Source organism: Balaenoptera acutorostrata, chromosome 13 (genome assembly GCF_949987535.1).
Source record: "Balaenoptera acutorostrata chromosome 13, mBalAcu1.1, whole genome shotgun sequence".
In the NCBI taxonomy this organism is placed as follows: domain Eukaryota; kingdom Metazoa; phylum Chordata; class Mammalia; order Artiodactyla; family Balaenopteridae; genus Balaenoptera; species Balaenoptera acutorostrata.
The window spans coordinates 20,162,255-20,450,612 of record NC_080076.1 but is presented as its reverse complement, the minus strand read 5'-3'; the positions used below and the strand labels follow the sequence as shown (position 1 = coordinate 20,450,612).

The following is a 288,358-nucleotide window of genomic DNA, read 5'->3' as shown; positions in this document are numbered from 1 at the left end:
AAGGCTCACCCTTGAAAAACTTTGAAAGTATTAAACTGGGCTCTGGTAAAAATGTAAATTGGTTAAACCTATTTCAGTTATAAGGGTGTGTACCCTTATTACACCAGAACAAATTGGTTCAGTTGGTAGATTCTCTTTCACAAATCAATTTTATGTTATTAAAATACATACCACCCCCATATATATAATGTTTTCCTGAAAAGAAAAAAAATATTTTTCTGTTATGGGTACCGTCTTCTATTTTCCAAAATGGAGGAAATGTTATTAGTATCAAGCCATTTTCACTCAGGTACTAAAGTTCTAAAAGAAGCATTTTCGTGTTTATTTTAAAAAAAGATGAACAGTGCCCTGAAAAAAAAATTCTATGAGGGAATATTCTGACTCACCAATAGATGCTTCCGAAAGCAACAGGCAAGGCTGACAAGCACACCTTAGTGGAGGAGGGGAGACATCTGGTGGACGCCAGGTGGAAAGAAAGCAAGATACCAGGTCCACAGAGGGTGTTTTTTGTTTGTTTGTTTTTGTTTAGTGCATCTTCATAAGGCAATAATGAATAAATAAAAATGACAGAGGGAAAATATGTTAACTATCTTAATGCTTATTGCTTTGCCTTTGTTAGCAACAGTTAAAATTATTTTAAATGAGATTGAATTAAAAAATTATATATATACATACATGTATATTTTATATATATATATTTAGCTAGCTAGGTCCTCAAAGTTTTTGAAAATCGTGTTTAGCTCTGATGCAAGAATTAGTACTTTTGGGGGAAATAAAAACAATTATGAGTCATCCAAAGATATGAGGGAAAAGCTTTCTCATAATTTGTTCTTTGTATTGTTAGTGGCAATTTTTATCAAATTTCAAAATGCAGGCAGAGAAAAAACAATTCTACTTCTAGGAAAATATGCCACTCATATACTGGCAAAAGTACACAAAGATATCTGTAAATCCATGCTCATTAAGCATTGTTTGCATAAAACAAAAACCTAGAACAAAGAGTGAGATAGACCTATGATATCATTATTTGCTGAATGTGTTATAGTATTAAATCATTTATGTAAAAAGGATACGTATGCATGTGACTATCTGTTTAGAAGTTCACAGAATACACGTTTTGACTGAATGCCAAATGATCAAGGGTTAAGCCCACATTCGGCTAATGCTGAGGCCAAAGCCAAAGTCACCATTAAGAGAATGAAGTTTTGGTATATGTGGAACCTAGAAAAATGGTACAGATAAACCAGTTTGCAGGGCAGAAATTGAGACACAGATGCAGAGAACAAACGTATGGACACCAAGGGGGGAAAGTGGCGGGGGTGGATGGGTGGGTGGTGGTGTGATGAATTGGGAGATTGGGACTGACATATATACACTAGTATGTATAAAATGGATAAATAAATAAGTAAAACAGAAAAAAGAATGCAATTTTGGGATAAAAGAAAAAATCTGACATTTTATTAAATATAATAATAATGAAATTTTTATTATTCAGATTTTAGTAGGAAAATAGCGGAAGTTTACTATTACAGTGGAGGTAAATTAAGTTCTCAGCATTGACACAACTGCGTTGTACTTAGGGTCCCTTTACCGCACATTAGTGATGCTAAGAAAATGTTCATTTTCAAATGGCACATTGTATAATGTCATTTAACTTTTGGACAACAGAGTATAATTCAGGATAAAAAAATGTTAATCTATTCTCTAGATGGAATGTTGTATCTGGGTTTTGTAACTAAAAGTGACTAACGATCTTTTTGATAAGATTTTTGCATAAATTTTAGGTGTCAAAGACTTAAAACTATAAGGAATTGTCTTAAAACATTTTTCATGAAGTCTGTTGGTTTGAAATTTGAAGACTAAGGACAAAAATAACATTTTGGATTTCTCATTTTTCTCTATATTTTTTGGATTATTTTTCTTTAAACTTTTTGGTATCTTTTATGTTTTGACTGAAGATGATTCATTAAGTTGATGTTCATGATTTTGAAAAAGAAATTTTGAAGCAGCAAAATTGATATGTTTCTTTTAATTAATTCCCCAAAGGATGTGAAGAATTCTCACATAGAAATTTTTCTTGAAAGGCTTATAGTCTAATTGGAATTAAATAGCTAAAAATGAAAATGTATCCATAAAGAGAATACACTATGATACCCAAAGAATGCATATACTGTAGTACAAATAATAATATGAATTATTATACTGCATATATATTAGATAGCCAATAAATATTGAATGGTTAAATAACTTAATTTATAGTACAATAAATTAATAGAATAAACAGGTTATAGACGTTCAAACTGGAAAGACCTTAAAAATTATTCAGATACATTTGCTAATTTCTTTTTTGTTTTAATTTCCTAAGCCTTTTCGCGAAAAATACATTTCTTAAAAGTCCACTTAGGATTTTTTCAAAAATAATTTTATAGTTTTGCATGGTGTATAATAAAGAAGTTATTTTGAGTAAAAACATTTTACATTAGAACCGTGTATTGTTAAAGATTGCATTATGAAGTTTATTTTAATACAATATTTAATAATATTACAAAATTATTTTTCCACTCCGATATTCAACCACATTTAATTAACTTTATATTAGAAAACACATGATATGTCAACAAATAATTTATAAAGTCATATTACATTGTATTTGATTTAGAAACTAACTGTATATAAAATGTAGAGTTAAACTGAGCTATATCATGGGGTAAAAACTAAAACAGAACCTGCTTGCTGTTCTGGGGTGCAGAGAAGAAGTCATTGAGTCATTTGCGAAGTATTTATGGATTTTACTACGTGACAGAGATTCTGCGTGCAGAAAACACAACACCTAGGACAACAATAGCCCTGAAGCTTTAATAGAAGCAGTAGATTATTGAGCTGGTCCACCCACAGTCGCTTACAAGAACTGTTCTGCTCAGAGCGCTGGCCATAGCCACACACCGAGGGCTCCTATTTGAGCTATAGCATCATGTTCCTACAATGCTGATTCCCTCTTCCAACCGCTTCCCACAGGGCTTTGCTCCTCAGCTGGTACTTAGACTGCTGCCCTGCAACCCAGACATGGTTTGCTAAGAAAAGAAGAGCTGGATTAATCGGATTGCCCACCAGAAATAGAGACACAGATGTAGAGAACAAACGTATGGACACCAAGGGGGGAAAGCGGCGGGAGGGAGTGGGTGGTGGTGGGATGAATCGGGAGATTAGGATTGACCTGTATACACTAATATGTATAAAATGGATAACTAATAAGAACCTGCTGTATAAAAAAAAATAAATAAAATTCTAAAATTCAAAAAAAAAAATCAGATTGCCCACATTGGGAACTTGAGTAAAATCATGCCAAGAGAAGAAGGCAAAGGTTATCAGCAAGAAAGGTTGTGGTGTAGAGAGGACTTGGAGAGGTCACATGAAGTCAGCCAAATCTCTGAGCTGAAGGGCAGTGTATGTCTGCACATGTCAGATACAGCCCTACTGGGGAGCAATGAAGAAGATGATGGATAGTAAGCAAAGAGGGGAGCACACCTGCTGAGAAGCAGCAGAAACACCTTAAAGGATGTTGTGGAGGCTTTCTCCCTGGAAAGATATAATATCTTAAATGGAACGTTCTGGGGAAAATATTTACATCTCCACTCTGTAGGCGCTTGCGTGTTTTGGATAGCTAGCTTGGACATTAAGGAATGGCAGCTCCTTTTTCTCTGATAGGGGAAGCCAAACCTCTCCTGGGAAAACCATCTTGAATAGAAGAGCAAAGAGCTCCTACAATCGCTCATGGAGGAAGGGTGGCTGGGTTCTAAGGCAACCAGGGTCTGGGTCAAGAGCGGGAACTCAGCCCCTCCAGGATTAGAAAAAAGTGGAGTTAATCATCTGGAAGGGGGCTGATGAAGCAGTCACCACGTGGCAGAAAGCAAAACTCCCTTAGTTAAATAAGACCTTTGCCTAGTTTAATCAAGAAAAGCAATAGTTTATTAAGAGGGGGAAAATATACTGCACTTGTATGACACACACCAAAGAGAAACTTTAGGAACTCCCTTTTCACATCTGCAAAACATTGCATTTTCAGGACTTTCTTCAATTCCATTCACATTTTACAGACATATTCATAAAATATAATTCAAAAAGTATCCGTTTTCATTGGAAGGTAATTACACTTCAGCATGGAGTGATTGCATATTTTTGATATATTCTCCAACGTTTGTTTACATTGATATGAGAAAAGAGGGATTCTTATAATATTTTTAATTTGAATTTACCTTAATGGAAGTTACTACTGATTATCTCAGACGTAGAAAACATACAATGAGAATATTTTACCAAAGATGGAAGCATGTGAGTCTATGTTCCAAATTCTCTGTTCTCTTTAGAGAGTGACCACTTTCCAGAAGTTAGCCTGATTCCTTGGAAAAATGAGTTCATGTTAATATCATAGAAGACTCTGAATTAATTCATTCTGCTTGAGCTTTGTAGGAGGTGTTTAAGCCAAAGCCCATGCTTCTGTCTCCCTGTATGGAGTCTAGCCTGTTTCTGAAGCACCTCTGTAAAGGAGACAGGATTCTGACCCCTTTGCCAGCACCGTACAGCAGGACAGAGCAGAGAAATGCAGGACAGCAGACCTCATGGATAGGGCCTGCAATTGGAGGACTGTAAAGTAAACAGAATATGACCTTTTCGTATTCTGTAAGATGAAACAGGAAGACACATAAAGCACTTGAGATAAAGCTGTGAACCAAACCAGAATTTAACAACCTGTATTTTTCACAGAACTAACCACGATTATCCATATTTGGATGATTGGCAGATACTTTCTTAAAAATGAAGTGATGTGGAAAGCAACTGAAAGTATTTGTGACCAAAGTTTTTTTTAACGAACTTTAAACTGAAAATTTAAATTTTGAAAAACTCCTATTGACCACTGAAAGAGTAACAGCTGACAAAATGTAAAGAGTTTTCTGATGAGATTGGTGGTGATATTAACACATGTGCTTTAAAAAATTGTCTATAATGAAATGTTGCAACATTGAAAAGATCTGCATTACTCAGTAAGTCGGTATTCTTAAAATGACAAATGTATCACGTTACAAAATAATGCATGGGTAAGGGGATTAAGAGGTACAAACTTCCAGTTATAAAATAAGTAAGTGACAGGGATGTAATGTACAGCATAGGGAATATAGTCAATAACATTGTAATAACTTTGTATGGTGACGGATGGTAACTAGACTTACCATGGTGATCATTTCATAATGTACAAAAATATCGAATCACTATGTTGTACACCTGAAACTAATATAATATTGTATGTGAATTATAATTCAATAAAAAATGCAAGATAGAATAATGGATTTTAATGCAACAGCACAATAAATTCATTGATAAGATTTCAGATTTCACATTGTGACTAATCTTTACGAAATAATCACTTGGGGAATTTTGGTGTATCTAGAAATATGGAAGAATAACTGCAATTATTTGAAATGGCTATTAAAATACTTTCCCCTTTATCAACTACATATCTCTATGAGCCAGATTTTCCTCATTATACATTATCCAAAGAAACATGAAAGGTAGATAAAACATAGAGGTGTAAATGAAAATCTAGTTGTTTTCCATTGCTCTGGACATTAAAGAGATTTATAAAAACAATGTCACTCTTCTCACTGTGTGTGTGTGTGCGTGTGTGTGTGTGTGTGTGTGTGTGTGTGTGTGTGTGTTAGGAAATACAATTCATCAAAAATTATGTTATAGATGTTAATATGGAATGAGTTTATTATTATTATTATTTTTTTTTTCCATTTTTATTTTTTATTTATTTTATTTTTTTATTTTTATTTTTTTATTTTTAAACATCTTTATTGAAGTATAATTGCCTTACAATAGTGTGTTAGCTTCTGCTTTATAACAAAGTGAATCAGTTATACATATACAATATGTTCCCATTTCTCTTCCCTCTTGCCTCTCCCTCCCTCCCACCCTCCCCATCCCACCCCGCTAGGTGGTCACAAAGCACCGAGCTGATCTCCCTGTGCTGTGCGGCTGCTTCCCACTAGTTATCTATTTTACATTTGGTAGTGTATATATGTCCATGACACTCTCTTACCCTGTCACATCTCACCCCACCCCCTCCCCATATCCTCAAGTCCATTCTCTAGTAGGTCTGTGTCTTTATTCCTGTCTTGCCACTAGGTTCTTCATGGCCTTTTTTTTTTTTTTTCCCCTTAGATTCCGTATATATGTGTTAGCATACTGTATTTGTTTTTCTCTTTCTGACTTACTTCACTCTGTATGACAGACTCTAACTCCATCCACCTCATTACAAATACCTCCATTTCATTTCTTTTTATGGCTGAGTAATATTCCATTGTATATATGTGCCACATCTTCTTTATCCATTCATCTGTCGATGGACATTTAGGTTGCTTCCATGTCCTGGCTATTGTAAATAGAGCTGCAATGAACATTTTGGTACATGACTCTTTTTGACCTATGGTTTTCTCAGGGTATATGCCCAGTAGTGGGATTGCTGGGTCGCATGGTAGTTCTATTTGTAGTTTTTTAAGGAACCTTCATACTGTTCTCCATAGTGGCTGTATCAATTTACATTCCCACCAACAGTGCAAGAGTGTTCCCTTTCCTCCGCACCCTCTCCAGCATTTATTGTTTCTAGATTTTTTGATGATGGCCATTCTGACCGGTGTGAGATGATATCTCATTGTAGTTTTGATTTGCATTTCTCTAATGATTAATGATGTTGAGCATTCTTTCATGTGTCTGTAGGCCATCTGTATATCTTCTTTGGAGAAATGTCTATTTAGATCTTCTGCCCATTTTTGGATTGGGTTGTTCGTTTTTTTGTTATTGAGCTGCATGAGCTGCTTGTAAATCTTGGAGATTAATCCTTTGTCAGTTGCTTCATTTGCAAATATTTTCTCCCATTCTGAGGGTTGTCTTTTGGTCTTGTTTATGGTTTCCTTTGCTGTGCAAAAGCTTTGAAGTTTCATTAGGTCCCATTTGTTTATTTGTGTTCTTATTTCCATTTCTCTGGGAGCTGGGTCAAAAAGAATCTTGCTGTGATTTATGTCATAGAGTGTTCTGCCTATGTTTTCCTCTAAGAGTTTGATAGTGTCTGCCCTTACACTTAGGTCTTTAATCCATTTTGAGTTTATTTTTGAGCATGGTGTCAGGCAGTGTTCTAATTTCATACTTTTACATGTTCCTGTCCAATTTTCCCAGCACCACTTATTGAAGAGGCTGTCTTTTCTCCACTGTATATGCTTGCCTCCTTTATCAAAGATAAGTTGACCATATGTGTGTGGGTTTATCTCTGGGCTTTCTATCCTGTTCCATTGATCTATATTTCTGTTTTTGTGCCAGTACCAAACTGTCTTGATTACTGAAGCTTTGTAATATAGTCTGAAGTCAGGGAGCCTGATTCCCCCAGCTCCATTTTTCGTTCTCAAGATGGCTTTGGCTATTCGGGGTCTTTTGTGTTTCCATACAAATTGTGAAATTTTTTGTTCTAGTTCTGTGAAAAATGCCAGTGGTAGTTTGATAGGGATTGCATTGAATCTGTAGATTGCTTTGGGAAGTAGAGTCATTTTCACAATGTTGATTCTTCCAATCCAGGAACATGGTATATCTCTCCATCTATTTGTATCATCTTTAATTTCTTTCATCAGTGTCTTATAATTTTCTGCATACAGGTCTTTTGTCTCCTTAGGTAGGTTTATTCCTAGATATTTTATTCTTTTTGTTGCAATGGTAAATGGGAGTGTTTTCTTAATTTCACTTTCAGATTTTTCGTCATTAGTGTATAGAAATGCAAGAGATTTCTGTGCATTAATTTTGTATCCTGCTACTTTACCAAATTCATTGATTAGCTCTAGGAGTTTTCTGGTAGCATCTTTAGGATTCTCTATGTATAGTATCATGTCATCTGCAAATAGTGACAGCTTTACTTCTTCTTTTCCGATTTGGATTCGTTTTATTTCTTTGTCTTCTCTGATTGCTGTGGCTAGGACTTCCAGAACTATGTTGAATAATAGTGGTGAGAGTGGGCAACCTTGTCTTGTTCCTGATCTTAGTGGAAATGGTTTCAGTTTTTCACCATTGAGGACAATGTTGGCTGTGGGTTTGTCATATATGGCCTTTATTATGTTGAGGAAAGTTCCCTCTATGCCTACTTTCTGCAGGGCTTTTATCATAAATGGGTGTTGAATTTTGTCGAAAGCTTTCTCTGCATCTATTGAGATGATCATATGGTTTTTCTCCTTCAATTTGTTAATATGGTGTATCACATTGATTGATTTGCGTATATTGAAGAATCCTTGCATTCCTGGGATAAACCCCACTTGATCATGGTGTATGATCCTTTTAATGTGCTGTTGGATTCTGTTTGCTAGTATTTTGTTGAGGATTTTTGCATCTATGTTCATCAGTGATATTGGCCTGTAGTTTTCTTCCTTTGTGACATCTTTGTCTGGTTTTGGTATCAGGGTGATGGTGGCCTCGTAGAATGAGTTTGGGAGTGTTCCTCCCTCTGCAATATTTTGGAAGAGTTTGAGAAGGATAGGTGTTAGCTCTTCTCTAAATGTTTGATAGAATTCCCCTGTGAAGCCATCTGGTCCTGGGCTTTTGTTTGTTGGAAGGTTTTTAATCACAGTTTCAATTTCAGTGCTTGTGATTGGTCTGTTCATATTTTCTATTTCTTCCTGGTTCAGTCTCGGCAGTTTGTGCATTTCTAAGAATCTGTCCATTTCTTCCAGGTTGTCCATTTTATTGGCATAGAGTTGCCTGTAGTAATCTCTCATGATCGTTTGTATTTCTGCAGTGTCAGTGGTTACTTCTTTTTCATTTCTAATTCTATTGATCTGGGTCTTCTCCCTTTTTTTCTTGATGAGTCTGGCTAATGGTTTATCAATTTTGTTTATCTTCTCAAAGAACCAGCTTTTAGTTTCATTGATTTTTGCTATTGTTTCCTTCATTTCTTTTTCATTTATTTCTGACCTGATCTTTATAATTTCTTTCCTTCTGCTGGCTTTAGAATGAGTTTATTATTATTTTATGAGTTAATATTTTCAAAAATTTTCAGATTAAATTTTCAATATGGTGAATTTGATAGATATAACCCACACAAATAAGAACTCTTGGGAATCCTCAGTAAATTTAAGGGTGGAAAGGGGGATTGAGACCAAAAGTATGAGAACTTCTGTGCTCGGCTCTATCCTCTCTCCTCCTAACACTCAGGTCCTGAGTGCTTGCCCATGTCTCCAGTTCTCCTTACATCCATCCCACCTACAATGAACATCGGGTTCTTTGATATAATGGGGAGGGTAAGTCTTCATCCATTAAGTCTAAAGAAGATCTTGTTATGGGCTGAATTGTGTCCCTAAAAAATTCATATGCTGAAGTCCTACCCCCAGGACCTCAGAATGTGGCTATATTATGAAACGGGTCATTAAAGGGGTGATTAAGTTAAAATGAGGGTGTCAGAGTAGACCCAGATCCGATATGACTGATGTTCATATAAGAAGCGAGATTAGGACACACAGGGGCGCACATGCACAGAGGGATGACCATGTGAAGAGGCAGCAAAAGGGCATCTATCTGCAAGCCAAGGAGAAAGACCTCAGAGGAAACCAACCCTACCAAGACCTTGATCTTGGGCTTTCGGCCTCAGAACTGTGAGAAAATAAATTTCTGTGGTTTCAGCTACCCATTCTGCTGTATTTTGTTATGGGAGCCCTAGCAGATTAATACAGGTGCTTACTAAGCATTTTTGGCTCTTTAAGTGCGGCACTGACCAACTCTCTCCAAGTGCTTGCACACACCGTTCCCCCTCTCATGTCCCTTCATCCCAATCCTATACCTTCCTAGTTCCTGCTCATCCTCCAGGACACGGCTGACTTGTAACTTTCTCTAGGAGGTCTTCCTTGACCCAACAAATCGGCATTTTCTTTCTCCTTTTTGCTTCTCTAACACACTGGACCTCCTTTCTTTTACAGAATTTTATCATTTGTAATTTTTTTTCTATTCGGTTATCTACATTCTTCTCTAGCCTGCTCTGCTGGACCAGTGTAGAAAACAGAAAATTATAAACAGCATATATTTGTCATATAGTTTGATTTTACTTAACGATCTTATGTTCATTACCTTTCTCTGACTTCGCTGTTATTCTTTATTTTGTTTTATTCTTTAGCTTCACTAGTGTATAAGTGGCTTGATTTCACTCATTAGTCCTTATTACTCAGAAAGTACCAAGCCGTTTTATCTTGGCTTTTACCTGACAGGCCCTTTGGGAATTAGACCTCCGATTCCTACAGATCTATTTCTAAAAAGCAACACAAATTTAACTCTGTCTCCATCAGCAGGGACCATTTTTATTTGTTTTCCCCTTATTTTTTCCAGTACTTAGAAATCAGTATTGATGTAATAAATACTTGAGGATGAAACAAATGCATCCAGTTGCACTGGTACAATTTCATAAGCAATGATGCAAAGAAAAGTGCCTATAATGTAGACTAAATATTATTCAAAAAAGTTTAATTTTAGTCATCCTGATTAAAATCATCCTGGCTTTGCCCAGAGGGTTCAATTTTTTGAAACACTCTGTTTCATGCCTTCCAGATGTCATACTCTGTAATGGACAATGCAGTCTATTAAAATATGTTCATAGAGAATTATGTTTACAGTGATAAATATCCAAAGTTTTAATGCTCACCTTGTATTCATTATATTTATATGAAATATCATGGTAATATCATTCACTACAGTAACGATTGCAGTTTAAAATTCTACGCCGTTACATTTAACCTTGTTCTCACTCAATTCCTATTCCACGTCGCAAACTATGCTCATGGCCTGACTCACATTTCAATTCCTTTTTGAAGTTTTCCCCTATTCTTTTTATGGCCTCACATGGCACTCATAGATATCTTTATTACAGCCTGGCTCATAGTACACTGCTATTAGTTATGTATATACAATTTTCCCGCTGGTCTGTAAGCTCTTCTGGGGAGGGGTCTGTTCATGTTTATAAACCCAGACCTCTAACAGGCACTTGTTAGGTGAATGGAAAAGAGGATGAAATTTGTCCTTATGCTGATCCAGAATCCTGGAGAAAAGACCACTAGGCTCTATTTCCCAGCATCCTTTGCAGCTGGGGCAGACATGGGACTGAGTCCTAGCAAGCAGAAATGGTGTGGACCATTTGCAGGCAGAGCCGCTGAGAACCCCCCTTGTGCCTACCTTGGTGCTCTTTTCTCTCTGGCTGATTGGGCTGTCAGCCCCCACTGTGAGCTGGGAAGCTACGCGTGATGGCCCAGCCACTGTCAGCCAAGGGTGGCCACTCTGCCCCCAGCCCCATTGACATAGACCATCTTTGCTGTTTCATAACTGAGAAACAAACTTGTATTGTGTTAAGTGAAACTAAGCTTCTATCTATTTTTTACCGTGGCCTAAAAAACCCTGATATACTGGTCAAAGAGGGAATTGACCTAATCTAGATAATTTTGTCCTCTTTCCTAATTCAGGCCAAATTAGAGATGAATGTCTAAGGATCCATCCATCCATTCATTTAGCCAGGGTCAACTGAGTGCTCGCCATCTGCCACATTCTCTGCTGTGTGCTGAAGATAAAACAGTGAACAAGGAAGGTACCCATCCTGGCTTCATGGGCCATAAAAATAGTGGGAAAGACAGGCAAAAGATAAGCAAAGCACAAATAAAACCAAAATATTTTAAAGTTGTGATAAGTGCTATAAAGGAATTAAACAGCATGTGAAGATAGAAAATCAAAAGCAAGCACGTGGAGAGTTTTACATGGTAGGAGGTTCAGGAAAGACGTCTGTGAGAAGGTGAAGCTAAGACCCAAAGGATGAGGAGGACCCACCTATGTGAAGGCTGGAGTTAAAATCATTCCAGGCAGAGGAAGTTGCATGCAAAGGTTGTAGCATGGGAAGCAACTTGGCAACTTCGTAGCACTAAAATTGGCCAGCCTGGCACACAGAATGATGTTGAGTTGAGCAAAGGTAAACTCTTGAGAGATTTTCATCCAGGTAAATGTGCCAACATTCTGGCTCCCTGTTTATAAACCTACTGTTGGACTAACTGAAGATAAGGACACTCACATCTGTTCGCTTTACTCAATTATTTTGTCCTATGTAGACAGATGTCACTGAGGGGAAAAACACATCCAAAGCCAAAGTGGCCCAATATGTTTGCTTCTATTTATTTATTTATTTTTGAATTAAGGGCCGTCTGGGTTACTAAATTAATTTTATAAAAGAAATGAGGAGTTCTAGTCTCTGAAAATATTTTTTTACTTTGCTTTATGCATAGTCATATGCATAAACTGTACTGATCAGGGTTAATCATTAGGATATATGAATAAACACGTGGTCTCTTCCATGGGTTAGATCATTCCACAATACATGATTATCATTTATTGAAAGGAAATTATCACTCATTTAAATTACTTTATTGTTACTCTTATTTGATTACCCCAAGATAACATCTTACATCTAAGATATTGAGACTTTACCCTTCTCTTAAATGTGCCAATGACTTTCCATTTTACAGCATCCATTTCAATGCTTTTCTTAACAACTGTGTCCAACCTCAGGTTAGCCTCAGTGCTGCTGTGATAAATTGTCTTGCCAGTAGCCACATGTGTAATTATCTCCATAGGCTTCTCACAGTTTTATGCACAACGTGTTGCCTAAAGGATTATTCACTGAATGTCATGAGTCAAGGACACCTAATATAAAGCCATGGGATCTCATTTCAACAACTTTATGGAGATGGAAAAGACAACCTTCCATCTTGGAAATAGACCCTGGGCTTTTTTCTATTAATTCATTGTACCCATTGACAGGGGCAGTTTGGAAACACATTCAGCAGGTTATGGGGCAAATTCAGGATCTACAGAGACTCTGGTCCAGCACCCTGATGGATTGGTGTGCTGTCTGCCTCGGGGTTATTCCACAGCAGCTTGCCCTGAAAATAAAATCACCATAGATACAGAGAGCCGCTACCTTGGTTTCCCCAAATTGTTTCTCAGTAGTTTTACTCTGGCAGTGGCTGATTCTTTGGGTTTTAAAGCTACACAAACTCCACTAAGCATCTCCCAGTTGTGTGACATCCCAGGAAAAGAGGCATCCTGGGTTTCATTCATTTTCAATACCACGGCATGCTGAGAAATGTTTTCCTAAAGTAAATCGGGGTTTTTGTTTCATGAATTGTCAGATAACCCAGGCTTCCACATCAAATGTAAGGGAGATCATAAAATGTGCTTTATGTGAAATGTTTCGCCCTGTGCTAGGCACACAATGAACATGTGATAAATGGCAACTGCCATTGTCATCACCATTGTTCTCAGCTCTTACAGAATCTTTGTTAGACTGATTGCTTGAACTTCAAACCTACATCAATCAAATTAACAGGTGTTTATTGAGAGCAGAATATGACTAATTGCTAATTCTGTGAATAGACAGTGTTAAAATAACTCAGAGAGGGACAGTTCACAATCAAGTAAATAATAAGATTTCACACACACACACACACTCACACACACACTCTCACACACACACACATTCACACACACTTATACACACACACTCTCACACACCACACACTCACAACACACACTCACACACACTCATGCACACACACATGCACTCACACACACACAAACACACTCACACTCACACACCGGGGTAACATTTAAGCCAGGATTTAAAGGATATTTTGATTTTCCATAGGCAGCAAGGGTATCTCCTTCTTGTCCCTTCCCCAAATTGTATTTTATTTTGAAAAACTAAAAGCCTGCAAAAAAAAATTGGAAAGAGGAAACACCTATTTATTCTTGACCTAGATTCCCCCATGATCATTATTTTATCACGTTTGCTTTATCTTCTGACTTTGGCTGAACCATTTGAAAATAAGTTGTAGATATCCTGTCACTTCACCCTCATATTTCAGCACGTATCTCCAAAGAGATAGTCACAATATCATTATTTTACCCAAGAATATTAAAAAATACTGCCATAATATCATCTAGTATGCAATACATCTTCAGATTTTCCCAACTGTCATGAAACTGTTTTTTTTCTAATGGCTTTTATTGTTGGTCCAGGAAATGGTCAATAAACAAGCATTTGGTTGCTATCAGGATTGTCTCTCCAGTTCCAGGTGATTTCCACGAAGGGAGAGACTCTTGATATCATTTTCTACACATGGAAGGATGGGCACTTCATCAACCCTGAAATCAACCATTTTGGGTAATAGACAAATCCTCACAATTGAATTCTCATTTGATAAGACTTCCTAGGAATATCAAGCAGAATATTAAAACAATTATTCATGTCGTTCACTTTAAAAAAATATTTCATGTTAATTTTCTGATAATTGGAGGGATAAAGTGGAAAGGGGGGCAAATGATTGCTTTCCCTTTAATTATCTGCCTAATTGCTTTCATTCTCCAAGATGCTTTGTCACTGATGGTGTGGATTTATCATTACACTGGGGATACAGGTGGCCCATAGGTAAATATTGTTTTTCTACATTCTGTGGTTAATTTGGGATAGTTAGAAATGTAGAGACCTATTTCTTCTCTCTAAGTGCACTTTTGCCTGCAGCAGATAGATCTCATCTCCTTGGAAATAATTAGATGAAGTTATAATGCTCCGCAGCTGCTGAGTTATTAGCCAAATGCTCACCAAATGGGATCTCTCATTAGGACTCATGAACAGGTAATCTTTTTTGACAGATGAACTTATAATTTTCATATCCATTTATACAATACACAGATATCTTCTTTTATATTGATTTCTAATGTCTTGGCACATAGGATGCTATATTTGATTTCCCCTTTTAAAGGATGTAAAATCATTACTGACACTTGATTAAGCTCATTTTCAAAGTGGCACAGGATCCGCTAGGAATTAGATCCTATGGATAGTGATACTTTATGCATTAAGACGCAATTTTTTTTCCAGTTTTAACTTCAAAGGAAAGTCATGTCTTCTGATGAATAGCTTGACATCTTCACCATTATGCAAACTCAAATGATAGCTATTATTCACATACAACTAGTCTGCATGTCCTTATTTAACCAAAGCTGATGAATAGAAGTTAACACTAAGTTACAAATGAAAACAGGTGAAAGTGTTCATTTTTTTCCTGCCACTGAGCCAGATTGTTTCAGGACCTAAACTGCTCCCTGACAGCAATTTACTAACTTTAGGGTGGTGCAATCTTTTTCCTAATGAACTGAGAAAATTCTAATATCTTCCCTCATTGCAAGTAGAAAAAGCTTGCCTCATTTACAGGAGTTAATAAATACACCTGCAACATTTTCATTTTTTGATCATTAAAACACAGTGTTGAAATTGGGATTCCCTTACACTGTCTTACTGGGAATATAAGATGATGCAGATGCTTTGAAAAACAGTCTGGAAGTTCCTACAAAGGTTAAACAAAGAGTTACCATTTGACCTGAAATTCCACGCCTAGGTATTTAACCAAGAGAGATGAAACTATATGGCCATACGTTCAAAGCAGCAATATTCATAATCACCAAAAATGGAAACAACTCAAATGTCCATCAACTGATGAATGGAAAAATCAAATTTGAAATAGCCATATGATGGAATGTTATTTGGCAACAAAAAGAAAGCATATACTTATTCATGCTCCATCATAGATGAACCTTGAAAACATTGTGCTAAGTGAAAGAAGCCACTTACGAAAAAAATCATATTTTATGATTCCATTTGTATTAAATAGCCAGAATAGGCAATTCTATAAAGACAGAAAGTTGATTAATTGTTCCTTAGTGCTGGGAGGGTTGGGGGAGAAATGGGTAGTGACTGCTAATGAGCACAGGTCTTTTATTAGGGTGACAAAAATGTTCTAAAACAGATTGTGGTGATGGTCACACAACTTTGTGAATATACTAAAAACCATTGAAGTGTACATTTTAAATGGATCAACTGAATGGTGTGTAAATCATAGCAAAATGTTTTATATAGAATTAACATACATACCATATATTTATGTAATATATAATATATTAAATTATATCAATATATAGCATAATATAATGTTTATATATAATTATATATCTAGTGGTAGTTCTTTCTAGGGAAGGAGAAGGTGGTGGTTTTGTTATCATGCAGCCACAAGGACAATGCAAAAATTATTCAGTGATCATTACTACTTTCGGAAAAGTATTTTAGAAAGATTTCTATTCTCCATATTTAATCAATTTGTATTTGAAGACAAAGCACAAATACCATGGTTCTATATCTGCGTCTATCATAATATGAACGAGACAGACAAGTTACAGTATATAAGGCTTGAGAAACGCTTCCTCTTCAACAAGAATGAATAAAGTTGAAATCCCACCTCTCATAGTCTCTGAGTTCCAGAATATTCTTGGATGATGCTAGCTTTTGCTAATGGGACTCATTTATTGAACATGTATATTAGGAGGATTATAAATTACTGCCTGTTGCAACCTCTCTTTCCTATTGCTTAAAGACACTTTAGCTCAGTAGCTTTTTTTTTACTTTCTAAAATAGAATAATTCAGTTAAAAACCCTGATTTTTTCTTCTTTGAGCTCAGATGGATCCATAGCTCCAGGAATCTGAAAGAGAGTGGAAGCTGAAGTCTGTTCTTTTATGTTAACATTCTCTCTTTCATCTTGTCCTATATTTTCCAGGCCCTAGAGGGGAAATGGGGAACAGGTGGTGGTGACGACAAATATTTATTTAACTGGGTTTGAAATGACAATGACTAGTTAGCATGAATTAATATCTGCTCTTTGGCAAGTGTCCAAATGTTAGCTCTGTCATGGGACACAGGTATGATTTTCACAATGTTCCATGTCATATCATTTGGGACAGGCTAGTTTTTCTGCAGTACAAAAAACCCTGTAAAATTAGTGGCTTAATATGAAAAAGAGTTTTTTCTTTTTCTGCTCATGCTGTTTCCTTCACACATATCATGCACAGAAGCTAGGGCTTCTACTGCAGATCCCCTCACGATAGGCAATGGCGGATACCTCGCTGATGGTATCTCAAACATGATCTCCATTGCAGAGAGTTCTGGTGGGCCTGGGGTCTGAGCCCAGCAAGTAATGTTCTGAAACAGAAGTAAAGTATGTAACTTCTGTTCGCAACTCATGGGTCTGAACAAGAGTTGTACCCTCACCCAGCCACAAAGGGGACAAGAAGTATAACCTTGCCATGTGCTTGGAAATATTTGCCAAACAGTTGGCATGGGAGTTCTGAGTCCAGCTCAATCTCCTTCACCATCGATAGGCATCTTACCACTGACAGCCTCTTGCTGCTGGAGCCCCCATACCCTGAAGCAGGACATCGTGGGTGGTGCACACATGAGAGGATCATGCTTGGCTACCTCCTGTGGTTCCCTTGAGAAGCTCATGCATCCTTGTCACATAAGATGTATAGCCTGTCTGGAAATATGAAATTCCATGTGTCTGAGCAGTCAGATAGGCCATTACTGGGGCAAGCTGTGGCAAGCTTGGTGATGTACCACCTTGCATTGGCTTCCCCTCCTTCCATCCTTCAGCTCCATTTTCTCTCACGCACTGCCTTGGAATCGAACCTCCAAATAAGACATTAACCGTCTTTGGCTCACATTCTATTTCCTAGGGAACCGAGCTAAGACAGTAGTTATCTTAGGAGAAAAGAGAACACAGTGATTTGGAAAAGACACAAGATGGGACTTTAGGAAGACAAGTAATAGTCTACTTCTTGGTCTAGGAAGTTACAGAGGGTACATTTTGTGATAATTCATTGAACTGTACACTTATATTTTGTGCACTCTTCTGAATGTTTATTATTTTTAAAATTTATAACCTCATGGGAAAAGACTGTTATTGGAGGGTAGATTCTTGTCTCATCACGGAAAGAATTCAGAGATGAGATAGGGGTGTCAAGAAAGCAAAGCAAGGATTTATTTAGGCGATAGTACGCTCTTGAGACGAGAGTGGGCAGTCTCAGGTAAGTAGCTGTGCTGAGTTTCTTTGGCAAGCAGGTTATGTGGGGTGTAGAAAGGAAGGGGTGGAATATTCATTAAGGAGGGAGGAGTTTGGGGGTCGTTTTCCCTGCTTTTCATCCCAGCTCCACATTCCCGAGGGGAGGAGGGATTTTTGTCCTTATTTAGCCTTGATGGGAAGTGTCATGGCGTTGGTGCATGATGGTGACTTTTCATCTGCAAGGCTAATTTTATTCTAATGAGAGCATAATGAGAAAAAGGTTATATTTGAGCACCAGAGATTCCTGCCTTTTCCCACCTTTCTTTGTCTGCCTCCAGGACACCTTATCACCCCAAATGCGTCTTTTCCTGTCAGCCTGGAGGTTCCTGCTTTTCTTTGCCCAAGGACCCCCGCTGTTTACAAGATGTGTGGTTTCCTGCCATTTGGCCGGTGCCCCCGCCCTTTCTCCGCTCATATCTAGCTACCTGCCTGCTTCAACAAATCCATGGCATTACATGTTTTCTAAACCTGTCACAGAGTCAAATCTTAAATTGGAGGAGAGAAGCAAATGGGAAGGGAATTGAAAAGAAACTGAATGGTCTAAGCACTGCCTTGTTTAGAAGCTGAACTCTTTTTTTCTAACTTTTATTTTATATTGGACTATAGTTGATTTACAATGTTGTGTGAGTTTCAGGTGTACAGCAAACTGATTCAGTTATACATATATATATATCTGTTCTTTTTCAAATTCTTTTCCCATTTAGGTTATCACAGAATATCAAGTAGAGTTCCCTGTGCTATACAATAGGTCATTGTTGGTCATCTATTTTAAATATAGTAGTGTGTATATGTCAATCCCCAAATCCCAAATTATCCCCCCCGCTTTGGTAACCATAAGTTTGTTTTCTATGTCTGTGAGTTTGCTTCTGTTTTGTAAATAAGTTCATTTGTAAGTCAGACAGAGAAAGATAAATACCATATGACATTGCTTATATGTGGAATCTAAAAAAAAAATGATATAAATGAACTTATTTACAAAGCTGAGCTCTTAAAAGCTTACCTGTTCCTCCCTCCCTGTAGTGAGAATATCTCTTTTATTTCACAGATGAGGCACAGGAAGCCCAAAGAGGGAGCATCAAATGCCATATCCAACAGGTTTTCAAGGCAAAAGGTGAGAACAAGCCTTGTTGCGACCAAATGATCCCATTTTTTTATTCCATAATTAGCATCCTTTACAAGCCTAAGACACTCGGAATCCCAGTCAAAATTCAGCTACAGATTTCTTGGTAGCATTTTGTGTTTTATGTCTGAGTCTCTTCAACAAAATGTTATATCTTCAGGAAGGGTTCTAAGTATTAACTGTATTAGAGGGTGAAAGATACAAAATCTAAAGTTGTTGATACTATAAAAATACAAACTACCTAGTGATGTGTAAAAGCAGATTCAACAAAATGGAGACAAGGCTGTAAAATGCACGTCCTTCAAAGCCATCTAGTGTTGGACTATGCATTTTATGGCTTAATGTATATCAGCCTCCAAAAGAGAGTGGACTGTTTCGATAGGATGATACATAGCTCCAAATTTACAAGTATCCTGGCCATTTTCTGAAACTTTGAGCTTTCATCTGAAGTTTTGGCTTTATGTAAATAAGTTATAATATTTCTAATTTTATGAACCGAGTTATAAGCTCAATCCTTGGACAAAGGTTGGTCTAAATGACAGAATATCCTAAAGAAGTGAAAATGATTCTACATTCACCTAAACCCACCAACCCTGGATTGGGAGTAATTATGATTATCAGCTCAAATTATATATAAATTATTCCCCCGGAATTCCTTTTCATTATTGTTTTGTTATTATTATTTTGTGAACACCACTTCCTCATAAACATTGAGAAGATCCAGGTCTTGGTTAGATATTTTGTGGAATTCAGATTAGTGCAAATTCACTGTAAGAATCATTTACATTTTACCAATTTGTGTTGAATTGTTAATATCGAGCTACTCGCCCTGTAAATGTAAAATGACTGTCATAAGTGACATTTCTTGAGTAAACAGCTCCCAATTACACTTCAATATCACCTTATATACAATTTAGGTACTTTGAGATTAGGTCTGTATGTCTGACACAACTGTTCCATCAATCATTAGGATTCTTGGTTTATTTTCTTGACCTGGTATAATGTCATCGTTAGAAAAAATGTGGCAGTTGTTTAGTGCCATCTAGTGGGTAATTTGTTGTGAAGAAAAACTAAAAATCTTGTTTAACAAAAAGGCTTGCTGCATTTTATTATTTTTTAAATAATACCACTGAATGTATATAATTTTAATTTCAAGTTTTATAAATTAGCATATAATACAGCCACCAAATTTTAAAATTGTTTATTATTTCATTAAATAACTAGTTTTCTGGTTAGCTAAGAAACACACTTCAGATTGCCCAAATAGCTTACAATCACTCTCTCTTATTAAAAAAAAAATAAGTTTTCAAACCTAATTTAAAACTCCACAACACATAATTCATTCATCAAAAAATTTAAATTATGCTATTCAGAAGAAGTGAGTTGATAGTGCTATTAAATATACAAGTGTTAATAACAAGAATGTAATTTCTTACAAAATTACCTAGTTTGGAGAGACTATGATTTACTGCAAAATAAATATTTTAGGGAAATAACTTAGAATATTTTAGCATAATATTCATGATGTTAATTCTATAAAATTTTTCTCTTCATTCGTTTCATAAACAAAATGCCAGTGTCTATTCTGCCATTATTAAATAAAATATCTTTTAAAATAATCACTTTTTGTAGCTCAGCATAGGATATACATGTATACCTGTTGGTCAACATCATTTATTGAATAGATTATGCTGTGAAATGTTAAGTGGGTAGAAAACACACGTTTGTTGAGGACATTGGTGCATGAGCACAGCTGAAAATATGGAAAGATGCAGACAACTAGAGTTCATGTGTATTGGAAATCTGAAGTTTTCTGCTTTCTCAACTGATCAGAGCTTGGTAATAATGAGAACTAGGCAGCAATGAAATGAAATGTAATGCATTGCCTTGTGAGATTTGGATCTTCACTAAATGTACTCAAACAGTAGTTGGATGTTGATGGTGATAATGATGATGGTGATCACAGTGAGAACGTTGATATCGTAACCTCTAAGGAAACTACCATTGGATGCTTATTGATTTTCATGTATTGCGTCAGTTGAGCCTCTCCATGCACATGTCAGTTGATAGTATGAGTTTTTCCATTTTACAGAATAGAGGAAAAGGTACAGTGTGGCTAAGTAACTTCTTGGAGGTCATACAGCTAGGATTGTGTTGGAAGGATTTGAACCCAGGTCTGTTGATATCCAGAACCCACAGTCTTAATTATGCTTTGTTACTAATTGCAACAATTATAAATCAGCTTCAAATTCATTCACGCATTTCATTTCATTCAATTATAAGTGAGTTTCTGGTGTGATAGGTGTGAATGAATTAGAAGATTCCAGAATACTCTTAACATTCTAAAATTCTCTGTTTCCATGAAAGGATTTTTTCATATAAGACATAAGAAATATGACCTTGAATTCTTTTAATCTCTAAGATATCAATGTAAAATTCCACTTGTGAATTACAATTGGCATACAACTTGAATATAATTCGTATAGTTGACATTGCCATCATTGGGTTTCCAGGAAACAAGACTCCTTTCTTAATCCTGGAGACCCCCTTTATGTAAGTCTAGGCTTCATCACACAAACAGGCATTGGCAAATGACCAACGCTTGGTCAATTTGGTACTCTCACCCGGGACTCTGAATCATGGAAAGTGATAAAAGGAAGCAGAGATGAGTACCATTCACAGTGGTGGTGATGTCTGGAGATGGTTGCCAGAGAAGGCAACAGAGCAGACCAGTCCTACAAAAAGTTGATGTCCTTTCTGCTCCTTGACCCTCTTCTATTTTACCAGCCTGGTTGAGCAGCCTTTAATCAATTCTGCGAACCCCTAATATGCTTCCAATAAGTCCTATTTCTGCTTAAGTCATCAGTCAGTTTCATTGCCTACAGCTGAGAACCTTGACTGACACCCCACTTCTAACATTAACACAGTGACCCCTATAGCTACTGATATCTGCCAATATCAAAGAGCTCATTTGGGGGCTATTGCCAATAAATTATGTTTAAAAATATAAGTGTAATTGATTATGACCTTCTAGTGTAATAGGAAGAACTTTCATGAGAAATTTGTTGACCTGACATTACGATCATTTTTCTATACATCTCAGATAAATATTATAATGTTCTTTCACTTACAGAATGATTATTACTGTATTCAATCTATTGATGAGTGTGAGAATAAGCTTATGCAAGTTGAAGACCAAGATATCCTTCTTCCCCCCTGTGATACTAGATTGTGGATTTCGGAGAATGCGACAATTTCCATTACTGCATTCTATGGATTTTATAGACGTGAGAGGCAGTATAACATGATGCTACTATAGTATAGATTGTGAGCTCTGTAGCCACAATCAAGCCTTGGTTTGAAAGAATCTCTGCTCTAATTACAGCATGTAATCTTAGGCAGGTTACTTAACTTCTCTGTGCTCCATTTCCCCAATTTAAAAATGGCAATAATCACAGAGATTATTTTAATAATCTTACATCTAAGTAACTTAAGGAGTCAAAAAATTCTCATAATTTTTCATCAACCCCTGGGATAAAGAAAAAATGAATACATACACTTGATATATAAAACTAATGCATAGAAATAATTATCTATTTCTGTTAAGGAAGAAGCAAGCTTCAAAAGTTATCTCTATAGCCTCTCCATAGCCTCTGTTTACATTAATTAGTATACTAAAAGTGTACCAGTGTCAAACGGGGATTTAACGTTAGTTTGGTGTTCTTAACTAAAGACCTTATTTGAACTTCACCAATTTGTCTGCTGATGTCCTTCTTCTGTTTCAAGCTGAAAAAGGGATATTTGGAAACCCCCTGTACTATTTTTGCAACTTTTCTCTAAGTCTAAAATTAGTTCAGAATAAAGTTATTTTTAAGTACAGAAAATAAACAAAAGACCAAAAGTTTAGAAGAGTAAAAATAATGTTTTATTTTTCCCTCTAAAGAAATATGCTGAATAAAAGTGACGACTTGGAACAAAATTAGGTAAAAGGATATTTTTACACCTAAAGTTTTAAGAGAGAAACTTTGAAGTTAGTCTACCCGTAAACACTGAAGGACTTAGCATGTATTTGGCAATATAGCAGCAGCAGAATAGTGACAGGTACAAAGATCGAGATCATGTGAGTCTAAAACAAAAGTTTAAGACAAACTTCGGCCTGCCTTATCCAGCCCCCCATTACTTTTAATTTAAATTCTTTTTATTGTATTTAATTGGCCTCTTCTATCTCTAGCTCTTATCATTTTTACAGTACACTTTTTGATTGATCTTCTTGGAGAGAGCTTTCTTATGTCACACCCTACTCTAAAATTGTCATTGTCCCAGCATTTTTTACTTTTTTGCCCATGGATGAATCACCTGGAATGTGTATTAATAGTGATGATTTTTGGATGGAAGCTCAAACCTACAGAATCAGAATCTCTGGACATTGGTCTCAGGAATCTGCTTTCCAGAAATCATCCTAGGTCTAACTTGCAAAACCTCCAGGATGCAGTTTGAATAAACAAGCTTGACATCTAAGATCCTCTTACCCTTCGTTCTGTGTTCTTCCTCCCGATGGGCCTATCTTAGTGTCCATTTTTCTCAATCTAGCTAAGAAGCTGGTCTTGTAAAAGAAAATGTTTTTTACATATTATTGAGCATCGCCTGTGCTCAGTTAAATTTTTTAATTTAAGTCACAAATAATAGCTTTCTCATTTTAATAATTTGCTTCAGATTTTAATTGCAGAAACAGAGGGGGAAAGGCAAGGAAGCCCAGTAGCGATGTGATTAAATTCCCCACCAGCCAAGTGCTTAAATGACTTTGGATAAAATTTTCTTTTAGAAAACTAAATAGAATAATAAGACATTTCTTGCTTATTTGAGTCTATATTTGCAAAATGATGTTCATTACATGGGAGGTGTATGCCCAAACATAGAAGTCACAAACATTTAAGTTGAAAATATTATATAATTGCACTGAAGTCAACTTTGATTTCAACATCACATAGGTGAGCAGCTGGACCCTCCATTTATGACTATCCTACCGGGGCAGGCTGAGGGGACACACAGAGGCAGATGAAGGAATCCGTGTTCCTAAAACCAAGAGCCATGGTACCATGGGAGTCCAAGACAACATAAAAGACTCAACAAACAAAAGAAAATAACTATGCAGGGTTGAGGCCGGCATGCATGTGTGGCCTTCAGGGAGGTCAGAGGTTAGTGCAAGAGGGAGATGGTAAGCCACAAATGTCTGGTTTGAATCAGCAAGATTAAGGGCCTCAGGAGTGGGAGGGCAGGCAATTAGCGAAGAGTTTTACCTGTTTTTCATCTTGGACCTTATTGAGAGTTAGTCTTTAGCAAGTCTAGCTGAAACATCCACAGGATATGACCAGGGGTGGAAACAGAAAAATCAGGGGCAATAAATGCCCTGGCATGGTCCCTGGCTGATCTCCCAAATCCACAGCACAGGGAGGGGCAGGACAGGACTGGAATGAATTCCCTTTCATATCTATTACCAGTTGCCTCATAGGACCTAGTCTTTGAAATGCATTACATTAAAAAAAAATAGCAGCACAGTGTGTTGTTTTTAATGGTGTTGATAAAAAATCCTGTGATACATATTTTTTCACAAAAATATTAGCCTATAACTGGGTAGAGAAATCCTTGTTCTTCTCCTTCCCCTGGAATAGATAATATGATTCCATGCTCAATAGGTAATCCTGGTATCAAAGAGATTATTTTGTATGGTTCCAAGAGTAACACTTGTGTTTGTCCACACAGGTGCTGGGTGGTCACATCACTGCCAGCACGTGCATGGTCCATCTTCCCAGCTAAAATGCTGAGAGAGATTACAGATTGGTTCTCACCCATGGTTAGTCAAGGATGAAAGTGTTTGCTCCTCTGCAGAAAGTTTCCATTTCCCAGGCTTGGCATTTGGAGGCCTAAGACAAGAACATTTATTTCAAAGCAGTGTGCACTTAACTTTTAAGGCTGTGTTTTACTCATGTTGGTTTGTCACTGGATAGGCCCCCAGTATCCAACAGTAATGGGCTGTTGGATTCTGTTTGCTAGTATTTTGGCAGACTGTAGACTAAATCATTACTGCTTTTGAAGATAGCACTCTAATATCTCCTATATGGAGTCTTCCCTGATTCTTACAGCCAAATGTGGTCACTCTTCCTCTAAATTTCTGCAAATCTATCTGCACCTCTCCTGTCACTTACCACATTCTAGTTGTACTATACCATCTTGTTATTACTTTATTAGTATAACATTGGCTTAAGCCTGATTTAAAACTTGGACTCAATTTATAGACATCTGGGTTGGAATATTGGCTCAGATACTTACAGGTTATGTGACTTTGGACATGTTTCCTAACTCTGTTTATTCACCTGTAAAATGGGAATAAAGATAGCATGTAGTCTTTAGAATAGCTGTGAAAATTAAGTGAGAATTAAACATCTAGTGCAGAATAATCTCTCAATAAATATTGCCTTTTATTATCATTACCTCTCTAATTAGTCTATAAGTTTTTTTTTTTTTTTGAAGAGCAAAACTAATATTTTATTCAATAGTGTACTAGTCTAGTAGCCCGTGACATAGGGTATTACATAAAATAGGCACTCAATTTTTTTTTTAAACATCTTTATTGGAGTATAATTGCTTTACAATGGTGTGTTAGTTTTTGCTTTATAAAAAGTGAATCAGATATACATATACCTATGTCCCCATATCTCTTCCCTCTTACGTCTCCCTCCCTCCCACGCTCCTTATCCCACCCCTCTAGGTGGTCACAAAGCACTGAGCTAATCTCCCTGTGCTATGCGGCTGCTTCCCACTAGCTATGTATTTTATGTTTAGTAGTGTATATATGTCCATGACACTCTCACTTTTTCCCAGATTACAGTTCCCCCTTCCCATATCCTCAAGTCAATTTTCTAGTAGGTCTGCGTCTTTATTGCCATCTGGCCCCTAGGTTCTTCATGACCTTTTCTTTTTTTTTTTTAGATTCCATACATATGTGTTAGCATACGGTATTTGCTTTTCTCTTTCTGACTTACTTCACTCTGTATGACAGACTCTAGGTCCATCCACCTCACTACAAATAACTCAATTTCGTTTCTTTTTATGGCTGAGTAATATTCCATTGTATATATGTGCCACATCTTCTTTATCCATTCATCTGTCGATGAACACTTAGGTTGCTTCCATGTCCTGGCTATTGTAAATACAGCTGCAATGAACATTTTGGTACATGACTCTTTTTGAATTATGGTTTTCTCAGGGTATATGCCCAGTAGTGGGATTGCTGGGTCGTATGGTAGTTTTTTTTAGTTTTTTAAGGAACCTCCATACTGTTCTCCATAGTGGTTGTATCAATTAACATTCCCACCAACAGTGCAAGAGGGTCCCCTTTTCTCCACACCCTCTCCAGCATTTATTATTTGTAGATTTTTTTTTCTTTAAATTTATTAATTTATTTATTTATATTTGGCTGTGTTGGGTCTTCGTTTCTGTTCGAGGGCTTTCTCTAGTTGCGGCGAGCGGGGGCCACTCTTCATCGCGGTGCGTGGGCCTCTCACTGTCGCGGCCTCTCTTGTTGCGGAGCACAGGCTCCAGATGCGCAGGCTCAGTAGTTGTGGCTCATGGGCCTAGTTGCTCTGCGGCATGTGGGATCTTCCCAGATCAGGGCTCGAACCCGTGTCCCCTGCATTGGCAGGCAGATTCTCAACCACTGCGCCACCAGGGAAGCCCTATTTGTAGATTTTTTGATGATGGCCATTCTGACTGGTATAAGATGATATCTCATTGTAGTTTTGATCTGCACTTCTCTAATGATTAATGATGTTGAGCATTCTTTCATGTGTTTGTTGGCAATCTGTATATCTTCTTTGGAGAAATATCTATTTAGATCTTCTGCCCATTTTTGGATTGAGTTGTTTGTTTTTTTGATATTGAGCTGCATGAGCTGCTTGTAAATTTTGGAGATTAATCCTTTGTCAGTTGCTTCATTTGCAAATATTTTCTCCCATTCTGAGGGTTGTCTTTTTGTCTTGTTTATGGTTTCCTTTGCTGTGCAAAAGCTTTGAAGTTTCATTAGGTCCCATTTGTTTATTTTTGTTTTTATTTCCATTTCTGTAGGAGGTGGGTCAAAAAGGATCTTGCTGTGATTTATGTCATAGAGTGTTCTGCCTATGTTTTCCTCTAAGAGTTTGATAGTGTCTGGCCTTACGTTTAGGTCTTTAATCCATTTTGAGTTTATTTTTGTGTACGGTGTTAGGGAGTTTCATTCTTTTACATGTAGCTGTCCAGTTTTCCCAGCACCACTTATTGAAGAGGCTGTCTTTTCTCCACTGTATATTCTTCCCTCCTTTATCAAAGATAAGGTGACCATATGTGCATGGGTTTATCTCTGGGCTTTCTATCCTGTTCCATTGATCTATATTTCTGTTTTTGTGCCAGTATCATACTGTCTTGGTTACTGTAGTTTTGTAGTAGAGTCTGAAGTCAGGGAGCCTGATTACTCCAGCTCCATTTTTTGTTTCTCAAGATTGCTTTGGCTATTCGGGGTCTTTTGTGTTTCCATACAAACTGTGAAATTTTTTGTTCTAGTTCTGTGAAAAATGCCATTGGTAGTTTGATAGGGATTGCATTGAATCTGTAGATTGCTTTGGGTATTACAGTCATTTTCACAATGTTGATTCTTCCAGTGCAAGAACATGGTATATCTCTCCATCTGTTTGTATCATCTTTAATTTCTTTCATCAGTGTCTTATAATTTTCTGCATACAGGTCTTTTGTCTCCCTAGGTAGGTTTATTCCTACATATTTTATTCTTTCTGTTGCAATGGTAAGTGGGAGTGTTTTCTTAATTTCACTTTCAGATTTTTCATCATTGGTGTATAGGAATGCAAGAGATTTCTGTGCATTAATTTTGTATCCTGCTACTTTACCAAATTCATTGATTAGCTCTAGTAGTTTTCTAGTAGCATGTTTAGGATTCTCTATGTATAGTATCATGTCATCTGCAAACAGTTACACCTTTACTTCTTCTTTTCCGATTTGGATTCCTTTTATTTCTTTTTCTTCTCTGATTGCTGTGGCTAAAACTTCCAAAACTATGTTGAATAGTAGTGGTGAGAGTGGGCAACCTTGTCTTGCTCCTGATCTTAGTGAAAATGGTTTCAGTTTTTCACCATTGAGGACGATGTTGGCTGTGGGTTTGTCATATATGGCCTTTATTATGTTGAGGTAAGTTCTCTCTATGCCTACTTTCTGGATGGTTTTTATCATAAATGGGTGTTGAATTTTGTCAAAGGCTTTTTCTGCATCTATTGAGATGATCATATGGTTTTATCCTTCAGTTTGTTAGTACGGTGTGTCACATTGATTGATTTGCATATATTGAAGAATCCTTGCATCCCTGGGATAAACCCCACTTGATCATGGTGGATGATCCTTTTAATGTGTTCTTGGATTCTGTTTGCTAGTATTTTGTTGAGGATTTTTGCATCTATGTTCATCAGCGATATTGGAATGTAGTTTTCTTTCTTTGTGACATCTTTGTCTGGTTTTGGTATCAGGGTGATGGTGGCCTCGTAGAATGAGTTTGGGAGTGTTCCTCCCTCAAGTATATTTTGGAAGAGTTTGAGAAGGATAGGTGTTAGCTCTTCTCTCAATGTTTGATAGAATTTTCCTGTGAAGCCATCTGGTCCTGGGCTTTTGTTTGTTGGAAGATTTGTAATCACAGTTTCAATTTCAGTGCTTGTGATTGGTCTGTTCATATTTTCTATTTCTTCCTGGTTCAGTCTTGGAAGGTTGTGCATTTCTGAGAATTTGTCCATTTCTTCCAGGTTGTCCATTTTATTGGCAAACAGTTGCTTGCAATAATCTGTCATGATCCGTTGTATTTCTGCAGTGTCAGTTGTTACTTCTCCTTTTTCATTTTTAATCCTATTGATTTGAATCCTCTCCCTCTTTTTCTTGATGAGTCTGGCTGATGGTTTATCAATTTTGTTTATCTTCACAAAGAACCAGCTTTTAGTTTTATTGATCTTTGCTATCGTTTCCTTCATTTCTTTTTCATTTATTTCTGATCTGATCTTTATGATTTCTGTCCTTCTGCTAACTTTGGGGGTATTTTGTTCTTCTTTCATTGCTTTAGGTGTAAGGTTAGGTTGTTTATTTGAAAAGTTTCTTGTTTTTTGAGGTAGGATTTTATTGCCCTAAACGTCCCTCTTAGAACTGCTTTTGCTGCATCCCATAGGTTTTGGGTCGTCATGTTTTCATTGTCATTTGTTTCTAGGTAATTTTTTATTTCCTCTTTGATTTCTTCAGTGATCTCTTGGTTATTAAGTAGTGTGTTGTTTAGCCTCCATGTGTTTGTATTTTTTACAGATTTTTTCCTGTAATTGATATCTAGTCTCATAGCATTGTGGTCGGAAAAGATACTTGATACAATTTCAATTTTTTAAATTTACGAAGGCTTGATTTGTGACCCAAGATATGATCTATCCTAGAGAATGTTCCATGAGCACTTGAGAAGAAAGTGTATTCTGTTGTTTTTGGATGGAATGTCCTATAAATATCAATTAAGTCCATATTGTTTAATGTATCATTTACAGCTTGTGTTTCCTTATTTATTTTCATTTTGGATGATCTGTCCATTGGTGAAAGTGGGGTGTTAAAGTCCCCTACTATGATTGTGTTACTGTCAATTTCCCATTTTATAGCTGTTAATATTTGCCTTATGTATTGAGGTGCTCCTGTGTTGGGTGCATAAATATTTACAATTTTTATATCTTTTTCTTGGATTGATCCCTAGATCATTATGTAGTATCCTTCTTTGTCTCTTGTAACAGTCTTTATTTTAAAGTCTATTTTGTGTGATATGACAATTGCTACTCCAGCTTTCTTTTGATTTCCATTTGCATGGAATATCTTTTTCCATCCCCTCACTTTCAGTCTGTATGTTTCCCTAGGTCTGAAGTGGGTCTCTCATAGACAGCATATATATGGGTCTTGTTTTTGTATCCATTCAGCCAATCAATGTCTTTTGGTTGGTGCATTTAATCCATTTACATTTAAGGTAATTATCAATATGTATGTTCCTATTACCATTTTCTTAATTGTTTTGGGTTTGTTATTGTAGGTCTTTCCCTTCTCTTGTGTTTCCTGCCTAGAGAAGTTCCTTTAGCATTTGTTGTAGAGCTGGTTTGGTAGTGCTGCTTTCTCTTATCTTTTGCTTGTCTGTAAAGGTTTTAATTTCTCCATCAAATCTGAATGAGATTCTAGCTGGGTAGAGTAATCTTGGTTGTAGGTTTTTCTCCTTCATCACTTTAAATATGTCCTGCCACTCCCTTCTGGCTTGCAGAATTTCTGCTGAAAGATCAGCTGTTAACCTTATGGGGATTCCCTTGTGTTTTATTTTTTGTTATTCCCTTGCTGCTTTTTTTTTTTTTTTTTTTGTGCAGCAGGTGTGAAAGTGCCAATTTAGCTTTATAGCTACTTTATTTATTTATTTATTTATTTATTTATTTTTGGCTGTGTTGGGTCTTCGGTTCGTGCGAGGGCTTTCTCTAGTTGCGGCAAGTGGGGGCCACTCTTCATCGCGGTGCGGGGACCGCTCTTCATCGCGGTGCGCGGGCCTTTCACTATCGCGGCCCCTCCCGTTGCGGGGCACAGGCTCCAGACGCGCAGGCTCAGTAGTTGTGGCTCACGGGCCTAGTTGCTCCGTGGCATGTGGGATCTTCCCAGACCAGGGCGCGAACCCGTGTCCCCTGCATTAGCAGGCAGATTCTCAACCACTGTGCCACCAGGGAAGCCCCTCCCTTGCTGCTTTTAATCTTTTTTCTTTGTATTTAATTTTTGATAGTTTGATTAATATGTGTCTTGGTATGTTTCTCCCTGGATATATCCTGTATGGGACTCTCTGTGCTTCCTGGACTTGATTAACTATTTCCTTCCCCATATTGGGGAAGTTTTCAACTATAATCTCTTCAAATATTTTCTCAGTCCCTTTCTTTTTCTCTTCTTCTTCTGGACACCTATAATTCAAATGTTGGTGCGTTTAATGTTGTCCCAGAGGTCTCTGAGACTGTCCTCAATTCTTTTCATTCTTTTTTCTTTATTCTGCTCTGCAGTAGTTATTTACACTATTTTATCTTCCAGGTCACTTATCCGTTCTTCTGCCTCAGTTATTCTGCTATTGATCCTTTCTAGAGAATTTTTAATTTCATTTATTGTGTTGTTCATCACTGTTTGTTTGCTCTTTAGTTCTTCTAGGTCCTTGTTAAACGTTTCTTGTATTTTCTCCATTCTATTTCCAAGATTTTGGATCATGTTTACTATCATTATTCTGAATTCTTTTTCAGGTAGACTGCCTATTTCCTCTTCATTTGTTAGGTCTGGTGCATTTTTGCCTTGCTCCTTCATCTGCTGTGTGTTTCTCTGTCTTCTCATTTTGTTTAACTTACTGTGTTTGGGGTCTCCTTTTTGCAGGCTGCACGTTCGTAGTTCTCATTGTTTTTGGTGTCTGTCCCCAGTGGCTAAGGTTGGTTCAGTGGGTTGTGTAGGCTTCCTGGTGGAGGGGACTAGTGCCTGTGTTCTGGTGGATGAGGCTGGATCTTGTCTTTCTGGGGGGCAGGTCCACGTCTGGTGGTGTGTTTTGGGGGTGTCTGTGGCCTTATTATGATTTTAGGCAGCTTATGTGCTAATAGATGGGGCTGTGTTCCTGTCTTGTTAGTTGTTTGGCATAGGGTATCCAGCACTGTAGCTTGCTGGTCGTTGAGTGAAGCTGGGTCTTGGTGTTGAGATGGAGATCTCTGGGAGATTTTTGCCATTTGATATTACGTGGAGCTGGGAGGTCTCTTGTGGACCAGTGTCCTGAAGTTGGCTCTCCCACCTCATAGGCACAGCCCTGACGCCTGGCTGGAGCACCAAGAGCCTGTCATCCACATGGCTCAGAATAAAAGGGAGAAAAAAAACAAAGAAAGCATGAAGAAGATAAAATAAAATAAAATAAAATAAATTAAATTAAAATAAAATAATTAAAATAAAAAATAAAATATAATTAAGAAAAATTTTTTTAAAGTAAAAAAAAAAAAACAAAAAAGAAACAAACAAAAAAAGGACAGACAGATCCCTAGGACAATTGGTAAAAGCAAAGCTATACAGACAAAATCACACACAGAAGCATACACATACACACTCACAAAAAGAGAAAAAGGGAAAAATATAAATATATCGTTGCTCCCAAAGTCCACCTCCTGAATTTGGGCTGATTCGTTGTCTATTCAGGTGTTCAGCAGATGCAAACAACATCAAGTTGTTTGTGGAGTTTTAATCCGCTGCTTCTGAGGCTGCTGGGAGAGATTTCCCCTTCTCTTCCCTGTTCGCACAGCTCCTGGGGTTCAGCTTTGGATTTGGACCCGCCTCTGCGTGTAGGTCGCCTGAGGGCGTCTGTTCCCCGCCCAGACAGGACGGGGTTAAAGGAGCAGCTGCTTCGGGGGCTCTGGCTCACCCAGGCCGCGGGGAGGGAGCGGTACGGAGGAGGCGGGGCGAGCCTGCGGCGGCCGAGGCCGGCGTGACGTTACACCAGCCTGAGGCGCGCAGTGCGTTCTCCCGGGTAAGTTGTCCCTCGGTCACGGGACCCTGGCAGTGGCGGGCTGCACCGGCTCCCGGGAGGGGCGGTGTGGAGAGTGACCTGTGCTCACACACAGGCTTCTTGGTGGCGGCAGCAGCAGCCTTAGCGTCCCAGGCCCGTCTCTGGGGTCTGCGCTGATCGCCGCGGCTCGCTTCCGTCTCTGGAGCTCGTTTAGGCGGCGCTCTGAATCCCCTCTCCTCGCGCACCAGGAAACAAAGAGGGAAGAAAAAGTCCCTTGCCTCTTTGGCAGTTGCAGACTTTTTCCCGGACTCCCTCCCGGCCAGCTGTGGTGCACTAACCCCTTCAGGCTGTGTTCACGCCGCCAACCCCAGTCCTCTCCCTGGGATCCGACCGCAGCCCGAGCCTCAGCTCCCAGCCCCGCCCGCCCCGGCGGCTGAGCAGACAAGCCTCTCCGGCTGGTAAGTGCTGCTCGGCGCCGAGCCTCTGTGCGGGAATCTCTCCGCTTTGCCCTCCGCACCCCTGTGGCTGCGCTCTTCTCCGCAGTCTCCGCCCGCGAAGGGGCTTCCTAGTGTGTGGAAATCTTTCCTCCTTCACGGCTCCCTCCCACTGGTGCAGGTCCCATCCCTATTCTTTGTCTCTGTTATTTGTTTTTTCTTTTGCCCTACCCAGGTACGTGGGGAGTTTCTTGCCTTTTGGGAGGTCTTAGGTCTTCTGCCAGTGTTCAGTAGGTGTTCTGTAGAGGTTGTTCCACGTGTAGATGTATTTCTGATGTATTTGTGGGGAGGAAGGTGATCTCCGCATCTTACTCTTCCGCCATCTTGAAGCTCCTCTCCGGCGCTCAATTTTTGAATGGATAAGAAAATGATGAGGCCTTGAGATTATGAAACATGAAAAGAAGGTAGAAATAGAACCTCACGAAGAAGTCTTACAATAATTTGCTTCATATTTGGTTATAATCTCTAACTGCTATAGACATCATCACTTGATTTAATCAAAACAACCCTGAAAAAGAGATATTAATTTGTCCATTTCCTCTTGAGAGGAAACTAAGGCTTAAGGATTTAAGTAACTTGTGTAAAGTCGCATAGGTGCAAGGGGTGGAGTTAGGCTTTGAGCAAACCCTGGTTCCATGAGCCTCTCTGTTCACTGTAGCCTTGGCTGTCCTTGTTTGTTGGCTTGTTTTGTTCTGGGAATGACTGTGTTGCTGGTGCACAACCTCTTTTCTCACCTCTCTGAGTCCTTAGCGTCAGCCCGAGGGATTCTATGTCACACAAGGTCTAACAGGGTCAGTCAGATTACTTAAAATCTAATTTGGAGGACTGCATGCTTAAACCAATCAATTGTGTGCTAATCAGCCATTAAAATGGCTCACAGCACAGACCCCAGAAGCCTTGGGGATTCATTGGTCACACAAACAAGACGATTGGAGAAAGTGGGAGAGAATAGCATCTTTTATATTCTCTATTTATTCGCATACTCCTCCCCTCCTTTTTTAAGCTCTTGTTAATTTTCTCTTCAGACATAGGAAATTATTTTTTTCTAGCTTTACTGACATATAATTGACAAGTAAAAATTGTAAATATTTAAGGCATACAACGTGATGATTTGATATATGTATACATTGTGAAATGATTATCACAGTCAGGCTAATTAATATGTCCATCATTTCTCATAGTTATAATTTTTGTGTGTCAGGGGAGAACACTTAAGATCTACTCTCTCAGGAAATTTCAAGTATACAATTCAGTATTATTAACTATAGTCACTATGCTGAATATCTGATCTTCAGGAAGTTCTTTTTATATTCTTTAGATCTAAGGCTGTGCCCCAAATTCATCTCTGCGAGGACTGACCTCTGTATGAACTTAAGGAAAGAACTAAGGTGAAATTTGTTGAGTAATTTCTAGGTACTTTTATAACTATGACGTAAAAAATTACTGACTGTGTTATATCACCTTATTCATTAAAAATTAGAAAAGTAAATTTATATCTAGGTAGAGATACTGTATACCCCATATCAAAACTCAGAAGCTATCAAGATAAATATTGGGGAATAGCATTGTATGAAAGTCCACAAATTTCTATATGGAAAAGACACAATAAATCAAAGTCAGTAACAAGCTGGGAAAAAATGTTTTTAACATACAGAAAATTTTAAAAACTATTCTGTACATATACTGAGCGCTTACAAATTAATAAGGTACTTATAGATGCACAAAAAGAGAGGTGGGCAAAGGCCATGAAAATGCTCATCATAGAAGGAAAATGCACATAGTGAACATAAACAGAGAGTAAGACACTTGACCTCACTAATAATTAAACACGTAGAAACTGCAATAAAAGTGAAATATTTTTATCATTAGGTTTAGGCAACTGTTTCTGAAAATTAACATATTTTCTAGCAGAGTTACTTGTGCTTGATGTAAGTATCGCCCTACAAAAAGAAACCTGCAATCTTAAAAGAACACATTTTAAAATATATATGTATATAAAAATAAAACATTAGAAGACTCTGCTACTTTCCTTGCGCACTGCACATGGAGACATGAGATCTTTCCTTTTCCTGCCATGTTTCCCCTCCTTCCAGCTATTCTGAGAGACTTGGATGGCCATCAGTCTTATTGAACATACGGCCAAAGCCCTCAGGGGTTTTGGAAGGAAAATTCTGATTTGGGGTATTGCGGAGAGTCAGAAAGAAACATCTCTCCCTTTGAGTCTTCCCAAAGGAGATGAATAGATATTTTAAGCCAGTGTGTTTAGATCAGTGGAATGGAATGATTATGAGAGTGGTTCCAATGACAGCTCTGCCACTTACTGGCTGAACAACTCTGGGCAACTGCTGTGTTCCCTCTAAGCTTCAGTTTCCTGATTTCTTCATATATTCTTTTAATCAAGGGGTATATACCCCATTATAAGCTTCAAGAGGGCAGGACTCATATCTGTTTTACTGACTCATGTCTAAGCAGTGGAGGAAACATAGTCAGCCCTCTGGGTACCACTTGTTGATGACTCTGTGGGACAAGAGGGAGAAGGAATCGTGGCACTGAGAGAAGAGAGGATTGTCCATTTGCTTGAAGGGTTTAGGGGAAAATGTGCAGGAAGCAACAGATTATAAGAGAAGGACGCCCATAGCAAAACTAGGAGGAATGGGGAAAAACTCTCAACTGGAAAATCAAACCCTCTGATGACTGCTGTGGGTCACAGAACATTGACCTCTCAAAGGGGGGATTGGGATACAGCTAATATCTGGGTAAATACAGAAACACATTTAAAAGGAATAAAGTAGGTGTATCTGTCTTACAAGGGAAATAGACCCTAACCACAATTAGTTTAGAAAAAAAGGAGCAAACAAGTGACAAAAGACGACTAGTGTATGTTTTCATATTTATGCTTGTGTATAGATATGCACGTTTACGTGTGCATGTAAACACCAAAAAATACCCAGCAAACTCTTGGCAGTGGTTTTCTGTGGAAAATGATGGGATAATAAGGGGTTTGTGTTGCTTTTGTAATCAACAAAAACAATTGGAATCCTATCTCATAGCTAATGCTTATGGCTATATGACCAATTCTAAAATGGATTTCAAGTGCCCAAAGGAAATGTGCCTTTTGTTTTGTGTGTCTCTGCACTTTTCTTTCGCAAATCGATAGCAATGTAGTTTTGTTATGTACTAATGGAGATATATTTTACATGAAATCTGTTAGACAGATCATGTTTTTGTCTTTGGTTCTAGCACAAACTTCTGCTTTTTCCTCCTGCAGGAAAGAGAAGGGACAGCTGCAGGGATAAATCATGACTCTATGTCAAACCTCCAGGTCTATGTTGATTTAAGATCTGTGAATCAACTTGTATGCTCCAAATTCATTCTGTAATTGAATCAAGATTCAATCAAATATTCTATAGCTTAGCTTGTGGCATCATTGTTTTCCACAATTGTATTTGAGATAAAACATTCTCTGCAGGGAAACCAAAAATAACCAGGCCTCCAAAGATGTCCATAAAGCATACATGTACAGAACAACAGTTGAAAAATTCTGCAAAAGTAAAAGTAGGTTTACCAAATATTAGCGTATCATGAGGCAGGGACACCAGAGCCACCTTCCCTTTCTGTCCAAGTGGTCAGCCCCTCCCAGGGCAGAACCCCATAGGCTTGAAGACCTGCTACTGGTCTTTTCTCTTAAAAATAAACCTTAGGTTCTCTGCTTCCAATGTGATTCTAAGAAAATATCCCAAACGAATACTTTGAACCTTTATCTATTTTCATAATTATTGCCTATGTACTTTGCTATAGGCAATACTCTGTGAAAAGGCTAGAATGGCATCTACTGATTTTTCTAACTGGGTCATATGTGTGAGCTGCCCTGTTTGTACCCACCTTCCACCTCATACCCTGGATTTAACAGGGTTGGCTCTTTGCCATCTTGGCTGTCAGAAGCCCTATAAAACCAGTGGAGTACGTGTGATGGGAAGATTGGACCGTAAGCACATCAGTCCCTCCAGAATTCCACTTAATTGTCCCAGGTTAGTGGGCAATATAATTGTCTGCATAGCTGTATGTACAGTGCTTATAAGTAATGCTGAATAGTGCTGGTTAGTAATAATTCCTTATGACACAGAAAATAATCTTAAATACCAGTCCAGAAGAAAAGAAACCAACCAGTAGATGTCTCTGTGGTGCTTCAGTTCGGTCATGTTCTTGTGTGATTAGCCACAGATGTCTGTGGGTTCAGAAATGCTATGATACGAGGGAAGATTTGCATCTTTTATTTTGGGCAGGTGGAGGGAGGGCCCAAAGTGCCCTAGAAACATACCCAAACCTAGCCATTAACTTCTGCACTTCTGATCTCATCTTTTTAAAAAAACGCGTGTTTTACTTACAAAGATGAACAGTTATGAAACGTTGAATACATTTTTGCAGAATGATCACATTAGTAATTTTGGAAATATGTATCCAGGTGAAAGCTGTTTGCCCTGAGAAAAAAAATATATCGTTGCCTACTCAACGGTTCCAATACCCTAATAGCAGAGAATGTGGCACTCTGGAAGGAAACAGGACATCATGGAAGGAGTCCACTGACAGTATAGATGACAACTCAGAGAGGTTCCAGGGACCTTGGAGTTCCTGCTTCCTGTCTGTTTTACCTGCCATCATTCTCCTCCTGGCTTCAGTGCTGGGCCCCTGGGCTGGATCACAGAGCCTTTCTGCAGGGCTGGGGACCTGCCGCTGGGAAAAATCACAAGAGTCCCCTCCAGCCCTCTTTAGTACTTCAGGGACGAGAATTTAGAGATTTCAATAACACTAAAGCAATCATCCTGAATCCATTTAGTAAATGGAATATTTGAAGAGCAATCATTATGCAGTGGGACTTGCCTACCTTCTAATAATGAAAGCAAAATAAAAAGATGAGCATCTCACTTTAAATGACGGGTATATTTCTGCAAAATGTAGAATCTAATTTTTTCTCTTTGTGAGTTTACTACAGAAAAAATATAAATTTATATGTTATATATATAAATTATATAGAAAATATATAAATTTAGTTAAAGGATTCCTGTGACAATCCTTTGGTGAGGACAAGCGAATAACAACGCTTAATCTGTATTTTCTGTAAGTGTGACTTTTACAATAGAAATATTTATTGGGATGATTATAGATTCACATGCAGTTGTAAGAAATAATACAGGGAGATCCCATATACACTTTGCCCAGTTTTCACCATTTTGTAACACTGTACTGTAATATCACAAGCAAGATACTGATATTGATACAATCCACCAATCTCATTCAGTTCCTCTGTTTTACTTGTACTCATATCTCTGTATGTGTGTGTTTGTGTTCAGTTCTGTACCGTTTTACCGCACTTGTTAGTTAGTGTGTCCACCACCAGGACTGAGACACTGAACAGTTTCAAAACCACAGGGTCTCTCCTGTTGCCCTTTTATTATTACATCCACCTCCCTGAAGCCCCCTTCTCAGAACCCCCTTCACTCAGGGTTACCAAACCCTGGCAATACTTAATCTATCCTCCATTTCCACATTTTTAATTTCTCAAATGTTATGTAAGCAGAACCAAGCATTATGCAACCTTTTGGGAATGGCATTTTTCACTCAACATGAATCGCTGGAGATTCTTGGAAGTTTTCAGTAAAGCAATAGTTTGTTTCTTTTTATTGCTGAGTAGCTTTCCAGGGGATATGTGTGTATCACAGTTTAACTACTCACCGGTTGAAGAACATCTGATCAGATTCTAGTATTTTGCTACTACAAATAAAACTGCTGTGAAATTCACATACAAGTTTTTGTATGAACATAAGTTTTCATTTCTCTGGGATTAATGCTCAGGAGTAAAATGCTTGTTCTTATGATATGTTTAACTTTTATGAAACTTTCTGAACTGTTTTCAAGAGTGACCAGACCATTTTAAGTTCCCACCTACAATATATGAGTAGCCTAGTTTCTCCACATCCTTGTCAGCATTTGGTATTGTCACTTTTTAATTTTAGCTATTCTGATAGGTGTATACTAATATCGCATTGCATTTTTAATTGCATTCCTCTAATAGCTAATGATGTTTGAACATCTTTTCAAATGTGTATTTTCCGTCTGTATAGCCTCTTTGATGAACTGTCTCTTTGTGACATTTGTCCATTTTTAAATTGGATTGTTTGGTTTTTTGGTTTTTTTTACTGTGAGTTTAAATTTTTTTTTTTTATTTTATAGATACCGGTCCTTTGTTGGGCATGTGGTTTGTAACTATTTTCTCCCAGTCTATAGTTTGTATTTCCATCCTCTCTGTTTTACTCAACACTTAACCCTTGTTCACCGTAGCTGCCTCAGCCTAACGTAATGGTGTCATCCTCCATAAAACCTTAAACACATCCACCTGTTCTTCAAAGTCATGGCTGGATACCAAATATGGAGGTGACACAGGAAACCTGGAGAACAGTGGTGTGGATGGAACTCTCAGAATGGGCTCAGATCCTGAGAGTATTTGTGTCCCATGAGAATACTCCGAAATGCTCCCAGTGCCAAAGAGGATCTTAAAAATCAGGCAGCAAGAATGGTCCATTTTATAGACAGCAGGCATCCTTCTTCTTTTGCCACAACAGGGCTTGCTCACTGGAACCATGAATAAAGTGGCAATGATGATGGCAGGAATGAAGGCTAGGCATCCCACCTATTAGGCTTGCCCCAAATGCCAGTAGTGCCCTGATTTAGAAACTGTGACATAGGGTTCAACGTGAATTTTATAACCAAAATAGTCCAGGTTTGCTGGATCTTGGCTTGACTGGAAGAGTCTACTAGAGATTCATAGCTTCTTCTCTAATTGCAAGGACTGAGTCCTTGAATACAGGTGAGGCTCCAGCCTCCTAAGGAAAGAGTTTTTCTTAGGCAGACGCTCCAAAATTCCACGCCACAGATTTACTCCAGCTTTAAAAACATAAAATAATAATAAGGATATTCCTCTAACTTTTCAAAAAGTCAACAATTATGAACCTTTATGTACCTACCATTCAGCCTCAGCAGTGATCAGATAGTTTCCCTGAAGTTTTGACAATGACTTTAGCAAATTTCTGTAATGTCTTCCTGAGGTCTTTTTTCTTTTCTTTCCTTTTCTTTTTTCCTTTTTTTTTTTTTGGTCTACACTTATTCTGCCCATTAAGACTACATTCAGTTTCAATCCTGGACATGGTTCAAAGGTCATTAGGTACATTAGTGTTTATAATGCAATTTATGGTTAAATAGCCAAGTAAAAACAGATATTCCACAGTGACAGAATGTAAATTTTAGAAGTCTTGACATAGTGAGACTCATGTTGACATTTAATAAGAAGGGAGGAAAAGCATGAGAGAGATCAAAAAAGAAGACTTCCTAGGAAAGAAATCAGATATAAATGAAAAGTAAAAATCTCAGGTCCTGTGCACTGTAATAGTTTGTCAAAACCCAAGATTAGAGCCACAGCTGAGGACGCTGGAAGGAATTAGATTCAAATCATGGCCGAATAAAGACACGCAAAACAAATCATCCATCTGAGGAAAAGCACATGCACAGTAAAACCCCTTCCAGGACTGGTTGCCTAGCAACCAAATAGGGACGTGGTCCCTGGAAAAGTCCAAGCGGGGAAGGAAGCAGGTCAGTGACAGTGGAGTGGCAAGGGAATTTCCACAGCAACAGAGTAGCAGCAGCATTTCTGAGGGAAATAACCCAACAGGAAGATGCCTGGAGATTTAAAGGGGAATATGATCACAGATATTAATCAAAAGGGAGCTATCCGCTGAAATTTCTCTCCACATTTCCAGAGAAGTTTTATAGTTTTGAGGAAAAGTAGGTTATGGGATTATTTGGGTAAAGAGGTTCTTATCACTCCCAGAGTACAAGTATTTTTGAAATATTATGACAAATGAAGACTGAAAGGAGCCAGTGAAGGATTTTTGGTTTCAATCTTAAATGAGCCTTTTATTCCATGTTTAAAAGGCTGTAAGAAAAAATGAAAAGGAAAAGAACCATTTGATATTGAAAATAATTCTTCACAGCTACACACACTCACACTCACACACATCCAGGATCACTTTTGGGGCTGTCTAATTAATAAATAATTGTTTCCATTTCATCTGTTCAGGCTGTTAAAACAAATACCATAAACTGTGTAGCATATATACAACAGAAATTTCTCACAGTTCTAGAGGCTAAGAAGTCCAAGATCTAGTTAATTAATACATCCATCACCTCACGTATTTATCTTATTTATTTTGGTGAGAACATTTCAGTTCTAGTCTCTTAGCAGATTTCACTGATATAATACAATGCAACTTTTGAATTTTGTTCCATGTGAATGTACTAGCTATTTAAAAATAGATTAAAAAAAGAAGGAGTTCAGGGTCAAGATGCTGGCAAATTTGGTGTCTGGTCAGGGCCCACTGCCTGGTTCCTAGACAGCTGTCTTTTCCCTATATCCTTACACGTCAGAAGGGACAAGGGAGTGCTCTGGGGCCTCTTTTATAAGGACGTGAATTCCACTCATGAGGGTCCCATCCTCATGACCTAACCCCCTCCCAAAGGCTCCACCTTCAAATAGTGTCATATTGGGGATTGCACTTCAACATATGAATTTGGGGAGACACAAATATTCATTCTGTAGCAGTTTCCTACTGTACTTAATTGCAATGGAAGCCATTAAAGGAATTATAAGGTAGTCTCTGCCCTCAAGAGAATTGTAACATAATTGGGAAAAGAAAGCTCAAATAGATAGGAAGATTGAATAAATGAGAAAGAAGAGAGATGAACAGATATTTATCAAGTGTTCTATGTACTACATACGTACTGTGTTCTATGTATGTTAATGACTTTGTATTTTCTTCATTGGTATTGATGATTAAGTTAATGTTTCTTAACTTATTTTTTGCATCATGGACCCCTTTGAGGATTTGATGAAAGCTATGAGCCCCCTACAGAAAGAAATGAGAATATGTACATATATAATATTTTGCTTACAATATTCAGGAATTTTTCAGACTGCTGAATTTCATCCATGGAATTTAAGTTAAGAAATTCTGTTATTAGACTTATGGAACATTGCTCCCCATTTAAGAATGAAACTGACACTTAGAAATTTATGTACTCAAATGACTCCACAAAGTCATACAGCAAGTAAGTAACCCATTTGGGGATCAAACACCATCTTCATTACATATAGGAAATAACTCTAGTTAAACTATGAGAGGAAAAATGAAGTAGAAAACTGACATAAAATTATATTAAACCTTACAGAAAGGTATTAGAAACTTTGCAAGAGGACTCTTAAGATATCTCTAGGATGTTGTTGTCATCTCTATGACAGATTACCTCTTTTTCACTAGAGCTTTACCCTATTAAATATTGATGAAATCTTTCTGGAAATTTAATGAAAGTTTTTTTGAGGTCAGTGTTTGGATGTTTTTTTTCCATTCTCAAGCCAAAGAAATTCTTTCACCCTAGCCCAAGCAGATAAAAAAATTAATTAAAGAGCTTTCAAAATAAAGATAAAAGGGTATTTTGTGGAATATGAGAAAAGGAAGTATGGACCTCCTGGAACCAAGAACAGGAGAAGTGGTTAGGGACCAGGGGTGCTCCTCTTTCCTTCTCCTTCTCTTTGGGATTCACTGGCTCTCATGTCTGCTGTTCTGAGCACATCTTGAACGATGACCACATTTAGCTCCCAAGTTACCTTGTTCTCACTTCCAACAATTAGAAACACCTGATACATATTTTCCATAACATCTTATGGAAAAACCTGAACGAACTTTTTGGCCAACCCAATATCTTTCCTGATCTCTTGATTTCCAAATTTTACTCCAGTACTCTGGCAGAGAACACTTTATTTGTTGAGTTTGGGTCAGATTTCAACTCTCATCTAATCAGCGATCGTTGGGTGGGGGGAAAGACAGAAATCAGCCAGTAACAACATGATGTTAAGGATCCATCTTGTGGGTGCCTAGGATGTGGGGAGCAGTGACACAAAAAGCTTTCTATAAAGGGCCAAAGAGTATTCATTTTAGGGTCTGCGGACCAGATTGCCTCTGTCATGAATGCTCAATTCTTGTTGTAACACAAAAGCAGCCATACCAAATATATAAACAAATGAGAGCATCTTTGTTCCAATGGAAGTTTATGGACACTAAAGTTGAATTTCATATAATTTCGTGTATCACAATATATTACCTTACTTTTGCTTTTTTCCCCCTAGCCACTTAAAAATATAGAAAACATTCTTAGCTTGCAAGGTATACAAAAGCAGGTGGCAAGCCAGGTTTGGCCGATAGTCATAGTTTGCAAACTCTTGGCTTAGCACAAGAGCTTACTTTTTCCTTATGAAGTTTTTGGAGGGCTGTCTTCCATCTAGTGACTTGGAGATTCACACTTTCTCCATCTTTTCATGTCCCCATCTTAACATATGACTTCCAAGGTTGCCATAGCAAGGGGAAAGGAAGAATGGAGGGAGCACACATACTCTTAACTGTCTTGACCTAGAAGTGACACACATCATACATTGATTTTCACAATCCACTGACCAGAACTAGTCACATAATCCTAATCTAATTACATGGGAAGCTGGGGAACATAGGGCAGCAGGTGAGACATGTGGTAAGTAGCAACAATCTATGTCACGGTATTAAACCAAATAGTGGCCAATAACGTATCTTTATGGTTAGCAGTCAAGTTTATTGCAACTTTTGCACTTTTTTGTTCACTTTTCATTATGTATCTGGGTGCATGTAACCTCAGAAAACTTTCCCCCAAGTAATAGTACTGTAAAACTAATGCAAATAGACATAGTAAATTTAATGAAGATATAAGATAAAATTCAATTCATTCTCATTTCTTACATTACTTGGTAATATTTGTGTGTTTATTGTTATTACTGCTTTACAGCATGCCAAAATCTATATTTTATGCTCATGCTATCATAGAAAACCTCTACAGCTCACTGAAATAAATAGAAAACATTTTCCATTACTTGGTATGAGATGCCACTCAAAATGCCCATGCAAAAATAACGTCCACTTTTGCAATGTCGTAATGCCTACATTTTTCCTATTAGTTTATTTGGAACATTACTTTCTTAATTGATTACATCCAAATTCTTTAATAATCTGCCTGGTAGCTAAACTTCTCCATCAGTTGACCTCATCTCACTTATTGTCTTGGTATATAGCCTTCGATTCACGTAGCTAATTTATTTCTGTATTGTTCTATTATGTAAAAATCTGCTTTCTGTCATTGCCAACACTTTCTGCCATTCCTCAACTTACATTTCATTCACATCAAATTTTATGTTTTCCTATTCTCTGAAGACTTACCAGATTAGCCTGACCTCATGGAACGTGTTCCTAATCTTTATTGCTTCACATCATTGAGGATCTGAATCATTCTGTTAGTCACTTAATAATACAGTGGCATACATTTTAATATAATTTCTTTAAATCTTATTTCCCCATTTAGATTTCAGTTATCTCCATAACAGGGCTAGTCTGTTTCCTATTCAACACAAAATATATTACATAAAATTCTCTTACTTTTTATATTAATCCATCAGACTATAAGGGAAACATAATGTATTTTAGTATTCAACATTTTTTAGAACTAAAAATATTATCAACTGTTATTTATACATATTGCTGAATTTGAAGGAAGTTTTTGTTTTGAGTCAGTTACGGAAAACTGTGATCTAGAAGATAGATAGTCAATGCGCTATGGGTATATTCTAAAAGCATTTATAATCATTTAATCTAAAGCTTTATTCACAAGAATGAGCCCAAACCTGTGCATGCATCATTTTATGGGGAACATTTTGTAGCACTGCACAAATATTAAAGATGTAGTAGAGTTTTGAAAATGGAGTTCTGAAAATGATTTGACACTTTTCTCTTTGGACTCTTTTCACCTTCCTAGGAAATAAAGTTGTGATCAAAATTATGCATTTTCATATATAGAGAAGACAAGAGTCACAGTGAGGAGTATCTAGATGATAGTGTTGTGAGAAATAGCCCCAGAGTGCAAATATAGATCAGAGTGCAAAGAGGGTGAGATAGTAGCTAAGCAACATGCTGCAGAATCAGGGCTGTAAATTGTAATTACAACACCTTACATCGGTTAGTGCTTTTCCAGCTGAGAACTCAAAGTTTACCCAGGCTAACAGCTTCGTCCCAAACCGAGTCATTCACCCTCAGTTTAGTCATCTGAAAATGAATATGGAGTAATGGTGTACTAACAATTATACAGATAGCTTCCACATAGAAGAGAGATGAAAAGAAATTAATTCAGGATGTGAGCAAGCCTGGTGACTCAATATTAACACAAAAGAAACAAGAAGGAATATCAGAGACCCACACAAAAAAATGCCTCTGATTTTTCAAAATTCTCTCAGATTGCCTCAGACTCTCATTTCAATGACTTCTAATGATGTAATTTCAGAAACTGTTAGCTTTCAAACATCTTGATCCAATAGAAAGTAGTCTCAAGTTTCATCAAGGATCATACAGAGAATTACATTTGAAGATTAAATTATTTTACATTTGCCTGCTAATAGCAAAACATTTTATACTAGAAAATAAAAGACTTATTTTAAATATAAAAATAAATACTTTCCATTTTAGCACATTGGTACTGTAGCCAAATTAAAAGAACTGATTTTAGAATAAGAACAGACTAAGAAATTAGGTTAAAACCTTAGCATTAACTCCATACCTTAGTTTCCTTGCTTATTTTCTTAATTATAAATTGGGTTGAACATCTTTGCACATAGTATTAATTCCTTTCCAATATTTAATCACTGTGAGGATGATAGGATGTCTCACTCATTCACTCAATTCAATAATATATTAATTTATTGGTGTTTAGTATCTGCCAAATTAGGGATTCCTCCATTCTCTGGCCAGAGAGCATCTTGGTTCTTTTCACCACAATGAGAAGGAAGTTTCAGACAACAGGAGACAATCTTCAAAGTGTGTCATCCTCCCTTTATTCTCTTTTAAGGGTAATGGCCAAAGTATATTTAGGTGTTTCCCTCATTGTTATCTGGCCTTTATCTGAAGGTGGGAAACTTCATGCATTTGGATCATCCTGGGCTCCAGAAGTGACATAGACTTATCATCAGTGGGTTCAGAAGAAGACCAAGAGTTTGCCCATTTTCCCATAACTAAATCCCTATAGGTTCAGATGACGTTTACAGCAATCCCAGGAGCCCCTCTGATCCAGTGTGCTAACATCCCAGGGCTGTGACCTCCACTCAGATGAAATTCTACTCGATCTATTACTTTATTTGGAGAAAAAGGGACATGTCTCTCCTCTAGAAATCTGATAGATACATATGTTAAAGAAATAATTCTGTAGCATTTCTAGTCAATAGAATATCTTGCTGGAGATTTGTAGATGATATTCTCCCTCAGTGAAGATACATACTGTAGATAAGTTTTATTGCAGGTCCAAGCAACTTTGCCTGGAATATATTCATTTCTCAAATATTTCTTCAATGGAGAAGTCTTCCCTGGTCATCATTTATAAAATAGCTCACATACCTGAACTATCACTTTTGCTTGTTCCCTTACTCTGCTTTATTTTTCATGGTGCTTACTATCATCTGAACAGTGTGCATATATACGTGTGTGTGTATATATATTCGTTAATTTTCTGTCTCTCCAGAATAGAAATAAACCTCATAAGAGCAGGGATTTTGCACATTTATTGCCTAGATTAATGTTTAGTAATGGTAGGTTCTTAACACATGTTCATTAAATACATGGATGCAGGATGGATGGATAGACAGGGAGTATTTGGTAGTCCTCAAATGCATGACAAACCCAATGTATTCTGTAGAAGTTCTTACCCCTGGGGAAAAGTGATTAGTAAAATATTGTAGAAGACAGAGGACCTGATGTTAGCTTTGAAAGAAGTAGACAATCAAAGAAAAGGATAGCTCAGCATTCCAGAAAGAGAAAAATATTGTTTAATTATAGGTGCAGAGTGGGGATACATGTGTATGTGATGCTTGAAAACCAGAAGTCGCCATCAGGGTTTGTGTAAGGGAACGTTATGAGTATTGGTTGGAAAGGTAGGTTCAGGCCAGGTGCTTTGTGACCACCTATAGGGGTGGGATAGGGAGGATGGGAGGGAGATGCAAGGGGGAGGAGATATGGGGATATATGTATATGTATAGCTGATTCACTTTGTTATAAAGCAAAAACCAGCACACCATTGTAAAGCAATTATACCCCAATAAAGATGTTAAAAAAAAAAAAAAGTCCTCTGATGCTCGATTGAGATTTTTGGAGTTTTATTCCCTCAATAATGGGGAGTCACTGAAGGTCAGTGACCAAAGGGAAACAACATAAGACAAAAGGGTAAATTAAGAAGATGAAGTTGAAAATAAATAGGATGTATTGGAGATATAGGAGATTAAAGAGAAAAGCAGTTGGGAGCTATTTCAGTGACAAACACTCAAGTGGTATGTTTCAGATTTAAATGATGAAAAGTAAAAAAAATTTTAAAGGAGAATACGTACAAGAAACATACAAAAAATAGCATTCATGGGAAATCAAGCAAATCAATATCATTTCATAAATATCAAATCTTTAGGAGAATAACGGAACCCATCTTCCCGATTAAGACGCTAAACATATTTAGTTGTGTAACTTTACAATCATCATTTAATAATTTGGAGTAGTAAAAGGAATGATTTAAAAACTGACATTGAATAAAACAAATCTTCTAGTTTATTTCTGTGGTTTTTAAGTACTGGTCATAGTTTTCATATTTTATTTAGTCAAAATAAAAAAACAGAACCAGATGATTATATTCCCTATGGCTGAAGGCTCGGTGAATTTTCACAAATCAGGATTGGTTCTCATATTGCTTGGATATTTTTGAAGGATGGATCATATAAGACTTGAAAATCTTCTTGAGCTCTGTAAAATCTGTGAAACTCTAACCAAAAATATCACCAAGAATTAGGAAGAAAAGGAACAGAAGAACAAAAGAAAAGGTTGATTTCTTTCAGTAAAGTTTATCTTAAATTAGATTTCTATTGCTAATCCAAGAAAATGAGGAAGAAGAAACTTATAAAAAGAAATTTTAAAGAGTGCTTAAATAAGATAGAGAATGAGTTTTTCAGTTTATGTTGGCTAAATCCAATAACCATTTTCAATTTAACACGAAGGTATGTTGTATCTTTTAAGTTAAGTTTTTTTTTGAATTCTAATTTTTTTGGAATTTTAGTCTATCTTCTAGCTGTTGGGGTGATAAATATTGATCTGAAGATAAGCTCAAGTATTATTTTTTCAATGAATTCACCTATGTTTTCTACATATGCTTGTTCACTATAGTCATCAGTTTTATAGTCAAGTGGCAATACATTTTATTTACAAATATTGAAGTAGAATTAAACTTTATAATGCTACATGGGACTGGTATATTCCCTCCTAGCAAGGTCATGCCAATTAACGTTCTGACCCTCACTGTGAAATTCTATTCACGGTTAGTTCTCTATTTTATAGGTGTTATTATTAAGAAAGATTTTACTAATTTCTTATATTTGTTTTGTTTTTCAAAAATCAAAATATTTGTTTTTCAAATATCAGATAAACTATCACAGAACATCTTTGACACCTTAGAGGAAGCAGATTTCTTAATTAGGACACCAAAGGATTAACTATAAAATTTAAAAAATTATAAATTGGATTATATTAAAATAAAAGTAAATATTCTTCAAAAGATATCTTTAGGAAGTTAAAAAGCAACCCACAGAATGGGAACAGGTTATTATAATATATATATATTTGTATAAATATAAATAAGAACTAAACAACTCAATAGAAAAATGGGCAAATGACGTGTGGAGACACTTCACAAGAAGATATTTAGATGACCATTAAATCTATGAGAAGGTGCTCAACTGTATTAGTTATTTTTTTAAAATGCAAGTTAAATCATAACTGGATATCACTAAACAACCCCCAGAATCGTCAAGGGTAAAAGACTGATAATACCAAGTGTCGGCAAGAATGTAAACAAACTCTGCACCACAGATAGGAGTGTAAATTGACAAAAACCACTGTTGAAAACTGGCAACATCTTCTCAAGAATAACTTACACAAAATCTATAGCCAGCAGTTCTACTTCTGGGTGTATACTAGCAGAAATGTGTACATATGTTAATTCTCCAAGAGACATGTAGAATAATGTTCAGTGCAGTACTGTTTGTTACTGCTAGACTAGGTCATTACCCAAATAACCATCAGCTGTAGATTGGATAAATACATTCTGGAATATTCACTCAGTGGACAGTATTGAGAATTTAAAAATCTGAAACTATAATAAAGATGACTTAAAATCATCACGTTGAGCAAAAGAGCCAGATACTAAAATATTACCAAGCATACAATTCTTTTTATATAAAATAACACAATAGGTAAAAATAGTATTAGTTGTCAGATGTCAGGATAATGGTTACCTTTTGACGGGAGAGGGCGTTTCTGGAAGGAAACCAGAAAGCTTCTGAGGTGTGGGGAACATTCTGTTTCATGATCTGACTGCTATTACTTGCTCATCTTGTGGAAATTCATCAAGCTACGTACACGTAGGTGTACTTCATCCTGTGTACCTAAGTTTGCCTGTGCCTGCATATGTATGTGTGTGTAAAATACACATTATGCTCGTAAAAAGTTAAAAATATCTTAGACAAGTAGGATGTGACTAAATTCCAGCAAAAGATTCACAAAATAGACAAAATGAGGCATGCCATTTCCCTTTCATCAGTCCTCCCTCAATTTTATTTTCTCCAGAAATAATCACATAAATGGTTGCACATCCTTCCATTCCTACCCAAGGCATTTACACACATAAACATTTACAAATAATAGTCTGAAAATATAAACTGAATTATATTTTATGCACTGTTCCTTGATCAATAACATCCAGTTGCTCTTTAAAAAAATTAGCAATACAAAATGCCACCAATAAAGTATGACAGTGAGTGACTTTCCCTATCTTCTTGTCACTTATTTATATGATCAATCTTTTTAACTTTTCACAACGTGATGGACAAAACATGAAAACTCATTTCAGTTGGAATGAGCTTTGTAATAAGGTCGAGCATCTTTCATTTATCGTATTTGTATATTTTCTTTTGGAAATTTGCCGCTCAGCCAATTTGACCATTTTTCTATTAGGTGGCTTATTGTTATTTTCGTTAATTTGATATTGTTCTCTGTTAATTAGAAATGTTAATCTTTACTCTGATATTTAGGTTATATTGCAATTTCTGTATGTGTAAAAATTTTTAATGTATCACTTTACGGCTTCTAGGTTTACTGTACTGCTTAGAAAAACTCTTTATAAAAATATTCCATTATAGTTTATTTTAAATTCATTTTTAGATTTTTAATTGCTCAATCTATTTGAATTTATTTTTGTGTGTGGAATGATCTAGATATCTGACATCTTTTCCCCATATGGATGACCAGTTGTGCTGCTACTATTTGTTGAATAGTCTGTCATTTCCCTACTGATTTTAAATTCTACCTTTGTCATAAATTACGCTCATATATACATGTCTCTGTTTCACACTCAGTAAATTTTGTACATTTCTGCACAAATGCCACAATTTTCAAAGTTATTCTAGTTTTATGGTGTGGTTTGATAGAAAATATGGTGTGCAAGAGAAAGCTAAGTATTCTTTTCCAAATCAGTTTGTTAATTCTTATAAAAAATTTTGGTGATCTTTGTTGGCATTACAATTACAGATTAATTTAGTGAGACATTATCTGTACAACGTTAAATTCTTTCAATACCAGAACTTAGGCTGTCTCTTTGTGTCTTAATCAAGTCTTCTCTTATGTCCTTCTGTAAAGATCTATAGTTCTCTTCATGCAGTTCTGTAGTTTTTGCTCATTTCTAGTTGGGCTTATAGCATTTTATATGGCATTGTTACTATTAGGAATATCCATCTTAAGTAACGTTTTTATCTCTCTGGTGATAGAAGATTTATAGGCTTACTTAGGTAGCTTCTGATGCAGAAAAATCAGACCCACGTTCCTCCCTTTACTTGGCCCTTCCACGTGACTCTAACTTGGACTTTCCCATACTTTCCACGTGCCCGACTATAGCCATTGTTCAAGCCAAGTTCCACTTCAGCTCCAATTCTCCCATACATCCCTCTGAGATCACTTCAGCCTGCCATTTGCTTCCATGTCCAAGTCAAATTTGCATTTATTTATTTTTTTAAAGATGTTTTGATATGGACCATTTTTAAAGTCTTTACTGAATTTGTTACACTATCGCTTCTGTTTTATGTGTTTTGGTTTTTTGGCCATGAGGCGTGTGGGATCTTAGCTCCCCAACCAGAGATCGAACCCGCACCCCCTGCATTGGAAGGGGAAGTCTTAACCACTGGACCACCAGGGAAGTCCCCAAATTTGCATTTTTACCAGAGCCATTTGTTTTATACTTAGCCTGTTACTAAGTTGCAAGGTTTTAAAAATATAAATAAGGAAAAAACAGCTTTCATAAATCTTCTGTTGTTATTGTTATTGTTGCAAAATGATTGTTTTTCTTAGAATAACAGGGAATGGGACCTAAAAAAAGAGGCATCTAACTAAGGAACCAACTGCAACCTAGTGCACTTAGCATACTTCTCCCTATTTCTCCCTATTCACCCACCATTATCCCCACCTTGGTTAGTATTTTAAAATCAGGTTCTCTAAGGATGTTTTGATGTCATATTAATACATGTGTCCCCTCAGTGGCCAGAGAAGTATTACTAGAAAATAGGTGTTTCTTAACGTTTTAAGAGGCGTGGCTGAAGACCTGTCAGAGACGACGCTTCTACTACTTCTGCAATCGTCAAATCACCCATGGCAGGATCTGTGCTAAATTTACCTGCAGATATGGTAGGATAATTCCAAGCCTAAAGCTTTCACTGAATTGGCTGGCATTCAATTCAATCCACTTTTAAGGGAAAATTTCATACTATTTTACAGAGAGGAGTGTAGCATAAAATACATGAATTCATACAATAAAATGGGCACTGTGACAATAAAATTGGGTGATATTCATATGATTCTAAATAGATATGTTTTTGTTTTCTTTTATTGTGCATTTTTTAATTTTTAGGATTGAAAAGATAGTTGATACTATTCTTTCTGTGTGGGGTCTTTTCTGACTTTATTTTGGGGATTCAGGCAATGATTACCTTATTTGTATGAGTTAGTTGGTCATTTGTACCTAAACTTCATTAAATAAGTGAATTGCCCATCTCTTGCTGGGATTTTGTGTGTGGAGGGGTGGGAAGTAACCAGGTCAATCAAATACTTATCTCAAAAGGCAGAGACCTAGGCTCAGGAATTTAAAGCAGGATCTTCAAGGCGGGTGATTTTGAAATTGGACAAATTTTGTGAAATAATAGTTGAACGTTCATGGGCGCAATAAGAGAGGATCTTAAGAATTATCTTAAGATGAGAAGTTGAGAAGCTAACTGTTGTTTGAAAGAAAGCTGTTTTCCCAGATGAGCAAACTGTTTTCCCGGACAAATGGGTTTGCAAGAATTTTCTAAAACAAACACTGACTTTTTATTTTATGTTCTTATCTATCTGGGCAAGAATTTCTTGGAACAAACAATCAAGTCATGTTGACACAAGAGTTAGTCCTCGATCCCAATAGTTGAGTTGTTTAGAAGAAGATGATGTTAATTCTCAAAAAGTAATTTAGTTGGCAATAAGCTGAATACATAAGGTAAATTTAGATAATAGAAAATCTTGAAGGACAGGTTGAGAAATTTGGCTATTATCTGAGTGCTAAATTTAGTATAAGGATATTCGCTTGTAGTCTTGATTTGCTACTATGAAGCTATGGGACAATATTGGCCCCATCTTGCTTTCTCTTGAGCTTACGCATCTCCAAAACACTCAGTCACTTGTCCTGCTTGACAGAGCAGCAATCAAGTCCATTTGGGTTCTCATGTTTCTGCCCCAGTTCCTCACCCAAGTCTCTGGCTCCAATGAACACTTCTGTGCAAAAAAGCCACAGGGCATGGAATTTGATTTTCCCAGAAGATGTCAGATGGCCAGGTAACACAACCTGGAAGTGAGGGGGAGTTAACTCCCATGGTGTAAACTTTATGGAGTAATAGAAAGAGAAACAAGGTGGATCCAGCAGGTAAACTCTTCCTTCTCTCTCTGACAGACTTGTTTTGGGGTGGTATGCTACAGACATCTGGAGCTGTCTTGCTAGACTGAGCATGTGTATCTGTAGAGTAACCAGCTTTGTCTCTTTGACCTTGGGAAATCAGTGGTCAGCATGATAATACATCATTGTACACTTGCTTTCCATCCTTCCCTATCTCACTTTCCTTTACTCTTACATTCACCAGCTTAGATTTTCCCTTCCAATAAAGCATTAACATTTTCCTTCAGACACTGATTTCTAGGAAACACAGGCTAATACGGTGAGCTTAAACTATTAAATCTGCATGATATTTAATTTTAATAACTTTAAAATGGGAAAATTGAACTAAATTATTTCTATGATTCTTTTAAGCTTTAATATACCATTATTATAATTTAATCACTTAAATTTTTGAGCAAGGAAGTATGGTAGAAAGCTGACCCTGGTAGCACAGCCAGGACTTTTAGAAGTATAAGGAAAATAAAAAGCAATCTGGGGAGAACAGATATTTATAAAAAGTGCTGTCCTGGTCTGATAACTACTAAAGGGAAGGTGATTTAATTATGATTCTCAGAAAAGTTGCTGAAATTGCACTGTTGTAAACATACATGTAAAAGGAAAGATTAAGTAAAAACTCAAGCAAAATATGTAACTTTTGCTGACAGAGTTATTGAAACAAGGGGAGCTTCATAAATCCATTAATTTGTGCCCTTGACCATGACACTGTATCTACTTCATTGCTGAGGAACAGAACTCATAGCCATTTCTAAAGAGGAAATAGCATATTTCTTTCACATTAAAGAATTCCTTCTCAGCTCAGTGGCTTCTAAGAAGATTTAATTCCCAAGATGCTGATCTAGGTCCTTTCCAGGACACATGCTCTGTTTAAGCCCCTGAACAATGTGAGTTCAGTTTTGGGTAAGGAGAGATGCCCAGGGAGATTTTCTAACACAGAAACTTCTAGGGGCAGTCACAGAATCCAACACAGGCTTTTCAGTGGCAATTGCAGTATGTCTATTTGAGATGGTCCTCTCATTCTCTACACCTGGTGACATAGAATCCAGGCATTCAGAAGTGAAAAGCGTGTTAGATATCACCTCGTTGAGCCCCTTTACTTTATTGGTAGGGAAACACAAGTCCAGAGAAGTGAAATAACTTACCCAAGGTTATACAACTGAACAGTGAAGGCCCCTAGACAAAACTTGTCTTGCAACACAAATCTTTTACTCTCCATATCTTAGTAAAGAATCTGGATAAAGCTAATATTCAGCAAAAAATGCACAAACATGCTAATATACCATGCTGGGGATACTTTTGCACCTCCTACAATATAAAGGCTTCTTTGTCATCTGATGTACTTACATTCTATAGATAATATTAATTATGTATAATATACTGCTCTTGTCCCTCTGTCATCTGGAATCTTTTGAGTAAACAAATCTTAAGCCCTATAGAAAGATAAGAAAACCCAACCCACCAGCTAGTTTGTGTCTAAGGGAATGAACCAGAACAGACTGAGAAGTCCTTACTGCTTCTCAGTCTGGGAAGTGTCCTCATGCTTAAGTACTGCTTCCTCTGCTTCTCAGGTTGAGAAGTACCGCACCGCACACCACCTATTCAGTGCAATGAATCAGCAGTAATCACCCTTTAGTCCTGTCAATTTAATCAGAAACAGATGCATCCCTGGTTGGCTTCATGTATTAATATTGTATCTTGATGAGACATATGTACTGTGCCTAATAAGTACTGCCTTTTAGGGGAGTAAATAGTAGTAGCATTGATACGATAGGTTGTGTAATGCTATCAGAAGGCCTGACAGCAGAAACTAACACAACATTGTAAATCCACTCTACTCCAATAAAACAATTAATTAAAAAAATACACACTATTATATATAAAATAATCAACAAGGACCTACTGTATAGAACAGGGAACTCTACTCAATATTTCGTAACAACCTATAAGGTAAGAGAATATGGAGAAGAAAATTATATATATATATAAAACTGAATCGCTGTGCTGTGCTGTACACCTGAAACTAACATGATATTGTAAATCAACTATACTTCCACTAAAAAAGTAAATAAAATAAAATACAAGAAAAGAAGGCCTGAAACTCGAACGCTCTGGTTTTTATTCCATTGCTGGATGAATCAAAAGATATTGAACTACTTCGCGTCTGTCCTCTGTTGGGCTAATAATCAGCTCATTCATTCAATTATATCTCTATTTTGTGGAAGCCACAGCACAGTGAAAATTCAAAGAAAAAGAAGGCACAAAGCATGCAGTAATTTAGTGTAAAACAAATAGCAAAACATTCTACATCATTATGTAGAAAGTATTATATGACAGGTATGGATAAAAAATATAACTACTCTGGCGAGTTCATAGGAGGAGATACACTTCCTGGCTGACAGGATGAGGCAAAAACTTTGTAAAAGAAGCTACATTAGACCTAGGCCTTGAAGAATGGGTATGATTTGATGGCTTGGGCAGAGGGCATTAGCACAAATGGTAAAGAGACATCTTATGCATATAGAACTCACCAAAAATATATAAGGATTTAAAAATCCATGGTTGGAGACTAGAGAATAGTTTAATTTTTTAAAGCTTGGCAAACAGACTAGTTAAGGAAATGAAGTTCTGACAGGCAAGTTGGGGCCAACTTGAAGAGTGTTAAATACTAATGAAAGGAATTTTATCTTTATTCTGTAAGCAATGTAAATTCATTGAAGATTTATGAGCAGGAAATTAATGGCATTAGAACTTTTAAAAAGGAAACAATCTAGCAGGAGTATATATCAATAAAAGAATCCAGGAAGGTGTAACAATAAAAAGTAGACCAGTCAGGGGACCATTTCAGCATTTTAGAACAGGGCTAAAATATGCCAAAATGAAGGTAGGTAGGCAGCAGTGGCAAGATATTATAAAGCTGGATATGAGAAAAGAGATCAAATGTAAAAGCTGAGAGAAAAGAAAGCTTAGGCAAGAGCCAAGGTCTGTTCTTGAGAAATTTCCACCAGGAAGATACTGGAGGAAGAAGAATAGCTAAGAGGAAGAAGGTACAGACACAGTGAACAGAGACAAAGCAGGAAACTGGAGAGCCTCGGATCCAAGGAGAAAGAGGGTCAATATGTCAAAGGTTTGAGAAAGGTCAGGGAAGACAGGCCAAAACAGGTCATTAATATTGTGACTAGGGCTTCCCTGGTGGCGCAGTGGTTGAGAATCTGCCTGCTAATGCAGGGGACACGGGTTCGAGCCCTGGTCTGGGAAGATCCCACATGCCGCGGAGCAGCTGGGCCCGTGAGCCACAATTGCTGAGCCTGCGCGTCTGGAGCCTGTGCCCCGCGACGGGAGGGGCCGCGATAGAGAAAGGCCCGCGCACCGCAATGAAGAGCGGTCCCCGCACCGCGATGAAGAGTGGCCCCCGCTTGCCGCAACTGGAGAAAGCCCTCGCACGAACCGAAGACCCAACACAGCCAAAAATAAATAAATAAATAAATAAATAAGAAAATCCTTTAAAAAAAAAAAATATATCGTGACTAAAGGATCATTAATAACCACCGAGAGTAAATGAGCAAAAGTAGGCGGTGAGAATGTGTGTGACATGGATATGGATATTCTTTTCAGAAGTTTTGTGGTGGTGATGTCAGTTGGTGCTATCTTCTGGAGGAACATTTGGCCACATGATTCAAACGCCTTGTGGAAGACATTTACTTTGATCCAATTATTTCATTTTTAGGATGGCTGCAAAGATTTGTGAGCCAAAGAGATCAGAAGAGGAAAAAAACTGGAAGTAGTCAAAACATCTAATGGTCAGAAATTCGTTAATTTATGATACATTCATAAAATGGAATATTATGTAGCTATTAAAAACTATGTCTTTGGCAAGGGTTTGCACTTTTTTCTAGAAAAGGCCAAATAGTTGTAGGATCTCTGTCACAGCTACTCAACTCTGTTGTTATAGCCATAGACAATATACAAACCAATGAGTATGGCTGTGTTCTAATAAAACTTCATTTACAAAAATAAGTGGCAAGCTGGATTTGGCCTACATTATGGTTTGCTAGCCCCTATATTTGAAGAATTTGTAATGAATTAGAGACAACATGACAATATTAACAATAACAACAGTTTGAGAGATAACGGTTTTAAAATGACATCTATAATATTTCCAATTTTGTGAAATACAATGCGATGTTTATGTATGTGTTTGTACACCAATCTTTAACCAGGATGTATCTTTTTTTTAAAAAAAAAATTATTTATGTATTTATTTATTTTTGGCTGAGTCGGGTCTTAGTTGCAGCACGCAGGATTTTCGTTGCGGCTCATGGCTCTTCGTTGAGGTGTGTGGGCTTCTCTCTAGTTGTGGCTCGTGCAGGCTCAGTAGTTGCGGCTTGTGAGCTTAGTTGCTCCGCGGCATGCGGGATCTTAGTTCCCCTACCAGGGATCGAACCCATGCCCCCTGCACTGGAAGGCGGATTCTTAACCACTGGACCACCACAGAAGGATGTATTTTGAGTGTTGGCATCATGGTGAAGTTCAATATCTACTTCATGCTTATCTGTATTTTCACATTTTCCATAATAACTATATATTACTTATCTTTGTAAACAGAAAAAAATGTTATTTTTATATGAACTTTTGTAGTGAGAGAAGTAAGATGAGATTACAAATTGAAATGGTACACTTAAGAATGGTTTCAAACTGAAAACCTAGCAGGTCCTCATGAGGAACTGGAAAATTCCACTGGTACATGAATTCTGGATCAATGGTGCATAACCTAAAAGGCTTCTCTGTGAGCTGTGCCTGCAGTCATGGCATGACTAACCAGCACTTAAGAGAAGCAAGGTCAAGTTTGCAAAGACCATCTTCCCAACAAGGTGAGATGTTAACTACAATAGGACTGGTATCGGTACTACGTAGACTCCCATGAACTGCGCCCCTCCTTCCCCACTACCAACTTCACCTCACCTGCTATTTCTAGTTTGTCACATATTATTGTTCCAACTTGCTGCTCCAATATCTTTGCGCATGCTATTTCCTCTGCAGGAGTAGGATTTTTCTCTCTTTTATTTCTCTTTTAAGAAGATATATATATATATATTATATATATTATTTGTTATGTACAAAGGATTAATATAAGGCACCTGTAAGGTAGAAAGCATAAGTGTATAGTGAATATCCACAAACCCAAGAATTAGATCATTACTGATAGATTACATATCATACTTCTCCACCACACGTCAGAAGTGATCACTAGCCTGTGTGAATTCCTGGCTTTTTAAATATGTAGTTTATCACAGCATACTGTTTAATTCTACATTTTTATCTTTATAACTGTATCATGTTTATTCTTCTGGGATTTATGCTTTTAGTTAAATATATGTTTCAAATTTTGGTTGTGTATAAGATTATACATTTGTAGTGCTGTGTATTATTAGTTGTGTAACTAGAGTTTATCTAATCTTCTTTTCATGGCAGTTTGAAGGTTTCAAATTTTTACTACTCAGACATTGCTGCCATGACCATTCCTGTATATGTCTCTTAGGTATCATATCATGAATAGGATTACTGGATTGTAGAGTACTTGTTTTAATTTCTTTCATAATGCTAGAATTGATCAGACTTTCTGTTTTTTTAAATCAGTTTTGGTAATTTATATTTTTCTAGGAATTTGTTCATTTCCAAGTTTCCAAGTCTGTTTGCATAAAGTCCATAGTGTTCTCTTTTTATGTTTAACTTCTGCTTTATCCACTATTGGGTCTCTCATTTTAATAATGTTATTGAGTCATCATTGACATACAATCAACAGCAGCTTTTTAATGTGTCTAATTTGGTGAGGGGGTAGCCGTGGGACTGTCCTTCTCAGATCTCCTACTGCTGGGAGAGTAACTGGCTAACAGTACTGACTGCTATGCTCTGAAATCCATCACTGCATTTGGACCAAGGCCACACTTCCCACAGGCTGCGCTCACCCAGTGACCAAGTACAGCAGGGAACTAAGACAGACCCTTTCCTGCGAGATGCAGGACTCCACTGATGGGCCCAGAGAACTCCGTTTCAACCTTGCCAACATTTCTTAGAACTATACTCTTGTCCAAGACCTTCCTGTTTTCCATCCTACTTTCCTTTCTCCCATACCTGGTCTGTTCTGTACTGTAGTCTCATGGTTCTCCCAGGCTCCTCTATCTCCCTCACCTGTTTTCCTCTCAGGTTTCCCGCCCCCCCGCCCCACCACCAAATGCTCTTTTAAAATCTGATCCTATTGTGGTATCTGCCTCTTGAGGACTCAGCCTAACACAGTGAACTTTGACTTCTGTAAACACTATGAAACCATCACCATAATCAAGATAATGAATGCATTCATCATCCGTCATTCCCAATAGTCTCTTCTTGCCCCTTGTCCCCATGCAAACTCTGCTTTCATTTCTGTAACTATAGATAAATCTGCATCTTCTAGTATTTTATATAAATGAAAGCATACAATATGTACCCTTCCTTGTCTGGCTTTTTACATTCAGCATAAGGATTTTGAGATTCATCTATGTTGTTTCATATATCAACACTTAATTCCTTTTTTATTGCTGAGTTTTATCCCACTATACAAATATACAATATGTTTATTCATTCATCTCTTGATCAACATGTAGATTATTTTCCATTTTCAATTATTACAACTAAAGCTATGAAAACTCACATCCAAATCTTTGTATAGTTTTCATCTTTCTTGGACAACTACCTAGGAGTGGGATGGATGGGTTATATGACAGATGTACGTTAAAGTTTTTAGAGAAACTGAAAAACTGTCTTCTATGGTGTTCTAAAATGGGTTTTGTGCCTTCTTTCTTTTATATTTAACAATTCTAGCCAAATATTTACTTCTTTCATTAACTTAAAAAAAATACTGTTGGCTTTGTTGGTTCTTTATATTCTATACTTCTATAGTGTAGATTTGTTTTCTATTTCATTGATTTCTTCTCTGATATTTATTATTCAATATCTTCTTCCATAATTTGCTGCCTTTTTATTTGTTAATTTTCTAACTGAAGACTATAAATTTATCTTTTTTTTTTAAAATTTATTTATTTATTTTTGGCTGTGTTGGGTCTTCGTTTCTGTGTGAGGGCTTTTTCTAGTTGCGGTGAGTGGGGGCCACTCTTCATCGCGGTGCGTGGGCCTCTCACTATCGCAGCCTCTCTTGTTGCGGAGCACAGGCTCCAGACGCGCAGGCTCAGTAGTTGTGGCTCACGGGCCTAGTTGCTCCGCGGCATGTGGGATCTTCCCAGACCAGGGATCAAACCCATGTCCCCTGCATTGGCAGGCAGATTCTCAACGACTGAGCCACCAGGGAAGCCCTATAAATTTATCTTTAAGTATGCTTTTATAGCCTCCCATATGTAGTATTTTTATGATTGTACATTTCTAATTACTTTTAACTTTGTGTATTCATTTCTTCTTTGACTCATAAATTATTTAGACATGTGGTTTTATTTGTCAACTGTATAGGAATGTTTGATTTATCATTTCGTCACTGACATATGCAATTACACTCTGGCCAGAGAACATCGTCTGTGTGATATTGATTCTTTAGAAGTTTTTGCAACTTGTTTTATGACCTAAGGCATGATCAATTTTGATATACGTTCCATATTTGTATAAAAAGAAGGTACATTCTCTGTTTTCCCCTATATTCACTAGATCAAGGTTGTTTTATTTTATGTTGATTGAATCTTTTTGATTTTTATAAATTTCTATGTATGTAGTGACATGTCTCTCAGCAGCCCTACTCCACTTGGTATCATGCAAAGACGACATGTCAGTATTTTTCTGAGGCCCAACCATGGACATAGTGCATCGTTCCCCAGGATGCTCTCCAACTCATAAAAATCAGTGGCTGCAAAGAGAGGCTTGATGGAGGGGTATTGCCTCCCTCTTATGCCAGCCACAGCCATTCCTCTGCTACGGTCTCGTCCACACACCTTATATACTTATCAGCATCTCTGGATCGTACGTTAGCACCTTTTGCTGGTAGTCAACTGTTTCTTTAAAACAGAATCTCATTTCAGAAAACATGCTAAATTGAGAAATGCAATGGATAAATTAATCATAATCTGTGGGCTCAACAAAACAATTTTCTTTCATGAGGCAAAATTACTCTGGCTTAACTTGACTCTCTAATGACTAGCCTGACTCTCTCTTCAGGCAGTTCTTCCCCAAACACAGTCACAGCTGCTTGACCTGCATGTGACTTGAGATCAGTCCAACTGATTGACTTCTAGATCCTTAGATCTTAAAAAGCATGACTGCCCCTTACTGTTGGGCTCAGTCTGACCCTGTGAGTTTTGGGTGTGTACTTTTCCTTTAAGAACACTCCGCCTTGAGTGCTTCATGGGGAGAGTCTTACTTTGATGTTCCATCTTCTCTCTCTCCCCTCTTGGTCTCTGAAATTCTGAGCCTCAGCCTTACCAGCAAACCTTGTTATGGGTCAAAACTCTTGCTACTGGCTGCCATTTCTCACCTATACGGTCTGACCTCCTGGACCACTAAGTATGAGGGGCCCCCCACTGTTCCAAGGCAACCACCTCTTGGAGGATGCTAGACACTCCTGCTGATTTCCTGAGGCTTTGAGCTGGGGCCTGTAGCACCCACCTACCTGCCTTCCTTCTCTTCACCTGTGTTAGTACTTATATTTACTCTTTTAATAAATCTTAGTGGAGTTGACTTTGCAGATTCTGATCCCTTCTGAACCAAACAGCCCACTGGCAACCAAACTCTTAACTAAGTACTTGGGGGAAGAAATCAGTGTTTAATTCTCAAACCCAACCCCCTGGCTGAACACCATATTCATAATGTCAAAACAAAACCCCTAGCAAGTATTGCACATCCTAACTTATAATGTTTACTCCATTATGGCAAATGTTATATGTGCACATAATTGTCTGATTGCAGACATATATTAATATCTCTTCTCTACATTTAAATTATAAGCTTCTTAAAGGTAAATATAAACTCAACACAATCCCTTAAATAAAACAGCTGCTTAGAGAGATCTGCCAATTGAATTTAATCAGTTAAGAGATTAACTTTTGTACTTGTTTTCTTTACTGTAATTTCTTAGCTTGGTGTCTTGTTCATTCTTTCCACAAATATTTATTTCCTGAGGGCCTACTATGTGCTAAGTAACCTTCCAGGTGCTCAAAGTATTACTCCATCAAAGTGAATAGAACAGATTCCCACATAGAACTTATGTTGCCATGGGGAGTTAGACAATAGCTAAATAAAAAAGTAAAAATGTTATATGGGAAAAGGTGCTACAAAGGAAAAAAAAAGTGGGGCAAATGAATAGAGAAAGGTGGAGGGTGGTGTTTATCTAGAGTTTTGTACATTTTGCCTCTCTTAGAGAATAAGCTCCTATAGGTCTCTATTTTGTTTGCTTTGCATTTATTTTATTGGAGACTTCTAAACAGAATATACTAAACATGGAGTTTTTAGGTCTTTAACAAATACTTGTTGCAAATGGTAAGAAAAGATTTCTCAAGCTTTTAAAGATCCCCTACTTCTTCATTTTTTTTTCCCTTTACATTTTAAATATAGTGGAGGGGGGGGGAGCAAAAGACATGGATTGCAGTCAATTTAGTATATGTGGGAATTAGTTTTCTTTCTATAAGCCCTCTGGCTCTAATATTTTTCAATAGCACAGTTTATTTAACAGACAAGATACTGTTGTTTGTTTCAACAGTATCTGGAAACATTAGAAACCCTGTTTACTAATCACTTTTTCCAAACCCAAGCCCCACTGCCCTAATGCTTAACGAGCTGACGTACCCGAAAAACCCTTGATGAAACCCACTAGAAGAATCACAAGAAATAGGCTCTTCAGAGTTACCTTGTGTGCTAACCTGGGGCCGGCACTAGGACCGCCCAGACGCCAATAGGCAGCCAAGCTTCACCGCCTGTCAGAGGGATTGAGCCGCCTTTGCTGTTACACAAGAGAGCAGGCAGCAGCGGTAGCAGTTCAGCATCCTTCCCCCTTCTGGTGGATCGGAAGGTATTTACTTGCTGTTTATCATTCAGATTTTGTACACCGTCCGTGTGCCTTTAGTGTTCACTTAATCTGATGCTCTGGAACACTGTCCAGCACTTGTTGGGTTACTATATTATTTTATGTTAATTCCCACAGCTGATGGAAGCAACAGTGCCATAAAGAAATGGGCTAGATATTTCCAGAGGCTGAAATCTGGAGGCATTTGGAGGTGTAAGTACATCGGTCACAGATTTCTAATGTGCTGGCTGTGTTAACTACGTCTTCTGACCTTCTTCCTCATTGAAGGATCCAATGTAAGATGCCATCTACATATTTCATTCATGAAGGAAAAGCACCAAGACGGTGACAGAAACCACTAACGATGGGCCTGAAACTCCACTTTGGAGTGCCTGTGGTTCCCTCTTCTAGCCTGTGGGTTTGCAAGAGGAGAAGCTGGATTTGCAACAGAGTTTTGATGGGAAAGAGCTTTTGCTCAGGGCTGCAGGCTGCTTGCTTGCTCGCTGCTTTCTGTTTTCAAAGCTCAAAGAAGGTCCTTTCTAATCATTGCAGTGGTGCAGTGTAGGAGTCTTTTTATGCTTCATTTATTTCTGATTTCAAATACTCTTGTCATAAATGTGGGCTGCCAGAAAGCTGTTAGACCATTCTGTACCTCTCAGTGTAAAGCCACTGAAGAAAAATCTAGTTTGCTTTCTCTTGACCATACTATGCTCAATACTACAATTAGTAGGTTATATTTAAAAAAATAATAATCTTAGATTCCCTTTCTTGTTCAACAATAAATCTGGTTATGTGTGGTAAGGGAGTAGTTTGCTATTAGAAAACCTAAATAAAGATGACTCTACAGAGAAAATTGGACATTCCCTTTAAGTATTTTACAAATCAATTGAAGTTGCTTTTCTGGGGCCTTGGTACAAATTTCCTGCATTAAAATCTCTTTGAAAATTTTAAAGCCTTGTCAAACTGTCAGATTAGATTATTACTTTAGAAGTTAGATCAGATTTAGGAAACTTATACCAAAATGTATTAGGTAAACATATTTATAACTCAATAAAATGTTGTCATATTAATGGTCAATTCATAGAAAAGTTTAAGATAAACAGTGTCATTTAATTTATTTCAGGAAAGAAAATATCAAACTAAGACGCAAAGCAATTCATCAGTTTCGAAAAAATGACTTCAATGAAAGCAATTTTTAAAATAAATTTTAAAGTTCTTTTAGTGTTTCAAAAATTAAGTACATTATATTTTCTATATTGGAATACCCTAAATGAGATTTCAAATTGTTTACGTATCAAACTTTGGAAAATACACCTATAGTTCTAAAACTCAGTTTTGTAGAAGAAAGAGGGACAGAGGATATGAGGGAGGGAGAAATTGAGTCTTATTTTATTGTTCCATACTTGGTATATTTAGAACATTCTGATTGAATATTTACTATATAAATATGCTACCCATATTTTTCAAAATGTAACAAAAATTTACAAAGCTTATATTAATTTGCAAATCCTTAAATGCAAATGAATATAAGTATGTAAAAATAACATGCTAATATTGCTATATAATATTTCTTAAGCAGGGAAAATCTTTTTGAAGACAATGCCTTGCTTCTAGTGGAAATTAGGGAAATCAGGTTGGGATTAGTAGCAGCCTTTCAATATTCTGTGATGCAAAAGTAATTTTTAAAGTTTATCTTTAGTTGGTATAACAATATACTAGATAGCTCCATGAACTTTTGTTAATAAAGTATCTCCCTCTCTCTTTTAAAAACATTTTTTGTATTCCAAGTTTAGAATGTTGACTCAATTCTTCAAATTAATACTTAGCTTGAAAATTCTTGCCCAACGTATGATTTGCAGCCTTAATCTTCAGTTTTATGTCATACTCATACATGTCTTATCATAAATAATTTTAAATAACTTCATTTTATGTTCAGTCTAAAGATTCATTGAATTCAGTGATGACTTAGGGGAAAAAATCTTGAGAACATAGATCTTATTCAGAATTTGATACTTTTCTCAGAACCTGAAACTTCTTCCTGAATTTAAGCCCTGAAATTAAGTCCACTGGCTAGAGTCAATTGAAGACAGTGGGAAGAGTGCTCAGCAGAAATCTGGAATTGCTGGCAAACAAGTGGAGTTTAAGCTGAAGAATAAAATGCAAAAGCGAAAGCTAATTTGTTAAAGTGTGAAAGTAGTGATTATCTGGTGATTTTATCCCTGAGGATAACCCCCTTAGGCCTTGAAAAGTCTCCCTGCCCTGCAGATCCAGGTGAATATCAGTATTGTCTAGATTTACTGATTAAGTAAGGTAGGTATTTCTAAAAGTTTAATTTTACATACATATTTTTATTTAAAGAGGTTCAGCAGATAGCAAATCTGGTTACACCGATTTTACCTGCAGCCTTGTGTGTGTGGGGGGGTGTTCTAAAGAATATAACATATTCAATTTGAAACTAGTGCTTAGTAAGACCTTTAAGAAAGAGATGGAAAAAAATAGCTTTTACACGACTAAACCACCTAGAAGAAACTAGTGTGAAGGGAGAAAAGACACATCAGCAAAACTTGTTCTGGTATTTCAGTTTACTTTTATTTTGGTTTTCTGAGCGCCTGTGCTTTGAGTAAGAAGAGATGTCTCCTGGTAGAAGCTGTGGAAAATGCAGCTGGGGGGTGTCCTCCAATGGGAAGCACTTCGTGTTTGTTGAAGGGGTAAAGAAACAAATGTAAAGAAATGACAAATAGTCCTTCTCAATTTGTCCTGCAAGGTGATTACAGGGCTAACATGAGTTTTTCAGACTCTGTTGGCCACATATACAAGCCACAATAAATAGGAATTATATGTCACTTGAGAATTTCTTTGAAATCTAATTATGATTTTCCCTTATTAAATAAAAGACCTGAAGGGAATGGAATGAAAGAGTATTAGTGGCAACAGTTACAGTTGTGCAAACCAGGAGGGATAAGTTTTGTATTTTGCTGGAGTTTGGCAATAGGGGTAAGCGATTATCCATTTTTATCCCGAAAAATTTTTCGGAAGAAGCTTTTCTCAAAAGCAAAGATATCGTTTACAGAAATTGATTTTACGTATAAAGAAATAAGTTTGTAGGTACAGCAGAAGGCTTTTAAATAGATGAGACGCAGCCTTTGGGTAGAAAAGAGCCATTAACAATATGAAATGTGTGCCGTGCATTGTTGATAAGCTGATTCATCCCAAACATTAATTGTCCCTCCTGATTCTCACAACTGTAACTGATATAAACATGGGACACCACTAATATATGCTCAGTCCCTTCCCTTAGGTCTTTTATTGAAGAGGGAAGAAGTTAAAAACTCTAAGGAAACTGTTGACAAATATTAATCATGATTTCATAGGTGTTAAGTTGCAAATGAGCTTTGCTATTCCCCCGCATATAATGTAATAATTGCAGTTTGCACTTCGGAGTTAATGTAAAATTTTACAGACACAGCATTTAATATTTTTGGATTATCTTTTTTTTATTATTGCTATTAAAAAATAATAATGGATTTTCTTTTTTAAAATAGATATTTATCAATTTCTTAATGTATGTCAGGTATGGAATTCAGACTAGTAAACAAGGTATGTCCAACATTCGTGGTCTCCATCATTCCATCATTTTGTGAAGGGAAATAGGCAACAAACAAATATTATGAACCAAACACATGATTATTAAACTTCTTTAAAAATTATTATTATAATTTCTTACAAATAAACCAGACTATATCTGATAGGTACTAACTTGAAAATTAGAAGAGAGTGCTAAGATAAAGAACGACTTGGCTTTTTTAGATGTGGTTGTCTAGAAGGTTCCCTGAAAAAGTGACATATCATCAGGGATCCCAGTGAAAGATTCAGCCAAGCAGAGGGCAGCATGTGCTGTAATAGAAAAAGTGCAGACTTTGTGTAAGCCTACTGCAATTTAAATCCATTCTGTGTCATTCTTAAACCTTGAAATCTTGAGCATTCCACCCCCTTGATAAAACTTTACAGAGTTTTGAGAAGAATGAGATTTTCTTTACAGAGTTTTGAGAAAAATGAGACAACATATTGAGTGTCCATGACAATATCTGGGGCAGATTTAAATTTCCATTATAACTTATAAAGTATTGTTGCAACTTTATGAATTCACTCCTTTGAATACCTAGTCAAATAAACAAGTATTGGACTACTTTATCACTCCTGTCCCCCTTTAAGTTCTTCCGGTGATTCTATAATCACACAGTTGAGGGAGAAAAGATAGCCCCTTCCACAGACAGCAGAAAAAGAGAGCAACGCTCCTGAATTTCCTAAAGACCAAGTCTCCATGAGGAGCTTTGTCAGATGCAGTTATGGCATATTTTTGATCGTCTCCTCAGGACCCACCAGCACAGTGCTTGATGGGGATTAATTAAGGTGCTGTTCCTCCTAGGGAATGCCAGACTGAGATGACCACACCCAAGGAGGTTAGATACATGTCCCTTGCCAGGGCTGTGCTTACTGGACTTGGCCTGTCAAACACAACTTCTCGAGAAGTTCACTGAGATGAACGTGGCACTTCACAGTGCACAGCACAGGGTTCAGGCTCACGTTGAAGAAGCGAGTTCATGGGTGAAGATGATAGTTTATTGTTACTTGGAGTGACTCACATCTAAACACTTTTGGAGTTTTACCATCTCATCAGTGTGCAGCCCTAAAATATACACCTGTACACAAACAGCCACAGTATATATATAATTTCTAAGTGTAAAATTGCTATGAGTGACTTTTCAGTATTTTCCCCCTATTGCTCGTGATAATACAGCTACGTATATTGGCAAAATTGTTCAACAGTGTTTTTCCCTAGTCATTTCAAAGGAAAACATTAATCCTGGATGTTATCAGCTAGATCTAGGTGAAGCTACTTTACTAGACAGAATCCCAAATGAAAAGCTAACCTAATTTAAAGCATGAAAGAGGATGGCATTGAAAAGAGGCATCACTGGGGGAATAAGGTCCCTGACTGGTCTAGATTTGATGTGGCCAAGTTCCTGCTCTTGTGGAAGAAGAAGGAATACTCCAGAGTGGCAGCCAGACAAGTTAGCAAACTCAGACTAAAGCCTGTTCTGTGCAGGACCAAGAAAGTGCAATGGCCATTGCTGAGGGTGAAGAAAGCAGTAGAGGGATTCAAGTCAGAAAGTAAAATTCAAGTTCATGTGGCCTTGTGCTGCTGGTATTTAAATCTATCTGCTGCTCAGTCACTCTCCATGTATGTGTCCTTGGAAATGTAACTTGATCTATTTAGGTCTTAGTTTCTTTATTGCAATATATTGAATTTTAGTAATACATTAATATTATTAAGTGAGAGACAAATGTAATATCTAAAAGGCAGATAATTAATAAAATGAAAGTTGGAATAGCAGTAATCATAGTAGGAAAACTTGTTTTAAAGGAGAAAGCATAATTCAAATTTAAAAGGGTTGTAAAATAATGATTAAATGTACAATTCACCAGCAAGATATATCTATCCTGAACATGTAAACACCCAATAACATAACCTAAATTAATATAAACAGAATATATAAAGCAAGGAAAAATTGAAAAATCCACAATCACAGTGAGACATTTTATCAAAATTCTCTCAGAACTGGGCAAACATTAATAAGAACAGAGAATTTGAAGAGTACAATTTACAATCTCAATTTATTAGACAAATATGAAAACTGCAACCAATAAAGTTATTTTCTTAGGCACACATAAACATTCTTCTTATGCATAAAAATTTACTAACACGAAAAACAAAGCAAATCTCAACAAATGGCAAAGATCAAATATCATAGTTAACGTCATTAATTACAATATAAAAAATTTATTTGTACTAGAAACTTGTGCAGTTCAAATTAGCTATATACAATGCAAAAGGTAATGCAATCCAGACTTGAAAATCTAGAAAATAGTATCTAGATTTAAAAACAGTTATTAAATTTCATTTGATCCCATTTAAAAACTACACTTATCCATGCATCTCATTGGGATTATTTCTAACCAGGCACAATTTTCACCTTTTACACCAGGAAACTGTGTAAGGGTTTAGATAAAACAACCAGATTTCTGAACTGAACACCCTTGAAATTTTCCCATTAAACCACATCTGCATGATAACCAAATAAATAAATTATTGGTTTATAATAAATCCACAATTCTGATTATGAGGCCAAATTTCTACTGCGTTTACTCTGATAACTAGGGGTAAATCCTCATTTTCAAGATTAGAATTAATTCATAACTGGATTCAAGATGGTCTGTATTATAAGACCCTATATTTCTTAACACAGAAAATATTTCAATCACTGTAAAATAAATACTGACCAAATCCATTATTGATGGAACCCCAAAATGATTCATTTGCATCATGATATTGTAGGATACTTTTATCTATGTTGCTTTAATTATTATCTTGCCTTTCACTTCTTTTATAAACTTTTTAAAAAACCTTATAATATAGAACTTTGACCCTTAACAGACCATTCTAATGCCCTGCTTTAGAAAAGTTTAAATTATTCTTAATTTTCCATTTGTCAAAATTCAAACTAGATCAAAATTCCATTTCATATCTGTAGCAACTTTGCTCTCAATCTGAAAAGGGCAGAGAGACTTTCTGTCTGAGCATTGCATATACTCTTTGATAAAGAATGACCTTTTTTTATGCCTTAACAAGAAAAAACTCTAGGAAAGATACAAATCTTGTATCATTCTATGTGTATATCAAAAGTTATCTATATGAAGAACAAATAGCTCAATGAAAGAGCAACTGCTCCTGGCAAAGTGATCATCTAAATGGTGCTTTTTCATTTTGAATGGATCCCTTTAGTTGTTACTGCAATAAAAAGACAGTATATTCCAAGTCTGTTCAAGTTATTTTCAGAATGTTAAAGTTTCCTTCTTTCAGTAATACTCTGCCTCCATTAACGTATTCAAATTTTTCAGTTTTAGTATATTTAAAGTGAAGTTTAGAAGGGACTTTAGAAATCTTTGTCTACCACGACCAGTTTAGAGATGATGATCCTGGAGTTCTAAGCGGTCAGGTCATGAGAAACCATGTCTTATGTTTTCCAACCTGGCCTTATTGTATCAGCTTATAGTTTGTTAAGTATAATTTCAAAATGTAAAATTATAACTTTTGGGCAAATATAAGATAGACATGTATAAGAAATTTTCTTTAATAAATTAATTAATGAAGGATATCAGTAAGATGTAATGACCAGTTTGAAAAGCATTTAAGAAACAGGGGATATATTCACAATTTTAAAAAGAAGTGTTAGGGTAAGATTGTGGAGTTTAAAAACAAAGGTTAATCTTTGGGATTATCTGTTTCATCAGACAAAAAATAATTTCATTTCTATGGGACAAAAACCTAAAAGGTAACAAGTAACTTGACTAAATCTGGGACTTTTGATCAATAGTAAACAATGGGATGAACTAAGTCCCTTTCCTTAGACAAGGCCAAAGGTGGTCTGTGACCCATATGTTATTGAAAGTACTTTCTGCCCATCTTTTTGCCTCATTTCTATGGTTTAGATCAGGGATTGACCAACTAAGCCTGTGTGCCAAGTCCAGCCCATCAGCTTTTTGTAAGTGAAGTCTTACTGGAGCATAGCTTTGACCTGATTATTTCCAAAGGTGCATCGAGTGTTAATTCACCCTAGAGGCCTTCTAGAGTTTGCTTTGCAAATACAGGTCCTTACAGTATTGAGCAATCACTAATGCCACAAAATTTACTTCTGTCTGGAAATTTTCATAAGGAATCTTAAGTTGGACTTTTAAAATTCACTTTTAGTACCTCTTCTATCTTAAGGCTAGGAAACCAACCCCAAAACACTCTTTCCACTAGATTTCACCTGCAATACCTATACATTTAGGTGAAAGCTTCTCTTTTAGAGCTCCCTCAAATTTGCTAAGTTCCCTAACCTACTAGATCAGCTTCCTAGAAAGGCTTTGTGGGTATCCACTCCGCATATGTTCTATAATGATAAGCTGCCATACTTAAGTAAGAATCCATCTGAAATATGACACTCCAAGCATAGACTTGGTTGCAACACTGATTTGTATAGTTATATCCTGGTAAATATGGTGACAGACTCCTGTTGATACTATGGAGATTTTAAATTATTTTATTATTTTTTATATTATATTATAATTTTTATTATTTTATTATTATAGTTTTATATATATATATTTTATTGCCATGGAAAGGAAGGAGACTCAGTAAAAATATTTACTTCTAAATTCCAAGTGGGTTGGTGAGATTCAGATACCATTTAGAACATTTAATTTCAGTTTACAAAAGCATAACTTTCTAATGTTAGGATTAGAGATAACTTAAGGAGGAAGAGAAAGCATTTCCTTATATGCTCATTAAAAAATAGAATGTTAAAATAATGCCAAACATATTCCAGACAAATAATCACACTTGTTTTTTCCTCATGAGCTCATTTAGTCCTGGTGGTTAATCATTTCATTCACTATGCCTGCTTCTGGGTTACAAGGAGTCGGCAAATCTTGACTCATTTCACAGGTACAGCCTGAAAGCTGTCTAAGCCATGTGAGTTTAGAAGCCTATCCCGCAGAGTCTATTCTTTGAAGAGTACTTGGTACTGTCCTTTGTATAGGGCTCCGGGATTGACCTTCTTTGTCGAAGACACCGATTCTAGCCTATAGCTTATAGCAGCGCCTTCGGGCAGACATCCAGAAACAGAGAGCTGTTTGATGATGAGACTGATTGGCTGTTAATTTCTGACAATAACCAATGATGTCAGAAGAGAGGAGAGTAAAATTCTTTAATAGGCCTCTCATAATGGTTTGACCAATGTTTTCTCTGAGACAACAACATATTATGGAAGGCACTGAAGAATCTCCAGGGCCTTCCCCACAAAGCATCTCGTTTCTGAAATATTTATATTAATAGTTTATCTATGCAAATTAGCCTAAGGAAGTCTGAGTCTCTATTCTGATTTTACAGCTCTTATATAATAGTATTGAGCTAATTAGTAACTATGAAACTGCCAAACAAACCTAATTATTTCTAGCAATTTTTTTCACTTTTATAAAGTAAAATAACAAATCTTTGTGATTTATCAGGTGCTCTCTGAGAAATCTCAAAAATAATTTTATAAGTGAATTTTAGGGGCTTTTGGGGGTGACCTCCCAAACTGCTAAAGTCTAATTTTCAAATCATGCCTCTCTGGAAAATAAACAAATGAACAAATATAAACAGTTTCACATATTAATTAATAAAGAAACCAGATGTTACGATCACTTTGGAGAAAATGTGAGGCATTATGTATACATAGGCAAATTAACAAAGATATGTTAAAGCAAAAAAAATTACTACGTCAGATTTGAGAACTGGCTAATATCTAACAGGTCATAAATCTTTGGGGTTATTTGCTCCACTGGGCAAAAATTATTTGCATATCTAATGGATAAAATTCTACAAATTAACAAGTAATTTTACAAAGTCTAGGTGTTTTAATAAAAAATGAATTGGGAGATTGAGATTGACATATATACACTAATATGTATAAAATGGATAACTAATAAGAACCTGCTGTATAAAAAAATAAATAAAATTCTAAAATTCAAAAATAATAATAATAATAAATGAGACAAATAAGTAGTACATTCCTCTAGACCTGTGCTGTGCAATAAAGTAGCCACTAACTCTTTTAATATGGCTATTAAAATTTAAACTCAAATTAATTAATTTTAAATTTAAAATTTAAACTCAAATTAATTAAAATTAAACATAATAAAACTTTATTTTGTTTAGTGGCTACCATATTGGCTTAGTGGCTACCATATTGGGCAGCATTTCTATCTTCACTGAAATTTCTTTGAGATAGCACTGCACCTGCCTAGACAATCCTTAGGTGGCCATTGACCATCTATGGATAAGGATAAGTTCCCCACATTTTTGCCTTATTTCCAACTTTCAGAAAAATTTTCTGACAGTCTTAACTGTGATAGAATTTATAACCATCTAAAAGTAAAACTCAGTAGTAAATGACTACTATCTGAATAGACTTTACGTGTAGCACAATCATGCCAAAACAGGGTGATTATATGATACATGATATATTTTGGTAGCAGTATAAAAATGACTTTAGAGCAATGCACACTTTGAAAAAATACAATGCTACCAAAATATGTATCATTTGAATTACTCAATGTGATTCAGTCAACCCTCTTAGGAAACCATAGAAGTTGGGATGTTGTGAATGGTTCTGGTAAACAAGAGTAGGGTCAAAACAGAAAAGATGTGAGTCAGGACAACCATAGTATCTAAAGAAAGTTTTGCCTTTTGCTTCACATAGCATTTTATTTTTCTGTGTTTAATTATGATAAAATGGAATTACACATATTGCCATAAAAGTAACTTCTATGTTAAATAGAACCTAGGTTTTATAGTAATGCTCAATAGTGCAGAAGGGAAATACAACATTATCAAACTAGGATGCTATTTAAAAATTGTGAGAATTACTTATGTAATAGATAACTGCTTTATCTTGGATTTCTCGTTAACAAACTGAAAGCATTATTTCCCTGAATTTCATTACTGTATGTAAATTTCATTTATTAAACAAATAGCTATTAGGTGCCTATTATACAAACAAGATAGAAACAGTGTCTGCCCATACAGAGGGTGCAGACTGGTAAGGAAGGCAGAAAATAAACAAATAACTAGTTAATTACAAATGTTGTAAGCTTTATGAAGAAGTAGTGTGAGAGCATATGAGGGATACTCTCCTAATCTTTTGGGATAGGAGCTGGGTGTGTATTTGAAGGCATGCAGCCAAGAAAGCCATCTTTCAGAAAGTGGCATGTAAATTAGGATCTGGAGGATAAGGAGGGATTTTCTAGATAAAGGAAAGTTGCAGAGGGTGGAAAATTTCATAAAGGAAACATCATATAGAAGGCCCCTGACCAATGAGGTAGCGTGAGCATTTGAGTTTTCAACTGAATGAAGATGTAATGACTTGAACTGTTTTCCTAATGCTATTTCCCCTTTTTTGGCCAAAAGAGAGAGAGAGAGAGCAGATTGGCCCAGATTACCTCCTTATATCAAATTGCAATCAAGGAAATACGTAAATAGACAAAATCCTTGTGACCTACTTCTCATTCAGAATTGCCAGAAATGTTTCCCTCTGTGGAAGAAAGCTGCCCATAGTAGTCACCTTGACCTTCCACTGAGGTCCAAAATGGAAGAGATCAACTTCATATCCTAATTTATGGGTTCACTGTTGACTCTCTGGGCTGTCTTATGCAAACAAAGTTTCTTTCTCATAAATAAAAGTGAAGGCTTGGATGGGCTTACTGACTTTAGGCATAACTGCAGGTGTTTAAGTAACCAGAGAAGAGGAGCTACTGCCCTTGCCTGGGAAAATAGCCACAATCTTAATGCCCAGATAACTCAATCTTTATTGATAGTATCAATTATAGATCATCTACATTCAGATATCTAAATGACATTACATTTGATTGCAGAATTTTAGATTAGATAATGAATGGATGGATCAAAATTTTCTTTGTGAACTTTATCTGGGATCTTATCTCGGCACCATCTTTCTCCCTGTCCACACACTTCTCATGATGCATTTGACCCACCGTTATAAATTTGTTGCTGTATTTGACATTTTTCCTAGAATATGAGCACATAATAATCTCTGTATTTCTAGCACTTAATGCTTGGCCAGTGATGTTCAATGTGTGTTTATTAAGAGACTAAGCAACTGAATAAACGAAGGATTGTAGGTTTATAAATATATTAAAAGAAAGAAAAAGACCTTAAAATATCTGGCTGAATCAAAGTTTTTCGTTTTATATGGAAGTTAATAATATTTAATTTATTTGATTAAATAATATTGACAAGGCTATCAATCTCATCAACAATATTTTCAAAGATGAGACTATCCATCTCATCAACAATATTCAAATTTTATTGAATGCTTCTTCTGTACAAATCAGCAGTACAAAAATAAAAGGTATCAGGCATGGTTCTTGCCTTCTAGGAATTGGTGACAAAGTTGAAAAACAAGGATGTTTGTTTAAAAATGTAATGTCTAATATAGGAAATGTGTACTAAAAGCCAAATGAGTACAATAAAAAGTGAGAGATGCCAGAGTTAAGAATGTAAACAGCAAGGACATTCTGAAACCCAGGTCATATTAAAAATCACAAGAGGGACGACCTTTCATAAAATACTAAACTCCTGTAATTGTTCTTAGATGACTAACCATTGACTCATAATCTTGTCCTTTTGCTATATCTCTCAGTATTTACTTACATTTTCCACCCACAAACAACTGGAAAAAAGAATGAAATTAATATCTGTTGATCACCTACCATATCTCAGACATTGTAGTCAGAATTTTACATAATGTATCTCTACCTTAAACATTTTTAGAACATAAACACATTCACAATATTTTTTAAAAATTAAAGAAAAATTTTATCTGCATCTTTTGCTTAGTTGTTGTGATGGAACCTGATCTTGACAAGAACTTTTTTCCATAAAACAACTTTGTTGTGGTGTACTTACATAAAATAGACACCTATTTTAAATTTATAACTTAATGCATCTTGAAAAATGTGTACTCCTGTATACACATTCAAGATAGAGAATATTATCGTCACCCCCCAAAATTCCCTGATGTCTTTTTGCAATCAATCTTGGCCTTAGGCTACCTCTGATATGCTATTTATCACTATAAATTCATTTGCCTTAGCAAGAATTACATATAAATGAAATCATGCAGTATGAATCCTTTTGTGTATGGCTTCTTTCATACGTAATGTTTTTGAGTTTCACCCATGTCCTTGCATATGTAAGTAGTTGAAGATTTTTAAAAAAATTTCTTAGTAGTATTCCATCTTATGAATATACTACAATTTGTTTATCCATTCTCCTATTGATGGACATTTAGGTAGTTTTCGTTTTTTGGCTGCTATGAATAAAATTGGTATGAACCTTGATTTTCAAGACCTCGTGTAGAAATGTGTTTTTATTTCTCCTGGTGAGCACCTAAGAATGGAATTGCTTTGCAGTATGCTAAGTTTACATTTAGCGTTGTGTTTATTGTAGTTTGGTTTCCCAGCAGAAATGTTTTGAGAGTTCTAGTTTCTCCTTATCTTCACCAGCACCTGATATTATTAACGTCTTTAAGTAAACCTTCCCTGTGGGTGTGTAGTGGTAGCTCACTGTAATTTTAATTTGCATGTCAAGTTAAATCAGTCTCTGATAGACGAATGGAGTTGAGCATCTTTACTTGGGTTCATTAGACATTTATCTTCTTTTGAGAAGTATCTGTTCAAATCTTTTGCCCACTTTTATGTTGAGTTGCTTGTAACAGAGTTGTAAGAGTTTTCTATATTTTCTGGTTACAAATCCTTTGTAAGATATATGTATTGCAGATATCTTCTCTCATTCTATGGCTTTTTTTTTTTTTTAACAAGACTTTATTTTTTTTAGAGCAGTTTTAGGTTCACACCAAAATTGAGAGGAAGGTACAGAGAGTTCCCATACACCTCCCCCCCAACCACCTGTGTAACCTCCCCCATTATCAACATCCCCCATCAAAGTAGTACATTTGTTACAACTGGTGAACCTGCATTGACACATCATTATCATTCAAAGTCCATAGTTTACCTTAGGGTTCACCCTTGGTGTACATTCTATGGGTTTGAAAAAATGTATAATGACTTATATCCATCATTATAGTATCGTGTATAGTATTTTCACTGCCCTAAAAATCCTCTGTGCTCTGCCTATTCATCCATGCCTTCCAACCCTGGGCAACCACTGATCTTCTTATTGCCTCCCCAGTTTTGCCTTTTCCAGAATGTCATATAGTTGGAATCATACAGTATGTAGCCTGTTCAGATTGGCTTCTTTCACTTAGTCATATGCAGTTGTCTCCTCCATGTCTTTTCATAGCTTGATAGCTCATTTCTTTTTTGTGCTGAATAATATTCCATTGTCAAGATGTACCACAGTTTATTTATCCTTTTCCCCTCTGGAGGGTGTCTTGGTTGCTTCCAAGTTTTGGCAATTATGAGTAAAGCTGCTGTAAACAGCCATGTGCAGATTTTGTGTGGACATAAGTTTTCAGTTCATTTGAGTAAATACCAAGGAGCATGATTGCTCGGTTGTATGGTGAAAGTGTGTTTAGTTTTGTTTGTTTTTTTATTTTCATAACAGTTTTTTTTTTTTCCTAAGAGCAATAGGTTTTAATTTTGATATTGTCCCATTTACGTTTTGTTTTTGTTTTTGTTTGGTCATTTATGGTTTGTGCACAGTCTGGTGGCAATTTCACATGACTAGAGGAAGAATTCATCCCATGCTTAATATTATTAAAGTTCAGTTACTTGATTGACTCTACATAAGGCAGTAATGTTGAGGATCATCATAGAAGAGTGGTTTTATCTTATACATTTATTAACCAGTGCTCTGGATAATGAAATGATTCATAGGTACTGTCTACCTAACTCCTCAAATGTCTAAATAGAAAGAGTTATAGAGCCTCAGGGTTAGGAAGGAAATGATAAGACATTTTTTCCATCCATTGGATAAACATTTTAGCAGTCAGATCATTTTTCTAATGCACTTTCCAGAACCTATTTTCATTATAGGCAGCAATGTAGCATAACTCATCTGGGTGTTAGAGCAGGAAAAGAAATAAGAAACTTCTCTCTTATTTTTCATTTATAAGATGCCTGCCTGAGTTTCCACAGCTTAGCAGCGGAACATTTCTGGTCAACGTATCACTTGCTTCCAAGAAGAATCATGCCTTGGGAGAAGCTACAGTGGTTCTCTGGGCAGAGTGAGAGCTTTCTAATCAGACAAAGCTAGGCATGTATGCTGGGCTAGCAAAATGAGCAAGTCACTGAAATGTCCTGAGCCACAGTTTCCCTCATCTGTAAAATGTAAAGGTTAGGATATATACACCAAAATACAGTAGGATCTCACTTGATGGCTTTTCTTTTTTTCTTGCTTTACTGATTGGTGATATAAATAATGAAATAGAAATTTTATTTCTGGTGCATTTTTATTATTAGAAGAAAGACAGCTAAGAAATTCAGCAGGACAAAACTGTCAAGGTTAAAAATTTGGTCTTTATTTTCAATAAGACCTACCTAGGTTTTTATTCATGATCAACATCTAATTGTGGTCTATTTTCACAAGAAGCCTGTCTTAGAAGTGATGGATATTGCATTATATCCTTGGTATGCACAACCAAAGAGTGAAGTGGTATCACAATTATTTTCAAAGGTAAGACAAAATTAAATATTATTAAGAGAGACCATGTCTTCCTATGGGACCTTTTAAATTTTTGAATAAGTAATAAATTGCCCTGATTCAAAACCCAAGAAGACTCACCTCCATTCTTCTCCCCAGCCATCAAGTTCTCCAAACCTCTGTTCCCTAAGCTATCAGTTTTATTACCTACTCTGTGTTTTTTTATGCCAATACAGACAAATATGAATATATAGTCTTTCCTCCCCTTTTGTTAAACAAAAGTTAATGCACTACATACTCTGTTGTACATCTAGCTTTTAAAAAATATATGTATAGAAATTAGCATGTCACCCCTAAAGAATGGCCATGCTAAGCTTCTGTGTAGCATTCCAACATTACTGAATGTGCTGCTGAAGTAAAAACCCTGCAAGTCCTTTGCTAAATAAAAAAGTGACCCACCTCTCAGCCTTGATGGCTTGGTTCTCCTCTTGCCTAGAGGCAGAAGGTGGCAGTAGGTAAGAACTCAAGGCCCCTGTAATTTTTGAAGACATATTCTAGATTTTAACTACTCAGGAAAAGAGGCTCTGGGAATTTTGACATTCTTCCTTCTGGCAAAATCAGTCTTGAGGGATTGGTTTTAGCCTGAAGGCTTGCGCTACAAATAAATGTATGTTTCAGCATAGAAGTTAATACAGCTTTTCATTGAAGAGTGAAGGTTTTCATGTGTAAAACTTGCAAGGGAAAAGGAGTCTAATGTAGTCTTATCTCCTGATTAGAACAAATGACTGGAAGGAAATCCTTCTAAGGCAATTGCTTGTAGAGGTGACTTAATTGTCACCCTGGAGGAAGCTGTAAGCTTCTTGGAGCACTATCTCCCAAGAAAGGCCTTTCTCTGAGTCATAAAGGTGGGTGCAGTGCAACGTGGTGTTGGAGACACTCTTACAACTGCAGTTTATTTTGCAGCTAAAATTTCTGCATTCAGTTTCATCTTTCTGAGCTTATAAGCATTCCAGCTTGTTTTTAAAAACCTAAAAGCACGTGTATACAATTATTTTAACTTATAATAATGGAAGGCAGGAAGAAGTTAGTGTCAGATATACAAATATTAAGAAGTATAAGGCTGCTTAAGTCACTCACAATTTAGTTCCTAAGAATTAATTTGCATATATCATATAATACCGTTTATATGTGGAGTCTAAAAAAGTGATACAAATGAACTTATTTACAAAACAGAAATAGACTCAACAGACATAGAAAACAAACTTATGGTTACCAAAGGGGAAAGAGGGGAAGGGATAAATTAGGAGTTTGGGATTAACAGATACACAACTACTGTATACAAAATAGATAAACAACAAGGACCTTCTGTATAGCACAGGGAACTATATGCAATATTTTTAATAACCTATAATGAAAAAGAATCTGAAAAAGAATAGATATATACATGTATGTATAACTGAATTACTTTGCTGTACACCTGAGACTGATAGAACATTGTAAATCAACTATACTTCAATAAAAAATAGTAATAATTAAAAAAAGAATTCATTTCCTATTTCTGCAATAGATTTACCTTTATTTCTGTGTTTTCCTTCTGCTAATAATCAAGTTTATTTGCATTTACTGAGTACAAAGCAAGGCATTAAAAGAAAAAGAATAGATACATGTATATGTATAACTGAAGCACTTTGCTGTACACCTGAAACTAACACAACATTGTTAATCAACTATACTCCAGTATAAAATAAAAAATTTTTGAAAAAGCACAGGTGCCCTGAAGACAGCTGAGTGGTAGGTGTAAACCAGTGTGGTGTCCACAGTTTCTGGATTTCCAGATTGTGAGAGTGAACACAGCCAAGCCACAAGTAGTGACTGCTGATTTAAATATCAAGACCAAGTGTTCTCGGTTGTATAACATTCTGGTTCCTCTGCAGATAGTGGCCGTATCCCAGGACATCGATGGTAGGTATCATTTCCTTGAGCATGCAAGAAAACCTCGTAAATTTTGCATCCATGTCAACTCATACTGTAGGGACAACTCTTTATAGTAATCAGACCCTGTTTTACTTTTGGAAGCCTACAGAAGCTGGCTATCCTCAAAAGTGTGTCTTTCATTTTGGGACAGGATTTTTAGCAACGTAGACAGAAACAGAGAGATTCATTTTCCTTCCTGGTCCTGTATAACAGCATTTGAGCCTGCAAGGACATCAAACTTATTGTCTATACCAAGTATGTCATATCTAGCTCTTAATTCTGTACTAGATTGTGGAATATCATTCAAGTATAATGCTATTTAGCTTTTATATGCTGTAGTTTTCAACATTTTACATCTTCTTAATAAAACTGAATTATGAGGGTTTTTTAGCAGAAGTATTCCATTATTCATTCAGTAAATATTGAGTGCCTACTATGTACCAGATCCTCTTCTAGGGGTCAGTGAAAGAATCCCCATTATCCTGGACCTCTGGATAGTATACCAAATATACAAATACGTCTATAATTAGTTAGATGGGGATAATGAAAGGAGAGAAAGAGCTGAGAGAGTGTGACTGATTTAGATTGAATGGTAAGGGAAGGAAACTCTGACCATGCGGTCCTTAGGCAGTGACCTAAGTTCAGTGAGTGAAGGAGCCGCACAGATAACAAATGCAGGAAGAGCACCTACGACACAGGGAATGGCATATGGCAGATGTCCTGGGCTTTGCATGGGCGTGTGTTCGCCATGTTCAAGAAAGAGCAAGGGGGTACCTATGGATAGAAAAATGTGAAAGAGAGGAGAGTAATAGTAGAGGAGACCAGATACACGAGGGAGAGGCTTAGTGGGTAGTGTGAATAATTTTATGGAACTGTGGGCTTTATGGTGAGTGAGATGGGAAGCCATTGGAGGAGGCTGAGCAAAGGAGAGACACCAAGGCTGTCACAATCCTCTAGACAAGAATAATAGTGCTTACAACCAGTGGCTAGAGGACTAATTCAGACGTAATTGTTATCCAGTGAAATCTGTCAAGAGAATTTGGGCCAAGCAGTGTGCCTGACTCTGTGCTCTTAACCACTGCAGTGCTTCTTGTAAAATAAAACAGTTAATGAGTATTATATTAATAAAATAGATCGATTTCATTCATTTGAAGGTTTTCAAGCCATGGCTACATCTCTTAGGCAGCTCTCACTGGACTCCTACAGGAAGATTACTGGATACGGATTTTTAATATTCCTAACTCGTTTCAGGACAAGATTTTTAGTTATCTATTTGTATTCCAAAATGTGATAAACAAATCTCTTAAGAGAAGATGAAAGCTATTTTTTTTCCTTTAAGATTTGGACTAAATTGATAATACTAGAACTGTGAGGCCCAGATCATGTGTGACCCTGTATCTCATCACCCACGATCTAGACCTATTAGCTTGTTTCTTTCTTTTTTTTTTTTTAATGTTTCATTGCTTAGTTTTTTTTTTTGTTTTTTTGTTTTTAAAGATTGATTGATTGATTGATTGATTGATTGCTACGTTGGGTCTTCGTTTCTGTGCCAGGGCCTTCCCCAGTTGCGGCAAGTGGGGGCCTCTCACTGTCGCGGCCTCTCTTGTTGCGGAGCACAGGCTCCAGACGCGCAGGCTCAGTAATTGTGGCTCACGGGCCCAGCTGCTCCGCGGCATGTGGGATCCTCCCAGACCAGGGCTCGAACCCGTGTCCCCTGCATTGGCAGGCAGACTCTCAACCACTGCGCCACCAGGGAAGCCCCAGCTTGTTTCTTTTTATAGCAGGATGCATAGAGATATCAGGAGCAATGCCATCTGGGGAAGAAAAATACTTCAGAAGAAGTTATTGGAAACATTCATCCAGTCAGTCAGTTTACAAATATTTATTGAGCCATGGCAGTGAGCTGGCCACCATGCTGGCCAAGATAGATACAAACTCTGGTTGGTGAAATAGCACGTAATCTACAGTTATATAGAGGCATGATGCACAGACCACAGGAGACATATGTTCAGAATGCTGTGAGAGTATAGGGAGGGAGGTGTCTCATTGTAAGTGGGAGAGGACTGTCGGAAGTTGTTGATGGATGAGGTGAAGCTAGGAGGTTGCTAGGTAGACAAGGAAATCCATTGACTAGTTTTTGAACTTGTCTGAGAAGAATGAAATTAGTAGGCGCTTATTCTAAAAAAAGAAGTCCCCAGCTGGGGAAAAACTGAATAAAGATTATGCCAGTGCTATTACACGGCAAGGCTATCCTTTGCTTAGGTCCTGGGTATGAGGTAAGACTCTTAATTGCCAATTAGATGGTATAAAAACCAGGAGGTTGACTTTGGTTTCTGGATGGCAAGAATATTATTAGATATAGCTGCTATTGGGAGGATCTATAGTAAGACCTGAGCCCTCAGTGATGTTAATTTTTAAAGACCTATTTTGAAGTATTTCCACCTGGGTCATAATTTTAACCTGTGAAAACATCCCTGAAATTTTGCAAGGAGGTTTAAAAATAAATTTGAATTTCTTTTATACATGTCAAAGGAGATTGTAGGTATAGGAATCTTAAATTTAAGGCTTTTTATGTAGTTAACACTCTTTCAGTTTTTGAAGGCATTCAAGCTTGCAATTAAGACAAAGGGGACTAGAATAAATCAGACTGGAGTGTAAACCTTGGCTTTATCTCCTACCTGCTATCCTTGTTTAATTAGTCTTTGTTTCATCATCTGAAAAATTGGGAGAATAAGAGTACCTTTCACCATAGTTGAAAGTGAAATTAGTATAAGTAAAACACGTAGCAAAATGGCTGGCATAGATTAAGTGCTGAATAGTTATTATACTCAAACCCCGATTCACTTTTTGTACACTTGCATTTCCACAATGGTTTTGCTTCAAGTAACTTATTCAAAATTTTATAAATCAAGCTTTATCAAAGAATCTTGGCTTGGGGAACCTGAGAAGAAAAGCTTCCTAATAACAAAGAGAAACAGTACAGAGATTTAATGTTTACCTACAAGTAAAATAAAATCAGTCTCCTCTTGAGCTGCCTACTTCTCAGATCTCTATGCAGCTGAGAGGAAATGTACATCTGCTGCAAATTATCTTATAACATTCCACCAGGCCAGGCCAAGACAGACTTTCATGTTCGGCTTCAGTGTTCCCCAACCTACTCTCCATCTAATAGTGCCCTCCTCCCTACAATCTTAAATCCTCTCTAGCTTCAAGCTACTCCTGAATTGCCTCTACTTTTACTTAAAACAAGGGACTCTATCCTGTAGAATTTTTCCTGCCTCTTGTGATAATCAAAATTTGCCAGCCCAATGTTTCACTTTCTCTCTTCACATTACCTTATAAATAAATACAGATTAATAATATAATAGTGGTTGTTAATATCTATGGGTTACTCCTTCCTGGTGACAGGGTTAAAACTAACAAAACTTTTAATACATAGATTTTTGTTTTAATTTTAAATACAGATTTTTAAAAAACCTGATAAGACAAATTTGCCATGGATATGAATTATGAGCTAGTGGTGGTGTACAAATGACCACAGTGGGTGATTCAGTCCGAAGAATGTGGGAGGATTTTTAAAACCTGAATGCTAGTTCTTGGCATTTCCAGGTGTGTATGTACGTGTGCTCGCGTGCGCACATTTAAATTCTCTTTTTGCTTCCCATTCTTGGCCTGCATATAATTATGACATTCCAAAAGAGGCATGGACTTCTGAGCCAATGTTAGTTATTAGATTGTGAAATTAGAATTTCCAGCTTGGGTATTTTATATTCTCTTTATTGAGACTTTCTCAGTGGTTGATCCTATCCTGTTTACAATTATAATGTTGTATTACATTCACAAGATCATCTGAGTTCTCATAAGGATTAACCCATTTCCTGTGAGGATCGCTCTGGAGGATAAGCCTTTAGGAAGCCTTTTCTAGAGAAAAGCCAGAATGACTGGTGTGGGAGTTCAATGAGCTAGATTATTCCAGAACTTCACAGCCATTCTCACCTCTGAGCCTTACACATATGGGGATTCACTGTAAGGTATGTCACAAGTATTTTTCTTGTAAGTAAAATACAAATGTTTCTAAATGAAATGCCTAAATGCAAGTGGATTGAAGGCTGTCCCTAAAATTGTGTGGTTCTCTGGGGTGGGAGAGAAAGGAGCTGTAGTCACAGACATTTTGTATATGGCTTAAAACAGATGTCCCCAGACTCTAGCCTACCTCTGAATCCTCTGGGGAGATTGGTAACATTCAGATTTCTGGGCCCTACCTCCAAGAAGTCTGATCTTGTACATGTGGGTTGAGGTGCAAATGTGCATCTTTAACAAGCAACCCAGGTGACTCTGACCCAGGTGGGTAGAGATCATATTTTCACAAACAGCCACTGGACTTCACAAAAGGCAACCGGTCTCTAACAGATCTCACGACTTCCTTCCAGCCTGACTGCCTTGTCCTAGCTCCCAGTCTAAGACTTGCTGGTATGTTCTCAGTCAAAAGCGGGTAGGCTCAGAGACCTTAATTTCTCATGACAGGTGCTGACAGCTGTCAGTTCTTAACATGAGTCAACCTCCTCCTCACCTGCGCTAGCAGAGATTGTAGAGGACTTCTCTAAATTAGATGTCACTGCCACCTACAAATAACAGCACAGAAAATGGACAATTTTTTTCATTTCTAAAAAGAACATACTACATGAAAAAAGCTACTAAATGGGTGGGATAAGAGAGTCCAAAAAGGCTAACATTATGAGTGACTTATCTAGTATGAGCAGAGATGATAGGAAGGGAGAAAAGGAGCAAAACTTTTCTAAATATTCATAGCTTTCCCCAGCAATGCTACAGACAATATTACAGTGCTTTTGGTTTTGCTATTTGTCTGCGAGCTATAACAATGTGAGCTATGTTTTATTATAAATTAATACTTCTTATTAATTATGCTCTTTGGGCTTTTAAATTTTTTCTACTGTTTTAAAATACCTACTGACAAGTTTTTTTAAAATACTGACTGTTCTTGAATCCCTAATCATTGATGTTTGAGATTTTTGCATCAGTTAGTGTCATGCTTTCAACAACATTGTGCCAGAGCTAAAAAGATAGATGACTCATGCTTCATTTGTATACAATGGAAGGTCCATCTTTCCTTACTAGCCATTCTTTCATGTCTCTCTCCATTCACACATGTAAGGAAACTATTTCTTTTGACTTTCTATCAATGCAATTGATGATCTCTTTCAGAATCTTATAATTATTCAATTCTGGAATAAGGCAAATATTCTACTTACAGTCGGATATACAGTAAGTAGCTCCTTTTTTTAAAAAATTGAAGTATAGTTGATGTACAGTACTACTTACAGGAGTACAATATAGTGATTCATAGTTTTTAAAGGTTATACTTCATTTAGTTATTGTGAAATATTAGCTATATTCCCCGTGTTGTACAATATATCCTTGTAGCTTATTTTGTACCTAATTGCTTGTACCTCTTACACCCCTACTCCTATATTGCCCCTCCACCCTTCCCTCTCCCCACTTGTAACCACTAGTTTGTACTCTATATCTGTGAGTCTGCTTCTTTTTTGTTATATTCACTAGTTTGTTGTATTTTTTAGATTCCACATATAAGTGATATCATACAGTATTTGTCTTTCTCTGTTTGACTTATTTCACTTAGCATAATGCCCTCCAAGTCCATCCATGTTGCTGCAAATGGCAAAATTTCATTCTTTTTTATGGCTGAGTAGTATTCCATTGTATGTATATACCACATCTTCTTTATTCATTCATCTATTGATGGAGACTTGGGTTACTTCCATATCTTGGCAATTGTAAATAATGCTGCTATGAACTTTGGGGTGCATGTACCTTTTCAAATTAGTGTTTTTGGTTTTTTTGGTTACATATCCAGGGATGGGATTGCTGGATCATATGATAGTTCTACTTTTAGTGTTTTGAGAAACCTCCATACTCTTTTCCATAGTGGCTGCATCAATTTACTTTCCCACCAACAGTGTAGGAGGGTTCCCTTTTGCACCACATCCTCACCAATATTTTTTATTTGTGTTCTTTTTGATGATAGCCATTCTGACAGGTGTGAGGTGATATCACATTATGGTTTTGATTTGCATTTCCCTGATGATTAGCAATGTTGAACATTTTTTCATGTGCCTCTTGACCATCTGCATTTCCTCTTTGGAGAAGTGTCTATTCAATTCTTCTGCCTATTTTTTAATTGAGTTGTTTGTCTTTTTGATGTTGAGTTCTATGAGCTGTTTATATATGTTGGAGATTAATTCCTTATCCATCATATCATTTGCAAATATTTTCACCCATTAAGTAGGTTGTTTTCTCGTTTTGTCAATGGTTTCCTTTGCTGTACAAAAGCTTTTAAGTTTAATTAGGTCCCATTTATTTATTTTTGCTTTTATTTCCTTTACTTTAGGGGACAGATCCAAAGAAATATTGCTGTGATTTATGTCAGAGTTTTGTCTATGTTTTCCTCTAGGAGTTTTATAGTATCTGGCCTTATATTTAGGTATTTAATCCATTTTGAGTTTATTTTTGTATATGGTATTAGAGAACGTTCTAATTTCATTCTTTTACACGTAGTTGTCCAGTTTTCCCAGCACCACTTATTGAAGAGACTGTCTTTCCTCCATTGTATATTCTGTTTTTAAATTTTTATTTATTTATTTATTTATGGCTGTGTTGGGTCTTCGTTTCTGTGTGAGGGCTTTCTCTAGTTGCGGTGAGCAGGGGCCACTCTTCATCGCGGTGCATGGGTCTCTCACTGTAGTGGCCTCTCTTGTTGCGGAGCACAGGCTCCAGACACGCAGGCTCAGTAGTTGTGGCTCATGGGCCTAGTTGCTCCGCGGCACGTGGGATCTTCCCAGACCAGGGCTCGAACCCGTGTCCCCTGCATTGGCAGGCAGATTCTCAACCACTGTGCCACCAGGGAAGCCCCTCCATTGTATATTCTTGAAGGTAGTAGCTATCTCTTTTTTTTCTTTTTTAGTAACTATCTCTTAAAGCTCTAGGAATCTTTAATTGTTTCATTTGTTTGTATAGAGAAGTGAAGGATAATATTACAATTTTATTTGAATTTTTAATGTTTACCTGGCAACTCTCAGCCCTGGCTGCCCACTGGAATCATCTGGGAGCTTTTATTAAACAGGATGCCTTGACCTCCCTGCCCCCAGAGATTATGATTTAATTGCCATGGGGTGGGGCCCAGGCATTCATATGTTTTAAAAGACCCCCAAGTGATTCTCATGCGCAGACAAGCTTGAGAATCACTGCTGTCAAGTAAGGGAACACCTGCCTTGCCAAATCAGCTCAGCGGGAAGAAATCCAATAAGATAACTAATGTGTGTGCAAGTATAATCCTATTGTAAGAGGGAATTGAGGAATGAAATAGCAAAGTTCTAAGAAAGCAACACGAAAAGGTGTTTGTTTTTGTTTTGTTTGTTTGTGGTTTTTAACCTTAAAAGATACCTGTGCAAGGGCGAGCAATTGACTCAGGCAGTAGACAGTCTTAGAAGTTTCTGTGCTCCTCCCAACAGCCAGGAGGACCATGAAAGCCCTCCTGTCTGAGCAGGCATTTTACGCAGCCCCACCCACTCCGATGGAGTAGCTGTGCTAGCTGTATATTTATAATTGCTTACCTTGGGATTTCTGTGCCTTTTTCCTGTTTTCTAAGCTATCCACTTGCCTCTCCACTTTCTGTACATGTCTCCAGGCAACACATTCCAAGACTTGTATTCTGTCTTGTAGGCTTGGCCACTTAATAATTGTTTGGCCTTGGGCAAGTTATTTGAATTCCTTTCCCATCCATTTCTTCATCTGTACTCAAGTTTGTTGTGAAAATTAAATCAGGTAATACATCTAAAGTGCTTAGCACAGTGATAGATGGATTGTAAGCTCCCCAAAATGGGTAAACCACAGGGCTCTGCAGTGCTATACATTAGTTTTACTTTATTTTATTGTTTATTTACCCTCTGCATAGCCCAGATGTTCCCCTAAAACCAAATATGTCTATGAGCATTCACAGATACATTCAATGTAACGAACAACAAAAGAATTAGAAAGATAATATACCTGTGTAAGTGAATTGGTAATTTGTACATAGTTTATTTCATTGCATAATTTATTTCACTTAGTCACATCCAATAGTTTTGCTATTTTATAAAGGACTAAGTTAATTCCCAGACCCCCAATGTCATACACACTCATACAAATGGTGTTTAGAAGAAATATTCATGTTAGCAGATCCTACAGTTTTTGTAGATTTTCTACCGATACATAGAGAGGTTAGACCTGTTTACAGAGAGATAGCTGACTGAGACTGTTTTCTTTGGATGTGCACCTTTGTTACGTAAGCTGTGTTAGCTATATAAATATAGGTTATTGTTACTGCTCTAATTATTATAAAGTATTGACTTTCCTGTGAAAGGAAAGAAAAATGTTGGAAATGGGACATTTTCTTTATAGGGCATATTGCTCTGTTGACACTTGGAAATGTTTGTTTACTTGTATTTTAAAAAATCACTTAAAACTTTCACCTAAAGGAGAGTTTTTGGATCCAGAAATAGTTTCTCCATAGTAACACACTATGATTGGTTCCTGAGAGATTTTCTAGGATTCCTCCCCTATGGGACAATGTAATTCTCACAACTGCAGATCACATTAAATGACAAGTGGGTAGCGTCCCTTTCAAGGCACTTTGGCATTTAACCTCCTCATAGCTAAAGAGAGCCCCAATAACATGGGCCAACAGTATGGACTGCATGGGCTCATCACTTAGCTGTAGTTTTATAACACAAACACCTGGTCTGACCCCAGATCCCCATGATTATTAATATTCAGTTTGAATTCCTGATAGGAAAAGTTGATGATAGCAAATGCCCCTGTTCCATCATAGCCATCAGAGTTCCATCAGCCAAATGAATCTATCAGAAAGTGACCTAGATGTCAGTGAGCAATGATCATGTAGAAACATTGCACAAGACGATGCTGAATATTACGCTGAGAGCATATAACAGTGTTACCACAATGCGGTTTTGGTCCAGAGGCTTGCATGAAATCAAAAGCAATTAACCCATGGAGACCTCTGTCCATTAATAGTGACTCCACTTTGATTGGCTATTTCAATAGAGATCTGAGTAATATTATCTTTTTGCAGTTTGTGTCTCTATACAAAAGTGAAAACATCTGTCACTGAGTAATGAAGAATGATAACTGAATAATGTCATCAAACTATTGAAAAAAGTGTGAAATGATCATTGATCTGTCAGCCAGGTAATTCTATTGAACTTGACCTCTACTATAGGCATACCTCAGAGATATTGTGGGTTTGGTTCCACACCACTGCAACAAAGCGAATATCACAATAAAGTGAGTCACAGGAGTTTTTTGTTTCCCAGTGCATATAAAAGTTATATTTACACTATAATCTATTAAGTGTGCAATAGCATTATGTCTAAAAAGCAATGCAGTACCTTAATTAAAAAATACCTCATTGCTAAAAAATGCTAATCATCATCTGAGCCTTCAATGAGTTGGAGTCGTAACATCAAAGATCACTGATCACAGATCACCGTAACAAATATAGTAATAGTGAAAGAGTTTGAAATATTGTGAGAATTACCAAAATGTGACAAAGAGAAAGGAAGCGAGCAAATGCTATTGGAAAAGTGGCTTGATGCAGACTTGCTTGATGCAGGGTTGCCAGAAACCTTCAATTTGTAAAAAGCACAGTATCTGCTAAGCACGATAAAGTGAAGCATAATAAAACGAGGTATGCCTGTACACAAAAATCAATAGGAATGATCCAGGAATGACCAAAAACCTTGCCTATTTCCCCTCCAGTGATATTTTCCTTAAGTAACAGAACAACCATATGAAAATACCATTTTACATTTCCCTGGAATCACTGCCACCATTTCTGCCTTTTCTTTTCTTTTTTTTTTTTTAATATTTATTTGGTTGCACCAGGTCTTATTTATTTATTTATTTATTTTTATATTTATTTTTGGCTGTGTTGGGTCTTCGTTTCTGTGCGAGGGCTTTCTCTAGTTGCGGCAAGCGGGGGCCACTCATCATCGCGATGTGCGGGCCTCTCACTATCGCGGCCTCTCTTGTTGCGGAGCACAGGCTCCAGACGCACAGGCTCAGCAGCTGTGGCTCACGGGCCCAGCTGCCCCGCGGCATGTGGGATCTTCCCAGACCAGGGCTCGAACCCATGTCCCCTGCATTAGCAGGCAGATTCTCAACCACTGCGCCACCAGGGAAGCCCTCTGCCTTTTCTTGATGTCTACAATTTGCTCCTCTTTCAACCGGAAGCCCCTCCTTTCTATTACACATTGCATCTAACTGATTCATTCTCCCAGGTTGTTTTAAGTCTCTCTACATTGACACATTCACTGAGAACCCCGAATGCTAGTTCAATTTTTCCAGATTATAAAATACTACTTTACTAGCATGCATTTTGTCCCGGCCCCCTCTTCTTGCCCCTGGGAACAACACACTTTGTTCAGAACTACCTATTCAGTGTGGCAGGTAAGGGACTGTTCACTCTAGAACGGGTGTTGTTCAATGGAAACCTTCTCTGCTCTGCCCTGGGCTGGATGTATTTATGTGTCTGGACAAGGCTAGTCCCAGGCCAAACTGTGATGTACATTTGTCTAGTTTACCTTAGCACTATGGCAGATACTCATGTTAAATGAATGGATGAATGAATGGATGCATGCATAGATGAATGGATGAAGAATGAAGGTGATAAAGGAATGAACTACTAAGGTCAGTTGAGAAACTATTTTGCTTACAAGAAAATGAATTTCCTAACCTGTCACCTTAATCTTCAGCAAGTTCTTTATTTCCAACTAAGCTTTCATGCTGCATATAAGTAAACAACTTTTAGAGTAATTCTCATTGAGACAATTCATCCAGATCTATCCCACGTGGTGCACAAGTGGTAAGGGCTTCAGATAGGGTGGTCCCTGCAATGGTCGCTAGAGGTCAGGATAGAGCTGGGAACCAGATGGGCAGAGGGCCATTACACTCAAAGCAGCCAACTTAATGGGAAGACCAGGCCCAGCCAGCAGTCCTGGTTTTAGAGCAGGAGTAGACAAAATCTCAATTAGGAGCCATACACAAATATCAATACAGGACGCATGAGCAGAATAGGAAGCAGACAGGTCACAAGTATTAAAAAGACACCAAAAGTCAGAACAGAATAGGGATCCTGGAAACCCTTGGATATCCAAGCCATTATCAGGGACAGTCAGAACCAAAATTTGGAGATAAAATTAGAACTCTGGGGGGAGGAGGAAAGGAGCTAACGCTCTAACAGCATCTGAGGGGGTTCTAACCACTATTACATGTCTGTTGGATATCAATTAAAAAAATATTTCCTTATAACATTTGCAATTAGTCATAACTTTTGACCTTAATTTTTCATCTTAATTTGAGAGACAGTGATGGATGGCATAGTGGTCAACCGAGAATATGAAATTCAGTCTACTTTTTCCTGAGAAAGTTGTCAATTATCTAATTTTATCATTTAAAATATATTTTGTTATGTATAAAGTGAATCCCTATGTGTATTTGCCAATAACTGAATATTAATAAATTAGTATAAATTGTTGCAGAGACAATGTAATTTATCCCAAGGAAGAGTGTTTTGTCAGAATAGAGACTGAAAACGGTTATTTATCTTTCTGGTAAATATTTAAGGACAAAATAATTCTAGTTGAAATTATCATAATGAAAATGGAAAATAATAGGTTTTATGGGGCCTGAAGCTTGTAGTATTTGGGGGGAGCCTCTTTGATTTGATCATAAATAAATTAATTATGAATACAAAATTACATATGGAAGCAAATAATTGAAATGACAAAAACAAAATAAATTACAAGTTCTCTACAAACTGAAAAATATAAGAAACACCATAAAATCTAGAAATATTTGTATTAATGAATTGTCTGATGCACTTCTGTAATGCCTTATTTTTCTATGGATTTTTTGGTTACATGTTCTTCATATGTTAAAGATTTGTAGGGTCATTTTTTATAGATAGAATGGAGAGATAATTCAGTCTCTCTATTAGCATAATTGATCAGAATATGCGTGTGCAGCCTTGCGTGTGTATAGATGCGTGTTTAACTTACTGATTATGTAGAAAAGATTTTTTTCAGTTTCACACCATTTTTGGTAGCATCATATACATTTATAGAATTGTAGACAAATTTGGTAAACCTCTGTCAGGTTTCTCTCATATATGAGCTGTAGGTTTTTAAAACATTTCAGGTTTTCTTATGCAGTGTCTGATCTTTTTTTTGTTTTTTATAATGTCACATGCCCAGATGAGTCCATCGCTCTTAATTATTTTATTTATTTATTTATTTATTTATTTTTGGCTGTGTTGGGTGTTCGTTTCTGTGCGAGGGCTTCCTCTAGTTGCGGCAAGCGGGGGCCACTCTTCATCGCGGTGCGCGGGCCTCTCACTATTGCGGCCTCTCTTGTTGCGGAGCACAGGCTCCAGACGCGCAGGCTCAGTAGTTGTGGCTCACGGGCCTAGTTGCTGCGCGGCATGTGGGATCTTCCCAGACCAGGGCTCGAACCCGTGTCCCCTGCACTGGCAGGCAGATTCTCAACCACTGCGCCACCAGGGAAGCCCGCAGGGTCTAATCTTAAGTGCTATTTAAGTTGATGATGCTCATTTACCAGTTTGTCATCACTGTCCTTGTTGTAATGATGTATGTTACATTTTGCGTTATCCTTGTCATCCATATTTTGTGGGAAATCAGCAAGAAATTTAAATCTTTTTCCAGTGCCCATAGATTCACTCCTCTTCATTAATTAAATTATCGAACTATGAAAGAGTGTTGATTCATTACTTCTCTTTAAAATATATTTCCTCCTCTTAATAAATTGTTGCTTTTGGAAGATAATTTTTATCTGATGTTTTTGTTACAATCCTCTTGATACCAGATTGATTTCATTAACTTTCAGTTGATTTTTTTATCTGAATTTTCTCTCAAATCTTTTTTTTTTTTTAATTATTTATTTATGGCTGTGTTGGGTCTTCGTTTCTGTGCAAGGGCTTTCTCCAGTTGCGGCAAGTGGGGGCCACTCTTCATCGCGGTGCACGGGCCTCTCACTATCGCGGCCTCTCTTGTTGCGGGGCACAGGCTCCAGACGCGCAGGCTCAGTAGTTGTGGCTCACGGGCTTAGTTGCTCCGCGGCATGTGGGATCTTCCCAGACCAGGGCTCGAACCCGTGTCCCTTGCATTGGCAGGCAGATTCTCAACCACTGCGCCATCAGGGAAGCCCTCTCTCAAATCTTTAATGAATGCTGTTAAAGAGAGAAAAGAAGCTACTTTTCATGTATATTAAATCAGGAGTTTGTAAATACTCAGACTGTCTAAATTGTGGTTAAAATGGAGATTTTCAACTCAACATTCCCTTAGCCAAGTCCCCAAAATACTCGTGGCCACTGATATATGTCTGATGTGAGAGGAAATGTGACAGAGGAAAAGTCAGAATGGAAATGGACAGTGTTCTTATCCAAGGTAGTTAAAATATCTTATTTTTGTAAATTTAGCAAAAAATATATGACCTTTTGATTACCCCATGCAAGTAAGGGGACCTGAAATTTATGTTTCATTGGCAAATCTTTTTATGGATGACCCCTAACATTTATGGATGACCCCTAACATATGCATGTATAATTTGTCTGCATATGAAAGTATGAAATATGACCCAATCATTTACAACATAATCTGCATGACACTAGGTAATGCACAAAAAGATCATAATTTTCAGTTAAGAAAGATGTGATCCTAAAGTTTTTTTGCAAGCAACATCCGTATTAGTATTTGTAAATTTCCTAGACCTAGGAAATAGGGAAAAACAGTAACATACTTGAAAACCAGTGAAATAAAAGTTATATACACCACACACATGTACTCACAGAATGACACAGACTGCTTGCAAATACTAACAGTGTGACCTGCTTTGAGATCTGATGAAACACCAGCCAACCATAATTTGATGTCTCTAAACCCCAAATTCAGTATTTCCCTAAATCTTGCCAGTCACGCTGGCCGTATTATACCCAGGAAGGTCCACTCTAATTTAGATAACGAATCAGAAAGAACGTATGATTCTTCCTTAAGCTCTGTCGCTGGTAAATAGCGATCCAGATTATACCTTAAACAGAGCAGAATCTCAATGAACGTGCTGATTTTAACTGAATTATTACTTTAGTCAGGTGCTATTACCTATTTTTAAGTGCAGCTAGTGTCTTACTGTTTAGGAATCTGACTCTTAGAATCTTAGTTTGTCCAAAGCTTGTATATATAAACTTGACCCCTACCACTAAACTCTCAAGAGTTCTGGCCTGGCTCTTTCTCCACATCTTCTAACTGAATAGCATTGTTTCACGTTATGTGAAATCAATAGCAGTGGTTACTAATATCATGTAAAATGCAAAGCACACCTGAACCAAGAATTGATTTTTTTCATAATATTCAGTAGATTAAAAGCTGTATTTACTGTACCTGCCAGAAATAAAGTCAGATTTTGTGTTAACTCAAATCGTTCCCCCAGTAAATGCAAAGGTTCTGAATTTTTACATGTAGCCCACTTGTTTGAATAATTAGATCCAAAACATAATTTGGTTTCTAAAAGCTCCAGTAATTATTTTAATTTGTCAAACATGTATGATCCTTCAAAATTTTTCTCTTTATTTTTGATTTGTATCTTTCCCTAACTTACCAAGTAGGCTTCCTTGAAAGCTCTTTTTAAAGTATTCATTTGTATTATTTAACAGATTCCCCTACCACCACCACCCACAACCACCAAAGAAATACCAACACAGTCTTCTTCAGAAAGGATAGCATACTGTAGGAAACCAGATAATCAAGAATTGTACTTTTCTGTCACTAATCTTGACATCCCTTTAGAGCAGGGAGAATTCCTTTGTGAAATGGGTTGTGATTCAGTGAGTGTGGTATCTTTTCTTTATCTGGGGAATTAGAAGCGTCTTTCATTGGAAAAAAAAAACTATTTTTGAAGAATCTGATGAATGCTAGGTATAAGATTAATGCTGTGTTTTGTAACCTAGGTTTTTTCCTGTGTTTTCCAGGCAATTCTTTGTCCTCTATTAGATAATAACCAAGTGTTCTTAAAACAGTTTCTAGTTGGAGGCATGACAATTAAGATTGTTAATTCCCTGGCTATTTGATTGAGAAACTACCTTCACTGTAATTTACAGAACAGGTACAATATGTGGTAATTTCTCATTGATTCCATCCAATTTACCAAATACTCATGAAAGCCATTATGTGTACAGTACTGTGTTAGTAACTGCAGGTGATATGAAAATAGAACAGATAGAGGTTTTACCTTCGAGAAACTGACAATGCAATGGAGAAAATTAAACAAGCATCCAAATAAATATAGTACAAAATTCAATAAGAGAAATACCTAAAATGTGTTATAAACAAAGTATTAAGAGTTAGAGAGGGGAAAATATATCAGATTTGGGAGGAATTAGGAAAGACTTCATGAATGAAGGACCATCTGAGATGGGTCTCAAAGGTTGGGGATGGAGTGATCAGTAGACCAAGGTGCCTCTGTCCAGCTTGCAAGTGACCACAAACAAACAAAAACAGAGGAAGAGGATGGAGCCAAGAGATCCTGCTGAATTCTAACATTAATTTTTGCCCTCAGTCCACTCCATGTCACTCTAGATGAACAAAGATGTTGGACTCATGATTCCAATGTGCTCTGTAGTGTGTTGAAGTAGGAACAAACATCAGTGTAGCAAATAGGAGTTAATGAGTGGTCACTAATTAGCTTTGTGTAACTAACCTGTTCAGGCCTTGATACCTTCTTTTAAAATGAGTTTGAGAGAGTCAGGAGACTTCAAAATTCTCTCTGGAGAATTATACAATTAAACAGAAACCCAGCACCAACTTCTATTATCATATTCTTACCAGAGGTAACAGTATGTTTCCTTTTCATTTTTTTAAATTGTGAATATGCTATTCCATCTGTGAGTAACACTGATCTTTGCACACAGTAGTTGGTCAATAAGTACATGTTGAATCACCGGTAGTGTCAGGAAATGTGACAAGTCACTAACTGGCACCGAGTGTAGATGTGCTGCTTTGCAAGATGCTGTATATTCAGAGGGCTGTAAATACAAAGATAACTAGGAATCCTGGGTAAAACATAATACATATCAAAAAAGTGGTAGAGAAAATGTGTTATTCATTTATTATATAAACATTTAATTAGCTACGTCTCTGTTCAGGGTGACTGCCAGGACACCTAGAGACAATCTTGACTAACTCAGATATACACCTAACTCATAATCACCCAAGCATATATTTCAGGCATGATAAGTGCTATAAAAAATGTAAGATGCAATGAGCACAAAAAAGCAGGGTACCTGATCTAGTATGATGGATTGGAAAAGTATTTTCGAGGATGGGATGCTTGAGCTTAGATCTAAAGGATGAAGAGAGTGAAGCTAGGAAAGAGAATTATTATTTCAGGTCAGATGAGGTAGGTGGGAATGTGTACACAGAAGATTGGGCCAAGAGTGAATAACTTGTGTAGCAGGTAAAGATGGGGCTGTAGCTTAGAGAGGGAACCTGGAATTTTACTCTATGTGAAATGGAAAGCTATCCAAAGGATTTTAAGCAGTAAATCACATAAGTTAACTTATGTTTTGAAAATATCATTTTGGCTGCAATGTGGAAAATAGACTAGATGAATTAGTCAGGAGGCTATTGCATTAGTCCAGGCAAGAGATGATGACTTAAACTTGTTGCAGGGTTGCCCCAAACTTACAATTTATGAAAAACGCAGTATCTGGGAAGAGCAATAATACAGGTATGCTTGAATATGGAATCTAAAGCCAAAACAAATGAACAAGCAAAACAAAACAAAACAAAAATCACAGATACAGAGGACAGAATGGTGGTTGTTTCCAGAGGGTAGGGGGCTTCAGGATGGGTAAAATGGATGAAAGTTGCCAAGAGAATAAATGTTAACCATTCTCATCACACATATTAAAAAAATAAAATTGTAACTTTGTACTGTGACTGGATGGTAACTAGACTTATTGTGGTGATCATTTCATAGTGTATACAAGTATTGAATCATTATGTTGTACACCTGAAACTAATATGACCTTATATGTCAATTATACCTCAATATATTAAAAAAAAGACTTAAAGATGTTTCTAACTAGTTACTTGCAAATTGCTTTCAGCTCAGTATTTTTTCAGTGAAAGGAAGTGATACCCGTACTGTAATGAATGTAGTGAAATGTTTAACAATAATTTTAATAGAAATGTTTCTAACTAAGAAAAAAAAAGAAAGAAAGAAAACCTGGAGAATTCTGAGTGAGAGAGATGGTGTCCTCTTCAGGCAGGGCAGGCAGAGCCTGAAGGCAATCACGAGGACGCCACGTTTAGAGGACATGGCTTTAACTGGAGTCCTGACTCTCTTATGGAAGGAGGAGAAAGTATGAGAGTTAGACTGAATACCAATCTTAGAAAATGGAAGAATATTCCTTAGATAATAAATAACAAGAAACCATTGTTGAATCAGTGGGAAAGGTCCATGGAAAGGCACTTGTTAAATAAGGGGCATACTTGGTCTTTATTTTGTACTGAATATCAAGAAATGTGCTTGAGGACCTGCCATCACAATGGGGATAATTTACAGTATTTCATTTCCTTCATTCTCCCTGCATGTCCTGTCTCCCTGAGGTTATAACTTGGGAAGTGAATCAAGGTTTCAGCTGAAACTGTTACCAAAGCACTCAGAAGTTCATATTGATTCTCATTATTATTTTTCCAGCTGAGCTTAACTTCTGAGGTTCTTTAAGATGCAGGTCTTGTCTTTCTTCTCAGATGGGTGAGATCAGTTTCCTTCCCTAAAGAGAAATATTTCCATTCAAATAGATTCAGTGAATCAGAATATAGAGTTGTTTTTGTTCTAGGGTTTGCATAAGAAATGTGGTACATTTATCCATCCCTGTCATGTGAATGTATTTTCCTCCCTCAGAACAATTTATTTATCTTTAAAGTTTTGCTCTATTTGAATTGCAACAAAATGCATTACATCATAGATATACTTAATAAGAAACAGCAAGTATTAAAACTGGAAAAGGGACCCAATGTCCCCTGCCTACATATAACTGTTTGTAAACCATCATTCAGGTTTATCCCTTATTCACAGCAGACTCAATCAGGCAATAGCAGCTACTGGGCTGCCACATAACTTTTTCTTTTCCTAATACCAATGCTTCTCTTATTTACAAAGCAGTGAAGAAGAAAAACCCAATAAGTCAAAAACCCTATGTGTCAATAAACCCTATTGGCTTAATTAAAAATAGATCTAGTAGGACCACTTCTCACCACATGTCTACTGTTACCAACTCAAGCCACATGATCCCACAGATGGATTGATGGCATCTGAATCCTTTCCTAACTGCTCTGGATGCTTCACCATTGCTCCCTGTAGTGGATTGAATAGTGGTCCCACCCCTACCAGCCCGAGATTCATGCGCCCCCCCCCCCCAGAACCTTAGAATGTAGTCTTATTTGGAATAAGGTCTTTGCAGATGTAATTAAGGTAACGATCTAGATGAGACCCTACTGGATTAGGGTGGGTCCTAAATCCAATGAGAGTGCTCTTGTAAGCGACGGAAAAGAAGACGCAGAAACACAGACAGGAAGGAAATGTGAAGATGGAGGTAGATATTGAAGCAATGCATTTACAAGCTGAGGAGTGCCAAGGATTGCCACCCACCACCAGAAGCTAGGAGAGAGGCATAAGACGGTTTCTCCCTCAAAGTCTCCAAAAGGAACCTACTGCTCCAACACCTTGATTTCGGACTTGTGATACATTTCTGTTGTTCTAAGCCACCCAGTTGGTGATAATTGATTACGGCTGCCCTAGAAAACAAGTCAGTCCCTTCCAGTCTAACCTTATTTCCTTCTACTCTCCTCTTGCTCACTCTGCTTCAGCCACAGTGGCCTCTTTGCTACTCCTTAAACCACCAAAATAGACTCCTGTCTTGAGCCTTTACACTTGCTATTCCCTCTCTTGGGACTAGTCTTCACCCAGATATGTGCTTGACTTGCCCAGTCAACTCCTTAGATGCTTTGTGCAAAGATTACTTCTTTCTTGAGGGCTTCCCTGATCATTTTACTTAAAATTGCACACCTCCTTCCTCTCCCCACCCACTCCTTATCCTTCTCCCTGCTTTATTAGTCTTTCTAGCATGTATCACTCTTTGGCAAATATTTTGCTCCTTTATTTGCATATTGTATGGCTCCTTCCTCTGGTCTGTAGGCTGTGTGGGTGCGGATCTTTACTGTTTCTGTCACACTCGTGTCCCCAACGCCTGTAACAGTATGTGTCATAGCATACCCAGGCAGAGAGGAAGAAATGCTTAAACTAAAGAAGGTTACTTTACTTCTTCCAACAAAAAATTGGCACTTGCCATCTGCCTCTGCAGGGATGAAGTCACGAGCCACTGCAGCCACTGACCCTCAACACACCCTGAAAGGAGTTCAGGGTGGACATCAGGGGTGAAGCACTCTGTGCTCTGGGAAAACCTGGCAGAACAAGCCTTTAGTTAGATATTTTCAGGAGACGATTTTATGAGCCCAATTCTTGCATCTTGTATCTAGAAAAGCACTAAAATCATTAACAGTGACATCTGCTCCTCGTGACTAGCAGCCAACCTCTGCCAAAATGTGTGCTTGACTGCACGTCCCCCCTTCACTGAAGTCATATATATACTGCCCTTCCCCCTGCCTCTCCAGAGCAGTTTCTCAGAGCTTTCTGAAATGCTGTCTCCCGGGCTATAGTCCTCATTTTGCCCCCAATAAAAATTAACTCACAACTCTCACACTGCGCATTTTTTTTCAGTTGTCAGTCGACCTTCACATTTATTTTTCTAATTAATTAACTCATCCATCCATCAAATATTTGTTGAGTCTCTAAGCTCAGTGATTTGATGAATACTTTGATCTATAAAGCTTGGTCCTTGCCCTCGGGAAACTTAAAACTTAAAAGGGTAAATTATATATACAAAAAAAGTAAGTGAGGGTAATGGAAAGTCTCTGAAGTGAGAGTACCATGGTTCATATACTGCATCTGACATTATTTTGAGCATTTAAAATATTTTATTAACTTCTTAGTTTTGTAGATCATGCTTTTTGAAAAGCCACAATACAGACCAGTGAGTGACACAAAAACACAAAGTCCCTCCAAAAGCACAAAGTGCTAAAGAGCCCAGGAAGGGAGAGTTCATTTCAGGCAAAGGCATTCAGGGAAGGCATCCTGGAGGAGAAGGTATTTGAGCAAAGCTATGAAGGTAGGCATGATTTCGGTTGGTAGAGATTATCAGAATGTACTCCAAGGGTAGCAAATAATACTACAATATACTGTATGTTAATACATCTGGCAAATGTGCAGCGTCTCCAGCTTTAGTGGGAGAGATGCCCGGGAAGGTTAGGTGATAGACTGAAATATCCTCTACATGATTTGATTCCTCTGCTTCTGTTTGATAGAGAGAGAAACAGGGATAGGAGGAGTCTCTGTCATTCAAATACATTTGAAAAAAAAAGTTATGACTCAGGCTTTTGCCCTGAAACTCCTACGCATCATTTGTTTCTTTTCTCTTGGCCCCATCCCCTTTAAGTACTGAAGTCCCATACTCAATCCAGGACTGCAGCAAGAGTCTGGTCCTAGTAGAAACTGGCAAATTGGATGAATGAGAGGTATTAACTGAACCTGTTTTTCATTCTTGGTTTGCCTGAAAAGGACCAGAATTGAGAAGGGAAAAGTTTCAAAGTTCTCACTCCCTAGTTTGGGCATTTGTCACCTCTAATCAAGCCATCCGTCTTTGGCAGCCTTGACATCTTAAATATCGAACATTCTTCTTCAGTCAATCATGCGCTGTCTCGCATGCAGTAGGTACTCATGAAACAGTAGTTAACCTTGATTTATATTTAATTTGGCTTGTTTATTGATTGCTCTCTCTTCCTCTCAGCCTTCCCTAGATGTAAGTCCTTGATCTACATTCATCATCTTTCCATTCCTTCATCGAGGTCGCAGAACTGAGCACATATCAGGTACCTCATTAAAGCTCATCTAACTGAACTCAGTTCTCATGGAATAAATACAATGTCCCTACTCCAACTTTCATATCTATGTGGGTAAACTTCAAGTCTGTATCTCTGACCAGGCATTTTCTTACAATCCTATACCTCCTGAAATGTAATATTGTAAAAGAACGTTGAATATAACATCATGAGATTGGGATTAAAGTTTTGGCTATACTCCCTGCTGAGTGTGTGTGTTTAGAGCAAAACCTGATATTTCTGCTATACAATTTTCTTACCTGAAAAGTAGAGGTGATAGTGATCATATCTATATCTCATTTGGAAAATGAGCTAAGATGGGTGAGTGTGCTTTGCAAGTAGTTGTGCTTTCCTCAGTCACCATTATGGTGATGGAACATCTCTCTGTGGGTATTTGCCATCATGTCGTCAACGCTCTGTTAATGACACTACCACTCTCTTAGGTTTAAAGTTGATTGCTATCTTTTTCTACCGTCCCTTTTCTTTGTTTTCTTTATTTAGTTGCTCTGCAGGTGTATTGATTCTTTCTTCAAAATGCATTTCAGACTTGTCCACTCCAGGGTAGGTTTGTCCTAAACTCCTACCTTTGTCTTCTAACTGATGGCTACTCCTTTGTGATATCTCACAACCCCAGCCCACCTCAAACATCACCAACCAGATTTATTTTCAAAAAACCCTGCTGGGTCATCTTACTTTCCAATCAGAAATCCTCCAGCTGTTCTCCATTGTACATCTTTTATTCATTCATTTGTTCTTTTCAATGCCTATTTCATGCCCAGGCTACGTAGAAGGTGCAAAAGATGAAGAAGACCCACAACTTCAGGAAGGCTCTTGAATTCTCATTAGAATAAAGACATTTAAATTCTGCATGTACCCTGCCCCTCCAATCTTAATTTCCTTTCCCCTCAAGCTCAATGCTCACCCCTAACCCCACTCCAGGCAACCTAGATTCTTCACTTTTCTATGAATAAAACATTGCAGTGAATCTGATTTCAAGATACTGTTCATGCTGCTCTCCAGCCCAGAATGCCCTTCATTTGTTAAGCAAATATGTATTGATCAAGGCACTTTGTGCAAGGCAAAATCCTTTCTGCATATACTTGTGGGTCTAATTTAAAATGTACTTTGTCCCAGTTGAGCTCAAGTCGAAAATTCTAATGGCTTCATCTGTGCCTTATGGGGATACTGGATGCTGAATTATTCACTGCCTTATGATTTTGCTTACTTGTGTGTTCGTCGAGATTATAAACTCAAGAGGTCTAGAGTCTTGTTAACTTCCTACATTTCCTTCTCCCTCCCCTCTCCCTCTCCCCACCCCCACCATACGATGAGCTGCCTACAGAAAACATTTTGCAAATACTTTTTAATAAAATGAAGTATTGAAGGAGGAGATACTGGGCCACACCCCACTGCTCACTGTGATAAAGCAACCTACTAATGTTTGTTCTGTAGAAGGTTAGTTCTGTCAGAAAATGGTATTAGGTGCACACACACACACAAAGACTTCCATATTCAAATATGTTTGAGAAATAATGGGTTAAATAAAATTAAACTAGTTTATTTATAGCAGGACTCCTCAGAGCTTTTAATATGCTGATAAACATTGACTTCTTCCAGCAGGAACTATAGTTTCTCAAACTTATTTAACTACAAAACACAAATGTTTTTGTTGTGGCACATTTTTAGTATTAGTGCACAACAGTCCCACCTCTGGAATTGCCAGTTTTAGGCTTGGTAAACCCACTAGTTCCTCGAGTTTAGTTCCAGATTTGTAATTGCTGCAGGAAGTAACACATGGCTTTATTCCATTTCACCATTTTATCATCTTCATGGTAAACCGTGCAGAGATGAGCAAAAGCAGCAAACAATACAAACAAATATAAAGCAAAGCAACATTGGAACATTAAAAATGGGGTCAATATTGGAGAATGAAAGGGCAGTGATGGCCCTATAAATTTAGCTTATGGAGGTTGCATAACAGGTAGAGTAAAAGCCGGCAGACTTATGCAATGAGCACCAGATTAGGATTCAGGAGAACTGGGTTCCATTCTTGCCTTTGCCCTCAATTGCCCTAGGATTTGACCATGTAATTTAATGTGTCCAGTCGTCAGCTTTTTCCATTTATAAAGTGAAGGGGTTAGGTTAAATGAGTGCTAAAATATATTTCGGGTCTAAATGTCTATGTTTCTGTACTGAGGTTCTTTTCATTTTAGTTGTGTCTTACCTCTGCATACAAACCCATGAAACATGCCTCAAGACATCAACGTAGTGCATGAAATGCTAGAAATCTCTGATAAGGGATGTGCAGGTGACTGGCTTTTGTTTCATATGCCCTCCGGTAGTTTGTGTGCTGGTTCCCCAGAGATAATAAACTCAGCTTGTTGGTTTTGAAATGTCATTTCAGTTGCTCATTCTAAAGTGAAGAAGCGATGCCTCCCTAGGGAATTTTTAATGTGAATCAAGGAGCTAAATCATCACTAATACATCGTAATGTGACTTTCCTAATGGCTTCTTTAGAAGGTTGCTGCTGGTTTGCTTTTGGCTCTTCCTTTAATTGTGCCAAATGACAAGAATGTAGGCACTTGGCCACAGCTGACGAGGAACTTTTGATGACTATCCAATTCACTTAATTTGTGAATGAATACAAATTTAGACTCTAGACTCAAACAGGGAAGGTGGGAAAACTTTATCACAAAGGTTTTTCCCATCCTGAAAGCCAAAGATTTTCCTTTCTTTTATCTAAGACTTTTAACATATTACCTAAAGGAAATGAAACACTAAACTACTTTCTCCATTTTCCCTCTGAAATGTTTGCTCTAATACTCCCCAAACAGGTTTTCACATGGGTAAATAACCTGGAAGGGCAAATAACTCTACACACAACCAAGGTTTACCCAGTGGCTCACACTGACATGTGGTAGGCAGTACTGACTTTTCAGGAGTCGCCCAGCTGTTCTAACTAAGTGGTTAGAGGTCACAGTATAGTGCTTTGGTGAGATAATGGCTGTGAGGGCATTTGACTGCAATAGCTATTTTAACTCCCTGTATTTTCAAAAGAAACACCAGTAGATGGTGACTGATTAATGGTCTTTCTTTAAAACAAGATACAGCTAAAAATAGTCTAGGTAGGAGCAGTTTGTATCAAGGTGTTCACAAACACAATGAGGCAATCATTTTAGTTTTATTTTAGATAATGACACTGAATACTATGAAGTCAGCTAATGTTGTTTATCTTCCATTTTTATCTTATTTAATGTACACTCATTTCATTCCATCTGGTCAGTCCTCAACCAGCTGAAGTCAGACTTTGGTTCTTTTGCCTGTTTCCCACAATTCACCAAAGAGCACACAAAATACCCACAAGTGCCACCCTCTGCACATTGAATGTTGCTATTGTTGTATGATTGAGCTTTACCTTCTGTGTGGATACAGCAAGCTCAGCCTTATCTCCAATAAAGTAATCAGATTGTAAGGGAATGATTTACTCCATAAAAGTAACCTGGAATCATTTCAGGGAATGCCTGTATTGAGGAAGCTAGTGAGAAGATTAAAAGGTGAACAGGGACATATGATAGATAAGAGACAATCCTTTCTTCCAAGAATCCCAGGCCAATAAAGGCATGGAGAAGAAAGACAGGCAAGCAACAATCACAGCACTGCCTGGTAAGAGCCATTGCAGAGTAAAGACAAGGAAGGTGTGTAGGAACTGGATGGATACCCTGGAGGAGGTGAAACTTGAACTCCCATTGAGGGATGAGTAGAAATTCATCAGGTAGTTAAAGAGGAAATCGTTATAATTGTAAATCCAAAGAAAAGGTAAGGTGAGAGAGTGGAGCATGTTCTAGGAATGGAAAAATGTTCCCTATGGATAAAGCACGAAGGTGTTTGTGAAAATGGAGAGCTGTGATGATGGAATAACAGGTGATGGTCAGATAGTGAGGAGCCTTGAAGGGCAAACAATCTTTAAATTAAAAAAATTATTGCCTAAAGCTAATAAAGAGCCATGGAGAAATTTTAAATTCTCTTTCCTTCACTCAAAGTATATGTTCTTTTCATAAATACTAAAAGTGAACACATACAGGCTTTCTATATTTGATTTCCCCTCAGCCTCTTGTCTTCTGTATTCTCATCACCAAACTACCCACTCGGGATAATCGATGTTAACGCTCTGATTTAACCTTCATGCTTTCTCACGGTTTGTATAATCATATACAAATATGTAAAAGCACACATAGATGGAGTTATCATTGTTTAATAAGAATTTACTCATATTGTCTATACTTTTCTGCATCTTGGTTTTCTCACTTAATGCCTCTTTGGAACTCCTCCAAATTAACTTACATTTTTGAGGCTTCATGAAATGTGAATGTATCATATTTTCCATGTCTATTTAATAATCCACCTATTCATCTATTGATATGCTTTTTCTTTGCCTCCAGTTTATATATACACATACACATTACGTATATATTCTTACAAACTGGTGTTTCTATTTCTAGGGTAAATACTTAATTTTAATAAATTGCCAGATTATATTCTCAGGAGGCTATAACAACACACATTTCTGCCAGCAGCTTATGAGAATACCTTTTATTACAGAACTTCGTTAGCACTGGATGATATACTTCTTTTTTGTTTTGGATGGTCCATTGTGTATGAAATTATTACATTATGCCACCTCATTAGAGCACATTTTCTTATATTTCTTCACCACTAGGATTTGATCTTTGGGGAATAGCTTTCTATTCTTTGCCCAGTTTTGTTGTTTTATTTTTTTTTCTTGTTAATTTTTTGAGAGCTCTTTATCTATGCTCTGAGATAGTAATACTTATTCAAAATTTATTTTGTCTAGTGAGTTTTAATAATAGTGTATTTTGCCATACAAAAGGTTTAATTTTTATATGGTATCTTTTCATTTCTAACATTGGGGTTTCTGGTTGTGGTTAAGAGGATCTTCCTTTCTCCTACATTGCACATGTATTTGCTGAGATAGTCTTTCATGATTTTGTGGTTTTATTTATTACAATTAATTATCTAATTCATGTGACATTTATTTTTGTATATGATGTATGTCAGGGGTCCAATTTCTTTTCCTTCTAGTTAAGTAGCCTACTATTTATTAAGTAAACTACCTTTCCCCCCACTGCATTGAAATACCACCTTTGTCATGTGTTAAATTCTTCTGTATTCTGGAATCTATTTCTGCAATCTCAATTCTGTTTCGTTGATCTATTTCTCCGTTCCTATTGCAATACCATGTGTTTGAAGAGCAGCCTTATAGTACTTTCTACTATCTGTAGAAAGGGCAAGGCTTATCCCTTCCTTAACATTCTTTTTCAAAATTTTCTCCTGCTCTTATTATTCCATATAAATGTTAACACCATTTGATCCAATTCAAAAAATCTTGTTTGGGCTCTAATTAGAATTGAATTAAACTTATACATTAATTTGGGGAGCAAAGGCATTATAGTTTTCCTCATTTACATTCTGTCCCTTTTTTGTTAAACTGGCTAGGCATGACCAGATGTGTATTTTAAAGGTTCAGTGCAGCATCAGAATGGAGGAAGGATTAGACTGCAGAAAGACTGCACAAGGAAGATCATTATGTGGATATTGTCACCATCCAAAACATGCTGAGTCCAGGCTAAGGCAGTGACAGTCAGGTGAGCCAAGAGGGGACTGAAAAGAGAGTTATTTTGCAGGTAAAGATCAACATAAAGTTTTAATGGAACCGATTCAGAAGTTGAAGGAGATGTAGGAGTATTTAATGACTTAGAACCTTGGCTGGATTGTGACTGGATTCACGTGTATGCCATTTATAAAGAGGCATCAGAATAAGGTAAACATTTCCAAGAGTAGAGAGACAATGAGCTCAATATTGGATGTATTTCATTTTAAAGTGCCTAGAAATAAATAAGAATTTGGAGTTGAAGTGAGAGATCTGGGTTAGAACTGTAAAGGGACTATCATAGGGTGAAGGTTATAGTTGAGGCGCGTGCGTGCGTGTGTGGTGTGTGTGTGTGTGTGTGTGTGTGTGTGTGTGTGTGTGTGTGTGTGTGTAGAGGATGAGATTGCCCAAAAAGACCATGCAAAATAAGAAGATAAAAGTTCATTAAAGGAACTCTTCCACTCTCTCTTTAAAACGTCACATCTGATTCATGTTTGGCAAAGTGACAACGGATATTTCTACTTGTAAAGAAGCCAGACTGAGGATAAATCTTCACTCAGTTTTCCTAAAATAGTTAGAAGGATGGACTAAAATCCAAGCAGCCTTGGACACTGTGATCTGAAGACTCTGGCAAGAATAAATATTTGCTTTATTTATGGTGTTGAGGAAGTCTTGTCACTAATTTAGTCAATAAAAATCATCCATATTACTTGTCGGAGTAAAGACTTTCTCATTTGTGTACATTCATTTACACACATGCAAACCCACAAAAACACACTGATTTATTTAAATGTTCCTCTTCGATTTCTTCATCTTATGTTTGATTTTAATGAGCTGCCATGTTTATTTCTAATGATGAGTTTCTTTAGAGAATGTGTCTCTTTACCTCCAGTGATAATATTATCAGTATAGTCACATAGAGGTCCTGGATGGGGACTGCTTTGTTAGATGACATTTGGCAGCTGGCTGACGAGGTTTAGCCAATTGCCATGCCAGATATTTAGTAACATAATGTATCATGGGTTGGATGCCAGTGGTTCTTGGACCATTTCCTCTCTGTGCTTACGTGCTATGGACCCAGGGGGTGACTAACAAAGTGGCACGCTTTATTCATCTGTGAATAACAGCATATGCAAATGAAGCCTGGGAATTAGAACTCTCCTTCCTTTGCTGGAGAAAAGAGAATGCTTTGGTGGCTCATCCTTAATTCTGCATTGGTCTCTAGGCTTATCCTTATTGATTGTTCCCACATTTCCCTGCAGCAATTTGAAACAAAATGTGAAATCTTTCATTTTAAAAGTTGTATGCATCCAAACTTCAAATAGACATATACTCTGAGAATAAGAGATGTTTTGCACTGAACTAGGACAGTTAAAATCCTTACTCTAAACCCAGTTCTACTTTATTAATTACTGCAAAGTAATACTTAAGATATTAAGTATCTTAAGATATTATATTTTATACTCAATTTGTGGCATACTTAGTAAGCAATGCTTCTTATTCATTCACTTATTTAACAAATTTTTATTAAAGATATACTGTGTGTAGTCACTAGGCTGCATGTTGTCCCATCCCATATGCTTTATTACATGCGATTCTTACTGCTTTCATTTGTTTGCTCATTTCTTCATACAACTTACCTTTGCTATCTGGAAGAATAATACCAGTTTCTTTCATAATTTAATTCCATGATCTTTTCATACATTTTGTACTTGATTATTTATATGCAATTTCAAATCCAATGTATTTTCAGAATTTTTTAAAAAGCGGGTAGACCAGTTGTCAAGCCTGTATATCCTTCTTTCTTCATCAATCATTTTTGGTTCACTTGGCAACGATCATCTCATATTTTGTCCTGCATTTAATTGAATTGAGCGGTTATTGGCTTTGAAATTTAATTTTCTAAAACACAAAAGAAAATGAGTCAAGCAAACAGTTAGAGGGATCAATATTTCTTGCTCCTTAGGCCAGGATCCAATGTAGTAATGTTCATCCTCTTTAAGGATGCTCCTGGGTAGATCTTCTAAACAGAAGCTCAGCACCAACGTCATTGGCCTGATTCTCCCCAAAGGAAACAGCCCGTGGGGCTCTACAGGGGAAAGGGAAGGGGGTATTGCCATGGTGGTGAGCCCCAGTTCCATTTTATACAAGTGTGGCTCAGTACGATGGCCTCTTCTCTGTCACTTGGCTATTATTTATTATTCCTTTCCATCAGACTATCAGGTCAAATTGACTTTATCTTCTAAGCACTTAACTCTGCCAGGCACTGTCTTAGATGTTGCAGATACACATGAATACGGAAGTTTTCTTACATAAGAATGCACACTCTAGCAGAGGATACAGATACATAAAGCAGGATATATGCTACTTCCTAAGGCCAGAAAGTGTCAGTTATTTAACTTTTGACTAGTAGGAAATATACCTTCTATCTTTTCTAACATATTCATTTTCTTCAAATGGTAACCAGAAAAGTCTTTAAAGAAACTGTATGAATGAACAACTAAAACACACAGTAGGTATCTCTGCCTATTATACTATCAACTGACACTCTGTACTCTCCCCCCTCAAAAAAAAGTGAGTGCTATCAGAAAAAAAATCATGGATTATCATTCAGAAATAATTATAGCCCTGTAAGGTTGATTTTCATGCTGGGAACATATTTCTGAAAAGGTTACTGTATTAATAGATAACATATTGAGCATCTATTCTATGTGACCAGCTCAGAGCTAAGCACTTTGTATGTAATATTATCTCATTAATCATTCCAATAAGTCCACAAGGAAGGTACCATTATTACTTCATTTTACAGACAGGAAAGCAGAGACCTAGAAGGGTAAATTGGGTTCACTGACTAAGGCTATGTGGATTTGAAGGCATGGAACCAAAACTGAATGCAGGAAGTTTGGCAGACTTCTAAGTTCTAAGAGAATTTAACTACTCCAATGTTCTCACCCTCAATAATTATGTAAACTACCCATTATTCACTTCTTGCTATATTCCAGAGAGATGGCAAAGCCCTTCATAACTCTGTTGCATTCATTTCTTGTTATAACTTGGAGAAATTGAGACTATTCATTTCTATTTTCATTTTCATTTTACAGTGAAGAAACACTGTTTAGTAATTGCTCCAGATCCTAAAATAGCATCTCTTCCTGCCATTCTTTATCCTCATATCCTGCTTTATTATTTTATTTTCATAGAACTTACTTCCATCTGACAGTTTTGTATTCATTTGTATATTGTCAGTCTCCCCTCACTCCATCAAAGGCTTCTTGTGTTTTGTTCACTGCTGCATCTCCAGAGCCTGGATCTGTGTCTTAGAAACACCATGCGCATAACAAATATCTGCTGAGAGGTTGAATGAATAAATACAAAAGGGTCTGTGTGCTTTTGGGGAGCTGTCAGTCACTGCTCTTGCATCCTGGGAGGAACTTGGCCTCTGTCCTTTCCACTGCATCTTCAGAGGGCCTGGCCCTGTAGTGGGCAGTTCAGCTTCACCCAGGCTCAAGTTAGGAGTGTGTCTGCCATTCTTCTTTTGGACGGCCCCCACCTGGAGGAGGCCATGATCACAGTGTCAACATGAAGCAGCTTTGAAATCACGTAAAGCCCAGAAATGATGTCTGGCACATTCTCAAGCTCCCATTAGCTAAATAATGGAATGTAGCAGTTGCACTTTAGACCTTTTTCTCGAGGCTGGAATTGATGCCAATTTGACAATATTCTATCCATTACACTTCCAGAGAACAGGTTGAATTTCTTGGCCTAATTTTTGTCCTCTTGGCATCATATTGCCAAGGAAAACATATCTAGGGATTTGTCCGCCCAAACCTGCTGCCCCAGCCAATAATGTGGTCCTTGCAGCATCCATAAACTTCTCCCATCTTTTCAACTGCCAAGCTTTGAATCTTAGCCTTTAGGATAACACTAGTGTACGTGGACCCCATGGAGTCTGACCCCAGAATAACTGTTCTAGTGAATTGAATCAAATAGTCCCCTGAAATCTAGCCCTTGTCTATTTCATCTTCATCTCCCACCACCCCCTGATAGAACTACTTGTAATGTCCCCCATGTCAGCCATGCTGCCTTCACTCAGAGCTTTTGCTCATGCTGTCTCCTCTTCTTGAATGCCTGAATATCACCCCTCCTCTTTGTGACCTAGCCAATTTCTAGTCTTCTCCAACTTTCTCCCTGATGTCCCCACCACTCATATGAGTGTATGATCGGCCTCAGTGCCATCACTCACCATCATATACACATTGAGCGTCCAGGTGCCTTGCAGTGTGCCAGGTTCTGAGAAGCATAGTGATGCTATAAGGCAACCATAGGAAAATGCTGAGAGCCTCTGGCATTCCCACAAATGATTTCTCATGGAAAAGATATGGAGTTACTATACTGTGATCATAGCTGTTAAGTATGTTACTCCAAGATTTATGTGCTGCTTATTCAGAAAATATGTCAGATGGGACACAAAGACCAGACATGTAGTATTTTCAAATCCCTTGGTATAAATCCCATTTGTGTGCAAATTGAATTTGTTTGACTGCAATGTTTTTAGAAAACAGAGAGAAACTGGTCCATCAGTGTTTCCAGTGAGGAAAGGAAGTTGCCCATAACCGCAGCTACGAGCTAGAGCACCACCCTTCCTAGGAAGGGTTTCCTGCTCAGACACGCAAGGCCTGACTGCAGGCAGAGGCCCCACCCACTACTCTCCACACACCTTTGCATTCCACCCCAAAATCAAGTGAACTGATCCCTCGCTGAGACCTCAGCCATTCATGAAATCAGGCTTGATAAAATCACCTTCAGGGAGCAGGAGCAGCCAGTTGTATGTGAGCATTTCTGGGCCCCGCATTTTGTAGGCAACAGGGGCCAGTCAAGCTCAAGTGTCTGGTCTCTATCCCTTGGTTTCCTGAAATCTCCACCTTCTGTGGTTGAATGACTCATAGCAAGGACAACCCAGAAGAGAGATGCCATCACTGCTTTGGGGAGATTGCAAAACCAGCAGTGAACAAAGCAGACGACTTCCTTATCTTCCTGGAGGAGAGATTCTAGAGGGTGTTGCCATGATGCCCTCTGCAGATTTCTATGTGGGCCCCTTCAACACTGTTCTATATCAGTTTATGTGCCTGTCTCTTGGACTGTGAAAATCTTTGGAGTCTTTTCATTTTGATGTCCACAGTGCCTAAAATAACTCCAGCTCCTAATCAGTCACATGGGGAATATTTGGTGAATAAATGAATCTGATCACAATAACATAATCATATATAAAAATAGGGTGCTTAGACGTACTCTCATATATACTTCGGAAAAAGTGAGAGGAATTCTTAAATGTACAATAACTTTTATAAGGTGAAATAATTGTTACAGCTTTGAAGAATATGAGCTCTGGCCTGTTAAAGTAAAGTAGTCAAAAAGGATAAATGGGGACTTCCCTGGTGGCGCAGTGGTTAAGAATCCACCAGCCAATGCAGGGGACATGGGTTCAAGCCCTGGTCCAGGAAGATCCCACATGCCGCGGAGCAACCAAGTCCGTGTGCCACAACTACTGAGCCTGCGCTCTAGAGAAGGTGCTCCGCAACAAGAGAGGCCACTGCAATTAGAAGCCTGTGCACTGCAACGAAGAGTAGCCCCCGCTCGCTGCAACTAGAGAAAGCCCACACACAGCAACGAAGACCCAACACAGCCAAAAATAAGTAAATAAAAATTAATAAAAAGTTTTTTAAAAAAAGGATAAGTGGTGAGTGGTGAGAAAGGAGAAGAGAGAGACCGTTCAAAACACAGAACTGCAATCTCTTAGGGCTGGGGATGGGGGCAGGGGACGAATGAGAAAATGTTACTAGAAATGCACTGATGTGAAAACATTTTTACAGAGTTGGAAACAAGGTCAGTATTTTTGCAGCCCAGCATGACTGCATAGTCTGTGCTCTGGCTGCACTTAAATTTGGTGGAAAGTTCTCCAATAAAAACTGGAAGGATTTAGGAGAAATTTAGTAAGCAGCATGGAGATAACTTACCTTTTGTTTAAGTAATTAGCTTGTGTGCTCAAGAAGTATATTGTCTGTGTTCTTGGCTGTAGTTCTTTAGGGTGTCTGTATTTAACATGAGGTATTAACTTTAGTTTGTTTGCTATTTGTCTTAGTTTTCCCTTTTACCTCCTTAAAAATAGATTTAAATTACAAACTGTATTTCCATATTTCCTTCATGATATAATCAAAAACAAGGTTCCTCACAAATTTAATTAGGAATTGGCTATTGGTTTTTAAGTACATCTTTGGATATAATGAATGGCATTTTTTCTCTCAGTCTAGCTTTCACTTTCACTTACTGATTCTGGTAAAAACATAAGATAACAAGACAAGAAAAACTTGCTATAGAGGTCAGTGTACAAATGAAGAAGCCCCTCCCCTGCCAATTTGTTATAACACTTTACAACTTTTTAAAAATTTTTTTTCTTTTATTTATTTTTTTTATACAGCAGGCTCTTATTAGTCATCCATTTTATACATATTAGTGTATACATGTCACTCCCAATCTCCCAATTCATCACACCACCACCACCCCCCGCCGCTTTCTCCCCTTGGTGTCTATACGTTTGTTCTCTACATCTGTGTCTCAATTTCTGCCCTGCAAACTGGTTCATCTGTACCATTTTTCTAGGTTCCACACATATCCGTTAATATACGATATTTGTTTTTTCCTTTCTAACTTACTTCACTCTGTATGACAGTCTCTAGATCCATCTACGTCTCTAAAAATGACCCAATTTCATTCCTTTTTATGGCTGAGTAATATTCCATTGTATATATGTACCACAACTTCTTTATCTATTCATCTGTCAATGGGCATATAGGTTGCTTCCATGACGTGGCTATTGTAAATAGTGCTGCAATGAATATTGGGGTGCATGTGTCTTTTTGAATTATGGTTTTCTCTGGGTATATGCCCAGTAGTGGGATTGCTGAGTCATATGGTAATTCTATTTTTAGTTTTTAAGGAACCTCCATACTGTTCTCCATAGTGGCTGTATCAATTTACATTCCCACCAATGGTGCAGGAGGGTTCCCTTTTCTCCACCCTCTCCAGCATTTGGTGTTTGTAGATTTTCTGATGATGCCCATTCTGACTGGTGTGAGGTGATACCTCATTGTAGTTTTGATTTGCATTTCTCTAATAATTAGTGATGTTGAGCAGCTTTTCATGTGCTTCTTGGCCATCTGTATGGATGGATTTTCTCTGGAGAAAAGTCTGTTTAGGTCTTCTGCCCATTTTTGGATTGGGTGGTTTCTTTTTTTGATATTGAGCTGCATGAGCTGCTTATATATTTTGGAGATTAATCCTTTGTCTGTTGACTCATTGGCAAATATGTTCTCCCATTCTGGGGGTTGTCTTTTCCTCTTGTTAATGGTTTCCTTTGCTGTGCAAAAGCTTTGAAGTTTCATTAGGTCCCATTTGTTTATTTTTGTTTTTATTTCCATTGCTCTAGGAGGTGGATCAAAAGAGATCTTGCTGTGATTTATGTCAAAGAGTGTTCTTCTTATGTTTTCCTCTAAGAGTTTGATAGTGTCCAGTCTTACATTTAGGTCTTTAATCCATTTTGAGTTTATTTTGGTGTATGGTGTTCGGGAGTGTTCTAATTTTATTCTTTTACATGTAGCTGTCCAGTTTTCCCAGCACCACTTATTGAAGAGACTGTCTTTTCTCCATTGTATATCCTTGCTTCCTTTGTCATAGATTAGTTGACTATAGGTGCGTGGATTTATCTCTGGGCTTTCTATCTTGTTCCATTGATCTGTATTCCTGTTCTTGTGCCAGTACCATACTGTCTTGATTACTGTAGCTTTGTAGTAAAGTCTGAAGTCAGGGAGTCTGATTCCTCCAGCTCCGTTTTTTTCCCTCAAGACTGCTTTGGCTATTTGGGGTCTTTTGTGTCTCCATACAAATTTTAAGATTTTTTGGTCTAGTTCTGTAAAAAATGTCATTGGTAATTTGATAGGGATTGCATTGATCTGTAGATTGCTTTGGGTAGTATAGTCATTTTCACAATATTGATTCATCCAATCCAAGAATATGCTATGTCTCTCCATCTGTTGGTATCATCTTTAATTTCTTTCATCAGTGTCTTATAGTTTTCTGCATAAAGGTCTTTTGGTAGGTTCCTAGCTAAGTTTATTGCTAGGTATTTTATTCTTTTTGTTGCGTTGGTAAATGGGAGCATTTCCTTAATTTCTCTTTCAGGTTTTTCATCATTAGTGTATAGGAATGCAAGAGATTTCTGTGCATTAATTTTCTATCCTGAAACTTTACTAATTTCATGGTTTAGCTCTAGTAGTTTTCTGGTGACATCTTTAGGATTCTCTATGTATAGTATCATGTGATCTGCAACAGTGACAGTTTTACTTCTTCTTTTCCAATTTATATTCCTTTTATTTCTTTTTCTTCTCTGATTGCTGTGGTTAGGACTTCCAAAACTGTGTTGAATAATAGTGGTGAGAGTGGACATTCTTGCCTTCTTCCTGATCTTAGAGGAAATGCTTTCAGTTTTTCACCATTGAGAATGATGTTTGCTGTGGGTTTTTCATATATGGTCTTTATTATGTTGAGGTAGGTTCCCTCTATGCCCACTTTCTGGAGAGTTTTTTTAAATGGGTGTTGAATTTTGTCAAAAACTTTTTCTGCATCTATTGAGATGATCATATGGTTTTTATTCTTCAATTTGTTAATATGGTGTTATCACATTGATTGATTTGTGTATATTGAAGAATCCTTGCATCCCTGGGATAAATCCCACTTGGTCATGGTGTGTGATCCTTTTAATGTGCTGTTGGATTCTGTTTGCTAGTATTTTGTTGAGGATTTTTGCATCTATATTCATCAGTGATATTGGTCTGTAATTTTCTTTTTTTGGAGTATCTTTGTCTGGTTCTGGTATCAGGGTGATGGTGGTCTCATAGAATGAGTTTGGGAGAGTTCCTTCCTCTGCAAATTTTTGGAAGAGTTTGAGAAGAATGGGTGTTAGCTCTTCTGTAAATGTTTGATAGGATTCACCTGTGAAGCCATCTGGTCCTGGACTTTTGTTTGTTGGGAGATTTTTAATCACAGTTTCAATTTCATTACTTGTGATTGGTCTGTTCATATTTTCTATTTCTTCCTGGTTCTGTCTTGGAAGGTTATACCTTTCTAAGAATTTGTCCATTTCTTCCAGGTTGTCCATTTTATTGGCATAGAGTTGCTTGTAGTAGTCTCTTAGGATGCTTTGTATTTCTACGGTGTCTGTTGTAACTTCTCCTTTTTCATTTCTAATTTTATTGATTTGAGTCCTCTCCCTCTTTTTCTTGATGAGTCTGGCTAATGGTTTATCAATTTTGCTTATCTTCTCAAAGAACCAGCTTTTAATTTTATTGATCTTTGCTATTGTTTTCTTTGTTTCGATTTCATTTATTTCTGCTCTGATCTTTATGATTTCTCTCCTTCTAACTTTGGGTTTTGTTTATTCTTCTTTCTCTAGTTCCTTAGGTGTAAGGTTAGATTGTTTCTTTTAGATTTTTCTTGTTTCTTGAGGTAGGCTTGTATAGCTATAAACTTCCCTCTTAGAACTGCTTTTGCTGCATCCCATAGGTTTTGGATTGTCGTGTTTTCATTGTCATTTGTCTCTAGGTATTTTTTGATTTCCTCTTTGATTTCCTCAGTGATCTCTTGGTTATTTAGTAATGTATTGTTTAGCCTCCATGTGTTTCTGTTTTTTACGTTTTTTTCCCTGTAATTGATTTCTAATCTCATAGCGTTGTGGTCAGAAAAGATACTTGATATGATTTCAATTTTCTTAAATTTACTGAGGCTTGATTTGTGACCCAAGGTGTGATCTATCCTGGAGAATGTTCCATGCGCACTTGAGAAGAAAGTGTAATCTGCTGTTTTTGGATGGAATATCCTATAAATATCAATTAAATCTATCTGGTCTATTGTGTCATTTAAAGCTTCTGTTTTCTTATTTATTTTCATTTTTGATGATCTGTCCATTGACGTAAATGAGGTGTTAAAGTCCCACACTATTATTGTGTTATGTTGATTTCCTCTTTTATAGCTGTTAGCAGTTGCCTTATGTATTGAGGTGCTCCTATGTTGGGTGCATATATATTTATAATTGTTATAGCTTCTTCTTGGATTGATCCCTTGATCATTATGTAGTGTCCTTCCTTGTCTCTTGTAACATTCTTTATTTTAAAGTCTATTTTATCTGATATGAGTATTGCTACTCCAGCTTTCTTTTGATTTCCATTTGCATGGAATATCTTTTTCTATCCCCTCACTTTCAGTCTGTATGTGTCCCTAGGTCTGAAGTGGGTCTCTTGTAGACAGCATATAGATGGGTCTTGTTTTTATGTCCATTGAGCAAGCCTGTGTCTTTTGTTTGGAGCATTTAATCCATTCACGTTTAAAGTAATTATCGATATGTATGTTCCTATTACCATTTTCCTAATTGGTTTGGGTTTGGTTTTGTAGGTCCTTTTCTTTTCTTGTTTTTCCCACTTAGAGAAGTTCCTTTCGCATTTGTTGTAGAGCTGGTTTGGTGGTGCTGAATTCTCTTAGCTTTTGCTTCTCTGTAAAGCTTTTGATTTCTCCATCAAATCTGAATGAGATCCTTGCCGGGTAGAGTAATCTTGGTTGTAGGTTCTTCCCTTTCATCACTTAAATATATCATGCCACTCCCTTCTGGCTTGTAGAGTTTCTGCTGAGAAATCAGCTGTTAACCTTATGGGAGTTCCCTTGTATGTTATTTTCCTTTTTCCCTTGCTGCTTTCAATAATTTTTCTTTGTCTTTAATTTTTGCCAATTTGATTACTATGTGTCTCGGCGTGTTTCTCCTTGGGTTTATCCTGTATGGGACTCTCTGCGCTTCCTGGACTTGGGTGGCTATTTCCTTTCCCATGTTAGGGAGTTTTCGACTTTAATCTCTTCAAATATTTTCTCGGGTCCTTTCTCTCTCTCTTCTCCTTCTGGGACCCCTATAATGCGAATGTTCTTGCATTTAATGTTGTCTCAGTGGTCTCTTAGGCTGTCTTTATTTCTTTTTTTCTTTTTTTTTTAAAGTTTAATTTTATTTATTTATTTATTTATGGCTGTCTTGGGTCTTCGTTTCTGTGCGAGGGATTTCTCTAATTGTGGCAAGTGGGGGCCACTCTTCATCGCGGTGCGCGGGCCTCTCATTATCGCGGCCTCTCTTGCTGTGGAGCACAGGCTCCAGACGCACAGGCTCAGTAATTGTGGCTCACAGGCCTAATTGCTCCGCAGCTTGTGGGATCTTCCCAGACCAGGGCTCGAACCCGTGTCCCCTGCATTGGCAGGAAGATTCTCAACCACTGCGCCACCAGGGAAGCCCTCATTCTTTTTTCTTTATTCTGTTCTGCAGCAGTGAATTCCACCATTCTGTCTTCCAGGTCACTTATCCGTTCTTCTGCCTCAGTTATTCTGCTATTGTTTCCTTCTAGTATATTTTTCATTTCATTTATTGTGTTGTTCATCTCTCTTTGTTTGTTCTTTAATTCTTCTAGATGTTTGTTAAAGATTTCCTGCATCTTCTCGATCTTTGCCTCCATTCTTTTTCCGAGGTCCTGGAAGATCTTCACTATCATTATTCTGAATTCTTTTTCTGGAAGGTTGCCTATCTCCACTTCATTTAGTTGTTTTTCTGGGGTTTTATCTTGTTCCTTCATCTGGTACATAGCCTTCTGCCTTTTCATCTTGTCTATCTTTTTGTGAATGTGGTTTTTGTTCCACAGGCTGCAGGGTTGTAGTTCTTCTTGCTTCTGCTGTCTGCCCTCTACAACTTTTTAGAATTATACATTTATGTGTAGTTTTTATCTAAAAAATCTTCTTCTAATGTTGCAAGGCCTGGCAAGTTACCTCTGGCCAATAATCCATATGCTCTTTCTCTGAATATCTCACAAATGCCGTAATTGCCATTGCTTTCCCTGGGTACTTCCAGAATTTGCATTTGAACATCCTGCCATCACCTCCATCTGAACACACTTAAAGCCATATTCATTTTTTTCTCCAAAATCGCTACTTAGGATGACCCCACAATTACTCCTGCTCAAAATCCTCCCCTGCTTCCCCTTTTCCTGCAACATCAGAATGTAACTCCTGACCTCAGAGAGCACTGCATGTATGAAAGCAACTGGTCTTTGACTCAGAAATCCTGGTTGCAAATCTGCCTGTGACTCTTGGACAAACTGATTAACCTCTGTGAAACTATAAAAGAAGATGAAACACTTGAGCACATCATTGATGTAAACCAAATAAGTATCATAGGGCTTTACATTCCTTCATTCAACCTATTTTTACTGAGCACTTACTTTGCAATGTGCTTGGTTCTAGGGATAAAAGACTCTGTCCTCCTAGAGTTTATAGTCTAGCTTTTAGTAAATGTTCAATATATAGAAGCTATTAGCCATAAATGATCATTATCTTATATTCAAGGCTATCTCATTCTGGGTTAACTCAGCTTTCGACCCTTATTTCTCTCCTCTCCATTCTCCTTCCAATAAAGATGATTTGTGTGTGGTCCCTGGATACAACTTGTGCTTTCTTTCCTCTCTGCTTTATTCACCATGGCTTCTACTAACCTCTAAGTTCTTTCTCATTACTTTCTATACATGTAAACCTTTTTCACCCTTCAAGGATTAGCTGGCTCTTTTGAAGTCATTCTAGGTTATTTTAGATAGCAATTCTTTCTTCCTCCTCTAAAATTTTGTAGCATTGGTTGTCACCATTGAGTAAGATACAAAACACCCAAAGATGTTGTTGACAATGCAGTTCTTACACACTGCGTTATACTCCACACTGCATAGTATTGAAATAAAAAGTATAGGCTTTGGAAACATACAAAGTAACATCCACGACAAAACATTTTTCTGTTTTCCCATTAAGAATTCCAGGTTCTGGGACTTGAGGGAAGCTGGTCCCATCAACCAGGACTGCTCAGTGGGGCACAACACAGATAGAATCCCAAGATTGAAGTCTCATGTTATGAGGGTGCAGTCAAAATCACGTTCAGCACAGCCAGGGAAGAGTATACATGGCAAAGTACAAGGGTCCAGAACTGGGAAGCCATTCCATCAGCTGAAAGGACCTGATCAGTGACCCTCAAGGTGTGGTTCTTCAGGTCCGCAGCATCAGCATCACTAGGAATTTGTTAGAAATGCACATTATTGAGTCCTATCTCAGACCTACTCTGTTAGTTTGCGAGGGCTGCCATAAGAACATATCACAGCCTGGGTAACTTAATAACAGAAATTTATTTTCTAACAGTGCTGAAGGCTAGAAGTCCAGATCAAGGTGTCAGCAGGGTTTGTTTCTTCTGAAGCCTTTCTCCTTAGCTTGCAGGTGGTCACCATCTCCCTGTGTTTCTTTCCTTTCTTTTTCTTTCTTTTTTAAAGTCTTCCGACAGTATATTAGAAAGAATATAGACAATTTTAAAATCTCCACTGTCATGATCATAAATGGAGGTTTTTAGCCCTGGTACAAGCAGAATCAAAAAAAGAATTGAAAAATCCAATAGTGTATTAACATTTTTCACTCATTTGCTATACAATGCAAACATAAATTTGGTCTAAATGGACTCTCAAGCAACTCAAGCAACCATGTACAGCCTTTCTTTGCCCTCCACACTAGAAGATGTAAGAAGATGCTTTTCTCAACAACAATGTAGTGTGTTTTAAATAATCTAGGAAACTCTTCTTCCTACCCTCTTCCCTTTCTATTTCTCTTCTTGTGTTAAACAACACTAAGATACAAACTTATGGCTATTCTTATATATTTTCATCACTGATTGTCACATAAATTCCAGGAAAACCTCTACAGTGATTTTCAAAATTGTCATTAAATCCAGTGATCCTTTAAATTTGATTGTAAAACATACAGTTCATACATGTTCCATTTTCTGAGCAGTAGTGATGTTGACTCTTTCGTAACTTCAGAAAACCATAGTAACAAATCAATCAATAATAGCTAGGGCAACATGTTTTTTAAACTGGAAATACACCTTGCAGTACTCCCCTCAGTTCCATTGATGAGATAAGTATACAGTATCAGAATCCCATATGAAAACCAGAACTAAATGTGCAGCTGACACAATGACAGGGTCATTATGGATTTCTTAGGATAATAATGATAAGTTTTGCAATAATATTTTAAACTGCTTTTGGGAACACACCAAACTGATGCTTATCATTAGCGCAATTCTTTCAGAGTTTGAAGAGTGTTTTATCACCTCCCCTACTGTGATTTTGCAACTCTGATATCCATTTCTAAAAAGCATTTCGAATGTGGTAGCTGAATTAGTAAATGTTTTGCTTCCAGCTTTAGAATGTTAATCATGGAGCCTGTGGAGATATATATTTTTAAATTTATATATTTATGTATATGTATGTATGTATGTACAGTAATCATCATACTTTTAGATCTTTAGTTGTCACACCAGGGTCTTATGTTAAAGTTTTCTGATTACATATAGTTGTAACTAATTCTAGGCAATTTATTGTGAGGATACAAAGATTTCTCATGGAAACCAAGGAAGGCACCACACAGATGTCCTGGAAGCTGCTCTCTCCCTCTCTTGTCTCTTTGCTACTCTTTAGGTATGGGCTTTATTCTTCCCTTCCTCTCAAAACCAAATTCTTCCTTTTCATGGTGGAAAGTCTCCATGGTGGAAACTGATGCCAACCACGTGTTCCAAGCTTACACCTCCACTCCTCAGGAGAACAGCCAGACTCTGGGCTCTCAGAACTACACATACCCTTGGGAAGCAGCCCATTGGGCCAGCGTGGATCTTGTGCCTGACCGTGAACAAATCAGTGCAACAAAGGCGGAGTCACATTATACAAATGTAATTGCCCCCATGAAAATATGAGAAAGAAAGGAGGGGACAGTTCACAGAAACAAATGGACTGGGAGAGTTATCCATAACGAGTCTACCATGGTATACCCATCTGGTCATATTCCAGAAAATAATTGCTAAGCTGTGGCTGAAGAGTGATATGATTAATTGAGACAACAAGGCAGAAGTTGGAGTGAGGGGGATTAAGGGAGAGACGTCTCATCTGGTTCTGCCAGGCTGTCAAGGAATCAAATAATTTCCAAATTTCAAATTTCTGTCGATGTTGGCCTTACCTCTTTGTATCCCATTTTCAATACAGCAGCCAGAGTGATTGATTCTCTTAAAACATATGTCAAATCATGTCAAGGAGATAGAACTTATTCTGTGGGCAATGGTGGTCATATATATAAATGTACATATGTTTGAAGAGTCAAAGTCTTGCTACATATTTAAGAGCTACAATCTTGAATGGGAGAAGTCTCAATTCTGAGATTGATTATAGAGAAGTAAACTAAGTTATACAACCAGCTGAAATTTCTAGCAGTTTCTGCCTGTCTCAGAAAACTGGCTGTAGCTGAATCTCTTTTCCTTACTCCTCTGGTCACTGGGTTGAAGGAGGGAGGGTTGGGACTGTTTTTGAATCCTTAGATACACAGCGACCACCATTCCACATCACTCATGCATTACACCATCATCTGTATACTATTTTCTATGGAGGCTGCACCAATTTACATTTCCACCAACGGTGCATGAGGGTTCCCTTTTCTCCACACGCTCACCAGTACTTGTTACCTCTTGTCTTTTTTATAATAGCCATTCTAACAGGTGTAAGATGATATCTCATTGTAGTTTTAATTTGTGATGATTAGTGATGTTGAGCGCTTTTTCATGTACCTGTTGCCTATATGATTGTCTTCTTTCAAGGACATTATTTTTCCGCTATCATAAATCCATATATTATGTGGATAGCATAGTGAGGACTGTCAGTTGAAGTGCTATTATTAAACAAACACACCTTTTATGTTTTAAAAAAAAAAAAATCATGTCACTCTTCCACTTAAAACGCTCAAATGGTTTCTCCTCTCACTCAGAGTGGGAGCCTCTGCCATCTTGCTCACAACCACCTTCCTGACCGTATACCTTTCCCTATCCCCTTTGTTCATTTCCAAGTTTAAAATTGTCAACAAGTGCCTGCCCGATCAATCAACAGACACACCTCTATCTCAGGACCTTTGCCCTGGCTTTTGCATTTGACTGGAATGTTCTTTACCCTCAACTTTCTCAGATCATTTCTTAAAATGCCACTCTTATCAGTGAGACCTTGCCTGACCATTCTTTCAAAAATTGATTCCCAGGACTAACTATCTCCCTTCCTGTATTTCCCTTGGTAACACCATCTTAGATAATGAAGTTTATAGTCTACTTATTTATTTTGTTTATGGCTATCTTCTCCCATCAGGATACAAGCTCCATGAGGGTTTTCAGTTTTGCTTTCTTCCCTGCTGTCTGCTCAGCTACAGGAACATGGGAGGTATTCAGTAAATATTTGTTGTTCAAATGTATTAATGCATATTTTATAGACACTGTCTAATAATAAGGACAAAAAAGGGAACGCATGTTTTTGAATAGCTGTGGGCCAGCTACTATAGCACATGCTTCTAATGCCTTAAGAGAAATCTAAGATCAAATCAATGAATAAGGGATTTTTCCCACCCTACACTGTGACTATAGAGGCCCCTAACATGAAGTAGCACATCCAAGCGAGGTGTCAGAAATGGGGTGTAAACCTATGCCAGTTTGACTGGCGTTTTCCAAAAACACGTTTTCTTTCCATACTTTTTGTCACTAATCTGCCTCTTCCTTCTCCTCTTCCTCTGCTTTCTCTTCTTCCTTTATATTTTCTGCTCCTCTTTTTCCTCTACTTTTCCATCATTTTTGTCTTCTGCAAAATACTTCCTCCTCCCTCGGACAACGTGGTGTTTGCTTTCAACTTTATGAAAAAGCCAAAGTTCCTTCCCTTGCATCTTTTCAGAATTACTCCAACTAATTCTAAGTTGTTGGAAAAAAGTAACATCAACAACAACGTGCCTTTGACATTTCCTGCCTCCCCAGACCTGTTCTCACTTGTCTCTCTATGTGCAAATCTTAGTCTAGTTGAAATGGAAGTTCACTGGGAGCAACCAGAACCCAACCTTCCTTTCTGCCTAATTCCCTGGTGACACACTAACTCATTACTTTGTTTCATATGCAAATCAGCAAGATAATACAGCTGTCTGAAGGAAGAATGTACTGTCTGAAATACCATTGAAATACCAGGTTAGATTAGATAATATCTTTCTTTTATCTAAAACTTAAAAAAAAAAGTTTACAGTTGATGTACAATATTATATGTTACAGGTGTATGACATAGTTATTCACAATTTTTAATATATATATTCCATTTAGAGTTATTACAAAATATTGGCTATATTCCCTATGTTGTACAATATATCCTTGTAGCTTATTTTGTACCTAATAGTTTGTACCTCTTAATCCCCTACCCATATATTGCCCCTCCTCCCTTCCTTCTCCCACTGGTAACCACTAGTTTGTTCTCTAATCTGTGAGTCTGCTTCTTTTTTGTTATATTCACTAGTTTGTTGTAATTTAAACTCCACATATAAGTGATATTATCTAGTATTTGTCTTTCTCTATCTAACTTATTTCACTTACATAATACCCTCCATTTGTTGCTGCAAATGGCAAAATTTCATTCTTTTTTATGGCTGAGTAATAACATTTAGACACACATCTAGACATACATATTGCATCTGTAACACATGCAGTGGAAGTATAAGAGAATAGTCTTTAAATTATTTGATAGACTGATGCCATTTGAAGTGTTAATAAAAGTTTGAGCATTTAAAAATCACTATAGAACCTAATTTTCAGTTAATTATTTTTTAACATTCCTGAAATATATTTATTTGAAAATGATGTATTTGAGGTTTGACAACTACAACTGGAGGAGGTATGTTCATAAGTAAATTAAATTAAAGCACTTCAGCTATGATGAAGTGGTCTTATGATTTATTACAAGGTGTTATATATTGAATAACAGTATTTTAACACATCTCTTTGCATCAACAGAGATCAATAAAGTTCTGTTGTGCTCATATGCACTGATTAATTAGAAATTGACTCAGGTTTATTTGCTTTGCTTAATTCATCATGCCCAGAGCAATTTCATATTTCAGGATACAGTAAAGATGCCGAATAGTGCAGCTCAAAAACTCGGTTCCACTCTTGAAGACAGAGTAGTAGCTATGTAAAAGAAATATTTAATAGAAGAGTGAGCAGAAAAGAGTTAAAGCTTTTCTCTAGTCCCCTGTGTTAGTCCAGTTCAGAAAAGTCTTCCCTTTCATTTCACACTCTGAAAGTGAAAACAAGAGTTGCCTTCTTTAGATGGCATCAAATGTTGTTTTGAATGTTTAGTGTTTCTCACAAAAGCAGGAGTCCTGAAAGGTTTAGGAGCAGAGTGAGCTGCAAATAGGGTTAGAGTCACCATCTGAAACTGTCATTAGGGTCATTCAATCTCCCCCCATAACTAGGCTCAGTTGTCCTGGGTTGACTGTTGATAGGCAGTTCTCATCTGTAGGGGCAAGATAGCGGCCAGCTGTTCCAAGTTTATCACCTACTAACACAAAAATATTCTAGAATTGTGTCTCATTGCCTTTGAGCCTTTTGCGTTAGGTCATGTGCCCACTCTTGATACGTGGGAAGGTTCTCTTTCCCACAAGAACCATGTGGTCTGAGAGTGAACAAAGTATAACTGCAGTGTTGTTACCTTCAAAAGGGGAAGGAGCTCTGAGTCAACAAAAACAATAGACCTCTGCCTTACTACCTGTAACTCTATGATAGGGAGAGATGGAGAGGATCACCTTGCTTCCTGCTCAGAGAGAAGGCCTTATCTCTTGCTAAGCAGACAGAAATTTTGACTTCTCAGCACACTCACCTACACACACACAGAGGTAGAGAGAGGATAAAAAGAAAAAGAAAGTAAAATCTAAGAAATAGTAATGGCATCAAACTTCAAGAAATATAATAAAATGTGGAGAAAATCTGTAAAGATCAGTGTAAGTTTCCAAAAGAACATATTAACTGGCTAGAAAACTGCTAAAAACTTGCGAATCCCTAGTGAGATGATTAAAGTTAGATTTATGCCTAAATAATGACTTTAGCTTTATATGTATATGCCCAAGTTAAATGTTCATAACTTGCACTATATAATTTTTTCACATGAATTCTTTAAAAGTCAATTTAACTGGTCTTAAATTTCAGTAAAAGATTCCATTCAAGCAATATTAAACCAAAAATATTGAACCTACAGAGTCCCAGTTGTCACTCAGAAGTCACTCTTCTGGGATTCATGAAGAGATCGACTTTGAGTATATTGCTAGCACCAGTTGTGCGTATCTATATTTTTGGTATATTTCTTCCTGTGTTCCTCCCATTTTCTTGGTGAGGCTAGAAAAATACTAGAGTGGCAAGAATTAGCCCAGACAGAATTAAAATGGTTAAACTAAACAAGCTCTAACAGAGAGATTTGATTGGAAGAAGTACTGATTTAGAGACTTCTAAACTCTCCAAATATTTCAGTGTTTGTACGCATCATGGCTGATTGCACATGGTGCTGAAGTGTGGTGATTCCGTTGATTATTAAAAGCACTGAGACTACAACCATGGCTCTTGGAAATCTGATAATTCTACCATTGGCAGTCTTCCTCAGTCTTAAAACAAAATTAGGAAGGAAAAAAAAAAGAAAAGAAGAAACAAATGATCTCTTCTTCTGACCTCTTACCCTAATTCCCAGCTGTTTCTTACTTCTCTGGGACTGACCACAGTTTCTTCTTCTTCCAGTTTTGACCTTTAGCATCCTTGTCAGTAAAAGCAAAACCCTATCCCAACTAGTTTCTTATTTCCTTAGAATCAACATCAAATGGGAAATAAGCAAAAGGAATAAACGTCACAAGAGAATTTGCATTTCAGAGTTCAATTAACTCAGTGAGCTCTCCCAATGGTGGCATCTGCAAAGGAGCTACTTTTGAGTCGGAATGTTTGTTCTATCCCCCAACTATGCATCAGGAAATAAAACACATAGAGATGGCCAGCATCTAGTCCCTTTGCCAGAGACTTACATCCCAAGGAACTCAGTAACTGAAAGGTCCTTTGAATAGAGTGTGTGCTGATTTTTTACAGTGCATAAGAGAAGTCACTGAAACTGCAAACTATGAATTCCACAAGTTCTGTTTAACTCATGGTTCTAAGTAATTGTGACATTTTTCCTAGCATTATTTATTCCAGATATTGGGTCTGATTGACTTTCCAATAATGGAGATCTTAGCCACTTAGCAGAAAAGGTTAATTTTAATTCCACCTTTGAGGTTGAAGAAAAGTAGATCATCTGGGTCAGAGCTATAAGAAATTTTTCAATTCTTATTTATGGTGATATCCGTAATATCCTTAAAATACTATTATGAACTAAAAGAGCACATCAACATTGAAATGTTTTATTTTTATATTCATACCAAGGACATTAATTTACACTGTTAATTTTTTAAGTATCAAAATTATAAATTTAGGTATATTATGGAATGCTTTCATTCAAACAGATCAATATTTTTCTAAATCAGTGTATAAATACTGTTTAAATAACAATTATTTCTTTTTAAATTATAGGCAAACAAACTACTGGAACATTGTCTAGTTGTTATTGCCCCAATAGTTTATAAATGATAGATGTTTGAAAAGTAATAAAAATTCCATGGTGCTTCATAAATATATATGTATACATATTCATTTGATCATATTATTACCCAAATATAGTTTTCAGATGTCCTATCTTGAAATTTTTTTCCTGTTTTCCAACAGCAAGTAATGTTTCATGTTTGAACTAAGTAGCTTTAGCAATAATGTTTTACATGTGAACTAAATAAGTTGTTGTAAATGAGTAGTGTTAGAAAAAACATACACTACAAGGGGCCTTTCATATCTTTCAGATGGATTTTTAGATCAAACATCTCTGTAATGTAATTATCATATCAGAAGAACTGGCCATGTTCAAATTGAAATTAACTTCTGCTTGCTTCCTATTTCATTAGCAGAATTGAAATGAAACAATCTGTTACTAGGATATTTTTATATTCACACTCCAATCCCACCCTGGTCTATTCTACATTTACGAAGATTTTGCTTTTACATTTGAACAATGGACTATTTTGATTAAATTTGAGCTCAGTTGCTATAAGTTCTTAAAAGTAAATTGTCTAGTTTTAATTGACCATCAGTTCATTCAAAGTGGCAGATTTCTTAGGTCTTTTTTGACATAGCTTAACATGAGGCAAACTTATTGATGGAAAATTAATGAAGTAGAGGAATGAACTATTGACATTCTGTGTTTGTCAGAAAAGGAAAAATAGTATTTAAAGATAACTTTGTTAAAGAAACACACACTATTTGTAGATATTATAAAGTATTCTCTAAGTGCTTATTTCTATAGATGAACTATATTAATGGATGAAGTATGGCATATTTTAAAAAGAAACAAAAAGACATTAGGTATATAAACCAGACAGTTGTAAAAGTGAAACTTAGTTACAGTGTTTAAAAACAGCATCCAAGAAGCATTAATAACATTTCTAAAAGAGTGAGTACATTTGTGAAAAATTATTCCTTCCAAATACTCTGAATGATCTGGGCCCCTGCCATGACCATACCTGAATTTATTTTGGATGTTGACTACATAAAGACCATCAGTAATTTAATCTTGCATGGTACCAGAAGACAAGCACATTAAGATTGTCTTGTATATTAAAATATAGAGGTAAAAATAAAAACTTCAATAAACACCTAGATGTTTTCAAAGAGCCAGATAATTAGCATATATTCTTAACAGAGGTAATTTTCAACAAAGAAAAAAAATTTCAATTTTTCTTGAAGATGTTTTTTATGTAATATGTCCACAGTCTTAAAACATTATCTAGAGATGACTCCAACATTTATTATGGCAGAATAGCTATTTGTAGTATTTTTTTTTTTTTAGTTTTGAAGGAAGCATATAAGAATTTAGAAACTCAAATGAGTGTTGTCCCTAAAAAATTGTCCTAGAAAGGTACAACACTTTAAAAATGCCAAAATTTCTATAAAACATTTTAGCACTTGTAGAATTATCTTTAAGGCTTAATTTTGAACCATGCAGAGCAGGACATGACTCAACTTCTTGAACTCCTCTCTTTACCACACTTGATTCAGAATGGTTTCTGACTCTTTATAAATATCAAATTCAGCATCAAAGTACCAAGATTTTTGAGTGCTAAGATTTGTTTCATAGATACTTAAGACAGTTTAAAAAGTGGAATTTGAAAAACATCTTGAACAGGGACATTGCAATAAGAATATGGTCTTAGGTGACTAATCATTTGTCATTTGGATTTTAGAATTCTATATAAGTTTTTTTTAATCCCTCTCATTATTTTATAGCCTTATCTCATAATAAAGGGGGATCTAAATCATCAAAAAAAAAAAAAAAAAAAAAGAAACAAGAAGAAACCTCAACTCTATATGGACCAAGAACATCAGATTCACAAACTAACTTTGCTTGTTCTCCCTAAAAATTGATTCCTGTACATGGCTATTTATGTCGTCAAAGATGCAGAAGTAAGGCCAATAAATAACAATCAAAGCCCCTTGATTCAATTGTGCAAACTGAGCAAAGGTAAGAGATAGGAACTTAGATGAACACTTGTGTTAATGAGCAAAAAATATATTTATGTTTGTAAGATAGTGGATAAATGGAATATATCCTAGTTTTCTAAATAATCCTTCACTTGTTTCCTCTAGTTATTACTGTAATAGATATTACTATATTCATTTATATTCAAAGCAGGAAATAATTTTCCTTCCATACTCCAATAGATAACACTCTCTAATAATAAGGAATTCATGAAACCCTCTGCTAGATTACTACCAGAAGAAAATTTGCTCTACAAATTTCTAACAAAAAGTAGGTTTTCTTAGGTTCTGGTAAGAGTAATAAAAGGTAAAATATTTGGATATGTGGGGTTTGTAAAACTGTCATCAGTGTCAATAGCATAATAGTTGTCTTTTTTAATAGCAACATAACAGTAAATTTCTGATATTATGTGAAAATCAAGACTGTCTCAACTCCTGATATAAATACTTGGTAAATTAATGGACATTGAAATATCCTTGGGTCTTTGAGCAAAAACTCAGCAGAAAAAATAGGAGAATACTTTGGATTTAAAATATTTCAACTCTACTACTTAACAGACTTTGACAGAAGCCATTTGACCTGATTCCTCCTCATTTTCCTCCCTGGAGAATTCTCCACCATCAGGAAATGACGTCCTTTTTCAGGTGGTGTGCAACATAAAGAGAAAGGAACATAGATTAGTGATAGAGGAAAAGGACTCCTCTATATTCTCACTGAATTTTGGGCGTCAATGGAAAGATAGATGTCCTAATTCTCATTTAGTTTTCCCAAGTTCTCAATTAAGGGTAATTTGGACTAGATGATCTCTATGGTCTGTTCCTTCTAATTTGTATTCCTTAACATTCTGTGAAATATTTGAAATGACAACAGCAAGTGAGCAAATCAAATGTTGCCATAAAGTAATAAAGTCTTCCTTGTGTTGCATATTGGACGGAAAACACTGTCAGTGGTTCATAATGGATTCAGAAGATAGCGCACTGGAACAGTCCATTCAGTTACAGAATAGTTACCTCCTATATACTGCATCACAGGAATGCACCAATCTGAGATTCTGCTGTAGTGTTCATGGTTCACATAAAGATGGACAATCATTTTGATATTTATTAACTTTTTAATTTGAAAAGCTGGCAGAGGTATTAACATTGGACTCCGGAGCCAGACTGCTTGGGTTCAAACCCTGGTTATACCACTTACTAGCTGGGTAAGAAATTAGACAAAATACTTAAACCTCTGTGCTTCAGTTTCTCTATCTGTAGGGAAATGATAAAAATAATACCTACATCAGGTAGCTGTTATGCGAATTAAATGAATTAATACACACAGAGTACTTAGCATAGAGCCTGGGGCCCAGGAAACACTATATAAGTGTTTGTCATCATTACACACGCTAACCTTCTAAGAACTCTCTATAAACTCTGAGTGCCGGATGAACACTTTGGCATATTTTTCTGAGTGCCCTTATCAGTGACATTTAAATAGGGCTGAATTTTCATTAAATAAAAAGTTGAGAATAATCAAAATGAGCTCCAGTGGCTGTATTAAAAAGCATGCTTTTTTCTCTTAGTTAAACTGGAATGGTGAAATGCCATTCAACTCTGATGTGAGCTCTGATAGAGTGAAACATCTTCACACTTTTCTAAGAAATGAGATCTGAACCTTATATGTAGGAGAATTCTCAGTCTGGAAATACCAAAGTAGTTTTACAACAAAGGTCACAAATCAATGTGTTTGATCCATACACTGTTGAAAAAATATTGGAATTACTTACTATTTTTTAATGAGAGTTCACATAAATATCTTGATTTCCCACTTCTTTTGAAAGAATCATAAACCTGGCAATATGTGCCAGGATAATGACCAGCTGAGTTGAGCAGATGTAGCCCCCTTCGGAGTAGAGGAGTAGTTTCCAGAATGCCAGTCCCCAGCATCTCCTCATTCCCTTTGTTTTTCATACAGTGTCTAGACTGTCCCTCCAAATATGTTTGTGTTCTTGCTTCCTTCTTTTAGTGTAAAATAATGAAAAATATAAATAGAAACAAACGACCAGCAATCCGGTCACATAACACACAAATGATGATTTCCTTTGAATTACATGGCTGGCTACTCTACACGTTTGTTGCTTTCTTGGCTATTCCACTTTATTGCAGAGACTACGAGCTATATTTTTCAAAGTGAGGCCCTCCGTTTCTCACTGCAGCACAACAGCAGGCTGATCTGTCTCCTGCCACCAGCTTTGCAAATGTCCCATCCTTATATCAGAGTAGAAGTTGAGCTTCAGAGTGATTTTTAAAGTTTTTTATTTTCCACTTCAGGTTAATGTTACAGAATTTGTGATGCTACCATGATGTCACTCCCTTGTCACATGCCTGAGTTGATAACTTGGACGTATAGCCTCAAGACCCCTCATTCTGGGACGAACACCTCAAAATCTGGTTTTAAGTTCGACATTATTAATTAAATTTTTGCCGTTATTACTGTTCTTATCATCACCATCCAAATCGAGTCATATCAACTTCTAATGGGAAAAATATGGATATTGACTGATCAAACAATTGATAGATGAAACAGAGTAAGTTTGAGGAATGATCTTCTTTCCCAGATGTTTTAAACAATCAGAGACTAGTGCTCTGTGAAAATATGTTCTCCTCATACTTTCCCAATTTATATCTACAGTTGGGAAAACTATAGTCAGGAAACAGTCATTCTAGCAGATCTGAAATTAAGACAGTAGCCATCTGACAGTTGTATTAACAGCTGTATCATATGTTACTTAGTCCTGAGCAGGGTGTAGAGGAAGAGAATTTTCCAAAATATCAGAGTCTAAGATGACTCATTGCAATCCTTACCCCATTTCAGAAACAGGGATATAGAGTTTTATCCATCTGATTCATTTCTGATGTGACTAATATCTAACTCTGTCAACAGCAAGAAAATATATTTCTAGCCCTATAAATGTATGTGCACAGTAATTATATAAACACGTGTAGGCATTTGAATGTGCAAGTGTGTGTACAGGCCTTTAAGAATTTGGAATTGTTTATCAGGATCCACAGCTTTTTTAAAATGCAAAACATTAATTCACTCCTTCTTTATTCAGAATATTTGAGTCTAATTTACTTTCTTTATTTATGGTAACAGACTAAAGAAACAACTATCTGTCTCTATTTTCCAATGACTGAAGACTGGAATCTAATAGGAAGCAAATTTTAAAATACTGCTCACTTCCTTACACTCTAGAGAGTCTCAACCCTGGCTGCCCAATAGACTCATTAAAGGAGTGACTTGTAGTTTCTTTGTAAACCAAGAAGAGTTAAGATTTTTAGGTTTGTAGATATTAAAAAAAAAAATCTCCATTTGCATAAGAGTATTTCTGCATTGACTTATTTTCTCACCATCAACTTGTCTTGTGATTCTCAGTCCTGGCTGTGCAAAAGAGGTGCCTGGGAGTCATTATTTTCATTCTTGTTTCAATATCAATGTCAGCCCTATCCTGGAAGATTCTGATTTAATTGATTAAGATAAAGCTGAGCATCTTGTTTAAAACTCCCTAGGAGGCTCTAATTCTAATGTGCGAATCACTGGTCTATTCTATAATCTAACAATTGAATTCTCTTCCCATTTCTCTGTTCTTTCTGCTTGTCTTTCCCATTAATATTTCAGATTGAGAGTTTATCTCCCCTCTCTTATTGTTTAACAATTCATTTCCTATTTCCTAAGAACATTAGAAGCCCAGGAGACAACTTTCCAGCTCAGAGCAAGTGGAACATACAGGCAACCCTCCTCAAAGGCTGAGAGATGCTAAAAGAAGGCTCCAAGGAATCCAGGATTAAAGCATATTTCCCAATCTGGTCATAGAATCAGAGAGGTTTGGGGCTTGAAGGGACCTTATCTATTAGGTTGCAGAAGTCTTTTATTTTGCAGATGATGAAACAGAAGCGTGAACATGTAGAGATCAAAGAGCTAGTGATGGCAGAGCCCAGATGAGAACCAGGGTCATGGGGCAACCAGGCTTACTCTGACTCCACTCCATCCCAAGGCCACCCCTGTTATAAAAGAGCAGATGTGTCACTTCAGATAAGTATCAAGGCAGAGAAAAGTCCCAGTCTTTCCAAGCCAAACTACACTTGTGAAGTTTCTCTGTATGTTAAGCCCTCAAAGAAAGTAGGAAAAATATTGTCAGCATGGCAACATTTCAAAGTACTACTTACTATGAAGAGATAGATCTTGTAAGTTTTAGAACTTCTAAGTTGCTAACATTCTAAGTTAGATTATATTCTATGATCCAAACTTTAATATCAAAGAGTTCCTTGTTGTTTGAATACCAAATGCTATTATTTATTTATGAAGCTATTGTTTTCACTCAGGGTATTAGATATTAATGTAGTATATCCCACAAGTCTTGTAAATTAAAAACATTTTTTTAAATATTCTTTTTTGAAGTGTATTATTGACATTCAAGAGATTACAAAAACATTGAAATCACCAACAGGAGTGGAGATAAAGATGAAGATCAAAATGTACATTTTTTTTCAAAGTTACATTTACTTACTCTAGGATTAGTTGCATAAGGAAGCATCTTTTGTTCAATTTCTCTGGCAGTTTTCATGTAAAAGTAAAGTAAAATAGCCATCTCCAGTTGGTTTCTACCTGCAAGTGATTTCTTATTTAAGGTTATGTTCAGCACTAGTTATAACAATTTAAAGGTTCTATAATGGTAGGCTAATACTTATTTTTTTAAACCAAAATTGTGATCCACTTCCAAATTGGTGTTAGCTGATGAAGCTAGAATTTGGGAGAAAATATGATGTTTACATGTTTTATTTGGACCACTTAATTCATCATTAATGACAAAAAATGTCTCCTTTTCTAACTTAATGGCACTTTTTCTTTCTCTAACTATGACTTTCTCAGACTTTTAGAGACACAAATAAATCTACTGGAATTTTCTTGATTGCTAACAGAACAAGTAAAGTCTGGTATTAATGATCTTTTAGGTCATGACATACAACTTCATATAAAAAAATGCTACACTAAATTTTCCCCGAGGGTATAATGTATGGATATTCTACCTTTAAATATATATTATGTTTCAGATTGATTTATGCATGAAAGTAATAATATCTTATGCTTTAATAGCACCTTTTATTCCTTTTTTCTTATTATAGGGGGAAGATATATTTGAAATATATATAGGAAAAAAACCCAGAAAATATAGACAATAGTTTTTAAGCAGAATAAATAACTATTATCTCACCACCCAGAAACAAGCAGTAAAAACATCAGTCAACAGAAACATGAACTATTGAGAACATTTCTTTCAGTGCCTCCTTTCATTCACTTTCTCTCTTGCCCTCCCATCTATTTTATGCATTTATAGTATTTTGAATATTTCTTTTACTTAAAAAAGGCCATAAACTATCTTCTCCATACATATGGACATCTCATTCTCTTCGACTGCTGTTTAACACTCCACTGGGTGATTGTTAATATCATTTATTTTATGAATGGGCATGTGAGTTATTTCTAATTATTTGCTATTATAAACCATGTTACAAAGAACAGAATTCTATGTACATCTGTATCCACTGATTCAGTTGTTTCCTTAAGATATTTCCTAGATGTGGACTTGTGCATGAAAGAACGTGTACATTTTCAATTTGAGAGCAATTTATTTTATTTTTTATAGGTTTTTTAAAATATAAATTTATTTATTTATTTATTTGTGGCTGTATTGGGTCCTCGTTGCAGCGAGCGGGGGCCACTCTTCACTGCGGTGTGCGGGCTTCTCATTGCAGTCGCCTCTCTTGCTGCAGGGCATGGGCTCCAGGAGCGCGGGCCTCAGTAGTTACAGCATGCGAGTTCAGTAGTTGTGGCTTGCGGGCTCCAGAGTGCAGGCTCAGCAGCTGTGGCTCACGGACCTAGTTGCTATGTGGCATGTGGGATCCTCCCAGACCAGAGATCGAACCAGTCTCCCCTGCATTGGCCAGCAAACTCCCAACCACTGCGCCACCAGGGAAGTCCCTTTTGAGAGCAATTCTAGATAGCAAAAAAAAAGTTTATATTTGCCAAGAGTGCACTAGTGTGCCTCTCTCTCTCCTCATTGCCAGGCCACACTGGGCAGTACTTCCTTTTTAATTTCAACAAGGAAAACTGTCTCATTTTAATTTGCATAGATTTGATTATCATGGAAACTGAGCATCTTTTGCGACTGTTTGCAATGCTTTTTTTGAGATTCACCTGTTTGTATTTTTTTTCCACTCCTCTACTGTTTATTCTTTACATCATCTATCTGAAACAGTGTTATAGATCACAGATTTTAAGACTATGGCCCCTGCTTACCTCCTTAGGGTCTTCTGTAATCTTATCAAGTACATGATATTGTTTAAATTTTGTTCTTTATTTTTTAAATAGAATTTATTTTTTTAATTTAATTTTATTTATTTTTTATACAGCGGGTTCTTATTATCTATTTTATACATATTAGTGTATATATGTCAATTCCAGTCTCCCAATTCATCCCACCACCACCCCTCCCCACTTTCCCCCCTAAATTTAGTTCTTGTTTTTTTTTTACTGGTAGGCATTTTCTCTAGTTATTGTTCGGACTAATGCCCATTTTTAAACTGCTGTCTGTCCTCCTTAATTGTGTGATTATAGTCATCTCATGTATAATAAATAAAGTACTAAATCTGCAATGGCAAACCAGCAATCCATGGGCCAGATCCAGACCACTGACATATTTTTTTTTTGGCTCATGGTGTGGCTTTATGTTTTTTAATGTTTTGTTTCTGCGTTTTAATTTGGATTGGTTTTCAACATTATAAAATTGATTTCCAAAATTTATAAAAACCATTATAAAACTGGTTCGCAACAATATAAATCACCCATTAAAAACCCAGATTCCTTTCCTCTCTTCGTAAATTGTCATCAGTGGGCCCATATTGCTGTATCCCAGCTCACCACCATCCCCATGATGCCCTATTGATTCATGGCCAGCTTCACATTTACTGTTGTCCATCTGAGCCCATTGACCTTTGAGTGGGATTTCTAAATCTCAGAACTATTGACATATTGAGCCAGATGATTCTTTGTTGGGAATCGGAAGACTGTCCAGTGAATGTTAGGATGGTTAGATGCATCTCTGACTTTTACCTACTAGATGCCAGCAGTACACCCTCTACTACTCAGTGGTGACAACCAGAAATGTCTCTAGCTGTTGCCAACCTCTCCTGGGGAGAGGGGGTCAAAAATAGCCACTCTGTGAGAACCACTGTCTTAGAGTTTGGGAGCTCTGATCTAGATTGGTTAAAACCTGTAGAAGATTTGAACCTAGCCAGCATTTGTGTTGGTCACTTTGTGCTATCCCCTATGGAAACTGTCCCTCCTATGTTTGCAGTGTGGAGGAGGGCTACAGAAAACCGGGAGTGAGCCCGAAATTAGGACCTGTGAGTAGATGGAGATGGAACAGCTGATGGACTTTCCTTCAGAATATGTGTGGATCAAGATCAATCAACAATTGGGTGTCCTGGTGCCCTTTTTCTTCCATTAAGTAAGGTACTTGACTGTGGGATTCTCTAAACGGCAAAGCCTCCATTTCTGTCAGTTGGCCAACCACAAGAGTAAAGCAGAAGTCCAAGTTATTAAAGGTGCAATGAAGCTTGGCCCTAGCAGAGTTCACAGAGTCTTTTTCTTTGCTCCAATGCCTTCTAATGGTATCACTGGAGAGTGTATTTTCTTCTAACGGTATCACTGGAGAGTGTATTTTCTTCTAACGGTATCACTGGAGAGTGTATTTTTCCTCCCAGCAATAATTATCAGTGGGAGGTAGAAAGGACATTTCCAGAGAGAGAACACTGAGATTTTACTCCTGGGCTGAACCAAGTTTCTTCCTTTGTTTCTTTGCTTTGGAAAACTGAAGGGAGCTGGTGTTGAGGGCAGTGTCCTTGTTCCCTTAGTCTTTCTGTTGGCCTTCACCCACTGACTTAGTCCTTGCCTTTGCATATGGTATGTGGTGACCCAAGATTGGACATTTTCCTGGAACTTGTTGAGAAAACCTCTGCATCTACGGCTAAGGTGGATTCTTTCTTTTCTTGACTGGATGTATAGACTGGTCAGCATGGGTCAGATATTCTCTCAGGACAAATCCATTATCTTTACATCCTCTTGACATTTTTCAAGTTTCTTGCTGAGGATTTTACCGTTTTCTATTCTCCTAAACTGCTCCAGATATTTTAAATCTTTAAATACTTTAGTTATTTCAATGAAATATGGGGCAAAAGGAGTATAAACATGTAGGCTCAATTTACCTTCTTGAAACCAGGAGAAGTCAGAAGAAATTCCCTGGCAGAAATGAGGGACGTTGGGCTGCCAAAGAGTATAAGGTCTAAATGGACTGGTATCGTTATGCAAAATTTTAAGTAGCCTTCTGGACATAACAAGAGGAATGGTCCAAGGGCTTCACATCAATGTCATTCCAGTCTAAAATCTATGTTGATGGAGCGTGCACAGATTGGAAAGGATACGCTGGAGGTGAGCAATCATGTGAGAAGTGATACCTTACCAATTCCTCATTGGCAATCTTTTGCTTACCAAAACATTTTGACTTAGGCTAGCACTCATTTATTGCCTCTTTCATTCATTTTTTTCTGGTTAATATTTATTGAGTGCTTATGTTACATCTGGCATTGGAACTTAAATACATCAATGAAAGAAATACAATGTTTCTTCACCTACAAATAAATAAATAACTTAGTTTCACAGAGTGATATGCTTACCAGGAAAATAAAGGTAGTGAGTAGAGAAGTACAAAAATTGGGGAAGGGGCCATTACAGATAAGGCAATCAGGAGGTCCTTGGAGGGGTTGGTTTTTGAGCAGAGTTCTGAATAATATGGAGTAGCAAGCTATGCAAAGTTCAGGAGGAAGCTTATCCAAGGCAGAAGCAGCTTGAAGCTTGGCTGGTCAGGGAAAAAACAAACTGGCCAGTTTACAGTACAGACAAGGATGAGATGAGAGAAGTCACACAAGTCCTTGCGAAAAAGAAAGGAGCTTGGATTTTTTTTTTTTTTTTTTTTTTGCCTAAATGTAATAAGTAGCCAAGAATCTGGTATGGTCTTTCAAAAAGATCTCTCTGGTGGCTGTGGGGAGGGGGACAAGAGTGGGAGCAGTGAGACCAGATGGGAAATAATTTCAGTTGTGCAGGAGGCAGTGGTGATATGCAATGCATTAAGAGCAGCAGAGACAAATAGAAGTGAACAGATTTGGAGTGTTTTGGAATTAGTGTTGCCAGATTGGCTGTGGGAGCAGAACAAGAGAGAAGAATTAATGATGACTTCTTGGTTTTGAATTTAATAACTGGGTGGATGAGGGAATTATTCACTAAAATGATGGTCAGGACAAGACTGGGAGTTCATTTTGGGATGGAGGAAATCAACGGCTCTAGAAGGCTGGGATTTCTGGTGGTGAAATCAATAATTTTGGAAGGTTTGAGCTTCTGGATATGACAGCATTAAACAAGCATGAAGAATGGTGGGATTAGACCCGATGAGGGGGGATGTGGGTAATCAGCCCTAATTATAGCTTCCTCTTCTTGACTGGGTGTCTTATGGGCTCTTTTTAATCAAAGTGTGGTCAACACCATCAATGGCCTGGGGGCTTGTTAGAAATGCAGAACCAGATAAACAATGAGGACCTACTATATATCTGTATAGCAGAGGGAACTATATTCAACGTCTTGTGATAACTTATAATGGAAAAGAATCTGAAAAAGAATATATATATATGAATCACTTTGCTATATACCTGAAACTAACATAACATTGTACATCAAATATACTTCAATTAAAAAAAAAGAAATGCAGAACCAAGAATCTCACCATAGTCTTATTAGTCAGAATCTGCATTTTAACATGATCTCTCTGAGATTCCTATGTACCTTAAAATATTACTGTTATTTTGAGTGGTGTTATAGGAAGGAAGGGGGAATTCTCATCAAGTGTCAGAGAGGTAGCAAGAGGAAAAACTTGGGTGGACAAGGGGGAAACTATGGCATTCATTCCCAGAAAAGGCTCTACAAGAAAGCACCATAGAAACATTTTTAATTCCGGATCCCTTTTCCTTCAGGTTCATGTTTTTTCCCCATCAATGCATAATGGTAAAACGTTCTATTTGTCTTTTTCTCCACTTGTAGAAATTTATGTCTTTCTATTTGAAATTGTCAAGGTACTACCCTAGGTATATCTCCAAAGCACAAAACAGTTTTCTCAACCTTAAATGGTAATGATTTACTCCATATACTTGGAGACTCCATGAGTAGGTTTGTCTTTACCCAATGTGGCTGAAGATGTCCCTCTCTGAAAAGACTACCATCTGGTAGTGATGCCTTGAAAACCCTAGCATGAGATTGTGAGTTTAGAGATCATGTGTATCATGCCCTGAAAACAAAGGGCAGATAATTCTTAGAAAATATTAATAGAGTTGAATGTGATCTCAAGGTTGACTCACCATTCACTAAACAGGTACCTTTAGTTGTTGTTTGCCGCATAAGTTTCCAAACTGAAGATCAGTTTCAAGAGATTGGGTTTCATGTTGAGTAATAAAAATGCTTCAGAAACCATGTATTTTTTACCCCATTGGAAAATAAAATTTAGGTCCCCAAATGCATGGATCGAATAAGTAAACACTGCTCCATTAAAAGCATGCATTTCTTTCTCATAAGTTGAGACAAAGCAGTTACATATGAAATTGTGTTCTCATTTGTTTTTGTGGCTCAGTTGCACAGCATCTGATTTAGCTGCTTTTTCAGGATAAAAGTGAATGATGTATTCAGTCCACTGGATTTTCTTGCAAGCTGTGGGATTTCCTTCAGAGATATGAAACATTTTGCTGCTGCTTCCTTATTTGTTTCCGATGCCCACATCCTGTGCTCAGAGGAGAGTCATGTTTTTTGAGATAGTGTTGACAGCCAGTACAGATAAGCAATGTACTCAGCCTTAGGTCAAGGACCGGAAATCGTGCTGGTATCTGAGTCATCTGCTTAACTCAGAACTCGCCTCTTCTTAAAGAGATGAAGCCTGTTGTGACACGGAAACTATTGTGTGTTACCTTGTGGGGGGCATGTAAGACTTTGATTAGAGGAGCCGTCTCTCTTTTTATCTCCTTGTTTAGGTAGTCACTTTGATTTCAAGTGTATACAAGCATTGAGGATCCAAATAACAAATGAAAAAATTCAGCCTACCTAACACTCTTGGGTGCTTAAATGTATGCCTAATTCAAAAGTTATTATTACAGGAATTATCACAATGAAAATTATCATAATAATGATTCTCTAGTTCAGGCTCCTTCTTTTCTGTTAGGTCTGTTAGGTGTTAAAAAAGCATGTTTTCTTCTCATCAGTCACTTGAAATGTTTCTCACTTCCAAGGTGACCTACACATGGAGAATGTGTTAGGAATAAGATCGCATTTACCTGAATGGATCTGCAGAAAGATAAACACGTTTCTAAGACTCCTATCAAAGAGGGGAGAAGTTAGCAGGGACTGAAGCAGTGGCAGATGGGGCATGCTTTTATCACTACCAGGCAGTCTCTGGTTAGTCTATGTATTTTCAAAAATATTTAAAGTTTGTTGACCTAAATGTTTCTAAAATTGCTTGCTTCGTACAATAATGTAAAGAGCTGCTGGTTGTCTCTACTTGTAGGAGATACATTTTCTTCTGTAATAAAGGCATTAGACGTATGACTGCTAATACCAACGCAAGGTATCTGCAGATTGTAAATTCTTACAATAAAAAGCATGTGACTTTCATATAGCCATATCTACGTACTTCATTTTGGATACCCTTTGCTGTTAGGTGCTATGAAACAAATATGAGTTTCCCTGGAATCTGAGGGAACAATTGACAGCTAATACTGACCTGTGACTTCTCTTTGGGTTGATTAGTTGAAGTTATTGCCTCTCATGGATCTCATAGAAAATTTCAAGTTCCATTTTGCAATCTTTGCATCAAGAAATAGTCTTCATTTAACAACTTTTCTGCAGTCATCTGCTCCTGTTAGGAACTTGCCATTCTCCTTCTAGTTGCTAAATCTAGGGAAAACGAGAAGTCACCAGGATTGTTTCTGCAATCAATGAATCAATGAGCAGTGGTAAATCCAATCTTCATCAGTTCCTCAAAGCCATACCAATTAAACCTATCATCTACAAATAAAAACTAGCCTTCTCATTTTGCACACTCATTGGGGAATTTGTATAATATCTCACTCTACCTGAACACAAATTGATCAAGTTTATGAAGGCATACTATTCCCCTACTCTCCTTCAACACCTCTTTGTAGGAATTCTCAAGTTACCCTTCTGAGTGTCCTTTTTTTTTTTTTCTTGGCTGCGCCATGCAGTCTGTGGGATCTTAGTTCCCCCGACTAGGGATTGAACCTGGGCCCTCGGCAGTGAAAGTGCAGAGTCCTAACCACTGGACCGCCAGGAAATTCTCTTGAGTGTCTTTATAATAGGTCTTAATATGTAACATGTAGTCCTTCTCATGCTAGAAGCTTATCTTGCTCTCAGGGACCTTACAATCTGGTAGGGGAGAAAACACAAATAAATATGAAACAATTCGGGTGTTACATGATCAATCAATTCAACATAGGTTTTGTTATCAGCTGTATTTTTCAGAGAAAACTATTTAAGAAGGTGGGACCTGATCTGATGCTGTAGGAATAATACATGAAGGATTTGAACTAGTCAGGGTGATGGGTTTGGTATCCATGAGGGGAAGGAGACCTAAACAAAGATACTGAAGTGGAAAGGAATTTGCTCTAACAAACTGTGAGGAAATTTATCCCATTTATGTGAAGAATTTACGTGAGAAATTACTAGATAAGAAGTATCAGATTATGAAAGTGAGGCAGAAATGTACGTTTAATGCTGTAAGAATTAACAAACCAAATTTTGAGAAATGGCAGGACATGATTAAAAAACCCACACTTACACATTAAGCTAACTGAAAGAAACCATACTAAAAAGGTTATATACTGTATGATTCCATTTATTTGACATTCCTTTTTTTTTTTGTTTTGTTTTTAATTTTATTTATTTATTTATTTAATTTTTTTTTTTAGCTGTGTTGGGTCTTCGTTTCTGGGCGTGGGCTTTCTCTAGTTGCGGCGAGCGGGGGCCACTCTTCATCGCGGTGCGCGGGCCTTTCACTATCGCGGCCTCTCTTGTTGCGGAGCACAGGCTCCAGACGCGCAGGCTCAGTAGTTGGGGCTCACGGGCCTAGTTGCTCCGTGGCATGTGGGATCTTCCCAGACCAGGGCTCGAACCCCTGTCCCCTGCATTGGTAGGCAGATTCTCAACCACTGCGCCAGCAGGGAAGCCCATATTTGACATTCTTGAAAAGGCAAAACTATAGGGACAAAAACTAAATCAGTAATTGCTAGGATGTTGAGGTCAGGTAGCATGGAGGGTTTTTTTGAAAAGATGAAACTGTTTTGTCTGACAGTGGTGGTGACTAAATGACATTTACCAAATACATTTACCAAAACTTGCAGAATTACACACCCAAAATGGTGAATCTTACTGTCTCTATATTATACTCTTAAAAAATAGAAAAAACCTTATTTAAGGACAAATATGGGTTGAAAATGATCATGAATGTTGACAGGAGCAAATAGAAGAAAGAATTGTTAAAATTAATGACAGTATATTAATCAAAAACTTTGAAATTTTCAAACCTATGAAAGAAGATAACATACTTGGAATATAAATACATGTCTGAGGACTATATACATGTAATTTTATAAAACCTTTCGGATGTATAATGGCATAGTTAGATTAGCTTTCAGGATGTTTTGTTAGTTGCTATCAAGCTGGGATGGTTAAGTGAATAGGAAACATGAGTCTCTAACGCCATGTTTGATCTGTTACAGACTAGAAAAAAATAACATTCAAAAAATTAAAGGATCACATCAATACTGACCTGCTCAATATCAGAAATAAGCATTCTAGGTCTCTTATAAGCAAACAAGAGTAGGTCTGAGCAAATTTGAATTGACTAGAAGATGGTCAATTCTGAAATGCTGAACCACTTTCTGAGGTTTAGTTAAATTAACTGGAATTTAGTTTTCATTTAACTGCACTTGTCCTGCTTTGAGATATAGTCCATCATGTGCAGTGTCAGTATTCAGAAAAAAAAAAAAGTTTCCAAACATTGATGGGCACTGACTTTGAGGATAATATTCTTTTGTGAGGGTTAAACTTATCATGTAAGAGTGGGCAACAGAAGAGTTGGGCAGGCTTTGTATAAGCCCTCATCTTTTTGCCCTAAGAACATAACCTCTCCAGAAACTTGTGGCTTTACAGGGGTGACCACAATAACTTGACTCATACCACTCACCCCCAGCCTTTGACAAAACCAGCTAGTTTCTTGACTCTGTCAATATGCATACCATTTGACAGCCAGCTATGGAAACAAGCTTATCTTATTCCTGGTGAATGCGTGTCAGTAATGATACCTTTGTGGGATTTGAGTACCAACTGCAATGTCTTGTTAGTGATGTACTGGTTTTGTTCTTGAACACTCAGTGGGGAACAGACCAAGTTTCCCAAGCCCTTCATCTACACTTGCGTCCCCAGATGAGTTCTGAAAATGGGGTAACTCCATGCTGCACTGCAGGGCACACACTGTGAAAACCATCCATGTCTGACCTAAGGGGAAAAAAGAGTTCAGAAAATAAATGAGAACTTAAAATTTGTCTTATTATTTCATCACCTCAAGGGATATCATCTCTCGCTGAACATAGACATACATGGTACTAAGCCTGGGTCTTTTAGATCTTTTTCTTGTCCCCAGTCTGTTTGTATCTTTAAAAATTGGTGTTAATTTGGCACTATCTACATGTTAAACATTGATAAAAAGTAGTAAAAAGCCAGAGGAGCTTCCATTATAATGAAAGTAAGGTATCCTGTAAGAATAAACAAAATTGGTTACATATCATGCCATTATGAATATTTAAAATTTGTTTATTGTTTACTACTTAAGGTACTATACATTCCTTGTACTCATCTGGATAAGTTCAGTAATGCTGTGGTAACAAACAAGTCCCCATCTCTGAGCAGTTTATTCCTTATTCACATATGATCTAGGCGACCCTTCTGGGCAGCTGTCCTTCGTGTGTTTTTCCAGCATCCCAGGCTGCTGTGGTCTCATGGCATCTCCAACTCAACTCATGCTTCTGTGGTCCCTGAGGCAGAGTGGGCACCAGCTCAGAAATGTTTCCTCCTGGAAGTGGCACACATCACATCACCTCTGTCTATATTTCACTGACCAAAACCAATCACATAGCCAAAGCAGACCTCAAAGGGCAAGAAAGTGCCACTCTTCACCAACACTGAAGTAGAGAAGAACTAGCTAGTGGGAAACATCAGAAATTTCTACCAGTCATCAACAAGTAAAGATGCCACAAATCAACGTATTCAAACAAAGCCAGTATACTAGTGAATGTGTTTTAAAAATATATTAATTTATGATTGATCAAGCAGTTCTTTACTGAATAAACCAAACCAATTTATTTTTTCCAATCTATGGTCAAAAACGTAAAATGATTATCATGTGTACATAAACACATGTACATAACTTAAAAAGCTTCCAATTTTCAATTAGAATACCCAGTTAAATACTCCCACCTCACTAAAGTAACACAATTAGTATGAAATATTAATTAAAATAACAGAAAAAATATGAAAAGTAATCACAATATCTAGCCGTGCTGAAAAACGAGATGGGCATTCACTAGACCAGGAACTATAACAAATTGCTAAGAGAAAGCAAAAGAAAGGCCACGATGCCAAAAGGAGGCCACTGTGAAAAGATGCAACCCAGGGTCCACAGAAAAAACTTTTCCTAAGGAAAGATAGTTATTAGAGCAATTAATACGTGATCAAGTCTTTTGAATGAAATTTTCCCAATTAGACAATAAACATTGGTTTAAGGCACTGCAGTTTGGAGTGATTTATTATATTGCATTATTGCAGTAAAAGCTTAACCAGTACGAAAGTCAAAACCAAGGGTTTGAAGTCAAACATGCTTAGAAACACTTTTGTTAAATAGACAGCAGTTGATTATATAAAATAATTATTCACTTCAGTACAACACCACATTGAGCATCTACCTACATGCCATATAAGACACTACTAAAAATTAAGTATAAATATTATTAAACAGATCCCACATTAAGATTAATTTTTTTGGAAAATTGGGCTATCTTTCTTTAATTGCTTTGTAGAGTACACTCATGCCCATTTATGTACAGATAATCCTATTTTGGATGACACTGATTTTGAAAAAGCTTAAAAAGTTAGGTTTTCCTATTAATTGAGAATCTAAATAATCATAATTTTATTTTTCTCACTGTCCAGCTTTTCAACATTTGTGTAAGCTGAAGTTTTAAGAATATTGATCTGAAAGTATTATTGAAAATATACCATATGAGAACAAATAAACATCTTCAAAATATAAAATAGAAGAACCAGTGCTTATAAGGCACCCCACACTGAGGGAGTCAGAGTAAGGGGAAAGGAGTTAAATAAAAAGATAATGGTGTCTCTCTTTTTTTTTTTAATTTTATTTATTTATTTATGGCTGTGTTGGGTCTTCGTTTCTGTGCGAGGGCTTTCTCTAGTTGCGGCGAGCGGGGGCCAATCTTCATCGCGGTGCGCGGGCCTCTCGCTATCGCGGCCTCTCTTGTTGTGGAGCACAGGCTCCAGACGCGCAGTCTCAGTAGTTGTGGCGCACGGGCCTAGTCGCTCCGCGGCATGTGGGATCTTCCCAGACCAGGGCTCGAACCCGTGTCCCTTGCATTGGCAGGCAGATTCTCAACCACTGCGCCACCATGGAAGCCCAATGGTGTCTCTTTTTTTTTTTTTTTTTTTTTATTTATTTATTTTTGGCTGTGTTGGGTCTTCGGTTCGTGCGAGGGCTTTCTCCAGTTGCGGCAAGCGGGGGCCACTCTTCATCGCGGTGCGGGGACCGCTCTTCATCGCGGTGCGCGGGCCTTTCTCTATCGCGGCCCCTCCCGTCACGGGGCACAGGCTCCAGACGCGCAGGCTCAGCAATTGTGGCTCACGGGCCCAGCTGCTCCGTGGCATGTGGGATCTTCCCAGACCAGGGCTCGAACCCGTGTCCTCTGCATTAGCAGGCAGATTCTCAACCACTGCGCCACCAGGGAAGCCCTGGTGTCTCTTTTAAAGGGTTACTATTTAAGCCTAGTTTTATGTTTATGTTCCTTTTTCTAGACAGCTTTATTGATGTTTCACTGACATAAAATAAACTGTACATAATTAAAGTATACAATTTGATAATTTGACACACGAGTATATGTACCAATGAACCTTCACCACAGTCAGGACACTGAATAGATCCACCATGTTTAATGTGTCCTCCTGCCCGTTTGTAATCCCTTCCTCATTCCCCACTCACTTTTGGTAAGATTAAACTTTGGGGTTCCATTACAAGGCCTCTCACGTAGTAGGCTCCCCATAAATTTGGTTGAACAGAACTTTATTCTAGGAAATACTGTGCTTTCCCATTTTTATTATCAGAAATATCTATCAAAGTATTTTCAGGCATGCAACTCTCTGGAAGAGTTACTGTTATTATTCTTATTTCTTTATATAAAAGGGGAAACAAAGGATTAGAGAAGTTATGCAACTTATTCGAACTAATACAGTTTTGAAATTCAGACTCAGAACCTCACAAAATTTGTAGATGCTCGGTAAACACCTGTTGAATAAATATCTTAAAAAGTCTGCAAAACTTTGTGAGCCCCCTGAACCCCTGCAGTTGTAAATTTCTTAAGACCAGGAATATGGCTGTCATATAAATTTTACTGTTAAGGAATCTTTGTACCCCCAGCGTCTAGTCCATTGTTTTTACATAGTCAGTGCTCAACGATGGTGACCTGCAACTAATGCATTTCCTGTGAAACAATGAATAATTATTCATATAAGAATAATTCATATAATTATTCAATATTCATATAAGAATCTAGATTGACTTATTACTTTTCAGTTAGCCTTCCTGTGCTTCATCACCCACCTGAATCACTCAGAAATAGCTACTTCCTAAGCTTTGGGTGGGAGAGGAGATTCTCTGTATAGTGATGTTCATTCAATCCTTATATATCAGCTTCATACCACGTGTCTCCAATGAATCCTTCACCCTCCCCTGTGTCCCCCATGAAGGGACTTAGAGGGTTCCCGCCGCTCTGCTAAGGCAGTGAGCACACTGCCATCTGCTTGCTAATGTCAAAATATCTGTTGTCCCTTTCTCTTGTTCTTGTCCTTATGCATTAATACCTTTCTAATTCCTTCATTGCCATTTTTTGGCGTTTTGGGATGGAGAGAAGATAAACGTGTATTCAACAGGACTTCGGGATCTAGAAAACATTTAGATTAATGGTTGGCAAACATAAATGAACTGAAGACATGAGTTGCAGTGTTCACTTTTTTGCTATACATGATGATATTTCATTATCTATAGAATGAGTGAATTAAATTAGCTGAAGACTTACAGATGTTCTGGGAAGAATACTTCCAGGAGATGTGAAATAGGAGTTTATGAGTAAAGAAAGTTTATTGCCAAATTACTTAGGATAAGACAGGCTTAATAAGATTGAAGAATTTTTTGCTGCAGACACTTCAATGTGTTTGCACTCATTGTGAATTTAAAGAGGCAGTAGCAGAAGCAGTGTTTCCCAAAGTAGTCTGGCTAAGGAACGCTTCTTACACATGCACACAATTAATACCTCTCCTATATAGTGTTCCTTGGAAGAGAGTTTAGAAAATTCTGACCTAGATGATTGCTTTCAAATTTTGAGTTTCTGTGACTCCAAGTTAAGTAACAAGGACATTTTAGGAATTACATTTGTTAATAACTTTCTTATTTCTAATGATTTAAAGATAAAATGAAGAAGGATTCCGTGAAAGGAAAAAATACAAATATGTGTGTATATACACACAAGTAGACACACATATATACATATGTATATGTATACATACATATATAAATATACAAAATAATGGCAAATAAAACTAATAACTTAAGACTTTTTTTAACCACTTCTTGATGCAAATGATAATTCTAAGCCTCAGCACGGGGAATAGAATGAATAAAGAAGCATAGTTCCTTTGTCATCCTCTGCAATTATGGCCTTAATTGACATAATTCAGAGAAGAAACCGGATGTCATGGCAAAGAAATATATTTTTACCCTTTTCTCATGTTGCTGTCAGTGGTGGCTTTTTTCTCTGGGGCTCTATGGTCCTTGTCTATCACTGTGGTGAGGAATGCCCCAGCCCTTGAAAGGGTTTTCTTTACTCCTTTCTCTATTCCATCTGCTTATTGAAAAAGAAATAATAAGATAGGAGTTTCTTGTCTCTTCTCTTGTCTATTTGAAGCAGCGGTAAGAGGAAAAATTTTAAATGTAGTATGCCTTGCTATGTGCTGGACATCACATTAAAACTTTTATGCATTTTATTTCATAATTAAAATCACCATAAAGGATAGATATTGTTATGTTAATTCACCTCAAATCAATTTTTGGAAGGGGGGGAGAAATATCCATATTTGAACATCTCCAGTGTATAAAAAAAGAAATGGAACAATAAGGTAAGGTAACTCATCTGTTTCAACACAATTGGTGATTGGTCGGGTCAGAAATGGAATTTGGGCCTGTCAGACTCTGACAGTTGGGCTCCTTCAATTCTAAGCACCCCACATAGTGCACCCATGATTTTAACAAAAATTGACCTCTACTGTGTATATTGTTTTCAATTGCTTGGTTCATATGTATTGTGAATCTATTTTCATTTATTACACATTCTTTTACAGTAACATTTTAATGGATTCAGTCTTGCATCAAATGGATAAACAAGAATTTATTATGGTCTACTGTTGGGGACAGCAAACTTTCTTTGTAAAGGGTCAGATGTTAAGTGTTTTAGGCTCATGGGTTACTTGGCAACTACTTTGTCACAGCAACTAATCAACTTTGACACTGTAACGGGAAAGCAGTTATAAACCCAGATTTATGATCCAGATTTATTTACTATAACTACTCTTCTTGAAAAAATCCTGTATATGAACATTAAGAAGCTTGTGCATACATATAGTGGTCAATTAATATTTGAAAAGAAAATCAAGAATACCCAATAGAGAAAAGACAGTCTTTTCAATAAATGGTGTTGGGAAAACTGGATATTCACATGCAAAAGAATGAAACTGGACTCCTACCTTTCTCCACTCACAAAAATTTACTCAAAATGGATTAAAGACGGAAACTCTTTAATTTTTAACTCTTTAATTTAAAGGTAACGCCTACCTTTCTCCACTCACTTTAAGTGAGTGGAGAAAGGTAGGAGTCCAGTTTCATTCTTTTGCATGTGAATATCCAGTTTTCCCAACACCATTTATTGAAAAGACTGTCTTTTCTCTATTGATAGCTAACACACCATTGTAAAGCAATTATACTCCAATAAAGATGTTTAAAAAAACAACAACAACCAAATGTATTATTCTCAATGACATTATTAAAAAAGTTCTGAAAATTTTTGACAGAAAAAAAAAATGGATTAAAGACTTAAATGTAAGACCTGAAACCGTAAAACTCCTAGAAGAAAACAGGGAAAAAGCTCTGTGACATTGGTCTTGGCAATGATTTTATGGATATGACATCCGAAGCACAAGCTGCAAGAGCAAAATGAACAGGTAGGACTACATCAAACTAAAAGGAAAGTGATCAATAAAATGAAAAGGCAACCTACAGAATGGGAGAAAATATTTGCAAACCACATATCTGATAAGGGATTAATATCCAAAATATATAAAGAACTTATACAAATCAATAGCAAGAAAACCAAATAATTCAATTTATAAATGGGCAAAGGACCTGAATAGACATTTTTCCAAAGAAGATATTCAAATGGCCAACAGGTACATGAAAAAGTGCTCAATATCACTAATCCTCAGGGAAATACAAATCAAAACCATGAGATATCATCTTACACCCATTAGAATGGCTATTATCAAAAAGCCAAGAGATAACAGGAGTTGGTGAGGATGTGGAGAAAAGGGAAGCCTTGTGCTCTGTTGGTGAGAATGCAAACTGGTGCAGTCACTATGGAAAACAGAGAGTTCCTCAATAAATTAAAAATAGAACTACCATATGATTCAGCAATTCCACTTCTGGGTATATAACCAAAGGAAATGGAATCACTATCGTGAAGAGATATCTGCACCTCCGTGTTCATTGCAGCATTATTTACAATAGCCAAGACATGGAAACTATCCAAGTATCCATCGATGCAAGAATGGATAAAGAAAGTGTGATACACACACACACACACAATGGAATGTTATTCAGCCATGAAAGAAGGAAATTCTGCCATTTGCAACAACATGGATGAAACTTGAGGGCATTATGCTTAGTGAAATAAGTCAGACAGAGAAAGACACTTATGATCCCACTTAAATGTGGAATCTATAAAAACCGAACTCATAGAAACAGAGAGCAGATTGTCAGGGGCAGGAGGTGGAGGGGGAGAAAATGGTAAAGGTGGCCAAAGGGTACAAATTTCCAGTTATAAGATGAATCAGTTTCTGGGGATGTAATGTAAGGTAATGTACTGTATGTGAATATAGTTAACAATACTGTATTGTATATTTGAAAGTTGTCTAAGAGAGATTTTAAAAGTTATCTCCTCACAAACACACACAAAATTGTAACTATGTGAAGTAATTGCTGTATTAACTAACCTTATTGTTGTAATCAGTTTGTAACATATGCATGTATAAAATCATTACATCGTAACCTTAAACTTATACAACGTTATATGTCAATTACATCTCAATAAAGCTAGAAGAAAAGAGGCTCATGGAAATACCTTTGGTTAACTCGAGGGCATAGGACGAAATGGAATAAGGGAATTTATGGCTTTTCTTTATGTGTGTTTACATTGTTTCACCAGTTACAATGAGGAAATTCTATTTTTAAAAAAATTAAATTTCAAACTGTGATTCCACTTCAGTGATCCAGAGCATATTACCCTCTGGCTACTTTTTTATTTTTAACAATCACAAGATACACTTCTTGGGTGAGCTACATCTACTCCCTCCTACTGCATACCATAAAAAGACAGGGATTGTTAAGCAATATAATGCAATTTTTTATTTTCCCAACATAGGATTGACATTAATAGAACAACAACCAAACCAAAATATTAATATTCTGAAACCAAATTCATCTTTTTACTAGACATATTCCAACATTTAACTGAGTTAACTTATTCCTTTACCTGAGGATATACAATACAAATTATTTATATTGAAGGATACTGAATGAGGTTATGGTGATCCAGTTTAAATGTTTAAATGTCTGTGAGTTGGGGCTGCAGAAATGTAGCTGTTATTATTTTGTGTTTACATTTGATTTCATCAGTTTTTATTAACCTTTATTTCACATACAATCCCCCACCCAGGGAGCATTTTCACTTATTTTTCCCCCTAACTGCCCCCCCGCACCATGAAATATTAATACCACAGTTATACTGTATATCTGTTTATGTGCTGTATGTATATCTATGTTTTATACATAAAAAGAGTAAAATTATTTCACTCTCCAAGAATGAATTTCATCCACTTACGGGTAATATTGTTCCCATTGAAAATGCATGGATTAAACCTACTTCATTTCTTTTCCAAGAATTGGACTGATGGTCCATGAAGTAGAACTTCAGGGACGTGATGATGACTGTTTAGTAGCGAAGACCCCACACTGCTTCTTAGGAGCCTCCTTTGGTTTAACCTTGAGCAGAAATAGGGAACTCTTCTATCATACACACACCCATGCCAAGCTTCTCAGCTTTCATAACAAGGTGTCACTCTTTCCCTCATTGGCTAAAGCCCATGGATTCTCATTTAACCAGCAGTATAATGGTTGCTGTCTATGTACTCCTGAGGAGATATAGTCTGAAATCCACTTGCCTCAGGACTTATCAAAATCTATGTACTGAGGATACAGTCTATCAATTCCGTACTCTCAAAATCAATTCCTCAATTAGATTAAACCTGCAAAGAATGCCATTTTGTGAGCCCCTCATTTGCCCAAAGAACTACTTACTTACTTTTACTGAATGAAAATCTACTATTAATACCATGCTTCTACACTAATGGCCATTTTAAGAAATCATCCCACACAATTCACTATGGTATTTTACTATCAGAAAGTTCCAGAAGTCGTAGCTCATTACATAGGATGACTCCTCTTTACAAGCATGGGAGCAGAGATCTTAATACTATGAATGGACAGGTGTCTCTTGAGCAACACATTTGTTTTTTTATGGACATAATGAATGATATTAACTTCATGGTCTCTAACAAATATAACAAATGTTAGAGAAGGTATTTTTCTATCCTAGTCTAACTTCTGACTTCATCCGTCCATATTCTCTTTTTCACCTTAATCTGATTTCAATTTTCACTTGCTGTTAATTTATATTTTAAGATAATTTTATGGCTGAACAAAATGCATGCAGAAATGTGTACAAATTGTACATATGACCCTGAGTAAACTTCACAGAACAAATGCGTCTATGTAACCAGCACACAAATGAAGAAATAGAACATCACCAGAATCCCTCTCCTGTCTCTTCTCGGTCAGTACCCCCAAACCCGACAAGATAATCACTGTCTTGACTGCTAACACTATTGATTAATTTTGCCTGACTTTGAAGTTTATATATATGAAATCCTATAGAGCATATGGTTTAGTGTCTGGATTTTCTCATTCAGTATTATGCCTGTGCAATTCGCTAATGTCACAGGTAGAAATACTTTATCCCCATTGATGTGTAATATTCCTTTTTATGAGTACACCTAAGTTTAATTTTTATCTTATTATTAATGGACATTTAGGTTGTTTTCAGTTTGCAGCTACTACAAATAGCTCTTGTAAAAGACTTCTGGTGAACATACTACAAAGTTCTACAAATCATATATTTAAAATGAGCCATATCTCTGCTCAAGTTCAGCTTTCCAAAATAGTCAAACCAATTTACACTCCCACTAGCAGTAAATAAACATTTCATTTGCTTCACGCCCTCACCAACACCTGGTATTTTGTTTTATTCATCCTAGTAGATGCATAGTTGTATTTCATTATGGTTTAATTTGCATTTCTCTGATGACTAATGAGGGTGAGCAACTTTTCATGCTTACTGGATATCTGGATTTTCTCTTTTTGTAACGTGCCTTTTCAACTTTATTACCCATTTTTCTATTAGGTTATTGATTTCAATTTTATTTTTCTTACTGGATTTAATGCAGTTATAAAAAAGTATCATCTTTCTAAAACAAATTTGGGTATAAACAGACACAAATAAGTGAAAAAAATAAAGTAGGTGTCAAATCCAAACTAACCATAAGCAAAGCATTTGGGGCATAGGACTTGACAGTTTAGTACTAATAAACTGTAAAGGAGGCTTGAAGGGTTAATAGCACCATTTTTATGCAGAAAGGACATAGCATATCCATCCTAAGTCTGATGTTATTGTCAAAGGATCCTCCGTGATCCTTTATGCTGATCAAGGTTTAGTTGTCACTGAAGAACTTCATGAAACTTATTCTAAATAAGTTAAGAACCATTGGAATTGGGCAGTCACATATGAGAGGTACAATTAGTAACAACATTCTTATGCCCAGTATACTGCAGAATTTCATTGTGTAAATTACTATTCATTTAAAAATATTTATGTGCTAATGGATAAATCAGCAGCAGTTACCTTTTGGGGGTTAAAATGATAACTTTAAAAAATACAGTCTAAATTTTCGATTATAGATTAGTCACAGTGTATAAAATCTGTGCTAAGCTATGGCTTTAGGAAAATTAATCAGCCTAGAACTAGGAACTCTTTAGTTATAAAAGGACATTATAGTTTTAATTTAATGGATAAATCAATTAAGCTAAAGTATACAGTAGAATGCTTCATATTTTCAGGAAATGTGAAAACTTTTTTAATGGTCAAAAACAACACTGAGGACTTAAGAAAATAGTTATGATTATTACATGGGTCCTAGAACAAACCATATTATACTTAATTTAATACCACCTACCAAATTGTTAAAAAATTACAACATTTCAAAGAAAGAAATTTAATAAGAACTGTTGAACAAAAGTATTTGTTAAAACTCAAACCTTTCCCTCTTACCAGTAGCACAATAATCATGAGAGCTATTCAGTCAAACAATGCAATTTTAAAATTATAGGTAGACATTAATTGAATGAAGAAACATGCATTAAACAGGGACCCCTAAAAAGACAAAGTGGAGACTAAAGGGTTTTATTTTGAGGATCAGTAAATAAATAGATGAGATAATTATTCTAGCCAATGGAATCCAAAAATATGAATTTCAGTTTTCAAGGTTAAAGCACATAAATGCTTGACTTCTGGGACATCGTCAGGGAATTTGATATTCTACTTAGTATTTTTAATTTATCAGCTAAGTAAATCTTGTCTTTTAAATACAAAAAAAAATTTGTCTTAGTGTTTGTATTTATTAAATTTGAATATATAATCCTTTGCTTTCTTCAACTGGTTTATTGACTATAATTTAATTTTTTTGTGAAAACACAAATTCAGCTGTATAAATGAAACTATTTATGGTTTCTATTAATAGTGCAAAGCACTATTATAACATGCAGAGGTGTAAGTAGCAAGCCCTTTTAGAGTTACTGTGGAGAAACAGATTTGGTAGTTACATGTCTTAGCTAAAAACCGTCATTTGTGCCAGCAAGAGTCCTAGGAGGGGATTAAGGGACTACAAATGCTTTATGGTCCCCTAGGACCAAATTGAAAGCAAAAAGCCAATGTCAAATCAAAAATAACTTACATACAATAATAGTTGGAACTACGTGAATCATGGGGTCATGGAGTTATGGGGTCAGGAATTGTATTCAACTTTGACATACTTTACAAATTTCCAGTGTTATCAAAAGGCTTTATTTGTGCTATTTTTCAATCTGTAAATATAGTTGTCCCCAAACAACTGAGGAATGACCATATGTGGAGCTATATACTAAATTTTTTCTCTAACTTATTGGGTGGTTATTAATAATTGAATGAATTATTTAAGCAAACATTTCATTTTAATTTAATTCCTAACTTTAAAACAGAGAAGCTTGAAGGATAATATTTGTGTCTTTACAGTGATAGTCTCAAGGAGGAAGAAGAGATCAGAAAACTTGCAATCACTTGCCATTAGTTGTAGAAAGCAGATTCCAAACTGTGATGACCAATGTTAAAAGATCTTAGATCATTAAATGCAAGTTGGGCCGTGCATTTCTGATTGTTACAGATCCAGTTTTGTCACTGATGGAATGAGTCAAGGCTGAGGGTTCCCAGTAATAGCCAAGGCATTTCTGTGATTTATTTATCTTAACGTTAAATAGTAGGAGAGGGAGTTGCCAATATGTTTACCTTTAGTTGTGACATAAGGTCATAATAACTAAAATGAGAGAGTCAAAGTCTCTAATTTTCATTGGAAAAAAATGTACACATTTGTATCATGATGCCTCAAGGAGTTTCCTTAATTTGCTATGAACCCTTTTATTTCAAATCACGTTTACTTTGAGAGTCCGATATAGAGTTCCTTGAATCATTTTCACAAATCAATTTTTCCAACGCTTAATATTTCAGTTATGAAAAGTAAGACTTGATGAAATACAAAGGACAGATGGACAAGAGACTCTTCTCTGCCCACTCCCCCACAACGGCTTTTTTTTTTTTTTTTTGAAAACTTCCTAGCTAAGGATGTCAAGGTAGTGAACAGATTCATTTATTTATTGACTCATTCAACAAACATTCATTCTTTGGACACCTATACTGGTGTCAGACATGAAATTTTTATGAACAGAACAAATTATTTTAAACCCCTGTTTCTAACATGTAAGATCAAAGAAGAATCATCACAAATGTCTTTTGGCTAACTATGGAGTGAATGTCAAGCTTTTTGATTTAGAATTCTTGCTCTAAATCAAAGCAAGTTGTAACATTGCTTTCCCAGGTTTGATATTTTATTGTCCCCGCTCCAGGGCATGCTGGCATAGAACTAGAGTTATAAGCCTAAAAGCATTCGATCATATAATTAGAACACCACCATGGGAACCACTCAATGCTATTGCATCCAGACCCTGCATACTGCCACCCCTGTCATGAGTATCCGACCCCTTTGGCTTTTATAGGGGACTCTCACCAAGACATGAATTGGAGAAGACCTCACAAACAAAAAAGGGGTTTGAAGGCCATATACCAAGAAGATGACTAATATTTACCACATTTTACAGGTGGAGAAATGCAAGAAAGTGAGAAGTTCTTATTAGCTGTTGTATCTTCATTCTGATCATGTGTTCTTTTACCAGTTCTTTTAAAACTGGTAAAGAGAGTCTTCTTTCCCGAGACTCACACTAAATATATGACTACAGAAATAAATTATTTATAATTTATTTAAAATAAGTTGAATAGTTCTAATGAAATATATATTTTATATGAAGTACACAGAGATTTTCTTCCATTCCTTCAATCTACAGTAGTAATAAAATATGTAGCTAAAAATTCCACAGAATGGGAACCTACTTAGTGGTTATGGCAGCAATGCATATTTCAGGAAATAATATATGGCTATGGTACTTAAAATTTTCATGTTATTTTGGAAATAGGACATTTAAATATATCTTAGAAATATAATAAAAATTATTATGGGTATATAAACTTTTACCATACTGATTACAAAAATAAATTAGATGATATTTCATGTAATTATAATGTAAGATTGTTTAATAAGACAGTCTTACTATTTCTTAAAAATATAGTTTTAAAAAGTAATCAGTTAGCATGGGATTCTTGGCTATCACCAAATCTTCATTTGCTAATTGTTATTTTTGCAAATTATCTTTTAATATCATATATGATCAAACATAACGAACATCATTTCCCAAATTATACCTTAAAAAAGAGATGTTTATCTTATATGGATGTCATTATAGATCTCTTATAATGGAACATTCATGAAAGAACTTTAATTTGATCAAAAAAGTATTTTGGGAAAAAGACATATTTGCCTGAAATTACATCAATCAATGTTAGTTTGGATGCATGGACAAATTACCTGATAATTTGTTAAAAGGCAGACAAAAGAATTTAAGACAGATTTAATTATTCCTAAGTGTATGGCATCACAATCTGAAGTGTTTGCAGTTAAAAAGTAGCAAAAGTTGTGAGGAAGAACACTGTTTTTTGATAACATATTTTGGGAAAATGAAGGAATCACCATACAGTTGTTTACACTTATACGGTAGGATCATATGACATTTTATTTTGTAGCTCACTATAAAGCTAGCATTAAGCATATATACGTATATACTTTACATGAGCTTGTAAAGGACTATACTTATGTTCACACATGCAATTATATATGTAGATATATGACTATATTTATGTGTATGTATATATATTGTCATTACATTCTTTTCTACATTATAGAAAAGAATGCTTAGTTTTTATGATATGAATTTATTAGTATGAATTAATTATTATTTTAATTAATAATAAAATTATTAATTTTATTAATATGAATTTATTTCTCCTTAATCAATTTGATAAATTGATTTAAGTTTTATAATTGTAATTTTGTCCATAATTATAGCAATTTTTGTTTTTGTCTAGATGCAAGCATTACTCAAACCATTTGTTCCTTTCCCACAGAATGTTCCTTTAACATAAAAAGAGAGAATTAGATTAAGTTACATAATTTCCATATAAGGTTCCAGTGCATGTCCATTTCACATTTTAAGAAACTGAGTCAAAATGAAATTAGAAGTGGGGAAGTTAAGACCTCAACGTAGAATAGATGCTGTACATATAATTATGTGAACAGGTCCACTTCGATGCCTGAAATAGGTCTTGATATGTTACACATTTAAAGTAATTTGCCAGTAAAACTTCACTTAAGCATATATATTCCTTGATGTTATATCTTTAAAAGTAGTTAGGAAAACTAGCATGACCTGGGAGACCAGGTTTGTGATTTTGAGCCATGCTGTGGGGTTTCCTCAAACTGGGAAGGGGTTGATTTTTATTTGTGATTAGACGACATCATATGAACCGCAAATCAGCAGAGGGTGGAAGCAAATCCTTGTGTGACTACCTGGCAAAGCTTTCACTGCAATCCCAGGAGTGGGGTGAGTTAGGAAACCTCTGATCTCATCAGCGTGGGGTTCAACTCAAGAGACAAGATGGCAATTTTTAAGAGTATTTTGAAGGATGAAAGGCAATATCTTACCCTAAAAGTTAAGTCAGTGGCTCATGTCACCTAGGAAAGAGAGAAGAAACCAAATGTATTTGTTCTTTAAAGCTTTAACATGCTCATTTTCTCAGAGTACCTTATGTTTTTCCTTCATGTTCTCCACTTTATCCCCCCCGTGCCTGATATCCCCCAGTATCAGGCACATGTTACTTAATAAATGTTTGTTGAGTGAATAAATGACTGTGCAAACCTCTCAAATCTATCTTCAGTCTGCACCCTAAATTCAATTTCTCCATTGCTCATAGGTTATTATGCAAAAAATATGCAAATACTTTAATAATAAATTGTAATGTTTTCTCTATTGAACACATATCTTTTGTTTTCCTATGTATATTTTAAAACTAATATTATTTTTATTTTTATTAAGGTAAAATATCTCATAGTGTTCAAAAAAAGGGTGTTCAAATTCTTAAAAACTAGCACAGATTTCCTCTTAAGTCCCAGTTTCAATCCCCACAGGAAAACATTTGACTCTTTTAGTGGATTTTTATTGTAATACTTACATGTGTATTTCTAAATGGTTTGCTTATCCTACTATTTCTTTATTTAGCAATTTCACACATTGTTTATTGACTATGTTATAATAGTTGAGAATTTAATTGTCTTGCACATACATATACCATCTTTCCCTATGCCCACCCTCCATATGCAGCTATGTTGTAGTTTATGGTTACTCTCTTGTCAGTGTTACCATTATTCTGATTATATTCACATTTGAACGAAGTGCTATATTATTATTGTTTCTTTTCTCATAACCTTTTGTTTTTCCTGGAGTTATTAATATCATTTTTTTAATTTGTTTAGTATACTTTGTACCTACTGTAAATTTTTCATAAATGCTCCCAAATGATCTTTCAAACTGAAATAATCAGAATAGTCTAACTGTGGGACTTCTCTGGTTGTCCAGTGGTTAAGACCCCATGCTTCCACTGCAGGGGGCATGGTTTCATCCATGGTCTGGGAACTAAGATCCCACATGCCGCGCAGCATAGCCAAAAAAAAAAAAAAAAGAATAGTCTAACTGCTTTAACAAACAACTCCTAAAAATCTCAGTGGCTTATCTCAGTGTAAGTTTATTTCTTGCTCATATCACAGCCCAACGTGTGGCAGTTACGGTTTCTATGCCACAAAATCATTCAGAGCCACAAATATCTTTCATCTCAGAACTTTAATGTCTTCTAGTGCCTCAGAGCTCTTCACTTAGTCTTTGTGTCTGGATGCTAATAAGGAAAGAAGGAAAGCATGGAGGATGTCATAGGTCATTTTATGGGAATGGCCTGGAAGTGGTGTATGTCACTGCTGTGCACACACCATTGGTTGGAACTCAGTTACATGCCTTCTTGCTGTCAAAGGGCTAAGTATTGAAATCCAGTGGGGTGCACAGGAAAAAGAGAATGTGGAATCGGATGAGCACTTCCAGTCTCCACTACATGGACGTTATCAAAGATTTTTCAAATGTACATGTACATTAAGTAATTATTTTCTTTTTCTTTTTTTTTTTTCTGGAGACTTTCCCTCTGCAATCCAGCCTTCTGCTTCTCTCTAGTCCTGTTGTTCTGGAGAATTCACTTCACTGTCTCCTGTGTTGGACCTTCATTTCCTGGGTTCCATCTCTTCCTCTTTCTTGATTTATAAGCTTGGTTGGGGGACATTTCCTTAGAAACAGTAAAGGAAATACATTTTTGAATCCTTATATGTCTAAAAATATCTTTAATCACACTTGGTTGACATTTTGTATGGGTACACAATTCTCATTTCAAAATAATTTCATTTATAAATCATGAAGGCATTTAAAGAATCTTCTGGATGCATTGCTCTTTTTTTTGGTTTATTTTTAAATTTATTTTTATTTTTGCCACTGTCACTTTTTTTTTTTTTTATTATTGGAGTATAGTTGCTTTACAATAGTGTGTTAGTTTATACTGTACAGCAAAGTGAATCAGCTATACGTATACATATATCCCCTCTTTTCCGGATTTCCTTCCCATTTAGGTCACCACAGAGCATTGAGTAGAGTTCCCTGTGCTATACAGTAGGTTCTCATTAGTTATCTATTGTATACATAGCATCAAGATATGCAATGAAATTTTTCTTCTTTTCCTTTGTATGTGATCTGCTTTATGTTCCTGGAAGATGTCTTTTGCTCCTCTCCGTATTCCTGGGCTTCTATTATTTCAGAATGATATGTCTTGGTGTGTTTAATTATTTAACTAAAAAATTTATTTTCCTGGACATTTCATCTTATAACCCATCTTTCAAATTTGTAAAATTTTTAGTATATTTTCAATTTCGAGAGGTTTTTGTGTTTTTTTTTTAAAGTATTGGAAATTGAGCAAGTCCGTGCATAACAGATTTGGGGAGTACCTAATGGCAAAGGGAGCTATTTCCAGTTCATTTTGTGGTCCAGAGTTTTAGCCAACATTTTTTCTTTAATTTTATTTGTTTGTTTGTTTGTTTGTTTGTTTGTTTGTTTATGGCTGTGTTGGGTCTTCGTTTCTGTGCGAGGGCTTTCTCTAGTTGCGGCAAGCCGGGGGTCACTCTTCATCGCGGTGCCCGGGCCTCTCACTATCGCGGCCTCTCTTGTTGCGGAGCACAGGCTCCATACGCGCAGGCTCAGTAGCTGTGGCTCACGGGCCTACTCGCTCCGTGGCATGTGGGATCTTCCCAGCCCAGGGCTCGAACCCGTGTCCGCCGCATTGGCAGGCAGACTCTCAACCACTGAGCCACCAGGGAAGCCCTTTTTTACTGTCTTGAAGGTACATTTCTTTTTAATTCATTTTCTATAGGAGCAGAGTAAAAATGCATGTGTTCAGTTCATCTTGCTAAACCACAATTTACTCTAGTTTACTTTCTCCAGAAAATAAACCTCCAGTCTCCTGGAGGCTGGGTTGAGCAGATGGAGGGACTTATGGTTGGTTGATTGCACGACAGTGGGGAAGGGAACATTGGGTGCAAGCATCCTGAATACAGACGTCTAACCAAACCCCTGTGTTCACCCCACCAGCTGGCGTCCTTCTCTGGTGGTATTTCCGCCTCCTAGGCGTGAGCCTCCCAGGTTACACAGGGAATTAATGCTTCTCATCCATCAGCCCTCCTACAGGCATGCAGTGTCCAACTCATCCTCTTCCAGATCAGTTACCCAGCCTCCATCTGACTTAGGTTTTTCCAAATCATCCAATGCAGTTTATTTTGTCTCTTGATTTCTCTTCTCCCTTTTATTTGTCTTTATGGTTTCATAACGTATAAAAATGTTTTTATTCTTGTGTCAGAGGAGTTTGGGGAAGGGGAGACGAAACACATGTGATCAATTTACCATTTTTAACTAGAAGTCACCCATGTACATTTATATATCCGTTTACCTCAGTGCTGTGTTTATTCAGTGATAAAACTATTGACAGAAATTACGTCTATCAAATTTGTGCTATGTAAACTCCAGGTGCAGAAAGACATTTACTTTTTATTACAACACAGGATGCTGTCACCTTGTTTTCATGGTTTTCCAGGGTCTTTTATTCTGCTCTATCTCTGGTCAAAGTGGCCAAGAATCATTTTGCTCATATTCTCCCACTGCCATCTCCTCCTTGGAACCCTCTGCCCACAGGGAAGGAAAAGTTCCACCCTCTCCAGCAGCTGAATAACATCACCATGTAACACCCATACCTCTGAGCCTTGGAACCAGAAACACAGGATTTCTGTGGCAGGTGACTCCAGGAGAGTTGTCCCTGCAAGAGTTAACCTTACGAGGCAGCTGACACACTTACTTATCCGGGGAAGGGAAGGGTGACAAAGAGAGCAGACGATAAACGTGTGTGTTAGACTTTATCCCAACAGGAACTTTGTCCATAAACAGAAGGGAGGCAGCATGGTGTCCTGACCACTGTGAGCTCTGCCTTCCAGACCAGCAGACCTGAGTTCTACATTCATGGACCTTTGTGATTCTCGGCACATTGCTGGGACTTCCTCAACCTCACTTTCTTCATTCTTAAAAATGGGGACAATAAAAAATAATAGACGCCTTGCCCCTTTCAAAGCAATATTGTGAAAATCAAATGAGATGATCTATGGACAATGGCATTATAAAAGCTGTGGAGTATGGGAAATAATAGCTACTAGGATTAATGTAAGTGAACACATAAACTAGGTGAAGAATACACATTACCATTTTATATCGTATACAGAGAATCATTTTAAATTAATGTGCTATAAAAAGAGCAATAGGACTTCCCTGGTGGCGCAGTGGTTGAGAGTCTGCCTGCCGGTGCGGGGGACACGGGTTCGAGCCCTGGTCTGGGAAGATCCCACATCCCGCGGAGCAACTGGGCCCATGAGCCACAACTGCTGAGCCTGCGCGTCTGGAGCCTGTGCTCCGCAACGAGAGAGGCCGCGAAGGTGAGAGGCCCGCGCACCACGATGAGGAGTGGCCCCTGCTTGCCGCAACTGGAGACAGCCCTCGCACAGAAACAGGGACCCGACGCAGCCATAGATAAATAAATAAATAAATAAAGATTTGGAAGAGGAAGGAAGAAAAAAAAAAAAAGAGGAGTAAAGTCAAAGTTGTTTATGTATTTCTTTTATCTCTCTCAGGCCCCATAGATACACACAGCAATAAAAATATTGCTGATGGTGCAAAATAGATTTACTATAAATGTATATTCCCAGCATATGTATTTTGAAAATCTACAACCCAAACCTCCAGTAATTTTTCACAGTAGATCAGAATAATTTTTATGAATCGGACCTTACTTTGGAGGAATGGAGTAGATAAGTGCTACCAAAATAATAAGTATAGCCAACATATATACTTTACTGTGCCAGGTGCTGTTCTATGCACTTTGCTGATATGAACTCATTTACTCACAATAACCCTATGAAGAAAGACATTTTATTACCCCCATTTTCAAGATAAGAACATTGAGGCACAGAAAATAGAACTTCTCCCATATTTTCCTAGTAGAATAGACAGATTCCTGTGAAACCAAATGTTTTCTCCAACACTCCTCTTCTCCACTGCTTTGCTATTGTTTGTTTATTTGCATTTGGTTTTGGTTTTAGGTTCTTTCTTTTCACACCCCTCCCACAGCACTTCTCCAGGAGATGATCCATAGCTGATGTCAGTGACTCTCAGATTGTCTCTAAGGCACCTTGTCAGAACTGGGTCAAACAATTAACATTTTAGCAGTCACTTCATCGTTTACCAACATGAATGCAAGCAACATATTTGGAACTTTTTGATTTTCTTCACAGTGGAAAAAATCAGTTGCTATTATATGTCTTCAACCTTGGATTCTTACTGTTACCATCAGTCTGTACATCAGGGATGTCAGAGTCTGTCTGAAATGTGACCTCAAGAGAGCCAGCCAGGACCTTGGTTGTGGACAGATGAATCCAAAGTGTCTAGAACAGGGTCGGCCACATAGTAGGTACTTAATAAAGATTTGTTCAGTGAATGTATGTGCTCCTGATTTCTTCTGATCTCATAGACATGACCCCTATTTACTAACCTTCGTATCTCTGAAATGACTTTAGGAGGCAAAGATTTGGGCGGTGCATACTGATTAATGTATTCATATTAACAGATCCTAACTTTTAAAACACGGGTTTCCTTCTAAGCCCTTTTATTTCCGGAAGCCTTTGTTTGCTCTCCACTAGCAGTTCCTTGCTTTCTCTCTAGTTAATGAGACATCTCCCCGGAGGAGAGAAATGCAATGCATTGGAAGCAGTTCTCCCAGTGCCCAGGGCTCTATGAAAAAGAGAAATCAAAGAAAACACGCAAAAATAAAGGACTAAAAATGAGCTGCCTGCTAGGGCTTGGAGCCCTGCAGTGAAGAGAAGTGAACCAGAAGCCGAGCGCCTTTGAGTCACCACCAAGATTAGCCTGAGGTGCGCTCCGCACGTCCGCTTTAGGACCGGGAGACACGCCTTCTTCTCACATAAACCTTCCAGATCCCTGGTCTCCGCGGACTCAGGGGTGGTGCTACAAGTCCTGCCACTTGCAGTCGTGACTGGCAGGGGCTGAGAACCGGCCGGCGTTGGACCGATCCAGCGCCACAGGTTGGAAAAATAGGAGCTGTCCCCAGGACTGTCGCCCTGGAAGGCAGATCTCGGGTCTTTGCTGGTGTCGGACCCCAGGAGTCCAAAGGCTTGGGAAAGGGGCAGGAAACCTCTGAAACCTGACACCTCTTGCCGCCGAGGAAACTTCGCAGGCTGGTGAGTTTGGGGAAGCCGGGCTGTTATTGCTGGAATGTGTTCCCACCAATTCGGGGTTTGCTGGGCGGCTCGCCTGCGGAAAGGAAGTGAGACGTGGATGAGGAGCCGCGGGCTCGCGGCGAGGGACCCGGGTCTGGAACCTGGTTTTGGGTGTGAGCGCAGTAGGCGGGCGGCTTCCACCGAGATCCAGGTGCAGACGTGATAGTACGCGGACGTCATCAAAAAACTAGCTGGTTGTCTTTCTTTACTTTGGCCCTTGCCTATCCAACAGCTGGTTCGGATTACAGAAGAACCTAGCACAGCAATGTCAATTTCCTTCCATCTGTATCTCCAAAAAACCCCAAAAACAAACAAACAAAAAAACAAAAACAATTCATCATCATAATGTGTTTAGAGTTTCATTTAAGGAGAAGTCATTTCGTGAGGCAAACCAGGCAAGCGATAGGACATTTCTATGTCCGTCCGTAGGTGAAATAGCCTCAGAGAGAGACATCAAGCGTACTGTCTGTCTGCCAATTTTTTTTTTTTTCTCCCCGTGTTCCTTCTGAATTGTGATCCGGGTGTTGCAGTCCTAGAGGGTGTGTACATGTGTGTTTGTTCAAATGGTCACAATAAATTAGCTTCCAAGAGTTTTCCACTCAATACATTATCTCATTATCTGAAAATTACTAAAGCAGGTGAAATGTCCCTAAACAAAAGCTAGAGGCTGTGTTCCTAGGAAAAGGCTGAGTTTGGTCAAAGTCATCACGCTTGTAATATGGGTACTGCTTTTTATTTCAAGACCTAAAATGAAGAGTATATAAGATTCCCGTTGTGTATGCGGCACATTACTAAATTAAGCCCAAGTTAATAACATGTGGTTTCAGAGTTCTTAGCAACAAAATTATTATTGAACGTAATAATAGCTATGAATTTTGATTTAGTCTGTTTCAAAGAAAAATGTGTACCGTTCTTAAAATTGAGTTACATTCACGGTAATAGTATAAATATATCTTTTTTATATGCATGGGTATAGAGTTCTAAACTTGGAAAGTTAACAGAAAAGTTAACTTCAGCATTATAGCCTCAGGAATTTAAGTTTATTGAATTTTTAAGCTACTGTAAAGTCCAAATTGTAGTATGAAGTGAGAGCCATACTTGCCTTGTGCTGTTCCCCCTAAATACTTAATTTTCACAGTTTCCTATCATAATCCTCTACCCAGAGGGAATCAGTCCTTCTTGAAGGCAAGAAGGGATTCTCAGGAATGACCAAAACAAGGTAATCTTGGCAGATAGTTTAATATTAACGAGCCTTTTCTGCTTAAGAACCGACAATGGCCTCCCATAAAATGTTACCATCTTTGCTTTAGAAAGGAGAACAAAACATTGCAGATGAAACTGGATGGGCCTGTTCTCAAAGATGCCAAGAAGGAATAAAGGGAATCTGTCAAATGTAAGCAAACCACAACTCTCTCCTAGGCCGTTTCTGGAACAGGACTCTTTGACGACCTTACAGGGAGGGTAACCCTAATATAATTGATTTGCTCAGCTCCTTGGTGCACCATCTTATACTAAAATTATCTACTGGTTTCTGAATTGCTTTTCATTTATTTAGCTGTACTTCTGGAAAGGTGGAAGTCATCCAAAGCCCCAGGTGGTTCAGAACAGAAATCTGCTCTTTTCCCACCCTCAGCCTGGGACATTTCTGGTTAGTTTTTTTTTTGGTCTTTCAGGTCAGGAGAGCATGAAACATAGACCAACTATTCACATAAAGCTCAGCTCGCAATTAATCCAGTTGCCTGAGTTGATTCATCGAGGTAGGTTAACCAACAGTTCAGCTCTTAAGCAAGTTTTTGCAGTGTTGAGAGACAGGAAAACAATTACAGTAAAAACAGACAGGACAAACCAGGGGTTTCCCATGAAAGGTATGCCACTTTCTGGAGCTGGCGTCTAAAAAGGAATGATTTTTCACTCATTATTAGATGTAGTATGGAGCTGTTATTTATTATATAGTAGTAAGAAGTAGCAACACCACAAAGCATAATAAAAACCTGTTGTAAACCCCATAAATAGAGTTCAGAGTATTACTTAATTTGTTTCACACCCTTTGCATTATTCATATTCTTTAAATATTAACCTTCTCTCATAGGCCCTCCTTAAATGAAGGAAACTTGTCTGGATTATCAGTAATGAGAATAAAATGCTGTGTAACACATAGCCAAAAAATCTTCAATAAGTTGTATTTTCTAACTAAACAACTGCTGAATGCAGTGAGGAAAAGAACTTAAGTTTCTTGTTCATTTATTCAACAAATATTAATTAATAGTGTCAAGCCCTATTCTGGGCTGTGTGTGGACAGAGGTGGACCAAATGGACCAAAATGCCTGACCCCAGAGAGCTTGCCTTTTACTTTAGAGAATAAACTAGATGAGCAAGTTGGATCCATGCTACATCCGAGATAAGCGCTAAGGAGAGAATATAAAGCAGAGGAAGCACACAGAAAGTGGCAGTGGCACGGCCCAGGGAGTGTTGAAATTTTAGATCAGGTGCCCAGGGAAAGTCTCACTGAGAAGGTGACATTTGAAGGTTGCTCTGAAGGAAGCCAGGCAGTGTACCTTGTGGTTATGGGGAGGAAGAGCTGTCTAGACTGAAGGAACAACAAGCAGAGGTTTGCCTGGCATCTTCCAGTAGCAGCAAAGAAGCCTGTCTGTATGTCTGGGGGTGGGGCGATAATGGGGCAGGTCACAGAAGGCTTTTGAAAGTAAACATGTTGGCTTTTGATTTTTATTCGGAGTGAAAGAAGAAGACTATCATTTAGATATTGTCTATTGAAAAGAAGAGTTTAGAGAGTAGAAAGCAGGGGCTGGAGAGGGGCACAAGGTGAGGCTGGAGAGACGTGGGAAGTCATTGCAAAGGCTCGATAAGATCTGAGAAGACTAAGAAGTCCACTCCATGACTTATTCATTGTAGAGATGGTTTGTACTGAGAAGAGGAACTAAGTGACCTTCAACCCCTCTTCCAAAACTGTGATCCTACAAACACAAGAAAGGGCACAATTTGTTTGGTATTTGATAGATATTCTAGATCACAAATTAAGAGATAATAGTGAAAATTTAGTTAATACAGTTGTAAATAATAATATCAAAGTAAAGTAAGTTGTAGCTGCCATACAAACCAAATGGCTAATATCCAGAAATGCAGGAACAACATTTTTTTAGTAGGTAAAAAGGACATCAAGACTCACTCACATAATCTGGGAGAAATTTTAGAGAAGGCAGATATAGATATCAAAAATTGATGGGATTTAAATCAAACCTTTAAGAAGCCCATCATTAATCAAATTCTACTAGTGCTGAGTAGTATAGCTATGAGTATGGCATTCAGCCTCCTTAAGGCATGATTTTCTCCTGTGTAAAATAAAAGCAATAGATTGATTATTTTAATATCCCTGTTGTCTAGCTCTAGACCTGGGTAATCTACAACTCTTACTTCATATTTAGTTCCTTACCTTCCTTTTTTTCCTTGTTTCTTTCCTCTCTTTCATTTATGTACCTATTACCCATTTAGTTAGTTAGATAGATAGATATTCAGAGTTATAGATGTTTTTATGTGTGTGAGTATCAATATTCATAGATATAGAGGTATATATGTGTAAGTATATACACACACATACACAGAGAAAAAGAGAAATACATAAATTCTATAAAAGAGGAAAAATTTCATTTTAAGAGGCTTAGGAAAAAAATACAAGATTTTATTTTAGTTTTCTTTCTGTAGCCCATAAATTTATTTTCAATTATAGTGAACTTGGGGTCAACCCAATCTGTTTTCTTGTTGCTCTCTTCTTAACTTTCTCAGAAAAATGAAACTGTGTGTTAAGTCTGACCTGAGGGATACACCAGAACAAAAATAATTAGAAAAAGCAGAATGGGTTTGTATGATATTTGTCCGATCTAACTTTGGCAAGGTCCTCAGAGCCTGAGAAGTTCTTTAAAAGAGTTACTCAGTTCTCATGGACTATTATTCAAAGTATACTGTTTTCATAAACAAAATGTACTGTTGATAAGTGTTTCTGGATATGTCAAAATGTTAAAAAATATAGAACGAAAGTAGATTTTTCAAAGAGGGAACAAAAAACAAAGCATCTCTTAGAGCTTAAAAAAAGTAGAAATCTTTTCCAAGATCAAGAGCTGCCTTATATTGACCCAAGGCACCTCCTTGGACTGACTTAGGCTTTGGATTTTCCAAAATTTTCTTCCAAATGCTGGGAAGCACAGGAGCAATGCACCTCATTTGCTAATTTCTTAATTTCTTGTGTGAACTAAAGATGAATACCACAAGTAAATATATGGAAACTATTACTCCCAGTCTCTGCCCCTATCCCTCCCCGATTCAACCTTTGATCTAAATCATTCCAAGATTGGCAATGCCAGTTATCAAAGGCTGCTTCTCAGGGTTTGGAAGTGAAAGCTTCTATTAGAAACAATAGAGAAAACAAACACTGCAAAACATATCTTAGGAAAAAGTCACTTTAGTGAAAATATCCTGGTATTAATAACTGAGGGGTAAAAACATACTGAAACAGGTTTAAATAAATAGGACATGATATGACAAAGATCTATTCTTTAATCTTAAGTTAGAAATGGGTTGCTAAGAAGATGTGGTATATAATATAAAATATATATATTATAAATGTGTATATATATATATATATATATATATATATATATACACACACACATACAATGGAATGCTACTCAGCCATAAAAAAGAATGAAATTTTGCCATTTGCAGCAACATGGATGGACTTGGAGGGCATTACGCTAAGTGAACTAAGTCAGAAAAAGGTAAATACTGTATGGTATCACTTATACATGGAATCTAAAAAGTACAACAAACTAGTGAATATAACAAAAAGAAGCAGACTCACAGATATAGAGAACAAACTAGTGGTTACCAGTGGGGGGGGAGAGGCAAGGTAGGGTGGGGCAGTGGAAGGTACAAACTATTAGGTGTAAGACAGGCTCAAGGATGTATTGCATAATACGGGGAGTATAGCCAATATTTTGTAATAACTGTAAATGGAAAGTAATCTTTAAAAATTGTATAAAAATTTAAAAATTAAAAAAAACAAAAGAAACAGGATGCTAGTTGATGAAGACTACATGGTAGCAATAAAGTGTAATGAACAACTTTGGGTTTGCTTTTTTCTCAGGACCACACTAGGCCATCATCAGGTTCTAGTCATTTTGAAATTGACCTATTTAATTTCCCCAAATCCCCCTTGTTAGGTGATAATTTTGCACTTAGCTACTAGAAAACCCAAGGAAACAAAAGAGGAATGTATAACTCATTAGTAGACTCCTGGATCTCTTCTTTATTTATTTATTTTGGGGGACATTTTTTTTTTCAATTTTTATTAAAATATAGTTGATTTACAAAGTGCTGTTAGTTTCAGGTGTACAGCAAAGTGATATATGTATATATAGATAGATAGATATTCTTTCTTAGATTCTTTTCCATTATAGGTTATTACAAGATATTGAGTATACCTGCCTGTGCTATACAGTAGGTCCTTGTTGGTTATATATATAGTAGTGTGTATTTTTTTTAATTTAATTTAATTTACTTTTTTATACAGCAGGTTCTTATTAGTCATCCATTTTATACATATTAGTGTATACATGTCAATCCCAATCTCCCAATTCATCACACCACCACCCCCACCCGCCACTGCATTCCCCCCTTGGTGTCCATACGTTTGTTCTCTACATCTGTGTCTCAATTTCTGCCCTGCAAACCGGTTCATCTGTACCATTTTTCTAGTTTCCACATATATGCGTTAATATGCGATATTTGTTTTTCTCTTTCTGACTTACTTCACTCTGTATGACATTCTCTAGATTCATCCATGTCTCTACAAATGACCCAACTTCGTTCCTTTTTATGGCTGAGTAATATTCCATTGTATATATGTACCACTTTTTCTTTATCCATTCGTCTGTCGGTGGGTATTTAGGTTGCTTCCATAACCGGGCTATTGTAAATAGTGCTGCATTGAATATTGGGGTGCATGTGTCTTTTTGAATTATGGTTTTCTCTGGGTATATGCCCAGTAGTGGGATTGCTGGGTCATATGGTAATTCTATTTTTAGTTTTCTAAGGAACTTCCATACTGTTCTCCATAGTGGCTGTATCAATTTACATTCCCACCAACAAGGCAAGAGGGTTCCCTTTTCTCCACACCCTCTCCAGCATTTGTTGTTTGTGGATTTTCTGATGATGCCCATTTTAACTGGTGTGAGGCGATACCTCATTGTAGTTTTGATTTGCATTTCTCTAATAATTAGTGATGTTGAGCAGCTTTTCATGTGCTTCTTGGCCATCTGTATATCCTCTTTGGAGAAATGTCTATTTAGGTCTTCTGCCCATTGTTGGATTGGGTTGTTTGTTTTTTTAATATTGAGCTGCATGAACTGTTTATATATTTTGGAGATTAATCCTTTGTCCATTGATTCATTTGCAAATATTTTCTCCCATTCTGAGGGTTGTCTTTTTTTCTTGTTTGTAGTTTCCCTTGTTTTTCAAAAGCTTTTAAGTTTCATCAGGTCCCATTTGTTTATTTTGTTTTTATTTCCATTACTCTAGGAGGTGGGTCAAAAAAGATCTTGCTGTGATTTACGTCAAAGAGTGTTCTTCCTGTGTTTTCCTCTAAGAGTTTTATGGTTTCTGGTCTTACATTTAGGTCTCTAATCCATTTTGAGTTTATTTTTGTGTATGGTGTTAGGGAGTGTTCTAATTTCATTCTTTTACATGTAGCTGTCCAGTTTTCCCAGCATCACTTATTGAAGAGACTGTCTTTTCTCAATTAATAACCTTGCCTCCTTTGTCATGGATTAGTTGACCAGAGGTGCATGGGTTTATCTCTGGGCTTTCTATCCTGTTCCATTGATCTAAATTTCTGTTTTTGTGCCAGTACCATATTGTCTTGATTACTTTAGCTTTGTAGTATAGTCTGAAGTCAGGGAGTCTGATTCCTCCAGCTCCGTTTTTTTCCCTCAGGACTGCTTTGGCTATTCGGGGTCTTTTGTGTCTCCATACAGATTTTAAGATTTTTTTGTTCTAGTTCTATAAAAAATGCCATTGTTAGTTTGATAGGGATTGCATTGAATCTATAGATTGCTTTGGGTAGTATAGTCATTTTCACAATATTGATTCTTCCAATCCAAGAACATGGTATATCTCTCCATCTGTTGGTATCATCTTTAATTTCTTTCAACAGTGTCTTATAGTTTTCTGCATACAGGTCTTTTGTCTCCCTAGGTAGGTTTATTCCTAGGTATTTTATTCTTTTTGTTGCAGTGGTAAATGGGAGTGTTTCCTTAATTTCTCTATCAGATTTTTCATCATTAGTGTATAGGAATGCAAGAGATTTCTGTGTAATAATTTTGTATCCTGCAAATTTACCAAATTCATTGATTAACTCTAGTAGTTTTCTGCTGGCATCTTTAGGGTTCTCTATGTATAGTATCATGTCATCTGCAAACAGTGACAGTTTTACTTCTTCTTTTCCAATTTGTACTCCTTTTATTTCTTTTTCTTCTCTGATTACCGTGGCTAGGACTTCCAAAACTATGTTGAATAATAGTGGCAAGAGTGGACATTCTTGCCTTCTTCCTGATCTTAGAGGAAATGCTTTCAGTTTTTCACCGTTGAGAATGATGTTTGCTGTGGGTTTGTCATATATGGCCTTTATTATGTTGAGGTAAGTTCACTCTATGCCCACTTTCTGGAGAGTTTTTATCATAAATGGGTTTTAAATTTTTTCAAAAGCTTATTCTGCATCTATTGAGATGATCATATGGTTTTTATTCTTCAATTTGTTAATATGGTGTATCACATTGATTGATTTGTGTATATTGAAGAATCCTTGCATCCCTGGGGTAAATCCCACTTGGTCATGGTGTATGATCCTTTTAATGTGTTGTTGGATTCTGTTTGCTAGTATTTTGTTGAGGATTTTTGCATCTATATTCATCAGTGATATTGGTCTGTAATTTTCTTTTTTTGGAGTATCTTTGTCTGGTTTTGATATCACGGTGATGCTGTCCTCATAGAATGAGTTTGAGAGTGTTCCTTCCTCTGCAATTTTTTGGAAGAATTTGAGAAGGATGGGTGTTAGCTCTTCTGTAAATGTTTGATAGAATTCACCTGGGAAGCCATCTGGTCCTGGACTTTTGTTTGTTGGGAGATTTTTAATCACGGTTTCAATTTCATTACTTGTGATTGGTCTGTTCATATTTTCTATTTCTTCCTGGGTCAGTCTTGGAAGGTTATACCTTTCTAAGAATTTGTCCATTACTTCCAGGTTGTCCATTTTATTGGCATAGAGTTGTTTGTAGTAGTCTCTTAGGATGCTTTGTATTTCTGCGGTGTCTGTTGTAACTTCTTTTCCATTTCTAACTTTATTGATTTGAGTCCTCTTCCTCTTTTTCTTGATGAGTCTGGCTAATGGTTTATCAATTTTGTTTATCTTCTCAAAGAAGAAGCTTTTAGTTTTATTGATCTTTGCTATTGTTTTCTTTGTTTCTATTTATTTATTTCTGCTCTGATCTTTATGATTTCTTTCCTTCTGCAAACTTTGGGTTTTGTTTGTTCTTTCTCTAGTTCCTTTATGCGTAAGGTTAGATTGTTTATTTGAGATTTTTCTTGTTTCTTGAGGTAGGCTTGTATAGCTATAAACTTCCCTCTTAGAACTGCTTTTGCCACATCCCATAGGTTTTGGATTGTCGTGTTTTCATTGTCATTTGTCTCTAGGTATTTTTTGATTTCTTCTTTGATTTTTTTTTTTTACTTAATGCCTTATTTATTTATTTATTTATTTATTTATGGCTGTGCTGGGTCTTCGTTTCCGTGTGAGGGCCTTCTCCAGCTGCGGCAAGCTGGGGCCACTCTTCATCGCGGAGCGTGGGCCTCTCACTATCGCGGCCTCTCTTGTTGCGGAGCACAGGCTTCAGACGCGGAGGCTCAGCTATTGTGGCTCACGGGCCTAGTCACTCCGCGGCATGTGGGATCCTCCCAGACCAGGGCTCGAACCCGTGTCCCCTGCATTGGCAGGCAGACTCTCAACCACTGCGCCACCAGGGAAGCCCTCTTTTTTGATTTCTTCAGTGATCTCTTGGTAAATTAGTAACGTATTGTTTAGCCTCTGTGTGTTTCTTTTATTTACTTTTTTTTTCCCTGTAATTGATTTCTAATCTCATAGCGTTGTGGTCAGAAAAGATACTTGATATGATTTCAATTTTCTTAAATTTACTGAGGCTTGATTTGTGAGCCAAGATGTGATCTATCCTGGAGAATGTTCTGTGCGCACTTGAGAAGAAAGTGTAAACTGCTGTTTTTGGATGGAATATCCTATAAATATCAGTTAAATCTATCTGGTCTATTGTGTCATTTAAGGCTTGTGTTTCCTTATTAATTTTCAGTTTGGATGATCTGTCCATTGGTGTAAGTGAGGTGTTAAAAGTCCCCCACTATTATTGTGTTACTGTCGATTTCCTGTTTTATAGCTGTTAGCAGTTGCCTTATGTATTGAGGTGTTCCTATGTTGGGTGCATATATATTTACTATTGTTATATCTTCTTCTTGGATTGAGCCCTTGATCATTATGTAGTGTCCTTCCTTGTCTCTTGTAACATTCTTTATTTTAAAGTCTATTTTATCTGATATGAGTATTGCTACTCCAGCTTTCTTTTGATTTCCATTTGCATGGAATATCTTTTTCCATCCCCTCACTTTCAGTCTGTATGTGTCCCTAGGTCTGAAGTGGGTCTCTTGTAGACAGCATATAGATGGGTCTTGTGTGTCTTTTGGTTGGAGCATTTAATCCATTCACGTTTAAAGTAATTATCGATATGCATGCTCCTATTACCATTTTCTTAATTGTTTTGGGTTTGTTTTTGTAGGTCCTTTTCTTCTCTAGTGTTTCCCACTTAGAGAAGTTCCTTTAGCATTTGTTGTAAAGCTGTTTTGGTGGTGCTGAATTTTCTTAGCTTTTGCTTGTCTGTAAAGCTTTTGATTTCTCCATCGAATCTGAATGAGATCCTTGCCGGGTAGAGTAATCTTGGTTGTAGGTTCTTCCCTTTCATGACTTTAAGTATACCATGCCACTCCCTTCTGGCTTGTAGAGTTTCTGCTGAGAAATCAGCTGTTAACCTTATGGGAGTTCCCTTGTATGTTATTTTCCTTTTTCCCTTGCTGCTTTCAATAATTTTTCTTTGTCTTTAATTTTTGCCAATTTGATTACTATGTATCTCGGTGTGTTTCTCCTTGGGTTTATCCTGTATGGGACTCTCTGCACTTCCTGGCCTTGGGTGGCTCTTTCCTTTCCCATGTTAGGGAAGTTTTTGACTATAATCTCTTCAAATATTTTCTTGGGTCCTTTCTCTCTGTCTTGTCCTTCTGGGACCCCTATAATGCGAATGTTGTTGTGTTTAATGTTGTCCCAGAGGTCTCTTAGGCTGTCTTCATTTGTTTTCAGTCTTTTTTCTTTTTTCTGTTCTGCAGCAGTGAATTTCACCATTCTGTCTTCCAGGTCACTTATCCGTTCTTCTGCCTCAGTTATTCTGCTATTGATTCCTTCTAGTGTATTTTTCATTTCATTTATTGTGTTGTTCTTCTCTGTTTGTTTGTTCTTTAATTCTTCTAGATCCTTGTTAAACATTTCTTGCATCTCCTCGATCTTTGCTTCCATTCTTTACTCGAGGTCCAGGATCATGTTCACTATCATTATCCTGAAATCTTTTTCTGCAAGGTTTCCTATCTCCACTTCATTTAGTTGTTTTTCTGGGGTTTTATCTTGTTCCTTCATCTGGTGTACAGCCCCCTGCCTTTTCGTCTTATCTATCTTTCTGTGAATGTGGTTTTTGTTCCACAGGCTGCAGGATTGTAGTTTTTCTTGCTTCTGCTCTCTGCCCTCTGGTGGATGAGACTATCCTGTATAGCTTCTCAATTGAGGCGCCCTCTCCCCCAACCAGGAGTTTGCACATTTGGTGAGAAGTCATTCTGTTTAAGATCACAAAGAGTATACTTAGATAAAGGTGAGAGTAAGGTGAGAAATGGAATGTAGGGACACATGTCCCACATGTGTTTTGTCCTCTAACTGGGGTAGTTGCACCAACTGTGGGCTTGCTTTGCTCTGCAGACTTGAAGGAAGCCTGGCATGCATCTGTTTCCGGTGCAAGTTGGGGAGGAGGTCTTTGAGTTGTCTGGTGTGGTTTTCTCTGTAAAACAACTATATGACAATAACTGAGTTGCTATGAAGATGAATTTCCTTTGAATTGTAATGTTCTTCTTTCTGGTTCCCAACAGCTTTGCTAATCAAATGTGGTTTTCATGGTTCTGACTCATTACGGTTTTCACTCTTTCAAAGTATACTTTGACTTTTTAAGTCAACTGAAGTGTGAGGCCCAGGGAACCAGAAACTCATTTCCTATCCTTTAATTCTTGGAAGGTGTTGGATTAGGGTGATTTTAGTGAAAAAAAACCCCTGAGGTATGGTGCGGTTTTTCTAGAGTAGTAATGTTGGTTCTTAAAATCTGTATAGTAAAAATGCAGACACCTATGGGGATAGGCTTGGCACCTTGAGAACAGAAAACTAATTCAAAAGAGAAAAAGAAAAATTCAAATTCATAAATGTTAGCTATATATTTAAAGAAAGATGTCTGTTTCATCATAATATTTTATAACCAGCAGAAACGTTTTTATTTGTCTTATTTCTCAGGAATCATGTTTTTAAAAGTGTGTAGAAATTGAAATTGGAAGGTTAAAGAAATAGCTCAAAACTACTTTTAATTAGTCTTTTCTACAATAACCATGTTATTGTGCATCATCACTTGACACAAAACATGAAAATAAAAAATCCAAGAATTATTGACATCCTTTGGAGAGCACAAATTCTACCTGCATCGTATAAACTTTAGAGAAAATGTCAAGTTAGTTATGTTAAAGTTGACAACATTAATTACAATAAAAAGATCTGCTCACCATGTTAAAACTAATAATAGCAACTTAATTTCTGGTATAATTTTTACATATCTGAATTTTTTACTAGAAATATTCATTAAGTGCTGTTTTTGTATCAGCAGCATATTTGGTGCTTTGGTTGTAAAGATGGGTAAGACATAGCTTGTGCCCTTGGAGAACTTAGAATCTGGTGAGGTAGATACATGAGCAGATAATTTGAGTGTAATCTGGTAAAGTTTAAGTTAGTGGTTTGAATGCAGTATTGTGGTAATAAAGAGGAAGATAAATCTAAGGGGGTTAAAACTGTAGAGAGATCAGTTAGAAGTGGGAAATACAAATGGTCTGAAATTAGCTCAACGATTGTAAGGTTGGAGAAGTCAGATTAGGGAAATAATTAACTAGTGACGTTGACTAGATTTTGGGAGAAAAGAGAAATTTTTATAGTCGCAAATGCTGGTTTTAAGGAGGCATTAGATGAATGAACAGTGGTCCCCCAAATTGAAATTAGGTGTAGAAAAGGTGAAGCACAGTGAAGGAGGAAGACATACTGCATTTGTGTACCTATAGTAATTCAACTGGATTTGTTCAGGAAAATGGCTTCTGGAATCTAAGACTCCTAGGAGAGGTCAGGCTGGTAATAGTAATTGGGAAGTACTGGCCTGCAAGAGATCATGAAAATCCACAAGACCTAGTGCCATCTCTTAAGGAGAACCTGGAAAGAGGGAGGAGTAGTAGCCATAAGATAGGACTAATGATTTTCTTCCTATTCTGTCAGCACTGATTCGCTTTGGCTAATAATGACATTTAAGCTCTGGAAGGACTTCGGGGAAATATAATGTTATATATAATTATGTTTATTATTATTATTAAATTGGGAGGATGTATTAAATATGCCTGTAGCTCTTAGTTGCGGATGCCATTTATCCCTTTCTGTGGGACAACCACTTTAAGCATTTCCTTTACCTAGAATTCTATTCACCCATATTTTCTCCCAGCCCCCCTTGTGAAAAATGACAAGTCATAGCTCAGTTAGGAATGTGTTCTAGTACCATAGAACAAAAAACCTAATAGATTACTAAAGTGATTGAATCTATTGATTTTAGCTCATTAATATCATGCTTTAATAACTGATGCCCAAACAGTATGAATTTAAGAACAAATTAACTGCCATTCTCTTTATTTTACTCAATAGCTTTTTTCTAGCTCTGCTCTGTCTGAATTTATGACACTTTTAACCTCAAGATCTGCTTACGAAAGCATGACAAAATGTATCTCGATGTTCTAAAAGAATTAAAGAATAATTATCTAGTAATGATTACTTTTGAAATTTCCAACCTATATAAAATAGTGTTAAGTAATTGACTTGTAAATATATGTCTAACTGACCAAGTTTACGGAAAGTTATTCTCTCTCTCCCGCCTTCTCTTCCCCACCCCATCTCCATCCCCATGTTAATACTCTTTCCAGTTCATTGTTTGAAAAAGTTTGGGAAATATTTTGTTACATTTAAGAACATTCCTTATACAACCATCTGGCTGCCTCTCACTCTCCATCAAAGTATTTCTGATTATTAGATTATCAACATGAGAACATTCCGCATGAGTACTTGTCCAATTGAGACGTTTCTCTCTGTTCCTTCTGGATTCAGGTGTTTAAAGTCTTCTTTGTTACGGATGCATCATTTCAGACATCTAGTTCTGAACAAATGTATTTTTCCATAAAAGCTTCTTGTAATATGCCAATAGCTCAGTTATTTGTGTTCTGATTATTATAGATGGAGAAGGAAAAATTCTAAACAACATTTTAATGACTCATCTATGAGTTAGACACATAATCCATGTCTACAAATATCCCAGTCAAGATTTCTAATTAAATCCATGTTGACTTTAGTCCTTTTTGTTCTCCAGCATTTGGTTACTTACATTATTATTATTTTTTTAAAACAATTTTTTTTGTTTTTTTAAAATAATTTATTTTATTTATTTATTTATTTTTATTTTTGGTTGCATTGGGTCTTCGTTGCTGCGCGCAGGCTTTCTCTAGTTGCGGTGAGCGGGGGCTACTCTTTGTTGCGGTGTGCGGGCTTCTCACTGTGGTGGCTTCTCTTGTTGTGGAGCACAGGCTCTAGGCACAAGGGCTTCAGTAGTTGCGGGTCGTGGGCTCAGTAGTTGTGGCTCACGGGCCCTAGAGCGCAGGCTCAGTAGTTGTGGTGCACGGGCTTAGTTGCTCCGTGGCATGTGGGATCTTCCTGGACCAGGGCTCGAACCCGTGTCCCCTGCATTGGCAGGCGGATTCTTAACCACTGCCACTAGGGAATCCCTACTTACGTTATTTACTAAGCTAGTATCCAACTGTGATTGTGAATCTTCTAGAATCTAGATTATCCCATTCTGTAAATTCATCAATATTTCATAGTCTTGGGAAATATCAGTGTGTTTTTTTTCTTGTATGAGGTTTGAATATAGGTAAGCTAACATTAGGGACACAAATCTCTAGTTTTCGGCAATCCTACTTGTGTGGGAGTATAATAATAAATATGAAGAAAAGACAAATATCTTTACTGCAAAAAAATCCTTTGTATAACTTATGATGAACATTTGTAGATCACTATAAATTATGACTGTTTGACACGGTTGTCAAGGGTAAAAATTTGCACTGATGTTTAACCTTGGATTAAAGACTGACAGCAAGCATCCTCATTTTCAGCTTTGAAATATCATCACCCAAAGAATGCATTCATTGAATGCACCAATTTTCAAGTCTAGGCCATTGTGGAAGAAAATCAAAAGTTTGGTAATTTTTATTTTAATGGGTACAGCTTTACAAATTCTACTTTCTCTTACAACTGCTTCCTGTTTGGAATAATTTTTTGCATGTAACTTGTTGAGATTTCAGGACACTAATACAGGCTACATGCCAAAGTATGAAAAAGATGAAAGAAGGTTAAACAAACGTTTTTCCCATTCTAGCCATAATCTTATGAGTCTAGTTTCTTTTAATATGATTGACAAAATTGGCCCCAGGCACATTTAAAGACAAAATTGAACTGAGTGACCCAAGCAACAGGGACGTCTTCTCCAAATCACAGAGTCCCAATGAAAGGGGTATATATAGGCAGAAATAGAAGTTTTTATCTATTTAGGGCCTTTCTCTTGTCCTGATACTGAGAGCATATTTAAAATCCAGTACTAATTAAGAAAAGCCTAAGGAGTAGACTAGATCTTGAATAATATTTTTTGTTTGTTACAGCAAATATCACTTAATTCTGATTACTTTAAAAATATTCCTGTTTAACTGGATCTGAAATGAATTTATATTAGAATTAAATAGAGTGAATATTTTTATGATATCCATTCCAGGAGTGAGTTTCCAGAACTACATTTATACTATAGCCATGGTGTCTATGAGTAAATCTATAACATTCTTAACAATAGTAGGTTTTATCATGAAGCTTTATTAAGGAAGAAACAAAAGATGCTTTTCTGCAGACTTTTTGTAAACATGATATATCCTCAGCTTCTCCTATGTAATTGGAAATAATGAAGATTTTATAAGACCAAATATTCCCTACAGCCCCTAAACTCCTGTCTAGGCAAATAATTTTATTACATGTCTATTACATCATGGAGGGAAGACTGTCTCCTTGAATCTTTTTTCTTTGACATTTATTGAAGGTGGAGCAAGGAATTTTCTTTTTAGTACAAGTCATGGGTAAAATTGATGTCTCTCAGAACTTTATCTCAGAGCCCCCTTTTATCTCTTTTGATACTTTTCTACAGTGCTAGTACCAATTTGTTGCTCTCAAGCTGGGAAACCAGTGACTTACTGACCAATCTTTTTGATGAATTAATTTCTGCTAAAGAAGCTATGACTGAAAACAGCTAATGAATCACTCTTCCTGGTAAACATGTTTGCTTTAGAACATGTAGCAAAAATCCAAAGGTATGCCTAATGTTAGAAGTTCCAGGCTTAAGAATAGAGTTGTAGGGGAACAATTTGGTGCAAAAAGAACTTTATCAATAAAAGCTAATGTAGCCTATGTGGATGGTGACGCCCTGGCTGAGAATTTCTGGAGCAGTCACCATTTAAAATCTTCCATTACCAGGGCAGAATCTGGGTTAGATAGATATTCAAATCCCTAGTTCTGAAAATATCGTCCCTTTGTAGAAAGGATGTCCTTTCCGTAGAGCCTCTTTTTTTTTTTTTTTTTTAAACTTCTCACTATCCTCTCCAAGTGGGTACACATAGCTTTTTTTTTTTTCTAATTAATAGCTACTTTATTTATTTATTTATTTATTTATTTTTAGCTGTGTTGGGTCTTCGTTTCTGTGCGAGGGCTTTCTCTAGTTGCGGCAAGCGGGGGCCACTCTTCATCCGGTGCGCGGGCCTCTCACTATCGTGGCCTCTCCTGTTGCGGAGCACAGGCTCCAGATGCGCAGGCTCAGTAATTGTGGGTCACGGGCCCAGCTGCTCCGCGGCATGTGGGATCTTCCCAGACCAGGGCTCAAAGCCGTGTCCCCTGCATTAGCAGGCAGACTCTCAACCACTGCGCCACCAGGGAAGACCCAGTAGAGCCTCTTAAGTCCATCCTCGGAAAGGTTCTTTCACAGAGTTTGAGACCTGATCACCAAAACTGTTCGAAACACTTAACTGTGTATTCTTGACAGTAAGTTCTTAGTTTCCTGTCTTCTGGGTGAACAAGTATATGTAAATAAACTCAGTTGATAAACTGGGAGACATTCTAGTTAGTCTGCAGGTTAAATTATTAGTAACTGCCTGAGTATTTTTCCATCAGGAATGGTGGCATTTTTCTTAGGTAACCTCAGCCAACTGCTAATATAAGAGGTGGGCTCATAAAAAACTGTAGTTTCTTTAAATAGATTCAGATCCACAATGGCAAACTAAATAGCCAAACTTATAGACACAAAAGATCTCTTTTTTTTTAAAATAGATCTTTATTGGAGTATAATTGCTTCACAATACTGTGTTAGTTTCTTTTGTACAACAAGTGAATCAGCCATATGCATACATATAGTTGTTTGCATCTTGGTAATTTTAGAGTAATGCTTAACACCATTACTGCCCTCTGAGTTGCTACCTTCAGAAATGGATACCCATCTACTATTCAGTTCATTTTCTAGCCTGCCAGCCTAGAAAAACAGACTTATTACATAGAATAAAATGGTTCAAAACTGAGGATTTCAACAATTCACAGGAACCACAAAGAGATAACAGTTTGATTTTCCTTAGAGACAGAAACATACCTTATAGATCATAGTAAGCAAAATGGAGTCCAGTATTTGCCACATAAAAATATTTGGAAGCATTGTCAAATAACAAGAAAGGTCAAATGTCAGATGGCAGAAGACCGCTATGGAAGAAAGAGCCCTAAAGTAAAATTACTTAGTTCATCATGGGAAAATTTAGCCCTGGTTTTCTGTCTGTACTTGGCTTATTTCCAAACAATAATTAATTTTAAGTCAGTGAAATTTAGAAAACTGTCATGAAAGTGGTTGACCCTCTTGTTTGAAAGAAGTGATTTTTCTTTGCAGAACTACTAGAACATGTAAACACACTGAAATAATTTCTAGTCTCTTTTCAAGGACTTGAGGTTTGTGAGCTATTCTTCACAAAGAGAGTTCTGTAAAGCTTTATGTTTGAAAGGAAATTTACAGATATTTTCAAATAATTTTTAAGCATAACACAGTTTATCGGGACATTATCAACTCCATCAAAGCTTAGATGATAATATCAAAAAACCAAAGAAAATATCCATTGAGAACATGTCAATAGGCTAGGTAGAATTCCTTTTTCCTGTGGGTCAAAGCAGAATTCAAAACACTGACTGCAATATATGTTAAAACACCGATTACCATTAGGTTTTATCTGTCTCTACTTCTAAGAGCAAAAAGCCTATTTAAAAATATTCTTAGTTCGGAGGGCTGCTGCAACCAAAAATTTCACCTTAGATTTTCTAGTTTCAGGCAAACATATCTTGAATTCATGCATTTATATTATTTTTTCATGAGCTGAAACTGTAAACTTCTATAAAGTCAGTCACTGTCCTTCAAATTTACTTGTACCCTTGTCACTGGGCATTGTGTCAGCAAGTAATATAACCCGATGAGAGTTTGTGGTTAAACTTTTTCTGGTGATTGAGGTTCAGGAAGGCATTTAAAAGATTAGCACCTCGTACCGTTGATATTTGTTAAAGCTTTGCGGTAATAGTGTACCTATAATTTTACATTTTCAATAAAATTCATTATTTTGTTTTAGCAGTGGTAAACTACCCTATATTAAGAAGATGTTTCTGACAGGAGAACTTGCACTTGTGGTTTTAGAAATAGCGTCAGGGATGTATTTGCACTCATCTTTCCTGTTTCCTCTCCTGATGTCCCAAGGGACTAGGGGTTTGATATTAAACACATTTAACAACTGCCATGGCACCTGCTGACCAATAAGAATAACAGGAACATTTAAGCCACACTGCTATGTACCTGGTGCATATCAGCTGGGCCGGGGGACCAATGTCAAACTATTATAAAATAAAGCAGAGCAAACTGGCTTATTTGGAAATAAAACACATTCAAACTTTTAGCTCAATCCACTTGATTCTAATGCTTTAAAATATTATATGATAACAAGATGATTACTTCTATTCTCGTGAAATATAAAATGTGAATGATAAAGTCTTCTTTGAAAGGTTTCTTCAAACTCTATAAAGTTTGGCCAAACTCTAGCTATACATTTTTCTCCCTTTTCAGATAATCAAGATTAAACTAATTTTTAAAAACATGAATATTAGAGAAACCATTCCTCATATACTGGAATCTGTATGCCAGTTGCTCATCCAAATAGATTTAGGACCATAGTCCAAACGAAGCACAGGAAGTATAAGTGCCCCAGAACTAGAAAAGCCCTTCCGTTACCCTGAGATGGCTTCAGTGAGCAGAGAAGGAGTTTCACAGTAATCAAGATGGGGTCTGAAATAACAAGGGTGTGACTTCAAGAACCAAGCCAGGTTCATGAATAAAGCACAGTGTACAATTATGGTTTATCTATCTATATATCAATATCTTCTACAGACAATAACTTTGTGAAAAAGGCATTGAATTAGCCATCAACCATGACAAATAGCCATGAGTTAAAATATCTACAGAGCCCTGTGGTGCTAATAATCTCAATAATTTTCACTGAATGAAAGATCCAAGAGGGTTAATTAGTGTTGGCTATAAGCCAAGTACTGGCAGAAAACCAGGCTGAATTTTCACTTCATGAGCTAATAAGTTTTAATTCAGAGCTACTTCTTGCATAGTTGATCCCTGGAGGACTTCACTAGGTGCAACATCCTAATTGAATGGACTGATCTACTTTACTACTAGCCCTACAAAATTCACAAGAATCTTTCCCAATCTGCCTTTCTGCCAGTTTTTGCCTAGTGTGTGTCTTTATGTTGGTGTCACTGGGAAAATGGAGGTTTTGGGGAGGGAAGTGGCTGTTCCCGGTTTAATTCTGTTTCTCATCATCAACACTAGAAAGAGGGATCTTCCCTCTGAATCTGGTATTACAACTTTTACTAACAATTTGGCCAAAATTAACTAAGTACATATGAAGCTGCTTTTCCCTCAGACATTTTAGCATTGCAATACTTGGTCATATAGTCTGATACATGTTTCTAACTTTAGGGTAGGAATCTATTGGGGAAGAAAAGAGGTTCCCCTGAACTCCCCTAGGTAAGCAAGAAGTTCCCCTGAATTCCCCAAGGCAGGCAATAACGGATATAAAAAAAGGATCACTGCAATAGGAAAAAAGTAAAATTGTGAAATAGGTTAATGCAATCTCCTTTTTAGCCTCATCTTGTTTCTCCTATACTTTTCCCAGAGACCTGAGTCCCTTGTGGGACTCTCTCGTTGCTCCTTTTGCATCCGCTCCTCTTGTCTTTACCCTTCTCACGTTTCATCATCAAAAAGTACCTGTCCCTGGTTGCATTCCCCGAGGGCCCTCCTTTCTACTCAATCATTTAGTATTCTAATTGTTACTAATGTGCTAATTGGCCAAAATATAATAAGATGTTCACCTTGGGAAAGCATACAATCCATCCTCATGATTTACTGATTGTGTATTTGTGAATTTGCCTACTGGCTGAAATTTCTTTGTAACCCCCAAATCAATACTCATGGTGGTTTTGCAGGCGTTCACAGACACGCATGGAGTGTGGAAAATTTTGTGCAAGTTCCCAGCTGAGGTCAAACAAGTTGACACTCTCCCTTCTTATTTCAACTCTCATACAGTAAACAAGTATCCTTTTCGTGGTTTTTTTAGAGCCACATTTTTTGCATTTTTGTGCTTTTAGATGGTAGTTTTTCTGTTTAAAATGGCTCCCAAGGATATTGCCTAAGGGCTGTCTAATGTTCCTAAGCTGAAAAAACTGTGATGTGTCTTATGAAGAATATATGTGTGTTAGATAAACTTCATTCAGGCATGAGTTATGGCGCTGTTAGCTGAGTTCAATGTTTTTGAATCAACAATCTATATTAAATAAGGTCTCTTTAAACAGAAATACACATAAAACAAGGCGATGTATTGATCACTTGGTGAAACTATTGTGACCAGAGGCTCACGGGAACCTCACCCTGTATTTTCCCTAGAAGTAATTCTTCAGTGTTTGCTAATTCAGTGTTGGCAGTGACTTTATAGAATAAAACTACTATAAATAACAAGAATTGACTATGTTTACTTCTTCCCGTAAAAGGACTTGCAGTAGTTAAGGGCTAGTGATAAAAATGCAGTCAAGTAGCTAAAGGAAGAATAAAAAACAAGCAAAAACTGAGTCATGTAGTTCAGAATTAAAGAGAAGTAAAGTAGCTTAATAAAAGAGAAACTTGATGCTTATTGTATTTAAGCAAAAAAAACCCTGAACTCTGATCTTCCAGGCAAAAAAGATAATGAGTACCACAGCTTTTCTTATCAGATTAAAGAAAGTATATCAATTTATTGAGAGAGACCTTTTTTTTCTATTATTGTGTTCTAAGAGTAACTTTACGGCACAAGCACAGACTAGATAATGTTTCTAGTGGTAGTTTTATAAGTGATGTAGAAAAGGACCTTATGTCATTGCTTTCATATTGACAACAAAGCCCAAGGCACAAATACTATGTCATTGTCCTAGGAAGGATTTCTAAAGGGATCTGAAGGTTCTGTATATTGCTGGGACACTGACATGGAATGCAATACTATCACAGGTATTATGCTGACATTTACATTCTAAAGAGCTTCAGATGAAATGATTGTAATAGTGGAGTTACCCAGTTCTCTGGTAAATTGGAGGAAGAGATATCTTTGAGCAGGTGGCTGTTTTGGTGCCTCTAAAATCACTGTAGAACAAGGATATCTGCATTTGCCTATGGATTAGAGAGTCAACAGGGGGAGGCCAGAAGAATGAGGAAGGCTGTGGCCTCCAACCCACACCAGACAACTCCAATTAGGAACATGATGTTAACTAGAAATATCATGCTGATTATGAGCATGAATATACCTGAAACTGTCTCCTTCAAGCTCTGACTCTTTTAAATAGCAATGATCATTTTTATTTATTAATTAATACTACCACTGGTGCTAAGAATTTTCTGGTAAGATTTGGAGGAAAGTATAAATTATAGGCTCAAATAGTGAGCAAAGAAACGTCACGAAAAAAATTCAGCAAAAGCTTATAAACTCATTTAAACCTCCCAACATATATTTCATGATTGTTGAGGTCCCAAATCTTGAGCTTGATTTGTCCTGATTTGAATATTAACCCAATTCTTGTCAGAATTTATAAAAATAGGTGTTTATGGCTGTTTCATAACCTTATATTATCAGCAATTTTTATATAGAGTTTTTTTATTGAGTGTTGGCCTTCATATTATTAAAATATTAAATGGGAAAAACTCATGGAACTTATTCATAAATAAATGTACGAATATTGCCCCAGACTCTAGACGAGGAGACATTTAAGGAAGAACAGGCTACTGACCTACAGAGAAAAAAAAAAAGGCCTTCAGAAAACTGAGGGAAAAACATTTTTTAACCATTACGATTTATAAAAGATATAAACCGTTCAATTTCCCTGTTTTTAAAATTAAGAAGAGTGAACAAAAAACTTGATTCGATTAGATGTAACAAATAGAATTAAATGGAGATGCGATTTGATTTGTTGGAAACTATATGAGTTTTTATGCAGATTAATTCTTGGTAATGCCTTACCAGAATGTGATACATTCTGGCAAATATCTACTAAATCAAATATGTGTAAATATGTTAAAAAGTAAATAAATTTCATGGTGCTGGGTGGGGTGGTAAAAAATAGGGAGATGGAGGGGTATCTGTTTCCATGGAGTAAAAGTAATGTAAAATTCTCAATTACTCATGACCTTTGAGACACAATCTTTGATGGTGTAGATCTAGCATTTTATACATATCCTTTAATTTTGTTCTTTCGAAGAAAATGCTCACTTTTTAAGGAATAAAGAAGAAAATAAATAGAATATTCAGATGATGGCACAAACATTGCTCTGCAAAGATGGCGACCAACACTGACAAATGGAACCATTGCCCAGCCAACAGCACCTCTGGGGCATAGTCTTAAATGTTCAGTCCAGAGTTGATTTTTTAAAAGCCTGAATTTGGAATTGTAAAACTGGCTGCTCAGAAGAGGAAATGTGTGATGGGAGAAAGCACAAAGTTTGAACATGGGGAAGTCAAATCTTGCCGAAACCTCAGCTGCCCTGCTCTGGTTGCACTTGGGCTGGAGAGGATGATTACCTGCCTCACCACCACTCCCATCCCAATATCTGACAAAAATCCTGACAACTATTTAAGGAGTCTATGGCTCTCCTCTCAATGGAATGATAGTTTTTGGTCAACTGTTTTTAAAACTACTGATTTTTTAAAAACTAAATATTAGCTTTCAATTATCATACCCAACAGATAAACCCCTACATCCTACTCACCACACCCAGCAATATAAAGAGGACAGATCATTGGGAAATGTACAGAAAGTGTAGATCAGAACAGATTTTGGAGAAGTCTTTCTAGTCATTCATGTTAGAAAACGAAATATTCCTGTGTCTGATAAGCTGCGAAGACAGGTTTGATAAGTGAAGTGATGTTCTGCTTCTCCCTGGCAAATATTTACTCATACTTTTTAGACATTAAATCTGCTAAAGGCAGGCTCCAGTTAGAAACTTAATTTAACTAGTTAAATCCTTTGTCATTTAGCAAAGTACCCTCTCCATACATAGACCATCCATCATGTTTTGTATTAAGACCCCTAACTCCAAAGGACAATTATCAAACTCTGAGAATATCCCATTTTGTACCTTGTCCAAACCAACTGAATCTGGGTCAGCCATATTACAGAAATAGCTTCCCTTCAAAAAAGAATTTAACAGTTTATCTAAAAAGTAGACTCCCAATTGCACTCTAAATATGGTTACATTTGCATAAATGTCATTTATAAAAATGGCTGTCTTGGAACAGAAGGACCTCATAAAGTGAAATATACCTGCATATTTACTTAGAAACAAACACGATACTTGCCCTTGTGTCCGTTTTCATAGCTCAGTAACTGATGTTAGCATATGAGAGTGCTCATTCATTGCTCTTCCTTTCTGCATCAATTTTCATGCCCAAGTACAAATGTCCTGACTTTAGGAATTCATATTCTTGAAGACAGTACAGTGATGTCTTGTGTTTAAAAGCAGCAGGCTGTGCATACTGAAAAACCTGGATTCAAACCCCAGGCCTGACAGTCGTTAAATGTGTGGTTCTGGGCAAGTCCACTAATGTTTCTGTTTTTCAGCATTTTCATTTGGAAAACCCCCAAAGATTATTGTGAGGATTAAATTAAATTAACATAATAGCAACTCAACAGGAGATTGCTAATATTAATTCCTGTTATAGCCTGGCAACTCAGCAAGTGGTTGTTAATATTCTACTTACATCTAACTACCAGAGTATAATAGAATAAAATATTGGGGCCAATTTCAGTCAGTTTTATTTTCTAAGTGTATCATGTGTATTAGTTTTGTCTCCCTATAATGAGTCTTCACTCCTTTTAGAACTTATTTACTTTTAAATTTTATAATTTTATTTGTTTTAAAAATATGTACTACATTCATATGTTTCAAAATTCCAAAGGCACAAAAACTAAACAATGAAAAGTATCTTTCCCTTCCTTGCCTCCTGTCTGGGTTTCCTCCCCAGAAGCAAATCTTCCAAATCCATTTTATGCATATATAATTAAACAATTGGATTCACATATTCTTTTTTCTCTCTTTTTTTTGCACAAAATTAGCATAGTATTTAGCTTTGCCAAATGAAATACATGACATCCAGTTAAATGTGCAATATTTGAGACACACTTACACTAAAAAATTAACTGGTGTTGTATCTGAAATTCAAATTTAACAGAGTGTCCTGAATTTTATTTGCTAACTCTGGCATCCCTAAATCACTATTCACGTTGTTTGGCATCTTGTTTGTCTACTTTTGGTTTTTTATTTTTTTCATGTTAGAATCACCTGGAATGGTTTTAAAACTTCCTGTATCCAAGTCATACACTCCAGACCAATTTCGTCAGAATCTCTAATGGTTGTACTTGGGCAACAGAATTTCTTTCAGTGATTGTCTTTAATTGAGGAATAATTTACACACAAAAAATGCACCCATTTTAAGTGTACAGTTCAATGAGCGTTGACAAATACACACACCTGTTTTTACTTAACAATATATTTTGGCAATCACCCAAAAATGATTTCTTAAAGTGTAAATGCTTTAGAGCAAGCATTGTATTTTATGCTACTTTTCTTCCTTAGCACTTGAGCACTCGTAACGTGTTTCAGATAAATGCAGGTTGATTAGCCACAAAGTCCTTAATTGCAGTCATTATTTAGGTTTAATGCACAAAATGAAAAATGTTATTAATGAGTGTTTGCAACGCTAATTACAAAGACACACAGAAATTGCAAAGAAATAGTTTCCCCGCAGGTCTTTATACAAAGAGATCAACCCCACCTACTCGCTGTCTCCCCACTGGCTAAATGGTGAGACAGGGGCTTTACATATACTGTATGACGGCGCCCCCCGCCCCCGTCCCCGCCCCCGCCCCCGCCCTTACACAGGTGGGATCTGAGACCCAGGTTAAATGAAATAGAAGCCAGGTAGCTAGTAATTAGAGGAGCTGGGATTTGAACCATGACTGACCTCAAAGTCTTGCTCAGGTCACATCCCAATCTGGCCTAATTTTGAGATTCCAGCTCTCTTAACACTATTCAAAAACTCCTATTTTTAATTTGGAAAAAGATCTAGAGCAGCAGTTTCTGTTTCTCAGTGGATGACTATCTCATCTAAAACACCTTCTTGAGAGAACCAGCCGGAGAGAAACCAAACAGGAAAAATTCCTTCAGGCTCAAGGCTCTTTCATGGCTATTAAATCCTTTAAGGTCGTTCTGGATTTTGTGTTTTTTGGTTCACCTGCCTTGTATCAGCTGAGCGTGATGGACTTATGAAAAAAGAGTTAAACAGACATAATGACAAGTTGTGAATTAGAGGGAAAGGAAGCAGTGTCTTTTGCTAATGAACCTTATCTTTCTGATCAAATTGGGTGTATGTCATATCCATGTCTGGATGTGTGACTAAATGAAAAAATTGAATTAAAACACTGCCAGTGTATATCTTGTCCTGCACATGGTGAGTATTTTCTTTCTCTTCCTTTCTGGTCATGCTTTATGAAATGCATGAAGTAGAGACAGACCAAAAACAATTCTAGTTTCTGCAGCAGAGAACACAATGGGAATATCTGTTTCAAGGTCATTTCCTGATAATGACATCTTCCAGTAAACTTGAGACATAGATTCAGAGAGGAGAGAAGAAACTGAATTCTATTCCTGGCTTAGCTGCTTTCATCTGTCTCCATATTTACGGCACTTTTTTGTGGGAGGGGGGGGAATGAATCTATTTATTTCAAAGGTTATAACAGTGTTGTGAGACGGAGGAGTTAAAAGATGAGGAAAAAACGCCAAATAAGACTCATATGGAACTGATTATACAATGAACAGTTAGGTCATATCACACCACCAGTCTCTGCATTGGAGATTGATGTTGGGGAATTCCATCACAGTACAGATTTTGGCACTTAATTTTCTTCATTTATTCCTTCATTTAAAAAAATTATTTATTTTTGGCTGTGTTGCATCTTCGTTGCTGCGCGTGGGCTTTCTCCAGTTGCAGCGGGGGGGTTGGGGGGGCTACTCTTCGTTGTGGTGCACGGGCTTCTGCTTGCAGTGGCTTCTCTTGTTGCAGAGCACGGGCTCTAGGTGCACGGGCTTCAGTAGTTGTGGTTCATGGGCTCAGTAGTTGTGACTCACGGGCTCTAGAGCACAGGCTCAGTAGTTGTGGTGCACGGGCTTAGTTGCTCTGCGGCATGTGGGATCTTCCTGGACCAGGGATCAAACCCGTGTCCCCTGCACTGGCAGGCGGATTCTTAACCACTGGGCCACCAAGGAAGTCCCTATTCTTTCAATTTCAATGGAAGCAAATCTTGCACACTATAATGTGGAGAGATCATGAATATACCCAGATTAATGACTATTTCAATATATAAAAATGTAACCAATGTCCAAATCAAGATAGAAAAATCCTAATTCCCCAGAAGGTCCCCTCATGTATACTGTACAACCACCACTGCCTCCACCATTGCCCCACTCTCATTTCCTTCTTACGCCCCTCTCTTGTACAACCGTTCTGATCTCCATCACTACAGATGAGTGTTGCCTGATCTTAAACTTCACATAATGTAAATGATAGAAGGGTTCTGTGACAGGCCCCCTCTCCTCATGCTCGTTCATGAAGATTCACCCATTTTATTGCCTGTAACAGTAGACTTTTCTCCTCCCTAGTGATTTGGTTTCCATTACATGAATACACTACAATGTCTATATGTACTTCAATACTTGTGGACTTTTATTGTTTCCAGTTTGGATACAGTTTATTTGTGGGCTAGCACAAGGGCCTCTGTATTAACTCTTGTTCATTATCTCTTGAGGGGATGTAAATACTTACATCAGGAGGAGAGGAGGAGAAACTTTAAATACAGTTCTGAATTTTTGAAGACACGCAAAAAACACACAGGACAATACAGACACTTTTGAAAGTCTCTTGCATGTAGCCGATGTTCAGTGAATGTTTGCTGAACTGTCTTGACGTTCTTTTTTAAACCTGAGGGTTTACTATGTTCTGGGTATTTTGACAATGTGGAGACAACAGTGGGGCGGAATCTGAAAGCATAGTTATCATGGAATCAGAGACCATAAAGCTGCAATGGGATCTTAAATTCTTTTAATTTTGACAACTTCAATTCGCCTAGAAGCATCTTTAGAAGTTCAACTAAACTTGAAATCTTAACATTCAGCAAAAAGTAGATGAGAGAGAACTCTTTAAGGCCTAGTGAATTTCAGAGAAAACTTGATGCTTGGCAGTCTGTAGCAAGTGTGGATTTGCTTTAAAAAAAAAAAACAAAACACACATCCATGAAACCACAGTTTGAGTTATTCCAGTAGTTTGGAATTGGGTCTCAGCCCAGAATCCAAAGGATAATGCTGTGACAGCATCAAAAGAAATTGCAAGTAGTTTTCTCTAAAGACTATGAAAGAAGAAAAAAAAAAAAGGAAACCAGATCAACTTCTTAATTTTTACTAATTTTCTTAGTGTTTTTTTTAAATTTTATTAATTTTTTAAATTTTATTTATTTATTTTGGCTGTGTTCGGTCTTCGTTGCTGTGCGTGGGCTTTCTCTAGTTGTTACTCTTTGTTGAGGTGCACGGGCTTCTCATTGTGGTGGCTTCTCTTGCTGCAGAGCACGGGTTCTAGGCACGTGGGCTTCAGTAGTTGCAGTATGTGGGTTCAGTAGTTGTAGCACACGGGCTTAGTTGCTCCGCGGCATGTGGGATCTTCCCGGACCAGGGATCGAACCCGTGTCCCCTGCATTGGCAGGCGGATTCTCAACCACTGCGCCACCAGGGAAGCCCCTCTCTTAGTGTTTTGTTAATTTTATGAAGTGGCCTGAAGTTTCCTGACTCTTTTTCAGAAGTATCACAATGGGTGCTTTGCCATAAAGTGGGTTCTCTTCATGTGTATTACCGTTAGTGCACCTTCTTTTCGTTGAGGGACTAGCCTTTATAAGCTCAGAATGATATATAGCTCTTGCTGGAAGTTTATAAAATCTCTTTTGTCCAGGCCAGGCCTATCGTTATCTCACATCTAACATTTTCACCTCTCTTTCTTCAGGCCACTTGCATTTGAATTTTTGGTAGCCTTTTGCCTGTGGCTTCTTTTGCTTCTGGAATCACATAATGCGAGTATGTCTTTATAAATTCTAGCTGTGAACGATTTGGTGTCTCCCCTTGACTCCTCACCATTTTACTGCATCTTTTGTCAACACACAGCTTTAGACTTAGTATATTAGTAAAAGTTCAGATTATTATAGATTTAATTAAATGCCACCAGTACAGGGCAGAGTGGTTTTCCCAAGTTAATTATTTACAATAGCTTTTAGAATCTGAAGAGCTCAACAAATGTGGGCTGAGACCATTTACAATACAGATATTTAAGATGTGTTACACTGACATCTTTACGGCCAACTAGGAGCAAAATTCCAAGGGGGAGTGATGGGACCTTGGCTTTGTCCCCCGTCCCCCATCGTTTTTAGTGTCCCTCCATCTGCCCATGGACCGTATTCTACTAAGTTTCTCTACTTTCCCATTCAGGAATTTCATTAATACAAATATGTCCTGTTCTCATCTTGTCCACCTTTTCATTATCCATTCAACAAAGTATGTTACATCTCTTTTTACCAGGTTCACTGCTAATGAAAACTTGCATGGGTGACAGTGGGAGGTAATGAGTTTAATGAGTTAACTTAGTCAACACTAAGAAGGGAGCTAGTTAATATATTACTTCCTTGGTGACTTCTTGCCCTAATACAGTTAACATTACTTCTTTCACTAGACTCATTATGAATGTCTGTTTCACCCTGATTTCATGAGGATTTCAGTCACTGTGGCAGGGCAGATGCTGGGGTCCAGGACAGTCTCAGTATACCTCAAAAAACAAAAACAAAATAAAAAAAAAACTGTCCACAGATGCCACTTGTAGAGAACAACTATGGAAAAAAGATACGGGAACGCACAAGATACAGTTTGCATTTGCATCACACAAGGGAAGATCAACCGTAAACCTTATTTTAAAAATATGTGGAGGTTGAAAAATAAAACAGATAAATTAAGTAAAAAGTTTCCTAATCGTCCATAAGATGTCTATAATACAGGTTCTGAGGGTTTCAATGTAGCTGAAATTTGTCCACAGGCAGATCTGCCTCCAGAGTCTAGTCCCTTACTGAGCAATTAATTTATTCTCTTTCCAAGAATCAAGTCCAAAGTAAAAACAGTGGCTCAGTAGCAAGCTTCATTCTTCAGTTTGCATATAACATGAGTTATTTGCATGCTATGGTGATAATGTTTTCTTGAATTTTCCTGAAATACTAGCCATTTTTATACATTTAAAACATGGTCTTGCTTTTACTTGAAGTACAGACTACTTTTATCATATATCCTCAGAAGTGGATATCCAAGATAGTGCGTTGCTCCATTAAGAACCTTGCATATGGAATGGTAGAAATGAGGGCTTGAGCCAATGATTCTCTTGCATGAGGTCCTGTGATATTGTGATTTGTAAGAAATATATATATTTGGTCATTCAGATGATCAAAATATATTTCTCATATATATTTGATGTTCATCCACAGTTCCTGGCCCACAACTCCCCAAACCCTTGAAATTTCCTAAGTGATAAGAACAATGGGACATCTTTTATTTGAATATTTGGTCTCTTGTCCTCAGTTCCTGTGCTTCAGAGCCATAAGGGCAAAATGGGTGTCTTGTTATTCATAACAAACTCCTTTCCACCACAACTGAGTTTATGTGAATGAGGTGACTTTTGGAAAGCACCTAAGGATGGTGCTGGATACCAAGGGGACCAATCATGAATAGGGGGTTAGAACTTTCAGTCTCTCCCTTGATTTGGGGACAGGGGTAAGGGCTGGAGGTTGAATCAATCACCAATGGCCAATGAGTTAGTCAATCATGTCCAAGTAATGAAGCCTCCTTAAAAACCCAAAAGAAGGAGGTTTGGAGAGCTTCCAGGATAGGGAATCATAATGAGCCCACATGCCACCATGCCTGGCCCCAAGCTCCATGAAGACAGAAGCTCCTTTGTTCAGGACCTCACCATATGTATCTCTTAATCCAGTTGTTGATTTGTATCCTTTAATATCCTTTGTAATAAATCACTAATCTAGTGAATAAGTGGGTTTCTTGAGTTCTTTGAGCTACTCTAGCAAGTTAACTGAACTCCAAGAGGGGACTGTGGGAACCTCTGATTTACAGCCAGTTGGTCAGAAGTTCAGGTAACAACCTGGGTGTGGGATTGGCATCCTGAGTAGGAGGGGGTCGTTGGAACCTCCGATTTGTAGCTGGTTGGTCAGAAGCAAAGGGCTTGTGATTGGCATCTGAAGTGGAGGGCAGCCTTGTGGGGCTCAGCCCTTTACCTGTGGAATCTGATGGGTAGATAGTGTCAGAATTGAGTTGAGTTGAGTTGAGTTGATTTCTCAGACACCTGCTCATGTCTGAGAATTGCTTGTTGGTGTGGGGAAGGCTTCATGCACATAGACACGCGCGTTGGAATTAGGTCCAGCAACCCAAAGGAGATTCCCTCTTCAGTAATCTACCCTTGGAGCACTTAAATAAGACCCTTCCCAGCACCTCATCAAAATCCCCCATCACTTATTTTTCCTGGACATGGTTTTGAGACTCAAGGAAGCAGAGGTAGGTATTAAGCCTTTTACCCTCTTAAAAATAGGTATTAATAGAGTTGGAAACTATATATTCACCCATCAGAGTCTTTAGTTCTGTAGCTTTATACTCAACTTATAAGTTTTAGATTGGTTTCTTCTTAAGATACAAGGTAACTTTGTTGGTAAAGATACATTTTCTTATACAGAGTATTCAGGTTTTTTAGTGCACAACCTGAAGCTCTCCAAGACCAGCAGTCTTTATAACAGAACTACACTAAACTAGATCTAACAGGGCATATATTAGTGCATCCAGCAAATATTTGTTGATGCCTATTTTTAGCTAGACCTCAAAGTGCACAAGGCCTGTAAGAATTCCGCCCCCCCCCAAGAGCTTGCATTCTAGAGGGGAAAGTGAGTGATAATAAACAGGAAGACAGATATCTGTGGGGCAGAAGCGCCATTCAACAAATTAAAACGGGGTGATGCCATAGAAAGTGAATGGGAGCCTTCTACATTTGGGGGCCCTGCAAGATCTCTCTGACAAAGCAACATTTCAACTGAGAACTGAAGGATAGTAAGGAGACAGCTTGTGAAAACCAGCAGGGGGAATAGCCAGTGCAAAGGTCCTAAGACAGGATGAAACTTGGCTCCTTCAAGGAAAAGAGAATTGGTAGAGAAGAGTCACAGGCAGGTCACGCGGCGCTTTGTAAGGCAGAAGAAGGACTTCAGATTTTTAGATTCAGTTTGATGCAATGCCATTGGCAAATCTTAAGCGGAACAATGATATGGCCTGTATTACATGTTTAAAAGATAACTGCCTGTTCTGTGGAGGATGGATGGGGGCAAGGCAGAACTGGAGGCATGAACACAAGTTTGGAGGCTCTTATTAGTTTCAGTGATCATACAGTTTGTTCAGATTAATATCCTTCTGAGAGTGAAAGGGGAGACTATTAATAGAATAGCGGGGAAAAACTGGGCCCTGCTGAGCATACCAGGACCTGTGGTTGCTGTAGCTCTTACAGTTGTTCTGAGAGGGTGAGAGTAGCAGAACCTGTTAGGTAACTTCATTTGATCCCCACAGAAAACTCTCTGTGCCCAGCGCACAGTAGGTGCCCAATAAATGTCTGTTGAGTGAGTGAGTAAATGACCGAATCTGGGAGAGATTAATATCCTTTCCTTATAAATGTTGCTGTGCTACAAGTATATTGTGAAGTCTCATTTTGATTATAAAAACCACTCTTTTTTCAACTTTTTTACATAATACCTCACTGTTGTTGCTCTTTAAGTGTTTCTAAACCATCTCACACGTACTTCCATTTTCTTCATCTCCTCCTCTCTCCTGGGTTTAGTGTCCTACATACAGAGGTTCTGTAAATGTATTTGCTGCCGTAGTTTTATCAAAGGCAGGAATCCGAGAGGCATTGACAGTCTAAGCATCCCCAGGCAACTTTTTGATCTTTTCTTTGAAGCATCCTGTGCCATTTTTAATGCCCAATCTCAGAAGGCCTCCACCTGGGCAATCTGTCAGGGTTCGTTTAGCAAGGCTGACGGTACGTGGTGCCCTAACATCCCACTCGCTCCTTTGACAGGGAAGCCCCTCCTCCGTCCTCGTCTGCTCCTCCAGGAAATTAGTACCACCTTTTTCCCAGGTAAAGAATCCTAGGAATCATGTCCATAAGACCACCTCCCACTCTTTGCAGGTAGAGACGCTTTTGCATGCCGTATAACTTGCACCAAATTCTCAACATGAAATATTATCTTGCTCTCGTACTTTGATTTATGGACATAGAAAAAATTCAAACTGTTTTATTGTATAAAATTTGTATTATAAATTGTATATATTTCTGGCTTACTCCATTAATATTCAAAGCAGACATATCTTCTGACAAGGTCAAGTTAAATAGAGGATTGACTTTAGAGAGTGTATACACAGGCGTAATGATTCCATGCTTAATGTGCCTGCATGCACGTGTGTGTGTGTGTGTGTGTGCGTGTGTGTATGCTTGAGCGTCTGTGTGCATATGTGCTCATTACAACCCTGCCCATCCTTTATAATCAATACCTGATGTAACCCAGTCAGTACTGATATGCTGGAGAAAACATATTCCAGCTTGTATTCTTATACTCATTCCTCATATTTTATCCTACGTATTTGAGATAGACTATATCATTTGCTGACATTTGTGATTATCCAATGATGACACCTTACCTCTAGCTGGATTTATAAAACTAGTTTCTGTTTCAGATCCTAGGGAAATTCAAGTCCTTCAGATGACGTTGGAAGATTTCAAGGTGTATACTATGATAGTCCCACCCTTTGCTTAATTAGGGGAAAGACAAGGAACTTGGTATTAACCTCTGTTCGTCATTATGTAAATATGAACTAGAAGATTAGCTGCTGAGTAACATTATCAGAGTAGAGGAGAGCCAACTTTATCCTAAAATATAAACCCCCAAATAGTCACCCACGTTGGTGTGTATATTCACCTTAATATATTCAACAGAAATATTTAGAAAGAACAAATGTGGAACTTCTCTGTTTTGCTATTCTATGTAACTAGAAGTTATACTCCTGAAATTTAATATGCAAGCATTTAACTTTCATAATTTTGCCTCATATTGTAATAATAGAATCTACCAAAATGGGCACAGATTTCAGCAGGAAAACCTTTAGTTTAACTATAACAGAAGCCCCCGCTTGCAGTTAAAGTTACTGGAACTGTAAGAAACAAGACAGTGAAAGCCAGATATTTGAATTTTCCTTTTTAAAAACTTGATGGAAATTATATAAGAAGAACATTCTCTGATGTGGCAGAAATTGATTGATTGCCAAGGATTTCTTCAAGACACAGACCTTCTATAAACTAGAAAGTGTCAGATATAGCAAATGTATTCTTCATGTCAGATAGCTTACTGTGATTTTTTTCCACTAAAATGCTAACATTTATCTTTCAGTATTTTGACTTACTATAGTAAATTATGATATTTGTCCTTTTGGCCAAAAATACCAGAAAGTAAAATGTAAATCTTTAATGGACAATGTAATCATGTTTTTCCTTGGGCAGGAGTGGATATCAGGAAGGTGATTTTGCAGAAATGAGATACAATGTAAGCCAGTCTGTGTTCTCCCAGCCTCCCATGAGCTTTCCTCTCATTTTAGGTCAAATCTGGAAAATACAGACCAAGCTAATTTCATAAGAGCTGTCTTATCACAAATGCTAGGTTATTAAAAGTCCAACTCTCCGCCCTTATTTCTTTGCTAAAACCGTGATCCTTTTACAGCGAGAACACTTACTATGGCTAGGAGCTATGGAGAGAGTAAGTTTTCACACGGAAGTCCCTTTTTCGGTTTAAGGAAAAGTTAACCAAAGGCATAATGCAAAATTCTGAGGAGCAACCTTTTCATAAGTGTCGTTTCAGCAAACCACTCACACTTTTGAACATTTCATACCTTTTCTCAGCCCCAAATTGTTATTAACCAAAAAATGTTCACCTACTGTAAAGTTAAAGAATATTGTAGAAAGGAGAAGCACAGGGCCCTGTTAGGACTCTCTACGTTGTCAGAACCTTAGCGGGCTCTGAGCAAGGCACTAAATAAGCTGCCTTCTGCTGTGTTCTGATTAGTCTTTAAAATGCACCAAACAGCAGGAAAAGGAGGGCATTGCTATAAATGTCTTTGTGCTAATGATGACTTTTCTTTTCCCACCAGTAACAGCTGGGGGTGAAAGTTATCCAATTCAAAATTATAAATATTTGATATTGGAAAACTCTAGGTGAGTTTAAGACACAGTTGATTAGGTTACCGCCAAGAAGTAAACAATAGACTCATTAAAGTTGTAATTAGTCACTGTTGACATATTGTATTTTTAATCAGAGCTCCATCAGGGGATAAAGTGGCTGAAATAATCTAGTGCTTTGTTAAAGAGAAGTAAGACCGGCTTTTAAAAATGCAGCCATGCCTTTTCCTTGGGATTTCTACACCACCTTTGTTCTGAGAAATTTGGTGACTTCATGTTAGGCTATAAAGTGACCCATGTTAGTTGATTAATCATTTTGTGTTTTGTTACATTGTGTCATCAGTCAAAACATTTTTTAAGGTTCTCTGCTTCTTGGCAAGTCCAGAGTGAAGGGGAATTCATGGTGACTGAATGCATCAAGCCAGGTATTTTTACCTACTTAGAGCTGCAGATAAAGACCCTAAGAATAAGGGGTTAAGTAATGTGCCCGTGACCACATGGTTGGCAAATAGCTAAAACTGAACTTGTAAACAAGGGCTATGGACCCCAACCCTTACCGTTACACCTCTTACAGTCAACACTTGATCCTGCACATCCCACCACATCAGCCAAGGCCCCCAGAAAGCTGCTTCTGCTTCCGTCTGAGCCACGTTTCCTGTAGCCAGGGCTCCACGGTGCACATGCTGCTTCCAGGACCAGTGCGTGTTCTCCTCATCCCAATCCCTCTCTCTCCCCTTTCCCCGTCAAACTCCAGCTCTCATCCCACCTCCTCTATGAAGCCCACCTGATTACTTCCGGCCCCACCTGCATATCCCTCTTTATGAGTTTTTCTCTCTCCTCTGAACACCTATCAGACTTCGAGCCCTAGATTTTCTGCTGTAGACCTCATCTCAAATAACTTATCAGAGGAAAGGACTGAACATTTGTTCATTTTTCTCCCCAACCACATAAGGGTTAAGAACCACGTGGAATAGCTTTTTAAAATTTTTCTATTCAGCCTCCCATCATATCTATTGCAGAAATAAAATTCCGATTTAGAAATTTCAATTAACATACGCATCTACATAATGTGGAAAGAGCCCTCGTGAGACAAATAAGCACTTTCTTTGGACTAACTCCATTCTTTGTAGATACAATCTCTCTTTTCCCCGCATTTATTAAGCTAATAAAATGCATCTTGTTAAATATTGGCTAAAATAATGACCAGCCAACATTCTTTTCCTAAAGAGGCCTTGGACTTTTTAATCTGTCTTACTCTTGGAACTGTATGGCTCTGGGAGTTATCTAGAATTATGTTTAAGTGAGAAAATTGTAATAATATGGCCCTCATCTTATTTTCATAGATATTTGCCTGTGAACTCCTAGATGCTATCTAATTTGGCTTCCTCACATGTCAGAGAGGCAGACTTTGTGGGCAGATATTTTGATTAGTATGTCCTTTCTCAGATATTGAAGCAAAGCAGTAGACGTGTGGCACGAGTTTCTCAAAGCAGCAGCCAGCTGGAAAATGAACCCAATCTGTAAGATTATTAGACCAAAGTCTGAAAACTTAGTAAAACATCTTATTCAACAAACATCTCTTTAACTTAAAATCATGTCTGTTTTAATGTGAAGACGTGGTTTAAGAGTAGAGGGTTCAACTTACATATATACACTTAATGTCCTTTCATATATCACATAACGCTGCAGAGAAAAGAGATGGATTGACCGCTGACGTAGAGGATGACATGTCCTTGTCCTGATAAGGGAAAGGAACACTCCTGTGACTGGTGCTGGTTGGCTCATTGAGCAGAGGCCTATAGTGGGAAAGGACCATCTTTTCAACCAGCCACTATCTTAGGAAAAGAGATGTCTTTATGAATGTGGTCCACTCTGCTCTTCTATTAGCTATAGGATGGGGCTGAGGTTACTTCCAGATTAGAAATCACTCATTGGCAGTGAGGAGTCTCTGGGCTAGGAGGTAGGGCAGTGGTTCTCAAAAGTGGCTGCATATTGGAACCATCTGGAGAGCATCAAAAACTACTAACACTTTTGTCTCACCATCAGGATTCAGATTTACTTGGTTTGGGATGTGGCCTAGGCATCAGGGAATTTTAAATGCAGCCAAGTTTGAGAACCACTAAATTGGAAGAACCTATTTTCTGGTCTTGCTGATAGATTTCAGGAAGGCTTTGACCTCTTTGTGTATACTTACTAATCTGATTTATTGCATCACAAGATTTTCCAGCCTGGAAGAGATAAATCAATAATATGTCAAAGATTCTTTCAATACAAGGCTTTGCAGAATTTCAGGGATTTACTTTTTTTTTCTTGCTCCTGGCTGAAGTTCTGGAGAAGAGAACCTAGGAAAGCATTTTAAAAAAAGTACGACTCCCTTAAAAAAAGTAAGTCATGCAGTCCATTTATGAAGCCAAATGGAAAAGCTTTCCGGGTCAAATGTTAAATCTTGCAAAAAATTCTTGAAGCTTAATTTATTTAATCCAAATATTTATGTAACATCTCAGTGATATAGGGTATGTGTTTAGAGCAAGTAAAGTATTGATTTGGAGCTACTAATTTGTAGGGAAGCAAAATTTAGGATATGTGAGGGAACAAAAGTATGTACCTGGGAAAGCATATTAAGGGCATTGTCATAATGGGTTTCAGCAAAAGAAGGAATCCACTATCTGTATGCCGAGCTTTGCTGATGACAATCAGCAAGAGGAAATTGCTCTAAACTGTAACAGGATCAAATTAGATGAACTGACTCCTTTCCTGACCATTGAGTTTTTCTATACTAGAATGAGTTGCTGAAAGGGGTTACAGGGTCTCAGGAATATACTTCCTTGAGTATATACTACAGGCCCTTTCCGTTAGGTTGTATGTAAGAGGGTATTGTTTGAATACACAGGACACTTACTAGGAAGTGATTCCATTGTAAACAAGTATTAATTAACACCTAGCTAGAGGAGCTAAGCCCAATCAATTATTTTTAATATAAAATATAGTATTCTTACACTGTTAGGTTTTTTAAATAGTAACTTTATTGAGATATAATACATATACCATAAAATCCACCCTTTTAAAATGTATAATTCAGTGGGTTGTGATATAGTCACAAAGATGTGTCACCATTAATATCTAAATCCAGAACATTTTCATCATTTCTTCAAAAAAACCTCATGCCCATTAGCCATCACTCTCCACTCTTCCTCCCTGCATCCCCTGACACATGCTAATTTACATTCTGTCTCTACAGGTTTGCCTATTCTGGACACTTCATGTAAATAAAATAACAAAATACGTAGCCTTTCACTCCTGGCTTCTTTCACTTAGAATAATGTTTTCGAGGTCCATCTGTGTTGTAGCATGTATTTGTACTTCACTCCTCTGTATAGCTGAGTAATACTCCATTGTATGGATACATTCATCCACAGATGGACATTTGGGTTGTTTTCAATTTTTTGTGTAGATGCATGTTTTCATTTCTTTTGGATATAGACCTAGGAGTAGAATTGATGGGTCTTAGGATCACTGTACATTTAACTATTTGAGAAAGTGCTAACCTGTTTTTCAATGTGGTTGCACCATTTCACATCCCCACCAGTAATACGGGAGGGCTCCATTTCTCCACATCTCCACCAGCACTTGATGTTGTCCCTATTTTTATTATAGCCACCTAGTGGGTAGAAAGTGGTATTTCATTGTGGTTTTGACTTGTACTTTTCTAATGATTGATGCTATCTTAGCATCTTTTCATGTGCTTATTGGCCATGCGTATAAAATCTTTGGAGAAATATATCTATTCAAATCCTCTGTCCATTTTTTTAAATTGGGTTGTTAGTCTTTTTATTATTGAGTTGTAAGAATTCTTTATGTAGTTTGGATTCAAGTCTCAAATATGACTTGCAACTATTTTCATCCCAACTGGGGGTTGTATTTTCACTTGTCTCATGGTGTTTTTTGAAGAAAAAGTTTTGAAATTGTGATGAAATCCATTTATCTATTTTTTGTTACTGGTACTTTTGGTGTTCTATCTAATCACTGTCCAATTTAAGGTTATGAATATGTACTCCTATGTTTTGTTCTAGGAGTTTCATAGTTTCAGCTCTTACATTTAGGTCTATGATCCATTTTCTGTTAATTTTTATACACGGTATAAGGCAGCAGTCCAAATTCATTCTTTCGAATGTGACTGTCTAGTTGCCACAGCACCATTTGTTGAAAACAATATTCCTTCCCCATTGAATTGTCTTGGTCCCCTTATCACAAACGACCATAAATGTATAAGTTTATTTCTAGACTGTCAATTTTATTCCATTGATCTATATGGCTACTCTGAGGCCAGTGCCACACTGTATTGATTACTATAACTTTGTAGTTAGTTTTGAAATTGAGAAGTATGAATCTTCCACTTTGTTCTTCTTTGATCAAAATTATTTTGGCTATTCTATGAATTTTAGGGTCGGCTTGTATTTTCTGCCAAAAGGCAGCTAGATTTTGACAGAGGTTGAGTTGAATCTGTATGTTATTGGGTTATGTTAAAGATTAAATGTGTTAATCCTTAGTACTTAGTCCTTAGAGTAAGTGCCTGATATATAAGAAGGCAATATAACTCTTGTTAGATATCACTATGTTATCATTTGAATTGTCTCAAGTAATCCTTTCTGTCTGATACTTTCGTATTTTATACTGCAATTGTCTTCTGTGTGGCATTTTTCTCTTCATAGTCACAAATTGCTTTCCTTGGTAAAAATTATTATATTTATATGAAAATTATGTTGATTGGTAAAATCTATTAGAATTGCCTGAGTGTAATTCCTAACTGTCTGGAGAAGCAGTCATAAAATCCTACATTGTAACATTGTAGAGAAGCATCTGTAAAGTTTCTCATTACTATTTCGAAATTTCATGAAGTCTTAAACTTAAGAATAATATCTACAAATACTCTTATTCCAATCCATAAAATAATTATTTTCCCATTGGCTTAATACTCTGTAAATTGGGCTAGAAGCCAACTTCTGCCTATGTTTTCCTCTAGGAGTTTTATAGTGTCTGGTCTCGCATTTAGGTCTTTAATCCATTTTGAGCTTATTTTTGTGTATGGTGTTAAAGAATAATCTAATTTCTTTTCTTTTTTTTTTTTTTTTACATATAGCTGTCCAGTTTTCCCAGCACCATTTGTTGAAGAGACTGTCTTCCCACCATTGTGTAGTCTTGCCTCCTTTGTCATAGATTAATTGACCATAGGTCTGTGGGTTTATTTCTGGGCTTTCTATCCTGTGCCATTGATCTATATTTCTATTTTTGTGCCAGTACTATACTGTCTTGATTACTGTAGCTTTGTAGTATAGTCTGAAGTCAGGGAGCCTGATCCCTCCAGCTCTGTTTTTCTTTCTCATGATTGCTTTGGCTAGAAGCCAACTTATTCTTTTAAATCACCAATGTGAGCTGAAGGCTAATGTGTACGTTTTAAGTGAAAGTTTGTCTTTGATTCACTTGCTCATTGATTACAGTGACATGTCAGCATCCACTGGGCTTCTTTTGGAGATTTTGGTGGGAAATGCCAAAACCATGTCTTAGAGTTGAGTAAGTTAATGTTAAAGCTTAAAACTATCTTGCGGTGGATACAGAAATACTGCAGGACAGTGCACTGAAAGACCCTCTCAGCTGTTTATCAGGATATCTAAGCAATGCTTAATGTGGTAATTATGTGGTTCTCTTTCAAAACTAGAATTTATGAGTTTGAAGTAAGTTATACAGGAGATCTGATATGAAATAGGTATCCTTTCCATGGCACTATCTTGGTTATAACAATGTCCATTTAATTTCCTAAACCTTAAAAATTAAAGTGAAATGAGATTCTCAAGATTCTAGAATTTGGTATCAGTGAGGGTTTTATCAAAAAAGCAGAATCACTGTAAGTGATACAGAACATGCGATTTATTAATCAGATTGGATTTTTCACAACTGTGGGAGCTGGCTTGGCAGTCTATGTAAGCCTATTGCTTTTCTGTGTTGTGTTGTACCTGAAGTCATCCGAACCAGGGTCAGGAGAGAAAGATGGACATAAAGTCAGAGCAAGGTCAAACAGGACAATCCATGAGGACAAACTGGAATCCAGGAGGATGCCTGGAACTTGCCTGCATCTCTCACCACCTCTAACCTCAATGGTGCAGATGACCTGCCAAAGAGTCTGTGCCTTCCCTATGGAGCTGCACACACACCCAGCCCAGGATTCCGAGAAGCTAAACAAGGAGATCTTGTCAGAGCTAGAGAAACTGAACACCCAGTTCTTTCCTGTGCCAATAAGGTGAGGTGACAGATCAGTGACAAATTACGTGAGCTTCAAGGCCTGTGCCCTCAGTATGACCCTGGACACACTTTGGGACTGCACACATTTAAGTTTCTAAGAAGACTGTGAAGTTTTCTTTTATAAGAGGTATTTCCGTTTATCAGCATTTATAAATATAAGTACAAGCCTTCAGAGGTTTCTCTGAATCTGAAACAGCAACTTTGTAAAGTACTATTTTGTTCCTGTTGATAATTTACTCATCTGAAGCCAAAAGCCTGAATTGCTTTAACTGCCCTGAGATTTGAGTCATGTCTGCTAAACAGTGTTTTTAAGCACACATCAGTTAGAGGTCTGCTTTCTATCGAGGGGTACATGTGAGCTTCAGAGATAATGCTAGACCATTGCTCTCATGTCCTTTTCAGAATGATTCCATTTAGAACATCTGTCAATATCATGCTGCAACTGGGGACAAAATAGCTTTGTGTTTTGCTGCGTCCTGCTGAGTCGTAATGATCCAATGTTAGGGAAACACATGAAAAGCATTGATTCTGAATGGATCTAAATTAGTGAACCAAATGATTTAAAAGCTCTTTCAATTCAGGTAAAAATTTCTCAGATCAGGGAGCAGCCTTATCCTGACCCTGATTGTGAGAATTATTGGCAAGCTGCAGTGTTCTCAGTAAGAATACTCATTGAGCAAATTTGGGTTTTAGCAATTTCAAGTCCAGAATTTCAAGGTCTGCTAGATCTTGACCCCAGAGTACTATGCCCCTTATGGATACAGAAAAACTGGAATAAAATTGGAGAGGTGTAAGAACTCATGAACAAGGAAAGTGTGGATATGATTTGAGTTTAGAAGGTAAAGAGTAGGGGTAGAGAGGACATTCTAAGGGAAATATTAATGATAGTAGAAAATAGGATTACTGGACTATGGGCTATAATATGAAAATTAAAATAAACTCTTGAGATAATAAGACTGGTACTTTCATTGATTTTCTAAAGCCTTCCACAAATAAGTACAATACAATTACACAGAATTAGAAATGTCAGGTGGAAAAATAAGTATCAAAACAGGGGATTTAAAAAATCATATGAGAGTAGTTTGTACAACTCTATAAAGTACATTTGAATTTCTAGATGAGATAACTTTTTCAGATATTAAATATTGTATACTTAACTGGTGCTGCATGAAGAGACAGTTAGACCAGGGGAACAGAAGAGAAGAATCCAGGAATAGACACAACTGTGTATGAAATTTTACTATATGATAGAGGTAGTATCTTAAATCAGTGATGAAAAGATGAATTTGTACGTAAGTTGTATTTGGACAGCTATCGTGAGATAAGTTTGGATTAATTCTTCATAACATATTTATGGTAAATTCCAGGTGAGTTAGATTTTTAAATATAAGTTGAAACCATATAAGTAGCAGAAGAACACATAAGTGAATTACTTTATTATCTGGCATGGGAAAACCTTCTTGTCATTCAGAATTTGATTTCTCCTCCCCCAGACATCAACAATAACAATAAAAGTGTTTTGGGTGGCATAAATATCACAAGCAAAGAGACAAATGGGAAAAAGTATTTGCAACTTAAATAACAAGGTTTTAATGTCCCTAATACACAAAGAACTTCTAAAAATAGGAGAGATAAACCATTTTTAAAAACTGAACAAGAGATATGAGCCTTCCAGTCACACAAAAAAGGAATACAAATAACCCTTAAGCATATGAAAAAATGCTTGACCTTGATCATTGTAAAAGAAACACAGACTAAAACAGTATTAAGATATGGCTTCAGACCTATCAAATAGAAAGCCAGATGTTTGACAATCTTCTCTATAGGTAAGCACAATGTAAATGGTAAGTTGAGAAATCTTCAGAGATATATATTGAATTATTCATGAAAAAAAAATGTTATGATGCCTGGTATTTGCTTCAAAATAATCTGGTAAAGGGAGAGTTTTGGATACATGAAACAAAGTTGGCCATGTATTGGTAATTTAGAAGCTGGGCCATCGGTATATGGGTGTACACTACTATTCCCTCAAATTTTGTATATGTTTGAAAGTGCTCATAATAAAAAGTAAAGGGAAAAAGGGGGAAATTCATACAGTTTGAAAGGATACCACAAAATTAAGCTAAAGGGAAATTTTTACCTTATAGAAAAAATAATTTTAGAGAAATAAAATTATACATTGGCTTAGAAGTGCACTTAATATGTGAGAATAATGATATATCAATGCAGAAAAACCAATTTAAAGCTGACTTGTGTTGGAATTTTTACCCTTTATTTTCGGGGTGAGTAAGCTCAATGAATTCTTGGTCTATCTCTATTATATTATATCCCTTGACCATAAATTGAAACAAAATGAACACATTTAAAAATAGATTTGATTGCTCCAGTAAACACATTGGCCACCGTCAACAAATAAAAGTTCAGTTAAGTTGATGTTGATTTATATTTGCAGTTTAGTTTCAATGTTCCATATAGGCTCACATCCATTAATTCTAAATAGCATTTAGGAAGTATCGAAATAAAAATTAACTTTGATAAACTTTGCTAACCGAACAAAATGCTATGGAATACACTGAAGAGAATGTTTTGATTTTTTTTTTTTTAATTTACACCGTCCCCCCCAACTTCCCTCCTTCCAGAAAATGCCTTCTGTTCTGATGCACAGGCTACAGGCCCCTAGAGTACTTCAGCCGTCCATAATTTAACTGTAACCTCCTGGACATGGATGTGGTGGTAGGAAGCCGTATTTCAAGGTCAGTTAATGAGAACCACCTTTAGGCTATCATTCAGATAATGAAGTGCTTGCTGTGAGAATCCCAGACCTCAAATGCTCTTACTGGAGCCCAACACAAACCAATCAAATAAAGATAAATGAGGAAATATTAAACATCTGTCCATTTTATGCTTGATAGTTTTATTTTATTGAAACCATCTACACTGAATGCAAAGTAGTATCAGTGATATTTTATTTGTCTATGATTTTAAGCTTTCTGAAGTACCTTAAGAATGGTTTTATGAATTTAATAAGTTCAAGTCACAAGGTCATAACTTGTCATGGCATCCTTAAGATTGTTACTTGGAGAACTAGCAAAGTTTGCATGGGTTAGTCCATCTGTGTAGTAGTCATCCACACATATCTGTAGCATTTGCTAAGCTCCCCACTAGACAAATCGGAGTGTATCCTCAGAGCCATGCAAAATATCATGCAAAACAGGAGGTGCCAATAAGTGTTAGATGGACAAATGGATGCTTTCATACGGGAGCCCGGTTCTCTGAGCTCTGACCTATTCAACTGACAAGTTTATATGCTCTCTGCCAGCACAAATCTCACTTTCAAAAATTATAGTCCCTCTGTACTTTCTCTTTTCCCAGGTTATTTGCAATTGCTCTTCTGAAGATATAAATATTCTACTTTGAGGAAGTTTTTATACTCTTGTGCAACTTAAAATAGAAAAATGAGCTCAGGAAGCCAGACCTGGAAAGTACCAAGGTCATTATTTAATCTAAACATTCACTTTACAGATGAGGAAGGAAGGAGAATCCAAGCTCTGAACTTGGAGAGACACCGCTTCCACCAACTGCCCAAAGACAAATTACATTAATCATGACATTTGCATGGCTCTGAGAATCTTAAGTAGATTTATACACTAACACATATGTATTGAGCTCCTCCTATATGCCAACCACTATACTGGGCTCTGTGGATCCAGCAGTGGACGAGGAAATTAAATTCCTGAGCTAATGGAATTTATGTTGAACAAGAATGAAACAGGGCTTCCCTGGTGGCACAGTGGTTGTGAATCTGCCTGCTAATGCAGGGGACACGGGTTCGAGCCCTGGTCTGGGAAGATCCCACATGCCGCGGAGCAACTAGGCCCGTGAGCCACAACTACTGAGCCTGCATGTCTGGAGCCTGTGCTCCGCAACAAGAGAGGCCACGATAGTGAGAGGCCCGCGCACCGCGATGAAGAGTGGTCCCTGCTCGCCGCAACTAGAGAAAGCCCTCGCACAGAAACGAAGACCCAACACAGCCAAAAATACATAAATAAATAAATAAATAAATAAATTTTTTAAAAAAGAAAACTTAAAAAAAAAAAAAAGAATGAAACAAAGCAGGGTAAAAAAAAAAGAGAGAGACAGTATGGGCAACCTCATTTGAGATATTCTAACTATGAAAATCATGTTCCCAGAGAAAATTCCCTTCCCTCATAGAATGAATATATTTCTACTTTCTACCTATCTAACCCAGTTTCCATTTCAAATCATAATGAACACCAGTTTTGGGGTTTCCTCTATTAGAAATGTCACCCCATAAATTAGGTAACTTCCCTGCACGTGATTTCTCATCTGTGAACTAAGGGCTAGACCACATGATTACTTAGATTTCCTTCTACCTTTAAGATTCTTCATTAAGCAGAGCCTCATGGGCGTTGTGAATTCTTTTCCCTACTCTTTCCAGCCTCTTACCTTCCCACGAAAGGCTCTGAGGATGACGCTGCGGTTTCTGTATCTAAAAGACCTTCTGGCTCTTGTGGTATAGTTTGTGACACAGTGATAATGGCAGAGAGTCAGACACATTTCCTGAAACATGGCAATCCTCTGGCTTTTTCTTCCCTTTTAGATTCATAGAACCAAGAACTAACAATCCTGTCAATCATTGCGCGGGAATAAACAATACTGCTAAACTTGTCAGCTTTTTGATCCTTTCCAGATCTTTTTTTTTAGCCCAGTTCTTGGAAAACAGCCTTTTTTTACCAAGGCTTTTATGTTTCTTTGTGGTGGTGTATTTGCTGTGCCAAGGATAGACTATTGAGGTCACATATTTTAGGACTCAGAAAATCACATAGTAACAAAAGAGGAACAAAGCTAAATACAAAAGAAATTTCTTTAAAAATTACAAACTAAATGCAAAAGAATTGTATATATAAAATAATTCATTTTTAAAAGAAACCTGTGGGCTTCTCTGGTGGCGCAGTAGTTGAGACTCTGTTTGCCAATGCAGGGGACACGGGTTCGAGCCCTGGTCTGGGAAGATCCCACATGCCGCGGAGCAACTAGGCCCGTGAGCCACAACTACTGGGCCTGCGCGTCTGGAGCCTGTGCTCTGCAACAAGAGAGGCCGCGATAGTGAGAGGCCCGCGCACCGCGATGAAGAGTGGCCCCCGCTCGCCGCAACTAGAGAAAGCCCTCGCACAGAAACGAAGACCCAACACAGCCAAACATAAATAATAAATAAATAATAAATAAATTTATAAAAAAAGAAAAAGAAACCTGGAGGCAAACTATCTCGTACCCAGCTTAATATGTCAATTTCTTTAAATAGTCTATTGAAGACACTGAATAAATGGTTTCCACAGTGCCAAGCTTTGCATTCATTTCAGGTGGAATTTATGTTCAATGCCACAAAATCTCCACCATCTTTCAGTTAAAGAAAAGACCCTGTGTAGGCTGCAGTAGAATTGATCCGTGTTAGCCAGGATTGTTGACTCTGGATTAGAGCCTGATTGGGAGGCAACCCCAGGCAGTTTATGGACTGCAGATTGGCTACAGGTCAGAAATACATGCTAGAGCATGTAGTTGGCAAGTAGTGATAGTCTCATTTCTGTAAGTGACAATTTAACTCCCATGCGATGGTCCTGAATCTCCTCTCGTACCTAATTCCTCCCTATGCTATAAGGTTAAATGCAAGTTCATCTTCCTCTACAAAATCTGCTCTGACCATTGCAGTCCATGAAGATTATTGTTTTGTTTGAACTAAAAGCACAACTATTTGACTCATTTATCAACTAATCATGTTCTATCTTGTAAAATTATGCTGTATTTTCTTTCATCCTTATTCAACTTTTAAGTGTATGCATGCCTTGACAGAAACTAGATTATGGTTTACATTTTTGGAATTTTCATCTTTGGGTCTGATACTGTATATTGGAGGTATTTAACTAGATTTGCTCAAGACTTAGCCTTTTGTGACACTGTCACCAAAAATATTGCAAAAAGCATAATTAACTGTAGGCAACGTTTTAAAATGTGCTGATGTATCTTCTTGATTCTATTCTTTTCATTTTTCCAGGAAACCACAATATCCTCCAACTTTATCTTGTATTTAGGTAACCGGTAGCTTCAATTTCTTCCCTCTGATTATCAAGGATTGTGTCCAGGGAAGAATTTTGCTTTAATTACTTAACTCTCTTAGAATATTTAAATTTCATCTGTTTTTTTCACAAGAGAATTAACAGTTTTATCCGATTTTACTGGTGAAATGACAGACTTTATCACCCTTCAGAGGAGTTTCACATGAGCAAGTTCGGAAGGGAAAGAGAGACTAAGGTAGAGTGATGGTGGTGATGATAGACCTTAGGTGGGGGAAATCTTACAACTTTGACAACAATCTCCTCTAGCGACCCATTTGTCTCACAGACTAGAAGCAACAACATCTTCAACCAAAAAGTCCTGGTGAGATATTTGGCACCAATCCAAACGCAGAACTACTCACTGCCAGGCAGTTGATCAATGCAGACATTTTCTAAGAAGAATTTCACATCAGTAGTAGAGATAATCTGTATCCCTGCATTAAGGAAGGCTGGTTGTTGATGGTTGCTATGCACCTCTTCCTGAGCAATGGTTATACTTTGTATAGATCTTAAGAAAGAAAAAGAGTACATTCACAGTCAGCAAACATCTACCCTGAGAGTCCTACTCAGTGAAGAAAGGATAAGAGAGGAACGCTTTAGTGCAAAAATATATATTGGCAGCTCTCAAAACCCCTGACCTCAAAAACCATTCATTAATTAAAGAAATATACATCCATCAACCATAATACATTTAGGAGGATTTAGCATCAATAGGGTTCAAATTTTAGAAAATTCTAATGTAAAAACATTGTAAATCTTCCAAATGATGTAATAATACTGGCTGGCTAACTACCTAATCATCATCTTCATCATTATTTATCCAAAGACATGGAACCTTTTAGTTTTGACCCTGTACCAAAATGACAATGTAAAAAATAAAGTTTTGTTTAAATTGATGAATATGTGCATCATTTTCTTACATGTAGAAAAACGATTAGAATTATGTAGCAGTTTTCAGATATGTCCATGGAGTAGCCTGTTGTTGACATTTGATTTTGATCACCTCAGAACTCCTGAAGGGTACAATGTTTTCCTGATTGTAGAGGTGAGGAAATATTCCTCTTTCTCACATAGCAGGAGAGAAATGTTTCTATTCTAGGGACGTCTTCATAAGCCTTCCTCTATCCATCTGTATAACCCACAAATCAGAAAGTTGTACCAAATGGCAAATCACTTTGCTAACCTCAAGTGTGGAAAGTACATCAAATATTTAGTGGGTGATGGTGTAATTCAAAGGTATGTGGTGGTAGTTTCCATGTCATCACTGTTTTTGGCATTAGCCCTTGGCATCACCCATAGCCGTTGTAATAACAGAAGAAATGAAAACCAAGGCAGGAGAGGTTAGGGCAGTGGGTGAAATGGCAAGTGATGTTCCTTCAGGAGAATATTAGCAGAATTAACATAGTTATGCCTCTGAATAGCTCTTCCCTTTTTTCAAGGCCTAGAAAATATTCGGCAGATTTGCCAAATACAGCATATTTGCCCGTGGAGAACAGAGGGTTCAGTATTTCAGAACGTAAGATTTTAAAACATTGCTTTTGAAATGAGTTTAAATCAATTGTTTTTAAAGGTTGTCATTTCAGCTGTGAAATTTTTTAAATTAAAAAGGAATATTTTGTATGCATATAATAGAAAGCTCATCCTGCAGGATTACATGCAGAATATTCCCCTAGGCTTTTCTCTTCCATTACTCATATGTAATTTCAGTCTCCCTCTAGCACACCTGCATCATCTTGGACAGTTTTTTCTATTCCCTGTGACTCTTTTTCCTAGCACCACACTCCTGTTTCCAAGAGACACTCGCTTAAAAAAAAAAAAAAAAGCGATAACTCTTTAAGTTCTACTATTGCTGTGGTAATAGCCATGGTGAGTATCACATAGCTTTTTGTTCCATATTACCTGACATGATATAAAAAGATAGGTACTAAGTGAAATCATAGAAGAGTCCTTACTCCTGAAGCTGCTCTGAACTAGTTAACTCACAGATTCACAGAATAGAGGCATTCCAATTTTTTACCCTTCAAAGCTAAATTTACGTTGCTTTGCAGGAAGGCAAAGGAAAACCAATTTTAATCATAAATACTTGTTTTTCCTCCTACACAGGCCCACCAAGACCATCACTATGACCGATGGAGACTATGATTATCTGATCAAACTCCTGGCCCTTGGAGATTCGGGGGTGGGGAAGACGACATTTCTTTACCGCTACACAGACAATAAATTCAATCCCAAGTTCATCACGACAGTAGGGATAGACTTTCGGGAAAAACGTGTGGTGAGTTTTTAACCATACTGTTAACTGGTTGCTGATCCTCCTATATAAGATAAGGATTAAGAAGCTATGTTTATTGCATTGCAAGGTGACTGTCTTTTATCACATGAAATTCATAACCTGTCACTTTAATCCAATTTAAATATTATTTTTTACCGTCTCAATTATAAATAACATTTTGCTTAGAAAAAGTTGAGTGGCACTATCACTTGTCTCCAGAAGTACACAGGGCAACTAAAATCATTTATGGGTTTCTATAGTGTGTTTTCTATGAATTCTTAAGGAAACTTTCAAAACATGAAGTAGTATCTAAAATCATTAACTCTTGATCTGAGTTCCTCAATAAAAACGAGTGTTCATTTCCCTATGCTTACAAAAAAAGTTAAAAGAATGATTGGCAAATAGCTGGAACAGGAACTCAAAGCTGCATTTTTATTTGTGTGTAGGCTCAGCCATCAATCACTAGCTTCTTATGAACAGAATGTGAGACCAATCCATGCTATTTTTCAAGATAAGGGATTTTAAGTGAGAATCACAACCACTTCCTTCTCCTATGCTAGACGCTAATGACAGGAATAAGGATATTGTGACATGTGAGACGTGTAACATAGGCACAGAAGCTTAGCCAGATTTACTGCCACCCAAGGTATTCTTGATTGCCAAGATGGCGGCGGCTTCCAGTTGATATCACAAATCCAAAAAAAAAACAAAGAAAATGATGTTGAGAAGTTAAATCATGGTTCCTTATAATGTCCTGTACCTTATCTGAAAGTCCAGTAGTGTAGTCTTAGCAAACTTGCTCCCAGCCCTTCCAGGGTTTTTCTGTGCCTTCTCCCCTCCCAATTCCCCGCCCCCAACCCCAATCTAGGTATAAATCTTTGCAAAGTTTTCCCTTTAAAACATCTTCACTAAGCCATAAGTAAAAGAACTGGATAAATATTAAAATTGCTATGCTTTGTTTAAATAAGAAGTCAAAAGGCCATCATTTAAAAAGTTTAAACTTTTCTAAAAAGAGCCTTTGAAGGAATGACTAGTAAGGAAAGACTTGAAATATCCTATGTAAACTTAATGAGAAATTCCATGTGTTTTTCATTTTGAAAGTCCAGTTCACAGTAGAGGATATTCAGGTATTTGTAAAGCATTTTACTGTTTTAAAAATGCCTTCACATCTGCTATTTCATTTAAGTTTGCAGTAACTCTGTAAAGTAGGAGGAGATGATGGGTCTCAATTTGCTAAAGGAAAATAAGATTCTATGAACTTAAATGAAGAGTCTATATTTGAACCTAGAACTTGGGTCCTAAATCTAATGTTTGCTGCCTCCATGAGGAAATGACAGAAGGTGTCTAATTTAAGTTTGCAGGATGCCTAAATTGTTTTGAAAACCATACTTATACTTGACATTTAAAAGTGAGAGTATATGTGATACTTCCGGGAAAAAAAAAAAACAGAGCAAATATTTATTTTGCACTATGAACTTTGATTATAGTAATGAAGAAAAAATATGCTGAGTGAACCCAGAGAATCTGAATGCTGACAAAATCCAAAGCAGTATCAACTGATGACATTTGTATTTTTTCAGGTTTATAACACACAGGGACCAAATGGGTCAACAGGGAAAGCATTTAAGGTGCATCTTCAGCTTTGGGACACAGCAGGACAAGAGCGGTAACAGTGAATTACTTTGTTTCTAGCTACAAATATCTTAGGAAAACTTATTTTAATGTGAATGCTGTATGTGGTATGTGGACTTGTAAGGATATGCAACTCTCCTCCTGGTTTCAAAATAAACATTTGTATCAAAAAATAAAAATAAATTATTTGTAGTTAATCGACCATAACTAGCACTGTGTATTTGGTACAGATTTTAAAAATCAGATTTTCAGAAATCTCTGTGAAAATTCTTATGCATTGTCTTTGTACTTTGTAACGGGGGAAAAAAAAACTTCTCCAGAATTTAATTAAATTGGGTGGGAAATTGACATTGGTACAAGTACTACTTGAAGAGGGAGTTGAAGAAAAGGGTGTTAATATCTTTCTCATCTCTTTCTGCCCTTACACACAGACTCTCATCCTGTGTCCTTTGACTGGCTTTAGAGATTTTGGTCTCACCATCACCCTCCAGCTGGAATGTTTTACTCCCTTCCCACCTTCCCTGAGCCTCTCCTTTCACCAGGCCTGGCTCACATTACACCTGCTCGGCGGGGCTCTTCTGAACACCCCAAGTGAAACAAACTCCCTCTTTCTTGAACTTCTACATCTATTCTTCCATCCCTTAAATTACTCAATTAATTATATACCACCTTGCAGTAAGGTGAATCTTCTATTTTTATCTCTAACTGCTGGTCTTTGCTTCACTTGTGACCTTCTCACACCAACACAATTGTGAGCTTTATAAGGACAGAGGCCATACTTGGTTTTTCAGCCTCGTCTCTGGTACAACGTCCAAGTCAAGACACTCAGTAGACGGTAGTGTGGATTGTTTAGAGCTGGAGGTGCTATGCCATTATTTGATGAAAATATATTTCTTTGAGATTCAAACTCCCGGAGTGCGAAAGACCCCAAGCTAGTGAAGCTTTTCAATATTAGATTAAACAAAAATTGGCAATAGATTGTCAGAGAAGATATTTAGAAGGCACATACCTCCCAATTCTACATCACATGTCTTACAATGTTTATGCTGGTAAACACTTCAGTCTTTGAAACGAATCCAAAACATTCTCACTTTCAGTGAGTGTAAACGCCAGGAGAGGTGCTGGGCCCTCTCTGTGAGCTTTTTCGACTGTGAATTCCATTTACACACATCCTTCAACACGGCTGGTTCTTCTGAAGTCATTCCTTACAAGAATCTCTGTTCATATGTCAGTTTTGTTGTCACAAAGATGTATGTTTTACAGACCGATTTAATGCATTTTTTGAAGAAGGAATATGAGAAAATGTGGTTCCCATATGTCTTCGCACACGATATGTCAGCCTAGCATGATGGCAGGCTTCTCTCATCTGTCTCCTTAAGACAGCTGCTCCAGGAGTGAAATAGGAAATACTAGGGACAGTCTTAGTACATCAAGGTTATTCATCCCTTGAGAATTTTGCATTCTGTATACAAAAGGTGCAGCTAAGCAGCAGGATAAACAATGCCTCACACCTCAACCCTGTGCTTGAGGACGCCTGGCATTATAACCCATGTAAGATAATGATTATTGCTAAAAGTCACATTATGGGAAGGAGGAAAAAAATCATACCCCTTATGTAAACCTAAAGGATGCAGGGCACAGACTTAGTTCTCAGTGAGGGAGAAAGAGCTATAATGTGCCCTGGGATCTGTTTTCTCATGGGGTCCTAGCTTTCCCCACCCTGGGGACACAATGAGGTTGGTGGGTGAAGCTAGAAATCAATAAGCTTTCCCCTGGAGTAAACCCTGGAAAGTAAGGGGGTTAACAAGGGTCCTGGGCTGAGTGGTCCAGGGTATGAAGCTGGTCCAGAGCAAGAGTATTTTACCCATGTTGCTGTGGATGCAGAAGTGTTTGCTCCAATGAGATCTTATCCAGCAAGTATGTTTTAAAGTAACTGTCATGTGCTGTGGGCAATGAGAGGGGGATAAGGCACAGTCTTATCCTCAAATGAGACACACACACACACACACACACACACACACACACACACACACTCTTAAGGAGAGGACAGAGAGCAGACTGTTGTGGCTGGGTTAGCCACACTCTTGTGGTTTGAGCAGGAGACAGTTTTGTGAGTACAGCTAGTTCCCAAAGACAGAGAACGAACCCTTCAATAAAAGCCCTGTAATCTCTGAGCTTCTAGTGACGGGTAGGAACAAATCCACAGGAAGAAAACTGAGTAAAACTTTTGGTATTTCATAACCATCACAAGTATGTCCTACCAAAGGAATCTTATTTTGGAAATAAAAAGTCATTAAAATATCTCTTCCCCCTGCTTTGGTATTGAAAGTATTGTTCTCTATTGAAGTCATTTAACACTTTAATAATTTATATCCTTTGCTATGTTCTTTCTTTATTTCTTTATCTAAATTTGACAGACATTTAACGAGCCAAAAATATGCTCAGGGCCATAGAAACACAATGGATAGCAAGTTAGAAACACAGCTCCTTTTTTCTTGGAGCTACCGGGGTAGAATTTAGACAAATAGACAATTGCAATAATAGCTTTAGGACAGTAACAGAAAAACAAAGAGTCGTTGTCAGGTGCACCAAGAGGGGTCCATAAGCTACATGGGGGTGTTGGGAAGTCAGCGTGGGGAGGTGATACTGTTATATATAAATGTATATACTCATACACAATATATAAGTGAATCTTATCCAGGCTAAAAGGATAGAAGGTAAAGGAAGCATGAAGGCGAGGTTACCCACAGGAATAACAGCATGTGTGAAAGCCCAGGGGAGAGAGTGAACTTTCTAAGAACTAAAAGAAGATCAGCACGCCTGTGGGTAGTCCAGAGGTGAAGCTGGATAGAGGAGCAAGGGTTAGTTCATGCAGAGCCTTGACGGATTGTTGAAAAGTTCAGTCATTATCGTAAGCAAAGTACCATCATTTAAATGTTTTTAGCAGAGGATTTATATAATCAGTGGGAAGAAATCAGGGAAGGGGAGGATCCCATACAACACTGGAGACAGGAAGCCTGTTGAGAAGGCTGTTGAAATTATCCAGGTGGAAGATAATGGGTCCAAATCTAGAGTAGTGTCAGGGTATGTGGACAGAAATGAGAAAGTCAGGAGATATTTGTTGATTGCTTGTATATAGCAGGTGAAGTAGAAAGGCTGTGGTGACCAAGGAGGATGGATGGTGATGTCATTGACAGAAAATCAGGAGGAGGGGCCAGTTTGGTTTTAAACACATGAAGTTGAGGGTACCTTAGTTTCCTCCAAGTGGAAATATCAAACAAGTAATTGGGCACATGGTACGAAGGGCAGGAAAAATCTAGACCTATAAATTTGGGGTTCAACATATAGGTGATAATTGAGCCAGGGAAGTGAATGAGATTACCCAGTGAATATATGTAGAGGAAGAAGGGGTCAAGCATAGAACCCAGAGGAAACCCAAGGATCTACAAATAGGCCAAAATAGGAGATCAAAATTAGGAGGACATTTAGGATAGGAAGTGATACGCTTCTCTGTTTCAAAGTCATGTGCCTTTCTAAAAATCAATTGCCAAATTCACTTCTTTATCAGTGTGACCCAAACCTTTTCTGGACCTTATGTGTGATCTCTTGTTTTGCCCATTGCTGACATTGAAGTGGATCTCAGAGCATCTTCAACTTCCCTGAGGATGTTGGGGTAGAAGGGGTTGGAACAAGAGAAAGTCTTTACATCGCACATGGAGGAGTGCATTCTTCAAAATCCTCCATTAGAGATGAGACTTCTTGCTTTCTCTCCTCAACTACCAAGTCTCTCTGCCCTTCCCTCATTCCCCTAATCAACGTCCTCTTTTTCCTTTCTTCACTGTCTTCCTTCTCCTTAAGAGACATGCATGCCAGCCTAAAGCTCAGTGTTACCCCTAAAGAGTGCTTATAAAAGAGTTTTCTCACCAATGTTGTTCTTCCTTACAAAAGAACCCTAGTTCCAGCTGCTAACAAGTTGTGGTTTTCTGCATGTAATCACAGGCATCCATTTTCAGGCTACCATGTGCCAAGCTTCCTTCTGGGCACAGACAGGAAATCTGAAAAGTATAAGTTAAAGTCCCAACTCTAAAGTGGCTTCTATTTTAATTGTGGGCCACGAGATGCCTGTGAGCCAATGAGAGAAAGATTCCAAGGGGCTGTGTAAGCAAGCGTGTGGTTGAAGGTTACAAACTCTTGCATGCATACCTGCTACGGAACATAAAGCCGGGATGTGATCTTAAACAAATCTACAACCAGATGTTCTCCCCGACCCTTCAGCAGTCTTTCTGCCCATTAGGTAGAATAATCCAGAGGGATGCCATGGAGAGTTCATATCTGAAAGGGAAATAGTGTTGTTTGTATTGTCATCAGATGTGCATGTGGACTGACTTCCAGAACTATCCACTGTGCTTTTTTGGCAGATTCCGGAGCCTCACCACTGCATTTTTCAGAGATGCCATGGGTTTCTTATTAACGTTTGACCTCACCAGTCAACAGAGCTTCTTAAATGTCAGAAACTGGATGAGTAAGTGGGACTGAGTAACTTCCATTGGCCACGCTGCTTCTCTGCCTCACAAGATGAAACCAGATTGGGGACCACAGATTAACTCTAAAAAGTCACAGGTTTAGTGTTTCCTGTGTCACCTTCAAAGCAGTGGCTTTTATGTGGCTCATCCAAAGTGGCTTAAAATTGTGTTTTCCTTTGACGCCTTAGAAGAATCACCACCTGTACGTAAGGACTTTATTGTTGCAATTGACAGGCCATTAATTCCACTTATCCAGTAAGTCTTGAAGGATTTCTTAAAACTAAATGAGTGGTCACATCTACTCCATCTAGCCTGGTGGGGACACAGAAAAACAGCAGCGTTTTCTGAGGGGGCAACTGGTACCTACAGTGTGTGCCCTTGCACGTGGGTTAACTAAAGTGTTAATTGACTAATGGGTTAATTAGGTGAGAAATTGTTTCAGAGCAGAGCAACCACATGAAAATACGGTAGTGTGTCAGTCAACAAGCTCACGTTGAAATTTCACTTCTTTTTTGAAAAGTGTTCAAATGTGAGGAAGACTGGTATAGAAAAATCTCCAGCCTTCATGGCAATTTAAACATAATATAAAGTTTCAAAGTAGCCTAATCAGTTATTAAAGCCAGATTGATATGTCAGCCCAGAAGTATGGTATTTGATTTTTCCTTTATTTTTTAACTGATGTAGCACTAAAGACAGTATTTCATTTGCATGTTTTAAATTACAAATACCAGTTTTGATCCTAGTGGGACATTCCAGCAGTCGCATGGGGCTGGTGCTACTTGTCATTTCTAGATTTGTCAGGGCTGTCTGTGGCCAGAGTGATATTTTTTAAAAGACTAGATCATATTATTCCTCTGCTCAAAGTCCTTTTGGGATTTCCCATCTCACTTGGAATTCCTCTTTAATTCACTTTTACTCTGCCCCAGCTCACCGGCCTCCAGCTAAAGGTCTCTCCCCTGAAAAGCACAATCCTGCCTTGGGGACTTTGATTTCTGTTTGCCTCTGCCTTGATTTCTCTTTTCCCATTTATAGCGTGTGTTAGTTCTTTCATCTCCTTCAAGTTCTTGTTCAAACCTTATCTATCTCTTGGGAGAAGCTTTCCCTGACAGCCCCATCTAAAACAGTGCTCTTCATCACTCTGTATGCCCTCAGTACACTTTCTATTTCATTTGGTCACTGCCACCACCTGATATTATATTATATTATATTATATTATATTATATTATATTATATTTATTATATTATATTATTTCTTTGTTTACTTGTGGTTTTGGTTCTTTCTACCACTAGAATGTAAGCTCTATAAAGGTGCAGACTTGGTCTGCTTTGTTCCGTTGCAATACCCCAGATCACCTGGCTGAGTGTCTGGCTGTGTAGATTCTCAAATATATACGTATCTTATTTTACATATTACATATAATTAATAATATATATAAATGCTTTAAATGCAAGTTCACTAACAGTGGGGAAAAATACCAACAAATTCTGACTTAATTGTTTCTCCAAATGAGTGTTTATCCTAGGATCTGTCTCCATTTTCTTTTGCTATTACATTTCTTTATCCAAATTTTGGTGTTATTATTAGATTGTGGGGAGATAAGGAGATAATAAGATTATTCAATTCTTTCAGAGACTGATTCGTTCATCATTTTTCAAGGTAGATGAGATGCTCCCTTATTACTAAAATTTCCAGGAGGATACAGTTGGGATTTAAGATAATTAATTACCATATCTAATAAGGCTTTAATTTCTAACATCCAAATAATTGGTGTTATAGAGTAAGCCTTTGTCTTCTTCCTCTGACCTCAGCAAGGTTGCACATAGCTTGCCTTGAGGTAGACCGCAAAATAGTCCCGTACCCTTGAAAACATAGATTGACAAGTTTTTTATCATTTCCTCCCTCCCTCCCTTCCTTCTCCTTCTCCTCTCCTTCTCCTCCTTCTTCTTCTCCTCCTCCTCCTCCCCCCACCCACCCCCTTCTCTTTTAAACAGTGTCTCCTGGAGAAAAGAGAAAAACAAGTGACCTGTCTTAATATTGTTTCTACATGAATTTGTGGTGGTTCAAAAATGTTCTGCTCTTATGGATCATCACCTTGAACTTCAGGAAAGGGAAATGTAGCAGCCTCCTAAAGGAAAGAGCAAATTTGTGTACTTTAAGATCACGTTCTATTATCTCCACTTATATTTGAAGAACAAATGGAATGAAAAACAGTATGTTCATCTCAAAGGGCATTTCCCCAGATATAGAGGAGCACTGATAGGTATTCATACAAGTGCTTCATATACACTCTTATTAATCTTCACAACCTGCAACCTGTGAGGAATTATCTCCATTTTCTAGACGAGGAAACTGTGGCTGGGAAGAGTTAAGCAACTTGGCTAATGTAACATAACTCGTAAGCAGCCAAGCTGCAGATGAACAATTAGATTAGGACTCTGAAGTATGAGCAGTCATTTGACATCACTTGTTTATAACTAACTTGCTGTTTCCATCTGTTTTCTTTCCAAGGCCAACTGCAAGCAAATGCTTATTGTGAAAATCCAGATATAGTATTAATTGGCAACAAGGCAGACCTGCCAGATCAGAGAGAAGTCAACGAACGGCAAGCCCGGGACCTGGCTGACAAATACGGGTAAGTCAGTCACGTGGAGATGTCCTCTAAACTTGCACACTGCTGCTTAGTAATGGGGTAGGGTCACGAGATTGATATTAGAAGGGATCCCTTTGATTCAGGAATGTCGCATGAATGAAAAAGATCTTCCAGAGGAATATATGTGATGTTTTTAATGAACTATTTCATAATAATAGCAGCTAACATTTGCTGAATGCTTATTATGTGCTAGCAACTGTTCCTAAGCTTTAACTCATCTAACCCCTCATAATCATATATAGGAAATCTAGAGTTATCCCATTTTATATATGAGTAATTGAGACACAGAGAGATTGAGTAACTGATGGAAGGCCACATAGCTAGTAAGTAGTAGAGCTAGAATTCAACCCAGGCAGACTGAGATCAGAGTCTATGCTTTTCAACACTGTACTCTCCTGCCTCTCAATCAATAACTACAAAACTCTAAGAAATAATACCTGACCTGGTCATAATATTGGATTCATTATCCTAGCTGAGCTTAAATGGCAGCTTTTAAAATTTTTCAAATATTCCATGTAATTATAAATTCACTCCCAAGGCAGAAATTGTCATTCTTTTTCAAATGTAAGCATCTTTGCCAAATCTGTCCATTTTTTACTGAAGGATTCTCCTTGAAAGCTTTATAAATGTACGTGTCTTTTTGACACTTTGGATTCCAAATAAATATAGACTGTATTCACATAAATATCCTATACAGTGCCTGCTTAAATTCTAAATCAGACTTCTAGATAACTGATTGGAGGGAAGTAATAATTTTAATGGCAATATTGATCACTAGTTTAGGCATTTTTACCCTCTTAATTTTTAAGAATCAGTGATGATGCTTTGGCGTCAAGTCCCTGATCACCTCCTGTATCAGTTTCCTTGCCCATAAAACTTGTTACACCCATACTAAAAAGAAACCCACCAGCTTTCACTCACTGAGGAAAAACAAGGATGTTTTCCAACTCAGCCAGCAAAATCGTGATTATTTCACAATCTCTCAGCCAGCCATGTTTCTGCATGTGGGACTCATTGGCACATCTTGTTGTATCTTTTCTGGTTCCTTCCCCTTAAAAATATTTGTCATCTCTTCCATGCTAGCATACCATATTTTGAAACAAGTGCAGCGACTGGCCAGAATGTGGAAAAGGCTGTGGAAACCCTTCTGGACTTAATAATGAAACGAATGGAACAGTGTGTAGAGAAGACCCAAGTCCCTGACACTATCAATGGTGGTAGTTCTGGGAAGCTGGATGGGGACAAACCAGCAGAGAAGAAGTGTGCCTGCTAAACTTTACCCTAGGAACTGATCATCCAGAACCCCACGCAAGCATCGCTTCCAAAAAGAGTGACAAACCACACAATTGTTGTTGAGTAGACCATGCATAATGGCATGTCTTTCTTTTTCTGCCAGAAAAATCTATTTTAAGAAGTCAGAGTTGTCAACAGTGTTCAAAAGAGTTGACCAGTTGTCCCTGAGGCCCCTCCAAACAAGATCAAAGATTTTCCATTGTCATCATACCATCATGGATGCTCAATTTGTTTTCCTTATAAAGAAGATGAGTATATAAGAGAGTATACAAGAAGAAATATCAGGGAGTTTTCAGCCAGAACCAAAGGTACCTTGTCACACTGGGGACAAGAATAATCTTCTAAAGGGATAACATAGAAAGATGACTTTTTTAAAAGGTTGGATTTACTTCTTATATAGAATCTGATTTGTACTTTTATAGGTTTGCACTGGGGAAAACATATTAGCTAAAAATGCATATACACAAAAAAGAATTCTAAGTGGTTCATTAAGAGTGGCATTACTATGTACATCCTATAAGCTGTGCTAGAATGACTACCTTATGAGAGGGTGAATGTCAGACTTCTGAGAAAATGTAGGAGACTGTGTAATAATGCCATTTGTATATTCTTAATAAATGGCAGATAGACAAGAATAGGACTGTGAATGACAGAGGACAAGAGAAATGCCCAGGGAGAAAAATGAAGGTATGGGAACACGGCATTTGGGCAACTGAAATTAAATGTATCTGTTACAGATGTCTGGGAGAGATACTTAGCCAAATTTCACTCAAGCCAATTAGAAGCTGACATTATCAGTTGGAATTAGGAGAGTCTCCAGAGGTTTGCATTTCCAACAAAATTTTAGAAATTGGTGTAGTGTTCAGCTTCACATTTCATATTTCTTAGCAATCATGATAAAAAGTCACAAGGAGAAATTAAAGATTGCTGTTTATTAACTATCTCTTTATGCACTCAAGAAAAACTATTTAGCCTTAATTTTTTTAGATAAAATATGTTGGTGATATGAAATAAAAAGTGACTATTAATTCTAGGTTTCTTTCTGATTTACAAAGTACTGGAAACTCTAAATCACATGACTCTCCTCCAACCCACACCCACCCCTGGCTTTGAATCAATTGTAAAAATAGAGGAGTGTCACTTTGTAGATCAACAACTTCAGAATAATGATGGATCGATTTTATGGTCACTCTGAATTTTCGTGTCATTTATCACATAAAAATTGATGATACATCATGCCATATTACAGTGTATTTAGCATCTGTTTTTATTTTGCCTAAGGCAAAACACCTATGCTTGAACTATATTGGGGGGTTGGCAGAGATGGAGGTGTATCTTATCTAAGCAAAAATTTTGTTAATGGCTTTATTTTTCACATAATGCTGTCTTTTCTTTCTAAAAATGATCACAAAGGTATTTTCCATTGGCCTATTATTATTGCGTCTAAACACTGGCTTTTGATTTAGTTTCTGATAAACATAAGCCACTCCTATTATTATTATTTATGTACTTCAGTCAATTTTGTCAGTAACAAAGTCATCATACTTTAGGTTTTCTCTTTTTATTGTGAATATATGATTTTTCTACAGGATAGTTCCTCTTTGTAGAAAAATTTGCCAGTTAAACTTCACTTTTCTAGACTCTCTGTATATTTTTTGTTAAGTTACAAACATAGGAAACTCTAAATCCCAGTCCCCCACCTTTAACCTCCGTCTACCGACCTCCACTGGGTGTCAATCAGTTTTAGGAACACAGATCCAAGGGACTGTCTTGTTACAAGACCCAGAAATGTGCCATGAATCCAGGTAATTTGGAAGCTTTAATGGAGTTAGTCCTTAACAGATTAACAAATTCTTACTGTCAGCTGCCCAGGTCCTCTGATTTCTGCAGCACGATGCCAACTTCTAAGGTTGGTCATGAGTGGGTATTCGCTCCCAGGATGCTTTTCTCTATGATGCTATTCATGACCTCAGTGCCTGTGCCAGGAGGATAGAAAGCTGTTAGCTATCGTCAAAGATGTTTCTTCTGAAACGAATACGAGCAAAAACAATGTAACCATTGGTGTGGCAAAATTTGGTGAACTTTTGGGTCATTAAGTCGATTTCTCCTTTGGATTCAAATTATGATGCCCCCTGCATTTCCACAACAGGGAATACTTAGCCTTTCTAAAATCCAAAAAGCATTTTATTTTGGATATGTCTTTTTGTTTCTATTTATTTTCCAGGTACATGATTGATTTACTTATCCAAGATTCTGTCACTGTCAGTCATTTAACAAGCCTTTATTCAGGGTCTATTTTAAGATCATTATTTGATAGCCATAGCATGAAGCAGAGGGTGATGATGCTTATAATTAAAGAACTATTCCTATAAAAATAACAATTATTGGGTGATAATCTCAAGAGGAATGAAATTTAAAACAGACAAGAAAATTAATTTAAAATAGTATTCTACTTATAAATAAACACTTAATCTAAAAAAAATGTTTTCTCTGTCAAGTTTGACATAAGACCCTGAAGTCTATGTAACCATTATTAGTAACAATTACTCTTTCATTATTTCAGAATTAATTATTCTGTATAATTCATTTTACAATTTCAAATTGACTTGGGGTCATGAAGTATACAGACTGCTTTTAAAGAATTGCATACACCCTTTAATACACAGCAATATGTATTACTTATTTCGTCCCAAATGCTTTAGTTAACCATATCATATTTTGGAGAATTATTTAAAATGTACATGAAGTTCCTTTCTGATATAGAAACCATTTTGGAAGTGTTTACACTGGTTTAATGTTTACATTGCTCTAACACAGTGCCTCAGAGACCACCTTGACCAAATTTGTCTCCAGCCCCATAGCTTATTTCCTATAATACCATGTTGTGGGAAGGCCTCACAAAGACACTAGTGCAGCTAAAGGTATTCTGAGGTCTTCAGCAAAGGGTATAAGAATCTTATTCAAATCTGGAGATTATTACCACAATCTCCTGGTCACTTTTTGGGGAGTGGGCATTATTTGAGACTCTGTGATTAGGTACAAGGTTACCTTTTAATGTAAAAAAAAAAAAAAAGTCCTTTGAAAAATGTATCAAATATAGTTGAGAGAACATGTTTGTCTTGGTGTGATGAGGGTAACAAGTCACAAATTGGCAGAAAAAATATGCTAAATGCTGGGAATTGAGCTTGTGGGTCTCTACATAAGAATTTCAAAACTCTGGCCAGTCCCACTCCAGCCAAGTTGCTATCATTTCCATATTATCAGCTATCACTCTGCAAAAAATTTGAAACCAGCGTTTTCTAAAGTAAATATTGTATCTGTTGTTTTTAACCAGATGGGACATTCTATGTATCAGTGGGTGTCTTTGTTATGCTTCTAGTATGTTATTCTCTGGCAATCTGTACAGATAGGAGGAACGGGGCAAGAGTTTTTATCAGGCGTTTCTTGTCTTCTTTATAAGAGAGAGAAACTTGGCCATAGAGAAGGACTCACTACACTAAAAGATAGTCTAATAACAGCTGAAATATTCTTTAAAGTGTAAATTTTGTCCACTGGGAATCAACAAATTTGATGAAGCTCATATACATTCTCACCAATGGAGTGGGTGCATCGGTTAGAAGGCGAAGCAATATGTGTAAAGAGATACAGTGTATAACTAGGTGTAGCATATAACCTGGAACTAAAAATTTGAGGGAGAATCCTCATCCATAAGGAATTTTTGAGATTAAAACTCTAATTGTAAAGAGATAATATTGAAGTTTCTGGTGTCCTAAGATACTTAATAACTCTTTAAAAGGAAGATCTGGGAGCTCCATTAGCCAAAGTGATAGAAAAGTTGTCTTTCACCTTCTACTCCCAAGCTTTAAAGCATTAAAAGAAGTCTAGTGTATTTGAATATTTTAGGGAAAGCTTTATCATTTTTAAAGATTCCAAGATACTGTCTATATTTGAAAAGCTTGTCTAAGAATTCACCAAAAGCTGTATTTTCTTCTTGATCTTTGACCAAAGTGGTATAAGTTGATTTCTGGGGAGAGTGCTGAGATCTTAAATCTGGAAGGTAGATAGAGAGTATTCTCTGAGCTGAGTGCTGTCTCAATGCTTTATAAATTATGGAGATACTCGTCTCATAAAGTAGAACTGATAAAAATAAAACATTGTTAGCTGAATAGGGAATTTTATAAACTTATTGCCTTGGAGTTCTTGGGTAGACACTCAACCACATTGACGTTGTTGAGCAAGAACTATAGAGATTAGAGATTAAAGTTGTCTAAATAGAGTTTCTAACTATGGCAGAACATGGGGAAGACCATACTTACAAGGTTGATTTTTAGGCAGGAAAAAAAAAAAAAAAAAAAGACAGTAACAGAAAGAGGTTTGTAACCAGATCTATGGCAAATATTTATCCATTATTTTTATCTACCAACGAGAGGTTTATGCCCTTAGAACTAAGCTAATAAAAATATGTAAACACTAAATATTTCAAGATTGGCATCAAAATTTGGGAAAATTAGAAACATTTACTCTATCTGAATCAAATTTTCTCATAAATTGCACTTTAATTTTTTAAGAAGTAGCATCACAAAGATGCCTTTCTGCAGAGCTCTTTTTACCAACAGCCTATGGTTGAGATATTTTCTAAATTCATATTTAGAGAGAATAACAAGCAAACAAACAAAACCATGAGTACCAAAATAATGGAGTTACTTAAAAAGAGTGTTATCTTTTGAAGAAAAAGAGTACAAAGAAATTGTCTTTGAATTGAGTTATTTAAATCTGTTTCCGAGTTCGTTTTCTTTCCAACTGGTCGTGGAAGTCATGACTATTCTCCCTCAGTCAACTTAGTCATTAGCAAGTTCTGTAGGAGCCGCACGTCTGTTCTTAACCTAATGGATCCCTTATTTAACCAATGGCTGTTGTCCTTATGTCTGTTGGCACGTCAAAATAGTATCTGTCCCTAGCAAAGTAATAACATATGCTTATCCTTACTCTCCTCTTCTTCAGGTTATCTTTTCAAATGTTCTTGGAGAGGAAGCCTAGTATTATAGAAAGGAAAGTGGCCAAAAAGAACAATTTGGGGGCCATGGGTATGTCATTAAATATGGCTTCTCCAAGTAGGAGGCTTATAAATCCTGCATGCCTCACAGGGTTCAAGTCGGGCCCAAAGGAGAACATATATAGAAACTGGTTTGTAAATTTGTTCCATTTCATAAGCTGACACTATTATCCCAAGCTAAGAATAATAAAATATCACAGTCATACTTTCACGACCATACATTCACAAGTGTTATAGCAGGGACAAAACACTAATTTTAGTAGAGATGTTGGAAACTCGAAATGGGTAGTCGGCTCGCAGTCATTGTGTTTGATTGAAAATGTTTAATATATCTCAAGTTATTGAAAAACTATGAGTTCTATTTCATTTTGTAGGTCATCTTGTATTTCTTTCAGGAATCCAATTACATTCTAGATAGTCTATTACAATCTGGTCAAAATCCTCCTTGTATAAATAGGGCTTCTGTGCCCATAGCCTTATAAAAGGTACTGACTGTATCTGAAATTATTTGAGCAAAATAAGTTATCCCACTTAATGTGTTAAAAGTAGGCAACGCTCTGGCATAATACTGAAGTGCTTCACTGTACCCCAATGGTCTACATTTAAGTGATATTATCCTCATTTTTAGGCTAAGCACGTTCGATTGTTTTGTCTGTCATTTACTCAGATCTCTGTTTTGTCTAGTGCCATGAATGTAAATTAAAACCTTAAACATGGAGTTTTTATTCTCTGTGCCCCCGAATAGACTGTGGTGCCTGACAGACACTGTTAGGTCAGTATTTTGTTGTACCAAAGTTCTAGTAGCTTCAGAAATCAGAGTATCCAATGATTTTGTGGTGTGTGGGTTTCAAAACTATGGTTGAGAACTGTATTCAGTGATTGTTTCTGCACACTTTTCAAATAAAAATGCATTTTTATCAATTATTTTGTATATTCAAAGCAATCTTATTTCTGTGCTGAAGTTGAAGGAATGGTGGATGGGGAACGTTAAATCACTATCAGTAGGGGAATCGTATCCCATTAAAAGTGATATTTATCAAGAGCTAGGAAAGAAGTGATTTGGATTTGGCCAAGTGGTTTTTATCCATCTCTCTAAACTTTCTAATTTATTATTTGTTTAAAGGCTGGAATTTCCAAGGGACCTTTTCTAATAATTTTAAATGATACATTTATAAAATTAGCAGTTAGCATGTTACAGTATTCCATGGTATGTCAACACCTCAGTGTATTATAACCTATTTCTTCACCATAATAAAATGCTCAGGCGGGTGGTAGTACCTCCTTTAGTTACAGACTGGTGACAGGACCGATGTTCAAGGCCAATTCAAGACCACAACCATACAGCTTCCTCTTAAATGTTCATTTGCAAAGGCTGCCTTGTTCCCGGAGTTGTTCTCCCTCCATATGTTACTTAGATAGGCTTTGCCAAGATAATGATGAGTTTTTAATTTAAAGATAAACAGCTCTCCCACTGCAAGCAAGTAAATCCTTGGCACCATTCTCTCGACTTTACTCCATGGTAGCAGTAATGCTGTTTCACACAGGCAGAATCTTTTGCCTCCTGGTTTCATCTAAAATAATGCAAGACAAGTCAGTAGAGACTTGCTTTTCCTAATGGTTTATAGGGTGTAAAAGTAGTCATAACATGCCCCCTATTGAGGAAAAAATAAGACCACCTTGTAATGGTAGGATTTCTCTTTTTAAAACTGTATGTAAGGTATTTGTATGATCGCAGCTCTCTATACCAGGGAAAGTTTCATTTCTAATATGGATTACTACTTGTGGAGAAAGAATCGCTGTAATAAGAGTGTGAGCATTGCTCTTCTGTTAGAAACTCATTTAGGGGACTTGCATTATGGTTTAGGAGGCCAACACACTAATTATAATTTGACTGAGGCTATATTGTAAGTAATAGAAAAATTTTGTGAGAGGAATCAGATTTTTGAAATTATCATCACTTTGGACCATTTCTGTAGGTCTCTGAGAGAAAGACTCTCTTAAAAAAGACTCTCTTTTTTAAACCTTTAACCAAAAGGTTTAAAAAAAAAAAAAAAGCAGATTTCAATCTCTTTGATTGGTTCCCTAGAGAAACTTACATCATGAGTTCATTCACTCTCATATCAGAGTAGGGATCCAATCTATCAATGAACCAGAAAAAATGAACCAGAAGGAGCAACTTGGCATCATGTTAGTTAACACATTGGATTATGAATCCATATTACCCAGGCTCACGGGACCCCTTCTCCTCCCTTGACTTCCAAGAGCAGTTCTGCGTGAGTCCCCTAGGCCAACAGGGTAGGTCAAAACAAGACTTCTCAAATGAACCTTTTAAGGAGTTTTCTCTTCACTGCCCCTTCCACAGAACATGAGCTTGTTCAGTATGTCAGGGAAACATGGGCAAAGGAGGGGATTGGGATACAGATTCCTGAAAATCATTAGCTTACCACCACTAGGAAGTCAAAAAAGAACTTGAAGGAGAACTTTCTAAACAAATAAAAGGGATGACTTATACAATGGAAATGTGAAGGAATACATTGCGTGGAAAATAGTTTAGACAGTACTGGGGCTTATTCTTTCCATGCCCATCCAGCTGATGTCCTGGCTATTCCAGAATACACCTGGCCTGCCTGTCCCTAGGGGCTCATGCACTTGTGCTTGCCTCTGCCTGGACCCCTCTTCCACCAAAAAACATCTCCTTCCAGTCACTTCCCTAGCATTCTTCCTATCTTTGCTTAAATATTATCTTCAAAGAGAGAGGTCTTATTTAAAATCAGTATCCTATTTAACTGACCAATCTATACACCATTTAGTTTCAATGATCAGTCAAATAAAAATTGCTGCCACAGCCTTTCACCCCTGGTAACTCCCTATCCCTATGTTCTGCTTCACTTTTCTTCATAGTCCATAGGACTTCTCTGAGTTTATCTGTTCCTCATCATTGGAAGATATTTCCATGAAGGTAGAGATTTTCCCCTTTTCTTTCTTCCCTGTCAAATGCATCTCTTCCCTCTCCCCACTGCTGTCGCCTTGGCATCTAGAACAATGCCTGGCAAATAGAGAGCCCCAATAAATATTTGGTGAAAGAAGAAATGAATGAATCTTGTGTGAGAAACGAACTGGGTGGATTGTAGAATAACATAGTGTTACCTTAAATTTTTTTTACTCCTTTATTGAAGTAAATGTTTAAATTGTACAATTTATTGAATTTTTGTCATGAAACATACCCACGAAAATATGACCATTATCAACACACTGAACATGCTATTACTTCCCAATGTTTCCCTGTACTCCTTCACACTCTCTCCCTCTACTCCTGTCCCCAAATACTGATTTGCTCTCTGTCCCCATAAAATAATACGGTATATCCTCTGTTTTTCTTCTGGATTTTTTCAAGTATAATAATTTGATATTTATCCATTGTTGTAATATTTGTAGTTTATTTTTATTGTTGAGTTATATTTCAATATGAAGGCAGGAAGGAAGAGATGTAGGAAAGGAATTATAATGTTTATGATATTTGTTTAAAGAATTTTTAGTTATTGATAGATTGGATCCCTACTCTGATATTGATAAAGATTCTATAATTATTTTCAGATCAGAAGATGTCAGGTCATTAAAGAATTTTCAAAGTGAAACAGTATGAAAGAATTCGATAAAGTGTTTGTGTGTTCTTAATTTTATAATGCTACCATTTTTTCAAATTTAGAATAAAAACATAATAGATTACTTTTGCTGTTAATTTGGATTCACAGAAAATTAGGAGAAAAATTCAAGGAGCTATCTAAATATCTGCTCACTGACAAAAACTATTTATTATGGGTTATATTGTCATTAACAGTCAAATAACAACTACTTAATTCATTTATGCATAATAATTTTAATGTAAAAAGAAACAAAAACAAAACCCACAAAATATGGCATCAATTTTCTTTATTTTAAGGCATATCATAAGCAATTATTAAAATGGTATATATTATATATATATTATATATATTATATATATATAATATATATATATTATAATGGTATATATTATACCAAACATTTCTTGATGATAATTTGTAACAATATATGTAATCAAAGTGAAACTAAGTTTCTTTTCATTTCCCACCTCCATGTAGTTACTTCATAGCCCACCTCAGACCTTCTTTTTTTTTTTTTTTAATCAATTTTTTTTTTTTAATTACACTATACTAGGTGTGTTTTATTTATTTATTAATGGCTGTGTCGGATCTTCGTTTCCGCGCGAGGGCTTTCTCTAGTTGTGGCAAGCGGGGGCCACTCATCATCGCGGTGCGCGGGCCTCTCACTCTCGCGGCCTCTCCCGCGGCGGAGCACAGGCTCCAGACGCGCAGGCTCAGTAACTGTGGCTCACGGGCCTAGTTGCTCCGCGGCATGTGGGATCTTCCCAGACCAGGGCTCGAACCCGTGTCCCCTGAATTGGCAGGCAGACTCTCAACCACTGTGCCACCAGGGAAGCCCCTCAGACCTTCTTATCCAATATTTTGATTAGTATAATTATAAGTACAAATACTTTGACTACAATTGAGGTTTTTGTTTTTGTATTTTGTGTGGTACTACTTTTAGACTAATAAATTTCATTCTCCATTGTAATGATTTTTTAATCACTCAGAAATGTTTATTTAAAGAAACAATTCAAATGATGAAGCCGAAACGATGAGGAGATAGGAAATAATTCATACCTGACAAATAAATGATCTACTGATGTTAGTAAAACAATACTTTTGTATTTGAAGAGTTCAGATCTTTTTAGGCTTCTGAAGCTGCTTATTCTTATTCTCAAGAGATCCAAACACCGTCCCAAAGTCAAGCTGGAGACCACATGAGCAGGTCCTACCTGTATTACATTGAACTGTACTTCTGTGTTCAAAAATGAATATAGTGAAACCCAAATAAAATTCAACAGTGTCCTTCCATTTTTGATTTGAAAATTCATTATTCTAATGGAAATCATCCAGGTTGTTAGGTCAGTTAGATGGGTCCATTCCAAAAGCTCACATTTATTACAACCCAGCATGATGGTTGGGGTATAAGAGGAACCTAAGTGATCTCCAAGTGAAAGGTGAAATCTCCTACCACACAGCAGATGCTTAAAGCAGAATTCATGATCCCAACACCCCTACACATGTGCCAGGAAATGCATTACCAAAAATCTTCAATGTGGCATAAATAGGAGATGAATCTATATCACGGTAAGACATTTGTTATTATCCAAAAGTCAACTTCAAAATATATCATTTATTCACACACATACACACACACAGATATCGCAGGTTCAGTACCAGAGCACCAATTTAAAGAGAATATCACAACAAAGCGAGTCACATGAAATTTCTGGTTTCCCAGTGAATCTAAAAGTCATGTTTACACTATATTGTAGCCTGTTAAGTGTGCAATAGCATTATATCTAAAAATATATATATACATACCTTAATTTAAAAACATTTTATTGCCAAAATATGCTAACCATCATCTGACAATGCAAGGTTGCCACAAACCTTCAATTTGTAAAAAAAAACCACAGAGTCTGTGAAGCACAGTAAAAGGAAGCATGCCTGTATATTTTTCCTTACATTTATGTACCGTCAGCCCTCTGTACCTGCAGGTTCCACACTAATGATTGGCTGAATCCATGGATGCAGAAACCATGGATACAGAGGGCCAACTGCACTCTGCCATTTTATATATGGGACTGAGCATCCGAATGGGTTTTGGTACCCGAGGGGGCTCTTGGAACCAATCTCCTGTGGATACCTAGGGATGATTGTACATAAAAACCACTATCAAAAGGTCAAAGTTGACAACCTTAACCAGTCCCTTCAGCAAAAATCTGCCAAAAAAAAAAAAAAATCAGTTTTTTTTTTTTAAAGTTTAAAGCAAAATTCATCTTCCATCATGGGAAAGCATCTGGTTTCTTCATCCATTAGTAAGTTTTGAAGAAAGAGTTCCTTTCTTTGCATATATATTTGTTTGATTTTCTGAAATGTCATCTTCCTGCAAAGTTATTGATGTATACATTAAATATAATACAATAAATTCCATTAAATACTGGCATTGAGCAGTTTTAATATGTAAATTTAGACTGTGTTTCAAGGAGTAAATAAGACGCAGGTAGTGATCTTTCTCATTCAGATCTTCAGCCAGGCGGCTCATTTCCGTAGCCTAACCAACATCAAATATGGGGTCATGCCTTCAGTCTTCAATTCACTGCGGAAAAGACCACACAATCATCAAAATCGAGCACATCAAACTTTACTGATATAACTGCTGTACCACTCCATTACCGTCTCCACTACTGCTGTACTACCAAGTCTGAACTAATTGCTTTAACCGAATAGATGATGATTAATTGATTGATTCTAATTCCCCATGAGGCACAGTAGAAGCACATTATGGATGCATTAACCTTATGTAAATGCATCTGGTTGTAAGAGGACAGGAGTGAGGAAGAGTGAGAGTGTGTCTGCCCTTCTACTCAGTGAAGACATGCACCAGAGTGACTTGGAGATGGGACACACAAATCGACTGTTCCGTCAGGACGTTTTAGTTCTGTGGGTTTCTCATAGCCTAAACTTCTCTCCTCACTGTGTGAGTCTAGTTTAAAATATATGTATACACACACACACACACACACACACACAAATATACACATGCACACATCAATATGTGTGTGCACACATATGCACACATATATGTATATATGTGTGTTTTATTGTTGCTGTTTTGTTGTTTTCTAACAACCTGATCCTCAATATCCAGCAAACCATTTCTTTGGTGTTCAACTTAAGAAACATCTATACGTTCTAATGCTTGGGGAAAAAAAACTTTGTTTTTTTTTTTTTTTTGTACTGACTGAGAGAATTCTATTTTATGAGTGATTTAAGAGATTTGCCAAGATTAATTTTTAAATATATGTGATGCTTGTTTTTCTTTGCATTAATGGCTACTTTTACACTCTAATTCCTCCCAAGAGTTATAATTCCATTCTACGTTGGTGAATCTAGACTTACCGAACCATACAACCACTTACATTCTCAAATGGCCAATTGGTCAGATTTCATTTTGCAAACATGAGACCTACCATTAGAGATATATCATTACTATTGGAATTTCTACCAAAATCATAAAACAAAGGGCATATTCATTCCAGTTTCCCTATTTCAATTAGGAAAATTTCCCATTTGACCTTTCCTCAGTCATAGGGAGAAAAAAAGTCTTTAAAACTACCTTTATGAATGAACTGCAGCTAAAGAACTGGCCGTAGAAGTCATTCTCTCAAACTCATCCCCTCCGTACCAGCCTGAGTCTCATCACGCGATACTGGGGTCAGTACAATATGGAGACCACGTGTTGCTCCCTCCTCTGCTCTACTCTGGCTCCATTCCCTCCAGGGTCAAAACAGCTGAGGGTGGCCATGATACCTCACTACCCCAAGAGGATGTATCTGGTAAGGGAGCTAAAATCGACCATCCTCCCTTTCCTTGGAAAGTCATGCTTCCCTTTCTATTCTAAACTCTTCACCTCTTCCTGCTCTGAAGTGTCTGCGTCTCTTACTGCTTCTGAAATGTGGGCATTTCACTTCCTCTTTTAATACTTCTCGGGCTTAATTTTTCTTTATTAGATGTTGCAGAGCTGTTGGCCAAAAACTTAATGACTTAGCATCTGGGGGCCCAAAGATTTTAGAAAACTTGATGCATAATGCTTCATCTCTAGTCTCTAATTACATACATCATTAGCAAAGTGAAGCATGGTTGCAGGGTGTCTTGAAGAGGGAGAAAGATCTACTTGAATCCCTAGACTGGGGCTAATCATAGGGGATCTGATTCTCCACATCAGGCACTGTGCAGAAGAGAGTTTCAGAAAATGGGTTTTGGCCCTAGAGAGACTAGGCTGGAAATTCAAAAGTTGCTAGAACAGGAAGTTTTTAATCACTTTCTAAATGATTCATGTAATTACAGACTATGTTTTCTTTTAAGTGATAATTTCATGGAATTTTATGGAAATGAGACTTGAGCCCAGAAGTCTTTTTTTTTTTTTATACAAACCTCTCACTTCTGATTCTGTCAACATTAGAAAGTGATGTGATGGTTTCAACTATTATTTCCATTGCTTTAGGGGTCATTATCATTGCTTCATTCATTTGTTATTAGGTAGTTGTTGAAGAAACTTGTCCTTAACAATGCAGGAAATAAAGTGAAAAACAAGGAACTATTCCTGCCCTCTTGACATTTACAATCGACTTGAGAGACAGACATGGAAACTTAAATAAATACACATGATTTATGATTAAAATGCCCATCGGTGACACAGAAAATATAAGCAATGGAGGAACAAGGATGGTGGAGGAGATAATCTGTACTGTTTGGATTAAGTATTGAAGCCAAGACTGGGCTTGTTTTATGCCAAAGAAGAGGAAAAAAGATATCTAAATTTGTTCATTCATTTACTCATAAAGTAAGTATTCATATATCAGGCTTCAAGGATTCAGTGGTTAACAAGATTAATAGAGTTCCCACTCTCAAAGAACCGGGAGACAGACAGTAAACACGTGATTACGTAAGTATTAATTGATTGGATAATTTCTCAAATGGTATAAATGTCAACCGTGTTCAACAGGAGTCGTGAAGGCAGATGGCGGTGGGGGAAGAGAGGCCTTACCTTGTAGAGACAGCTTTGGATACCTTCGGCCTAGGAGTTTCAGACCAAAGTGCCACCTTGGTTTTTAGTTCTTTGTTCTGAAATAGAAAAAAAAAAAAATGTGCAGAGATCACATGTGTGTTAGCACATTTACTAGCCACATGCTTAGTGTTTCTGGGCGACCCCATCTACATCCCTCCTTAGCAGTAAGTCTGTTGCTCCAGTCACTGTATTAGAACACAGAACGTAGCCAGTTGCGAGTCCCCAAATATTACTTCTGAAAATACAAACACTCCTTGAAAAATGCATAATTTACCAAGGGATTCAAATTTAGTATTCTGACTTAGCCTCTGAAATTCAACAGCTGAACTCTCTGTTTCAATTTACAGTTTCTTTTATATGGACAGATGCGAGGAACTTCATGAAAGAACTCTATTAAAGAACCTTTTGAAAGACACGCACGATATTTATTGCACATTTGTCTTTCTTGTGCAATCTCTTGATTAGAAACTCCATGAAAATAGGCACCATCTGTTCCTTTGGTTCACGGCATCCTTAGCCTCAATATTCTCATTGAAGCCTCAGTTTCTTCATCTCTAGTAGTAGCGGTCCTGACTACCATATATAAGGTGGAAGAAACAGATATCATATGACCATAATATTTTAAATCTGGAAGCACCTTGGAATTCTGGGAGATAATGCAATGGCTAATAACAGGAAGGGAAAGCGTTTAAGTTTTCAGGTACAAATGCTAGCACAACCACTTGCTAGCTGTGTGACCTCAGTTAGTTTACTTATCCTCTCTGTGCCTAATTTCCTCATCTGTATTAACAGATATGATCATAGACCCTTCTTCACAGGTTCTGAAATGAAATAAAAGTACGTAAACTACTCAGCTCAGTGTCTGGCACAGATTTTAAGACTGAAAGGCATTTGGTTATGACTTTCTAGTCCAAGGACCATTATTATATCTAAAAACTGAGGTCCAAAGAGTTTAAGTGCCCAACATCTTGTTCAGGGCAGAACTCAAGACTCAAAGTCAGGTCCTTTGATAAATGGGAAGGAAATCCAAAAAAGAGGGGATATATGTATAAGTATAGCTGATTCACTTTGCTGTACAGTAGAAACTAACACGACATTGTAAAGCAACTATATTCCAATAAAAATTAATAAAAAGAAAAAGTGAAAGAAAAACCCCCCACAAAGTCAGGGTCTCCCAGTCCAGAGACAATACTTTCTCTACAATGCAGCCAAGCCAAACAATTTCTTTTTACAGATCTGGAAAGTGAGACTTTCCAGCGAAGACTCATGCCCAAGGTTGACTTGCCAGTTGGCTGCATGGGCAGGCCAGAAGTCTTTCAAGGATACAGCTGTACAGAAAGTTCTGGGCCTGAAAGGTAACCATGGGAGGAAGGCAGAAGGGGAGCCATGGCTCTCAAAGAACAGCAACACACCAGCTCCCTTCCCTGGTAGGAAACGAAGGACTTAAAAAATCATATCATTGAAGTTTAAAAGTTATTTTGTAAGACTCCATCTGCTGCTTTGGAGTAAGCCAGCACCAGAATGCATGGTTTTGGGAAATAGACACCAGAATTTTGATGGAAGAAAAAGAGTTAATAATTCTGAGTACCTAGCAAATGTCAAGACTTTTGCCTGGTGTTTTCCAGACATTCTTTTCTTCGATATAAATTCACCTCTGAGGAGTAACTTTCATTGTTATGTATGTGAAAGAAATAAGGCTGGCAAAACTCAAATTGACGAGGAAGCTTGCCTCCAGTGACCCACAGGTAGTATACGGAGAATGGGTCTGCAAATGTGCAGGCTTTATGCAGGCCCGTCTGACTCCAAAGCTCATGCTCTTTTCCCTGCAAGATGTTATTTTTCTGTGACCAGAGGAATTCGCCCAGCCTCCTTATATTACAAATAAGCAATCGGTGGACCCCAGGAGATAAAGAGATTCAGTGATTTCTGAAAGGATTCCAGGTATGATACATAGGAAAGAGAAGACAGCAAACTGTCAGGGAATTAATCAACAATGAATCTACCCCAAACATCCAGCCGCCCGCAATACACCCGGTTACTCAGTCCCTGCCATGTCTGCAGCACCGTACCAGGAGCATAGGGAATGTGAGACAGCACAAGAAAGGATAGTATCTTCCTTTTCAGCACACAGCATGCATCGTATGGTGGAGGTGATAAACATGTGACCATTAAAAAATTATAAATAAATTAATTAAACGCGATTCAAGAGATGCCATAAGGCAGCCAGTAATTCAAAGGTATAAACAGAAATCAGTGTGACTAGAATAATTTTCCTACACAAGGATGTTTAACCTGGACCTTGAAGACAGGGTGAAATGGGTTAGGTGGAAAAAAGGGAGAGAAAAAAGATGAAGGCACAGTTCTTAAAGTGTAATCCTGGAATCAACAATCTGAACATCCCCTGGGAACTTATTAGAACTACAAATCCTCAATTCCCAACCAAGCCATTGGACCAGAAACCCGGTGTGGCCAGGTGATGTGTTTTAAGATGTTCGTCAGATGATTCTGATGTCTGCTCACATCAGAGAGCCACTGGACCAGAGTAGTTTTAAATGTTGGTTGTATATTGGAATTACCTGGGAGATTTACAATCTAGTGATGCCTGGGTCCTACCCCCAAAGTTTCCATTTAGTTTGGTTGTAGTCTAGGTTCAGGAGTTTTCAAAACTCCACAGGTGATACTAATGTACAGTTAAGATGAAGAACTACTAAACTAAGGAAAGCAGAGACAAGATGTGAATTTTGTACCTTCTTATCCCTCGGCATCTACACGGAATAATAAATAAAAGATGGAGCAAAAATCTTCACACATGAATCATTTCACTGTGATATTTCAAGAGTTAAGCACTTAAGTCTCACTCAGGAAATGTACCTCAGATTTCATAAATTGAAGATATAGATGTTCCTTGTATAATGGAGATATATCGAATATACACTCCAAACAAGTGCAGGCATATATCAGGGCCAAGTACGTGGCTAAGAAAAACTCCTCTCTGTACCATACTTTACAAGTTATGAAGCACAACTTGAAACACAATATCATGATGACTACAAGCATTGGAATAAAAATATTTTTGTGGTTGGACAAGTATGTAGAAGCTATTTGGAGTTTTTCCAAAATAAACTCCTACTTTCTCAAGTTGTTGCCTTCCAAACAATGCAGAAGCATAAGAGTTATCAGCTCAGACTGTCTTTATTTTCATATATTTCAACTTCTGTGATGATTTATTTCATCTACTGGATTTAGGTCTTTATTTTTGATTCATGGGCTTTCATATGCTTTTCTTTAACTAGAACAACCAAATGCATGAGTTTTCATCATTAGTTTACAAAATTACAAATCAATGACCAGAGTAAGTCCACCATTATTATGACTCTATCCAAGGATAGTTCACTGACACAGTTTTCCAAAAGAACCTAATTTTTGCATACTTAAACTTCTAGCAACATGCTCTTGGAAGTAAATTAAATTTTAGGGATGATGGTGATTACATAAAGTAGGATACTCTTCAAAGTCTAGAAAGTGGAGTAATTTCTGAAGATGCATTTTCATATGAGCATGTCATTAGTGAAGAAGTTAGAAATGTGTGAAATGTGAGATGAATTTCAGAGCTGTAAATTAAGATGATGAAAGATATGCCAAAGTAGAAAGAAAAGTAAATAATTTTGGCAGAGTTAAGCAGAAATTTTCTGGTGATACTTAAAAGAGGTTTAAAATCCTGAAAGATTGAAAAGAAAAAAAAAAAGGACAGAGTTAGATGAGTGAATTTTATCCCCTTGTGGAGGAGGGGGAAGTGCTTGGTAGGATAGAAAAGAATACACAGAAAAAAGTATTCGTTTCCATGAGTCAAAAAACTGGAAAACAGAAAAACATTTAATGTAGTAACTGTGACAATGGCTAAAATACAGACAAATGATCCTGCAAATTTAACATTATATCTGTTCATTTCTAAATATATAGAAATATATATCATTTTTAAATACAACTGTGTGTATATTGACACACATGCATATCTGCACATACACACACTTATTTGATCACTCAGATAAGTAGATATTGGGGGATGAAAAGCATGTGCTTCAAAGTCAGGAAGACTCAAATGCAGCCGAGTGATTTTGAACAAGTGTCTTAACTTCTCTTAATCTCAGTTTAACCCCCGAGGGAATAAATAATAACTTTCTCCCAGAGTAGCTTTGAAGATTAAACAAAATGAAGTATGTAGCATGCCTTAAGAGAGATGAGTTGTTTATTATGGATGAGAAAACTATGCTGTCTGTATGGTTTAGAAAGTTGATGTCTTTAAAAGAGTTGTTCAGCTCTGGTGACCAATTTTTCATAAACTGAATCGGCTCACACTGTTATTTCAAAATAGGATAGTCCTAAGTTTGTGTGCAAGATAGTACACCCCTGCATACGTCCTCCCAGTTTAAGATCCTCATAACGAAGCATTGACTAGGGCTAGACTAGAAACAGGTTCACTCCAGCTCAAGCACTTACTAAATTCAGGTACCTGGTCCAAGATCACAGGCTCAGAGATGCTCTTCCTGACTCCCATCACTTTATAACTGTCACATTGTTCTACTCTTCTCGGAGCAGTTACCTCTCCCTTATTAAGTTGTGTACTTACTTGTTTATGTATTTACTGTATGTATCTTCAATTAAAATACAGCTAGATGAAGTCAGGACAGTGTGTCCTGTTCATACCATGTACCTACCACTTAGAACATTTCCTGGTACATCATAAACACACAAAACTATTTGCTGAATAAATAAACTAATGTGGCTTGGACGGGCTTTTTAAAGCTGAAAAGGGCATTGTAACATTCCCTGCAGTGAAGGAAACGATTTATCTACTGAAGACAATAAATTCTGAGGTCATAAAAGACATTCATCAATACTGCTATTATCTGAAGACTTTTTTAAATAAAAGAGAATGTTAGAAAATAGTAGTTTGAATCAACTTCATACAGAGAATCTTAGGCAGTACTGAGACATGCTGTCCCATCAGCGTGGGCAGACTGCATCCAACCAAGAAGTTTCCATGAGGGGAACACAATCTATTGCTTCCTCCTATCACACTGAGTGGCTAGTCAGAAATTATTTGCTAAATTTGGGGATATAGAAGCAGTGCAATGGAAGCAATACATTATTCTGGTCTAACTATTACACCAAAAGGCCAATTGGATAATGTAGTGTATAGGTTAAGTTGCCAGTTTACTTAGGACAATAAAATTAGCTTTGGGGATGACATAAATAGAGACACAACTGAAGAATATAAGATTGAATTAGAAGCAGTAGCACCACTGATGCCCTGACTCTGTGATGAGGGCTAACACTTAATTAGACATGACCAGAGCCTAGGACCATAACGAAAGATCAGAGAAAGACCACAATCTCTCCAATTAAAATGTATTACAGATGTATGATAATTAAAGCAGTAGGGCATTGGAGCCAAATAGGCAGATACACCATTGGAACAGATTTCCAGCATAAAAATTTAGTCTAGGATATATCGGCATTTCAAATTCATGAAGGAAGGCCAGACTGCTCAATAAAGTGAGACAACTAAAAAAGTAGATCCTACCTTACACCGGACTGCCTTGAATTACAGATAAACTTGGATCTAAATGAGAATTCCGGCTCAAAATAGGAATCTGAGCACGTGTGTTTTTCATCTCTACTTTCTTAGATTTCATTAGAACGATACCAAAGGATTTTTAAATATTGAAATCCCTTAATAATAAAGAGGAAAAAAGAGGGCTATTAGCAGATCAGAAATGTCAGAACTGAAAGACTGAAAGAGAGTGAAGAGTTAATTGCAAGAGCAGAGGCAGCTGCAGGTGAGGCTGTGGCAGTTGAGGGAGATGTCTGATCCAGCAGACAGGGAAATTCAGAGAACACAGATCAACAATCTTAAAAATGGATCGTCTTCGAGTTACCAATTCAACTTCTAAAAATGTATCTTAAGGGAGGAAGTAATTATACAAATAATCAGTAATGTTTGTAAAAGTTTGTTGAATTCATTGCTGTTTACAAAAGCTCTACTGGAAAACAATCCAACAGCAGAGATTAAGTTAACTAAATTATTTCAGAGCAATACAGTGGAAACCTTGGTGGCTCTTTAAAAAGATAATGTAAATTTAATTTGCCTGCTAAGCAAAGACCTCCTTGTTATACTGTTCTATAGAGAAAAAGAGACCTTAGCATGGCTTAAAGGCTTTTTATGATCTATCCCCTTCCTACCTTTCCAATGTCATCCTATGCTATTTACAGCTCTTTCAGATTAGAAGCACCCACATGGCCTCCCGTCTGGCTACCTGACGTGCCCTACCACCCAGTTTTCCACAAACGTCATATTGAAATTCATTTTCTTAGAGAGATTGTTCCACCCACCAATCTAAACGGTCCATATACATTCTTCCATCCAGGTATTATCGCCCAGAGTATTTTGTCCTTTTCCTGCAGAACCTTTCCAAGATATTATTAGTTACATATTAATTTATTTGTATCTGTCTCCCTCACTAGTTAGTAAATTCCAGAGAGCAGGGCTCATGTCTATTTTGTTCAACATTGTTTATCCAAACTTAGTGCCTACACCATAGTAGCCACTCAATAAGTATTTACAGACTTACATAACTAGTGATATGAAAAAATTGATGAAACACATAAAAGTTTAAAAACACAATAAAATGATGCCATATATAGTCTGTATCTCTAATATATACACACAAGTATGTAACAGGCACAAAATTCCCACAGAAATAGCGATACACACAACTGTGCTGAATCACTGCCCTTGGATGGTATGTTTGAGTGGTTTTCTTGTTATATTTGCTCATCCATATTTCCTAATTTGTATGGGATGAATGACCATATGTCAGTTATGTAAAAAAAAAATAGTTATTAAAATATTATAAGAAAAATATTTATAAGAAAAAATATTTTATCAAGTAACATTTGTGAAAAGTCCACTACATAAGAAACGTTGGGAGGAAATGCCTTTAAAGACATTTCTTAGGAGGAAGGGGCTCTAATGCAACATAAATCACATCACTTGATGTAAACTAACCAATTTACATCTTACTTAGGTGAGAATCTAAGGAAAACCCAAGATGCAATGAGCTTACCCTCTAAAATAAAGAGAACAGTGGTCCCAGGAAGGTAGAAACGGCAAAACAGGGGGATGGTTACAAAACTTAAGTTGCAAAATATTTACAACCTCTTTATGTTATTATGATTTTTTTCTTCTGTTTGAGGAAAGCAGAAAGAATGTGGTGGTGGAAAGAATGGTGAGGCGTGTGCTGGGGGTCCGATCATGGAGCTCCTCTCTGGTCTGTCCTGGGGAAGAGGACAGCTCCAAAAGAAGAGCAGGTTTCAATGAAGACAGAGCATCTCTGTACTCCACAGGACAGGACAACGTGACACACAGAGAAGTCACGATGCTGAGGGATGAAGCAGAAAAGGTGACCAGGTCTAGGCAGTCCATGATGAGCTATTCAACAGAGACAGAAGGGGTGGCACTGAGCACAAAGCAGAGCTGGGCTGGAGACACCTGGGGGTCATCAGGTGCTCCAATAACCGCAGGGCTTCTCTGTACTTCCTGTGAGGTAGGGGTACCACCAGCCTAGGACTGCAGCTGAATGCCTGAAAAGGGCCTCCCCAGTCAAGGCGGGGATGAGTGGGCAGGAGTAAAGCACATCTTATCACAGTGTATTATAAAGTTTTATGATAAGTTTTAAAACACTGAAACATAAGAAAATTTCAATTGGCTTCTTGAAGTAGGTGAGCCCTGAGGCAAAGCCTGGATGCCCTGATGGATATGGATGGAGAAAGAGGAGGAATAGGACGTCTCAGGACGGAGGAAAGAAACAAAGACAGGAGACAGCAAACCCGGCTATCTGGCTAGAGCTGAGTTCACGCCAGAGTGGCCTGGACCAAGCTTCTAACTCAAGTCCTCATCGAGAGATAGTATCACTGGTCTCCCCAGTAGAGAAAGTATTCTGGAACATTTGAATAAACTTTCAACAATTATTTAATAATACTTAATATTAATAATTTAATAATATAAAATTATGTTTAATACTTAATATTTTAATAATTATTGAGTACCTCCCCCACAAAGCTATAATTCTTACACATAGAAGACGCACACACACACTCACAAAAAGACATTCATACCCACATAGAGACACATGCATGTCCTCACACACACACATAGACACAGTCACACACAATCACACAGACACACACATTCACATACACACATACTTGGACACAGTGTCACACTGGCACACCATTGCACATAAGCACTCACACACACACAGGACACATTCACACACAGGCTCACAGAAATACGGAACACACCCACACTCACATTCGTACTGAAATATAGAACAGATGCCCTCCCTACCTGGGCTTCCAGTATGTTAACTTTTTCTTTCAGATCTTCAATTCTTTTATCTTGTTCTTTTAAATTATTTTTTAAGCCTTCCATCTAAGATTTAAGAAACACAAATGCAAAAATCTTGTCAGGCAACAGAGAATAGTTCCTTAAGTCAGAAATTGTACAGGTTTCTGTGGTCAAGTAATGTTTATCAAATCAACAAAATTAAATCCCAAGCATTAGTGGACTCAGCAGGCTACAGAAAATAACAGGACAAATTGGCACCTGGGGACGAGAGCACACAGACAGTGCAATTCAACACTTTAATCTTTAGAAAACCTGTTTAAACCAAACTCAGCAGGAGTGCATCCTGTGGGAAGCAACACTCGTCCTTGTTCTGTGTCTCAGCCACCTAACATGTTCATCCTGCATAGGCAGAGGCCAGGGGACATGATGCAAGGCCGTGGTCTGGCATGGGGAAGCTCCCTGCGGCAGAGATCTGGTCAACCAGCAGCATATTAAGGTGAGCCCACTTTGCTTTGGAAGAAAAGCATCTGTTAAGAGGCAATGTCGAACTGGGGGATGTGGGGTGATATCCAGGACGGTGCCAGAAGAGAAGAAACACATGGATTCCAAGACTAGCTCTGTCATTTAACTACTGTGGGCCTCAGTTTTCTCATCTGTAAAATGAGGACATGGGATGCCCCCTCTGTCCTCCTTGACACTCAAGTGCTATGACTCAATTCTCTGGCTGTTTGGTGAGGTCCTACCGAAGCAAGCATGAATGTTACATTTAGGTCAAGAAGGCATTTGAGTTATTTGGAAGGACTCCTTTTAGAAACAAATATTAGGTAGTTTTTAAAATAAAAGGATGGATGAAAGTCTGGTTTTAAGTCTAAAGCAGATTCCCAAACCAGATCAATACAAATCTTGACATAAACTGTATAAGTATGCAATTCACCATCCATCTGGCTGCCTTCACGATGACCTCTTCTCTTTCACCTGCCAAGATGTTCCCAGCGAAGAAGGGCTAGGTTACAGGCCTGTGCTAACACACCCTCTACATAAATTAACCACTTATGAGGTTATGAAAAGAGATCATTTCTTCTTCAAGAAAGGGCTGAATGTCCTAATCTACAAAATCTGCTAAAGAACAGTGTGCATTATCTGGCTCAGAACACTTAAAAAAAAACACCAAAACATCTAAAGAGCAAACACAATTTCCCAAATATCCTCGTTGAGAACATCACAGGTGTTGGCACAGAGACAAAAGAGGACACTGAAAACAGAGCCTTGTCACATGGGGATAAAAAGGAAATGTCAATGCGGAGAAGAATCTCAGTGCTCATAGAGTACAGACAAGCCACACGTATTTGGTCTTCTCACTGTAAACATACTAGCTACCAGAGAAACACACTTGATTAATCTGACCTCCTGGATGACACTGCGCAGGTTCTGATGCTGGGAGTGAATCACAAACTGCAGATGAGAGATCTGCTCCTGGAGGAGGGAAATCTCCTTTTGAAGATCCTGGCAACTGGAAATGCAAAGGAAAAAAGAGAGAAAGATTTGCTAAAGCGTTATACAGCTATTTTTACAGCTGTGCTACCAGGATCTCCTCACACATGACTCTACTACTGGGCAACATGTGGGTAAGATGCCCAGGGTCCCTTATGCCAAACAAGACACACCGAAGTTAAACAGTCATGAAGCACTCTCTGATTAGCTCAGACATGAACTTGAATGAGAAGATCAATTCATGTCAAAAGCTCCTCTCTGGCCACCTGTGACTCCCTCCCTCCATCAGGTAGTTGAGTCAAGTTGCATCGAACCAGGTGAAGCACTTATATACCTAATCTGTCTCATCTAAGAGCATCCACAGACCTAGCAACCATCAGAACACACACATATGGGATAGTAGGGTTAGAACATGGGGCCAGGAATGGAGACTTAACACATATATCAGAAACCAACTTCCAAGGATACAGGGGTTAGTATAGGTTGTGAATTGCCTGTGTTTGTCTTTTTTTTTTTTTTTTTTTGGCTTCTTATTTTTGTTAATTCTACTACATGTAAATAAGGCAAGGAAAGAAAAATTAAATTCCAGCTAATATTTTGAGTCCACATTAACCATGGTGAAGAAAGATGAGTGAAGTTTGAATTTAGATTATTCATCCTTTCCCAAAGCTCCATTTAAGTAACTGGCATTGATTACATGGCTTTTGACTATTTCTCTTCTTGCCTATATTTTTAGAATTTGAGGCAAAATGCCTTGAGACAAGACCACTAAACTTGGGAGCATTGTAATTTTGGAGTCACATAACCTTTCTAAGCCTCAGTATAACAGGTATAACAATCCCTACCTTTACAGCATTAAAAGATTATACTGTACACTTAAAGAGATAAAGTGAATGTGCTTTCGGAAAATGAGCGTTTTATAAAGTAATATATTATTTTAGCTTATTAAGGTTTCACAATTAGTAGCCAACATCCAATTCAATCGCAATTCTGATTTTTACAGTCTCTACAAATATTACAAAGGTCATAGAAATTCATGTGACACTATGGCGGAGCTTGTTCTCATTTTTTTAAAAAGAGTCTCCATTTTGTTTTACATCATGTACTAAAACATTGCTTCTCAAACTTAATAAGCATTGGAGGATCTTGTTAAATTGTCAGGGATCTTGTTAAGATGTACATTCTAATCCAATAGGCTGGGGTAGGGCTTGAGGGTCTGCATTTCCAACATGCTCCAGGTGTTCCAATGATTTTGCTGGTCCACGAGCCAGGCTTTGAGTGCTTTGAGTAGCACAGCACTAATCTACTACAGTTGTCTCAATAATGTTTAATATACAATAAGGTCGCTCAAAGCCGAGTAACTTTCAGGCAATTTGCAATATTTAAGACAGTCTTGATTTTTTCACTTGTTCAGTTTTGTATGAGAGAGCTTTTAAAAGAGTTTGTTTTACTGTAGAAAAAATTAATTTCTATAAAACTATAGAAATGTTTGCACAAGTACAAATGATGTATAATGATAGCCATTACTATTTATTTATCCTATGGAACGAAATCATTTATATTATAAAATACTGTACAATTACACAACATATATGTCATAAAATATACATGAAATGTAGTTCATTATTGTTCATAGCATTAAAAAATGGAGGGCTTCCCTAGTGGCGCAGTGGTTGAGAATCTGCCTGCCAATGCAGGGGACACGGGTTCGAGCCCTGGTCTGGGAAGATCCCGCATGCCGCGGAGCAACTAGGCCCGTGAGCCATAATTACTGAGCCTGCGCGTCTGGAGCCTGTGCTCTGCAACAAGAGAGGCTGCAATAGTGAGAGGCCCGCGCACCGCGATGAAGAGTGGCCCCCACTTGCCGCAGCTAGAGAAAGCCCTCGCACAGAAACGAAGACCCAACACAGCCATAAATAAATAAATAAATAAATAAATAAATAAATAAAAATGGAAACGATCTAAATGTTCATCAATAGAAGACTGATAAAACAAATTATGCTATATCCATGCTACTTTTATTTTACATATACATATATATAACAGAGATAGACCAATAGACAATTTATATCAAAGATGATGTTACAGAATATTATAAAAAGGATAGTCTTTTCAACAAATGATATTGTGACAACTGGATACTCATAGGAAAAAATGCAAAAGAAAATTAATCCTAACCTCACTTCATCAAAAAAATAAATTCCATGTAGATAAAACTGGAGACCCAAAAAACTCTCAAAAGATAATATAGAAGAACATCTTCATGAATTTGGAATAGAGAAAGATTGTTAAAATAGAACTTAGAACAATATTAAATGCAAAGTAAAAGATAAGTTTGACTGGACAAAAATTTTAAACTTCTAGTCATCAAATGAGAGTGAGTAGGATAGCCTCAGAATCTCGGTAACATAAATGACTAATAAAGGCATTGTATCCAGAATATATAAGGAACATCTACAAATCAATGGAACAGGAACCCAGCAGAAAAATTAGAAAGTGACTCAAAAAGGCACTTCACAAAAAAAGATAGGTTGTGGACATAAGGATCAAAGCAACACAGAAGGCAAACAGAAATCTGGCCCATAGCTGGTGCTGAGATTCAAAATTGCTCCAGAGAGAAGGGAAAAAAAGAGAAAAGAAAAGGAGGAAAGAGCAGTCAGACTCAGGACTTTCCTGGGGAATAATGAGAAAGAACTTGGGATGCTTTGCAGAGCCAGGTCAGCTTTGAAAATTCATAAAATATGAAAATACTGTATATTATTAAAGGTGAGTATTCAAAATGGTCTCATCATGTCTTATGATGACCCAGAACTCGGGGACTGAATGGAAAAAAAAGTCTTTAGAAGGATGGGAGTGGGTAGATATGTTCTCCAAAATAGAAAACTCAGGAAATTTCCCCATATATTTCATGAGAATATTACCATCAAGCTCACCGTAAATAAATAAAAATCTGAAGCAGGTCTTAAGATGGAAGAAAAGTATTTCTGGAAGCACTCTGGAAAGCGTAGGGGTTTCAGACTTATCTGCATTATACACTAGAACAGCGATTTAAGGAAGTTGCAAAAAAAAAATCTCTTAGGTTTGTTCAATAAACAGAAAACCTAGTCATCCATTTAAGGTCTTTGAATGTGAGAATATAGCTAAATAAGCTGCATTTGAGCTCCCTTTAATCTTTGTTATTTATCTTTCACTTGAAGCACTCAGTGCTTTCAGTTGAAGCACTCAGTCTTAATGTACTAAAGCAAAACAGTAAGAAGAAACATAATGAAGGCCAGGCCTAGGAAAGGAGGCCAAACGTCTGTATCTAGGATTTATGCTCTGCCTCCCAATGCCTCAATATAAATACAAAGTCAATGTTGAAATTAAAATAGAATTGAAAACTGCTGCTTCCAGAAAGACGTAGAAGATGTGTTTTCCCCTATTCTTCCTATTAAGTCAACCCAAAACCTGAACATTATACATCAACAAACACAAGAAGACTCTGAAAGGTGGAAAGAAGAAGGAACACTAGCTCGGGACCTTGGGATCCAGGGAACAACACAATGGTGAGTTCCCTGGGTTTTCTTTTTGCTTCATAGATGCTAGGCTTGGAGCTGAGAAAGTCCACAGCCTAGAAAGGGCAATGGGAGCACAGAAAAGGCCCAAACAAAAAGAGAAGAAAACCTTGGCTGCACCCTTTTGAGAAAGGGAACTGAGGATGCTCTCTCAAATCACTACGGATGGAGAGTGAACAGAGTACCATTCCTGGTCTTCTTCATGTTAGATTCCCTAGTGTTCAAGAAAGGAAGTCACTCTTATCTTTAACTTGCAGAAATGTGAAAACAAATGGTGTGTCTTTAGTAACATGGGATAACGGTAGAATAAGTACTAGGCAAGAAGCACATCCTCAATCTCTCTGCTGGCCAATGTCTGCCAAAGACTTGGTCAAAGGAAATCAAGGTCATGGAGGACTGTCTCTCCATCCAATTGTCAGGATACTTTAAAATCTATTTTGGGGTTAACTTCCACCATCCGAGGTAACATTATTGAGTCCTGCCACACTGCCCTCTGCTGCTCACTGTTAAAATGGCTTTGATTGAATTGTTCTTTGGCGGCATGGTATCCTTTTTAAAAGTATTTTCTGAGGTACAGCTTCTGGGTTTACTATAATGATTTTGTTGAAGACATCGTTCACGGTACCTTTTATGAACATATACTGGAAATTTTTCTCTCTGGCCTTATAGATACATTAAAAAGAACTGGACGTTTCCTAAAGAACTTGTTGGGTTTAGTCACTTGGACATTGTGAATCACAAAACTAATCATAATTTTCTCGTTGGGTTGGCTGCTAGAAAATTTAAAATTGAGTCAGTGGTCCACTGTGAGCACGTGTAAACATTTTGTGGGCCAACCTCATTATATACCTGTTCTTGTATCTCCTTGGCCTTCTCATCTAATCTATTTCCAGTTAAAGGATTATGTTATTTTTATGTAGTTTTTGTAAATGATCTTACATTTTCTTAGAACTCAAGGTACATAAATACGTAATTGCAAAGGGTATGAAGAACATGAGGATGGCCGTATTTGCACAATCCCAGAACATAACCCTTTTAAGTCTTTATAAATTGTACTTATTATCAGGGATTAATGCATTATGTTTATAGGAATGAAAATTCCAGAAGAAATAAAAAGAGCTAGATACTGAGAGACAAAATGAATGCAATAAAAGTGGCAACTGAAGCTATGTTGCATGTACCCGATGCTGCTACTTCCGGGCACACTACTCATAGCCAGGCATTGGGCATATGAATAACCCCATATGGAATTCCCACTTGAGAGAGAAGATAGTGAGATTGGTGGCATCCTGGAGCTTCTTTGAAGGTATGAAAAACTCATACTAGAGTCACAGGGACTCAGGTTTCCTGCTATTTAGGATTTGATGTTTCTTTGGACCTTTATGGTGGCCATTACTAAATGTGAGTCCCCAGTGGAAGAGAGGGAAACTGATGATCACAACCATAAGAACAGGAGACGCCAGGTCCTTACCTTTCACAGGCCAGACCAAGGTGAAAGAATAAGCAAGACGTAGGTATAGCTCTGTTCACATTTCAACCAAAACTCAGGAATATGTATTACTACTGCCAGTCAAAATCTTCCCCATTGTTGTTTTCAGTGGTAGCACTAAATGGGTGGGGGATGGGGGGGCTTAAGACAGCCCTCAAAACTACCAAAGATAAATGTACAATGTAAGTAACAACAGTATGCTTTGACAGGCAACCACATCTTCAAGATACCCTGTTTCTTCCTCTAAGGAATGTACCATCCCTAAGCAGCTTCTACAGGTATAGAGAAGCCAACACACTACTTGTCTTTACAAAGCCCAAATGTGTTCCCCAAGGGATAACTCTAAAATGGGCCTGTGTGTTTGTCTGTGACATCACAGGGCAGAGAGAGAAGTTGGAAAACTGCCTTCTACTCGTAGCCACACAGGGGACTGAGGAAACCAGTCAGAGAAAAGGTCTCTGGAGTTTCCAGAAATAAGAGAAAAAAAGTCAAGTCTCCTCTATAGAAGAACAAGCATAGGCTTTGCTACGGCAATACTAGAGCCCAAACTCCCAGCCCTACAACTTCTGGAAAGCTGAGTGATCTTGACAAGTCATGTAACCAATTAGAAGCTCTATTTCCTTCCTGAAAGGTCGATGGAAAGATTAAATTAAATAAGGTACCTCGGGTTACTTTATAAACTGAAAGGCACTACGCATGTGTCAGTTAGTACTGATGGTAGTAGAAATATGGGGTCAACCTTGTTTTTAAAAAAGGTGCTTCTGCCAAACCTTTTTACTCCCGTTAACAGTAATTGTGAGTTTCTGCTGTATAGCAAAGTGAATCAGCTACACATATACATACACACCATTGTAAAGCAATTATACTCCAATAAAGATGTTAAAAAAAAAAAAAAGTAATTGTGAGGATTAACTTAATATAATGGTACATACATATCCATATGCAAGAAGAAACTCTTTTTCTTCTGAATTATAAAAGCTTAAAAGTTATCCTCAGAGATGCTTTCTAATATTAGAAATGCCAAGTTACAGCATATTGAATTTTTTTATCTCTTTATCAAAATTGTAGAATGAAACTCACTGCAATTCAAGAAAGTCATGGCACCTATCAAACTATCTATGTTTAAGGGAAATTAAATCACCCACAGCCCCCTGCTCAGGGAAGAAGCCCTAGGCTATTCTTTGAGTAAGGCGAGGCCACCCACAAGGATGGGAGGGGATGCCTGCCAAAGGCTATTGGTTGGATGTCAATGCAGGGGTTGGTCAAGATGATCTATCTGTCCAATACAGGAAGTAGTATTAGGACAGTCAGACTCTTTCCTCTGGAATCTGAAAGGAAAATACAGAGACTATAAACCAGCTGGTGAAAAATGGTGGGAAAAGGTAATGAATCATCCAGGAAGAGCAAAGAACAAGAAAAGAGTGAAACTGCATAAACACGCATCACTAAGTGGGATCAGCAAAAGAATCTGGTTTTTCAAATCACATTAGGTGCTAAAGGGTTGTCCTCCTGTCTTCCCATGAGTACATCTTCTTTATGGCCATATCTATTCAGTCTTAACCTAACAGAAATCCTATTTATGGTAGCTTAACCAAGTCTCTATTGCTTTAACTAAAAGAATCTGACTCATACTGATTTCATTTTCTTGTCACTTAGCAAAGTGAATACCTCTACACACGGCTCAAAATAACAAGTAAAATAAATATTTGTGATACCTACAATTTATGAAAACTGCACAAGCCAGGATGTTCAAACACCTTTCTGGAAACACAGAAACTCCATTTCCCTCAAGATATTTCTAAAACCTCCTCAAGAGCTTTTTGAGAATTCTTTATCCTGACTGCTCATATATAATAGGACTGAAAGAATAGATCAGTTTGGTTTTTAAAACCATTACATTTTTGGCTCAAAGACTGACAAAACCTCTATTATCAATAAAAAATCATTTTGTAAAGAATAAGTCAAACTCATTGTCTGGACTCTTAATGGAAGGCACAGTGTACCAGCTGTAGTTCTGCTGCATGGAAAAGCTCTCTTTAGGGAAAAAAAAAAGAGGTAAGCCAAAAATGTACTTAGAGTTAAATTATGAGTATATACAAGTAATTCCAAAGACTTATGGATATTTTCCATAGTATTTCCTTTATTCTCTACAGAGATGTACAGTGCTATGAAACTCAGACGTCCACCTTCTGGGGCTATATGCGTGTTCACAGGGAAGCATATGAGGAAATTAATATCAGTGGTATCCCAGTGTGTTTCAAATATGTAGGTACAATTGCCAGGGTCAGCCCAGTTCTGGACTTTGGCTTATGAGGTCCAATGAAGAGAAAGAGAGATAATGGGAAAGGAAAAGGAAATAGGAAAAAATCAAAAGACCAAGAGAAAGTGATGTCTGAGCATATGTTATTGAATAAATGAGAATAAGAATATGTACATTTTGAGATTCATAATAGTGCCTAGAGCAATAGCTCTAGAGGAATGAACTAAGATCTTGAAATAGATTTGACTTTGAATGTTATATCAGAATATAAAATGATTGTGGTAGGCTTAGAATTAAAAGAAAAGAAAAAAAAGAAAGGAGAAGAAAAGAAAAAGTTCAGGAAATTTCATACGATATGAGTTACTCTATGATATTCCAGAGAATTTTTCTAACAGCAGCCGAGTAGTCAAGCCATTCGAGATCCATAAACCCATAAATCCACCCCTACCCCAGCACACAAGGACCAGGACTGCTTGTGAATTACGAGTATTTGTAAGTAAGTCCCAAGAACTAAGGATGCTTTTCACAGTATTTCCTTCCTTCTCTACACGTGTGGGCTAGCTAATTTAATGCCGGCTGTAGCAGAGATCCATCAGCAAAATCAGAAGCATCAGGGGAATGGAGACCTCAACAGCATCCTCTTCAGCACCAAGGGTAAACAGGGAGGGGACAGGCTCATTCACTCTTCAAAAGGATTAACGAACCACCACACACATGTACACACACCAGTTTCCCTGTACCCCCAGCGACCCTCTGCCCCGTCCAGATTCCCCAGTGGGTAGGGAGGGAGAGGCACATGACTGTTAATGCTAAGAAATCTCCCTTCCTCCTGCACTTTCAGGCTTCCTTTCCCTTGGGGGATAGTTGCCTTCTATCCACTGGTCAGTGGACCGGAAGAGAGGAAAGATACCAGGAACTGCTTTTACTTAGGAGATTTGCAAACCTTTTAGCATATGTAGCCTTGGATTTGAGATGCAGCAGCTTGTTTTCCAAAGACAGTTTTTTTTCTAGCAGTGTTCTCTTTTCCTAGGAGAAAATAAAATACAATTTTTGCTCATTTCTTTTCCTTTATTTCTCTCTCTCTGTCTTTCTCTCTCTCGTTCTCTTTCTCTCTATGTGCGTGTGTGTTCAGCAAGGAATTCTTGCAAACTGTTCGCAAAAGATGCTTCTTGTAATACTAGAAATATGTTTTGAGCTAAAGAGCTAATTTCATCTGGAGCTGTTACAACCCACCCCAGTGAAGTCCGGGGCAGGCATTCTCCTGCATGCTTTACAAGTGTAACAGGGAAGAGCCAAATCAGACTACATGTTAAATCTGTTTCTTTTACTTGAAGCTTTGCTTTCCGCTGCTTTTGTTCACTAAAAGGATACTGTCTATGCATAACGGCCTGCCTCGGGGAACCCTGCCCCTCTGCCTGAATGTTAAACCAAAGTGCCTTTGTTCAGGGAAACATGCAGACCCTGTTCCACCCGTGGATGGCTGCAAGAAACAAGAAATTAACACAGCCCCTCCCCGAGGCTGGCCATTCCAGGTGATATTTGCAAAACTTAATGGCCTTTTTACTTTACTTCCTCATCTCCTCTCCCTCTGTGCTATAAAAGAAACTGACATCCAAACCCCGATAAGATGGTTATTTTGAGACTTTAGTCCGCCATCTTCTCCGTCTGCAGCTTTCCGAATAAAGTCGTGTTCCTTGCCTCAACACCTCGTCTCCGATTTATTAGCCTGTCGTGCGGCGAGAAGAGCGATTTTGGGCTCGGTCACATACGTCACTCAAAGACAGGTCAAGACTAGTTGTCTTCACTGCCCTCGCTTGTCTGGAGAGCTTTGCTTTGGCCCCTCCCCCAGTCCACTGCTCAGTCAAACTTCTCTTCTGTCTCTCCATCCCGCCCTAAATGCTAACTGCTTGCCCATCTCTCTCTAGACACTGGCTCTCCTATCATTCCACCTGCTTCTCCTCCGTTAGTCTGAGTTGTTGGTATCCAAGGATATTATTGCACTTGTCTTGATACCTACCTGCTTACATGGCATCTGTCAGAGGTAGAAAAGTAGTAAATGTATATTTAGTGAAGGATCAAGGCCATAAGTGATAAAGTCACTTCCTAATTAGGATATAACAGAAATTTTGACATTGTGAAAGAATCCCTAAAGAAATACCTTATTGTCATCATTAAACCAAACTGTCTCCATCCAACAGGAAAATAGACAAGTCCATGAAAAACCAAGCTGGGATGATTGTGTTCTTTTTTATATCTGATGGAAATAGATGCTTTGACAGTATTTACAATGCTGTTTAAAATCATTCCTTCCGTAGTATTTATATGGGTAAAATACAAGACAGTGCCGTTATAGCAAAAATCTCAGTCTTTGGACATGGACCAACCTGGTTCTGAAACTTTGTGACTGTGTTAAGTTTTGCCAAGGTTTTAACCCCTCTGGACCTTATCACTGTTAAGAAAAATTAACCAAAACTTGTAAATCAAAATATATTATTTTAATGTCATATTGGGTCATTGTTTAATAACCTGACACAAGGATTTTTTAATTCTCTTGGAGAATTTCTTTGTGTGTGACTTTATTATTTATTATTTGATTAGAGCCCTGACTTTGTGAAGTTGCATGTTAATTTGTGGGTTTCTGCCTAGTAGAAAAGGTAATCCCAAAGGTTATGGTTTATTGCCTTAAAGAATATTAATTACCTTTGTATCTAACCTTGTAATCCTATTCTCTATTCCTTTTTTCAAAATGCATGTAAATAGCCAATTTCAAAAAATATTTTATTTAAACCAGCTTTACAGTCTTACTGGTTCCCTCATTAATTAATGAGTTGACTAAAACATCTGACATGTATTCATTCTATATTTGTTTGAGCCATGTTTTTGACTTTTTGAGCATCCCTAAGATGGGGATAATACTATCTATATTGAAATGTTGGGATGATTGGAGATGTATGTGAATGGTCTACATGCTTCTCTGAAACATATTAGGACCTCAATATATAATAAATTGAAGGTGCCAAATACTTCATATCTTATGTGCTCTATTATTTTTAAAATTTATACTTTTTCAAAAATTTCCTGTAGCATTCTTGTCACATATATTAGATATTGTTCTGGTGTAGCCTTAGTTGATCTGACGGATCAAGATACTCTTTGCAAGCTTATTATGACACTTGGATCATCAAAGAAACACATCACTGATAATATATTTTGAATTTATAGGAGGAAAAATGGTGTTTAACAAACATTCTTTCTAATGGGCTTACTCTCAATTCATGAATCTTTATCACCAGGGTTCAAGGAGACCAGACAACTGGACCAGTAAATGTTCTGCCTTGGTCAAGCCTCCAGTATTTAGCTTGGACTCTTTTTTTAATTTAATTTTTATTTTATATTGGAGTATAGTTGATTTACAATGTTGTGTTAGTTTCAGGTGTACAGCAAAGTGGTTCATTTATACATACATGTATATCCATTCTTTTTCATATTCTTTCCTATATAGGTTATTACAGAATATGGAGTAGAGTTCCCTGTGCTATACAGTAGGTCCCTGTAGCTTGGACTCTTAATGCTCCCTCTCTGGCAACACGGAAAATCACACTACATCAGCTAGCACTTCTCAGGGACAGTGTCTTCTGGGAAGGGAAAGGCGTTCACAGCACCACCCAGTGGGCAATCCACTCTTGCCAAAACCACACCTCTGAAGAGCGTAAGGGTTCCCTCACCTTATTGATCAAGGTGGAGTGGACACCAACTTAAATCATTGCCATATGTTAACATCTAAATGATTTAGGAACCAATGATATCCTTTTTATCCCACATCAGAGAAGATGTGGGCATAATGGAAAGGATTGTGAACTGCTACCTGGAGGACTGTGGAATAGTCCCTCATTCGCACTGTCCTCGTTTATAAAATGATGATGAGGAATTAGGTGGTCTCAAAAGAGCCTTTGAGCTCTAAAATTCTAATAGAGCTAAATCAATGACACTGGAAAACAAATATGATGCAACAGAAGCGCACTGCCAGCCAAAGGAACATATGCCATATTAAAATGCTCTTATTGGGCGGTTTTGCTGGCTTATCACTGTGTTTATGGAATTCATTCTCACTGCATTCCTGATTAAAGTGGGACAGATGGTGAAGGTTTGAAGTAATGTGTTCATTACCAGACCTCATACCACTAATGGCTATTTACTGGAGCAGTGGCTTGTGCAAGTGAGTAGAAAATGAATCCTTCTCCAGGGGGTACCCACCACCAGGGCAGTATTTATCAACCTTTGTTGTGGATGTTCATTTTTAATTTTCATTTCCTTTTTGAACTCATGGCCTTTTCTTACTAATACAAAGGCCTCAGTACCACCTCCTCTCATTCCGATACACACTTCCCTCCTGAGAAACCCTTCATCACAGCCTTTATCCTCACTATCTCCTTAGACCAAGATGTTACCAAGCTTTGTTTCTTATAGTTGTATTTATTTGCATGATCATTTTACAAATGTAATGTATCTTTAAACTAAATATGTTTAAAAAATAAAAATAAAACTCCTGCATATTTTCCTTCCACTGCATTCCCACCTACTTCCAGAGATTCCAAAAGACTCCACTCTAGGAAGTCACTGAACTAGAATGTTCTGGAAGTTTCCTGCATGGCCTTGCTGAACCATGGGCATTCTGTCCACTTACTATGTCACAGAGCTCCTAGAGACAGCTCTCCATTATGGGTCAATATCAAGACAAATGCTAGGCCATCACTTCCCAAAAATGTCTGCCAGTCTCTAAGCGACTTAACCTTACTCTGGGGTCCATCCCTACCTTCAGTTGGATGTCAGCTTCCCTAAGGACCCCTGGGAGAATGAATGAAAGGAGATCTGGGCAGTTCCTTGAGTCTCACACCACCCAGATATATTACATTGCAATCTCCACAAAGAGACTGTATCTGGTTCATTCACAAATAGATATCTAGCTTGGAGCTCTGCCTGGTACACGGTGGGAGCTCAAATATTTGTTGAATAAATAGTCCAGTGACTATACCCCAGAATTCTGAGATGAACTCACATCCAGTACAGATTTCCTGGGGTTTCTAGAAAATAGAAATTACATTACACTATTTTTTTGTTAATTTTCAGGGACTGACAGCCGACCAGTAAACATGACCCAGTGTTACTGGGTTTGAGGTGACCGCAAATCTAAATTTAAATGTCAAACTGGTTAATCAAGTAGTTTGATTAAACAACCCTATTTGCATTCCAGAATTGTCTTCCTTTCCGAAATGCAAATGTTCCTTGTGCTATCTTAGTTTGCTAAACTATTTATTACAGGATAAATATTCTAACATTGCAAAGTATTCATCCAAATGTTACAGTTTATCCAAAACATCATAATTATAAACTACTACACGAGGGCAAACCAGCTACTTGAGGACATTCTAGCCCTGTGATTTTAGCTAAAGTAAAACACTCAGCATCACCCACTGTGCAACACAGATGTAGCTGTATATTATTATTATTAGATTCAGTTAAGGTTGGGCTTATTTAATTTTCATGATTTCCTCATAGGACCTTCATTAAGATCACAAATTCAGCCAAACTCACAGTGTTATAAATTAAATTCTTGGGAAATATGTAAAAAATTAATCAAGGTTTCTCAGGCAAATATCCTGAATGTTGAAATGTGATGCTTTTGAAGTGATAGTTCTAAAATAGCTTCAATTCAAGGAGACTCATAAAAAAAAATAAGACTGAGAAGAGTGGAGGAAAATCAGGGAATTCATGTAATAAATATAAAAATGTACTGGGCAATATTTACTAGAAGTTAAAGTCTGTATTCTTATCTACTCCAACTCAGTTTCAAAGATGCCAGTTTTCTATTGGTTTGTTTTACTATTAAAAAATATTGCTTGGTTTACCTGAATTCTAAATTCTAAGGCATGCAAAACGAAATTTATGTGCTCACCTTTTGTGTGTATTTGGAGGGGCAGCTACTTAAAGGAACACTGCATGAAACTTTTAATAATTTTTGTTCTATTATTACTCTTCCCTAAATTTGGCCGAGCCGTGTGGAGTGACCCCTGCACTGGGAGCGTGGAGTCTTAACCACTGGACTGCCAGGGAAGTCCCAAGAATGTCTTTTCTTAATTGTGAACTATACCTGTCCTAGGGCAGCCATAGGTTTTTATAAATCTAAAGGGGACTTGGGTGGCCAAAAATAAACACTTCACTGACTCCAATACATAAAAATGCTACAATTACAGGGATTCGCAGTAGGTAGACGTTGTGATCTTTTCCATTATTTCTATTCATAGCCTCACATGTTTCCCCTTTCTAAGCCATACATTTACGAGAAAAAAAAAAGTGACAGATAATGAATGATTCGACTGCAATATTTGTAAAGAGGTAAATCAGTAACTACAATACACATCATATTAAATGTGTAAGGGAAGAAATGAACATTATTGAGTCCATCCTAAGATCTTAGGAGTTGCAAAGAGCACTTTCACTTAACGTTATTTATTTTCATATTATCTTCTTTAATTCTCACCCTAACACTGTCAGAAAGAAATCCCTTTAATTCTCCACAGGCCTACCTTTTCCATTCTCTGTACAAGATTCTCCAGTTCTGTGATTTGATTATGTTTTTCTTCAAGCTTTTCAGCAATTTGATTCAGATTTTCAACATGTTGCTTCAATTTCTGTTCTTTTTCAAGTGCGTTAACCTTTTGTCAGAAAAACAGTTGTCAGACTATTGTTTTCATTAAATCTATACAGCTATTATCTCCCTCTAAAATTTTCTGAGTAGCCAAAAATATTTAATAATTCACACTTGTTTAGAATTACTTCCTTGAATTCAGTCTTTCTTCAAAATAAACCTGATGGACTACAGCAACACTAAATCAATGGAGAATTAATAACATATAAATATTATTTCTAGAATGTTGACATTTGCTACCCTAAAGCATACTCTGTGAACTGGTATAAGAGAGACAAAAATTTAAGAAAAGCAAAACTTTTGACTTTTTCTCAACAAAACTTATCTAGAACAGAAATAAAATCTTATAGGTTCAAGTAAAAAGTGTTTTCTTTTTAACCAGAAAGTGTCATAAAAGCAGAATAATTATCCCCACTGTGTCAGGGGGTTATCTCCTAGGCATAGAGCAGGATTATACTAAAAGACATAGGAGAGAAGTCTTCAGCCGGCAGCCCATAGGCCACACTTGGGAGTGTTTCAACTGACTTGTAACTGACATGCGCACCCACATCTGCTTGTGTGTTTAACAGAACTCAAGATTTTACAGTTAGAAAAAAAAAGTGTCTGACTTCCCTTGAAAATACCAGGTGGGCATTCCTGCCCAGACACTCCCTTTGCTGGGACGTGGGCACTCCCGTCCACACACACCTGCTCACTCTTTCACGTAGGTACTTTATCTGCACCCTGCATGCCTAGGAGTTTGTGACCATCATCACCCCAACCTGAAGCTTGAGGGCGCGTCGTCTGTGCAGTGGATTCCTACTGTGCTTCCCTGGGGACCCTCCTAGGGCCTGCGCTGGCAGAGACCCAGGTGCCCCACCCGCGCCTGAAAGAGCTTCCCTCTTTTGAGTTTTGGCCAACACACACATACACGTTTCCCTTTTCCAGTCCTAGAATACATTCTCCAGATAAAGTTCTACTGGCCCTAGGACACATATTTCAGATTCAAAAACAACCAAAGTGTAGGTGTGCGTCTATGATATAGAGACACCCATATATACACACATATATATTTGTATGATTTTATATTTAAATTTATATATTAAATATAAAATATATAATTTTATATGAAATATATATATGTACATATACCTACATGTTTTTGTTCGTTTGCTCTGAAGAATGTATTCCAGGACCAAAAAAATTTTGAAACCATTTATGTAGCCCAACTTTTTCATTTTAGAGTCAAATCAGAGAGACAGAGTGATTCGAACTGGGTCACCTAGTTAGTCAAAGGCAGAACCAGAAGAGAAGCCGCTGGCCAGTGTCATGAGGCCAGCCCTGATTTCTAGGCTGGGTGGCAGGGCTCTGGGCAAGGGGGGCATAATATCCGGGTGCCAGGCTAAACAGGGGTCGGGGGAGATCAGGGCAGAAGATGGGCAGCCTGCCCTTCCAGGGGCTTGCCAAGTCACGTGGCCATTGCTTGTTTCACATCTAACTCCTCCCCAAAAGAGAGACTTGAACAGCTTGGAGGTTAGTTCACCAGTATGCAAGCTGCTAGCTCGGTACCTGGAGTAAGTGTCTACTGTCCTCATGCTTCTGTCTAACTTCTTTAGACTGTGTTTGATAGTTTTCAAATAATCTCTGGGCCACATTTCTCAGAGCCGCTGCTCCTGCTTCTCTGGAGGCTTCGAGCTAGAAACAAAAGGTTGCTGTGCATGTTTTGACTTTTACAATAAAAAGGGTTAAAGACAGAACAGTTTGATGGGCAAGCAAAAACACAGAGGCTGTAACCGTACCATTTGCACCTTCATAGACAATGGGTAAGAGGAAAGATGCTGTTATCTGCTAAGAAGAAAACATAAAATGAGAACCCCCTATTTACTGGGGCTGCCATGCAGGTGATTTGCCCTGGCCAGGCCAAAGCGAGCTCTGTGAATATCAGTGCCCTGCATATATAGACCACACCCCTGCAAAGTGTCCCCCAGTGCCCCATCGGCTTATACACGTATTTGCAAGCGTTTTCGTATCATTGGCCACAATAGTACTAAAAGACATATTTCCTGAAATAGAAGGAGGACAAGATTGAAGTATTAGGGGCAATATCGACAAAGTGTCATGAATCTTTCAAAGATTTAACCTAAAGAAATAATCAAGGATGGCTGCAAAGATCTACCTACTAAATCACTGTAGGACTGTATATAAAATAAGCCAAAAAAGGAAAATATAAGGCACCCAACAATAGATTAGCTAAATAAAACAATGAGGCATTTGACTATGAGTGCTCTAATTAATATGCAATTTTTAATATCTAATTATTACATATATAAAGACTTTTATAATTTTACTGTAGTAAAAACACAACATGAGACCTGCCCCATTAACAGATTTTTAAGTGTACAGTACAGTATTAAATATAGGCACAATACTGTACAGTAAATCTCTAGAACTTATTCATCTTGTACAACTGAAACTATACCCAGTGAACTTTTGTAAAATCTTTTTAATAATAAAAATCGCCTTCAGAATAGAACAGTGAGATTTAATTGATCAAATGTAAAAGGGCTTCTCTAAGTATGTGAGCACATGTGTGGATTTATGGATGTGTGTGGATGTCTATCTAATTTCACAGATCCACAAATCTATCCTATTGGCACAAAGTACAAAATTAGAAATTTCTCCTACTGGTCATACCTTGATTTTCAACACTTCATTCTCTTTGTTCATTTCTAAGAGCTGTAGGTCTTTTCCTTTTATCCTTTCCATGAGCAGATCCAAACTGCAACAAGAGGGATCCAGTTCAGAGTCAAAGCCATTTTGGATGTGTCGACAGTGCTGAAATGAACAAACAAGAAAATCATTCACCTGACTTTTCCTTTTCTCTACTAACTTTGATAACAATAATTATCACTCAGTATTACATATGTCAAGGAAGATTCAGATCAACACAAATAAATCTTTTGAATCTTAAATATCAATGGGAAGTTCCAGATGAAACGCACCTGGCCTCTATATTTGCTCAAATTTGAATAGATTCTTATATTAAAAGGAAGGTAGAAGTACATCTTTCATGCCTTTTATGTTCCCTACAGTTTTGTGGTTTTTTTTTTTATAGAATTTTTTAAAAATTTTATTTATTTATTTATGGCTGTGTTGGGTCTTCGTTTCTGTGCGAGGGCTTTCTCTAGCTGCGGCAAGTGGGGGCCACTCTTCATCGCAGTGTGCGGGCCTCTCACTATTGCGGCCTCTCTTGTTGCGGAGCACAGGCTCCAGACACGCAGGCTCAGTAATTGTGGCTCACGGGCCTAGTTGCTCCGCGGCATGTGGGATCTTTCCAGGCCAGGGCTCGAACCCGTGTGCCCTGCATTGGCAGACAGATTCTCAACCACTGCGCCACCAGGGAAGCCCTCCCTGCAGTTTTAAATATACTATTAAGACCTTTTAAGGAGATAAATGATATCCACACAGCCAGTTGTTTGTTTTTTTTAATCTAACATATCTGCTGACCTTCTGTGGTTTGAGATGGCTGAGGCAGACATACTGGCAACACAATTCATCTGCATTCCCAAGAAGCTATTCCTATTAAGGTCTCCAACAACCTCCCCATTGTTATAGCCAATGGTCGATAACTAGCCCTCAATTTACTTAACCCACAGACGCCATTTGACACAGCAGTCCCTCCTCACTTTCTGAAACCCATTTTTTCCTTGTCTTCAGTAGCTCCATTCTCTCCTGTTTATCCCCCTAATTCACTAGCCTCACTTCTCAGCCTCCTGTGATGGATTCTTCTTCTTCCCAACATTTAAATATCAGAAATCTCAGGACTAAATGCTTAGATTTTCTCTCCTTTCTATCCACACTGATATGTTTGGTGATCTCCTCCAGTTTCAGAACTTTAAATACCATCCTTACTCCCAAAATCTTTACCCCATAGCCTGGATCTTCTATACCAGACTTCTACCCTCAACTCCAGAATCAGATATCCAACCTCCATCAGAAACCTCCACTCGGAAGTCTGATAGGCAACTCAACATAGTCAGAACTGAATGTTTGATCTTTCCTATCATTCAGAAACATTAACCTTTTTTTCAGTTTCAGAGCACTTAAGAAAATAATTGGAGTGAGTTGTGTTAGTTTAGGAGCTGAGGATGACAAAGAAGACTCTGTTTATACATCTTACGCTATGTTCTAGTGTTCTCTGTGGCCATCCTACAGAGTGGGTAACACTGGCATTGATGAGGTGCATGTGGCTCAGGTGAGGTTTAACCTGGCATAATCCAGACAAGGCTAAGTGCACATTGTTTGACCTTAAGAATAAAAGGCTGGTCACAGGGGAAGGGGTGCATTTAAGCTTATTGACTGATCACACAGCCTAATGGCTTCAACTGGGTGTCCATTGGTGTGGCCCAGGTGAACCTAAAAGCTTGTACCTTTGTCTGTCACTGGAACATGTTGCTGCCATGTATCCCGGCTGAGCCAATATCTTCCCATACAATTTAGATAAGTAAGCCAAGTTTAAAATATTCAAGTAAGACCTGGCCATTACAATCTGATCCCACTAATGACATCTGTAGTTAAATATTTCATACATATGCCTATTAACATCTTTAGAACTCATCATTCAAAGAATAATTTAATAATATCAAAAAGTTATTTAAAGGAAGTCTATATGGCTTTATGTTCATTTACTGAAAGAATAAAAATGGTACATTTTGATAAATTCATTACCTTTGCATCTTGTTTGTGATTTGTACTATTATGTCTTACTTCATCTTTAAATATTTGATTTCGGATCTTTTCCAGAGTAGTTCGAATCTAAAAGAAAAGAAAAATATTTTTTTCAAAGGCATTTAATACCAAATACTTTTTTTTTCTATACCAGTTACAGGGTACCAAATTTATCTAGAAAGTACTACATATATGTCAACCTCAGATTTAAATAACTGCCATCAACCTAACTTGCATTTAGGCTAATATTGTTTAGATTGCAGAAAATGAGCATTTGGTCTTTACAACTGTTTCTTAGGCAAACCTAAAATATAACCCAAATGAATATTATACCACAAAATAATTACTATTTAGTAATTAGTATTTAATACTAGTTAGTTCTATTTTTTTCTATATAGTAATTTAGTACTAATTTGCTATTTGGTAATTACTATAAAACAATTACTATTTGGTAATCACTACAAAATAATTACTATCCAGTAATTACTACAAAATAATTACTATCTAGTAATTACTAGAGAATAACTACTATTTAATAATTACTAGAGAATAATTACTCAGAGGAGATCATACAAATTTATGCATGAAATACAAGCCCCGTGTCTTGGTGACCTATGGAATTGCAAGACACTCAAAGATGAATTAATCGCTCTAAGTCACAAACTAGCTATGTCCAAATTTTTCCATCTGTTCTAAAAAGTAGTTCATGAGAATATACACCTTTGTCAGACATTATCATTGGATTCTCATAAGGTTTCACATTTTTAATGAAGTAACTTGCCAACATGTACAAGTCATTGGCGATAGTCACTCTGAACTGCTTGAGAAGGAACAAGGTAAGGAGAGACAGAAACTCAGCAGGCATCATAAATATCTACTTGGCAACAAAGTATCAATACTTATGAAAGAACTGAGAAATGATGTAAAACAGTAGGATGCAGTGGTGAATAGTGTGGGACAAATTAAGTGCTGATAGGTGTTCTGAACCCTCCTGGCCCTTTATTCAGTCTTAGTCCAAGTGTAGGAACAGAGTTTCGTACCCTCAAGAGAAATGACAACGCATGTGTTTAAATTTCAGTTATCAAGGTTGTCCTTTGCCAAACTAGGTTTGTTCTTCCTCACATGTTCTAGGGAGGGAGAAACAAAGCCCACTAATTCATATCAGACTTTATTGTAAAAAATCATACCATGGTAACATGATTTCCAGTGCCCACATACCTTTTTCACATATTCAGTTTCTTCAATAATGTGAGCTGATGTGGACTCATACGAGGCAGAATTATCTTCTATCTTCCCCTTCAGGGGAACTGTCGTGGTCACTGTTACTGCCGTCATTGTGAAGTCCAGCTTTAGGAAAACATAAATCAGTTGGACAAAACTAATCTCCTTGATGTTATAATTATGTAGTTTGTAAACTGAAAGGAGTTCTGTATTAGCACTGTAATCAAATATAGTAAAAAATATTACAAATTATGGAAATCTGTATATATCCAAAATCCAGGAATTAATTTAATATTAAAATGACACCGGTTGAAACAATCATTGATTAGAAACTTAAAAATTAAACTCTGAGAATGAAAAATGGGAAAATTTTCTTTTCATTCAGTATCAATTAGACTATAAAACCTCAAAAGTAGAGACTATGCCTTATTCATATTCATATTCTAGCACACTGTAAGTGCTTAATAAATGTCTGTGGGGCTAATAATATAACAAAATCATATATACATATATATAAAACTTAAATACATGTATGTATATCACTTTATACTTTACAGAGACCTCTAATGTACTGCATTTTATTTAACTCTCAGTAGCCTATAAAGGCCATTTACTGAAGAACTATTTGTAATAGTAAAAGATTCGGAAAAGCCCAAATGCCCACAAAAAGAGGACTGACTGAATGAACTACCTACTTCTATAGAGTTTTCTCTAGGATATATTTATTCAGTGAAAAAGTATGGTGCAGAAAAGGATATATATAATTTCTCTAAGAAGAGAGAGTAGAATAGAAGGGGAAAATCTGTAATTTACAGTTTTGACACTGAAAAATGTAATTATTTTACCTAATTATAAAATAAAACTAAATTAAAAAGAAAAAATAAAATCCTCAAAAATAAAAAACAAATAAAACAAGTGAATATATCTGCATACAAACTTGGTGGCATATCCTCATGAATTACTTGAAGTGACTTTTAAACACGCACCAGGGACTATTTTTCCCAGATGTGATACGTCCTAAGAACAAAAAGAATCCCAAAACAATCTTAAACCGTACTCACTAATAACACTGTTAGTGGAAATATTGGTATTGCTATTTTGAATGTGTGTGCACACATTCACATGACTCACATGAATGCATGATGTAGAATAAAGTCAAGAAGTCATTGTCTTAATGTCTTAAGAACCAAGATTTTTAGCATAAGAGAAAAAGAATCCAAATTAGAACCAAAAATGTTATGTAAAAACCTTACAATCCAAACTGGAACCGTGAGTAGAAAATAATGATTTATTTTCCTTTAAAAATCTATATTCCAAGTCTATCCACTGAAAATTTAGAAACAGAAGCAACTAACACTCCCAGTGCCCAGACTATGGCCTCAGTACACTATTTTCTACTAAAATGCAACCAGGGCTTCTTGAGTGATTTAGATCTGGAGCAAGAAGTATATAAGGTGAGCCTGAGATATCTTGTCAGACCAGAAAGCAAAAAAGTAACCAAATACTACTTGAATAAGACACAAAAGCCAACCTGAAGAGGAATGACTGTGATGGATTAAAACATATCAAAACTTTTTTAATTCCTGAAATTATGTTGACAAGAGAAAAACCACCACCAACAACAACAATCCTCAAACTCAATGGAAATGGGCCACGATTATACTAAAAATTAGCCCAGAAAAAGGGGTGAGGGGGACACCAACAAGCATTGATCTTGCCTTTATGATATGAATTTACCATGTATTTCTTGGTAACCAAACAGTTGATTAGAAAAATTTTGCTACAAAATTTCTGCTAATAAACCCAAAAGGACTGATAGAATTAGAAAACCTACATTTTGCAGCCCCTTGTGAAGTAATGGATCTAAGCCACAGTCAACCAGCTCTAAAAACATTAGGTGAGAGGCTGATGAAGAATGCATCAACTCGAGGGACCCCACTAATCAACCTTAACAGAAAACTAAAAAAGAGACCACCAGACACTATGTTCTCTAGATGCGGTACAATCACAAGTAGAAAGCATCACCTATGAAGTATGCAGTCCCTCTCTCTACCGACGGTAAACATTTGAGAAAGAGGAAACTGTTCAATGACTCTACAAAGGTGAAGGTTGCAAACAGCCAAATCCAGATTATGTGAAATTTTACAGGGCAAATAATTATTCTTTCCACAAATTAATTATATGAAGAAAGATGGGGAGAAGAGAAGAGAAATTGCCAGAAATTATGAGACTTAAGAAACATATGACCAAATGCAATATATGAATTTTCTTTGGCTCCTGATTCAAATAAACCAGCTATATAAAGACATTTTTGAAACAAGTAGGGGAATTTTAACACTGACTGGATAACGGATGATGTTAAAGAATTATTGCAATTTTGCAAAGCATTATTTGTAATTATTGTAATTTTAGGTGTGATAATGGAATTGATATTCCTTAGAAAGATCTTCTCTGTTAGTTATACATACTGAAATATTTGCAGGTGAGATAATATTACCTTTGAAGTTTTAAAGAGAGTATTTTACTCTAGCATTTCAAGAGAGGAAAAAATGGGATGAGGTAAAAATGAAAGAAGTTTGATAAAATGCACGGAATTGTAGAAGCTGGGTGAGGGCACATGGGACTCCCACAGTCCTCTACTATTTTGTTTCTCTTTGAAATTTTCATAATAAATAGTAAAGGACTAAAAAAATAAGATAAAATAAAAGTCCTGTGAGGTAGGATTATTAATCTCATTTTACTGATAAGGAAGCCAAGAATCTAGTAGGTGATATTAATTTACCCAAGATCACCGTAAAACTAACAGAGCTGAAACTCAAACCCTCGTCTTTTGGACACCAAGATCAAGAGTGTTTTTATCACATTAAGGTCAGATTCCCTAGTGAGAAAAAAATTAAAATTTAGCAATGACCTATGCTGTTAAAACACACAAAGAATTTTCATATTTGCTAGCATCACTTTAAAACTAAATAGCTTTTGGGGATGACTCAAAGTCCTGCATTTATCCTTTAATCTTCAATGAAATTGACAGAGTATGCCAAGAATTTTCCATTTTGTGTTAAATCCTCTTAGACAGCCACCGTGGCTTCTATTTGTTTCAGGGGAACTTGATTTGGCCGTAGCAGCTCTGCAAGTCTGTTTTTTGCAGAATGTGAGCGGAACTACTTCTGTTACTTGGTCCTCTGAAGTCTCTTCCGGGATTAAGTTCTTAGTCCAAAACAACATTTAAATGCTGGAAGTAAAAGAAATGCCCACAGAGACAATAAACGATGTGTTTGGAAATGAGAGAGGTGTGGTCAGGCCGGAGTGGTGGTCATCAAACCACGGCGGGGAGCCCAGTCTGGCTTCCAGCCTGTTAGGACAGCTTATGAATGGTTCTTACATCTTTTAATGGTTCAAAAAAAAAAAAAAAAATCAAAAGAAGAATAACATTTCGGGACACATGAAAATTATATGAAGTTCAAATTTAGTGTTCACAGATGAAGTTTTACTCTAAAATAACCATGGCCGTGCACTTACGTATTGTTTATGCTGCTTTTGCACTATAATAGCTCAGTTGAGTATATTCAACACAGAAAATACATGGCAAACAACGTCTAAAATATTTTCTATCTAACAGGTCCTTTACAGAAAAAGTTTGCCCTCCCTTTGGGTAGAGTATGGCAGCAGGTGGGAGCAAAAGCAGGGGGAAAATAGAGGCAAGCAAAGCAATTGACTTGGTCTGAGTTGTTTTCTTATTCTTCAATTCAATCTCCCTTGATCTATAGTCTCATTTGTTTGATTTACCTTCTCTTTTCTTTTTAGTGTGTTATATAGTTGTGTACATTACCAAATGATAAGGGGCATTTCATCATAGGAATTAATCACTCTTTAGAATGGACCCCACTGCATTCTCAGTCTTTCATAATTTGAAAATTGCATCAGGCCTCACATTATACATCCTAAAATATATTCTCTTACGTGACTTTTATTCTTAATATCAAAAAATTCTGCTCCACAAATGAACCTATTTACGGAACAGAAATAGACTCACAGACATAGAAAACAAACTTATGGTTAGGGGATAGTGGTAAGAGTAAGGGGAGATAAATTAGGAGTTTGGGATTAACATATACACACTACTGTATATGAAATAGATAAACAACAAGGACCTACTGTATAGCACAGGGGGGGAACTACACTCAACATCTTGCAATAACCTATATCTTGCAAGGAACTCCACTCAATATCTTGCAATAACCTTTTCTTTTCAGAAAAGAATCTGAAAAAGAATATCTATATGTATAACTAAATCACTTTTCTGTACACTTGAAACTAACACAACATTGTAAATTAACTATACTTCAATTAAAAAAAAAATTCTGGGGCTTCCCTGGTGGTGCAGTGGTTGAGAATCTGCCTGCCAATGCAGGGCACACAGGTTCGAGCCCTGATCTGGGAAGATCCCACATGCCGCAGAGCAACTAGGCCCGTGAGCCACAACTACTGAGCCTGCGCGTCTGGAGCCTGTGCTCCGCAACAAGAGAGGCCGCCATGGTGAGAGGCCCGCACACAGCAATAAAGAGAGGCCCCCGCTTGCCGCAACTGGGGAGAGCCCTCGCACAGAAGCGAAGACCCAACACAACCAAAATTAAATTAATTAATTAATTAAAAAATAATAATAATTCTGCTCCTTAACCACTGATATTTCTCAAAATATCCTTCCTCCTCCCCTCACTGGTTGGGCCAACTTAAACAAGTTACATAAAACCTGAGCCCCAGCTTACATATCTGTAAAATAGGGGTGATAACACCTAGAGTTGTAAAAATGAAGAGTTTTTTAAATCCCTGGTTGCAGAAGGCACTCAATGGACAGTAATTCTTAAAATTCTTGCTCCGATCATTTTATATTATGAATAACCACAGAAAATAAGCAGTCTGTAACAGAGAGGGTAGATCATGCCTATCTGGTTGCAAAGTTTATATGCAACTCTATTTATAGGAACTCAAATCCCATTTCTCTTTTGGTTCAGGAAACTTTCACGATCACAGTCTTTCATTTGTATAAAGAAACCAAAGGGGAACTTAAGCCAGGAAAGTCCAAATTGCCATATGGCGTTACCATCCCGGGGAAAATCCATCTTAACATTTTATTTCTGCCAGAAGTAGGTTAAGCAGATAAAATTTTCAAAATAAAACACAATCAGTTAATTAAAGTGAGAAAAGAATTTTATTTGTTTTATGCTAGAGTGGATTGAAGACAGCTTACAAGTGGCATCAAGCCAAGAGGTATTATTTCCTAGATCAGGGCTTTTCAAACAGGGCTCCCCAGGGAAGGGGAGGCGCTGCCCAGACAGGGCTTTGCTGTCTGGACTTGAACCAAAGCAGCTCTGCTTTGTTCTGTCACACACTGAATTTTTCCATGAGACTTTCTGTGAACAAAGAATGTTCTACAGCTAAAAGGTTTGGAGGCAGACTGCCTAGTTTTATGGCCTGACTCTGCCACTCAGGAGCTGTGTGACCTTAAGCAAGTCCTTAACTTCTCTGTGCCTCAGTTTCTTTATCGGTAAAATTCAGATAATATTATTATTAATAATAATAATATAAATAATAAACATGTGGTTGTTTGTGTGTTAACATTTGTCAAGCACTTATAATAGTGCTTAGCACATACTAAAATGATTTGTACATGTTTGTCAAATAAGTAAATAAAACATAAAGCCATTATCCACAATTACTGCTGACAAGCAGTCTGACTGATAGAAAAATGTCCGGTAATACTTTAAACAGTCTGCAGATCGAGCTGGGCTGTAAAGGAAAATCCATTTGGGGGGATTTTAAGACTGGCAAATCCATAGTATTGATTCTTTCTTGATAATGCATCAATAATTTGTCAACATCCGCAGCTGATTATACTAACATCCAATGAATATTTTACCATTTACAAAGCAATTCATACACATTATTGTGAATTATTATCCATGTGGTAAACCAGCACATCACTGAGCACCCAGGATTATGTAACCAAACCTACTTTTCTGATTAATGACATAAGCATGGCTCAACCATTATACAATAAACACAAAGAAGGCACCTGTTATGGGTTGAATTTTGTCCCCCCTTCCATTCACATGTTGAAGCCCTAACCCCCAGTACCTCAGAATGTGACCTTATGTGGAAACAGGGTTGTTGCAGACGTAATTAGTTAAGATGAGGTTACACTGGAGTATGGTGGACCCTAATCCAATATGACTGATGTCTTTATAAATAGGGAAAATTTGGGCACCGATGCACACGAGGAAAACTCCACGTATAGTTGAAGGCAGAGATCAAGGTGATGATTCTACACACGAAGGAATGCCAGAAATTGCCAGGAAATCACCAAAAAGTGAAGGAGAGCCTGGAACAAATTCTTCCTTACAGTTTTCAGAAGAAACCAACCCTGCCAACACCTTGATCTTGAACTTTCAGCCTCCTGAACTGTGAGACAAGAAAGTACTACGTTTAAGCCATTCAGTTTGTGGTACTTATAGTCTAGAGATTTTAACAAAGGAGTTCCCTTCCTTTATTTAACCCTTGATTCATTCATTCATGTATTAAATATTTATTGAATACAGCTGTGTTAGGAGCTGTGGCTACAAAAATGAGTCAGAGACCCCGCTTTCACGGGACTTTCAGTACAGGGGGGAAACAGACATGAAACAAAACAATAAATATATAGGGAACATAATCAGAGGTGGTGTCACGAAGAAAAGCGGAGGCAGGGTAACAGAATAAAAAGCGGTGCTGTTTTGGCTGGGTGCTGAGAGGCGGCCGATCTGAAGAGGTGGCATTTAAGCAAAAGACGTGAATAAAGGAGGTGAAGCCGTGTGGCCATCTGGGAGAAGAGGATTCCAGGCAAAGGGCAGAGCAAGAGCAGAGGCTGGAACTTGCCTGAAGTCATGTTCTAAGAACAAGGTATGCAGTGTCACCTACCTTTTTTTTTTTTCTTTTTCTTTTAATGGGCAGGAATTTTTTTTTTTTAATAGGCTGCAACTTGTTAAGACTTTCAATTTGCCTAAGGAGTTTTCTCCTTAACCACTTAAAACAGGTCTAGCCCTGGCTGGTCAGGCTCCCTCAGAGTTGAAGGACAGACAGGGACAGCGAAGTCTGGGATGCTGTCAGGTGCCACAGGGCACATGCAACTGATTCCAGGTCCATGGAAGGAGTAGCAAAGGGCAGCTGACCACACGGCAGCATTATCAACTCACTTCTGTGGGTGCTGATTGAAAAGCACCGTGGTGGACGCCTGGCTTGAATCTCCCTCCCAGGTATGTAGGGTCACCATCCGCAGGAGTCTTTGCAGGAAAGATCCCTTACTTCTTCTTCACTCCCTAGGGCTGGAGCTCAGGAACAACTCCTAGACTCAGTCAACTGAGCGCTCCCTCCTGGAAAGACCAGCAAAGGATTGTCCCTCAGGCTTGATAAGCTGGAGGCAGTGAAAATCCCTTCATTATTCTGGGCAGGAAGGAGTCTGGCACAGAGAGTGCGTTGCGTCCAGCGACAGGAACACCAGCGTGGTATCTAGTGACCAGTGGCAATGCCAGAAGAAGTCTATCCCCCTCTTGTTACAGACTGATCTTTGCTGAGGTACCGGGACTGGATTCTCCCATTTCCGTACCTAGTTTTCCCATCGATTCTGGAAGCTGAATTTACTTCCAGTAAATTCCTTTCCTACTTAGGTTAGCCAGAGTCAGTGACTCTGCTTAGTGACCGAGAGCCCTGTTTTAGCACAGTTTCTGAGTTTTCAGCTCCTCAGTTCTGAGCTAACAATATTGACAATTGTCTCATCATTCTTGGTCACTATGATAGAGAGCTTTGATATTAGAAACTGAAAGAGTAATTTACAATAAAAGTGCTCAAGGGTAATGAGGTTATGTGAGGGGGGAGAAAAGCTAATACATCTCCAGACCCTTGAAGAGACTGGTCATGTACTGAATGCTGAATAGCACACCTGTTGTGCAGCGACATTACACGGCACAATGGTGACATCCAGTGTCAGCTGGCTAAATCTCAGGTGACTGTGCAGTTTACCTGAAAATGATGTACAGTATATCAAAAGACATGCATGTTAACACGGAGCCCAAGTAATTGTAATGCTGTTTGCAAGAAATAATCTAAGATTTTTAAAGTAGAATTAATTTGTATTCATTTCTAAATGCTACGCATTTGTATACACAAATATATTTATATCACAGCCAGTGCTATAGCAAGCTCTTAGATATGAAATAAAAGCTATTTAGTTTGGGGGGAAAAAAGGATTGAAATCCTAGTACAAACACAATGTAAAATATATACTATTGACAAAGCACTGTGCTATTTACCAAAAATTATTTTCCGTATATTGTCAGAATTAATCATCCCAACACACTGTGCTATAATTATTACCTATATATCTATATCTGTCTATATGTAGGTATAAGGCAACCAAGTCACAGAAAAGTGACATGTTTTTCAAGATCATAAGTTAATCTTATCACCTGAACCCAGATAGACTGACCCCCAAATCCAAGTGTCTTTGTAATGAGAAAATCTATCTTCATAGTTCATTGGTATAATTTGAAACTTTGAAAAACAGCTGAAGGTTTCGCCCAATGCCCAGTATAGCAGCTCAACTGCAGAGTGGTGCAAATCACATGAATCACTTCCCATTTGGGGAAGAGTGAGGGGACCGGGATCTGATGACAGCCCACCACGTGCAGGCTGGGGTATGCTGCCTTTAATAATCCTCATGAACACCTGAGGGCGTTAAGTGTTATTGTTCCCATTTTACAGATGAGAGAATGAGCTCCCCAAGATCAAGCAAAGACAGCTCGTTAATGACGGTCATGGACCCCAACCCATGAGGCTTGAGCTCTTTCCAAATTTCCACTTTGTCTCCTGCTGCATTCTGAATGGACTTCCAAGCCTAGTTTCTTGGGTCTAAGCTCATTTAGTAATGGGGGTTTTCCAAAGTAAGTGACTAAGTAACAGTCAAGTGACTCCTGCCATGAGCCCCCAGGTGCATCCTTCAGTAGCCTAAGCAGATGTTGTCACAATAGATTTATTCCACAAACAGAGGCAGTGTGACTTCATGGCTTAAAGATGAGGGCTTTGGACTCAGTCAGTACTGCCCACAAGACTATTTGACTTCCCCACTAGCTGAGCAGCCTTGGAAAAGTTATTTTTTTTCAATTCCTTTATCACCATTTATTGAAATTATTAATTTTTACACATTGAATTAAATTTTATCTTTATCAAAAATCAAATGGCTATGAATGTTTTCAACTGACTGTTTTTGGGTAAATTTCTGGATTCTCTTCTAATCTATTTTGGTATATGTTCTTTTTTTTCATCTTTTTTTAATTTAATTTTTATTTTATATTGGAGTATAGTTGATTTACAATGTTGTGTTAGTTTCAGGTGTACAGCAAAGTGATTCAGTTATACATATACATCTATCCTTTTTCAGATTCTTTTCCCATATAGGTTCTGACAGAGTATTGAGTAGCATTCCTTGTGCTGTACAGTAGGTCCTTGTTGATTATCTATTTTATATATAGTAGCGTGTATCTGTTAATCCCAAACTCCTCCTTGGAAAAGTTTTTAAACTCCCTTAGGCTTTAGCTTCCTCAACTGAAAAATCCAGATGAAGCTGTTAACTTCCTCATAGAGTTATATGACAACTAAATGGGATACTGCATCAAAAGTGCTTATGGTGTATCTGACCATAATACACATTCAGAGACTATTAAGTAATTATCTTTATGTTCACAACTTATTGTAGACATTTACTTACAGGGCATCATTTGCAAGTGTCAACACCTAAGCCCAGTTGTGCCCCCTCTTCTCATCCCCCCACCCCCATCAGTCAATTACTCCTCTTGCTTTGACCTTCTCAGTTAACAATCAACTTAAAAGCCGCTTATGACTTGTCAGTGAAAACAACATGAGAAGAAGCAGTTGTCACTGACATATATCTCAGGCATTTGTAACATTTATAAGGAATGTGCCCTTTTGGAAAATTTTTGTGGCTTTATTAAATATTTTAAGAGCAAAAGGCTCAGACATTTACAAAATATCTGTAGCTTCCTAAGCTGGTCTTGGGATATCTGAGCTTCAACGTCATCTACTTCATTTTAAAAATTATCCAGCGAAGGAGGGAAAAACAGATGATACAACGTGTGGGTGAGGATGGAGAGTAGCTGACACTCCTGTATGTTGCTGGTGGGAAAGCAAAACGTGCAGCCACGCAGGACGGCAGCACTTAGGCAGTTTCCTATAAAATTAAGCACAGACTGTACAACCCAGCAACCTCTCTCCTAGGGGATTTTTATGTTCCATAAAACACAAACGTTTATAATTGCTAAACACTGGAAACAATTCAAATATTCATCAACAGGTGAATCCTACTCATCAATACAAAAGAATGACCTACTGATACCCACAACGATACAGATGAATCTCAAATGCATTATGCTGACTGAAAACAGCCAAATCTAAAAGGATGCATATTCCATACTTCCATTTACATGACATTCTAGAAAATTTGAAACTATAGGGCCAGAAAACTGAACTGGGGATTAAGGGTGGGGGAGCGATTGACTACAAAAGAGACACTGGGGAATATTTTGGGGGGTTGGAGAGTGGTGATGGAACTGTTCTAAATCTTGATGGTGATGTAGGTTCCATGATTGTAACCATTTGTCAAAACTTACAGAACTCTACACTAAAAAAGATGGATTTATATGCTTTTATTTTTTAAACAGTCATTCAACAGTACCCTAGAAAATGCAAAGTGCAATGGAGATTTCAAAATCCAAGGAACTTCACTGATTATACCAGAACTAACTGGAAGCCACAATTAGCTGAATTTGTTTTCCTTAATTCAAATTGTTAACCCGTCCAGAAGTGTAAATGGCAAAAAAAAAATAGTGACGGAATCAGAATTGTTAAAAAGCAAGTAACTGAGTTGCTGACAGGTAGCTAGTGCTGTTGCTTCTAGAAGAATAGTCCATGAAGTCTGACATTCAATATTGTGACAAAAACAAGGGAAATCTTAAACATCTTAAGAAAGTTAATCATGATTATTATTTACTAAGGTGGAAAAGTAGGAGGAAATATATAAAAATATATAAGCAGTATACAAGGATATTTGCAACGAGATTTAAATCTAATTCATGAACGTAGAACTCCTTATCTCATCTACCCATTCCTTTTCTGATCATCTTCTAGATGCATGTTTTCATTCTTCACAGTAGAGCATAAACACATAGACCATTGAGGCAGTGACTACAAAGTCTATTAAGGCTGACCACCCCCTGAAGCAGCCCGGACCCTGTGCTTCACTGCCCCCTCTGCCCATCCTCCTATATCAGGAAGAGGTCAGACTGATCCCAGTGTGGCATCCTACCAAAATCCATGGGCTAATAGAAAGATACAAGGCTGAGAAGCAGCTCCTGGCTCTGGGTGAAACCAAGTTCCTTATACCAGATCACGTGACCATTAGTGATGAGTGAGTGAACTCACCAATATAATTAGAAGAAGTTTACAGCTCAATGCTTGAGCGAGCCTTCTTGCTGTTGGTGAACAGACACAACAGGGGGAGCACGTCCACTCCAATTTCCAAAAGGTGAGAAGGATGAAGATGGATTCCTGTAATTGACATTTGACTCTCAAGAGACATTTGGAATGACATTGTCAGTGTAAGACTAGAAAAATACATTTGTTATAGAAATTTTTAAATTCTTACCAAGTCGAGAGAGAGAGAGACGTTGCCAACAGAGACTTAATTCATCTAACCACAGATCAGCAAAACATTAGTGTTATGAGCCAAGAGTTCAGCAAGTTGTTTTGATATTACCAGCAGACAAACTGAGCTCCAAATGAGCACATCCAGCTTTGGAAAACTATACTATTTAACCTAGGCTACCTTATTTTCAAACCTTAGGAGCATAAAATTAAAATCCTTGCATTCCAAGTTGTCCATAAAATAGACCTTCAGGTTATCTGAATGCTCTTTTTTTCCCCATAGGATCTTGCAATTTTAGCAGTAACTTACAGGCATTCAGAGACAGTGTCTTCTCTTTAGTTTCACAGAATCTGCCAACATTTTACAGAAGAGTTTCCACTCAACTGGAGAAATCTATGTTAGAGCATAAGTTGTCAAACGTAACCCACTAAAAATGCATTTGTCTTAAGAGTTAGCACAAAGCAGGGTGAATGGGGGTAAATAAGAAAACAGCTCTGACTGAACTGCTGTTCAAGGTCCCGGCTTCCTAAGAGACGTATAACCAAAGCCAATGTTTTTGTAGTGTTAGAGAGTTCTTATTTGATTTGTTCTGTAGACTACTTATAGAAGAAACACCACCATGTAATAGGAACCTGGAAAAATTTATTACTTTGGTCTAGCTCCTCTAAAGGTCCTGGAGGAACAAGGAGTGGCATTTCTTCTGTTTTAGATTTTAAGAGCTCAAACTAGTGCCTGATTTGGTAAATCAACAAACAGCTGTATCAGGTTCATCCTTTAGCACAGTCATAGAAACTACAGAATAATAAAATGAAAAGCATGTAAATCCAGATGCACTCCCTTCTATTTTTTGGCTTAAGGCTATAGATGACTCATGCTTTATGTTAAGTGTGCCACTAAAATACGTTATTAAGAAGCACTCATATTTTTTTTTAAAGAAATTCATGTTCTTTTATTTATTTATTTATTTATTTATGACTGTGTTGAGTCTTCGTTTCTGCGCGAGGGCTTTCTCTAGTTGCGGCAAGTGGGGACCACTCTTCATCGCGGTGCACGGGCCTCTCACCATCGCGGCCTCTCTTGTTGCGGAGCACAGGCTCCAGACGCGCAGGCTCAGTAGTTGTGGCTCACGGGCCCAGTTGCTCCGTGGCATGTGGGATCTTCCCAGACCAGGGCTCGAACCCGTGTCCCCTGCATTGGCAGGCAGACTCTCAACCACTGCGCCACCAGGGAAGCCCCAGAAGCACTCATATTTTTAAGAGTAGTTCAGTTATCACTGTTGGACCAAACACTCATCAAAATTCCCCAAATTTAAATGCATATCATTTGTGAAGAAAACGTAGCAAAGGAGACATAGGCTCTCTACATAAGTTAATGTCAAAAGTTAAACGTCTTTCCATACAGATGGGCAAGAAACACATGAAAAGATGTTCAATGTCACTAATTATTAGAGAAATGCAAATCAAAACTACAATGAGGTATCACCTCACACCGGTCAGTGTGGCCATTATCAAAAAACCTACAAACAATAAATGCTGGAGAGAAAAGGGAACCCTCATGCATTGTTGGTGGGAATGTAAATTGATACAGTCACTATGGAGAACAGTATGGAGATTCCTTAAAAAAACTAAAAATAGAACTACCATATGACCCAGCAATCTCACTACTGGGCATATACCCAGAGAAAACCATAATTCAAAAAGAGTCATGTACCACAATGTTCACTGCAGCACTATTTACAATAGCCAGGACATGGAAGCAACCTAAATGTCCATCAACAGAGGAATGGATAAAGATGTGGTAGATATATACAATGGAATATTACTCAGCCATAAAAAGGAGCGAAATTGGGTCATTTGTAGAGACATGGATGGACTTAGAGACTGTCATACAAAGTGAAGTAAGTCAGAAAGAGAAAAACAAATATTGTATATTAACGCATAGATGTGGAATCTGAAAAAATTGGTACAGACGATCTCATTTACAAAGCAGAAATAGAGACACAGTATGGATACCAAGGGGAAGGGGGGTGGTGGGATGAACTGGGAGATTGGGATTGACATATATACACTATTGATACTATGTATAAAGTAGATAACTAATGAGAACCTACTGTATAGCCCAGGGAACTCTACTCAGTGCTCTGTGATGACCTAAATGAGAACGAAATCCAACAAAGAGGGGATATATGTATAAGTATAGCTGATTTACTTTGCTGTACAGTAGAAAGTAACACAATATTGTAAAGCAACCATACTCCAATAAAAAAAATTAAAAATTAAAAAAATAAAATAAAATAAAATTGCAGGCAGACCTCTCAAAGAAACAATGGAGGTCAGGAGATAGTGACATTATATGTGCTGAAGGGAAAAAAATGTCAACTAAGAATTTGATATCCAACAAAATTATCTATCAAAAATAAAGGCAAAATAAATTCTCACATAAAAAAAAAAAAGAGTTAAACGTCTTCCAAGTCCAACCTAGAATATGAAATGACTGATGCTTCCTGCCACTGGCACAGGATTTATGATTTACTATTTTCATGGAGTATCACAGAAAGATCACAGTTATGACATTTGGTAAATATCAGTAATCCATATCAGGAATATATTTTTCATAAATATAAATACAAATTTGGCTCCTATCAGTTATTTTCAAATTATGCTACCATGTAAGGTGGACCAAAATATCTGTCTTACCACTTCAATGTGATTGCAGAAATGCCCATCACCTGGTAAGCAAAATGTGGCATAGCCATCCAATGGAATGAGCATTAGTTAGCAATAAAAAGGAACCACTGGTGGTACATGCCACAACCTGAATGCACCTTGGAAACATTATTCTAGGTGAAAGAAGTCAGATGCTAAACACCGTATATTATATGATCTCATTGTCTGAAGTGTCCAGAAAAGTCAAATCTAAAGAAACAGAAAGTAGATTAGTGGTTGCCTGGGGCTGGGGGTGAGAATGGTGAGTGACGGCAAACAGGCCGTTGAGATTCTGGGAGGATGGGGATGATGAAAATATTCTAAAATTGGATTGTGATAATGGTTGCACAATTCCATAAATTTACCAGAAATCACTGAATTGGACACCTGGATGTCTTTTATGGTATGTAAATTATACCTCCAATAGAGCTGTTTTTAAAAATAGCAAAATGAAAAAAAAAAAAAAAAAGCAAGAATGTCTTACATAAAGTCACTCTTTTCCTCTGAGGTTAAAAAATAATTATAGTCATGTTTTTCTAATTTACAGGAAAAAAAATAACTTGATGGATAGAATTTTCTCGATTTGAATTTTTCACCCCCTAAATGACTGCATCTACTACTACAAGTTTAGTTTTTATTGAATTTGCATGAAATTGATATTTAGCTATTTCAGGTTTAAGATCTCAATATTTCATAATATTAAACCCAGAACACAGGTTCCCTAAATTCTTTCCCAACCTAAGCAGAAGAGAAAACTGACTTGAATAACATATAAGTTCCTTTACAATTTTTTAATCTGACTATTTCAATCAGTGTAAAAGAGTCTGTGATTTGAAACTAATCTAGTTTCTAGTTTCGGTCACTGTCAAAAAGTGATGGATGGTGATTACTGTGGTTCCTAATCTATGGCCTCGGGGTGTCCCGGAGGAGTCCAAAGTTGTGTAAATTCCATGAGGACAGGAATGTGTCTTATTTACACAAAGCTGTATCCCCCTGTGTCTCCTAGAAAGAACACAGTGCCCTACACAATAAATATTCGTTCAGTGAATATATGAATAGGCCGGAAAATCCACAGGTGCACCAAATATTTTCTAAAACCGAGTGTACACACACACACACACACACACACACACACACACACACACACACGTGCTTTTGTTTTCCAAATTCAGTGGGTGGCTGTTTTCACGCTTAGTAAAATGTAAATTTACTTAAACATGCTATTAAATTGATAGTAACGTGTTGCCATTTTGAAATGCTTTTCTATCAATAAATGGCCATTTAATTTTGATGTAAATGTCTCAAAGAGTCAAAGCCACTACTTTAAAAGACTTTGACATTCCCTTCAGAAATCTTCAGTTGTTCCCTTTTACAGTCATTATTCTAAACAAATATACGTACACCTCACTTTTCAGGTTTGGCCAAATCTGGCTTAGATTTTCTGGCTTTGTCCAGAATTTAGATTACAACTCAAGCCCACTGTCCAGCGCATTATAAATCAATACGCTAACAAATAACATGCCTGTCATTAATTCTCAGAATCATAAAGGTGAATAATACAACTGAAATAGTGTCTGTATTTATTTCAAAAATCTCTTTTTAGTTAGTGCAGGTATAGTTACTAAATTTATTTAGCAAATCACAAAGGTAAAAACCTTGTGAAGTTTGCCTAGGTCACAGGAAGTGTAAGCCATTTTCATTCTTTCTGTAAGTAGTTGAGAAGCCTCTGCTTAGGCGCAAATTCCTGTGTCAGGGACCTTCACTCTCAAATTATCAGTGTAGGGCGAGAGCGAGGCGGGAGAGCCCAGCAGGAAGAAACAACAGCACCAATTGTGTGTGCTAGGGTACCTGAGACTCCAGCTCAGATCATATTTCTGAAAAGCCAGACTTCTGCAGAACTGAATATTTAATAGCATTAGGTAAAAAAGACAGATTATCTTTTCCCTATTGCAAATGAGAAATAATTCCCTTTTGGACCTTTCATCTAGTCTATATATACCAAGAAGTAAAAAAGGTTTTGATTCTTAAGTAACAACTATATTGAAAATGGTAAACAGACACGGCTTCAGCTACATTTGGAGCTGTTTCTTCTGATCATATATATACATATATATATATGTATATATAAATTTATTTTCCCTTTCGAAGAAGGTTAAAAGTTACGGCCTTGTCATCATCCAATTTTGCACTGTCCAGTACTGTTTTTTCTGTAAGATGACACTGCCCCTTTGCAAAATTGCCTGGGGCTGAGTAACTTTCAGCTCTAAGATCCCAAGACAGTAGAAAACTGTCAACCAATAGGCTGTTCTCTTTTTGCTACACCTACAGCTACAGAAGCCAGCACGAATGAATGAAGGGTAAGACAACCACCTTCACTCGTTCATTTGTTTATGCTCTTAAAAATTCCGGGCACAGTAAGCTGTCAAAGTGGCCACGCGGGGGTTCACAGGTGACAGCAAGTTTTCCAGAGGGCTTTCTCCACCGCCTGTGAATCGCGGGGACCCCTGACCAAGGGACTGCGTAACAGCAATCTAAATAAATAATCAGCTGTGCGCAGGGCTATGGAGGGGGTAGTCTCTCTCGGGGAAGGCAACTCTCTGTTCCTGGAGGAGCACAAACTTCTCGCCCAGGGAATCCAAGCCCAGAAATGAGGTTTACAGGGAGAATATGCTCCTCACCAAGGATACGTTTACAGGAAAACGCCCTTGGTACACTGGGTGGCACTGGGGGGGGACCAGCTCCAAGGGCACCTGGACACCCACTCACCTGGGGGGCGGGAGGGTTGACCTGCCCGCAGATCGCAGGGGCTCGCCTACCTTGGAGGGCGCTCAGCGAGCGCAGGGTCCGGGCGCCGCTCCTCCCCTCTGCTCTGGACCTCGGGCCGGGTCGGCTAGGCCGGGCTTGGTGGCTCCGCCCCGCAGGGCGCGCCCAGGGCAGAGTCCGGCGCCCCAGCGGCTCCGGGGAGGGGCCTGGGCTCCCGCAGCGCCCGGACGCGCACGCCCGGCTCCGGGTGCCCCGGGGTGCCTTCTCCGCATCCCAACACCCGAGTTCCCAACACTGCACACCCCTCAGTAACTGCGTTATGTAAAGGGGAATAGTTGCTGCTGCTTTTTTTTTTTTTTTTTTTCTCATTACATCCCCAGGACTTATTTTATGAGTGGAATTTTTTACCTTTTGACAACCTTCACCCATGATTTGAATGTCTATTTCCTTGACTCTCCCAAAGACGGTACAAAGTTCATGCCATTCTAGAGGCATAGGAGAGTGGTTAATTCATTACGTACAGTGTACATTGTGGTAGGCCAAAAAATGCTCCACCCCCAAAAGATATCTATATCTTTGTTATGGGTTTAATTGCATACCCCCAAAATTCATTTTTTGAAATCCTAACCCCAGTACTTCAGAATGTGACTGTATTTGGAGATAGTGTCTTTAAAGAGATAATTAAGTTAAAATGAGATAATTAAGTGGGCTCCAGTCCAATTTGACTGGTGTCTTTTTAAGAAGAGAATAGGACTCAGACATACACAGGGGGAGGACCCTGTGCAGGCACAGGGAGATGACTGCCATCTGTAAGTCAAGAAGAGAGACCTCAAAAGAAATCAACTCTGCTATCTTCCATACTGTGAGAAAATAAAATTTTGTTGTTTAAGCCATCTGGCCTATTGTAGTTTGTTATGGCAGCCCTGGAAAACTGCTGTACAGATTTCATTTAATTAATACACTACAATTTATAATTCATTCTGCTCTTGATGGATATTTGACTTCTTTCAATTGTTGCTGTTATCAGCATTTTTATAAATAGCCTTACATAAATAAACATAAATGTTTTTTTGTGGAGTATCTACCTAGACAGAGATGTATGGGGCCATGAGATGTGTGTATGTTGTTTGAGCAAGCACTATGAAACATTTGTGAAGTATCAATTTCTATTTCTACTAGCAGTGCTTGAGAGTTCTAGTTTTCACAAACTTAGCCTTTCTGGTAGGTTGTTAATAATAACCTATTTTGAATTAACTTAAAGTATCAGTCGCTGCTTTTTTAAAAAGGTTCTGTTTGCACTCCAGGTTCATAAATTTTTGCTTTTGTTGTTTATAAGCCTTTTTATTTTGGGGTAAATTTAGATTTACAAAAAAGTTGCAGAGATAGTACAGAGTTGCTTAAACCCGCTCTGCCGGTGTCCCCTAGTATTCACATCTTACATCACCATGGTACACTTGTCAAAAATAAGAAATGAACACTGATCCGTTACTATTGCCTAAGCTAGACTTTACATAGATTTCACTAGTTTTCCGCTAAGATCTTTTTGTTCCAGGATCACGTTCAGGACCCCACGCTCCATTTAGTGTTGTGTCTCTTTAATCTCCTCTTGTCTGTGACAGTTTCTTGGTCTTCCCTTGTTTTTCTTAACTTTGTCTGTTTTGAAAAATTTTGCTAAGCTATTTTGTGGATATCTATCATTTTGTTTTATCTGATGTTTTCCTCATGATTAGGCTGTGGTTATGGGTTTGGGGGAGGAAGACCACACAGGTAATATGTCCTTCTCGTTATCACATCCTATCAGGGGCTACACGATAGCAACAGGACTTGTTACTGGTGATGTTGACCTTAATCGCTTAGTTAAAGTAGTGTCTGCCCGGCGGTTGCTATTTCCCTTTCCATACTTTTTTCTTTGGATGAGTCACCAAATTCAGTCCACACTCCAGAGAGGAGGGTTGGGGAAATGAAACTCCACCTCCTGGAGCGGGGAGTATCTACTTTATTGTTTGGAATTATTCTGTAAGGAAGATGTGTTCCTTCCCTCTTAAATATTTATCTATTCAATCATTTATTTATAGCAGTGTGGACTCATATGTATTTACTTTATAATTTGAGCTATAATTCAATGCTACATTATTTATTTTGTTGCTCAAATTGTTACAGCTTTGGCTGGAGCTCTTTCAGGTTGGCTCCTGTATCCCTTTGAAAGTTCATAAACTTTTAGACCTGGGGAGACAAGAAAACTCACTAATGATTTTCTCTACCCCCTCCCATGTAACAGA

General features: G+C 37.3%; 2 protein-coding genes across 13 annotated transcripts; one reads left to right on the top strand and one right to left on the bottom strand.

The window, feature by feature from the left end:
* Nucleotides 1-63,464: 63,464 nt before the first annotated feature.
* On the top strand, nucleotides 63,465-231,248 carry RAB27B (RAB27B, member RAS oncogene family). 2 transcript variants are annotated; one of them, XM_007191935.2, is made up of 6 exons: nucleotides 63,465-63,516; nucleotides 215,004-215,175; nucleotides 216,753-216,838; nucleotides 221,223-221,326; nucleotides 223,837-223,960; nucleotides 225,062-231,248. In XM_007191935.2, the coding sequence occupies exons 2-6, from the start codon at nucleotides 215,023-215,025 to the stop codon at nucleotides 225,249-225,251; spliced, it is 657 nt and encodes a 218-aa protein (XP_007191997.1). In that variant the 5' UTR covers nucleotides 63,465-63,516; nucleotides 215,004-215,022; the 3' UTR covers nucleotides 225,252-231,248. The 2 variants fall into 2 exon arrangements, with proteins under 2 accessions (XP_007191997.1, XP_007191996.1); XM_007191934.3 differs by lacking the exon at nucleotides 63,465-63,516 and adding an exon at nucleotides 165,586-165,846.
* Nucleotides 231,249-235,563: 4,315 nt separating this feature from the next.
* CCDC68 (coiled-coil domain containing 68) lies at nucleotides 235,564-286,257 on the bottom strand. 11 transcript variants are annotated; one of them, XM_057526941.1, is made up of 13 exons: nucleotides 286,083-286,227; nucleotides 280,389-280,514; nucleotides 276,092-276,268; nucleotides 268,860-268,988; nucleotides 267,642-267,728; nucleotides 265,608-265,748; nucleotides 264,483-264,608; nucleotides 262,813-262,941; nucleotides 257,172-257,254; nucleotides 248,839-248,944; nucleotides 247,435-247,518; nucleotides 239,004-239,080; nucleotides 235,564-236,552 (listed from the first exon to the last, which is right to left on the bottom strand). In XM_057526941.1, exons 4-13 carry the CDS (start codon nucleotides 268,974-268,976, stop codon nucleotides 236,495-236,497), a joined length of 1,008 nt encoding a protein of 335 aa, XP_057382924.1. In that variant the 5' UTR covers nucleotides 268,977-268,988; nucleotides 276,092-276,268; nucleotides 280,389-280,514; nucleotides 286,083-286,227; the 3' UTR covers nucleotides 235,564-236,494. The 11 variants fall into 11 exon arrangements, 10 of the variants coding, with proteins under 10 accessions (XP_057382924.1, XP_057382927.1, XP_007192000.2 ...); XM_057526944.1 differs by lacking the exons at nucleotides 276,092-276,268; nucleotides 280,389-280,514 and adding an exon at nucleotides 237,376-237,422 and having other exon boundaries at nucleotides 239,027-239,080; nucleotides 286,133-286,257; XM_007191938.3 differs by lacking the exon at nucleotides 276,092-276,268 and having other exon boundaries at nucleotides 286,133-286,250.
* Nucleotides 286,258-288,358: the final 2,101 nt, after the last annotated feature.

Coding starts and splice junctions, on each gene's coding strand:
- RAB27B (XM_007191935.2), top strand. CDS start 215,023: ATGACCGATGGAGACTATGATTATCTGATCAAACTCCTGGCCCTTGGA. Junction 216,839..221,222: donor GACACAGCAGGACAAGAGCG/GTAACAGTGAAT, acceptor CTTTTTTGGCAG/ATTCCGGAGCCTCACCACTG. Junction 223,961..225,061: donor GACCTGGCTGACAAATACGG/GTAAGTCAGTCA, acceptor CTTCCATGCTAG/CATACCATATTTTGAAACAA.
- CCDC68 (XM_007191939.2), bottom strand. CDS start 268,976: ATGACGGCAGTAACAGTGACCACGACAGTTCCCCTGAAGGGGAAGATA. Junction 262,942..264,482: donor ACAGTAGACACTTACTCCAG/GTACCGAGCTAG, acceptor TTCTGACAAAAG/GTTAACGCACTTGAAAAAGA. Junction 257,255..262,812: donor TTGTACAGAGAATGGAAAAG/GTAGGCCTGTGG, acceptor ATTTTCTCCTAG/GAAAAGAGAACACTGCTAGA.